Source organism: Phaenicophaeus curvirostris, chromosome 12 (assembly GCF_032191515.1).
Source record: "Phaenicophaeus curvirostris isolate KB17595 chromosome 12, BPBGC_Pcur_1.0, whole genome shotgun sequence".
Taxonomy (NCBI): Eukaryota; Metazoa; Chordata; class Aves; order Cuculiformes; family Cuculidae; genus Phaenicophaeus; species Phaenicophaeus curvirostris.
Genome location: NC_091403.1, coordinates 7,851,000 through 8,105,668, shown reverse-complemented (window position 1 = coordinate 8,105,668; position 254,669 = coordinate 7,851,000). Strand labels below are relative to the sequence as shown.

Below are 254,669 nucleotides of genomic sequence, written 5' to 3'. Positions count from 1 at the left end.
TCCCGTCCTTCTGTAAATAAATAAGGTGTGCTTCTGGGAATCGTCAAGTCGGAAATAACCCTGAGTGATAAGATTTGTGCCAAAAATTAGAAGATCAGGCATTCATCTTTGTGTTTGAAATCTCCTCCTAGGTTGTGTGGTCCTGGACGTGGATGAGAAGTTCCCCTTTTGTCTGTCTTGTATAAAGGATGCCCAGGGGGAGCAGGAGAGGAGGAGTAGTGTGAGATCTCAGCTTTTAAAGGAGGTTCTAGAAACACACTGATTAACAGCCCAGTTCTGGTGACAAGGCGGAGGTGTGTGAATCGGTATCTGTATTGTAGAGGGCTTCATTAGAGCACAATTGATTTAGAATTAACTCATCGTCTGTGACAATTTTTATTCACTCCCTGGGGTGGTAACACAGTGGTGGCTTTGTCCACCTTTTGGTCTCATTGTTCAGAGTTAAACAGTACTTGTATCCTTCCCACAAACATTCTGGTGACCTTTTCAGACTTTCTTTTGTGAAGTGCATTTCCCTTTCACAGGGGTTCCTTATTGTATTTATACCGTATTTCTTCGTCGACTTGATAGTTTGTGAGCAGGATTTACCTTGCTAATAAATCCAAAAAGCAGAAGACTGAACCGGGGCAGGAACTGAAGGCGCTGTGCTGTCAGACGTGCATTCCTGGTACATGGTAGGTAGTGTTTTCACAGCATATATTCCCTTTTCACGGCTCAGTCTGTGGAGAGCAGAGTGGACTCTGCTGGGGCCAGACAGGGAACAGTCACAGCAGGGCACTGGATGTGCTTCATCAGACACAGCCACCAGACCCCCCTGCTCTGTCGGGCTCTGCTTAGGAAGGGCTCAGCCCAAAGAGAGGGGTTGATCAGTGAGAATGTTCCATTCACACTGTCAAATTTGGGTTTTAAACAAAGTATTAATGTGCAAGGTGCACACAGAACAGATGTTGCACCAATGCCAAGCAGAGTATGGTGTGGTTGGGCTGGTTTAGGATCCCTCGTAGCAGTCCTGTCAGGCTGATCAGCGTTAGCCTGGGCTCTCATGTGCTACGTCAACTGTATTTCTAGGCACCAGCATGACAACTGGGTGTGAAAGTGCTAGGAGCTGTTAGTTTTGGTGTGGAGGCCAAATTTAATGATACTGGATGTGAAATGGAGCCAAGTGTTTGGTGACAAATAGTTGCTGCAGCTTGGCATGACAGGGCACCATGGTAAAAATCCACTCACAAGGGCTGGTGCACAGGGAAGAAGTGCAGTTGAGGCTCCCTGTATCCCTACGTTTATCATGTTTGGCTATATAAACTGGCACTAATGACTAATAGCAACAGCTTAAGCCTTCATTACAATGACAGGAATATATTTTTCTTTCTTTTTCCATGGAAGCTAATTTGTAGCCACATTTACATCAATATACCATCATCAGGAAGTATTACTCATTTTATTTTCCCAGTTTCTCTCCAAGTTGGATGTAACGGGGACAGATACAGGATGAATTCTTTCATCCTTTTTCACCAAGTTTCAGCATATTCCTGGTTGCAAATACTTGGCAGCATCTTTCTTCAAACTTCTTGATCTGGCCCAAGTAAAATGAAATGGAATCACTCAAACTGCATTAATGGATTTGGGATCAGATCCAGAGGTTGCTAGGGCATCTTTTCATTAGCTCTGGAAAAAATTATCTTCTAATTATAGACTGGCACTAAATACTAATATACAAAATGTGCCATTCGGGACCCAACTGAGAAAAATGTCAACCTAAGGCTCACACATGGAAGATGCAGCAGTGCTTAAGTGCAATTACCATGGCTTTTGCAGGCAAAAATAAAGCAACTGTGCACACAAAACTGTAATTACAGATATGCAGGCACAGCTCTGAGGGACAGCAGAAAGCCCTAACTGCAGCCTGGGAACCCGCCCCTGTGCCCGCACCCTGCTAGAGAAGGCTGAATCGCCCTTCAGCGTGCTGCTTCCTCTTACAAAAGCAAGTTGCTCTTCTTAGCTAAGAAGGTGAGATTTTAAATACTTATTTAAAAAAAGAAAAAAACGAGGATTTGAAGCGTGAAAGCACTGCAAGGTTGAGCTCCTTTAGTGCACTTTATGATCCAAAATACGTTCTGGATGGCTCACGTTGCCTCTCCTGCAGACGCTGCCTGTCCCTGGCTGTGTCCCTGGCTGCTGTGGCCGATGACCCTTCTCTTGGAGCCCAAAGCCGTTCTGTGTGTGGCCCTGACAGGAGCCAGCTTCAGTCTGCAAATAAAATCACAGTATAGTTATTTTCCATTTAACGCTGGCATTACTGGCCAGATAGACCCCAAAGACTTAGAGGCCTAAGTTGTTGCTTTCCTTGTAGTTTTGAGACCTCCACTTTGCTAAATAAACACACGGAGAAAATGCTGCCCTGGAACATGTACACAGAACCCACACTGTCTTCTCAGTGCATGTAGTGGGGGGTGAAGATTGGATCATAATCCTTTCCATTTAATTTGCACTGTGGGATTTATCTCCAAAGTAGTTCTCTTCTCTCTTGATTTCCCTCGTTGCGTGCAATTTCAGTGTGTGCTGGGCCGAAGGACGTGTGAAGGCCCAGGGCAAGGGATACCAAAACATGAGTCACAGAGGAGACGTAAATGCTGTGGGATTCCTTCCTGTGTGTAAATCGTGCTCTTTCAAGCAAATGTCACTATTTTGTCCCTGTTTCACATGATTCTGAGCAAAAGACATCAGGAGGCAACCCTGTACAATGCTAGTGACTGATGACTTAAGTTAATACATATTTTTTTTAAAAGTGATTCTTAATGGGTGCATCACATCCTCCCTCCGTTACCTGCTGCCACCTTCTCCAGCCACCAAGAGAGCACAAAGTACTTTGGGAAAGCTTAGGGCTGCCCTGAAACTAGATGGTTAAGAGCTTTATGGAGACTTGGCAGCACTGATACCTTGTTGACTTTGACTGCTTGTGTTTTCCGTTGTCTTTTAAAAAAATGCATTTGGTGGGATTAAGAAAAAAAAGGTATGCGTTGAAATTTGTGAAATTCCTATGAAAAGTGTTAATTATTGAGAAACCGTGAAGTGCTCTGCAATTCCCTGAAGACATGTTGATGTCCCCACTGCACAGAGGTGCTTAATCTAAAGGAGGAGGCATTTATTTAGATTCTTAACATATTTTTTTGTGACCTCTGTGATTTAAGGTCAGAGACTTCAGCAGGGAGTCAATGGAAGTTGTCACTTTAATCATTTTGGTTCTAAAGCTTCATCAAAGTTACGTGTATTGACCTAAATTTTTAGATCCTGCTAAGGGAGTGGGGTTCTGCACTAACCTACCCCAGATGACCTGGATATATTGTCTGGTAATGAAATACTGGAGCAAACCCACAGAAGCAAGTGTCAGTCATATAAATAAGGCTACTAAAAGACAGATCCATAATTCAGTAGATGGTAATATTTTGTACTTACAGATATGGACTACACTTCATCACAGACTCCGAGCTCAGGCAACAGGTTTCCTTTGACAGGTTTGTGAAATCCCCATTTAATCCCTTGCACCACTGTGTCAGTGAGGGTGAGTAGATTTTTGTGCTGATGCTAAGAAGATGCCAAGGCAATTTTACAGGACTTTTAAAACCAACCAAGACATTGAAAAGAGAGCTTTATTAGCAGGGGTGGGAATATCAGATAACAGATTCCTGGTTTTCTCATGGTTTTGTGCTCATTCTCCCATCAGGAATATGTTTCACAGCCATTTAAAACACCGGAGCAGAGCTTTCAGCAACAAGTCCATCAATAACTCCTACTTCCAGGAGGTCCTAAATTTGGGTTAAAGGTTCTAAAACTGGGCCCTGAAGGCCCAAATTCCTTTGCTGTTGAAGTCTGCCATGCAGAAGAGAACAATCTCTCTCTGAACAATGAAGGAAAACAAGGCTTTCTGTTTCTTTCAGTTGTTTCTTAATATGGAGAACATGCACTAAATGCTCTGTCACCTCAGTAGTAATGGGGGAGAAGGTCTGTTTCCCAAACTGCAGGTCAGAGCTGGGTTTTGCAGCCACGATCTGTAGCTGAGGAGGTTCAGTTTGGACATCTGGAAACACTTCTTCACTCAGAGAGCTTGTGCAGCATGACAACAGGCAGCTGAGGGGTTCCTCCATGCGAGGCCAGACAGCCTTGGTTCACCAGGTATCGAGCTGGGGAGAGCCTTGCTTCCCCAAGAGCTCGATGAGGTAGGGCCATGGGTCCTGCTCCTCCAGTGTTCCTGGGATTCAGTGGGGTCAGCCCCAGTCCTCAGCACGACGATGGAGTCAGAGAAGGCACCAAGACCCTTACTTGGTCACTGACCCCCGAGTCAATTAAAAAGTCCAGCTGGCTGCCTCAGCAAGCTAGGGTGGCTACAGAACTGAATACATGTGGCCACAGGACTTTCCTGGGCTGCAGCCTCTTCCAGCTCTGTCTCCTTCATGCCTTGGCACATCCCTTTCCCCATATCCACAAGCCCTGAGAAAGTGCTTTGTGCTGCACTGCCTGCCAGGGCTGCTTCCCTGCTCTCACACCCATCCGCCGAGCAGACCAGTCCTCTATGATGACTCAAGTTGACACAAATCCCCTCCAGCTGCTTACAAAACCCTGAGATACAGTCTATCAACAAGGCCAGTCCCCGAGTGTTGCAAGCAACTCTTCGTTTTTATTACAGGCCCTGAGAAATGGAGAGGGAGGAAAGATACCAGAGTGAAGCAACAAAATCACAATTGCCTGATTTGGAGTGTTTTTTGCTGGATGATCTCCCGTGTTCCATCACGTAAAACACTTATTAATAGCAGAGTGAAATGCAAACACGGCAGTTACCAGATGTAACAACAGTGGGAGAAGTAAACAATGAGGACATTTAATGGGTAAGGTCACAATTTAGCTACCAGCTAAAATATCTCCTTGTAGGATTATTTCCATCGTTGTCACCCAGAAGGGATATGGATCGGTGTGCATGCAGTTCCTAGGACAAATGTGAAGTCTACTCAGCAATCTCGATTTAGCTATGGCTAAACTATCCTGAATTGAAAGAATCGAAGAAGGAAGGCTGTAATTTCAGATGATGTAACAGTGTCAGCCCTAGTTCAGTATCACTTTAGGCGTTATTTGATTTTTAAATGAGCTAGAACTAGAGCCAGTCATTTCATGGTGCTCACAACCCCATCGCTATGCAGGCTTCTGCTCAGATGTAGTATTTGGTACGTTCACCAGCTTTTTGGAAATTGATGTTTTTTAATCATTAATGTTCCTGGGCTGAAAGTTAGCACTGCTACTTGTTCACATTTTCACTTCACGAAGGATCTGGAAAGCTGTGGTGTTCTTACCAAAAAGGCAGCATTCCTTTACTGCTAGGAATAGTGACAAACTGTTGGTGCGTGCTAATGGATGATAGTGATTTAGAACAGAAAGACTTGCACAAGACCATGTTAGATGCATAATTTCTGATTCAGAGGCATGGAGAAGAAAGTTAGATCCAATGCATCCTTCCACAGTTTTTATTTGTGTGTTTTCGACCCTGGGTACCACAACAGGATCTAGTCCTCTCCCAGCCCAGGATTAACACGTAGATCCTCTACATCAGGCTGTGACAAGGAGATGTCTTCTTGCGATGCTGGAGCACACAGGGGTTAAATGACTTTGTGCACCAAAGCTAATCACTGGTGACCCAAAATTACAACGTGGGAGTTCCTGACTCTTAGGCCCGTGCTCATTCCACTAGACCACACTGCCTCCTGAGAAAATATGTTTTAATGGTATCTGGCCAGCTGTGTAAACATGTCAAGAGACAACCACGTAACACTGAACTGCTCCCATTATGCAAGCTATAGCCTATTTTATTTGTAAGCACAAATCCTAAATCCCTCTTCCAAAATTATATTTCTTGCAAACAAAAAATAGGGAAATTATGACAAACAAAATAATTCCAGATAAATTATAGGCTTTGGGTGACAAGATCAAGTTCATTTCCCCTTAAACAGTGAGCCACTATCAGTAAGACTCTACTTTCCAACCTGGCTTCTTGTTTGAGAGCCAGTTTCAGCAATGGATGAGCTGATGCTGATATGGTGGGTGGGTGAGTGGGGTAGACACCTCTCTTTTCACTTTATGAGGTTTCCTCACCCAGTGAACAACAAACTGTCCTCTGCCTGAAAAAAAGTTGCTGTAAGAATCAAAGCTATCGATTGAGTCCTGAAACTCCTGAATAATAATGAGGTCTGAGTGTCCTCAATGTTCAGTATTATGTTTTCTCACTTTGTCTGTATTATGGGGTGTCAAATCTTTGTCTGGGTTAGAACACATTCAACCACCCAATAAGAGATCTTTATTCTTTTATTAAAATCACTCTTTTCTGCCTGAGCATTGTAGGGTGCAGAACAAGCGATGTATTCAACGCCGCTGTGACCCATCCTCCCAAACGCAGTTGCAGCAGCATCTGATAAAATCAATTCTTGCTGGGTTTTGTTATAAAAATTGGAGGATGCATTGCCACCTATTACCCCTCCAAGAGGATCGAAAGAGTGCACTTGCTTGAGTCAATTCCTCTCTGATAAAATGTTTCAGGCTTCAGTGGGACTCTTAAATAAAAATCACTGTTGTGCTTGCTCCCTAGTTCACTGACAAAGGCCCTTCCCTCGGCTGTGTAGGTGGCACAGGCACTTCAGGACTCAAATCACTTCCCGTTGCTCCAGCATGTGGGCACAGTTGCATCAAAAAATAGTGACATTTCTCCCTTCTGAGCAGTTTGATTCAGGTTCTGGAGTTAATGCAGTTGCTAAGTGATGGCATTTCCTCTCATCCTACTACTCTGTACTCCGCTCTAAAGCAGTAGAAAGCTTTATCCACAGGTGCAGACCCTGACAGCGTGTTTCAGTGCTCAGCTTTGCTCTAAGGCAGATGTCATGTGGCTTCTGTAGTGTTCATCAGTAGCATTTTCTCTGTTCTCTCCAGCAGTTACATGCAGAGCCGGGTTCCCTGGGGAGCTCCACCTGTGCAGGGCTGGAGATCCAGCGCACTGTTCCTCTGCTGCTGCCTGCACAGTGACAACATGGAACAGAAATGTTCACCTTCTATGCTACTTGCAGCAAGCTCACCCTACAAGGTCTTCAAGGTCCACAGAGGTCGTCTTGGGCTGGAAGATGAATGACAGCTGTGAGTAGTAAGCCAAGCACCGCAAAAAGGCGCAGCAGGCCAGCTCAGCTCAGGCCATGGCTCTGATCATTGATAGTGTGCTAGTTTATTATTTGTTGAGTGGGATTGTGCTGGACCCTGTGAGCCTCGCTTATGCTACCATAGGATCATAGAATGGTTTGGGTTGGAAGGGACCTTGAAGATCATCCAGTTCCAGTCCCCTATGCCTCAGGCAGGGGCACCTTCCACTGGATCAGGTTGCTCAAAATCACATCCCATTTGGCCGTGAACACCTTCAAGGATGAGGCAACCATAACTTCTCTGGGCAACCTGTGCCAGTGACTCAACACTCTAATCTGAATCTCCTCTCTTTCAGCTTAAAACTGTTATCCCTCATCCTATCCCTGCACTCCCTAATTAAAAGCCCCTCCTCATCTTTCCTGTAAGCCCCCTTTAAGTACTCTATGATAGGCAGTGGATGATAAAAATTAAAAAAGCAGCCTCCGTCCCAGTGAAGTTAATGAAAAAATGGTTCAGAAATTCCAGGTATGTTAATTAAGCAGGAATGCCAAGTATAGGCAGGAAGAAGGTTTAAGTGTTGGAAGCTAAAGAAAATGCCCACGTCAGCAAAGCTCAGAGTAGGTACATCCAATAGAGCAAATCATGGGTAGGGAGTTTTCATGGCTTCGTTCTTATCTGGGTTTCCTACTGGGACAATCACTTCTATGATTTTCCCCTTCTTCCCTGCCTTCCCCTCTCCTATCCCCAGCCCTTTCTGGTCTGGATTTGTCTCCGGAGGCTAACGCCACCCGATGCATGATAAAACGCCTCTTGGGATGTGTGATATATGCCTTTGTACAGAGATTTGGGGCTGACCCTGGCTGTGCCAGGCCCCAGTGTTAGCAATGCAGTGGATGTAAACTCTTATCTGGCCTTGGTATGTTGGTAGAGTAGTTCAGCTCAGTAGGGTTGGCAGTTCTGGGCTTCTCCTGTTCGTTATACTGGAATAAAGATGAGCTTTACCTGGGCATGGAGCCTTACACGGTGCGGCCCCCCAGCAGGCGGGCTGGGGAAGCTGTGCCATGTTCACAAGGAGATGCTGTTTGCTTCTCCAGCCCCGCTGGTGCTGGCAGCCCAGCTTTTAGCAGCTGCTTGATGTTGGTGGTGGGTCTGTCAGACCTGGCTTTCTCCCACGAGGCTCCTCTGCTCACTGTTGTGCTGAGGCTGAAGGAAGAGCACTCAGCTGCCTCATAAGCTGTCCGAGGCTCTGAATTTTGCTAACAGGGGCTGTGGTGGAGGGGTTTTGTTGAGGCTTCAGCTCAAGGCAGGGTTTTAGCAGGTGTTGCGGTCTCCCTGAGGCCAGTTTCCGGCAGGCTGAAAGCAGCCTTTCAGTGTTACCAGTGATGGCATCGGATGAGAAAACATATTTTTTTTTTAAACAGTAGTTTCTTCCAAGCGAGATGTGAAAAGCAAAAAAAGTCCTTCTCAAACTAGAATTTGCTTCCTAGAGTAGAGCACCGAAAACTAATGAAAGCCAGATGCCTTTGTCCCAGGAACAGGAAAGGGAGGAAAAGCAACCTCAGCAGCCCAAAAATCTACAGTTACAGGAACCTGCTCCTGGACTCAGGGTCTCCCAGAGCAATAGAGGAGCCGAGGAAGGGCATGTGTTTGTGACACTGAACCATGGTATGTGCAGGCAGCAGAGCAGGCTGGTACTGTTGACACAAAGTGAAGCAGCTTCCAGAGGCTGGACTGCTTCCAAGATTTGCCCAGAGGGGAGGGAGGATGCTGAAAGCTGCTTCAGGGCACCCAGGGCTCTGATGCACTAAACAAATCCCCAAGAGCCTGGCCTGAAGGTCTGCCGGTGTAAAGGCTGTGTGGGTGTTTAAGGTCCTTGCTAGATGGAGGTGGTAATTATGAGCTGAGATGTGACAAGCTGTGCTACACAACCACCAAAGTCAAGCCCAGTTTGGCCACCGATTGCCTCCCACTGTCATACTGTGGTGCCAGTGTGTGAAGCAGCACCGAGCTGCACTCCCATGGGATGTCCATCCTGTGACGCAGAAGGTGTCATCATTTCTCAGGAAAAGAGGTGGGACTGGTGTGTTTGTTGATGGAAATATATAAGCATGGTAGAAATGAGTCTGACGCACTTTGCGAAGGACCGGGGTCACAGTACAAGTGTGTATATGTACAGGAATAGATGCCTAAAGTAGATGCGCGTGCATGTCTGAATGTATACATTTGTCTGTATGTATAGAGACACTGAAACAAAACATACATGGGCTGCAAAATACCTGAAAGGGCTACAAATACTTGGTATGGTGGGCAAGAGAAGAAAGTGCCCCCCATTCCCTGGTCTCCTGCCAAAGACAATGGCAGGAAGCCAAGGGGAAAGAAAGGGATGCCTGTGGGCATACATACAGATCCCAGACTGTGGATTTCATCCAGTCCTGCTGATTTTTCTGGGTGGAGATGAAACACTGATTTCCTCTCAGGAAAGCTCATCTCTTCCGGGGAATAGTTAAACAGTGCTGACTGCACATATACCTTCTGGGAGGAACAAGAGAGAAACAAACCCAGCCAGTCCCAGGTTTTGCAAGGGGTGCAGACATCAGAGAATAATCTTTAATAATGAGAGACTGATTTTCTAACAGCCACTTAATGCATATGGTTTACTGATTATGAGATCAGATACTTCTACCCTGGTGTCCTGGTTTGGTCCAGAAAAGAATGCCAGATGCAGGCAGCCACAAATCTCTGTGCTTTGGATCTGGCTCACACTAGTGCTGCCTGCAGGGTTGGATCAGCACAGAGAGCACTTGGCGTAGGGAGAGCCTCTGCCTGTTCCTCTGCCTGTCCTAGCCAGCTCTCCTCACTGCACTGTCCTAGGCTCAGCTGTCAGATTTTGATGAAAGATTGATCCACACTGACACCACGCAGATCCTCCAGTTATAGCTAACTTCTAAATGGCACACAGTCCAGTAGACACATGTGTGTTATTAGCATTGCAAGTTCAGCAGAGCAAGCAGCTCTTCATCATATACACTTTCGCCAAGATATTATAGCACAGTTTCCACTTCCTGATAATTAACTCGGTCTCTCCCATCCAACATTAAGAAGCAGCACTACATTCACAGTTATGTAAGTCTGCAGAGTTTGGGAGCTTCTTATTCCAATTTGGAAATCTCAGAAAAATTACTGTGACAAAACAATTTTCCTGTCATTTAAACGTAAAGGAAAGGACAAAACTTTGGGTATATTCCATAAGTTGAATGAGTGAACCCGTTTCTAAATACATAAATAAAAGTCTTGCAGGCTAGAAAAGCATGAGAAGCAGTGTTGCTCAGCTAGCTGGGCACAGGATTGTTTCAAATGACCTCAGTTCAGCCCTTGGCTGTGCTCTGGACCTGCACCCTGTGACTTAGACTAAGGTACTCCTCGCCCACTCAGCCCTGGTGCCTGTCTAGCTTTGTTATCTGTGGGAATTAATAAAGACAGGCTAAGAGTCGAAGCCATCAATGAAATGAGAAGCTGCTGGGGATAGAAAGGAGGGCTGAAGGTGGTTGAGTTTCCTCCAGCTTTGCAGCTGCCCTTCCAGGTACTGACTTGGTAGCATACTGCAAGGTTGGGAATAGGTATGTTAGTCTGGGATTAGGCTGGGCAGGTTGCACAGATACAGTGGTCCCTGGTTGTCCTGGCTAAATGGGAAGAGCCAAGTCCCTTATCTTTGGGTCTGCTGGTGGGGCAGGCCCTTTTTAGTCACATTGTAGGTGAATTCAATTGCAAAGTCTTTGCAGCCAGGACCGTTTTTAATCTGGAAGCTGTGCCCAGAATAACAGGAGCAGGATGTCAGTGGGAGCCCCCAGAGCTGCTGCAGCACAAATACTGATCAGTCCCTAGCAAATAATATTTCCTGCCTCCAAATTTTAAGAGTCTCTTGTGGGCCAACTGAATGGAAATCTTCCTCTCTGTTTTAGTGGTTGCGGTCTCCTGTTCAGCCAGGTATAAGAGGGAAGCGCCTGTTTGCTACTCCATCAGCTCCGGATGTACTCCAGATGCCACTGGGGGGACCTGGTGGCTCCTGAGAAAGAGAATATTACATCCATGAAGGTTCATGGTAGTGATTACTAGCTATTCCACTCCTTGGGAAACCAGTGTTATCTGTGGCTCTGCCCTGAGGAAACTGGGTACTGATTGGATAACAGCCAGCCCTGGGCGAACTGGCCGGGCAGAGTGTGACCAGGGAGCCAGGAGGAAGGAAATTAAGTCAGCCCTGTGATCCACACCAGATGCACACTCACACTTTGCTACGAGTTTATTACCCCTGACCATGCACTTCCCTGAACTGCAGCTACAGCTGCTGGGGGAGTTGCCCAGCTTGGCAAGGACCTGGCCCGTTCCCAAAGCTCCATTTTGGGTGCAAGGCAGCTCTTTCCCCTGTGCCCGGTGAGGAGTGCGCACGGCCAGCCGTAGTGCTGGGGATCTGTAGGGACTGGCATGATCCCTCCTGGGCTTGTGTGGGGGCTTGATGGACAACTAAGGCTGAACACGTTGGGTGGGTAGCGATCACGGAAGATATTTGCGTGGTTTATCATCATATGAAAAGTCATGGGGTTTAAAGGATGTATCCACCACGTACAAACAGTAAGTAGTTGTTTAGGATAGTCTGCTGCTGGGACAGCCAAATCACAGCCTCACGGCAAATAGGGGAGAAGATCCTGTTCCCTGCAGGTCTGCTGGCAGCAGCCCTGGGTCTGTCCTGACCTCCTGCAGGACCAGGATGACTGTGGCTCTGATCCTGGGGACCGTGGCTGAAGAAAGAGGAGGTAAGCTCGGAGAGGCGGCTCTGCGGGAGCTTCTGACACCAGGACATGAGGTGAAAGACCTGGAGGTTGGCCTTTTTGCAACTCTTAGTAGCACTGATCTGTTTGAAAAAGTAGCGGTTGGAAGAAGAGGGAGCAGAGCAGCCACAGCTGTGGAATAGGAGGCCAAAGAAGAAGGAGGCAGGACAAGGGAAGATCACAGCTAAGAGACTCATTCAGCCAAACCAGCTGCAGATCTCATGGGGTGCTTTATTTTTTTTAGTTGATTTTTATATTAGCAGACAATTAAGCTGATCTATTTTTTTCTGATGTTTCTTTAGTATTGACACATTTCCTGAGAGATGGGAAGAAAATAGCATTTTTCTCAAAACTAGCAGATATTGTTTCAGTGTTTAGGTTGAAAATTCTTTGTTGGTTTCCTTCCTTTCAATGAAACACCTACATTTAAAAAAACCATGAAAATGAAAAAAAAAAACCAAACAACAGAGGTTGACAACCCCTAATCTTCTGCCAGAGTTCTATTTTCTCGCAGAGATGGGTGTCCATGATGAGTAGCCCAAGGCAACGTATGGGGTGAAGGATGAGATCTGCAGCCAGGCACCAGACTGTCTTGTCATCATATTCACCCTCAGAGGCTGATGTTTTTTCCAGCTCCTGCACACGTCAGTGGTGTCGGTGCCTGTCTGCTCCACAGTACACTGACCTTTCTTCTCGTTTACACATCAGAACAGACTGGTTTGGCAGTGGTTTTTCCAGTTCAGTAAGCCACATGCCTTTGCACTGTAGTGGACATAGGGCAGAGCTGCCTATAGCCCCCAGAGCGTATGTGCTAGCAAATGCTGTTGCTCTAGGAAAGCCTCTAGTGTGGGACAGTAGTGAGTCTGGACCTTTTTTTTTGCCAGAAAGCAATGAGTACAATGTGTTTGTGAGATCTTTGACTAATAAAAGTGGACATCTGCAATCAAGCTAATTTGCTAGAGATTAGAGTATAATTAAACCCAAAGAAGCAAAGGGACTGCCAGCCTCAGAGCTAAGTCCATGTGCAGAGCAGCATGCATTGACAACTAAGAGATGCACAGGTTTTTTGAAAATAAACAGCAGTTAACCACTTGCAAGCTCAGTGGCTTCTCCTCCAAAAGCTCCCAAGCACTAGCTTCACTCTGTCCTGTCTTGCCTGTGGGTTGGGGACAGGAGAACCACCCATCATGGTGAACAAACAGCAGAAACTTCCATTTTGACATCAGCTGGTCCTGGACTAATCTCGTGCCCTTTGCTCATTACGTACGTCCTGTAGCACTTGGCATCCAGAATGTTTTATGCATAACTTCTCAATGGAGAAGGAACAAAACACACTTTTAGAGTTATTGCTTGTACGTCACACAGTGGGTATGAGAGGGACCCTTGGTTGAGCGCTGGCGTAATTAATCTGGAAGCCAAATAAAGTCAGTGCATTTACTTCTGTTCCAGACAGGCTTATCTCACTGCAATATTTAGCCTGTCATCCTGCCTAAATGGTGTGCAATTAAGCCAATGGCTGGAGGAAAGGAAACTTCTAGAGTTGTGTTCATTGACGCAGTGAATATGGCAGGAAAACACAAAAGGTGTGCTGGGACCATGCACAAAGCAGACTTGAGCCTGCCTTTACTGTGTGTTTTTCGTGTCTTTCTTTCATGGGCTTGATGCTTGCTAGAACTCTTAGCAACACATGATGTGCAATAACACCTAGTATTAAGTGCTAGCCTGAAGTGCTAACCCTTGGAAGTCAACAGGCACATGGTCAACATCAGGCACTTGTAAAATACAGCTTCTCTGTTGAAAACAGCTTGATTTCTTATTCACAACAGATTGTATTAACCCGTTCTCAACTAAACTAGGGAGGGAGAGGCAGTGATTTAACATTTTAAAACAACTGGAAGTAAGAGGATACTGGTGACTAATTTCCTCCAAACGTCATGTGGGTCATTTTTCTTGTTTGTTTTGCTGATTAGTCTTTAGGTAGATATTCATATATCAGCTATTATTTTCCACTGTGAATTGTGGTTTTCTGCCCTGCAGCAAGTCCAGTTTCTAGGGTAATTGGGAAGCCAACTCCTTTCTAACTACGCAAAAGCTGAACTGTGCTTCCTGCAACTTTAATGTCTCTAATATAAGTGGTTGAGTAATAGCCGGACACAACAGTGTCTTCTGCAAGGAAATATTCCAACAGTTGCTGAGAAGTTAATAAAACTTACTTTTTTTTTAATTTAAAAAAAAGTATGTTTTGAATGATTTGAAGCTGCAATAACAGTCCTTTCCAGTCAAAGCTTACCCTTTACAACAACAGGATGCATTGCTCTTTTAACCAAGTAATAACATTGTTTTTAGTCAGTACACATGCTTTGCTTCCTGTAGGGGATATTGCACAGAAAACTAATTCATTGCGCATCAAATAACTAATTCATTGCGTATTTACAGGTTTTATATACATGGATGTTTTCTAATACCATCTGTGTGCAGAGAAAATATATCTTTGCAATAAGCTAGCATGATCTGTTTATTGGCTGTCTGAGCTACAACAAAATTAAGGAAAGGAGCCTCTAAAATACAACTGTGTAGCTCTGTTAGTATTAGCAAAGCTGTGTATATTTAGGGTCTCAATGTTTCTGACTTATGGTCAGAAAACTTTACTGTCATGAGACATTCATTCTCGTTGTACAAGACCTTTCACCTACAAACTCCGTATTGCTTAAAAGACAATTACTGGGAGCAATGGCAAGATTTAGCCTAAGGACTTATGTATTTGCCCCTTCCTAATGATCTGCTGGGATTCTGTCATCTTCCAAAACATAAGCATAGCAGTAATTCAGATGTCTGTCACTGCTTCCTTACTTATTTTAACAGTTTATTTCATGGCTGACTTCCCATCTTGCTAAGTTAGTTTCCCCATGTCAGGCTGTACTAATGAATAGAGAACAGATTCTGAGCTCTCTGTCTTCCAGGGTAGAAAAGCACAAACTTGGCTGAAATCGATGGCGTTGCACTGTTTTGACCCTGGCATAAGGAGGATCCTCATCCACCTTCAGGTAAATACCCTGGGGATTTTCTTTCAGCCAGGCGAGTGCTGCTGCTGACATTCTCCTAGAAGCAATTAACATTTCAATCATCTTTGTATTTCAGCAATGCAGTTCCTGTCATAGTGCTGAAGCAATAAGACATGACAGGCAATGCCCTATGCCTCCTAACCAAGAGGCTGTCATGAGATATCAAGAACTTCCCTTGTGGTAGAGGACAGGCTGGATCTCTGCACTGCACATTTAGCGAGGTGCTGGGGAAGGAAACACATATCAAAGCTGGTGACAACTTTTGGGCATGCATATGTAAATCAAGGCTGTGCTCCGGTCTCCACTTTTTAGAAGAAATATACAGTTTTTTATCTATCTGTCTGTCTGTCTATATGTCACTGGAGGGGTTTTAATTAGAAAGCTATCAACATTTGCTGATCCAGGGTTTCATTCATCCTCTGAAGTCAGAGTGAACATCTGCCGGTGCAGCCAATTGTTTTAATGTTTTCCTGCTGAGCTATCCACTGCTGGAAAGAGGAAGGGGGGGTTATGCCACCATCTAACCCCAAGGGTCAAGTTTCCCTGTTCATGTAAATCAGGAGACCCCTTTTAGTCCAGTGGAGTTAGAAGTAAAATCATGATCGGCATGGATTGTGCTTTTTCCCAATGCCAACAGCTGAAAGGGGAACTGGGTCACACTAAATAGTGCACATAGGGGGAAAAAGAGGCTCAAGGGAACCCTGTCAATTGAACTTCACCTCTATCCTCTTGCGACAGGAATTATGTTCCCTGAACACTTCAGCTCAAGCCAAGTTTAGCTCCTTTATCATTTAGACCCCTTTTCCATCCTGTTTATTCCTTTGGCCAGATCTTTCACTGCAGTTAATTGACCTGGTTTCACTGATTTCTGTGATGATCAGCCAAGCCTCCCAAGCTGGGGAAGTGGGTCACCTTGCATCGCCTACACCGGGGCTTGGGAGGGAGGTTGCCTTGGCTCTCTCTTAAGCGAGGAGCCTTTCTGCTGCCATGTAAAGCTGCACTTTCACCTCTGTTTCACCAGACTATGACTGCCTTCTGTAGGAGGATCCCCTAGGAAGTCGTGTGAGGAAGAGGAGGGTCTAGTGACTCAACATCTGTGTGAACCACACGTACATTGGTTCAGATAAATTTAACTTGGGGCTTACTCTGTTTTAAAAGCTTCAGAAAGAAAACAAAACCAGCAGACTGTAACTCCCCAAACAGGAGGTCATTGCCAAATCGATGCACTGCGTCAAGCGCTTACAAGAAACAAATGAATCCAAGAGGGAGAAATAATCCTTCTGCTAAAAGTTGCCGCAAACAGAATGGCAAATGTTGCCATCACTGCTGAAATTTGAACTGTGAGAGACTGGAATTTCCATCCCTCAAAAAACTGCATTTTGGCCCAAACTGGGAAAGAGAAAGCTTTCTGTTAAAAAAAAACAACACAAAACCAAATCAACGACAATGAACAGAAACCCCAGGATCTTTCCTTTAAACCCACCTTTTTTTTTAGACTGGGCTAAAATTATGCTTCAAGTTGCATGTTTGAGCTTTATTAAGCTAAATGATCAGCTCTTAAAAGACCCAGTCCAGAAAAGCAGGGAAGTAACTTTGCAGATGTGGCCAATTTTATTCATTTCAATGGAAATACTGGACTGTTTCAAGTTGAGTACCCCAGATTAAATACATAATCAGTTCAGAGCCAAAATTCATCAAATTTCTGTAAGAAAAAAAAGATCAATCTCATCTCAGTACAACTAAAGGTGTGCATTGTACTTTAACCAGTTTTCCTTTTGAAATACAGAGAGTAATGGCAACTTGTGGAAACAGACGCTTCTCAGGCTAAATCAAAGATGCTTGGAATTGAACAACAGAATTCAGGTAGTGACATTTACTGTGAAACCAAGGAGCCCCATTTTGCCCTGGTACTCCCATATTCCAGCGTAATGCTACTCCCTAGAGTGCAGTTGCAAGTGTTTTTCTTAGCATAGTGTGGACTCAGCCCAAAAGGGTTTTTTCCTCTGTTCCCCCTGAAAAACCCATGTGCAGAAAGAGGAAAATGATGTTTCACAGGGGAAGTTTTCTGATATCTTCCTGAATTTGTCAGACCTTCCCAGCTCTGCCACACTTCTACTGCTAGCTGGTAATGGTTACAGTAAGACTGAAAAGGGATGGTTAAGTGGACCAGCAGATACACAGAGCTATGTACCATGTCTAGTCTGCCTATTCAGCAGCGCCCTCAAAATTGAATGGAACTTCAGTGTCAATATGAAGCTAGGAAGCCCCTGTCTGGTCCAGAACGCAGCTCTGGCATTTAGTGCAGTGGCTGAAAGCCTTACTGATGTGAATCAGACTGATAGTCTGTGGGAAGGGAGTGTCTTCTCTTAATAACTAGAGCACAAAGATCTGTCAGCGTGGTCACCACTCTGAAGAGTCGTGAGGCATCATCTCCTACAGCATTTGTATAATCCAGTCTTTATTACCTGCTGACAGACATGAGCACCAAGGTCTGTTTTATGCTTGAACAAAGTGAAAGTAGTGAGATATTCAGATTCCTGTGGTCGTGGGAGAATAAGCAATGAGCTGTACTATTGTGACCATCAGAGAATTGTTCCAGTTACACCATCATTATATATACAGTTAATGCGTGAAAGCCAAGGCAGGCAGACATATGCTTAGGGGTTTATCTCCTGCATAAGCCTCTAATCTTTCCTCAGGAAATTACCATGTAGTTTATCAGTACCTTGGCATTAATTTTTAAAACCTTAAGACTTCAGACAGAAGGAACCGGCCATTTACTGTTTTTCTTTGTTTTAACTGTAGTTGTTGCTACCACATTAACTGTTTAGCATCCTGGCGGGTTATCACAATGAGCTTAGCTTGGCAGAACTTCTGGGTTGTAACCCCTGAAGGAAAATGTTATTGCTCTCTGTATCTGATAGATTTTGGTTGGCAGAGATTTAAAAGCAGCAATAACAGACCCTTAATAAGATATGTCTGGCAAGAAGATACAAAATAACTATTAAGCTGGTTTACATCTGCTTCCTTTTTCATTCATTTTGCTGTATCTAATTGCATACTTAACATTAATCTGCTATCACAGTAACTTGGATTATTTTGTTTCTCAGTTTAGCTTCCATGTCACTGTCATTGAATTTCATTACTGCTGCTTCACCAGTAAATAACAAGTGCCTTTTTACCTATATATCCAGTCTGATAATTATATATAAAACAGTATGAGATTTTGGAAAATCGGGGCAAATCTGTGGAAAGCTTTATGCGTTTCAACAAAAACCTTATCTTTTGAGTAAGATTATTTGCGCTGAAGTACTTTATACATAACAACAGACATTGCACAGTAGGTTCTGCAAAAAAAAGGGATGAGAAATGTTCCATCTCTTTAGAGAAATGCAAGAGTTTGCTTCTACCGGTCATTTTTCAGGTGTAGTAGGCTGACTTGTGGGATGTGGGTTGGGGTAGGGTTGACACGTTGCCTTGCAGCAGTACACTTGCTGCCCACCCATGGCAGCATAAGGGGCTCTCCAAGAGACTGCTCCAGTCATCCTGGTTGGCCAGCAGTCATAGCAGAGCATGTCATCTATAGGAAAGAATGGATTTGCAAGTAAGAATATTAAGGGCTTCTTGAAAAGGCTTGGCTGACGTGAGCACGCCCCATGTACTCAGCCCTGTATTTGTTTGCAACTCTGCAGGTACCAAGTGTGTTGATTGTATTACAAGAGGATAAATGTAACCCGATAAGGACAACTGTGTTGTTCTGTGTTAGTAGGAATAATCGATTGCAAAAAAGTGAGGTAAACAACCAACAGAGTGAGCAGCAGTTGGCTGAAAAGGTATGGGGGTTAGAGTGGACTGCAGGCTCAATGGGAGCCAGCAGCCCCATACAGCTCTTAACAAAAAAAAAAAAAAAGGGGAGGAAAAGGCAAACCTCATACTGGGATAGATCAGTGAAAGTGCAGTCTAAAAGCTGTGAGATCATCCTACTCTTTTAGTCATCATAAGTAAGGCCACAGCTGGGGTACCATAACCAGCCTGCGGCTTCACACTTGAGGACAGTTGTGGGTCAGCTTGAGAGAGACAAACAGGAATGACTCAGAATTTACAAGGAAAAGTTGAAGTAACTGCATTCATCTGAAGAAATGACTGAATAGAGGTAATGTTAAATATATGAATATCTGCTGTGATGAGGAAAAGGGACTCTTCTTAATGTTTATTGTAGGAAAGGTAATGGTGGACTTAAATTGTACAAACACATGGCTTGGAAATTAAGAAAAATAATTGCCAACAGGAAGAGTCAAGACACAGTGGCATGGATTGCTTTGAGTTGCCTCACAGCAAGTGATCAAGAACAGGTTAAGACATATTAGCTAGACATGGCATGGATTTGCCATCAAGTAGGACTGGGAAACCTCTGAAAAAAAATCAGAGCTCTATTGTTTATGCTTCTGTTCTTGGATGTAATTGCATTGCTTTTTAGACACTAGGGACCAATTATAGAGGACTTTCCTAGGAAACTGCCCCTAGACTATGAATGTCAGGGTCTGATCTTTTGGAAACCACAATGACTAAAATCCCATGTGTGGAAATTCAGTTTGCCAGTCAAATGACTCTCAGACAGTGCAGGGGACTCTGTTCCTCAGAAGTTCTCCTGAAGTTAAAAAGCACCATATTTGGGTTTAAGTAATGGCAACAGTTGTAGGGAGTTGGTGGGGAACAAAGCGAGAATGTCTCTTTTCCATTGCCTTGCTTTTTCCATTGGTCCCACATCCCCAATCTAGTCAGCCAGTGCTGCATACAGAGTAGACTCGGATTTACCACAGCAGCTCTGGTAGCTTCACCTCCTCCTTCCAGATTTATTTTGCCAGGGTGTCTGTTTACTCAAAGTTTCCTCTTATTTTTTTGGCAGAACATCAGGATGGAGAATTCAACGTGAATATCACAAAAATGGAGAGCAGGCTTGGGGCAGGTAGTTCTTGATGTCTTTGCTATGGGAAGCATAAAGGGTTTCACCAGCATATAGAGACAGGTAAAGCAATCCCTAGCGGCACCACCAGTGAAGAGGGAATAAGTTGCACAGGTCAGTTCCCTGCTTCCTTATGCACTGATAAAAGCATGTTACCAGAACAACAGGTTTTATCCTGGCTCTCTAGGGAGAACAGCGGAGCTAAGAGCTAAAAGAGAAGGAAGGGAAGAGTGGGTAATGCTTGAGTGTTGGGTTATCTGGTTTCCAGCACCAAATGCACGCTCCAGGTGAAAACATGTGACATGGTTTTCAGATTTACAACTCTTTCAGTGAGTCCAGGGATAGTCTCAGACTAAGGCGCATTTGGTTTGTATGGTTTGAGAAAACTGAGTGAGCGATGTTTAAAAGAAAAAAATTTAAACACCTCCCACAAGGAATTAATTAAAAAAAGCCTTGGCACTTCTATGCTTGTACTTTTTAAATATTAAATTCAAGCTGATTATAATAGGTTTATTCGAGCTGAAGAATATGGTTCAAATTTGGTTGTGAAGACTGTCTTCATTTGAGAGAGAGTTGGAAAAGCACACATGCTTCAATGAAGTATTGCTGATTTTTGACAGACAGTAGTATGTATACGCCTAAATGTACTTTTCTATTTTAATTACATGACCAGTACTCATGAATGGGAGCCTAAGCTTTATCTCCACTGATCTTGACAATCCCCTGGAGGTTTATGATGAAATGAAACATATGTTTGCTGGTGATTTCTGGAAAACTAAGGAACACAAAAACCACTTGTTCTAGTTTTGATTTCTGTAGGAAATAATGTGATACGCCATCAGAACTTTCACTTTACTGCTGGAGAATTTGGAAGTGCTCCATTTAGTTCCTGTGACATACATGGGATTTGGCAGTTGTATGCAGACACTCGGATCAGGATTTAATGACAGCCTCTCCCCTGAATATCTGCATGAATGTGAACCACATGAACAGTAATACTGGCTTGTGCTGATAAATTAGATCATCTTAATAGATTAATTATTGTAATGAACGAGATGTGTGTCTACACCTCAGTCAAATTAATGACTCTGTAGCAGTGCAGACATACACAAACTAACTATAATTGATAGCTTGATTATTGGTCTAGCTACAGTAACACAGAGCTCTGGCTCTGTTCAGGTTTTGTTCGGTGGCAATGCTGCAGTGCTTACTCCAGTTTGTAGTTACAGCCTCCATACAGAGTTCCTAAAGAGTCTTTGCAGTGCTCTTGTTACACCCATGCTGAATGCACGGATGGGAGTGGAGTGCAATGTAGCTGCTCTCTGGAGGTCAATACAGCTGCTGGGACCCTAGGTGGAAGCCAGGACTCCTAGTGAGCATCCTGGATGTATGAACAGAATAAACATTCTCACCAAGGGATAGGATGGAAAAATGGTGGAAAACCACATAAATGCAAAGAGAAATACATCTACATGAATGTGCTTAGTGGGAACTACTTTGCCTTTTACCTCCACGTATTAGGTTTTGATGTGGTTTTCTACAATTACTACTCCTTTTTTTTTTTTTTTCCTGTGAGTTTTCTATTGGTTTCTCTTTTTCTTCTTTCTTATGCACTGTCTTCATATACACATCTTACTATTTTTCACACTTCTTTTCCCTAAGGCTTTCACTATACTTGATCCCAGTTCTATCTAGTATAGCTATGCTGATTTACAACCCCTTTCATTCCCCATGACACTGCTTACATTCACGGGGCAAAAATCAACCTTTTCTTGCCAGGTTATGTAGCCATCCTCCTCACCACTCCTGAATGACTCTAGCCTGCCATTCCTTTGAGGACCAAACTCAACTGGGATTTATTAAGCCCTTAGCCCCCTGTTTGAATGATATATAGCCTCAGGCAATAGGCATTAAGGCAAATGCACACTGTTTCTTTGTAAAGGCACAGTAAACCATGCTCCAGAGCGCACTGCCCCAGGCGTTCCTAAACTATCTTGTCCTGTGTCAGCAAGATGCCTTCAGAACTCTCTATAGAGCTTTCACTGTTCCATTTTCCCTCTTCTCCTACCCTGTGCATTTCAATACAGTAAGGAAAGGATTTCATCCTTAATTGAAATTCCTTTCATCAGCCCAGATATAGCCTGAACAAAAATACTGACATGAAAAAGCTGTCAAGAATGTATCTTTAAAATGTCAATTTGCCAGTGACAAGCATGAAATGCAGTCATTGCAAATTGAGTCTAAAGCCTCATTGTATATCACATAGCTGCAACGTCCCCCCCACTATCTCTCCCCTAAGTTTTCATGTTTGTCCATCTTTGTTTTCCTTTCCACATTCTTCTCATATTGTATTTACAGCAAATCTGAGTATAGCTGAGTCTTGATTAAACTCCTGCAAACCTTACAGAAAGCTCTTTTAAACCCTGAATAGTGTAATTTATCTTTGACTCATACTTCTGAAGAAATTGATCATTTGAGCTCTGTGTGGTTTTTTTGCTATTTTTTCCTTTTTTTTTTAATTCATTCTAGTAAAGTAAGTGATGCTCTTTTGTCCATACAGACCTCTAAGTTTAATGTTACATGGGTTTACTTGGCAGGAAATTGCTACAATCTTGCTTGGCGGCAGAAAAAGAAATAAGAAATGGAAGTTCTTTCCACTGGCACAACGTAGGGAAGGATACACCCAACAAAAAAACCCAACAAACCAACACCTAAGTATGGGCCATATACTTAAGTCTATATTTAGCTTGCTTGCCTCGGATGACTAATTTAGGTGTTACATCTTATGTAGTCTTGACTACATAGAGACCAGGGTCTGGCACTCTGGCAGCTTGTGCGATAGGAAACATCCACCACCTTCTTGAACTTCAAGGCCATGCTCAGCACAAGGACCAGCTTAAGCTACCTGCAAAGGAGGCTGCTGTGTCCGACTGCCCAGGGCGGATAAAGAACCATGGCCCCAGTGCCTGCTTTGTTTATGGCAGCATCTTGGAAAGGAACACAGTGCACTGCTGCCAGCAGGGAGGCTGCTCTCTGTAGGGTGGAGGACCTGTCATGTCAGTAGCAGTTACTGCCCTGACTCTCCCTTCCTCCTGGCAGCAGAAGGAGCAGCAAGGCCAGTCCTCAGGGGCTCAGTGTCTGGTACTCCTTCCTTACTCTATCCTTTCCCTCTACTCTCTGCTTCTTCTGCAGCAGTGATTTAGCATTAGCCTGTCACTGGTTCACTGGGGGCAGCAACAGTGAATTTTAAATACCTATCTGAGAAACCTGAAGTTTCTAAACTATGTTTCTAAAGACCTGTTCCCTTTAAAAAACTTAAAAGTTATTAACACCTTTTTATTGCTCCTCATTAGTGCCTAGAGTCTGAGCTGTGAAGCTAAGAAGGAACAGATCAAAAACTAAAAATGTAATTATATAACTGAAGACAAGCAAAACGAAGAATACCTGGAAACAATGGGACACTGCTGGTCAAAGTGCATAATGAAGGTATTGCTTTCAAATCCTGATCCCTTAACTGCTTTGGCTGCATCACAGGTTCTTTCTTGAGGCCTCTCTAATACGTCCCAAATACATGATCCCTCTTTTTTCATCCCACACAGCATTCTTGAGTTCAGTGACAAGGTTTTCACAGTGTGTCCTTACTGTTTCATCTTCTTCTTGCTAGCACAAGGGTGATAGGTGTGCCCAGTGAATTCCTGATGCCACCATCTGCTCCTCGTGCACTGTCTTTTTTGGACACACCACTTCCCACTATATCTGCTTCTCCTGTGTTTGGGAGGGTCCTCCTCCATGCCCAGGGCAAACTAATTTTTCAAATTCTTCAAGCACACCTTTGCCCAGAAACTGCAAAGAACTTGTCAGTGACTTGGCTGACGAGAACACAACCAAGCAAGCTGATTAATAGTACTTCATCATCTCCCCTGCACCTCACTTTGGTAGATTTCAGCATGATCCCTTGCCTTGTGCTTCAGCTCGGGAAGACATTGCCTTTCAGCATTGCTACTGCTCTAACACAATCTACAACAGACCTGGGATACACAGATACGAACTTGTAAGAACAATGGGAAATTGCCCAGGAAATAAGCAAAAATGCATTGAGGAACTTCCCAGTCTGAATTTGGCGTTGTAACCAGCCCTGCAATCCGATGATGGTTGCACGCGTGCAGGTATTAGATGTGAACTGTTTATCCAGCTGTAACAGTCACACAGTTGGCAAGCAGCAGCAGGAAGCCAGGCTTGGTTAATGTTTTAAGATACATGATCTTCACGGTGCTGCTGCCAGGTGTCTTCTTTGGCTTCAGTCTCACTGTGTTCTCACCTATTCTTTTGTTTGTCTAGTGTTCAGGAAAAGGAAGTGGAGTGTGAAGTGCTCTGCTGTTGTAACAAGCACGGTGACCACAGGACATGGTGGAAATAATCGAGACATAACCAACCCCTGCGTGCTCCATTTGCTATACAAAGATTTTCTCTGCTCACCTGAGGCATCGTTCTGCATCCATCGACAGTTAATCAAAGGTTCATAGTAAAAATCTCACAGATACACATTTTCCTGTGGGTTACTTCCCATCTCTTAGTGGGCTTGACAATTTTATTATTATTTAATGCTTGCATATATGGCCCTTGCAGTCCATATATTAACATTTAGTGAAGAAGTGGGGTATTTCACCAAGCCTTAGTGTCATGTTAGCTACAAGGCACAGCAATAGGGATTTATTTATTCACAGAGCATTAAAAATATGAGTTCCACAGTAACAAATTAAACAGAAATCCATGTTTTTCTTGAGCATTTTCGCAGTATTTGGAAAAGTGAAAACTATGCAGATGCCTGCTGGCTGCAAAATGAGGAGGAACAGAGGGATATATGAGGTTGTGGGGAAAGATGTGATAAGCCAAAGGGGACAGCTGGACAGAAGCAACAGTGCTGGGGGGAACACACAGAAGACGGATCCAAAACAGCCGTTCTTCAAGTAGCAACTTCAGATGTTGAGCATGAGTAGTATTGTTGCATTCCCAATCTGATGTCTTTCTGTGCCCCCCATAGCTGAATAGCTGGACATAATGATGTCAGAAAGATTTGCAGGTCCTGGAAAAATCCTCATCCCAGGGGAAGTGTCAGATCTTTAGGAAAAGAGGCTGAAGGAAGGAGGGAGGGAGAAAGCTATGAGGAACCAAATTGGTTAGTGCTGGAAGTAGCCAGCGCAGTTGTTTGGCAGGCCACTGTAATTACGACAGCTCTGAGACTTGTCTAAAATGTTAGAAGACCAAAGCAATCTCTGGGTAGTGCCAGGGACAGGATGTTTGTGAGAGGTATGAAGCTGCCTGTGCCCAACTTTCTGCCATCCTTTCAGCCCAGTAACCTGCAATGCAACCCCCCAGGACTACTGTGGATCCTGCTAGGTTAGAGATGTGGCTGCCACTGAAGGAGCACACAAATGTCAGGATAAAAAATCTCTGACTTTTTACTCTCTTAAGCACTTGTGCATTACAGGTCTCTTGGGATACAGGATACACACTAGAAGAGTGCTAATTTTAAGTCCCAATTCCTTTACTTTCTTGAGCTACGAACCCAGGGACACAGTGTTCTCAGCTTCCTGTCACGGCAGCAGTATTCAGGAACTCTTTTTTCTTTCTTACCTGTCCATCCTTCTCATCCAGCCGGATTCCACTTCACTCACTCCCTCGTGCGCCTTTCTTCGTGTTCTCTAAGTCTCTGGCAAACGTTATCTTTCTTGAGGAGGCACCCACTGTGCAGGAAATATTTTATTGTATGAGAGATGGACTGAGATGAATGTAAAGTGGAGAGAGTGTATGATGAGAACAATGGAGCAATTCTGATAACTAACAAGGTTTGCACAGCCCAGTTCACTTGAGGAACAAGTTTCATGACGTTTCCCCTTGGATTCAAAGAGGACACTTTAATCTCACTACTATAAACATGACCTAAGGAAGGACCGGGGTGGAGCATGGGAAATGTCCTTTTAATTGTCTATTCTTTGGAGTAGCTATCTACTTATGATATAACAGCCCTTGCTGTCTGGCTCCAGGCAACTCATGCTGCCTTTGAGAGGGATCTGAGAAATGTTACTTTCAGTTGGTGCTCCATACCCATATTCCAGCTGTTATCTTGGTTTCAGCGTGTGTGCATTGAGAGGGACACGCAGTGGCAGCACTAGACAGGCTTTTTTCAGATCTCATCAGCCAAACTTCTTCTCAGGGTATATCCAGGGTTTTCTTAGGGTCATATCAGCCTTTCCACAGAATATCAACAGTGCGTCTTGTAATGATGTAGGTGGAGCCTGAAGCCATTTGTGATCATCAAGGAATTTCACAGGGTTCCTCATATATCTCTTCCATGTTTTCTGCATCCACATTTTTCTGCGCAGTAGGAGCCACTTTCATCATTTCATCAGATGTCTGAACAGGTTGTGCACGGAGCGTGTTGGCTCTGTCTCTGCCACTCAAAGGAAACCAGTGTCAGTAGGTAGGACATGCTTCATTACCCTACCTGATCTCTGGGCCTGCCACTCTCCCAGCAAGACGTGCCTGGGATACTTGTAATAACCTGGGAATTCTCTGTCCTCTCGAGGAAACAGTCCATCCATGTCTGAGGCCACGCTTTCAAGCTGTTTAGAGATACACAGCCTTCATTTTCCCCCCTTACTAGCATAGACACAATTACTGCTGGCTGAATTTAGGGTTTCAAAAATTCCCATTGTTAGCAAAACTAAAGATTGATGTGGGTGGGGGCTGTTCTTACTTCTGACATTCCAAAGACAAAGGAACATCATGCATGACTAACTCTTTTCTACACAGGTTTTGAACTAACTTTCTTAAGAGCTGGCACATGTTAGCACCAAAAGAGAAGTTCATCTCAGGCTTGTCACTAACGAAAAGACCTCAGCTCAGTGTTCTTCTTGAGCTTTTGTAACTCTCCAAGACGGGTCATGGACAAACAGCAGGAGAGCACCATAAGGGGTGGAAGCACATGCCATGCCTGAAGTCAGGGCACTGGCTGTATGTACCTGAATTACACGGTAAGTACAGCAGCACAGGGGTAATTTTCTTTATATTTTCACTTGGGCTACGTCACAGGGGGATTTTTCAGCAAGTACGGTGTAAGTTCACTAACTAAGGGGTGTATATATCAGAAACAGTGTGACCAGCAGGTCCAGGGAGGTTATTCTCCCTCTGTACTCGGCACTGGTGAGACCGCTCCTCGAATCCTGTGTTCAGTTCTGGGCCCCTCACCACAAGAACGATGTTGAGGCTCTGGAGAGAGTCCAGAGAAGAGCAACAAAGCTGGTGAAAGGGCTGGAGAACAGGCCTTATGAGGAGCGGCTGAGAGAGCTGGGGGTGTTTAGCCTGGAGAAGAGGAGGCTGAGGGGAGACCTCATTGCTCTCTACAACTACCTGAAAGGAGGTTGTGGAGAGGAGGGAGCTGGCCTCTTCTCCCAAGTGACAGGGGACAGGACAAGAGGGAATGGCCTCAAGCTCCACCAGGGGAGGTTTAGGCTGGACATTAGGAAAAAATTCTTCACAGAAAGGGTCATTGGGCACTGGAACAGGCTGCCCAGGGAGGTGGTTGAGTCACCTTCCCTGGAGGTGTTTAAGGCATGGGTGGGCGAGGTGCTAAGGGGCATGGTTTAGTGTTTGGTAGGAACGGTTGGACTTGATGATCCGGTGGGTCTCTTCCAACCTGGTTATTCTATGATTCTATGATTAAGAAAAAATTCTTCACAGAAAGGGTCATTGGGCACTGGCACAGGCTGCCCAGGGAGGGGGTTGAGTCACCTTCCCTGGAAGTGTTTAAGGGACGGGTGGATGAGGTGCTGAGGGACATGGATTAGTGTTTGATGGGAATGGTTGGACTCAATGATCCACTGGGTCTTTTCCAAGCTAGTGATTCTATGATTCTATGAAACTGAGCGGTTTCGGCCTAATCAAAAGGGCACAGAGATCTCATCATCGTCTTTCAAGGCTGCACAGGACGCTTGGCACCAGGAGAGAGGAGCAGCTCTGTTCGCACTGGTGCACGACAGCCGCGCTTCCCCAGGGGCCAGACCCAGGGCCGGGGGCGCCCGGGGAGCCTCGGGGAGGCGCGAAATGGACCCCGGCCCCTCCGCGCACGCGCCGGAGCCGCGGGGGAGGGGGCGCGAGCGCTCCCGCCGCACGTGACCGCGGCCGGGTTCGGGTTGCGGGGGGGAGGGGGGGGGGCGCTCCCTTAAAGGACCAGGCGCCGCGCTCGCCTCCCCCTACGTTGGGTCTACGGGCTCCCGCGGCCCCTCCGGCCCCGCCCCTCGGCGCCGGGACCCTTCCCCCCAACCCCTTCCCGCCCCGCCGGCACCTGCGGCCCCCGCGCCGCGCCCGTAACCCGGAAGCGCTGCGAGGCGGGGAGCGCGCGGGGACATGGCCACTGCCCGCTCCCGCCTGCGCGGCGTGGCCCTGCCCGCCGCCGCGCTCCGCTCGGCCTGACCTTGCCTTCCCCTTCCCAGCGCTTCTTCCTCCTCCTCCTCCTTCTCCTCCTCCTCCTCCTCCTCCTCCCGCGCCGGGGGTCGCGTCTGTCGCGGAGCTGGGGCAGGGCCCGGTGCGGGTGCGCGATCCCTGCTGGGCGCCGGCTCCGCTCGCTGGGCTCTGGGAATCGCTTCTCCCCATGTCCACGCGGGGGTTGTTTTCTTCGAGGGGATCCAGGTTTAGGGGGTTGCGTTCGCCGTAGCGCTAGTCGGGAGGTGGGTTTTTAGGGGCTGGTTGTGCTTCGTTTCTATTTTGCGGTCGGTTCTTTTTTTTTATACCTATAAGCACGTTTTCAGGATTCGAAGAGCCAAGCGGTCGTTCCTCCAAGGTTGTCGTTTGCGTTGTGGGAGGGCGGCTGGTAGCCTGGCAGGAAGGTGCTCAGCTTGCCTTAGAGGACTCTGGTTGCTTTGACTCCTTTTCCAGCGCAGGTTAGTTTATTTTTTTTTTCCCCTCCGGTGTCTCTGATGCCAGAACAAGGCCCCAGAATGAACGGTTTCTCTCTGGGCGAGCTGTGCTGGCTCTTCTGCTGCCCGCCGTGCCCCAGCCGCATCGCTGCCAAGCTGGCCTTCCTGCCCCCGGAGCCCACGTACACGGTGCTGCAGCCCGAGCAGCAGCAGCAGCAGCAGGAGGCCGGGGCGGCCGCCGGGCCGGGGACCCCCACGGGATCGGGCACCTGCAGCCTGCACCTGAGCGAGAGGGCGGACTGGCAGTATTCGCAGCGGGAACTGGATGCCGTGGAAGTGTTCTTCTCCCGCACGGCTCGAGATAACAGGCTGGGCTGCATGTTCGTACGTTGTGCCCCAACCGGCCGGTACACGCTGCTCTTCTCGCACGGTAACGCTGTGGACCTGGGCCAGATGTGCAGCTTCTATATCGGCCTTGGCTCCCGCATCAACTGCAACGTCTTCTCTTACGACTACTCTGGCTACGGGGTGAGCACCGGCAAGCCCTCTGAGAAAAACCTGTACGCAGACATCGATGCAGCCTGGCAGGCCCTCAGGACGAGGTAAATGGATATGGGGGACAAGGTATTTCTGTATCTGTTTTTAATCCTAATAAGTAAGGTGTCTGCGCGGTTAACCTGCTGGGAGGTGGCGGGGAAGGGTTTGTAGAATGTTTATTTCAGTGGCCTCACCAGATGTTCTGTCAACAGCTACAGTGCAATTTGTTGGATGGCTTAATTGGTTAAAGGGATGCGCAAACCTTCATCCTTGGGTTTCCTCTAGATTTAAGGGTTTTTTTCAGCTGTTTTATATGTTAGCCATTGCTTCACTGGCAAATCTCCATCTGGAGCGGGATATATTGCTCTGGTTGCAGTTTGAACTTGCAGGGTGCAAATAACCTTTTGTTCGAGGCTTGTCCACCACTGTCTACGCTTAGAGGTAACCCAGGTGAGCTAAAGCTTTAACTGAATTCGGCAGTAGCCTAGGCTAGTGCTTAGCAAGAAACTGCTGGTGTTCTGTGATGCATCTGGGGTTTCGCGCAAGCTCACGTAACATAGATGTATTTCTCTTTTGGCAACCCAACAGCCATTATCAAATTGGGTAGGGTGGTGGGGTGGAAGGTAAAAGTGTTGACAGGTGGAAGTAGAGCTGGGGATTCTGCCAGGAGGGGGATGCCAAAGTAGATGGCATCTAAAGGGATGAAGCGTCAATGAGAAGGCTCTGACAATGCGGCATGGACAGTTGGAACAGGGAGCCCTTGGCTTCTACAAAATCCTGAACAGAGCTGCTGCCTCTGGCTCCATGCTACACCTGACTGCTGTCCATGAGCCTCTGTTGCTTCTTTTGTCCATGGGAACCATGAGCTCCTTTTGCTCTTGCATAAGTGGTTCTTAAGGAAGGACCTCTCAGAACATAGCCTGAAACATGGGAGCTTTAAAAAGCTTTAATTGTTGCAGTAGGGCAAGAGAAAACAACGACAAATGTTTTCTGTTCTTGGCTCTGAGGTTGTGTAGGTTAATTTGGCGTGCGTGAAATGAGTATTTAATGTCTATCTTAAGGATACGTGCCAGCTTCAAAAATAGTGACAGGAGTTGTTACTAATTTGGATAATTGGCTTTTCAAGAATCCAGGGATTGGTCAGTCATAGAGTCGAAACGGCTTTTGACATTCGTTCAGCCAAGTCAAGAGCATGGGAGAGAAAGATGTAGAGTGAAGTTACACTTGCATAGCATGTGTTATGACTGGTGACCAAACCAGATTCTGGGTTCATTTTGCAGGACTCTCCCTCAAATAACTTGACTATAAATAATATGGTTTTATATAAAGAAATAATTTTGATATACTGTATGCAGGATAAATTACCAAATGCTACTATTGTGCGTATGAATGATGTAAGTAAGGTTTAAGGGAGGAAAAGTGCTTTGTCTAAGCCAGTCCTAGTTAATGTTTGTCCTTCAGTTGCTGTGGTTTTGTCTGCATTTCACTTAACATTCAGTTGATGACATTTTTTTGTGGAAACCTTCTAGAGCTCTGAAAAAGGGCTTTTGCATCTACCTGGGAGCGTTCCTGTCTTGATAAGCATTTATTACTTAAGATCTGTGTAGATACAGAAACAAGGGGCTCCTTCACTGAATTCTTTTGAGAAGCTTGATCCAGGAGGTGAAGCCAACATGTGCCCAGCTTGCTCTGCGGATAGGACTCCATTCCTGACAGAAGTTTATAATTTTATACTGCAGTCCTTTTTGTGATTTATACAAGATCTAGTTTCTGCTTTGCCTGTTAAACTGAGGGGCTGAAATTTACTGACCCATACTTTGTCATGTTTGTAAATCCAACATCTTAGTTCTACCTTGAGAGTACTGTTAGAGTAGTTGTGTTATGATTGGTTAGGTTGTTGGGAGCCAAAGGAAATAGTAGAGTATTTTAGGTGCCTAGTAAAGAAATCAGTTACTGTAGAAGGCAAGGTTAAAAAAGACAATCTACCTGTTAACAGATGACTGTCTTCATAACAGGTATGAGCCAAAACAATAGTCTTTCTGCTGACGAATTCTGTAAGCAGTAGTGTGAGCTTTACAAAACTGGTAATTTAGCCCTTTTTAATAACTGTGAGTGGCTCACAAGTGAAATATTTTGCTGTAAAAATACAAGTCTGTCTATTGAGGTGAAGTGTCCTATTATGTCATTTCTGCTGCAGCAGTTCAGAGTTTGTGCATGGTTTCATTCGTAATGCAAATTCCTAATGTTTGGCCTGTAGTGAGATGATCGTGAACTGTAATGCAGAGTTAAAAGTGAAGTCTTAAAATAGAGGTTTACTGTGCCATCAAAAGCATTTAGTCATCTCTGCTGATTTCTGTGGGAAGCTGTTGCTCTTCTGAATCCAGCAGACGTTCCACCTGGCAGCAGCACGGAGTCATTAGAAGGCTGGAAGTCTGAGATTCTTTCTTTTATTTTTATATTGTGCCTGTGAAGTACTTAGCAAATATTAATTTATCAGTGTATTTTGAAAGTTGCCCTGAGTAAGGCGGAAATTAACCCTACACTTTGGGCAAAACAGATTGCTGCCAAATTTTAGAAACAGTGGTGAGCTGGCTGGGGCTTCAGACATGTCTGCAAATTTTGACTATTTTTTTCAAAGTACTGAAATTAGGATCCTCTGGTCATACATATTTAGATATCAAACCTTACATAACAAATTATTATAAAAGTACCTTATAAACAGTGGAAGAAAATAAAATCATCAAGCTTTTTTGTTCAATTTCAGCTGTCAGCTTGTCTTTGGAGAATGAGAGTCAAGTATTCTCTGTTCTTTTAGTCTCTGTAAAGGGTAACTTATTTCCCTTAGTTCTAATTAAGTGAGTATCTCTTCTCATGAATGAGGTGTACTTTTAAATGATAATTTCACTAATTATAAAGTTGAATGCTAACTGTCTTTCAGCCCAGGTAAAGATGTTGACATATCATTTTATTCCCTTGAAATGAATATTTTGCAGATGTTCCTTCAGAGGTCTAATTAGCATCGGTTGCTCTGGTTTCAAGATTGTGTATTAATCAGTAATTAATTTGGGCTTTAACATCTATTTATTTCCACTTGATTAACAAATTTCCATCTGGAATCTAAGTGTTTCTCAAAAAGCATCTTCTGTTTCATTGCTTCAGATTACATTTTTTGTGAGTGCTCCCTTTTAGGCAGGTTGCTCTGTTTCTGTTCCCTTTGTCCCAAAACCAGAACCAGACTGAAGAGAAGCTGTACTGGATCTTGTCTTCTCTTGTGGTCCAAATGGTTTTAAGTTGCTGCTTTTTATCGAGTTGTGATTAACTCTTGTCCTAATATCTGATTGACTTAGTACAACACCTGCACAGAATGACTTGATTGTTCTTCTCCCCCCTTTCCTGAATTCCACGTGGAAAGGTTGAACTTCCCAACACTTTACATTAAGACAATGTACAGTACTTAAAAACAGGATACACATTTAGGGGCTTGAGCACAAAACCATGACTTTGTTGATTGCATGCTATTTATATTAAAACCAGTTTGTGTGTTCTCTAAGCATACGGATATGTCACATCGTGAGACATTTTTAAATCTTAGTCAAATAAAGGGAAGTACTACTTCCCCACTCTGTTCGCTTCTGTAGTCAAAAGAGAGAACCTGTTAGTCCATCTTTTGGATATTGAAAGGGGTGAAGAAAACATAGTTAATGAATAGCTTAGAAGAGTTGTTCTTGTTGCATTTAACAAAATACAGCGTGATGCTTTTTCATGATACACAATATAAACTCAGTGTCTTCTGTTTGTATTTAAGCTTTTGATGAATGATAGATCATATTGTAATGTTTAAATCTTTGACTCTTGAAACACGTATATTTGAGTTTGTCTTTAAGTCTATAGGAGATCATTGGTTCACTTCCATTTTTCATTAAGCTTCTTATTTGATGTGGCATCATGAAGGAATTGAATTGTGAAATGGTGTAAAATGCAAGGGCTTTTGATCACTGGATAGCTGATAGTTTAGGCTGTTTAGATAGTATTTTTTTTTTTACACTTTTTCCTCAACTTTAATGTTACACCACCCCTCAAACATTATATGGTATTTTTTTTATTATTTGTGGTGCTGATTATCAGTCCACTCTTATTGCTGTTTCCTTTGCAGGAGTTGGTGGGTGTTACAGTTTTCATTTGAGTAAAATTAGCAAACATACCTAATTGGATTAGACTAGAGTGATAACTAATCTTCTGAGGTTGTGTCAGTTTTGTTTGTCGCCATTCTGATTTGCTGAAGTGGTTACAGATTTCTAGGTGAATAATATCACTGAGGTTTTTTTTTTTACCCTGATTTCTAAAAAGAATTAATTTCTACTTCAGTTTTCTTTGTAACAGAATCTTCTTGCACTATCACTGTGTTTCTGTGTGTGATCTAACAGAGCTCTTTCGGTTGAATGCTTGGAGTTTTTGCTAAAAAATAACCAGATGAATTCCTGGCGTGGCCAAGAGCTGTTCGACAGAATCACTATGACTGAACCCTAGAGTAATGGGTTCCTCTTGTTCATGTTGCATCACCTGGTCGATTTTTCTGTTGTTGACTTCGATAGTGATTTCCCACTTCCAGTTCTTTAAAAAATGTTGATATAGTATCTGCAAAGGATTGTTTAAAGAGACTGTTCTCTAAAACTGAACTTATTCCTGCTATGGTCAGTACTTGAAGAAAAACTGCATACAACTCTGCTCAGAAATAGAAACGTACAGAGTAGTCTCATCTTGTTGTCTATGCAAGGGGCAGAGATTAGTTCAGATGATGAGCATCCCAGGGACAAGTACCAACAACTGTTTAAAACAGGTGCTCTGATGTTCAAAGTTATTCAAAATGTTTGCTGAGCTACGGTGTCCTATTACATAGTTTAGTCACTGAAGTAAAGGTAGTTTAGCTAAGTGTTTCTCTAGTTCTGTTAGGAGTATGAGATCAAAAGTAGTTCTTTTAAAAAAAACGAAATTTTTTTTCACTGTCAAGAATGTTTTGCAACTGTTGTTATTTGGGAAGAAAAATAAGCTGCCAAAGAGCCTTTGGCTAACATGACTTGTTATCCTGAGTGTGAGTAGTCCTGAGATTCAGCTGCCTAGACTGGAAATGTTGGTTTACCCTGCTGTAACAGGAATGTAGGACCAGCTTCTCAATTCTGTCAGAGCGTCAGTGCTCTGACATAAAGGTTTCTAGAGGAACGTGTTGTTAAATCCTGCATACTGAAGTAAGTAAAGGGTTTTTTTCCTACTTTCTAGCACTGAACTGCGTGAAGCGAGTGAGAGGGAAAGGCAGGCTCTTTCCCTTTCTCACTCTGGGTAGAGACATGTGTCACCTTTTGAGACTGAGCTGATGGTTGTTACGCAGTGGCTGCTTGACCTGTGCGTGTTACTAGTAGCACTTAATTTGTTCAATTTGTTCTTGACAGTGGAATATGAGCTGGACCGTGTAAACCTCAGGGGTTTTGCTCTGAAGCCAGGGTCAATCTCCAGTGCATTGCGACCTCAAAACCAAAAAATCCCTCCAAAATTCAACCTTTATCTCTTGTTACTGTACTGTTTTGGAGTGTTTCTAAGTGCTGGGCTAAGTTTACACTAGCTCATTACTTGTGAGCATAAGAAAAAAGAACAAAGAAGAAAAACAATTAGCAGGGCTATCCAGGACTGTACGTCCCCGGGGGTGTAGCTGGAGAATGTTTCAAGCTACAAAAGCAGGTTATCTGCCAGTGACTGGTTTTGTGGTGAAAACTGGTACTTCTTAAGCAAATGGAGATTTATATTTCCATATTGAATGAAGAAAACAGATTCTCTTTGGTTTTCTGGGGTTTTTTTGCTCCTATGATGCTTCCTCAGATAGTACCAAGGTAGTGCCAAGTAATTAGCTGTTCAGAGCCTAACTTGTGTAGCATATATCTGAATTTCATATTTCATTTTAATATGACATTTGCTTCATGGGGAGGGCATTGTGGCTATGGTAAATTTTACTTTTAAACTCTTCCTCCAAAACACTGTTAAGCACAATATCAAGAGACTAGTTCATTTGCATTCTCTGTTGGCTTTAAAGACAACAGTCTCAAACTCATGTAGCACTAATGAATCAAATTAACAAATAACATAGCCATTTCTTTTTTCCTAAAGGCAGTAATACATTTAATGAATAACTAACACTCCTTTCTGCCCTCTCACAAAATAAATCAATTACAAGGATGCATTGGAAGCAGTTGAAATGAGTCATAAAATAAGCTGTGACTGTGTTGTACCTACCACGCTTGTGCACGTAAAGGCCAGTTAGCCCCTAAAAAGGGCAGAAGTCTCAATGGTGTTTAGGAAATGGTTTCTGTTGCCACTGTGGTTGAGAGAAATCAAGGATGCTTTTCTCTGTTCAAGTGGAGTGATTCCTCATGTTTTCCTGAATCTGGGAAAGGCCCATCTTTACAGTTTTTGAATGCTGGTGGCTCCTAAGTGTCTTTTCATGTTAGTTTGGGTATATATTGGCTGTTTATATTGATCTGAAATAGAAATCACCTAGAATTGTTTTTTTGTCTAACTAAAACCTAGTCCTTTTGTGGACTAAAATATCATGGGTGGACAGACCTCTTGAATCTGTGAGAGCTGGTGGACAGAGTCCAGTTGAGATCGCTAGGGACTTGTGAATTGAATGGACAGTTTCAGTGACCCATCACTACTGCTTCATCTTGACTGTCCTGCTTTCCAGTTTGTAGGTGAATAACAGACACTGCTCAGCCTGGTATCTGATGATGAAGCTGAATCTCATTCCTGCTCTCAAACAGAGCGTTTTATTGCAGTGGGTTTTTTAATGTCGAGTTTTTAAGCAATGAACGTATGTGGTTGTAAGCCCAGGGAACTGTATGAACATAGAGGAATAAAGGTGCTTTGAATAGAAGGCTAAGAGTGTAGCCTGGGATTTAAGGGCTGAGGAACATCTTTGCGTTCTGTATTCCAAAGGCTAATCTGAGAAAAATGGGTTATTGTGGCATGTTTGCTCATGAAGCTGTGCAGCCTGCAAACCATCTCAGAAGGGTGCAAACAGACCAGTTGTTTGATGACAGTGTTATACTGACATTATCTATTTCCATATCTTTATTCTGTATTTTTTTTAACCACTATGTTAGCTTTACAGAACAAAGCTTCTCCTGTTGGCATTGAATGTTGTGGTTGGATTTGCTGACCATGAGACCAAGTAATACAAAGGCACAAAATTGTGCTAAACAGTGGGATCTGGCTCAGAGCCCACCCACATTCCCACCCTTGGTTTCATATCTCCTGATGAGCACATTCCCCTCTTTGGGGAAAATCCTTACAATCACAGAATAAATCTCTAACATCTCATCTTGCAAAAAGTGGAATTTCATGTGGGTTCACAAATGAAGAACGATGTTGATGTGGAAGATGAGGTTTTAAGTTAGGATACTTGCCTTAAAGTCTGGAGGGGAAAAAATAAATTAGAGGTAATCTCAGAGTATTGCTTCTGCTTTTTGTTGTATTGCAAATTTGTTAGAAAACCTTCATGTGTATTTTCCTGACAGTAATATTATTTACTGTTACAGCCTGTTGAAAGGTGGACCTAGAAAGAATTTCAAGATGAAAATGCATTTTTTAACCATAGATTTGAAATTTATTGTTAGTTTAGTTTGTTGTAGGTATGTTTTTAGGAAAATCTGTGTTGCTGCACCTGATTAAAAAATCCTGCTTACATATAGCAATGTTACTTTAAGAATTTTTACTCATGAGCCTTGTTTATCTGCCAAGGCATGCTGCTGAAACAAGCTGCATGCATCAGTGTCTGGCAAACCTTCCTCAAGGCACGCAGTGTCAGCTAGTAGCTCAATTTTTTTTTTTTTTTTAACAGGACGCTGCCAAATTTCTCAAGATCCCAGCATGTTAGACTGGTTAAATTTAACATTGTGGCATGGCCTGGCTACTTCTTTCTGTGAGCAGCAAATGGAAAGCTGTGGAGTAATGTATAATGGGGTCCAACATGTCTGAAAATTCTGAGACAGACTTCAATATGTTTCTCAGGAAAATGCCCTTTAAATAGTAGGCTTGGAATGTTTCTCTTTTAATAAGACTGTTTAGAAAGGGTTTTGCTCAGATTATAAGATCTTTCTGGACATTCCTCCTCTCTGACTTTGTTAGCTTGCTTTGGATGTTCTTATAGAACTTAGAAAATGGTGCGCGATATCAGCACAGAAGAAAAATGAGCTATATATATTTTCCAGCGTACAGATAAACTGAGATAAGGTTCAGATTGTTTTATCATTATTTCATGAATCTTAGTGGCTACTTAGGATATACTGAACAAGACACTTCGTCTTAACTATTGCACTGTACAATAAATTTGCAAGCCTTCATTATATGAAAAATAAGAGAGAGGCTGACAGTAATATGGGGCTAGACTTCTGTTATGCATTTTGCAAACAAAATGGTGTGTGGAACCATCTACACCTTAAAAGAAGTTTTGAGTGGTTACCTTGATGCCTTCAGCATTTAACTGGTTTGTTTGTACAAGTTTTAATCTTTATCCCATCTCTGTGTAGTCTTCCCAACATCTGATGAGTTTAAGTAGGATGTTGGCTGTATTGCTGCTTGGGGAGAGTGGCGTATTTCAAGGAAACGGTTTTGCTTTTGAAGCATGTTCTCTGGGGCAAATTTACAAAAGTCTTTTCCAGCGTGCTGTTTGTTCTTCATGGTTTCATTTCTCAAAAAAATGTGTGTTTTGGTGTGGTGGGTTTGGGTTTGTTGTTTTGGGTTTGTCCTCTCCCCTGAGCTCTTACTAATTATTCATGTCCTGTGATGTTCACTTCTAAAGCCCTCTGTGCATAAACCTGGTACAATTAATTCTTTGTCCTGTTTTTGATATTTATACTGAAAATCACTCTGATAATGCAGAAATCACTATCTGTGAAGGGATACAGGCACAAATATAGTTGTCTTTTTAAAAAAATTGTAATTTGTATTTGCATTAGCAAAGGATGAGGATGATGGAATGTACTTGGAAACTTGGATCGGAGTTCTTGATGTGAAATTTAAGATTGTCATAAATCCTCGATATTCACCCAGTTTTGCAGAGTGAAAGAGTTGTAAAGTCTCCTTGGTTTAGAGAGCTCTTTTCTATCTTTAGACTAAGCAAGCCGGTGCCAAATGCACCACCCTTCCAAACTGGATGCCCTTCTGTCAAAGCTCATTGAAGGTCTGTAGTCTGTTTAGCGTAAAGCATTGAACAGACGCTATTGATTTGTATAAGATCTGGCACCTTCCAGTTATTTCAGGAAATTACCTTTTCCATCCAGAAATCCACTCTAATATTGTTCATAATGAGGAACATTAAACCTAAGGATTACTGATGTTTCTTACCTGGATGTAGTTCTAAACTTGTTGCGCTTAAGCAGCAGGAGAAACTGAACCAAAGATGATTATTTTCTTTGGTTGGACTTTCACAGCAATTTTCTATATTTCTTTTTCTAATTATGAAGTAAGTGTTTTTGGAATAAAGGAAGCCACGTGAACTTAAACTTAGGTGATTTTATTAATGGGATTTTGAGGGAGGAGAGGAGGAACTTTATTTAGCAGGCATTGGCATTTGGCCATACTGTAGACATTAATACACCTACTTTTCCAAGCACTGCACTGTTATCTGTTATTTCAAAAATAGAAACTCCAGCAGTATAAGACTTCTTTATGCAGTGCTGGTTTATTGGTTGGCGGTTAAGTGCCGGTGTGGCTCATACTGGAATTGAACATTTTTTCCTGCATAACCAGTTGTTCTTTGGTGATACTGCAATTAAGTAGGGAGTTTGTTTGCTTTAGAAGGACTGCATCATAGATAAGAGGCAAATAAAATGCTGAATAACATCGGGAAGCTGCTTTGCTTTTCCCTTTATTTTCTAAGATGCATTTGCAGGTCGGTTTCTACCTTTAGCATCAGCTGAAATAATGCACTTAAGTGATTGCATTAACAGTTGTCCTTGATCCACTGCTGGGTCCTTCTGCTTCTTGTGGAGTAGCTTACTGTTAGTGGGTCAGCATCCTTTTTTGAGGGGAAAAAGTTGACTAGCAAGAAATCCTTCACCAAAAAGACTACAAAAGCAATTTGCCCCATTAAGTAGGTGTGCTGGAAGAAAATGAAGTATGCAAGTGTGCTGTATGCCCATTGTTGAACCCTCTTGATTTGTGCAATCTAGGTAGAATGTCTTTTGCTTCGTAGAAGCTGGGATGATGCCAGATAAGATAGCTGGATAAGCTGAACACATATATATGACCTGGTTTCAGGACTGAATTTTCTGATGTGAGTTCAGGGAAGTTATGAGGAAGTTAGTGCATTTCTAGATGTCCAGAAGTGCTGTTCCTATTTCTTGGATTAAAATTTGTTACTTCAAAATAGCTAAAATTTACTGATACTTAATCATTTTGCATATAATTAAATGCAGATAGCTGTTTCTGTAATAAATTGCCTTTTTTTGTGCTAATTCTCTAGGTTCCTGGAGAACAGGAACTTCTTCAAACAGGAGAAGTGCACAGGAGAAACTGACTCCCCTGAATTTTACTGCTCGCAGTTTTAAGTAGTACTCACTGGGAGAAGGGAGGAGGGATTCAGCCCCTGGTTTGTGGAGATAAAGGCTTTGGCTAGGAAATTTGATTTTTAAGCTCTGGACTAGTTATCTGTGGTCTGCTGTTTTAGAACATCTGGTGCAGTTAATCTTGGTGATTGCAATATATTTTTAATCATCCTAAAGGTTCATTAAAGGAACATGAAGAAGAGGAAAATTAAGTGTAAAACAGCGCAGGTTTAAATATTGGCATAATAATGTATAGCTTTTTGTTGAGCAACAGATCTTTAATGCTGGTAAAGTCAAACCAGCCCATCTTTGAGCAACAGGAATGGAAGAACTCAAGGATGCTTAGGAAGAAAGGAATTGATGAGTCTGATTTAAAAGTCAGAGTGCCAATATACAAATGGCGCAGAGGAAAAAAAAACACTGAGGTTTTCTTGTTTCTGAAAAGATGCTGGAAGAATCTCTCCTCATATAGAATGGCTGTCATCTTCCATTTGTCAGTTATTACTCTTGGTATTTGTTAGAATATTTAATGAATCTAGCTGAAAATGGATAATTGAGAGAAGGCAGGAGAGACTCGTCAGGAGAGTAGCATTTCTCTGTGAAGCTGGGAGTTTGCCACCTCTCTTGAAAGCAGATGCTTAAGTGCGTAAAGATTCACAGTGTAATAAAGCTCAGGGCTTGGAGCAATTACAAAATCAGTGTGTGTTTTCCCCACTTACCAGGGGGTGGGGGAAAAATAGAGGTTACAGTGTTGCATATCCAAGTAGGATTCTTATTTATGATTCACAAGACATGTCAGTGCAGAGGAAGCGCCTATTGTTTTGATTTTTAAATCAAAAGAAAATACTGCCTTTCTTCTTTACATCTGTGGGAATAGTGAGAGTAACTCAAACATTAAATATTTCCAGAGAATTGAAGAGGACTCTCCAGGCAGGACGTGTGGTCTCCTGGATGACACAGGCCATGACACTTCTTCGCTTGGCTTCTGCATAGCACCCTTCAGCGTGTATGGGATATTGTGTATCTCTGAGAGAAGCCCAGTCTTATTTAATAATTTGTTTTTTTCTTCTGTAATGCTTGAGCATATTTATGTAAGCATGTAAGGCAAAGAGAAATCCTTCGGCCAGCTGAGTCATCATCATATAATGCTGGCTCATAAAATATTCATACAATGGGGACAAATGCATTCATCTAGAGGTGATTGCTTTCAGGAATATTAGACCAGTTCATTGGTACTTATCAGTTTTCTATTGGGACCTCTCTGCTCTTCTTGTCCTCCATCCTGCTCTCTGTCAGAGACTCAGATCGCTGTCAGATCTATACTAATACTTCTGGGTGGGAGGAAATGATGCATTCAGTTTGCCTTCTTGCAAGGCTTTATCCATTCCAGTTCCATATAATCCTCTTGGACTGTGACTCTGGTGCTCTGTGGAAGGGACTGCATTTTGATGTCCAGGGATCTTTGAAGAACAGTCTGAAAATGCCTTTAACTTTGTCTGCTGTAATAGAATTTCAGACATAGGCACTTGCTGTTTGTTGAGACGTTCAACTCTTTCTTTGTTCTCCTCTGTTAGCATTATGGGGATAATATTTGATTTTTATCAGCTTGTTTTCTGGGTATAGTTGTGATTGTCGGTAAGTGACGTAAGGAAAAGGCTGTATCAGTGCCACGTTTCACATTTAATGACTTGTAAGCTGTATCAAAGCTAGTCATTTAATGTTGCTCTTTGAAAATGTGAGGTTCTTCGCAAAACCTGTAGGTGAAATTGCTTTTACTTACAAGACTGAAACATAGATAAAATTGCAATAAATAGGTGGAAGAGAATGCAAAAGGAAGACAAGAATAAAAGACTCTAACAAAACCAAACCACCCACAAAACAGAAACCCCACACAGAAAAAAACAGTTTAGTTAGTTTAATTAAACCAGCAATAGGACTGGTTACCTGAGTGGTTCCAGGGCCAAGCCCTGTAGGTATCAACATTTTTGAGTGGCCTGCTTTTGAATTTTTTTTTTTCATCTGGCCTTCCTAATATTTGTCTCCATAGGATTAATTCCAATTTAGCAAACCATTTAATTCTTCTATGGCATCTAGACAATTGCCTTTATCAGACTCTATGTGCACTTCTATTTTAAGTTCCTTAGGTTAGGAATACCTTTTTAAAGTTACAGTGCATAGCTAATCGGCAGTGCAAACCTAGAAGTGTAAAATTTTAGGTGAGCTTTGTTTCATTACAGTTTAGGGTTAATCTTGTTTCATTGTATGCTTATACATCAATAACTGTATTTTCAGAAACTACAGACTGATAAATTTAAAGAAAACTTCACTAGTGCCATTTCTTTTTGTCTTGACTGTTCTGATTTGTGCACTCCAGCAATTATTCCCTGCTTTGTGAGCAGCTGAGCTGTACGTGGTGGAAGGGTAGAAACATGGGAGGTGGGTGGAGCAGGCAGCAGCTCAGGTCAAAAGCCACTGCACTCCTCCTCAGATAAGTAATTTTGATTCATGAGTCAGAGGCTCGGGTCTTGGATAGGTACAGCTGATGGCAATTAGTGTTGAAAGGCCTTAAACTGTTGCGTGGTGCCATAGGTATGTAGAAATACATCTGAAAGCTAATTTAGTGTTTGATAAGAAGAGGAGTTGGGGTAAGAGCAGTGCTCAAGGTTGAGGTGTCAGAGGTGCTCCAATATATAGGTGGCAGTACGAAGCAGTAATACGGTGATCCTGAACAAAAATGCTTTCAGAACTGTTGGAGAGCAGCGAGATTGCTTCCTTGAGGCTTATAAAGCCTCAGTCTTCCAGAGCCGAGCCAAGGATGGTGAGGAGGATTGTGATGGGCTTGGGAGGTTGGCCAGGGTGAAAGCTCACAGTGAACCAGTGCAGCCTCAGGAACATGGCAGGGCTTTCCAGTTTGGAAGCAACTGAAATTGAAAAAACAACTGTGAAAGCTCAAAACTTGTGGGAATGCATAACTAGTGTTAATATTTGCACTCTGGTTTTTTTAAAGTTGCCTGGGCAATCAGAGGAGACTTTTCAAGCAGTTTCTGTGTTAGTTGACACATACTTGTTTTGCCTGGAATTTTTATATAAAAAGATAACTGTGTTTAGGTACATGGATATCATCAACTCTTCATAGCAACCCTTATAGGAGAACAATTTTAGGGAGTAGTTTGTTTTGTCTTTTCAGCTATCCAAAGTAAAAGTGCAAGCTTTTTGCAACAGCAAAAGAGTTGTCAAAGTTTTAATGTCAGATTGTTAAATATGGGGAGTGTGCTCATCTATCTTAACTCTGCTGTGCTATAGAACATGGAGTACGATGTGTGCAACTGAATTATAAATACCACAGCAGGACAGAGATGACATAGAAGCTGGGGGTGAAGATAATGAATTCCTCATTCCATAAGATACTATAGACTGAAGGTCTCTGTGAGAGTAACCAAATTTTCTCTGCTGTCTCAGGTTATTTAAATGTACCTTAGAGACTGGTTATATGGATTTTGTACACCAGTTACAGTAAAGAGTATATAATAGAACGTAGCTGACTGAGTTTTTGTGAATTATTGATGCTGTGATCAATGAAGATATTAGTTCTTAGTGGCCAGTAAAGGTTTCCTGTCTTTGATAAATAAAGCTTAAGATTTCTGTATTCCACATTTATTTGCTACAGAGCATCTTAATTAAATGCAAAATACTTTGTTAAAGTTAAGGCCAGTGCTCTAGTTCTAAAATAACTGGAGTGAGAGATTCATTTGAATATGCCATCTACCCGTTGTGTCTTGGGAGTAAATGATGCAAATCAAGATTGCTTTAAGAAGGTGCTTTGGGAGAAGCAAGAAACTATGAAGTGTAGAGAGCATGTGTGTATCTTCAAAACCATAGCCTTGTGATACGTTCCTGGCTTCAGAACTCTAGTTGATTTCTGAAGTTACTCAGGCAAAGAAGATTGGGGTTGTAGGGGTTACATCCATGTGTTTAACTCCTGTTTCCACTGTTAGTACTGTCTTGTTTTTTAATTTCCAGTGGTTTTGGATTGCATTTTTTCCCACGATTTAGGAGAGTGCTCCCTTCTCACAGCATGAACACACGTTGACTATTAGCGTGTTATTCACTTTGTCATAAGTAGTGAAATGGTAAATGTAGGAGTTCAAACAGAAGGCTCAGCTATATCTTCGCTCATTTTTGTCGGATGTCCTGCAAGAGTCTGGTTTTGTTTCTCAGTGGCCTTCTTGCTAACTTTGACTTGATATGGAAGAATTAATGATTATACAGGCATCTGTTCTTTTATGTCAGTGTGCCCACGGCATAAGGTTCTGTTTCAGTGCATGTTTAATGAAAACTGTTTCCTCATTCCCTGCTATCTAGAGAAAAAAAAAATCCAAAACCCTTAGTCAGGCAGAAGCAACTGTTCCAAATCTGTTTGTTGTTCATAAGTACAGCTGCTGGTTCATGTGGTAGGCAAATGAGCAAGCTAACATAAACCAAACACCAAAATTGAATATTCTGGATTATTGTGGTGGTGAAAAGTCATGTTATAAATACAGTTGAGTTCTTGGTACAAGAGAGAACAAAGGAGGTTTTAATTTGTAACTCCTTAGACACATAAATTCATCTGGAAGCAGAGATTTCATGTTTTCTGTTCATTTTGTCTTTTGTAACATAATATTTTTCAATTGCCCAGCTAGTTTGGAAGAGATTTCTTCAAAAACACAAGTTTGCAGTGGTCTTTCCTGACTGGTGATGTGTATGATGGTTTTTTTTGGGTTTTCTTTTATGCTCTTATGGTTCGTTTATTTTGACTCTTTATTTCTGAAAAATGCTTGAAAAATTATAATAGATCAATGCAGTCCGATTGTGTTTGTCAGATGTTCTCTGCTGTGAGATCACTAACTGTAAATGATTGTAAGGATAGAGCTACCCGCCCTGGTTGTTCAGGGCAAGCCTGCAGTGGCTTTGCTACTCAGCAGTGTGTGTATCACCTGCTTTTGTCATCGTTGCTTGAGCTCGCCAATGATATCTAATTTCCCTGTCAGGACTTGGTTGAACTTCGAGCACAGTTCCCAATATTTGATAACAGATCACTGATTGTCACAAGCCAGTAATCGAGAAGCAGTTGTAATGATTCATGCTTCATTATAATTTAATCACTGAAGTGTAAATCATCCTTAGAAGTGCCTAGAAGTTGCTTCCACTTGATCCATTTATTTCTATGAAAAGAAGAGCTGGTACATCACTGGATTGGCGCTGCAGTAGCATAGTTCAGCAGCCCTGTAGTGTTGTGATAATTGCAAATATTGAACTTCCAAAGTAGCCTTTAAGAGGGCATTTTCAGGAGTCATAGGTTCATTCTGTAACTCCAGTATTAGTGAGCCTATATAGATTAACACTGGAAACTTTCAATAGCATAACAAAATGACTATCTGGGGTGGTAATAGAATAATAATTATATAAAACTGTGGCAGATTCCTTGATTAAATTTCTCTGACAGCCATTGAAATTATTTTGAGTGTGAACACATTTGGGGGATTACTTGTCTGCTCCTGTGACAGTGTGCTGGGATATATGCCAGAAAGAATTGTCTCTTTTTTTTGCAGCTTCATAACCCAGAGTACTATGCAAACCAGTTTTGGCTCTTACCGGAATAAAAAGGTGAATTCAGAGTCTGTACCTGAGCTTGAATCACATAGTGCTTGTGGACTTGAACAGGAAAGAGGTAAAGGAGGAAGAAGACATGACGTATCTTGGAGTCAGTGTCTGTTGTGCTCAGTAAGACAGTGAAGAACTTTAGACTTAGGTTTGTGTGAATTCAAGGAAACTAGTGAGAAACTGGCACAGGGACTCTTGCTGTGTGCCAGGGTTTCCTGTGAATCTTGCAATACTTCTGATTTCTCTTGTTTGACAGTTGTTGTTATGGTTAACACCAGAAATCCTTAATCTCATGCCTTGCTCTCAATTTAGTATTGGCATTCAGGCTAAAAATCTGCTGTGATTTCTGTGGTGTTTTGGCTGACGTGCTGGAGTGGTGTTTGCTGAAGCACAATGTGAAATTTGGTGTTTTTTCTGATACTGTAAATTACTTGCTATAAGGTTTATTGACTAAGCTTCTCCTGTTTGGTTTTTTTAACATAAAGGTCCTACAACAAACTCTTTCAAGGTGTGCATGTGGGATTTTTATTTGACTGAGGATTTCTGGTTTTTCCTTTCTACCCCCTAAAATAGATTTTTCGATTCATACCATATTAAATAACTGTTTATTTCCGAAAATGTAGATGCATCTCTTATGGAAGTATATAATGATGCTACCGAAAAACCTGTCTGTTTCTTAACAGGCAATCTAAGTTTCTCTGGATTATGAAGTTTAGAGATGATGAATTTTGAAAAGGGAATGAACAGTCTGTTGTGACAAGTGGGTTTGTATAAACAGAAAGACTTGAAGAAAAGATCTTGTAATAACTGAGCACGTGTGTGTTGTAGTAAAAGGACTCTAAAAGTTACTGTTTCCTCCAAATGTGGTATGATTTGTGTCACTCACTCCAGGTGTATTGTGGGTTTTCTTTTGTCTTGAAAATGAATTATTTTGTTGAGGTGTCTCCCTTGAGAGTGGAGTGCACGTTTTCAATCTTCATCTCCTTGCAAGAGTGCCTGAACTAGTGACCTTGGGTTTCCTGGCTATTTCCTCTTCATATGCTGTGTTGTGAGGAAGAACTTGACCACCAGTAGCTGCCTGAATTTAGTAGCAGTTAAAAAGTAGGTCTTGACAGCATTATGAAATGGGGTTTGTCAAAATGCTTTGCCTCGGGTGCTTATTGTGACTGTTTTTGAAAACTGATTCATTGCTGTTGCCGTATCTGTGCTGTTCTGTATGCTTTCCAGTTTAGGGAAGGGATACTGGGACAGCAAATACCATAAAACTTCAAACTGAAAATATAAGGTGTGGTTAATTTCACTGATTCAGTAAGGCTGAAAAAAAGACCTGGCCTCATTATTGAATGTGTTTAGCACCTTTGAGGACTGGCACAGATGATAGAATCTGTGACCGTTGCAGGGCTTCAGCTGTGTGACACGTCTGTAGTCCCTGCGGCAGCATTCCGCTGGCGCTTTCAGCTGAGTGGGGAGAGAGTAAAAATAGCAATGGTAAACTTTCCATCTGCATCACTCAAAGCTCAAGCCTGGTAGTGGTGGGGTATCAGTATCTTATACTCACAGTTAAGGATGTTTTATGATAATACCTAGTTTGTACATAGTGCTGTTAGCCAGAAAGCTTTAAATACTTTACAAAGGCAATTGATAGTGTGGTATGAAGAAGCTGCTGAGGGACATGGCACGAGACACAGCCATACAGACTGAACCAGAGTTGTGTTCCGTCCTCCTTTGCTCTGTTTGCTGTCAGCAGTATTCCAGCTCTTCCTCATCGCACTGAGCTGTCGGTGTGCCTGAGGTCTCTCGTTACTCTGTGCAGGAGTGAGCAGAACACTGGGGTGAGGATTCTTAATAGCCAGCTTCTGTGCATGTCGTTCATGCTAGCATAAGGAAACTAAGAATTGCTGGTGAACCTAGTTTGTATAAACTGAGGCAGTAACATGGAGCAAAAGAAACCCCAACTGTGTTACTATTAACTGTGGAATGTTGTGGTGCTTGAGTTAGACCTGGACTGAGTTGGTACGCTGTAGGTGCAGGTAGGGGCACTACTTATGAAGGTAGATGTTTTTTTTTCTGCACACAAGAAAAGTAATCCGTAATCCAGATAATCTGCTCTTGTTTTTTTGAGAGTAGACTGGGCTGGAGAACTTTGCCACCTGGTAAGTCAGGAGGAGTAGAAATGCTTTCATCATTTTAAACAGCAGTAGCTTTGCACTCCTTAGTAATTTACTTGCCTTGGGGGGAAGAAGCATGCCTGCTGTTTTTTTGTTTTAGTTTTTCTCCGTTGCCAAATGAGTGTTTTACATATGCCCACAGTAACTATTTGAACTGCTTCCTAGCTTCCTTTTTCTGAAGGCTGGTTTCCACATTGCAATGTTGCCCTGGTTGGTTTGATAGGCTCTGTAGAAGTGCAGGAGCATACTCATAAATTTAACTTGGGTCTCCCACTCTGTTGGATGCAGCTCTGTTTCCACAGAGACCAAAGCTTGTGTATTTCAAGGAAGATATTTTTAGGAGCTGCTGTCTAGTCGTGGAAGGACTTTCTTCCTTAATAGGGGAGCAGATTGTAACAGGATTCCTCTTTTCTCAGAATGTCTTTTGCCTTTTTCTGTCACATTTGTTCCTTTTTTCTGTGTCACTCAGTTTCCCATTCGTTGCTACCTTCTTATCCATGTCCGCTCCTCCTCTCCTCTGCTTCACTTTCTGTATCTTGTTTGTGTTGCCCAAGAATCTAATACCTTGTGGTATTTTAAGCAAAGGCTGGGCTCCTTCCCCACATACTGCAAAGGATACTGTATTTTCAAGATAAAATCTCCAGGTGGTTTGTGCCTCGCTTGAAGGGTGCTTGCTGAGTCACCAGCTGGGCAGCGTTTGAGAGGACTTAAGTGTCATGGAGCCAAGCCCTGGCCTTCAGCTCCAGTAACCTCACGTATGTCAATTATTCATGGCCTTTGCTTATGAGTTGTCATATGGCCTTTGGCCTTGCAATAAATAAATTTTACATGTAGCTGTTTCTGCTGATGTTTGCAGTAGGCTTAATGTCTGACTGTCTGATTGATGGCCTAATGGTAAGGGCTTAAAAAGATAAATCTGTTACAGTAACTCCTGTCTTGGAAAGTTGGACTCTTCCTAACTAAACAGGTCCAAGAGATTCCTTTAGCTATCAGTCAGTAGGAATACAAAGTAGAAAAGACTTTTGACCTACTGACAGGCTACAAGTGTGCTAAAGCAGTATCCTGATACCTTTTTAAGATTATTTTTTATTCCAAAATTGTCACATTGCCTTTTTGTGGAGTTAGATACTGAATAGTTATAATATTTATTTAGTGGTGAAGGGCTACTTTAAATTCAGAGATCTCGGGTGGATGGGGTTACCAGTGGTGTTTATGATCCTATGAACTGTATCAATCTTTAACTGTGAAACTGGCATACTGTGAAACAGTATTTTTCTAGAGTACCTATTGCCACCACAGTAAGGTGCTTCCACTTAGAATATGAACTGCTTTCAGAAACAAAATAATGTCAAAGGAAGTGAATCCAAATTAACATTGAAAGTTGCCATCCTAAGACAGTTGTAGGTATTGAAGGAATTCTCTTGCTACCTTGTGCTGTCCTGTTATCCTGTGATTCTCACTCAAACATCTGTTTCCATATTCTGCCTACTTTTAGAAAGGGGACTTTACATTTATTGTGATACTGGAGTTCAGGATGGTATTGTAAAACCTACCAGCATTAATATCGTTCCGTCTGCAACAGGTAGCAGATCTTGTTCTAGTCCCATTTTCTTGTATTCCCTGGTGCTGATGCATTTCTGCCGGTCTTCAATATGGTGCAACAGCTGGTAGATCAGCAGACTGGAGGCACATGCTGCCTTCAAAGGTACATGCCTCCAGTCCTCCCCTCCCAGCAGCTGGAATGAAGTCCGTGAGGACTAGTCTTTGCTCCAAGATTCTGTTAACATGCATACCAGAATCAACTAGGCTTTACTGCGTCCTGGACTATTTCTTAACAGTGAGGGATAAAAAATTCTTTTAAAAAAAGCTTCACAACATCTTTTTAAAAACATCAGGCCACAGCTGTGGTGATAGACCACTAATGTGAGCTGCTGCTTGGTTACCAAGAGGATAAGATTTTTCTCCAGGGAGATATTTTTATACAGTTGCTTATTCATATTACAGTAGATGCCAGAAGCGCCCTTACGCTCAACAGTATAGAAATATTAAGAAAATTCCAGCCTCACAGAGGCTAAAATCCAGTCTTCATTGTAAAACCAGGCAAGCCTGACAGCCTGCAGTTGGATGATGAGTACTGGATTAATACATTGTAGTTTTAATTATTAATTGATTATTATTACATTGTAATTTTCTTTTGCACATAACCAATCATTTAACTGCTTGAAAGTCAAGTACTACCCAGGCCTGCCATATATCTCGCTCTCAGCTTGGCAAGGAGGTTGAAATGTTCCGGTTGTACTAAACTGTAGGGTTTGATTTTCATTGTCTTAGCGATGACAGCAGGACAGTGTAAACTGGCAAAAAGACACGTTCTGCATATTTTCTACTAGAAATGTGTTCTTTTCTGCTCTTTTATACAGCTTGCAGTGGGAAGTGGAGTTGCATGCATAAATGTTCTGGGTAAATATTCTATAATTAACTGAGTAACGGTTTTGATTTGCAGCTTTCCTAACAAGTTGTGGTGGCCAAATACTATTGTACGTGTCTCCTAGCCACTGTTGCTGCTTCCTGTGCCCTTTCTGAATTCCTTTGTTTTGCATACTTTCAGCAAAAACTGAATTAGTATCATCCTGAACACTTTTGCCACTGTGAAACAGCACACGAGCTAGGACGGTTTGATAGACTAAGTGGGCATGTTGGGGAGCCATCCAGGAGTCCGTACATAGATTTGAAAGAAGTGTGATATATTTTAAACTGGAAAAGAAAAATGAGAAATAATTTACACTGATCAGAATTTGAAAAAATAGACAGAACTGTCCTCTCAAATTGTTATCCTCTTTGGTGTCTTTAGCTACACTAACAAGGCAGTTTGGTGTTTTTGTTCCAGCTGCATGAAAGGGAAGGTGGGCAGAGGAGTATCTGTCTTCAGTGGTGAAAAGGTCGTTAGCCTCCAGAACATCTAATTGAAATTCTTGAGGGTGACTATGGGGGAAGTCTAATTTATAATTTGCTGTTCTGTGGAGTGAAAGATAAGAGGTGTTCACGAAGATGGTGGAGATTAACGAACAAACTGACATTCCTTCCTTGAGGATTGCTCCCTTCAGCCTATGTAATATTCTGCTTATTTACTTTGCTGGACTGTTTCAAAGTTTAGATTTGTCCGAGGAACACATTTTAAAGGGCTGCAGCGGGTAGGGGGGGTGCTTTTGTGTTTATCCCACTCTCCTTTTGGTTTTGATGTTTTTGCTTTTTTGATACAAAATGCATTGGTTTTTTTTTTTTTTTAAAAAGGGATATTTCTTTTTTCTACAGGTATGGTGTCAGTCCTGAGAACATTATTCTGTATGGTCAGAGTATTGGTACTGTCCCTACAGTAGACCTGGCATCTCGGTACGAGTGTGCAGCAGTAATCCTTCATTCTCCCTTGATGTCTGGATTACGGGTAGCTTTTCCTGACACTAGGAAAACCTATTGCTTTGATGCTTTTCCAAGGTACGTATAAATCATAGAATCATGGAATAACCAGGTTGGAAGAGACCCATTGGATCATCGAGTCCAACCATTCCTGTCAAACACTAAACCATGCCCCTTAGCACCTCGCCCACCCATGCCTTAAACACCTCCATGGAAGGTGATGCAACCACCTCCCTGGGCAGCCTGTTCCACTGCCCAATGACCCTTTCTGTGAAAAGGGTCCAGCCTAATGTTCAGCCTAAATCTCCCCTGGTGGAGCTTGAGGCCATTTCTTCTTGTCCTGTCCCCTGTCACTTGGGAGAAGAGGCCAGCACCCTCCTCTCTACAACCTCCTTTCAGGTAGTTGTAGAGAGCAATGAATAATATATGAAATGAAAGAATATAGAGAGCAATGAATATATGAAATATAGAGAGAAATGAAAGAATATAGAGAGCAATAAATGCTGCAGTGAGGGTTGTTCCAGGCTCGACATACTCTTCAGGTGTTTAAAAAGGCCTAGATATGTAACTTTTCAGGGAATGTTATTGTTTTGTCACTTGTGCTTTAAACTTCAGATATTCACACCTAAATCCAAGCAAGGATTCACCATGTAAGAAACAAGCTGATGTCAGTCTCAAACTGACATGATGAACAAGTGAAGTCTTAGTATTTACAACTAATTTTTCTCTTGTATTTTTGTGTTATCAGTTGTTAATATCAGAATTTTATTCTGTCAAGTTTGAAATAGTGATAATACACGATTAGGTCTTTCAGGCTATTGACTAACAAATTAGTAATTGTACAAGCTTAACATCTCAGTCAACCTTGATTTAGAAGGTAATATGGTATCATGAAATGGATGTGCTGTTGAAATATTGCTATAGTTTTACTGGATCAGCAGAGGGGAAAAAAATGTATAGATAATTGCTGCTTTTAAAGGGACAAAACAAGAGAGTCAAAGGCTGGAGTGTTAGACTGGTGTGGTTCACTTTTCTGCTCGGTTCTGCCTTTCATGTATGGTCTCAAGGGAATGCGTTTAGTGTTTCTTTGCCTTTGGTCCTTGTAAGCATAAAACCACTTCTGCATCTTTGGTATGCTTCCCGTATAAAATCACTAAAGACAGCAAGACTTGTACTTGTCCTTCATGGTGGAGATCATGTAAGATCCTAATGTCTGTGACCAAAATAAAGGAGGTTGCTGTCCCTCATTTGGAAGATTTTGAGCTTTTTTAAGAAATTCTAGGTTGTTTTACATTCAGAAATATATAACTAGTTTAAAGATAAAATAGTTGACTTTATAGCCTCATGTTTCAATTGAAAAGCAATTGCAACAGTCCTAAATTAAAGTATCCAAATATCTGGAAATAGTAGAGGTCCTAAGAATAGCAGATATTCTAGGAATCTTTTAAAACTTATCATCTGACCCAGTTTTAGTTACAGGAGAATGAAAGGAGAAGCCAGTCTCTTCATGGTGGTGTATGTAGACCTGAGCAGGGTAAGGGGAGGCACATCTGAAAAGCAGAATGATCTCTAGAAGGAAGAAGACAAAGCAGAAACTCGCTGAAGTCTTGTGCAAAGCTTGGCTTTGCTTCAGAAGGTCATGTTTGCAATAAGCGTAGTAGGGGATATTCATAGCATTTGTTATGTTTTTATAACAACAGCTAAAAGTTAGAAGGTGGGGGAGGCCGTATATATAAATCTGTATGCCAAACCAGCTAGAAGTAATAGTGACCAAGTGACCAAGTAATAGTGGCTCTCATAGTAACTATATCTAGTTCCTGTGTTTATAACTATTCCAAATTACTTATTAACTAAATAAGTAATTAAACTGTTGAAAGTGTGGTCAGAATTTGAAAAGCTTATACTCCAACTCATTCATCACCCTCAGACCTTAAATCCAGTATTTACCAGCACTTCTGCTAGAAGGGAAAGAAACAAAGCCTTAAAAATAGTTCTGATTACAAAAGTAACAGTGATTACCTAATATCAGCCACATCAAATAACAGTTTTAAAAAGAAAGTGTGAGGGGAGAGCAGTGACAACAGATGTACTGTAGCCCTTGAGTATTTTCTTACCCTACTGAGCTGTTCATTGCTGTCAGTCTGACTTCACTTATACTGTAAGCAGTGAAAATAAACATCAGTGTATTTTTATGAATGTGTGCAGCCCAACTGTCTATCTTCACGGCAGGAAACAAATAGTTCTGTGTGCACCTACGGTGAATTGCTATTATGTGCATTTTATGCTGGGACTCTATGAGAATTTGGTCTCTAAGATTTTTTTTTTTCTAGCTGCAGAGCAGTATGGCTAAGAATACTAAGTAAATCAAATGTGCAGTTTAAATACCGCCTTATGAGTCGCTGAGTTGGCAGTGGGACACTTTCCAATTTTCTGCAAAATGCAAATATTATCTAGCTTAATGGTCTGTGAGTATGTGTGGAAAAATAGTTTCTTTATCTGAATACTGAAGTGAAAGGGGTTTCCTACAATAAATTAGAGCTTAGTATCTAGCCAGTAAAATTATGTATAAACATCTTTGTCGCTGATGTGTGTCACGTTACGGAACTCCAGGACAGACCCTTCATGGGTTTAAGACTTCAGTTTATATAACGTGTTGATTATGAAGTATTTACATTGGGCTGTGATATTAATTTGAGGATAAAAATTATGGGGAAAAAAAGACTGCATTATTCTGATGTCTCATGTTCTTGGTATATTTTTCTGTATTCAGTGTAGTTGCACGCAGCTCAAGTTTCAGACAGGAAAAGTGAAATAGGCTGCATTTTAATTTTAAATAACACTTTTCCTCTTTAAATGACATGAAGGCTGGTTTTTTGGAGAAGTATTGAGACAGAAATATGTTTGCACTCAGCTGTTTACTGGCATACCAATGATGGTTCCCTAGAATACTAAATGCTGAGATTTGTGTGAGGTTTAGTGCTTCAGTCTACATCTTACTAGTTAATTAACTTCATATTTTCATAAAGCTTCTTTAAACCTGTTTTTAAGCCAGTGTATGTTGGCATCTGTATTTTTTAATCATTTTAAGCAGTGTTGATCACTTTAAAATCTCCAGTCTTGCCAAAAGTGCATGCTTTCTTGTTCTTCAGGAGCAGGAAAATCCAAACACTTTTTATTAGATAGCATAAAGAAATAGACGTGTCCTGTCAAATCAAATATTACCGATATTCATGTTTCCACCCACTTCATCCCATACTCTGCATAACGTCCTGAGCCAACTCCTCCATTTGTTGATGAAATGGAGCTGGTAGGAAGCTGGGAGTTCACTAGCACTCTGTGCCTGTATACTTATTTGGAATTACTGGTAACTGCCAACGTGAAATGGCTGTCTGGAAATAAAAGCTGGTGCCTGCATGAAGGCAGTCAGAGAAAGTTGCTGTTCACCACTTCCAAGTTCATGTGTCATAATTGGGGTTTTCTGGCCTGAACTCATGGGTGTCGAAGGTCCTTTTGTCACTCTTCCCGTTTTCCTGTGAGGGGTGATCCCGAGCTGTATTGATCTGGTAAATGTAGCTGAGCAAAAGGAAAAAGAAAATTCACTTCAGGGTCTCTTCACAGAAGTTAATTGCACGACGTAGTCATGTGTGTTTCTTCCAGTTTGCAGCTAAATTTCCTTGTGTGATGCTTTTCTCCTACACTTTTCTTTCTTGCCACTTGGACACAGACAATCAATAGAACAGATAGTTTTTCTTTAACTGAATCTGCTTTAATTTGAGGGTTAAAGACAAGTTAAAACCTTATGAACTGAGTTGTTTGTTTGGTTTTGGGTTTGGTTTTTTTTCACATGAACGTTGACTAGAATATAGTTAATTAGTTCCCAGGCCATTAAATTGGAAGGTGGTAATGTGTAATCTGAAGAATCCATGCTGGCAGCATGTCCCATGGTGTCTTTTTCACCTCTCAATGTTTTTTGTAATAGATACACTCTGTTTTCTTAGAATCATAGAATGGTTTGTATCAGAAAGGACCTTAAAATCATCCAGTTCCAATCCCCTTGCCATGGGCAGGGACACCTTCCACTGGATCCAGTTCCTCAAAGCCTTATCCAACCTGACCTTGAACACCTCCAGGGATGAGGCATCCATGACTTCTCTGGGCAGCCTGTTCTAGTGCTTCACCACCCTCACAGTAAAAAATTTCTTCCTAAGAGCTAATATGAATCTTCCCCCTTGTCAGCTTAAAGGAGCTTGTGACAAACGTCATTAGTGTGCTGCCCGTTTGAGCTTCTTGTTAGAAGGGGTGGGATGATAGTGATTAGCATGTGGTTTAGGAATGAGCCTTGTTCAGTATCACTTGGGCACAGTTTCAACGTCTTGCAGCCATTTAAAAACACGCAGTGGTAACTGGATCATGTGTTGACAGTTCATCTTGCTTTCTTTAATGGTATGAAAGTTACAGCCTCAAACTGAGCTATGTTTTTCTTTTCCATCCTCCAGCATTGACAAGATATCTAAAGTAACCTCTCCTGTGTTGGTAATCCATGGTACGGAAGACGAGGTGATCGATTTCTCCCATGGCCTGGCCATGTATGAGCGATGTCCACGAGCGGTAGAGCCCCTCTGGGTGGAAGGGGCTGGGCATAATGATATAGAGCTTTATGCACAGTACTTAGAGAGACTAAAACAGTTCATATCTCATGAACTTCCCAACTCCTGAAGAAGCCTACCTGATTTTACCTCAGTTACTGTGAACGGAAGAAATTACCTGTTTTTGCACATGCTTTAACTGGATAGCTGTAATAGCTTTATACTATGAAGAAATACCCTGTCTTGAGGGTGTTCTAATCAAACATCTGATGAAATTTGTCTTTTATATCTGGAAATTATTCTACTAATGCACACAATTATGGTCAACTACTGTAATTCCAACAATTTTTAGCTTTGTTGCCCTGAAGGAAGTGGGAATAATAGCTGCTTATGGGGACACTTTTTATCTAGTGCTGTATTAATTGAAGATCAGTTTTCTCTGTCTCACTTCAGATCGTTTCTAATTCTGTCCTACAAAGACTTTTTTTTTTCCATTGTTCTCAGTGTGGAGAACACAACTGTTATGGGCTACAGCTTGTTCTGAACAATTGGTCCTGGGTTCAACCTAAGGGAGTACTTTCTTTGTAAAGTTTCTAGCTGTGGTATTGTAACTGGAAAATTATTGTGATGAAGTTCCCCCTCCTCCCTTCTAGTGTTCTTTTGTTAACTTACTGATCTTCCCGAGTAAATTATTTAAATATACTTTTTCCTGAAAATAAACAAACTACTATATGGGGCTAAACTCTGTAACGACCTCTCAATTACCTGTATAAGCATAACTGAAATATTCTTAAAGGATCTAGGGACAAAATTGCTTTTGTTTAAAAATAAATGTGTAAATTTACTACTAGAAAACTCATTTTAATATTCAGATGGTCTGAATAATAGCCATAACAGACATTTCCTTCTGTAAAGCATTCCTGTAGACTTTTTAAAAGTACTGTACATATTTGAATTTACATTGTGCATAGATTCTTAATTGGTAGTTTTAATTTAAGTCTAGTTACAATAAACTGCAAAATTCTGGTTTGTATATGATTGAATACATTTTGTTAAAATATGTTTTTATCCCTATATTATTTTGCTATTAAAGTTTTATAAAGTTTCCAGGACAAAAAAAAATTTACACATTTATGTTTTGATGAATTTATGTAACTAAATTTTCATTGAGCTGATCTGTTTAGTTTAGAGGTAATTTGATTCTTTGACACTGGAATCGCACAGATTATGCATCAGAAATGCAAGACACTTAAAAATTGTTACACCACTAGCATAGGTCTAATTTTTCCAAATTTAAAGGCCTTAAATGTACTGTAAGCCTCAGATTGTTGTATAAATTGATCGCGATTGATTGCAGTTTGTGTCCTGTTGCTAGAAAGCAACACAGTGATTGTAATGGAATAAAGGATGCATGGATTACAGCTTACTGAATTTTTGAATCTTATTTGGTGCATAGTTTTCATACACAAAGAGGAGTAAGGTACGAATTACTTGATCAGGTAGCTTGAATTGCATAATTTAATTATTTCCTTTCAAGGAAAACCTTCCTAAAGTACAAAGCCACATTTCCATGAAGCTTGGTATTTAAATCAAATGTAAAAGTGATTACTTGTAAATGGTGTTCAGCTGGTTTTAACTAATGATAAATCATGATTCATTGCCTAGAAGAAATGTTTGAACGTAATTGTCATGAGTCCTCGTAAGAGGCCTGCAGTTAATTGTCAGCGCCCCAAGTGTGTCTTTGATTATCCACTTGGCTCTGTTATGGTAAAAGGGGAAAAACTGGTGTTTTTACTTACAATTAGGATGCCTGTCCCATGCCACATCATCTGCATCCTTAGAATTTGGATCTACGCATCTCTTGTCCAGTTTTGAGTTTTAAATGCCTCAACCAACAGGGCGTGCAGCTGTTTTCTCGATGACTGTTCCAGCCAAAATCAACAGGGTTTGCCTGATCATCACTTCATGTTTGCTTCCCTCCTGTATTTTAAATAAATTTTGAGATATGCGTCTCATTTTCCTTATTTTGCACCTTCATAAATCTGCAATGGGTTTTCTTCCACTTCTACACGTGTTATTTCTGAGGGTGCAGCCCTGTGGAAGGAAAGCTGATGCCTGTGGCACAGGTATTCAACATAATGTGGAAGCCTGTCCATGACCTGGAGAATTTTTACTTAATTCGGCAATGGTTTTTTTTTTGGTAACCACATTGAACTTTGTGTTGTTTTGTAAACTTAAGCCTATGATGTTTCTTTCTCCCCAGGGCCTCTTGTAGCCACCGTTTTGCTTCAGCAAACTGGTACTTTTAACCTTTTCCTTATAATTTTTTTTTTAATTACTACTTTTCTAACTCCTTCTGCAGCCATTTGCTACTCGACTTTGTATATGCATTGCTTTTTGTCAGTGTCCCTCTGTTAATGATAGCTCCAGATCTGAATTCAGCACTCGTGTATGTCCTGTGGTCTCTGCACAGGTAGCCAGAGTTTTCAATATTCTCACTGAACTTGAATTTCCACTCCTAGTATCTCTTTATTTGTCCAAATTGCTGCCTAACTAGTTCTCAGAGGTGCCTCATTGTTCTTCTGGCTTCTGCGTTTTCTGTTTTGGTTTGCAAAGTTCATCTACATTTAACTAACAAATATTTTGCTCTCAATTAAAATGTTAGTTAATGACCTATCAGTGATCCACTGCTCTGGAACTTCCCTCTCAAGTCAATTTGTTTACCTCTTTGGTCCCTTAAATAGTTTTCCTTATAGCCCTGTTCCCATTCAGTAGTTCTTAACTAAATTCTGAAATTTGTATAGTTTCCAGACGTAGCCTTTACACAAAATAAAACAAATAGTAGTGAACTACTTCATTTTTTTTAATTTAAATTTATAATGTGGACCTTTAGAGAAACTTAGGTGTATTTTGGAGGTACCAGAGTGTCACTGTAGGAATGATTGGCTGTGCCAGGATAAATTATACAATTGGTCTTCCAAGGGTGTAAATGAGCGCTAACGTTTTTTTTCTTGGAGTGGCTGCTCTGTCCATTTTTCCTGTGTGACTTAACCTTCGTTGTTTATACAGTACAACCAGATGTGAAGTACAGATTTTTTTTCACACAGGTAAGATGAGGCACATCTGTTTTTATCTCTGTGGTCATTTGATGTTTGTACTTCGAAAAGCCAGAGGAAAATGTTTGTTACAACTTTAGAGGTAGCACTTTCCAGGGAGTTTGATATAAATAATCTTAAAATTTATGTAACTGTAAAATTTATTTTCTGTTCTCATAGAAACCTGTTAACCCCGTATTGCCTCCTGCTGCACTTTCTTCCTTGCTCTCTCATGTCATTCCTATAACTTGTGGGAACTGCTCCAGGCACTGACCCTTGAGCTTTCTAAACGTCCAAACCTGCATTTACACTTAGTATTACACACATCTTTTATAAATTCTGTATTGTATTTGCTTTTTCTAAGCAATGCTAAATATGGAAGCAGGGAACCAGTGCACTTTCTTCCTCTGGTTATTCATTCAGCAGTAAACCTTGTTCTCATTTGGAAAATGTTTTCTTCCCTACATCTATTCTCATGAATGTAAAATAATGATCTCATCTAAGTCCATTTAACTTGTTTCCCTATAACTTTCATTGTGGAATTCACCAGCCAATTTAGCTCTGGAATTTCTTGTCTTGTGCAGTTGTTTTGTGCTCCCAGCAGTGGTTAAAGGGTAGGGTGGTTCTTCAGTGGTGGGTGCTCTGCTACTGGGAAAGAGGTCAAGCACAGCAGCTCCTTGCTTAGTTAGTGTTTATTGCTTTTGAAGTCCGGCAGTAATTCTTAGATCAGGTGGGTGTGAATTTCAGAGCCGGAGCTTGCATTTCAACCGTGCGGCGTGAAGTTTGCAATGGTAAAAAAGACAAAGCTGGTCCTTCCATCGGGAGCGAGCACCGCTGCTTTGGACCCTTTGCCTCCAGCAACCTCTGGTTTCCTAGCTGGGTGACCAAACTAATTTTGCAGTAGGTAGCACGCCTGCTCTTTGGAAAATGAATTTAAAAAAAATCAAAGAAGAACCAGGAACGCTGCTTCCGCGTGTTAGTTGTAAATTGTCTTCTGGTTCCTGTGCAGGTAGGTGTGCGCCGTTCCCGGTTCCCTCCGGGGCGCGGTGGGCTGGGAGCAGACGCGGGGTGGTTGCTTTCCAAAGCCGTGGTTGCTTTTCCAAAGGACGTGGCTGGGGCTGTTCCAGCCGGCAGGGAGCGAAGCGTCTCGGCTCCCCGCGGGGCAGCGCCGCTCGCAACAGAAGCGGCTCTTGTGCCGGCGGGGCGAGCCCCGGGGGCCGAGCCGGGGATGCCGGGGATGCTGCCGATGCCGGGGTCGCCGGGTACGGAGCCGCGGCGGGCGGGGGGATGCGGGGAGCCGGCTAGGGGGTCGCTCGGCGGGGCCAACCCCTCTGTCTGTGTTGCAGGTGCCCCCCCGAGGAGCCCCGCGGCCGCCCGGCTGCTCCCGCTGCTCCTGCTGGCCGCGGCCACCAGCGGACACGGCCGGTGGCCACACGGTGACGGTCCCCGGGGGCGGGGGGGGCGGCGGGGGGAGGAGGAGGAGGAGGGGAGGCGATGCTGAGGCTGTCCCGGGAGAGGGGGAGGAGGAGTGGGGCCGCCGGGGCTGACCATCACCTTTATGATGGAAAACCGGGTGGGAAACGCGCCTCTGGTCCCCGATTTGGCTTCAAAACGCGGTCAGATGGCAGAGTTTTAATGTGGCTTTGGAGGCGACTGCATGCGGATGGACCCTGACTTTATTTTCTCCTTTAGTTCCTCAGGCCTTTTTCAGTCTAAGGGCTGCCTTTGAAAGCAAGCCGTTGATCTAAAGTTTTGTTTATACTCAATAACGTTTTACACAGCAGCTTATTCTAGAAAGCTTGCAGACCTACTTAACGTTGCTTACATTGGTTTAACATTGCTTACTTCTCAAGTTCCTCTGCTGCACTGGTGCCATTGGGTGCACCTGGGGACACCTGGGGTCTGCAGTGCCATTGGGTGCACCTGGGGACACTTGGGGATGCTTTGGGTCTGTGGTGCCACTAGGTACGCTTATAAACACTTTGGATCTGCCCCAAAACCCCTTTCCCCTCCTTTCCGATCTGCGCCACTCAGGTGGCAGCAGTGCCTGCAGCCTCCCCTGCGTGGACCAACTGCCTCCCCCAAAACACCTGTGCAGGAGCGGGGGTGACATGGACCCCATATTGCTAGGGTCCTCTTGGACCCGAGTCCTCCCTTCTCTCCTTTTTGCTCCCAGAATCAGTTTATTCCTTTCTGTGTCAGTTCATCAGTAAACTAGTGGAAGAAGTCATTGGTCTCTTAGGGGTCTTGTGAACAGGTTTATTGTGATGGCTATTGATTGCTCTGAATGAAAGATTCGGTAAAGATGCAAAATGATGCTTTCGTTATGACATATTCCTGAGTTATCCGCTGCCATCTAGTCCTGGCAGTCACATTTTGCACTTTCGAAGTAGAATCATAGAATCATAGAATAACCAGGTTGGAAGAGACCCACCGGATCATCGAGTCCAACCATTCCTATCAAACACTAAACCATGCCCCTCAGCACCTCGCCCACCCGTCCCTTAAACACCTCCAGGGAAGGTGACTCAACCACCTCCCTGGGCAGCCTGTTCCAGTGCCCAATGACCCTTTCTGTGAAGAATTTTTTCCTAATGTCCAGCCTGAACCTCCCCTGGCGGAGCTTGAGGCCATTCTCTCTTGTCCTGTCCCCTGTCACCTGGGAGAAGAACTACAGGATTATGTTTCCTGTAGTTCTTACTACAGGATTATGTTTCAGGGATGAATTACAGCCATAATTGTGCATTTCGATATGTAGAATTCGACCACAATAGTAGAATATTAACTAATATGATTGCAATATGCAAGCAATTCCCTGGACAGTAAGTCACAAAGGTGATCACCTTAATCTTGACATCAAATAAAAACACCCCAAACCTGAAGCTTCTCAAACATACTGAACTGAGATCCACATCTAGGAAATAAGATTCTTAAAAATCTTGTCTTCTGCTTAGAAATGAAAGGGCAGGCTGCCAGCACATTCCAGGACTCCTAGGACGTGACCTCTGGCCTTTAGCAGTATGCCTTTATGTTAAAACTTTAACTATTTTAAATACACAAGATGCAATGAAGTTTTTGGTTCCTTGTCCCTTTTAAGTATTGGAACTTTCTTGTCTGTTTGCTGCCTTGAAGGTCCAGCCTGCTTAGGTTGCATATAATTATTTTATTGATCGTTTCTTAGGGTATACATTGAAACCTTAGTCTCAGCCTGGATTAAGGGAGAGTTGGGTAGGGGCATTGCTTTAGGAGCAAATTTAAGCTCCAGAGAGTCTGGATTCTCCCATACTCCTGCCTTTGATGAAGCTACTGTGAGCAGCTAAAGCTTAACCCTGTTACACCAGGCTAGTGGTTTTCATCAGTAGGGTTGACCAGAGAGATCACCTAGAAAGCAAACCTGAGCCTTTCATTTAAACCCAGCCTACAGCTACTGGAAACCCAGAGGCTCTGCTGGGCCCTGGGGCTGGACCCAACATCTAAACAGCCCCATGGGAGCGTGAAAGTTTCCTTTCTTAGTTGTGTATGGGAGAAGCTTTTCCAGTCTTTAATAGGAATCATTAATTTTCTTAATGTTTTTCAGAAAAATTATATGGACTAGTATGTACTCTTTTAGTTTCTTTTAGGAATCTCTGTGCTATGGATGGAGGTACATATAACAAAGATAGGTTTCCTGAGCATTACAGCAAACAGTAGTTTAGATCAAAAATAAAGGCAAATAATCATTATTACATTATAGTTCCTAAACCCCTATTTATTGATATGGCTGGTTGAAACATTCAGTAAGTTTGTCAGAGTAGTGTAGTGATCTGCGCTGTATTCAGGGCTACAGCAGAACATTGTTAAATATATAGAGAGAGAGACAGAGAGATTTTAAAGAAACGAACACACTGTGATTCTTTGCTTTTCATGTTTAATAGATTTTACTGTATTTATGATTATTTCAGAACATAGCCCGAATTCCAGCAGTTCTTTGTGGAATATGGACTATGAAGGACTGTTACACAGTAAGAAAACCCTTCCTGGAACCGTGGGCTCATACAAACCCTCCAGTCTGTTCCGGAGCAGCTCTCTCCCGAGCCACCAGGGAAGGAGAGGTTTGCTAAGTGAGAACCTGAGCCAGAAACCACAAGAAAAGCAGTTGTCCTGTGACATGCTCCTTAAGCTTTCCAGATATACTTTAATGGATACCTTTGGACCTGGCTTGGCCTGGAATCTCTTTCGGTTTTATAATTGTGATAGAGAAGTCAACCTACCCAAAATTCATATCAGTCCTCTCAAGGTGGCCCAGCACAAGGTGAAGCCGTTCTTGCTACGCAGGGTTCTTCAGCTCCTCAGGAATATGGGAGTGTTGTCTGAAGCTCAGCAGTCCAAGGCCTTTTCTCTGCTCAAGAAGCAAATGCTTAAACCAAGGAAAACGCCGTTGAAGCCCAAAGTGGAAGAAAGTGGTAGGTATATAAGGAGGAGATGTGGTTTTTATCTCAAATGCTTTCTAGTGCTGGCTGAATGGAGCTGCGGGGCCAGGTTCCATGTTGCCAAGGTGAGGGGTGGACATCACTGGGTGCAATCGGCTCTGTGGCGGTCCTGTGTCTTGCTAGCAGCTGGCACTCAGCGTTCAGGCTGAGCTAGAGCCAGGACTCGGAGTGGTCAGCCGTAAGCAGGAGATCTGTGGTGAGATGGGCAGGAAGCAGTCACTTGCTGCAGAAAAGATGCTAGCTGGAAGCTGGTCTGGTGCGCGGAGAGCAGTTGTCACAGATGGGCTGTGATAAAGAGAATCCTGGTCTGTGGGAGTCAATATGGGCAGTAAGAGCCACGCTCTGGTAATGCCACGACCGGCTCGGTGAGGCTGCATGAGCATTTGCAGTGCGCTGCTCCCCAGGCACTGTGCCAGGGCTCCCAGCTCCCACCAGAACCTGATGTGCTCCACGACCCTGCCCCCAGCTGGGGTTACCTGTGGGCATCATAGACTGGTTTGGATTGGAACGGGCCTTAAAGATCATTGAGTTCCAACCCCTCTGCCGTGGGCAGGGATGCTTTCCACTGGATCAGGTCACTCAAAGCCTCATTCAACCTGGTCTTGAACACCTCCAAGGTTGGGGCAGCCGTGACTTCTCTGGACACCCTGTGCCTCTCCACCCTCACAGTAAAAAATGTCTTCTTATTATCTAATCTAAACCTCCCCTCTTTCATCTTAAAACCCTTACCTCTCATCCTACCCCTTCATTCCCTGATAAAGAGCCCCTCCCCAGCTTTCCTGTAGCCCCCACTAAGTGCTGGAAGGCGAATACAGCGACACTACAGGAAAACATAACGGTTTGGCCAGCAGGTCGAGGGAGGTGATTCTGCCCCTCTGTTCCTCTCTTGTGAGACCTCATCTGAGTGTTGTGTCCAGTTCTGGAATCCTCAGTGTAAGGAGGAGATGGAGCTGTTGGAACTGGTCCAGAGGAGCGTACAAAGATGATCCGAGGGCTTGAGCACCTCCCATACGAGGACAGGCTGAGAGAGTTGGGGTTGTTCAGCCTGGAGAAAAGAAGGTTGAGGGGAGACCTTAGAGCGACCTGCCTGAAAGGGGCCTACAGCAAAGCTGGAGAGGGACTATTCATGAAGGCTTGTGGGGATAGGACGAGGGGGAACGGGTATAAACAGGAGAGAGGCAGATTTAGGCTTGATATAAGGAGGAATTTCTTCACCATGAGAGCGGGGAGGCCCTGGCCCAGGTCGCCCAGGGGAGCTGTGGCTGCCCCATCCCTGGAGGTGCTTGAGGCCGGGTTGGATGGGGCTTTGGGTAACCTGATCTAGCGGGAGGTGTCCCTGCCCATGGCGGGGGGTTGGAACTGGATGGGCTTTAAGGTCCCTTCCGATCCTAACTATTCTATGATTATATATATATATTAAAAAAAATAGTGTTAATGTGCTTGGGAAGGGAGGGAAAGCCAACGCGATGTTATCGGGCAGCGGCTGTGCAAGGGCGCCCCCTGGCGGCCACCTCTTCTCCCGCGGCGGGGGGCGCTCCGGGCACTGGGGAGCTCGGGGGACCCGGCCGGGGGTCCCCGTGATGCCCGGGGGTCTCTGCTCCGTGGGAACGAACCGGGGCACCCCGTGATGCTCCCGGTTCCCTGCCCCGTGGGAATGAACGGGGGGGGCGGGGAAGAGTAGCGCAGGGGGATGCTGACTCCGGTGCTGACTCCTTCCTTTCTCTAAGTAGTAAGAAGGAAACAGGATAGCGTCTCCTGAGGGAGTGTGCCCGGGGAAATGGCTCACAGGGGAGGAACCGTCCTCTCCGCATCCGTGTGCGAGATACACATCTCTGGGAGTCAGCTCGGATCTCTAGGAAGGGGTGTTGGTTCTCTGGGAGTCAGCTCGGATCTCTAGGAAGGGGTGTTTGTGCTCTGGGAGTCAGCTCGGATCTCTAGGAAGGGGTGTTGGTGCTCTGGGAGTCAGCTCGGATCTCTAGGAAGGGGTGTTGGTGCTCTGGGAGTCAGCTCGGATCTCTAGGAAGGGGTGTTGGTGCTCTGGGAGTCGCCTCTTCCACCGCTGACTCATTTAGAGCAGCTTTGTTTCCTGCCCTTGCCTTAAAATGAAGCCTCACCCGTCATCAATATTTGTTATTGAACGTTGCGGTTGTGTCTATGGGCAAAGCATCACAGTCGTTGCGACACGCCGAGACACGAGAGAGCCGAGATTGCCTCATACCTGGTAGCCCATTGCAGAAAATGACACGTTTCTGTTTGTTAAAAAGGTAAACTCCAGTTCAGAACCAACAATAACACTCGAAGGAGGGTTTGGGTTGCTTTTTCCTCCGTGTGTTGGAGGAAGGGAGTGTTAGTCATGGTTTCCCACTCGCAGGTGTGAGGGTGTTTGGCGATGTGCTTGCACTGAGGATGTGTCCTGTGACCACGTCAAAGCAGTCCTGCTGCAAGACAAAAATCATCTCAAAAAATAAGAATTGGAAAAGAGTGAAAGGAAAAGACTTTAGCTCCTGAACACCAAACTACAGGTGACAGCAGGCATTTCAGTGTTTTCCTTAAAAGGGGACAGGGATCTTCAGAAAAACAGGATGATATATCCCGTCTTATTTACTCTGAAATTTTCCTCCTTGGGCCACTGAAAACTTAATATGAGGTGGAAATGGCACTGAAATCACTCACTTGGAAGTAGCTCTTTCCTCAGTAAAACAATCAGACCAGTGTATTTCTGTGGATTTTGAGGCTACAGAAGGAAAGAGGCTTCGAAGGATCGAAACAGTGCTTACAGCTTAAAAGTTCTATGTTCTTGTTCAGAAAAAGTCCCATGTAAACCAGAGTGACTTTGGCTTTGCTGATCATTTAACAAGGCCTGCACAAAGTTTAGCACTAGCCATAGCCTGTACTACATTTTATTTCTACTGTTGCTAAGTTAGATTAATCATCGTTACCTTTTATTCAGATCAAGTCTAAGAAATCTTTTGCGCAGGGTAAATATTATGAGATTTCTAGGGTTCTGGCAGGTGTAAAATAAAGATTCAAAGTCTCTTCTACCTCAAATTTTGCATTTCTAGAGCCATGGAATTCAGAGAATTTAGGTAGTGTGTTTTAAGACAAAATAGTCCTGTTTGTCTTGTCTTGCCTGGAACTTCCCCCAGTAGATAAATCTTTCTCCAAAAAAACTGAGCCCTGCCTCCTGTACCTCTGATAACAGCCCTGCTTTCCCATGACCTGCACTCATATATGTCATAGTCAGATAAGAAGGAGGCACAACGCTGACTAATGCCGCTTTTTTGGAAGGAAAATGACAAAAGCTATTTGAGACAGGAATAGAAGTGCCAGCACTAAATGATAGATGAACAGCCGGTAGCAAAGGTGGCAGCTCTAATGTTTCCCTGTATTTATGGAGTATTGAAATGAAGGAGTGTTATCTGGATTTGTTTCTCTGGGCTGGATCCTTATCTTCAGCTTCAGCAATACTCTGCGTCCCAGGACAGGGTGTAAGAGAGTGGATGGGTTTTGTTTAGCGCAAGTGAGTGTTGCTCCTGCTTCAGAGCCGTCGTCTGGAGCGTGGGGCATGGCCGTGCCCCTCACCCACCCCCCTGCTTCCAGCCTGTTCCCATATTTTGTCTGACAGCACCCGCTCCTTATTACCATAACTATAGCCTCTTTGTACCCTCTGTTAGATGAAATCCTGCACCAGAATAAATTTCAGAGGTGACAGATTGGAGTGGTTTGACCAGATGATGGCACACAAACGTGTCTGAGATCAGCAGCACCCGTGGCTTTGCACCTCTATGGCTTTGGCCCTGGGCAGGGGCAGTGGCTGGCACTGTTGCTGCTCGCTGCTGGCTCGTCCTCGCTGGATGTTGGGCTCTGGAGAGGAGATGAGGGATCACGGGTAGACTATGGAAGAGAGAAGAAAGTGGCCACAGTAAGCAGTTGCTTTACGTGTCCCCAGAAAGCTCAGCTATGCTGTACTTCAGAGCCTATAAAAAAGTGATGTTCTGGTTCATGGAAAACAAACCAGCGTGTGGTGGTCTTTCCAGCGCTGTGTTAACGGAGACTGGAGTCCAGGCAGGAACCTGCAAAAGCCAGGTAGGCAGTGCCAGCCCAGGGGGATAAAAGCACAGAGGTTTCCTTGAGGCTGTGTCTTGCCAGAGCACCTTGCGAGGCTTTCCCTCTTTCCCACTACACGCTCTGGCTACAGGTTGATTTTCACCAGGTGATGGGAGGCGAAGGCGCAGCTAACCTTCCTGCCCACCCAGCGTCAGGGGAACTTTGGCAGCCGGCAGGTTACATCGCAGCTCTGCCAGGCGCAGGACGAGACACCCCGAGGGGAAGGTGCTGCGGGGCAGACGCTTCCCTAGAAGGGGCGAGGCTGGTTGTGCCCCGGGGACCACGCTGGGCGCTGCCGTGGCTCAGCCTCCCCTTCTCGCAGCCCGGGCAGGGGGCTTTGGAGCCCAGCCCGGTGCCCGTGGGGCTGGCAGCCGGGGGAGAGCCCCTCGGGAGCGAGCAGCGGGGCTCCCCGGGCGCCCGTGTCCGTCTAGGCTGGAGGGATCGTCCCCGGCTGGGAGGAGCCAGCGGCTCCGGCGCTGTAAACAGTGCGGGCACCGCCAGCGGTTGGAAGATGGATATAAATAGGGAGGCGGAGGGGAGGCAGCCGGAGCGGAGGAGCGGGAGCTGCCTGCGCCTGTCTCTGCGCCCGGGGTGCCCAGCAGCTCCCCGCAGGCGGCGGCTCGGCTTTGCGGCTCGGCGCGGCGGGGGATAGGTAAGCGGTCTTTGCAGCCCGAGTTTAAAACCCGCCGGTGCTTCTCGCCCCTCGGCCGCCGGGCTCTGCTCCCCGCCGGCTCTCGCCCTTCGTCCCGCCGGTGCGGTCGCCTCGCCGCCGTCTCCGGGCTTGCGTGGGGCCGGGGAGGGGGAGGAGAGGAGTGGGGGAAGAGGGGAGATGTGCGTTTTCGGGTCTCGCTGCGTTAAGCGGAGTTTTAAAAAGGAGAAAAAAAAAAAAAAAAAAAAAAAGAACAAGCGCCGTCCAAAGCGAAACGGAGGAGCCGGCGCACGTGCTGCGGGAGCCCCGGGAGCCGCGGCTCGTCCCGCCCCTCGGCCCGGGGAGCAGCGCTCGGCACCAGGTCGGTACCGCTCCCCCCGCTCCCCCTCCCGCCGCCGCCGCCGCCGCTGCCGCCGCGCTCCGTGTCTCGCAGGACCCTGCCCGGACGCCTCCCCGCAGCTCGCCCCGTGGCGCCCCGGCTCCGACCCCCGTCGAGCCGCCGTGGTGGGCCGGGGGGCGGCCCTGCGCCTCGAGAGCTCCGCCGCCTTCCACTCCCTCGACATCCGCGACGGAGGTAAGCGGGGCGGCCGGGCTCGGCGCGGGGTTGGGGGGGGGGGGGGGTGGCCGCGTCCCGGCCCCGGCCCCACCGCTCTCCCGTCCCCGGCAGGGAAGCTGGTGTTCGCCGACCGCCCCGGCGGGCCGCCCATCGCCCTGCGGGCCCGCTACATCCTCATCCGCGACGGCGGGGAGCTGCGCGTGGGCTCGGAGCGCTGCCCCTACGGCTCGCGGGCCACCATCTCGCTGTACGGGCGAGCGGCCGACGGGGCGCCCGTCGAGGGCTTCGGCCGCAAGTTCGTGGGCGTGGGGAGCGGCGGCGTCCTGGAGCTGCACGGCCGGCGGCCCCGCGCCTGGACCCTCCTGGACAAGACGCTGCACCCCGGCGGGCTCCGCCGCGGGCCCTACGCCTCCGAGAAGCGGTGGGGCGGCCGCGGGCTCAACCTGCGCGTCCTGGACGCCGGCGCGGCGCGGGTGCTGGCGGCGGGGCGCTTCGACACCCACCTGCGGCCCGGCGAGGGCCGGCGGCTGCTCGCCTTCCTGGCCCTGCAGAGCCCCGGCAGCGTGGTGGCGGCCGCCGTGGGGGACTCGGCCGCCCGCAGCCTCACGCTGGAGACGCGGCTGGCGCTGCGGGACCGCCTGGGCAGCCGCTTCATCGCCCGCTTGGGCTACAGGTGAGGCGGGCGCGGGGCGGGATTAGCCACCATGGACAGCTCCGCGCCGGGGCCGCCGCGCGCCGGGGCTCGCCCCGAGGAGGTGGGGGGGTGGGGGGGGCTCGGTGGGTACCCCGGGCTGGGGAGGAGGTGGGGGGGGGGATGCCGTGCTGCGCTCTGTCCTCCGGCCCGAGCTCCTCGGGAGGGGTCATTCGCTTCGCTCCTTCCCTCAAGCTGCGCCCGAGCGGGTTCAGGTTGGGCGGTCGGGAAGAATTCATCGTTGAAAGGGTCGTGGGGCGCTGGGACGGCTTCCCCGGGAGGTGGTTGAGTCCCCATCCCGAGGGATGAAGTGTCCAGGGATGCGATTTAGTAGTGGACTTGGTTGGGCTTGATGATCTCAAAGGTCTTTTCCAACTTAGTGACTGGACGATTCCTGGTCTCCTGCAGGCAGCCCTGGGCGCTGGTGGGGATCCTTGGAGGGGATCAGCTTTCCCCATCAGAAGATAAGCGGGAGTATCACGGGAACGGAACCACAGGGCTAGCTGTGGCCCAAAGAGATTTCCTCACCTACGATGGCACCCGTTTTACTGTTACTGCTTTCAGCGGATGGATAAAAGGTTTAGTCTTCTCTGATAATTCCTTCTCTGCTGGCACTGTGCTCTGTTTTTTCTGGCCGCTGGGAATCTGAGCAGTCCATCGATGATAATACTGTGGTCTTTTTTTTGTGTGGAAGCTGACTGAACATAGAACAGTACTCTCACAAAGTCATGTTTTAGCTGCCTACAAAGACCTTATCACTGTCTGCAACTATCTGAAAGGAGGTTGTAGTGAGGTGGGTGTTGGTCTCTTTTCCTAAGTGATAGCTGATAGAGGGAACGTCCTCAAGTTCTGCCAGGGGAGGTTCAGATTGGACATGAGGAAAAATTTCTTCACTGAAAGGGTCATCAGGCACTGGAACAGCTGCCCAGGGAGGTGTTTGAGTCCCTGTCCCTGGAGGTATTCAAAAGATGGTAGATGAAGTGCTTAAGGGTATGATTTAGTAGTGGACAAGTATGGTTGGGCTCAATTATCTCAAAGCTCTTTTCCAACCTAGTAATTCTATGATTCTAAAGAGGTAACACTGATGTGTTTAATGGCTAGACCACTTCTGTAGCACACAGAGTTATCTAGGTAAAAATTAAACTGCTATGCTCTTCGGCTAAATATGCAACTGTAAAATTAATTGCTTGCTTCATTTTTCAGGGGTGCCTCATAGCGGATTTAAAGTGGAAGTGTCTAATGGAATAATTCTTCATTTGGTGGATGAGGTTACAAGTTGGTTACCTGGTGACCGGATTGTCATTGCCAGTACAGATTATTCTATGCATCAGGCTGAAGAGTTTAATCTCCTTCCTTGTCCTGAATGTAAAAGTAATCAAGTGAAAATAGATGGTATGAAATATTTCTATCAATCTACTAATTTATGTTAAATATTTACACTGTCTTGTCTTTTCTGTTCTACATTTACTTTTCTTTTTACCTAGTTTTTGTCACATAAACACATGGATATGTGTGAAAGCTGAAGGCTCCAGTATTATATTGAAATTTAAAAGTTTGACTAGAGGCAGCAGTCCTTTGTAGAAGCCAGAGGCAGTGCTGACCTCCTCTGAGACCAGATACTAACAACTGAGCACATCCCTGGTCTTGGCGATTGCTTAAATGAAAAGTCTGCACTTGCTTAGACTAATGAAGTAATGAATGTGCTGTGCTCAGCCTAAATACAAAGATTTCTGATTTTCACAGGCAGCCCACTTTATCTTCACATTGGAGAAGTCATTGATGGTGTCGATATGAGGGCAGAGGTTGGTCTTCTGACTAGAAATATAGTTATTCAAGGAGAAATGGAAGACTCCTGTTATGGACAAAATCAATGCCAATTCTTCCCTTTTGACACATTCGGAGGACATATTAAAGTGAGTAATTTTTAATGCATGTGGCTGTAGGTGGTTTCAGACAGTTCCTGTCTGGAGGAGACTACCATTGTGTCTCGGGAGGGATAATACGCTTGTCTGTGAAGAAAAGATAAGTTTGTTGACCTGTTTTTTCAAACTAGACCTGCAATGAGTCTGTGCCGTTTTCTTCACCACATATGCAAAACCATACCCTTTCCTGGGCATCCTTCTCTGAAGGAGATTCTTCAGCAGCATCGCTGTCAGCAGGGTCAGTGTGAAGTTAGGTAGTTCATGAGATGTCTCTGAAGAATTTTGCAGAGCAAACCTGCTCCCTCATGGCTCAGAGAAGTGCTGGGTCTTGCCCTGTTGTACTTTGCCTCCTCTTCGTTGTCCTATGTGTTCTTGGTGGAATTCCAAAGTTTTGCTGTTGCAGGGGCTTTGTGTAAAATTACTCCTCTCCTGGTCAGTGGAAACCGGGGAGCTCTGCAGGTCTGGCCTAAAACCACTTGGCAGAGATAAAGCTGCCAGGAGATAGAGCCTGGTGGTAAACGCTGTGCCTTTCTGTAAATGAGAGGAGCACCTTGCCCGTAGTCATGTCCCACAGGGCTATCACTAAACACTGCACATGGTGTTTAGCAGCTGTTCCTTGGCAGCCCCGTGCCTGGAGGTGTGCAGCCGCTGGCACGCTGCTCCGTAGGCGCCGTGCTCCTGCGAGTCAGAGCACGGAGCTGACACCTCCTTCTGGGATCAGGCCCTGTTTTACTCTGCAAACATATTGCCTAATGAGGGGTGGGAGGAGGATTTTTCTTTTTGCGTGTGTTTATTTTGTAATGTATTACTTGGATCTACATTTGTCTCGACAGATCCTAAGGAATTTTAGCTCGGTTCACATGTCAGGAGTGGAATTAAGAAACATGGGCCAGCAAATTCTCGGCAGTTACCCTGTGCATTTTCACTTGGCTGGGGATGTGGATGAGAGGGGAGGATACGAACACCCGACGTACCTTGATAACCTGGCTATCCACCACTGCTTCTCTAGGTGTGTTGCCATACATGGGACTCATGGCCTTCTGGTAGGAGACATATTTTATTAGCAACAAGTTCATTTCTTTGTTTAAGCACTGCTGAACAGTAAGAGCCATTTGTGATGCAAACAGAAATCGGACTATTGAAACAAGGCATCTTTTCCCCAAGAAATTTTGTAACTTGTCAGCTTCATTGGGCTTGTTTTCAGGTTAGGGCTATTGCTCTGGTAGTGCAGCTCTTTGAAATGAATTCCCAGTTCTTAATATTGCCTAATTAATGACATTAAAGGTGTGATCAGATATAGGGAAATCTTTGCCATGGTTATTCTGGACAGTTTGTGATAAAAGGCGCTTTCATTCCAGATGAAAGCAATGGACCTTTAACAGACCTGACTGAAGCAGTGGACCATTAGTTTGGAAAGGAGATAAAAAAGATCATTTGTTCAAGTCAGGGCGACGTGAAATATATCCAAAGAGATTCACATGACAAAGAGAATGAAATATGAGAGGGACAGACCCAAACAACCGCTTCAGTGCCAGAAAAGCCCTCAGGAATTTGGCTTTGACCTAGATCCTCACAAGGGCGTTGTGGAGAGGAACCTAAAAAAACAACAAAACCTCCACAAAAAAGGCTATACGTGTCCCAGCTGGAAAAGGCAGATTCCCCCTCCAGTCCCAGCATGTCCAATTGCTGTGTGCTCTGCAGGACCCTGAATGGTCTTTTGGCGTCCGTGTGCGTTTCCTCATTCACCTGATGTGTGTTTCAGGCAGAGACGCTCCCTGAACTATCCATGACCTCCCAAGTTTTTCTTGATAACCTTTTGTTTTCCATGTAAGACAAGGCATAGATGCACTCTGAGAGAACCTTTGTGTGAAAGGGTCCCTCTGAAGGGAGGTGTTCATGAAGATATGATGCTGGACTTGTACAACTGGGAGCACTTTCCAGGTATTCCAAACTGGATTTGTATTGTCCAGATGACTCAAAAGTTTTGATTGACTTCTTGTATACCTGGTTTACACTGGCTGTAGAGCCTGATTTTGTGTACAGAGCCCTTAGGAAGCAGGAAATTTGCTGAGTATGTGTGGATATAGTGTAACTCCCTTTCTCTTCCTGTTGGCATTAAACCTCTGGAATTGAAGGAACCTTCCTGGGATGATAAATTAAGCTGTATGTTAATACTGGCCATGAGAAGAATGGCATATGCTCTTGCTCTTTATCAGGAGTGAGGTTGCCGAGGGTTTGTCTGGATGCGTGGGACACAGTAGCTGCAAAATCAAGAATCCAAGTGTGAGATTCAGCCTCTCCATATGTGACTGCTGGGGGCTTTGAGTCTTTGTATCAGTGAATAGATTTTATAGCGAAAGTTAAATATGTGATTCTGTGGAAGAGTTGTGTGGTTCCAATACAGTCATTAAGATAAAAGTAATTAAAATGCAATAAAAAGCCTTGCTTTAAAATAAATTTAAATAATTTGCAGTTCCAGAGAATAGCACGTGTATCAAAGCAAGGCAGTTAAATAACATAGATGGGTTCTCTTTTTAGCATCAGATTATGAAACTTCAGCCCTTGAGGCAGAATAAACCAGTTAGGTGGAGTTTTCCCCCTCCTGTCTTCAGGGTTTAGAGGATGTAATTGTAGAAGTACGTTATAGGAGTGCTGTGGTTTGTGCTACGCTTCGTATGGGTCATGCAGTGCTGTTTGCAGGGCCCTTCTCCCATCTGCTGCTCCCACGTGCCACTTTGCAAGCTGGTGGCAGTGGCTCACACGGCTTAGGTTACTCAGTGTGGCTGGGAAGCAGGCTGCAACATGCCTTTCGCTGCCCTGGCACACGTCAGGTGTACACGGACCACTGTAGTCTTTCATGTCTAGCGTTGCAGTGCATAAAGGTCATTTATATTGTATTGCTGAACTATATATAATTCAGTGTTTAGAGGCATCTTGATCATCTGCGGCTGGACAAACCATTAGGGCTGTAGCTTGTGTTGTCGACTGTTTCAATGCTGCCACATACAATAATATGCTACTGTCCGCAGTAGTGCCGCGGGTGGGCTCTCATTTCCAAGCTTTCAGTTTCTGTCTGTGATCTGCCAGAACTGATTAGTTTTTGGGGATTTGATCTCATGACGTGGGCCCTTATCTTTTGGTTCAAATGTAAATGATCTTTAAATTGCTATTTCTGGTTAGGAGAGGGAGAAGCGTAGCTTTCCATATGTAAGTTTTCAGAGCTGCCATGTGTGTCTGAAGCAGTGACAAATCATATTAATGAAAGCTAAAATCTGGTTTCAGATACGCGGCCAGTTTTTAATGTAGCTGTCTGAAGCACGGATTAGCCGAACTTCAGCTAAATTCAGAAGTATGAAACTCTACAATTGAAATGCTGTTTAAAACAGCAGGTGGTTTGCTGTTATGATTTCTTTCCAAAAATAGTCTCCCATGGCCTCCTTAGTGCAGCTTCTGCCCATCATTTGGAAGAGCAGAAGTAGCCAGGCTTACTGGTCTTACCAGGCTAGCAAGGATTTTTATCTGAATTCATTTCCTATCTGTATTTTCAAGACTCAGCTGGTAGGGACACGTTCATTGTCGCTGCATGTAGGTTCTCTGTCACCCTCCTTGCAGCTTGCTCCAAGCTATTCCACCTGTGTGCCAGGTCTCAGTGGATTTCCAAAGCTGTGTCAGGTGGGAGCTGGATACCTGGTGCCTTATTTTTAACTCTCTCTTGAAGACCTTGAAGCCTTCAAGAAGCACAAGCAAGAGCAGCACAAGCAAGAGCAGCAGATGATGTGTCGGAGGTGTGACTGCCAGGAAAACAATGAAATCCAGAAGGGATATACCTGTGGGGACTATACTGTTTGTGACTCCAGATGTTACGTACAGTTCCAGCCCATTAAAGGAAAACCACAGGATATGAATCTAAAATGGGTTTAGTTCAAGTATCCCTCGGTATACAGAAAGAACTGAGAAAGTTTATATTAATCTTGCAGTCTTACATGGGCATAACTCTGACGTCAATGGGAATTTTGTATGCCTGAAGAGTGAATAAATATGCTGACAGGGATCATTTGAGTACAAAGTTAAGGTTTCAGTAAGATTTAGTAACAAATAGCTGGTATTTTAACTAGCCTCATGTAGTATTTACATTTAAAAGAAGGGGTTTTGAATTTATCTTCACAAGTCTGTACATCAAAGGAGGCTTGTGCTAAGTCTTCTTGGTCAAATTAAGGTTTAATGCAATATCCCTGTGCATGTCTGTTAATCTTAAATAGGATGAAACAGGAAAATACCATCTCTGCCCAGGCCGATCACTACAGGAATGATGTGGCCCTGCCCCTTCTAAGAGTGGAGGATAAAGAACAGAAACCTTGTTAATATAAATCACCACACATGGTGCATTTTAAAGAATTTCTTATTTTATTTGGGAAGTGTTGCAGTCATGAAAATTTCTGGATTAACTAGTCTAACTTCTTGGTTTAACATGCAAGATGTGCTTATCTTTATACAGATATTTGCTCCATGGTGCTGAATCTAACATTCTCTCCTAGAGCTGAGGGCAGTTTTAAATACAGTATTTGCTATTTTCCTTTAATTATGCATTTGATCTTCCTCAGAGTGATTTTAACAGCAGTTTTGCAGCATAGGATCAGTCCACGGTTATGCAAACTGCGTGTAGTCCGAGTCAGCTCCAGGATGCATGCCTGGGGGTGCAGGGCTTGCTGTGCAGAGGAGTGGTAAAACCACTCCACAAGTGTTTTGAGGTTTTATTGATAAGCAAAGTGCATCTGTTATAGTTCCTACTGCTGTCAGCATTGAGACCTATGGCTCTCGCTATACTCTTTTCCAGGTAAAAGACACCATAGGCTATGACACTCTGGGGCACTGTTTCTTCCTTGAAGATGGGACGGAGCAGCGCAATACATTTTATCACAACCTGGGCCTCCTCACGAGGTCAGGGACGATCTTGCCTTCAGATCGCAATGAGGAAATGTGCCTTGCCATCCGCAGCCGCGTCTATGGGAATTACATTCCTGTGCCAAGCACTGACTGCATGTAAGTGCGCTGAGAGCTGTAGTTGGGTTTTGCATGTATGTTGGGCTTTATAGCTGGGTCTCAAAAGAACGCTGTGATGTGAGTTTTGAAAGGTGCTAGGTGATATTAAATGAAAAATTGTAGCTTTTCCTACCATTTCTCATTTTAAAGTAATTCAGCTGCTTGACCACGTTTCACTTGTGAAGATATCTGTTAACATCTGCGCGATTCCCGGGCTGCTGGTTATTTCTGTCGCTGTTTCCTGAGAATCATGAATATGTTGGAGCACTTTTCTTGTTTCTGAACCCCTTTCAGGTCTTTTTAAGTAGGGTGTTGAAGGCTCCATGAAATCTATCTGATAAATGCAAGTTGCTTCAGCCCTGGCACAGGCTGGCAAAAATACCACTCACTCCAAAGGGAGATTTTGCTTTTTTAACTGAGGTTGAATTGGGACTGGAGCATCTGGAGTAAGTTGGTCCATCGTATATGAGTGCATGAATATCTACAGTACATCAGGAGGAGTAGTAAGAATGCAGAGTTTACCATAAACTAGAGTGAGCATCATTTAACAGGAAACAGTATCATAATATAGCTGACCAATGTTAGCTTCTGTTTTGGAGATAAGTGAGCTGTAACATGTACCCTCGGGGGACCTGGGTGCTGGCCTGGCTGATGTTTCCAATTAAGAACATAGTTTAGCCAAGGAAATTTGTACTTTCATGCTTTCTGGAAAAGAAAGCTGTGGCCAAACACAACTTATTTTAATTTGCATGAATAAATTATGGTTGCAATGCTAAGCTTGATTGTACAGTTAATACAGATCTATTTTGCACCTATTTGGTGGTTCTTTTAATCCAAAGGAGTGTGGATTCTTGATTATGTAATAGTTAAGGTTTTGAGATTTTCTCCTTGGAATGATCAAATTAATTAGTATGGTTACAAAAAGAGATTTACAGTGTTTTTACATGTTTTCTTTGCTACTGCAAAATATGTTATCAATTGAAGTACGAAAACTGATGATATTGTTTTCATACCTATATCTGGCTTCCGTTTGTGCCACTACTGATGTTCCCTCTGAAGCAAAACCTCCTTATTTGAACAAACGTCAAAACAATATCTCCTTAAACTCTTACTTAATGAGCCACTTGCAACTCTTGAGGACATTTATTTTGCTTTCCATGTAGAAGCTTCAAATATCAATAGAGAATCCCTGCCCTTGCCCCTGAACTTGCAAAAAGCCAAACCAACAGTTCACTTTTCAGATATTTTCCAAGCTGCTTAACTTTAGGGGAGAAAGCAGAAGAAAAAAAAAAAGACATTTGATTTCCTTAAGCTGCATTTAACAGAGCCTGGATTTTGTGTTAACAGTCTCATATAATTTACAATAGGTTCAGCATGTGGCTCCATAAATGAACACGTCTGACATCACCATATGGGTTTTTTTTCCTTGAAGAGTATCATTAAATGGTTGTGTGGAGTCTTAAAGTCAATAGGAGAGTTGTGGCTCAAGTCCAGTGCAGTGCTATGAAAACGTATCCCTTCCTGTTTGGTAACTGCTTAGGATCATTTTGATTTTGATTTTTCAGGGCTGTCAGCACGTTCTGGATTGCAAATCCAAACAACAACTTAATAGAGAATGCAGCAGCTGGTGCTCAGGTAAAATCATTTAACAGCAAGAGCTATACTTTGTCTGCAGTTCCCGTATTTTCTTCTCTTATTGATGTCATTAGCATGACGGTGATGAATTTTTAGTAAGCCATCATAAAATTTGGACATGCATTTCTGCAACCTTTGTCTATGTTAAGACCAAGTATTTGCCTGCAGTTCTTACACTGGTATCTCTCACACCAGGGGCTGGAAATAGTGTGTGCTGACTCTTAACAAATGTTCATTTTTATTAGTAGTTAATAGTTAATTGCCCAGTAAAATATATTGTATATATAATTAGATTCTCTCCCTTGTTATTATCTCTGATGTTTACCCAAATGATGTTTGTGTATAACATGCCTGTATAGAGAAAGATGTTTCCTAAACCACCTGAATTTCACCCATGATATATGCATAAAACCCCCATGTGTGTGCACCCTGGTGGCCTGGTGACTTGCACATATTTGGCAGGCTTAGTTTAGGAATCCGGCCAGCATAGCAAGAAACTCAAAGTCCCCAGGATAACCTGCATAATTAATTGTAATGTCCCATTTTTTGAACCTCTCTTTCTCTTTTAGGATGTTGGGATATGGTACATCTTCCACCGGGTTCCCACTGGACAGTCTGAGGGGCAATATCCAGAAGGACAGGCTGAACACACCCCCTTGGGAGTATTTTACAACAACAGAGCCCACTCCAATTTCAAGGCACGTGGCTGATTTTTATATGTAACTATGAATAAAAGAGTAGGGTGTGGTGCTGACCTTCTGTAGTGCTCTGATATCGGATGATTGTGGATATTTTGCATTTTGATAGTGGCCTTTTAACACTATATCAAGAGACAATCAGCCTTTGGGGATGATGCTCTTTCTAATGATTAAAGAGGGAGCTGAGCAGAATGGAGGTCCTATTTCGGGTGCTTTGGTTGGGTTCCTGTGTTAGAAGAGATGTGCCCAGGCCATAGGTACTAAGTGAGATTTAAGGAATGACAGGCAGACACTGAGCCCTGCGGTTGTCCACACTGGTGCAAGGACACAGGGAGATGAGCAAAAGTTGTTTGTGCCAGGGCCTGCTCATCACCTTTGAAAAATGAGACCAAAAATTCAAAGGTAATTCCAAGAAAAACACTCTCCCCTAAAATACACTGTGGACACGAAAAAGTAACCTGTAAGCTATAAAAAGTATTTTTAACTTATTTCTCAGGATTCTAGATTGAAATCAGTGCTGTTTCTCTGTGCCTTGTGTATTTTACATCTTGGTCCTTGACAGCTGCTGCTCTAGCCCAAAGCCTTTAAGTTGGCTACAGCAGCTCATGTTCTCTTTTGAGTGCCGGGGGACTCATCACTCTTCATTTAAAACCTGACTTCTTAACAACACTCTTTTTCCAAAAAGTGATCAAGAGTTTGGCATAGCCACTCGTTGCTTTCTGTGAGGGAAAGAGAGTGGGAGTTCAGTGCCTTGCTTTGGGTCAGGAGGCAGCCTGAGATGCTGATGCATAACATATGGCAGGGCAGGCTCTGTCCTGACTTGTGTGCTACATCCTGGGCTAATGTCATGCTGAGCGGTGCCAAGTGACACTGAAAGGGAAGAGAGACCCCAAGCTGGGTACGCTCGTTGTATCTGCAGGCAGTGGCTGCCCCTGTTCATTGATTAAAATCTGGGGTCTCTGGTCTCAGTTGGGCAGGCATTTAAAATAATTGGAGTCACATGCATTTTCAGGCTGGTTTGTTTATTGGAAAAGGAGTAAAGACAACGAGAGCCAGTGCTGAAGATCCTAGAGAGTATCTCACTGTCGATAATGCCAGGTAAGCACATGCTGTATGGCTGTATGGTTTGGATAGTTGTATTGCTGCTTGGCTTCTGCACTGTGTTTAGTGGATCATTAATGCCTCGTTGTAGCTGGAACATCTGAAAAACCCCCATGCAATCTCTGTCTCGATATGCAGAGGCAAATACTTCATAGCTGTGCGCCTAATAGTTTGTGTTATTGCTGACCAAAAATGATAAACATGCACTTGGGGTTATGAGGACTAAGCAAGTGAAGCACTGAAAGGGGATCCAGATCCTGTTCCATTAGTGGATTTGTGAACTCCAACATTTCTTATTAATCGCTTAAAAGAGCTTGCATCTGAAAGATGACGTGTGAGACTGCTGAGACTTGTCTGGGATTAATGAGGAAAATAAAGTAGCTTCAAAGCTTTTTGTCAGCTACTTTAAAATCTCTGAGCTTCTTTTTGCAGAGTGGAAGCAGGTAAATTAAGGACATTTTCTCGTTTACTGCAGCCCTATGGGTTTGTGTGAGGAGAATGTGGCAGAAACCAGCCACTGGTCCTGGTCAAGCCTTGGGTTTTTTTCCTCCTCCATCATAGCCTCTCGGTGTTCCAGTATTGCTGAAAGGAAAAGGGTGACTTTGCCTCCCTTTGTGAGACTTCCCTCCCTAGGCCATCCCCTTGGACACTGAGGTGGGATGTGATGTCCCTTGGGACATAAGCTGGAAGAAGAAGAAGGAGAAGGAGATGAGGTAGACTCAGAAAAAGCAGTGATTTTTTTCCAAGCACAGCACAAGTCTTACCATTAACAGCCAGTGTGGCAGGAAATATCCTAAAAGTAATTGGAGAAGCGTCTGATTCCCAGGGCAAATGCTGCTTCTTTTGTATGAAAGCTCAGCAGATACAGAAGCATGTGGAGGTCTAATCTGTACCATGCAAGGAAAGCAGCTCCAATTACTCTGTTATCTTTGCTGAATGAGATTCTTGAAGGCGCCTAATTGATTTTCTAGCATCAATCCAGGAAATCTCAATGGGCCTTGTAAGAACAATTACAAGAGGACCCAAGTGACTTGGGAAAAATGTTTTCTATGCCTGTAAATCACACTGAATCAAACTGAGGAGTAACTGTGGGCCCAATGAAGTCTAGCGAGACATCTCCTGTTCATTTACCTTATGAATGTTTCTTGTTTTCTGCTTTGCACTGAAGCACAGAGATGGCACTGAAGCACAGAGATGAAATCAACCTAATAGTCTGGATCTAATCCAGGGTATATCATCTCTTTAGGCCCATTACACCAATATTTAGAAGCCAAATGAGGTCTGCCAGGCAAGACGTCCTCTGTCTGAGGTCAGTTCCTATGTCTTCTGTGCCCCATTAACTAAGCTTCTTGCTTCAGGTTTCACCCACATCAAGATGCTGATCCCGAAAAGCCACGAGTTCCTGCTGTGCTTGATGGTCTTATTGCTTTTAAAAATAATGACCATGGGGCCTGGGCCAGAGGCGGTGACATTACTTTCTGCAACTCGGGGTAGGTTACTGTAATTACATGTTATATCATCCCCCCTGCGGCAGACATAAATAGATCTGTAGGCCAAATTCACTGCAGACATTCCTTGTCATTTACACCATTGTGTATCTTCTGTCCCAGGTTTTCAGACAATGGAATTGGACTCACTCTTGCAAGGTAATTTCTTAAAATCGACCTTCTTCGAGTTATTTCCACCAGTGTAAGATGCTCCAGAATGGAAGCTGAGACACTACTCTGGCAATTCCTGTAAGGAATGAGAAAAACTCATGTTTTTCCTCCCAGACCACATCAAATCTTCCTTGCACAGCCATTAATACAAGGGGCAATTTAGCCTTTCATTCTCTTTGCCTCAGCATGCCTGGGGAATACGTTGTAATTGCTGAATATTTCCTTTTGGATGGTAGGTCCTGATCAGTAGACTAAACATCTGGATCTGCCTTTGAGGAGACTTCTTTTCTGTTCTAGCCTGATGGAGCAGCATCATCCATAGCTCATGCGCTCCCAGGGCAGGGTGGCTGGGATAATCCCACAGCAGGTGTCCTGTCTCCTCTGCTGGTCTCTGCCATGCTCCTGTCTCAAATCCTCTTGCAAAACACCTGCAAAATTGTGCCATATCTGAAGCGTGCTGCAGGCAATGAGAATCAGTGCTGTCTGGCTCTCTCTTCAGGGATGTAGCTAGAAATTTATAAAGCAACTCAATAGAGAAATTATACATATGTGTGTGTGTGTATATATATGGTAGAGCTGGTTTTAACCTGACTGAGTTACCAGAATTACTGACATCTGAGCACTAAGCTACCTCAGCATTAACTTGCTGGTTTCTGAAGAGATTTTAAAGCACGTTGTTAAAGTGCATTATTCTACTGGTGCAGGCACTTTTTTTTTTTCAAACTGAGAAAGGAGTTCTACTCTGTGTGTGGTGTAATTAAAAGTGTTAATTAATCTGTTGTGCTTGCTGCAAAGTTACTTGATATTTCTTCACTTATAGTGATGGGACCTTCCCGACAGATGAAGGCTCCAGCCTGGAGGTTACGCGCTCTATTTTTGTTGGAGAAAGCAGCAACTTTGGCTCCCAGGGAGGCCAAAACAGCTACTGGGGAAAAGGGGCAAATGGAGAATACCGAACACTGCCCAGAAACAAGTGAGTTATTCTTCTGCCATTTCTTCTTGGCTTTAGCATAAGCTAGAAGAAAAGCCTCAGGAATGAATGTGACTACCAACAAGTAATTTATACCGTGTGTTTAAATTATTGTACAGGCCAGAAATAATAAGCATCCGAATAAACTTGCTCTTCAGGCCAACAGCTTGAGAGCATTCTCGGCTGAATGTGTTTGATTTAATTTTCTGCTTGATTTATTAGTCACTGGAGAACGGATTAGAGAATCTGAAAGATACCAAATGGCTTTTGTGTAGTGCTTCAGTAGCACAGTGTTGAGCTGATGGCGCAGCTCCCATGCACCATGCATCGTCCCTCCTGCTGGCTGGGCTGAGGAAATGTGGCCAGTTTAACAAAGGAGAAGCCGTCTTTCATTATTACATCTTATTTCTTTTTCAATAGCTGTATGTTGTTTTCTGTTGTGATAGCAGCACAGCCTCCTGTCTAGCAACTGTAATGCCTACCCGCATCCTCATAGCAAGGTGTGCTTCCCAAAGCCTAAATTCTACGCTGTGTTTTCAATGATGCTCACCAACCGTTAATCCCTCTACAAGGAATATAAAATTAAGGAGTAAGCAGCACTCGGCAGGTGCACCATGCATACAACCCTGGCTATACATGACTTTGCCAGAGGTGACAGTGGAATGGGATCTGTGTAGGACAGAAGAATAATCAGATCTATCCTCAGTTATTACCAGTGTTGTTATTTTAACTGCAACTGCTAAAAAAGCTCCTTTGCAGTTTAAACTAGGTCTAATAGTCTGTGATACTGTTAAACAATGCGCTTTTGGAAAGGAGTATGCCAAAATGTCTGGTAGTTGTCCATTCATTATGCCACAACGCCATATGGGGTGTGGGGGTTGTGCTAGGATAACAGCTCTGCAAATTGAAAAAGAATTACTTGGTCAAGAAACACTGTTTGTGCCTAGTATTTCCAATAGGCAAAATGTTTCTGAATGTCTGGAGCCAGCTAGTAAGAAAAAACATCAGGGCTGTGGGGGAATCTGGACCTTAGCAACCCCTGGGTTGGAGAGAGCCTGTGTGCCCACATGATGTCCACTTTGTGGTTTTCATGTCAGAACAATTCTTTTTGGACTCAGTAGGCGTTGACCTACTCTTCCATCCCACTATTGACCAGTTTCATTACCGTCTGCAAAGCTGGTGCAGGACACCCTTTAATCAAACACAACTGAGGCCAAGCAAAACTTGGCGCCTTCTCAAAACAAACCTTGGAAGGGCAGGTCATTACCTGTGACTCCAGTGGTGTCTCTTTCAACTCTGATGTCTTGACAATATGTCCATAGACTGATGCTGCAGAAATCGCCTTTCTGTATAAAATGCTGTGGACTAGGTCCTAGGGATCTCATGTGAAGTGGCTTGTGTGAAGAGAAACAACTGTGCTGCACCACCTGGTACTTGCTTCCAGACTCCAGGAGTCTGGCTGATACAATTTTTGCAATCATGCTGAAGTTTTCCTGAGAAACGTGTCTACCCTGGAACAGTAAACGTGATAGTAATGCTGCCACACAGCCCTTTGAGTTGTTTTTGTGATGATGAATCCCTGGGTTGCTGAGGACGAGGGTTTTGAACTGCTTTACCCCAGCATACAAGCCTTAGGCAAGCTTGCAAGTAATTTTTTTTTTTGGCCCTTGAGCCTTGTCCTGTAGAGGATGTTCAGTAGGCTTTCATCGTTTGTTAACTGTGTGATGAGTGTCCAGGTCCCAATTTTTTAAAAGGAAATGTGATTTAGCTACTTGTTAATATCTTTCTATGTTTTCAGAAGACCCAGAGTTTGCCCAGGCTTTTAACACAGGACTGTATTTGTGTTTAAATCTCACAGGACGTTCCCTATTCGTGGATTCCAGATTTATGATGGGCCTGTCAGGATGACAGAGTGCACTTTTAAGAAGTTCACCCCAACTGTTGACAGATACTCAAGCGCCATCGGCTTCTTCATGAGAAACTCCTGGCAGATAAGCCCCCAGAATAATGTGTCACGGATCCTGATGGAGAAAAGTGTATGTAGGAAAAGCAGGAATGCATGATGTTATATGTGCAAGTTTTTGAAGTTTTTAGAAGCGATGAGGGATTTATCCTAGAGTAGGAATTTCCAGGCAGTGAGGTGTGTTTCATTGGGTGTATATCATCAATTCATTTTGCAACACTTCTTTTTTTTTTTTTTAATGGAGATTATTTATAGACCAGTAAAATGCAAAGGTATCTTATGCCTAGGCAGACGCTATGTAAAAAAAAATCCAGAACATCACTCGTAGCTAGTGTAGCATTACCAGCTTATATATGCTGAAGACCTCACCTCAGAGGCTGAGAGGAACACAGATGAGATGTCAGGAGGCAGTAAGCTGCAAGACAATTGTTATACAGAAATAAGCAAAAGTACCTAGAAGTAAAGCCATGACCCAGTTTCGGGGGTCAGCAGGGAAATTCCTGTTGAGCACAAAAGGGACTTCCCTGACCGCAGAATGGGGCTCTGTATCTCTGCCTTGGCAGGAGCCATAGGGTCCTGAGCAATTCCAGTCCTTGTCCTGGATTCCTGAAGGGATCGTGACGCTGCACGCTTGGCTTGGGAAATGATAGATTCCACCTGGCTCACTCCCAGGGATCATAACCTCTCCTTAGCTTTTCTCAAACAAGGTCTATGCTTGTTAGGATGTCCATGAACTATAGTAACTTTGGCTTGAGGTTTGGCTTTATCTTGAGGAAAATTTCCATTGCTCTGGGACTGACCAATATCACTCTCTCTGGCAAGCAGTTAGTTTGTCCCGTCTCTGGTACACTCCAGGCCAACAACAGGAGGGTGTTTCATGAAAGGATGGTGTTGATTGCAGTCACTTGATTGCTTCTCTAAACAAAACACAGTTCCAGTGCATTTCAGTAAAGAGATCATAGTTACCTTAGAAGCTTCAGGGAGCTTTGCAATAAGAATAAGGGCTAAATTACTGTACCTTCTTTATGTCCTTGCTTGGGGAGGTGGCTATAAGATGATCATGGAGAACATGAATAAGTAAATCAACCTGGAACTGGTGAGGGGAACTTTGAAAAAAGAGTATGATGAAAAAGTTTGATCGGTGGATTGGAGAAGAGTAGGATTATTTCTCCAGTTATGGGTATAGGACTCTGCCCAGCAGAATAGTTTCAGACATATTATATATGTGCAGATTTAGCAAAGGGGATGGTTACCTCTTGAATGGCTAGAAATGCAGCTCTTTAATACAGTTGCACTGTTTGAGGCCAATGACCCTGATAAATATCTTGGTACTTTTTGTCTGAGAGGCAGCTTAGTACTGCAATACATTTAAGATAGGAGATTTTCAAGGTAAAAATGGTCAGAAGACTTACTAAATACTTCTGCAAAGCAAATTAAAATAATACAGTGTCAGCCTATTACAAAAAAGCTAATGACATTATACCAATAATCATTGCTTGTGTGTGCATTTTTGAGAAATGTGCTTCTGAAGTTGGTATTTTGCCAAGTTAAAAAACACTTATGTTTGTAATGACCTGCATCCCAGCACTTTTCACCTTGATTCTGTTTTATCTGCATTGAACCTAGATGTGTTAAATCTGACTTCAGACTTGAAGGACCATGGTTAATTTATTGTTTTATTGCTAATTGCTATATGGGACAACATGTCTTTGACTAGTTAAGATACAGCCCATAGACCATTTTAATTAATCTTCCATCTCCGGGCTTCATTTTACTACTTTTTAAAGGGTAGCTAAGTACTAATTCCCTAAAGGACAACCATTTTACAGTTGTTTTCTAAGAAGAAAGTTGTATAGTGATGACAAAACTATTAGTCATGCTGAAGGAATAATTGTATAATTAATCAGACTAATAAGCAGATTGGTTAAACAACAAAATAGTAAAGTCAGTCAGGTCTTGTTTAATTCCAGTATAAAACCCCCAGTCAAGTACAACAGAAGACAAGCATTACACTTTACGAAAACTATTCTAATTGCCTTTCCATTGACAAACCTAAATCCCACATATTATGATATCTGTGAATTTATAAAAAGCAACATTGATGCTAGCTAGGCTGGTTGTTTATTTGTTTTTAAAAGCAAGTAATTTCAAAGGAATAGAAGCTGTAGTTGGTCGTTACCCAGCTGAGGGCATGGTGATGGTTGTGGTCTTCTGTAGATCCGTTGACTGTCAGTCATCAGGACTTGGAGAGCCCAGAAGAGATGGCCCTAGTCCAGAATGCAGCCGTGCCCAAACAGGATACTTGCGCATCATTTCTTAAGAAGACCAGATATATCTCTTTTTCAGTCATAAACTAGCAACCCATTCTTCCCTATCCTTTTTGATGCACAGCTCTTATAGGGTGAGGTGAGGAGCAAGACTTTGCATGTCACCTTTTGGACTCCCATTAACAAGGCCGCCTCCAGCAGTTACAGAGGACTCACAAACTGTCCCAATTCACATCCATTTTTAGATGTGTCTATTGCGAGTAATCTCTCTGGTTGTTTTTACCCTGCAGCCAGGAGCTTACTGTGGATTCAGGCCTGGTGTACTCCTAGCTTTGCCAGCACTACAGCATCTCTGAAATTACTTGTGCCAAAGAAATCCCAGCAGTCTGTGTTGGGTGTGTTTGTGGTTCTTAGAAGGGCCAGAACTGGCTCCTGGCTGTGGTCTAGCAACTCCCATGAGATTGAAGGTCTGTCTAAGTGACGGGTGCTTCCTTATGCTGCCCTTACTATGTTTAGCCTGTGTTGTCTTACCGCTGGGTTTCTGTATCAAAGCAGAAGTTTGAAAACAATTCATAATGAGAAAAAGAAAAGCAGACAGTGAGTTAAAGCGCAAGTTTGTTACCCTCTGAAAAAGAGGGCAGCAGAACCCCGCCCCAGATCCTAAAGGGAGTCCTGACCAAAGAGAACTTGAGGGGTGATACCTAGCATCATGCCAGCAGAATAAAAGTCATGCTAAGGAGGGCAGAGTCCTTGAGTGGTAAAATAGATGAAGATTCACACTGTTTGAAAGTATTTCTTCTTAAAATAGTAATAGTGACATGGTGATACAACTTTTGTGAGGAGCTTGTGCCAACACTTGGAAAGTTATTTTGATGTTTTACAAGACATTATTAGTTTTTAATATAAAAGGTATTTTCCGCTGCAGTCATCAGGACTTGTCTGCAGGTGTGTTAGGTGTGCTGCCTTTGGACATGTTGAGTTAGCATATTCCTAAGAGATTATGTACTCATGTAACCATCATCTATCAGGTCTCCCTGTCAGGCTTCAGACAGGTAATTCAGGTCATGTTTGTTCCATGTCACTCCCAGGTAGTCCACACCTAATGAAAATTAAATGTCTGAATAGTAGTGTGGTAGCTAGATGTGACCTGTCTCTGCACCCTCTTGTAGCTCACTTCTAGCTCCAAATGGGCATAGCTGATGAGCGAGTCTTTTCTCTGTTCATGTGTGTTTACTTAGAAAAAATTATGTATTTTGCCATAGCCGTAACTGCAAACTCGGTGCACCCCTATCCTGCATACAAAAGTAAGGTAGCCTTGAGGCTTATAAAAGAAGTGACACTGCTCATTAACATTTCTGTTTTGTTTCTGACTTTCATACTTTGTAGAGGACAATGTTAGAAATCAGGTTAGCGTTAGCACCAAAACTGTTTGCTGCTCCATGGAAACACTGAGAGTGTTCATCAGACGTAAGATGTACTGACTGTGCCTTGGTTTGTTTTGAAGTGCAGCTGACTTTGTTCTCCTCGCCAGTGAAGTGCTCATTTTTATATTCAACTCCAGAAGTGCACTGCCACAAAGTATTTATAATGGTATTTATAACTGCATCACAGTGATTACATTTTTGAAATATCTCCTCTTTTATAAATTAAAATGAAAGAAAACTCCAACTTTTGGGATCATCCTTTGCCACACAGCCCTTTGGGCAAAAATATTGTGCAGTACAGTGAGAAAAGTCTTTAAAATACTAAAAAATACACGTTAAATTTCCACATGTTTGAACCTCCTTTAGGTGAGACAACTTCAGATGTTTGTTTGGGGCACTTGGACAAGAAGGTTGGACTTGATCATCTCAAAGTTCTTTTCCAACCAAACAATTCTGTGATTCTCAGGTGCCAGAAAAATGTTTCTAGGCTCTAATTTAATTTTCAAGTAAAAAAGACTAATGGAGCAATTCTATTCTGCACATAGTTGCTGCAGTGGTCATTCTTTTTAAGGCAATGGGACTTTCTGTCTAACTCAGAATCACAATGAGCCTCCTATTCTCCTAAGCTGTTCTGTTTATTATTGTTAAAATAAAGTCTTCAAAGCCCTTCGTAAACTTGCAGCCTAATCCTACTGACCCTAATTCTTACTCGTGTGCACAGGCCAATTAAAATTAGTTGGGCTAAATGGAACAAATTACAATCCTTTGGGCTGGCATGATCCAGTCGCTATTTATGCCGTCTGCTTTCATACACGTTGCTGCAGGATTCGTTTAGAGTGCTTGACCTGGAGTGATTATTTTCTTGATTACTTCGGAACTTAGTTCTTGCACGCTGTAATTATTTTCTCTGCAGACATTAAAATATTCCATGCCTTTTTGCTGAACATGTGCACTTTCCTTGTTTTGCTGGATTTTCGTATCAGGACAGATTCTTTTACTTAATCTACTGAAAAATCTTGAAAACAGAGCTATGTATAATAAGGATAACACTGCTTCCTGTTATTTTTCTTCCCTAAAAAATATTCTTCAGGGGATAAATTAGAATGTGTACAAGAGCCAATTCCGAGAGTTGCTGTCAGTTTTATAAGGTTTTAGTGGAACACTTAGGAGAAAACGGCACTCTCAGAACTGCTTAGAACAGTCATTGCAAAAATATGAGAAAATTCACCAACTATCCAGTAATTTGTGTTTCTTTGATCACAGCTGTGATATTCCTCAATAAACTTCCAGTACTTCCCTACCCTTTGAGTCATCCTCTTTCTTTTGCCACTGCACAATTTATGGCTGTGTGATTTCAAGGAATGCAGGGTTGTGCAGGCACATTTCAAAGAACCAAAAGACTAATATTTGTGAGAATATCTTCTGGGATTAAGAAATGAGGGGGAAACCAAGACAGTCAGGACTTTTTTCTAAGTAGAAGAGGCAAAACGAAACTGTCATTCAAACAATAGAGCTTTCTAGTTCTGTCTGTATCACTGTTTTGGCTCTTAAACCACTGCAATCCTAACCTTACTTTGAGCTAACCAGTAACTTTTGTTCTTATTTTCTCTTGCTAGGTTGGACTGAAAGTGTTTTTTGGAAGATCGGGCCAGTGGTTTGGAAACAATGATAACGATGGCGACAAAATGTCTGTCTTTCATGATCTGGATGGCTCAGTGACAGGTTATCCGGACACTTTCGTAGGCAGAGCAGACAACTATTTGCTGCGTCATCCTGGGTGTCTCGCTGTCCCACGCTGGAACGGGGTGATGTGTACTGGGAAATTCGCACAGGTAATGAGGGGTGGCTGTAGACAATGTTGTTGGGTGTGTTGGGTGTGTGTCCTCAGATAATCTCCCGCAGGATGATGGAGTGAAACCTAGCCAACACTCCATAGGAGGTGAATAATAGATTTGGTGTAATTTTACTACTCTCAGTGTTATCTACCTAATTCTAAGGGCTCAGCAAAGCTCCTGTTGTGCAGTTGCATGGCTGTAAGGAGCCCAGTCTCTTCCCATTGCCCACAAGAAGCTGCAAGCTGAGATGCAGCTAGGGAACAGGTTGGCATTTTTTAGTTCTTGTTTCCAGGTGTTTTTCCACTCTGCCATGGGGCTCTGGTGGGTAGGTCTGGTGAATCAAGTTTTAGTAACGGACGATGTTACTCCTTTCGTACATTTCACTGCATTCAGGATGGTGAAATGGGTGGCTGAGACACAAACTCACACTTATTGCCCATCCAGAAATGACTGGCTAAGGGATGGTTAGTTTTAAGTTGTGGTGGTATTAAACCTTCACAGCAGTTTTCTCCAACACACTTGAGTTAGAGCCCTTAACCGAAATTTCAACAGCTTAGTAGAAAGGGCTGCAAATCTCAGGTGACATTTCAGTAGGGAAAGAAATAGAGGAGAATGGTAAATGGAAGGAAAATACGACCTCAAAATCAGATTGTGGTCCATTGTATGTTGCTCAAATTTTGACAAGACCTTTGTGGTTGGATGGAACATACTGTAAATTCACGACTCGGCACAGCTTTCACAATCATCTGTAAGAGATCACAGGTGGTTCTCCTTGCTCCTCCACTTCTAAAAGGTATTAATGTATTCACACAAATGGTATCCAGGCCTGTTTTAGTACTGCAGCTACTTGGACATCTTGCCAGGTCTTCTCTCTCCTTGTGTTGAACAAGACAAATATTAAGACTGTGCGGTGGGCACATGCAGCACCACATGGTTTGAGGTTGGAGAGTGGGCTCTGGGAGCCCTCATGCAAGACGTGGCTTTTGGAAGGACCAGTATGTTCTCCCGACCCCTGGGAACAGCCCTGCACTGTGAAATAGAGACTACAGTTATTTGCACTGCTGGATATGAAAGGCAAGAATGGAATATGAAGTGATCAGCATTCATGACCTACAGCAAGTGTTATTTCTTATGAGTCTTCCCTGCACTTGGGAGCATTCTGCAAACTCTTGTCTGGTTGGGAGTCAGTAGACATTGCCTAAACATGGGAAGGTGCGGTACACGATGAAACCTTACCTGAAGTCACTGAAGACTGGGCAGTGTTAATATTGCATCAAGAGGAGCAGGCTGTCAGGTTTCCCTTTGTAACACACAGTTTAGTGAGTGTGGGGATTAGCAGAGCTTGATATCCTACAGTTCCACTTCGGGATGGTTTCAAACTTAGACTCGTGTTTTTTCCACACTGAGAGATTTCTGAAGATGCTTTCTCTATGGCTTCTCTGATGTGTAGTAGTAATGTGTGGGCTCACACTTCAGTTAGTTAGACACAACACTCAACTCTCCTTTCTCCAACAAACTTTTTGGTATGAAACTTTTAGAAATGGAGTCATCTTTGAGGCCTTATGTGCACAGTCATATCCAGATTATGCATATCTCCATGAGCTAAAAAAAAAATATGCACTTTCTTCAGTGGCACGGCAGAGAGCAGAAATTGCTATTTAAGTGTCTAGACACTGGGCTTACATCCCCTGGTTTGCTATTGACTTGGCAGAAACAGGATTGGGCTCTTATGAAACACTCCCATTAAACTGGGGTTTTGTGCTTGGTGCTTACATTTTGCTCTGTGTCTCTAGAGAGATGATATTCTCTGCTCTGGCAACCAAACAGTTAAATTCAGAGTTGTAAACAAGTAGGAATTTGTATTTTTATTTCTATTAATACCCTCCTAGTTATGGCACTCTACATGGTGAGGCAGTTTTTCCACCATAGAAAATTTCCTTGGCTAGGTTTAGGCAAGCATAAACATTTGCTTCTCTGGGATCTGTTACTTACCAGTGTTTTTCAACTAATCAGCATCCAGCAGGATGAGTAAAGCTCGTATTAAATGCTTCGCTTTATGGGTTTTGGGTAGGGAAACATATGTGGGCAGGGTAGAAGAGATAGGTCCCGTGCAGCAGGGTTTGATTTAATTTGGAAGGTATATATGTTGGAGTATTTCAGCTTAATTCTGGTTCTCAGCATCCTGACAAACGTGATTTGTTTGTGTGCTAAAATCTGAGCGTCATATTTTAGATCAAAAGCCTAAAAGAGTGAATCCAATTCTGGAGAAAGATGGTTTGCTTTGATTGTAGCAACTCTATTACAAAATCTGTTTTCCTTTTCTTTTTCCTGTAGCTCTGTGACAAGAACTTTTATTCTTCCCTAGTGCAAGCAGGTGAAAATATCCTTTCAGTTCAAGGAATTAGTGACTCCTACACTGCTGCTGAACTGGGCCCAAGATAGTCAGCTAGGGATGGGCTACTTGGCATGGAAAAATCAGGTCCAAGTCCTTCAACTGACATTGCAACCAAATCCTTTCTGAGCAAAGTGCCTAGAGTTCAGTTAATTCCTTTCTGTAGGTTTCTTTCATTCACTTTCCACGCTCATCTTCTCCTGGATGTAATTTGCCCAGGAAAGGAAATGCCTGGGGAAAACCAATTCATCTGGCAGCTTTTCTAGCTCCACAAAATCCTGGGGACAGGCTTTCCTAAGGGCTTTTTCATCTGGCAACTCAGGTCATATTCCTACCTTCCTATGGTTAGTTCATGGTCCTTCCTTCTCCCTGTCTCCGAGAAGCACTATACCACCTTCCCCATGTGGTGTCCAAGACCTTTTTTTCAGCAGGGAGCACTAAGAAATGCCTTGTGCTTTGGCTCCAATGTTGCCTTTACCTACCAAAGTGTTCTGGGACCAGCTTAAAATCACTAGATTTACACAAGCAAGAACTATCAGGCCTTTTTGTCATCCCTGTTTGATTCTGGAGCTTGTAGGGTTGGTGGCATTCAAGCAAGACCAACCCCTTTGCGTTTTAATGACAGCTGAAATTCTCATGTTGGAATGTAAATAAAGCAAGGCTTTGAGGAAGAACACTTAGTAAAGGGAGACTCACAGGGAGATCATAAGAGTTGGCAGCACCATGTCTTCTGGCAGTCTGTGAGTCACTTGGACTCCATCAGCAGGGCACTGAGATCCTCGGTGTCCCTGACTTCCAGCTGTTGCAGAGGCCAGAAATAAAAGAAAAATGTAGGGAGAGGCTCATCCCCTAGTTTTCTCCATGTAGGTAGGTGAGATTTCCAAAGGCAGTGAACTGGAGACTCCACAACACCTTGTTAAAACATTAATGAGATTTATAAACCATTTCTGAGTTTTATATAAATTGTAAGACAAGTGCCTTGGCTCCCACCTGCCAGTTGAAACTATGCGCTTACTGCTTGCTTGCAGACTTCACAGCAACTCATCAGGAGAGGCTGTGAAACTTCTCTTTTTTTTTTTTTTTTTTGTTTTGTACCAGTCTGCATTAAAGTAAGCAGAATTTTTGATTTTTGGCACTAAGTGTCATTTTCTTTTATAAGCTTAAAAAGGTGTTAGACAGTCCTAAGAGACTGCCACATAGCTAAATTAGTGTCAGTTCTGAATTAACAAAAAATTGATGTCTTGCTATTATAAAATACTTTAGGAATGCTGCTGATTTTTTACTAGTTCACTTAGTCACTACTTTATTGCAGGTGGCTAAAATAGAAATTCTTCCACTTCTGTTAACTCTGTTCTTGCAGTGAATGTTTGCAATTGCACTGGTCCTGCATCTCCAAGTTAGATACTTACAGCTGGGGTTGGGTATTCACTGCCTGTGTAGCTGTTTCTGGTACTGATGCTTTAAAGCAAGCAAGGGATGCAGTTGGTTACAAAAAGCGCAGGGGCAAAAATAACAAAAGAGGGTAATCTGCAATGTTTGAGGGTTGTCAGGGTCTCACAGACAGGGAAGAATGAACATCCTGCAAGATATTTTTCAGCTAATGGTGTGTATTTGGACAAAGCATTCCAATTTTGATCTCTGATGTACACCAATGGAACATCAAAGTAATTCTGTTGATGTCAGTGGAGCTGCTGTTATTTTTAGCCCCAAAATTTGTCCTAGCAAGTCCTATAGAAAGAAAGATATATTTTTAATTTCTGAAAGAATTTTAAGGTCTTCCCTTGGAAACTGCATACAGGAGGTGTTTTATCCTGGGAAATTAAGCTTTTTTTTTAACAGTCAAACTACCAGAAGAAAAGAAGATGTGTTTTGAACTTCTTATTTTGCCCCAACTTGACAGCTGACAGCACAGCAGGACAAAAGCAATGTTAAAGAAACTAGAAAGCAAGCAAACCTTTTCTCAGAAACCAAGATTTTCCGCTCCAATATTTGAATGTTGCTTATCTTCATACTCACTATGCAGTTGAATAGCAGATCCCCCATGAATTGTAAAAGGACTTATCTTCTCAGTTTCACAATCTGCTTGGGAAAATTGCCATGTAAGCACAGGGAAATCTGACACATCTTTTTAGCATGAAGTGTTAAGCAGCTAAAATGACAACTATGTCCCTTAAACCATCCAGGTGAACAGAAGGCTCACATTTTTATAACATTTTAACTAGCTCTTCTGCTTCTACTACATTAAGCTGTCACCGCTTCTCGCATTTTAAAGTATCTTTATGACCCACTTTCTTCTCTTAAATATTTTGGTAGATCTAACCAAAAATTATAGAGGTGTTTCTAGGAAGATGGATTTTTCATTCTAGAAGAAAATTCTCTTGTTGCACTCCTTTTTTCTCCTATTCACAAGCGTTTTGCCACTGCAAAGGAAAAGAGTGATGGGTGTGCTGTGACGTCTCAAGAACACTATGCAGTGACAGTGGCTGATGTTTCACTTACTTGGGGCTAGTGGAGCTGAAAGGATTCTTTTTAATTCATTCACCCCCCTAGGAATTAAAATCACACTTTGGTGGATGACTCTTCTGGGATTTTTCTAAAACAATGTGTTGGTCTCGGTTGCAGTCCTAAAGGGGTAACAAAAAGAAACAAAACAAGTACTAGGACTGACATGAGCATCATAGAAGGGAGATCAGGGATTATTTCATGGACAGAAGTAGAATCTCCTGTATAACTAGTTGTGCATCCTCCTTCTGCTCTGGAATTTCACGTGGAGGGAAGCTGGTGAACTTCGTGCGTTCATCCTTTAAAACTAATGTTTGCCTCCTGAACTGGCCTTCCTTTAAGCAGTGGCAGGGCAGGAAGCATGCAGCTGGAGTGTCATTTTGTAACTGGTTTGTAGAGTTGAACTACTGTCCAAAGGTCCCTGTAGAGAAGAGCCTTCTGTGGAAGTCTGTGGAACATAGTGTTTAGTCTATAAGGTTCCGTAGTCAGGCCATCAAGTTTAGGCCCTAGAATTTTAGCCTAATCTGCTACTTGAGAGAGATGATGTGGATTACATTAGATAGCTGGATCTAGTCCAAAGCCCATTGAAATAAACTTAAGAGTTCTTGGTATTTTCAATGGAGTAAGCCTGCTTTTAAAGTGCAGTTATTTGAATTCATAAAAAAGAGTTATTTTGTGATGTTTTCACAATTACCCTTCTCCCTTAAGATGTTGAATACTGACCATTTTTATGGTGCTCTACAATTCATATCTCACTTCATGGTGTCCCCGTGACTGACGGACTGTAGATGCTATTTCTGTTTTACCTTGTTATTTGAACTAGAAATGTTTCAGTGACTTTCCAAATGTTCTGAGCTCTTAATTGGCAAAACCCATTTACAGGCAATGATGATCAAATGCATATGTTATGGCTGAGCCTGGCTGTTTTAATGGACATGTTTTCATTTTCCTTTCACCCTCAGCTTTATATTCAGGCCAGACGCCCTGAGAATCTGACTTTATCCATTGCCAGAGCAGCATACCATTCTCATCCCGTGCGGCTGCGAGGCGTGAATAGGGGAGCACCATACCAGCAGTACCAGCCTGTCGTCATGCTCGAGCAGGCTTATATCATCCAGTGGGACGGCAGAGCACCTGAGGATATTATCCTGTACCCAATCAACTTCAACAGGTACTGTCCTATGTTGTTAGAAAGTATTCTGTTTCCAAACGATCCAGAGCTATTTCCCAGGTTATTCAGAAGCGACCTTTCAAATGTCCCAGCAATTTCCAAGAGTGTGGAAGCAAGGTGTTAATGGCTGGTGCTTAATGATGCAAAGAGAAGCCTCTGCTTTCACTTTATTCCAGCTTTTTTGATGTGCAGAGATGTTTCTCTTTCCAGAAAGTTTTGAAACGGAATCCAAATAGTTCTGGCCTGCTGTCTCTGAAATCCCTCCAGAAGAGCTCTGGCTCTTGTTCGTTTGTTTGTACTAGTTGCTGCACACATAATTTATCTCCCATATATATAAAGTGCAGAAACACATCAGAATATGCACAGAACTTTGCATCCTCTGCAATCCAAACAGCGCTGCAATCACTGTTTCTTTTTACATAATGTTTTAAGATGTTAAGACTCAGTACAGCAAAATTGTAGCCTGTGCTAAATTTAGTTTCCGTGTTTTCTTCTACTGTTATATAAAAGCTGTGTATGTCCATGTTAGATACTACTTTTTGTCTTGAAATCTGTTTCATTTTGCCTAGTATAATTTATAGTTTTCAGTACTGGTTCTTTTTACTCCAGTGATATTACCTGTGTTTTGTGCTGGTGCAACTATTAGGAGAGAGTCCTGCAATCCATGGCTTGCACAGATGTGCTGCAAGAGATAAGCACTACCAAAAAATAGCCATCACCTTGGCTTCTTCAGTTCATGTGACTCCTCAGTTATTGATAAACATGCAAATACAGTAAAAGGACGGTTATGCAAATGAAATCTTCTGTGATTACATGGAACCCAGCTACACAGGCTCAGATCTGCAATGCAGGTTTTACATAGTTGGCATGAAAGAAGCCAGAAGCACTGAGGACATGAAGCAGCACTTACTGCTGGTAGATGTAGTGGGTTCCCAAGTCCATCCGGTATTATCCACAAACCCCACACCCATCCGCTGCTTCTCCAGCGAGTGTCACTGCCATGGTTTTGTCTCAGGATAGCTTTGACAAAAGCTTGAACTCAATTTGATTCCACTGAACTTTGGAGCTGAAGAAATTTGGGGAAAAATAGTATTCCTAGTTCTCTTCCTGAAGCCTCATCAGAACACAGCCAAGGAGGGCAATACATTAGGAAAAAATTCTTAGCAGAAAGGGTCATTGGGCACTGGAACAGGCTGCCCAGGGAGGGGGTTGAGTCACCTTCCCTGGAGGTGTTTAAGGCACGGGTGGGCGAGGTGCTGAGGGGCATGGTTTAGTGTTTGATAGGAATGGTTGGACTCGATGATCCGGTGGGTCTCTTCCAACCTGGTTATTCTATGATTCTATGATTCTATGAATGCTTCCTCTTTCTACACACCCATTACAGCAAGTGACACATACCTGGTCCTCTTGATTTAAAGATGTACATAACTGTAGGGCCATGACTGAGTTGCTGAGGATCAGCGTCTCGACACACCTGCCACAGAGGAATTATTAGAATTAAGTAATTTGTTTCCGTATTAATATATCTTCGTGCACTTTAAGGAAGAGGAAAACCCATTAATGACTCACAGGCAAGCTTCACAATTATTATCTACTTTAAAATGATTAGCTATTTCCATGCAATTGCAGAGCAAAATTTTCTGCCAGGGTGGTTTCTCTATCGCTGTGCCAGTTAGTACTTGCCAAAGCTTTGGCCCATGGTCTTCAATCACAGATTCAAATTTGAAGGCAGCTCAAGGTCTTTAGTAAAACTCAGCTTAATGTTTAGCTCTTGTTCAAGAAGCAGCTTAACTATATTTTATTGTGGAAAACAACAATGTGGTTGCAGTTTTCTTTGTCTTGTGTGAAACCGGTTATTTGAACAGGGAAAAGGTTTGTAGATTTTTCTCATCCAGAAATAGTTGGTGAGGTGTATGTCTTGAAGAACTATAAACAAGAAATATACTGCAGTGAGGGAAAAATCACAATTTTACTTAATTTCATTTAGAGCATCTTGCTAAGAAATAACTGGGAATGAAATGTGTGGCTGCTCTGTGTACACCTTGAGTATGCTGGATGCTAAAGACTGTGAGACTTAGGGCTGATGCAATGGCAGTGATGAAATGCCCAGACCACATGTGGAAACATGGAGAAATGAAATTCCTGTGGAAGGATAAAGCGATTGAGATGAAAAAGTGGGTTAACAGGTTTGGAGGCAAACAAGTGCCTGCTTAAGCAGTTCCATGTATGACCTTTATTAAATGTTGTTTTCTAATATTTTTTGCAATGGAAGAAATGTCAGATTGTGGAGCTCAGAGTAATCAGAGTTGGAAAATCAAGGAAGACTTTAACCTGTCTCAAGTGGCTTTATGTTTGGTTTGTTCTTTTAAAATCCAAAATACTGACAAATCTGCCAAAAAAGAGCCCTTAGGACAGTAACGTGTGCAGAATATGTGATTCAAACAAAAAAATATTTAATGTATAATAGCAATATTCTAGGATTAATAATTTCATACATAACTCAGAGAAAAACCAAACTATTTTAGTCTTGTCATTGTACAATGATGGATAGATATATCTGAGATGTTGCCTTGCAGCTAGACAACCTTCATACTTCTAGAGTGATTTGCTCTATGCTGGATAAAGGAAGGTCAGAGGGGAAATAAGGAATTTGACAGGGAGATGTGTACCAGGATTTGGATTTCAGTGGAGGTCGGGCGTAGCACTGAAGTTGAATACTTGCATGATTAACGCTTTCCCTGCCTCTAAAGTAGAAAGACCCAACAGAAGTCATGTCAGTTCAGATGTCTATTAAAAGACTGGAACGTCCAGATTCCTGGGGTGGGTAGGAGCTGGTCTGGATGAGTTCACATAACTCAGCTGAAATTGGCAGTGCTGCTTTCTGTGAGGTGTGGATCTTGCCCAGTGAGTTCAGAGGCACCGCTTGGTTGTATGTACTTGGTAAAGGAAGAGACTGGTTAGGGCACAGTCACTGAACAGGTCTTTTCCTTTCTCTGGTGGGCACCTGAAGGGCTGCTGCAGTACCTGTGTCTTCCTTGCACGGATTCAGTCTGTGTTCAGAGTAATTCTTCAGTTTCTTCACTTCCATCAAAATAGGTAGCTAAACTAAACAATAACCCTTTGTCTCCATGTGTTGCCATCTGTGGCCTTGTGGTGCAAATGAGCTCCTTAACACACACCAACTTCCATTCCAGTGAGAGGTTTACTTGTTTGCATCTGTCACGAGTTGACTGATAGGCAAATGTAAAGGCACAGCAGAGACCTGCAGGTTGTATTTTCACGCTGCTAGGGAACATCACTGTCTCAGCAGAAATGTCCTTATTAAGCTATAGATAAGGTTGTCTGTCAAATGGTGAGGAGTTTCCCTGTGAGGATGGGATGGTGGCTTCCTTCTGGAAGGAGGTGGTGTAGGACAAGTAGCTTTTGAATGTTTTGGCAAGTGAACAGGAGAGTGCTGGCTGGAATTTTAATGGCCAGGAATGAAATGTGCTCCAGAACCAGTCCAGATCTGCTGAGGTTTGCTCTCATGAGGCATAAAGCGTATATGAAACCTTTATGAATGGGGATCTCCGACCCCTTCTCCATGGGCTTCTTCTCCTTGTTGGCATGGTTTCCACCCCCTAAGCGCTCTTTCTATGTTTTCTTGTGTTTTTTTGATGCTTCACAGAAGAATGAGAATTATCTGTAAGACTGAGTTAAGAGCTTTTGTTCAAAATTACTATCCTGGAGCACAAAGGCATGCAGAGATCATCAAGCTTATTATGAGAGAGGGGAGAGGCTGGTAAGCCAGGAGGAAAGGATGGAAAACATGATTTAGTTGCAAATAAGTACCTCCTTTCAGGTGCTGGAAACAGTACAAAGATTGGCTTTTCATACAGTAAGCAAAGTCAGAAATGAATTCCTTCAATTTAATGACCTAAGCTTTGTGCCTGTGCAAATTTTCTAATCACAGAAGGAGCAAAGGCAAATACTATTATCAAAGGCACAAGGCTGTTCAGTAAATCAGCCAGGCTTCGTTGTGCTATCAGCAAATCTAAAGATAAGAATTAAATCTCCTCCTCAAAGCACATATCTGAAGTATAGTGTAATGAGTTGTGTTGTTGAAGCAGCCTGAAAAGCAGTAGCAATGATGAAACATTCCTTGTTTTTAATGAACAGAGGCAAGTATCTCTATTCTTGGTCTGTTAAGGCTCAGAGGGAAGAGGTTTCCCTTATTACAGCTCTGTGCTGTGGTTCTAGAGAGAATTTGGGGAAACGTGAGCATCTAATAGTTTAAAGAGGATACTTTTTGTAGGTAGGTTGCCACAGTCCTGCAAGCAGGGGCTTTCCTTTGCACTGTGCCTCTCCTGGCTTCAAGGACAGTGCAGGGCAGCCTTCCCCAGGCTGTCTTTATCGGCAGCCTCTTAGCTCAACCTGGAGAGGTACAGAATGGTTCATAATACTGGTGTTCTTTGCTGCCTTGCTGCAGGAGCTGGATTCTTATGTGAGCTTTTTTTTTTTTTTTAAAAAAAAAAAAAAGTTGGCAAGGGAAGACCAAATTTCTTGTCAACAGCAAGCAAGAGAGTAGATGTTCATGTCTGCCTGGGCACACATTCAGCCTTTCCTCCTGCTGCGGTGTTTATGCAAGGATGGGCACAGGTGCATGGCTCGCCTCTTGTATTTGCTAGGCTGGAGTTCTACAGTAGAGCTTGTTATCATATTCACTGTGAATAATCTTAATTATCTGACAATTCAAGGGCCAGGAATGAGCTTGTGTCTTAATTCTAGGTTAAAAAATAGTGGAGCCTTTGGATGCAGGGTCATATAAGCCTTCAGAATGCTGCAGCCCATCCAAAGGTGGAGATTTCAGTGCAAGCAAACTTATGCAGCCCATGCCTGAGCCACTGAGGCTCTGGGGGAATCATTATATTTTGTATTTGTCAGAGTTGTGTAAGTATGACTTCTTATTCAATGCCAGTCTGATTCATACTTTGAGCTAGTTGTCATTTTTGCGATTAAATTCCTTAGCAGTGATAAAGTCTGGAGGAAAACAAAGATAACAAGACAAAGCTAGAATGCGCTCGTTGCAGACTTGCTCAGTTTATGGATATTTCCTAAATTGTTTCTTTTTCAGATTAGTTCTAAATGAGCTTTTCGTCTTGCTTCCCAGATTGATAAAGGCACAGGAAGGCAAAATTAGTATTTCAAAGTGGAGCTAGGAGTTTAAGGCTGTGACTGTGTTCTTGTTCTTGCATGTACACGAGTTCTGACCTCGATCCCCCAGACCTGGATGTAATACAAGTAACACCAGCACTATTTCCAGTAATAATAAGTAAAGTGCTACTTGCGTTTCATAGGCTGCCCCTCCTGATAACATCTGTAATTCAGAGTTAACCATCCATACAACACAGAAGTCAGCAGATATATTTAAATTCTCTTCTATCTATTTAAATCCCTTAAATTACCCACAGGTCAACCTGGATCATTTTACAGCATGAATCAGAGCAGTCTGAGCATCAGACAGTCTCCACATGGCCATAGCAAACCAGGCTGCTTGTCACTTTGAAGCCTGGCACATGAAAGCTTTATGAAATCTTGCTTTCACCCTTCTACTGGCCCATGGAGTTGGGCTTGGGGCTCCTCAGGGCCAGCAGCCTCCCCTGACCTGATGTGCATCTGAGACACAGCAGCAGGAAAGTAACAAAATACACAATAGTCAGCAGTGGAGTACTTGGGAAAGCATTGCACAAGATACAAATTGAATTGGGATGCGATTCCTCCATGAAAGCATGTAGGGCGGGGAAAAAAAGATGATAAGATAATATAGTGTATTTAAATGAAGTTCTTATTTTTGCTTGAATACAATTGTCTGTGAGCCAAATGCTGTCTGAGTCAGACCCTGGTTTCATGAGTATCAGCAGAAGTGTACCTCAGGGCAGGATCCCTTCTATAATTTGTTGAGCTTCACAAAAGCAAAAGTAATTCTTTTTGCCTAAGGAGGCACATGGGTAAAGCCAAAAATTTTAATTTATATTAAGAGATGGCCTATGCTTTTGTATTTTTAATGGCATTTCCTAAATGGCAGCATTTTGGAAAGGCATTTAAATCTCAATACACACAACTCTAGTTAGGTAAACATGTTCCTAACTTGTTACTGTCCCCCAGCAAGCGGTTTTCCAGTAGAGTCTATCTGTAATAACAAGGTCTTGAAAAAAATTGCTGGATGTTTCCCCAGTAGCCATGTTTGTAATTGCGAGGAGTTTGGAGCTGTTTAACGGACTTGAATTGAAGGCAGAAAATTGAAAAGAAATCTAGAAGAAAAGAAAGAACAAATGACAGCTACAGGGAACTGATGGGAAACGTGTGTACAGGGGGAAGAGCTTGAACCAAGAGAAGGTGATGAGGACACAGTCAGTTTCCTTGCAGACCTTTCTCCACTCCTTTTCTCAGCACCTGTGAGATCTGTGGGTATTTCTTGCTCCATTTTCCCTGTAGTGATGGTGGCTGGAGAGGAGGTGGCTCGTCCTGAAAGCTGGTTTTATTCCAGAGGAGCTTCAGTCTAGTGCTGGGCAGATTGTTTTGAGGTTGGGATGCAGTTTTGGAAAGAAAAAACAACTGTATCTTGACTGAGAGCAAGGAGCATTGACCTCCTATGAGTTGTCCTTGGGATGCGTTGGAGGCTGAATTGTGGCTTTGACTTTTTTTTTTTTTGTCTTTTGAAGTTCAATATTCAGCCTGTGAGAGATAAACTTACAAAAGCAGCACGTGGGGATTTCTGCTTAGTTCCCATATTATGAACAAGAAAATTTCAAATTCCCAGTTGTCTCACTCCCTTTAGAAGTTCAGCCTATGTAGATGTTGACCAAAATGTCAGAGGGATTGTTTTTAAACAGGAATAATAACAATGTGGGAGATTGACTTCACTGAATGAAAGTCTTTTGGTTTTTTGAGCCCAAGGAAAAAAACAAAGTAATTTTCAGTTGTACTCTATGGCGCTCCCTCATTAGCTTACCTCAGATTTTCATCAGTGAGATCAGGATTTGGAACGGGTACTTCCATGGTCGTCAGCTACATGACACACCGTGTCAATAAATATGGAGATGTTTTCTAGAATAATATGCATCAGCTTAGAAGTTCCCTTTGCTAAAATACAGATGGGATTGATGTCCAGCATAACCGTCAAACCCAGCACTAGACCATACCCATTTGTCCAGGACTGATACTCCATCCAATGTAGTCAAGGGGCATGTTCACAATACTGAATAAGTGTTATTTGTCCTCTTGCAGGCAATGAGAGTCCCAGACGTGCACACTTTCTATGTTTACTCCATCCAAATCTCATCTCCAAGTTACATGACTCACTTCACATCCCACCACTCACAAAAGTCTCCCCTCCTTTGCCTCCTTGATCACATTTCTCTGAGTAGCTTTGCCTTTGGGAGTCTGGAGTTGAGTTGAGGGGGTTGTTCTGAGGGTTGTAAATGAGGTATGTATGTGTGTACGTGCAGATCTATATCTACCACATGTCCAAGAACAGGAAACCTCTTGCCTGCTTTTTTTGCCTTTCCCTCATCCTTTTTTGCTTTTGCTTATCCCAGGAAGCCTATTCATTGCCAAAACATAAGAACGGTTTTTTAACAATTTGCCTGATGTTTTTGCACCTGAAAGAGCCAGAACTGCAAATGCCAATATCCTGGTGAAAAAAGAAAGGCTTCTTGGGTTTGTTTCACCCAGCTATATCCAAAAGGAAATAAACAGGCTAAATACGTTCATAAAAATGCATAAAATATGCTGTGGGGATTGTTGAATGACAGTAACAGAGGGCCAGAAGTGTCAGGTTTTATACATGCTGGTGTCGGCATAGTCTCAAAAATTTTCCAAGTGGTGTTTGAAACTGCTAGGACACACTAAACACTGACTTTTTGCTAGTGCATATTTAGCTTTTCTTCTTTAAATGCCAATTTTCTTTTTGTAAAAACACATAGGAAAATATTAGCCTCGTGAATGAAGAGAAAGGAGAATGTTCCTTACTTCTGAAATGAACTGAACTCTATCACTAGAAAAAGTTGTGAACATGGTTACTTAATTTTGGGGTGAAAATATGCTGAATAGCTAAGTTAGTTTCCCACACATGTTAATGTGGCTTTCCCTTAAATTGACAGCTAATTCCAAGGTCAGACTTTCCAGACTTTTAAATTTGTTTCTCTTACAAATACTCCTAAGAATGAAAGTTAAAAAAAGAAGTCGTGTGTATTGGGCAACATTGTGTTTATCAATAGTCTAATTTCTACCCCTCATGTTTTAAATTTTCCCCTTTGTTCTTGCTAGCCTTTAAGCTTAAGAACATGTAAAGCTGTGGATATTCCCACAGAATTCAGACAGGGGTGTGAAATTACTCTGAATTTGTAATCTGGGATCTACTGCAAATTCAGTGTTTTCTCTCCTTGCTAGTGCCGTGTACGTCCCTAAAACTTTGAGGCAAAGATCTCAGCTCGTGTGCTGGTACTGACAGTGGCAGAACAAGGATTTATGCTTTATAGGATATTTAGGGTGGCTCAAATTTTTCTTATTCAGCCTGTGGATATTCACCCCAGAGTAGCAACTGGTAAATAAGACAGAATGGAGAGGTTTAAGCGGAGAAATAAAGCCAGAGCCACAGTTTATTAACAACCCTGAAAAAAAAAGAAGGCTTCTGACACTTGAGATCCAGCCAGGAGGTCCTTGGTGGCCAGTGCAGTGGCTGAGGAAGGCACACAGGCATCTGTTTTACTTTGAATGCAGTGTCCAAGATGTCCCATGCCCGATTACTTCTTGTTGCCTGAGGTTGCATTTCTCCCTCAATTTTGGCAACGGCTGCAGAACAGACACTTAACACCCGTCTGCGAGGCAGAGTCCTGTGGACTGTCCCACAGTAGCGCTGATGTTTCTTGCTTTGCTTTTCCTGGAGATGGTGGAGCCTAGTTTGGCCACGCAGCCAGGTATGTGGGAAGGTTTATGGTGGATTTTGTACAAGCTGAAGAAACAGAACCGAAGTAAAGAACTAAATAGGAAGCTGTTAAAATAGCGCTGAATTAAAGAGAAAATAACCAGCTTATTCTTTCCTATATTTACATAAAGGATAACTTCTAATGCCTTCCCTTCTCACATCTCCTCCCAAGCCTTTTGTTGCAGGATTGTATTTATTTCCATCACTTCCTCCATAAACTCCAAAGTAGGTGCTTTTCATTTGATCTCTTCAATCTTGGTATAAATCAGCCTGCTCATCCATGAGACAGGCTCTAGCATGTGTATTTCCAAATGTCCCAGCGACTCAAGACAGTTGCAGCTGTGGGTTTTTTTCACACCTTTCTTTTTCTCTTTCACCCTCCAGTTGCCTCCAGAGAGGTGGCAGTCAGTGCAGCACAGCACTAAAGCTGGTTCCCAGCGTCTGATGGAGATGACGTGCCCTTTTCGTGAGGGTGTCTTCAGGGGATAAAATGTGCTAACGCAATGCAAATTGCCCTTATGAAACAGCCAAATGTCTTGAGACTCCGTCCTAAAAATATTCCAAAAACATGGCTCTGGTGCATTTCTTTCATTTCCTCTAGTTGGAGGCCAAATAATCTGAAAATATATCCGTTTTCTAGCTGTCCTGTGTTATGACACAGCTGGAGTTGGTTAAACGTAGAGGGCAGTATCTGGCTTAAGCTGATAGGTCTTTGTGCAGCTTTGATTTATTATTCTAGAACAGCCTGTGCCCTCTTCCATCCTGTAGATAGTTTTGTTTTGTTTTAATGAGAAAACCAGAAAAAGACTGAAACAGCTTTGCTTTTGTGCTCTCTATGTGTAATGCAAAGTAGAGGTCTAGGCATGCAGATTCCCAGATTTCTCCAAAATGAAGTGGCTTTCCCCTCATTTATTGTTCTGCAGGCAGGGATGGTTGGCAGGTCATTTCAGGGGACCCTGTGGAGAAGTTTTGTCTTCCTGAGCATTGTAGGATGCAAAAGGAGAGGTGATGAAGCTGGTATTTGTCTTTCTCTAAGACAAATTTATTTTCTCACATTTTAACCAGGAAGCCAGGTAGTTAAAAGAATACGTTTAAAGCCTGAATGGGTTTGGTAATTTAAGGAAAACTAACCACAGCACTGGTTCAGGCACCATTATGTGGCACACTGAGCCACTTCAGATGCTGCAGAGGAGAGAAAAAAAAAAAGCTTAGTATTCAATTTTTCTTTTCAAGTGTAAACTCTGTAAGACTCTGCTTTGCACAGCACAAATACATCCTGCAGACAGGAAAGAGTGTCGAGTTTTGTGGAAGATCCTTCCGATCAGCATCCAAAGCACACCATAACTGCATCTTTTGGCTCTGAGTCTTGTAATGAATGTTTCTAGTTTGGAGCCAATTTTAATCTCTGTGAGGATGGTGATACGAATCGCAGGACAAAAGGAAGCTATGGGGGACACTTTTGTAACGGTACGTGCTGAAATTGTGATACACAAGAGTTAAAAGGTGATTTAACTTTACCCTTAGTTATTCTAAACTCATGTTAAAGAAAGAGCAGGGGAGAGGGAGCTTTTAATGGAAACTGTAATAATAAACTTTACTGTAAAGTGGAGGAAGCAGGTCTCCTTAGACTGTGGCTCTGGTTCAAGTCAGAGATTACTTTCTAATTCCTGAATCTGTGCCCCTGGTGAAACGTCTGCTGGACTCCCGCGGCAGCTCCAGATGAATTAAAACAAGCCCTGGCTGCCTCAGGAGATGTGAGTGGGTATGTGACTGGTTGTACCGCAGCCTTAAAGGGCAAGGAAGAGAAAAATCTCTGGTTTTAAGCCGTCCTGGCACCTGACTCAAAGTCCTCTGAGGTCAGCCTGGGTCCTTGGATCAGACCTTCGTAATAAGCAGCCGTTGTTTCCAGACAAAGCAAAAAAAAAATCTGATTTTCTTTGGCTTTGAGGATTTGTTGTGCTTTTCTAAAGGAGGAAGAGAACCTCAAAGGGCATTTCTTTGTTTTCCCCTGAAGACTGTTCTTTTGGCTGCAGATCATCTCTCCTGTACTCAAGCCCTTAAGTGCATTTTCTCTCTTTCCCCCTGCCTCCCCTTTCTGCTCACAGAGGAGACTGGCTGCACGTTGCCCTCTGCTATCCCAGGGAAGCGGTTTTCCAGGTGGTGGCAGATGTCTACCAGCGACGGACAGGGACGGTGCACAGTGTAAAGCACTATCTTGCTGCTCCTTCCCAGGCCAGCGCTCTCAACAGGACTGGCGAGCGGCTCTTCTACTTCGACAGAGCATCAGGGTGAGCCCTGCATTGCCCCTGAGGGTCCGTGAAGACATGGCCAGCAAACGCCTGGGGTCTTCCTCCTACCAGCCACAGCACCTCCTTTGCCTTTCTCGAAGTTAAATTTGAGGTCCATGTGTCTTGCATGGTCTTCTCGCTGATTTCGGGTCAAATGGATTTACAGGGTGGAGTACTTGGTGTAGGTCTATATCTGTATCACCAAGCAGCAATTTGCATTGTCATTAAGAAAACTGCTGATTTCTTTCCTGGATTTAGGTCCTTTGAGGCATCTCATATTGCTGCGAGAGTGGATACAGTGTAAATATTTGTTAAAATCCATTGTACCCCAAAGGGCCATGAAAAGGAGCCCTCTTGACTGCTGCAGCTCCAACAGTGAGATAGTTTGGGAAGTTTCTTCATATTCCCATGAAAACAGATTTCTAAAATCTTTGCATTCTAAAACTTAAAATTTGTGAAAAAAGGAGAGCCGTATAGTACATTTTCTATTTTGAAGGCTTGAAGAGAGTCCTGTGGATCTTGTACTACCTTTGTAGGACTGTAGGACACCTTTGGTTAAAAAAAACAAATTACGAAACCATGTTACTCAGTCAGCTAAAATAGTTAGGGAGGAAAAAAGTGTTTTGTGGTCTAACCATGGGTCCCATGATGTTTCACCTGACTAAGCAGCTACTTCAGGAATCAATCCACAAATGTGAGATATGAAAATAAGATGGGATATATTTATTCATTCAACCATAACACATGAGCAATCAAATCCCAGAATGTCTTCTCTGCTAACCAGGATGCCTGCTGATGGCCAGGTCACTCTCATCACAAGAATTGTGAAATAAGTTTGCTAATTAATCTTCCCTTTTTTTGGAGGAGGGGGGGAAATATTGCCCAAATTCTGTAAACAGGGTGTTTACTACTGAGTAGTGGGGAAAATGGTTACAGATGTGGGTCTGTGAGGGAAGAGCCATTGGCTGCCAGCAGCTGTCTGGACATGGTACATGCAGACTGATGGGCCTAACCTAACTTTATTCTGGCAGTATCAGCCTTCTGATTCTCTGTTTAATTCAACAGTGGGGTTTTTTTAGCATTTCAGAGTACAGAAGTTAGAGGATTGCCTTTTTTTTCTTTTCCTGTTGTTGTTTTTTAAACGTGATTTCATAATGAGTGGTATGTTTCCCCTTCTTTTTTTAACCCCACATGCTGTATCCTTGGAGAAGAACCAAGCTTACTCATTCTTTCTTCCAGACAAATAGAAACAAATATTTACTTTAAAAAGAAATAGAAAGAAAAATCCCTTTAAAGCTCATGTATCTTTTTGATCCTGGAGCTGAACTGAGTTGCACATATAATTTACTCAGCCTGAATTACAGAATGGACCTGACTGAAAGCATGCTTAGAACAGCTAGAAAAAGGAATGAACTCCAAAGGCCAGAAGATCTGGCTGCCTTTGAGCTTTTGTCATGGATGCCTAGAGCTGAGCTCTGCCAGCAGATTGTGCGGCACAGAGTGGAAGGGGAGATGCTGATGTTTCCAGGCAAGCCTGTCTCCTTCTGCACATCAGCCTGAGCACTGCTGCTGCTCTTTCTCTCGTGGGATGCCACCACACCTTAGGCAGCAAGGGCTGTCTGGGGCTGGAGAGGGTGTCTGCCCCACACAAGGAAGGCAGCTGGCTTGGGCGTGCAGGCTGCACATCATCCCAGGATGAGAGGGGAGCTTCACCTGCACCCTTGCAGGACTCATTTTGTGATGGCTGTGCTGTATTATGCTGATGTAAGACAGAGTTGGTTTGTGATGTTGGGAAATGGGAGGAATAATGTAATTTAGCAAGTGCAGATCCTGCCTCTACTCAGCTTTTCCTCTAAGCCCTATCCGTCTGTTTGCTCTCATTTGTAGGTACCTATTTGTTCACCTGCAAGCCCATGAATCTCGGAAAGGACACAGTTACTGTTCTCAGCAAGGCTGCGAACGTATTAAGATCATGGCCCATATGTACCCAGGGGACTCGTGGAGCTGTGACCCAAACCCCTTCATGCAGAGGCCAGCAGCTCCTCAGTACCCCGTGTTCCAGAACCCAGCTGGACCGTGCAGGACGTGTGGGGCCCCACAGGTACTGACTGTCTGAAACAGGAAAAGCCGTGGGGGATTCTCACTCATGAGTCTGCCCAGCATCATGTAACCTGTGTTGAGGGAAGGGTTTTCTATGAATTTCTGCGATTTATTTTACTGTATGCCTCAAAGCTAGCCTCAAAGAAATAGCTGAGCTGGAAGCATGTGAATGCACATTCATGGCACCTTTTTCCCAATTTTTATCTTTTAGACAAAAGAAAAGGACTCTTGAAAGCACTCAAGTTGAATTGACTTTGAGGTGCTGAGGGGCATAGTTTGGTATTTGATAGGAATGATTGGACTTGATGATGCGATGGGTCTTTTCCAACCTGGTGATTCTATGATTCTGTGAATTCCTATGCAAGACACACTGCTGAATTTCAAAGTGGGAAATAATTCTGGTTAATTGGAATAACTGGAAAATTAGAGCCAGGTTCTCTTCTCATTTACTATAAATTCACTCCACTCAAAATTCTGTGGAGTTGTTTCAGACTCACACGTATCTCTACATGAGTTTATAAGCCAGGCAAAATATGTGAAAATCATATTCAACTTTTAAACTGACTCAGTGGCAGAGTGCCTGTCAGAGGTCCCTTCCAACCAGCATTGCCACGACCCTATAATAAATGGTATCTTCATAGTGAGCACGTACTTGTGAACCAGGATCGCAGTTTGTAAAAAGAATTATTACAGCTTTGGCATCACAGATGTGAGCATTAGTACCTGGCATCACTCTGTTGATGAACACCAGTTAGTAAGCCATGTTTTTTAAGTTTCTGTCTCTGTTCTAATTGCAGCTTGCTATCACTAGCACTCCCTCGGTGAAGTACATAAAGATCCAGATCCAGTCTCTTGGCAGGGCAGACATACAAAACCACTTGAAATCTGCATTCATTAAGGTATGTAGTGCATTATTGCATTTGAAATGCTGATTATACAGGAGAAACTTTATCTCTAAGGAATGTTACCGTATAATCTTGCTGAGCCTTGGTGAAAGGAAATGGGTAGTTCCCCTGGAAGAAGCAAGTGCATTGTTCTCCCCTACAGTTAGCTCCATTAAAGTCACTGGGAGTTTGTATTCTATTCAGATGAGGATTTGAGCCTCTAGTGCAAAAAAAATGGGGCCTTTTATCACCTTAAAAGAGTTAACACCACCTCTCTAATGTAGAGGAATGGAGGGAAAAAGCACAGCAGAAGTCACTGTTTACAAAGGATGTTGGGGGAGAAAACAAATTTGTTTTTCTGATTGTCTTTGCTGACATTGCACTGGAAGTTAAAAATGATATTTCACTACTGAAGGGCTTTAGAGCTGTCAGGTTGTCCCTGCATGCACCTTATATGTCTGTCTGAAGGGTGACTGAAATCATGCTTGCAAGGACACTGTCCAAGCTTACATGCCTGTGTGCTACTGAATTATAATTAACACTAACAAATTTTGCCAAGCAAAGCTGGTGCAGCATCCTCAGGGAGTCTGAGCAGCCAGAATTTCTTGCCACATGCACTGGCTGCATCATTGAGAATTTATTCAAAACCATTAGGAAGCAGGTGTTACTGGAGGCAGCATCCTTGCCTGTGGTGCCGTGCAGAGACCTGGGTGTGTGCAGCACCCATGGGACAGGCATAGTATCCTCAAAGATTCTTTGCCTTTTCCAAAACTATAATGCAAAGTATAGTTTTTCAAAGGGAAGTTGTATTTCTGATGTATGTGCTCCTAGCTGAAGTAAAGGCTGAGGTAGGTAAATCATAAGGATAGGTTTCTTAAGGAGGAGTCTTACCTTAAATCTTAAAAGGTGTGAGAAATCTGGATATAAAGAAGTGAAGCAGAGGACTTTGTGTTTTGTTCTTGTTTTGCTGAATGAAGTTTTTTGAATTGATAACCCAAGCTGCCTCAAGGACAGCTGAGTGCAGCAGTGCCCTGCTCCAGCTCCCTTGGGGCTGTGTGAGCCCTTGGGTTGGCTCCGGGGCAGGTCTGCAGCATGCAGGCAGGGGCCAGATGCACAGCAGGGCTGTTTCTTTTGCCAGCAGCTTGCCTTTAGGTTGATTTGCAGTGGTGGTTGCTCTCTGCACTGTGTGCATCCAGGCTTAGAAACACTTCACAGGCTTAGGAACATGAAGCAGTGAGGACCAGGCAAGAGATTTTTGCTTCTTCTCGCTCCCTTCTGCCCATTCATGACCTGGACATCCATGTTTCCCTTACCCTCGACCCCTTATTGCATTCAGAATTCTCTGATGTCTTGCAGAAGCCACTTTTTAACACTTGGGTCCCTCATTCAGTCTGGCTCTATATTCCCTGGAGGCACACAAATGTCTCGGACTGGTAGGATGTATCTGAGCTCCCTGTTGCCCGCGGGCTTTGGATAACTGCGTGGATTACAGCGGCACGTTGTGTATCCTGGGCTCAGCTTTCTGACAGCCTGACCTTGGTATGCTGTTGCTCTCCTTGGTTGACATAGTGCAGCGTGTCCTTCCAGGCTGGGCTGTCCCCCGGGATGCTGGGAAAACATGCCAGGAACCTCAGGGGAGCCTTTGCCTTCCTAGAATCACGGTGCATCCTGAGAGGGGTAACCTGAGGAAGGAGCCCTTGCTGTAGGAAAGGAGGAAAGTAGGAGCCACTTGCGCTACAACTTCTTTGAGGCACTGAGGCAGCCGTACCAAGAAGGAATATTTTGGTTTAGATGTTTACATTTCCAGAGAAAACAAAAAAAGTCCACGCGTCTCCTCTATTCCCCCATCTGCTGGCTCAGCACTTCTCCCTTGCTCCGTGGTCAAATCTGCTTTGCCAAATGACAGTCATTTCCCCCACATGAAAAGAAACTGTGTTAAGACAGAACTAAGCATTTTACTCCCAGGATTCATGGTTTCCCAAATGTATTTTCCTAATACACAAAAGATGCCGATGATCTAATTTCTCATGGTTTTTTACCAAATGAGAACAAAGGGTTTTGCCTCCTCCTGCCGCTGACCATCTATCGGTGATGTCACTTCATCTGTACTAATTATACGTTTAAAATTATAGAGGGTACACCCTTGATATTCTCCTTCTTGTAAGTACCTTATGGAAAGCAGAGTCAAGAGTCTGAAGTTCTCCAGCCTGCCTCCATAAAACTTACTTTTCTCTTTTGTTGCAGATAAATGATAGAGTTTTCCTGTTCAATAGCCGTGGGATATTCTTCGTGGTGCTGGATGCATGTTCAGGAGCAGTCCTGAGTAGGCAGCACTTTGACATGGTTACAGGTGAAAACGCTGCCAGTGCAATAACTGATTATGTTCAAACCTTTATAAAAGAGAGGTAAGCAAACTATTGAGATCCCAGTTCATGTAGCAACTTGTGAGTGATTGACAAAGAAAGGAAAATTACCTACTTTCATAACCGAACCTGTGCTCTGAAGAAACCTGGCACAGATTTAATATGTACAAATCCCAGATATCACCCAGACAATAAGAGAAGCAGCTTCTCTCTCCCAGGATTGCACCCATTTGAGCAGACAGAGACAGGTTTTCTGGAACACTGGCGATTCCTTCTAAATTAACCATTTATTTTCCAGTCTGGAATAGATAAGGTCCTTGCAATAACATTTGCAGTCCTGCGCACCTTTCACAGTGTCCAGCAATTTCCTGGCAGCCAACGATTCAGTTTTCCATTTCTGAAACAAGCTGGTTTCTGTTTATGCTTACTGATTGTTTTTGCCTCTTGTGACAGATGAAAATCATAGGTGTGCCAGATTTTCCAGCAGGGCTTTTCTTGGGTGAGCCAATGAATAGACCTGCTGGCCTGTGGCTCTGTTACCTTGCATGTGTCCTGGCAATGATCTGGATCATCTCTGTTTCTGTCTGTCCCACATTCCTTGTGGTTTTATGTGTCACCGCATAAACATGGAACAACAGAGATTTATAGATAAATTCTTGGCTGCTGGTAGAAACAGGTCAAATAACCAGAAAACAGACTTTTCAGTCCAAGACATTTCCGAGCAGTTCATGAACACTCCTGAGTTGTTACATCTGTGTTTATGCACGTGACTACGTACATGTACAAAACGTGCGTGAAGTGACATATAGCCACGCGATGCCTGTATATTCCAATTGATTTTCTAGCAAGATATGTATTTTGCAGGTCTAGGCATTCAGCTAAATGCAGACAGTTGTGCAACCTGTAATTCATTGCAGGTGCAGTTCACTGGGAGCTGAGAGCACAGCTGGGAGGGACAAAGCTGGACTGAGGCTTGGCTGAAAATCAGAGCCAGGATATAGATGGTTTCAGAGTCTCAGGACTATTAGCAACTGAATTTCTTCTGTGGCCGAGTGTCATTTGTGCTTGTTTTGATTCTGTGTGAAGCACAGGTTTAATTTCAGAACATTTAAACAGAGGCTTAAACTTAGGAAAGCTTACGTGTGATTGAAATCAAAGGGATTAGAGCTCAAAGTTAAGCAAGCTCTTAAGTGAACCTCTCTGAATTGGAGCTTAAAGGTTTTGCAGGTTCTTAATTAAAGTATTATTTTGCAGCCATGCAGTAATCACTGTCCTTCTTTTCAGATCGCTTGTCCTTGTGTGCTCTAGAGATATTGCAGAGGTGTCGGGGAGCTCTGAAATGTCTGTTTTTACCAGGTTAGGTTCAGCAAAGCCTATTGCTTTCTACAGGGAAGGTAAATGTATTTATTATATCGTGTTTCTTTTACTTAAGAATTACTGGTGTGTTTCTCTACCAAAAATATGCACCTCCTTATGAATATGTTTCCTACCACAATATTCTAATGTAACCTAGTAAAAACCTCTTGGCTTAGGATGGTGAGAAGTAGGAGATTTCTTCACCAGTGAGAAGCTGCGTGCTGCAAATTTTTCATTCTAGAGGGACTTTTTTTCTAATGACAACAAAAAACTAATAATTTTATGAAGATTCAACTTCTAAAATTCAACTGCTTTGCAAGGAAAAACAGTCATAAACTGAAAGGTTGAAAAAAAAGAAATTAGCCTGAAGTGAAATAGGAGCTATTTGTTTTTCTGGATGAAAGGAAGGTGAAATTACCAGTTTGGGAAATTTCTTGTTACAATTTTACAAGGATTGCTGCAAGAAATCCATTGGTATCATTGGTCCAGGTTTTCTACTGGAAAAGTTAAGGGCTGTTGAGTCCAGGTTTGGATTAATAATTTGAGTGATAAGGAAATCAGGAGAACAAACAGCCAGTGTGATTTAGATTTCATTTGCAATCTCTCAGAGGTCAGATATAGAATTGGCTGTATTTCCAGCTTTTTTTTTCCTCTGTTTATTTTTTTTCCCTTACAGCTTTACTAAAATTTATATCAATTTATAGTTCAAGTTTCAAAGCTCATTGCTTTCACCGTTCCAGGGGGACACAGCATAGTCTTTATGACAGAGACTGTGATTTCACTCTAGTTCCTGTTTTGTTCCCAAGAAGCTGTTTTTTCTTTCATCCTTTTAAAAGCAAAGTATGAGGGTTTCTTTTTTGTTTTTATCCTGAAACTGCCTTGCTTCGTTCTTTCATCAAAGCCCTGAATACTTTTGAAAGGAATTTTTTGATTAAAAAGCAATCTTTTATGTTTGTTTTGTCAAACTTTGTTCCTTGAAGCACCTGTGCCACTCACTTGGGCTTAGCACTTCCAGGTCATTTCAGCAGCTCAGTTCAGCCTCTGGTCCTGCCTGCTCCTGGGGCACAAAAAGCAGCAAGCAGTGTCCTGGGAACATGCTGGTTGGTGGCTGTCTCCTTGCCCTGCTGCTGCAGTGGGATGCTGGTGTCTGGCAGCAGAACTGAGCTGCTGCTGGGCCATTATGTGCCACTGCTGTTTTACTTTTCCTAAGGGCAAGGGTGTTCACTCACGTGTCTGCCCTGATTTCCAGTCTGGGTAATTATGTTCTACTTCACGAGCTTTCTCCTGCTGATTCAGGTATGTGCACTATTTGACTTCACAGCTCCAAAAGTGATTGCACACAGGACTGGTCCACGCTGGGGAGACTGTGTTTCAGGGCAGGCTGGAGCATTTCTTTCTGGTGCCAGGGATAATGTGAAAAAAAAAACCAATCCCCTTCACCCCAGCGGAATCAGGATTTAGGATCTTGTTGCCTGGTTTTACAAAACTTTATTTAAATTAGAATTGTTTACAGGAATAGTCTCAATCCAACCAGCTGCAAGTAGCCTTGGGAGTCTTTGCAATAAAAAGCATAATATAAACACAAGACATTATTATTAAAATGGAAGAATACATAATACCTTTGTACTCTGTGACAACAGCCGACCAGGACAGAGTTGATACAGGGAATAGTTTAGGCAAAACAGGAAGAAACTGATGTAAACTAATAAAAGAAGGATTCAAAGTGCCTAACCATTTTTGTGTAGTCAAATATGAGAAAGTACTAATGCTTAAAAATACAGAGTGAAACGGTATTCCTGCTAATTGACATCTGGGAACCTGTCTTAGGTTATTGAAATACCTGCAGAGCTGGGATGCAGTGAGGTTACAGCTTCAGCAAGGCTTATTCTCTCTTTCATCACCCTTCTTCTCTCCTGAATGTTGTGATATTTTAATCCAAGGTGAAAAAGTAGGGCTAAGAAGTTTCTGTGATGTGTGGAGGGACTCTCTCTGCTGTGCTGCTAAGAAGTGAACCGACCCACCTGGAGGGTCACTCTCTTTGTGTCTGTTTTTCAGGAAGTTTTGCCATGCTTGGCTATAAAGGACAAACCAAACCCTCCTGGATTAAAGTCATTAATCATGCTGGTTACCAGAAAGCTGCTTCTCTACAGCATTATATTCCCTTGAAGCTGAAAGAATATCAATGTCCAGCTAATGCTGAGGAGTCGCTGAAAATTGCTTTTTCTCAGAACAACTCAGAGCACATCTCTGCTGAGCCCACAGCGTCCCTGGATTAGCCCTGCTGGGGCAACACACGGCCAGGCAAACTCTGTTGTTGTCACCTCCTCTTGTTTTTATAGGATTGTACCAAGCTGATGGTGTTCACTTGTATATTTTATAAGTAATAAATATATTCTCCTCTTACCCACTGTGCTAGAGCTTTATTTTTCCAGCAGTGCCACACAGGGCAGCATAGGAAAAGCCTATGGGCTGCCCTTCCCAAGGAGAAGTGTTTCAACGTATCTGCAATTTGGTATTAAAAGGTAAGTTTTAAAGACAAAAGTCCGTTCTCTGGTATCACAGGAACTGGAAATGAAATTTGTCATGGAAACTTCAGCAACATCCAGGGAAACGGATGAACTTATGGAGACACAGGGAATTCTCCCTTCAGTCCTGTTTTCCCTTCATTAATGTCTGCTTTTGAAAAACCTAAGTGTCCATCTGCTGTGGCATCTTAGGTGAGCTCAGTAACCTCTGCTTGCATTGATGGGTAAGCACGCAGTGATCTTGCAATACTATCTTCTATCGGAACTGAATATATAAGATGCAACAAGGAGTTATAAATGTATTTCTGTCTGCAGCTCATGACTGGTGAAATGATGTTTGTCCAACTGATGTGAACGTTTAATTAAAGATCTACAGGAATAAAACCCAGGATAAAGTATGTTCTGCGTAGGGTAAGGTCTTGCATTCCTTTCAGACAATGCTTGTATTGATTTTCTGCTCACAGTGAGGTCTGAAATACTGCCAGTATTAGTGGCTAATTCTCTTTGATTTTTTTGTTTATGCTGCTTTTTGAAGTAAAGACAAAAATAGAGCTTTGTATGCAAACTGAGAAACAGCTGAAGACCTCACTAACTACAATCTAAGTACAAAGTTACCCTGAAATGACAACAGACTCGTTTTCGTTTGAAAATGATGTTACTTGGTGACAGCAGGAAAAGGGCAGGCAATTTCAGACTGTCTGTGCCTTTGTCACAAAGGTGGGTAATGACTTTGGTACTGAAGCCCTGTTGTTTCTCTGAAATTGCCAGAAATGGCTAAACAAGTTGCTACCAGGAAAGTTTAGTGTTTTTTGTTCCCTGGTGAATTAGTCACTCTGGCATCTGGGCACCAGCCAGCTGATACTGTGTCACTGGGTGGGGACTGAACTCCTCAGCTGTCATGCTTGTCTCCATCAGACACAAACTCCCTTGTGGTCCTTGCACGTGGGAAGAGGGCACCTGAAAGGTTTATGGGCAGAGTAGGAGGCTGTGGCTCCATCCCCAAACCAGGTAGGAGAGGTGGGAGTCGGGTTTGGCAAGGGGAGGGATCCTGTCTTGCTAAAAAGCGTGAAGAAATCACTAATGCTACTCAGTAAAGGTAAGGTAAGGAGTGATGCACAGCACATCTGGAGTCAGGACTGTCCCCCACGGGGAACAGTGGAGGCTGATGTCCTCAGAGGAGATGAGTGGTACAAGAACCTGAGTGGCTGGCGCTGATGCTCGAAGGAGCTCCCTGGAAGTCCTTTTGAACTCCTGTTAGTACTGAATTGTTAAGGTTTCTGAGGCTGTGCAGGGGAAGAAAAGCAAGATGTTTTTGGCCTGTTAAGTGTAAGCCCGACACTGGAACAACTACTTACAGAGCAAGCTTTTAGCTTCTTGGGAGATTTATTTGATAATCTGTGACAGGTCCAGGCTCTGGATCCCAATAAAACTTTGCAGAGCTCTAACCCCAGGCTGAGACTAAACAATTGGCAAAGGAAGAGCCTGGTGAAGGAAGGAGAGGAATGTGCCTAAACCTCTGAAAAATCTCTATTCCTCCTCCTGCTGCAGAAGGAGAGCAAATGGCAAATGTCCTGGAGAGGAAGGCATGGAGCCGTGATGAGCCAGATGCAAACAGCAAAGTACCACAAAAACAAAAAGAAAAATATTTACATCCTGATGCAGTTACTTGGGTAGTTAAAAGCAGCAGTTTGAAGAGGATTCAGGATGCTGTGATCCTCTTCACCTACTGCACACACTTTCCTTACCTTGGGAGGGAAAAAAGGCTTCAAAACCAGGGACGCTCTGCAGAGGGTACAGTTCCTCCATGGACCCTTTGGACATTGATGATGTTTTCAAAGGCTATTGCTAATCTGGCATGCGCACCAGAAGTCTCTGTGTGTGAAGCTGTGGGGTAAGTGTCGCGTGGGAGTTTCGTTCGTGGAAAGCTTTCAAATCCCTCCCAGAAATTTCCTGAGCAGGAGGATCTCCATCTGCATGCTGGGTCCACGTGGACTGTACGTGTCTCTGTGGACCTGCAGCTAATCTGGGCATGTTCAGTACCTAATGCATTGAGGACACACTGCTGCCCTGTTTATCCTCAGAGCATTTCTGCAGTGGGAGCACAGTACCTCTGGCACTCCCTGAAAGCATTAGCTTGGCTGTGCACTGAGTCACTCTCAGCAGGCACAGCGAAGTCAATGCACCCTGAACCTCTGAAGATAATGGTTCAGCTTCCCACCACTTGGATGCTTTGAAAACTTCATGCAGTGGTTGAGGATATAATTCAGTGAAATGCTGAGCACTTTGAAAGCATGTGAAACTGGAAGTTAGTCAGCGTTGGATGGGTGGAGCGATATGAAGTGAAAATTATTTTGGTTTAGCTGAGCCAAAAATTTCTTCCTTTCATTTTCAAGATCTATAAGCCTCTGAAAAAAAAAAGGTATTTCTGAAAAAGAAGCATAGGTCTAAAATACCTCTTTTTTCCCTTTTATTTTTGTCTCAAAATAGTTTGCGAATATTATGATGAATTTGAAAATACCTTAGTTTCCTTTAATTTTTTCATTGTAAAAATTTCCTCTAATTTCTGCTCCTTGTTCAGAATCTGTTTTTCTGAAGGTGTGCAAATAAGGAATTTGCAGTTTATATGTGAAATAAGTGAGCAGAACATTTTTCCTTGTAGGGAAAGATATTGAATTATTTTATAAGAAGCCAAGGTTCATTTTGAAAGAAGTCAGAGTGCTGCTTGTGGCTCCAGTATTGATTTCATTGAGAGTGTTTAAGGCACGGGTGGACGAGGTGCTGAGGGACATGGTTTAGTATTTGATAGGAATGGTTGGACTCGATGATCCAATGGGTCTTTTCCAACCTGGTGATTCTATGATTCTAAGTAAAGTCTATTCGTGAGTTTAATCCTCCTCTATTTGCCAGTGAAAAAAGAGCAGCTAACGGCTGGGTGCTGAGCAGATCAAGATGAAGAGCAGAAGTAGCTATCCTGCTATCATGTGCTGGAGCTCAGAAATAATTTTCATTAGTGATTCCTAGAAATGTGTTTGTTTATTTATTTGTAAGGCTGTCTGAAGGCTTTAGCTGTGTTTGTGGCTGGGCGTGTGAAGGCTCCCCCTTCACAGTAATGTCACTGTAGCAAGAGCTGGCATGTCCTCAAGTCAGAAAGGCAAATGTGCTCTTCAAATCCATCTTCCCAGCTGGAACTAAAATGTAAAATTCCCCAACGGGGGTGAGAGGACAGTCACTGCCATGCAATGTCAGCAAGAAGGTAGCAGAGGTGCTAATTAAACAGTTCCTCCCTCTCAGGAATCAGCTTCCAAATTGATGTTGGCTTCCTTGCATAGGAATGAGGAATCATGCAACAAGGCTTCAGACCTAGCTGTCAGATCACTAAAACCTCAGCATCAGCTATGGCAGTGGCAGGGTCCAGATCTGGCCACCCAGAGCACGGGAGGTGCACCACGGCCCTGGCACTGAGCTCTCAGGGTCTCCTGGTGCATTTCACCTTGTGCAGATGGTCCCTAGGGAGCACAGACTTTATTTACAGGTCCTCACGAGTACCTGTGCAAACTATCATCTGCTGACAGTTCGCTCTAAAAGGCACCGTTTCCACATAAGCTTTTCCTGCTCTTCTCTGTGTATGGCTCTGGATCCCCCCTTCTCCCTTGTGCAGGTCTGTAGCCTCTTGCTTGGCGCGCTCTTACTGGACAGTAGGAGCCATCAGGTTGTGGGTGTGTTCCTTGTTCCTGTTTGACATCTTTTGCAGGGTAGATCAGGTAGCTGCTGCTTTTCTCCTGTCCTTCTTGTGTTTGTGCTGGATAATGCTCCTCTTATGACCCATTTGACACACCAGAAAGGAGCCTCATCTTCAGCAGATACTGGAGGTACAGCCTCCAAAGTCTGTCAAGCCAATCTTTAAAAGCATGTTAAGATACACAATATTGAGAGATCCTTTTAAAAAATTTTGGCACTGGGCTTGGGTAGGTGGGCCAGGAATTGTGAAAGGTGGCGAGTTGAGGTTGGAGCCTGGTGCGTGTTTCTAAACGGCTGGTTGTGCCGCCGCGGAGAGCTCTGCTCTGCCATCTGGGATTCGGGATGTCCGTGTGATCCCACCATGATGCCTGTGGAAATCAGATTATTTCTTTGCCCTTTTGCTCTGGGGATGGTCTGCTCTGTGTTATGTCCGGCGTTAATACCACAGGGAGGGTGGTGGATGAGGATTCTTGTCTGTGCAGTGCACTTTCTAGTACAGTATCGCTGCTGACACCTGCGGTAGCAGCCAGCTGAGGACTAATGGTTTCCACTTTTAGCATTGTCTGCTGCTATTATTTGGTTTTGGAAAGATCCAGCAGCTGGGAATGATTTCAGAAAGTCTGCCTTGCCAGATCCAGGGATATGAATCCCACTTGCCATTCATTGCCAGGCAGCTTTTAATGGCTGGATGAAAAAGCTTTTCTCACCCAAGAGAGGAGCCACAGATGGTATTTGGGAAACATTAGAGATGATAGACTTAGGAGGACACTCGTATGGCTGTTACACTCTCAGAGTGCTTGAATTTTCAGGGAGATTTGTTGACATAGCTGGTTACATCAGAGCTGAACTCGGCCATGTGGCGCCTGTTCAAGTGAGATGTAGTATACTGCTTATCCCCTGAGCTAACCAAACGGCTGGCTGGCAGGAGATAACTGCTCCTGAGCCTTCTCCAGCGGGAGACATCGATGAGAAGAGTTACTGTCTCTTCCCTCTCTTATATTTCGTAGTCTAATATATGGGAAAGATGCCTAATTGAGAGCCTTTGAAGGAAAATTCCTGAGATTATCCTCCAAGCAGCATTTTTCCAGCAATGTGTTAGTCAGAGCTGAATCAGTGGAGTCAGATCCTCTTGGCCCTCTTGGCTCTCAGCCTTTCCAACCTGAGTGCCAGTTGATACTAACACTGCGATGAACTCGGGCTCACTGCGGGCCGAATCAAACACCCTACCTGAGTCACAAAATAAGCAAGATGTTCTTTGGACTGTGGCAGCTCAGATACTACAAAAACACTGGAGCCTGGCACACAGCTGATGCCTCCACAACCGACATGACTTTCCCGTGTCCGATTGCTTGTTTTGATCTCTGCTCATGAAGATGGATGTAATCAGGGAAGCAGTCCCCAGCGACCAGCTGGGGATGTAATAGCAGAAACCATTTTTCACAATCTGACGGTAAGTACTGTCCCATTCCTGGCTCTAAAAAAACAAAGGTTGTGAAATTTCTTATACTAATTTCCTACCAGTTTGCTATCAGAAACAAGACCGTGAGCTGGACGGAGCAGAGACGCTCCTTTGAGTTTTTAATGAGCCAGAACAAAGGAATTTATTTGCTACATACAAAGTAACACAAGAAAAAATGCATACCACCTCCATCAAAAAATTAGTCCACTTTTTTGTTTCTGTGAACTCTTCTATCATCTGAATGTATTTTATGACCAATACCTTACCAGCTGGATCTGGTTTTATGCAACATGGTATCAACGCTATCAACCCACTGTAAGGACCATCCTATGGTATTACCACTTGTTTAGTTTTTCCTCTGTCGTTACGGCAGAATCTAGTGATTGGGTTTGCAGATTAGGCTGTGTAATCATCGTTAATAAATCTTGACATTTTAATGGTGACTGCTGTACTTTGGGTGTACCTCTAATAATGTTCATTTAAACGAGCTCTACCTTATCAAATGTTGATGGTTAATGCTGTTAAAATGTCAGAGGCGTGCAGCCTGTTTCTGGCGCAAATTCCACGGTGATGGTGTTGCTCTCTGATAACGTACGTCACTCAAAGTTATAGCGTTGCTAAGTGCATTCGTCTTTTCTGCTGTTCTATACCAGCATTTCAGCACCTAGCAGACTGTACTGAGCTCTGAGGCTGTGCTGTTTCCAGAGCTGTTGGCTGTCAAATACTTTATACCAAAGCAAGCAAGCATTTTCCTGCTAGAATATTTCCTGAAATATTTCATTCTAATGCTATTTTTAATACAAATATTGAATTACAAGTGGTTTGAATGTATCATTGTACTTTGACCTATATCACCTTCATGAAAATTGCATGCATATACACTGTAAAATTTGCTCCAGACTAAATCCTGGCTTCTTGGGTTTTTTGTTTTTGTTTTTTGTTTTTTATATTAACAAATGACATGAAAAGAAACAGGTGAGTTTTTGCCTTAAAGAAACTGGAGCATCCTGGAAGTTTTTTTTTTCAATTGCTTTTTGTTGTGCGTCTAACTAAGCTGTGCAATGCGTATATTTATCCTCTTTCATCACTGCAATGTGACATGACAGCTACAAATAAATTCCTTAGATATTCCTTAGATACTGGCTTACATGATAAAACCGAGGTCTACATGTGAATTTTAAACAGCGTCTTATGAAAACAGAACATTGACACCTACAGAAGTGGGTGCCCTTGCATATGTCAATAAAATGTCATGAGCTTTGGGCAGATCTGCAGAATCAATCACTAGACACTGGAGAGAATCACGTTAATTCTAACTTTGACTTTCATGACACTGCTTTTTTAATTTTGCTGGGGGTTGTCTGCTGAAGAAATGGAAAGAACATTTGGTTGACTGGTTTCAAAAGCAGCTTTTGCAAGAAAATTCTGGGCTGACATGTTAAATAGACAATGTTTTTTGGATCTGAAATCTAAGAAACCACGTGCTTTAGACTGGAAGCGTGACTACAGTTTATCTTGAGGGTGCACAAAACACCATTGCTAAAAATGTACGGGTAGTACAGGGGGAGAGAGATGCCATTGAAGGTTATTTCATGAAAACCTGTCACTCTGCAAATGCCTACTCTGTTGTGTTTCATTACTTCTTTGCACGTGTGAATATTCATCCCAAGAGAGTTTTGACACTCTTGATGTGTTTACACCGTATTCCTAAAGCGTTTTCGGTTACATCATGTAGCTGATTTCTGAGTGTGTATTTGGATTCCCAATAGGGTTTATCCTAAACCAAATAAAGGGTGACAAGCTGCCCTTGGCTTGTTGCTCTGTTTGGGCTGATCCTGAAGCTGTGTGAAGGTGTTATTAGCCATAAAACTCAGTAAGAGTGGAAGTGGGCTGGCAGAGAGCTGGATATAATGTTTTTTGTACAGTGCATGATTTTTGCATAAGCTAGAGGGGGAAAAAAGTGACATTTGCTTATATTCTTTCTTCACAGATATACAGAGAATTAAACAACCTGAAAAATGGCTCTACCTCCCTCCAAATATCTGGCCAAAACCTTCATTTTTCTTCTGTTTGCGGTCTCTTCTGTAAGCACAGGTGAGTTTTCCTGCAGTGGGGGGAAAGGGCATAGTTTGTAACACTGTTTTTAAAAAAAAGACATTGCTGGTTTAGATTTGAACAGTTTTTCACTCTTCTTCGTATAAGGAGAGTCAAGGACAGGGTGAGAAAACTCAGGAACAGATTTGTGATGTGCCAGTGCTCCCGGCTGAGGGCAGCTGCAATGGCAAAGACTGACATTTCTGAGCAGGTGAAAGCACCCTCAGGAATCCCCAGACTTTGCCACATATTCTTGAAACAAACTCAAATCCAACAAGCTGCCTAAGGAAATAAGAAAAGAAACCTCAGGTGCTACAACTGTGGCTGCGGGAGGGGCAGTCGAGCATTTTGCTGCAGTGCCCAAGCCCAGATGTGGAGAGCAAAGAGCTCTGGGGTGGGACATCCCTGCCCCTTAGGTTTTGTCTCTTCCAAGCAGCCCTTTTCCTAAGCAGTTAGGGAAGGGAGGAGGGGAAGTTTGGTATATATGTTCTAAATAGACCTAGTTTGGGGGCTTGAATTTAAAACAAAGAGACCATATGTCTTGCCCCAAAAGTTGCAGCTGCATGAAGCGCTATTTCATGGCTGTGCTCAGGCCCTTTTTGTCAAGGAGCAAAACATTCACTTAATTCCTTGTTCTGGGTAGAAGATGTACTCTTATTTAAAAAAATGACAGTGAGAATAATAATCCAAGCTGGTAAGGCACCTGGGCAGGCTGACAGAAGATGCTGCTCCGATGTCCTTGATGCAGTGGGTGCATTTGATGTGCACAGCTCCCTCTCTTTGGTATGAATTAGTCAATAAAACTGGGAATCAGGGTCCATTGTTCTGGATTGTGTTGCCTTTGCTGATTGTCAATCCAATAATCACCATAAATTCCTCTTGATTTCCCCTTGGGCTTCACTGTCTACCTCTCTGTTTCTAAATAATCAGTTTTGGGGCACAATTTATCTTTTGAGAGCGTAGGAAGCTCTTTTGGACACTAGTATAGCCGAGTAAATGGGAAATTGAACAAGCTTTTATACTGGCAACTTAATCTAGTTGATAAATTATACCTCTACCTTTGAATTGATTCTTTTGGTTTTATTTATCCTCTCATCATGAGCAAATTTTTCTATTATCCTTATTCCTACGGGAATAATGTCTCATCTTTTGAATTTGTTGTCAGTGTGTTTTGTAGCGATCTTTGAACATCTATTTACAAAGCAAGTGCCATTTCCTGCCTAAAATATTTATCTTTTCCAACTGTTATTAGTTCTGTGTGTCTTCTGGTAGGAACTCAGAAACTATGTCCTATTTCCCTCAATTACTGAAATTGGAAAAAGTGCCTCTGACATTACTGATACACTTTTAGTTTCCAGCTTGTATGAGTGATATCAAATCAGGTCTTGGATGGTTATCAGTACTCGCTACCTGGTAGATTACTAGCCCTCTCTGATTTGATCACATCATGTATACAGAAAAATTTTGCAGAGAGTCAAGTCGTCTGTTGCCCACACGGAACGCCCATTGCTTACCTTGAAAAACTGACAGTTAATGTGTCTCTGGAGGCACTAAGGCATGTCCTTGATCCAATTCTATTGTTTTCTTAAGGGATGGAATCGATGGAGGAATCTGAGAGGAAACTGAATGCACACAGACAGATTTTTTTTCTGTTGCTGTGGAATTGCAGATGCCCCTCAAATTTTCATAGTGGCAGCACACAACAGCTCCCCATCAACTGTGCCAGCACTGGGACGTGTTTCCTTGTGGGGATCCACAAGGCTGTCATTTTCACTAACTGCACGCTTTAGTAACTTTAATAAGTGCCAGACCCATAACCCTGGTAAAGCCAGGTTATTTTATCCTATGCCCATTATCATGGATCCATTATTGTGGATCCTGTAGTTTTCCAGTGTTATCTCTGTTTTAAAGGATAAAAACTGGAGAGCTGATGAGAACTCCCAACCCTTTCTGATGGCAAAGGGCTCATTGTTCAAACTTCCACTGATCTCAGCTTCCTAGGATTAGAAAGGTTTCTACTCTCAGAAAATATGCATCACACATGGGACTTTCACACTCGTAGTTTTGTTGATTAGAGTAAGATGTGAGGCTCGCGTATCAAGTGAGATTATATCAGGGAAATATTTTATCTTAACTAAATTCTTATGGCATGAGACTCTTGGATTTGGTATGAGAGCTGTTTAGACTAACACATCATGGCTGTCTGTAATCAAATTTGTGTGTGGAGACTGGTGATGTGTGAACACAAAGTGAATGAACCCTTATTGCTTCTGTCTGGAGAAGCTCATGAACCCAGAAGCTCTCTCTTGTGTGTCTCTGTTGCTTCTCTGAGTGAACTGGTAAATCGTTGGTGCCTGGTGTTCTCATGTTAGTTTGAGCATTTTTACTTTCCATCTCCAGTGAAAACACAGTATGCAAACACATTGAGGTATCTTCTTTACATTAAATGCAGCTTTTCAAACCTTGCAGGTGTTTGAGGGGCATTTTTAGAGGTAATAGTTGTTTTATCCTTTCATGAACAACTTCCATGGGTTTGTGAAAGGCTTTGTGTCTGGGTGGTATGAATGGAACTGAATGTCACTGCGGGAAGGGCTCAATTACAGCCTCTTCTTGGTAAGTTTTCTGGAACCTGCACCCCTGACGACTCTTTTGCATTGGTTAGCAGGTTTTTCCATGCTTCCAGAAAACCAAAAACCATTCAGCTTAAACTGTTGTTTGTTTCCTTTTGGTTGTGACCCACGTGTACTCTGCTGCACAAGGATATTGCTGTGTTCCAGGGAATCAGCAAAGGGGGGCACCAAAAATGATGCTGTAAAGATGCCCAGATATAGAGCTGTCTGTCTTGTACAAAACAAGTGACAACTGTCCTCACTCTCCATCTCTACACAGCAGAAGCAGCTGTGACCTGTCCTGATAAGGATCCTGAACTAGAAATCTGGAACCCAGGTCATGACAAAGAAAATCGCGTTGAAATCCATAATGGCAGGAAGCTCCTTCTCTCTTCTTCTGCAACTGTCCACTCCATCCACATCACTGATGGAGGTAAAATGTGCTGGTGGCAAGGCTGGGTGAAGTGTGGCTTCCACTGTGGCTGTTGGAATCACTCTGTCTTATGCTGGGAATGCTTCCTGCTTCTTGCTGAGAACTCAGTGGCTACTGGACAAATCCAGCTTTAATTTGGTGCAAGGGTGGGTGGTAAGAGAGATGCTATCGGTTCTTTAGTCATTTTAATCAACCTATTTCCTGTCCTTTCTAGAGAACTTACAAAAGCAGCTCAGTGTACTCATTTGTTCTACTTCTGCGATTTGCTTCAAAAACATTTTTTTACTAAATCGTTGTCCTGATAACGTCATACGGCAATAGTTGTGTTCTCAGGGTCTCAGGACAGGGCAGATCCATATGTGCCTCTTTGTCTTAAGGACAGAGTCATAGTGTTGCTGGTGGCTGCTGGCATGAATAGCTTTTATTCATCTTAACTCTGAATTTCTGTCTCAGTTTCAAACATGTCCTATTCCACACAAATCTCAATCACATTCTTCAAGAATTAAACTGAGTAGAAAAAAAAGCATGTAATGTCTTTTGGGCTTGTATTTGGAGCTTTTTTGGGGAGGATGGGCAGAATTTTTCAAAAACTTAGATGAGAGCCCAACACTGGTTCAGCACAATGGTACTATAACCTCTGATGAGCTGCTGTGTGTTAAAGCAAATGTCATAACCTTGTCTACTTAGGAAAACTGGTCATTAAAGACGATGCACAGCCTATAATTTTGCGCACTAGACACATACTCATTGAAAATGATGGAGAGTTACAGATTGGCAGTGAGATGTGCCCTTACCAAAGCAATGTGGTTATCATCTTATATGGGCGGTACGTATGCATGATAAAATATTATCTTAGAACTTTCTAGGATCTCTTCTCCACAAGTGAGAACAAAAATGTTCCTTAACATTACATTTTTCTTACATATACTTACCATCAGTGCTCTGTGGAAAGTTCAGTAGTATCTTAAACAATTTAAATGCTCTGTAAAAATAATATTTTTGTTGTGGTTTCAAATACTACTGGGGATGAACACTAGGGTGTTTGGGCATGCCAGAAAGCCAGCATGCACCACTCAGTTCTCAGATACAAATCCAAAACTGGTTCTTTTCCTCTCTTCCGCAGGGCGGGTGACGGCAGCCAACCAAATCCCTACTTTGGGCAGAAGTATCTTGGAGTAAGCAAAGGTGGCACTCTTGAGATCCACGGAAAGAAAAAGCTGTCCTGGACTTTCTTAAACAAAACCCTTCATCCTGGTGGCATGGAAGAAGGTGGATATTACTTTGAAAGGAGCTGGGGCCATCGGGGTGTCATTGTCCATGTTATTGATCCAAAGACGGGGACAGTTGTCCATTCAGATCGGTGAGTGACTTTTCAGCTGTCTAGATGTGAGGATCTTTGGGAACAGGTTGGGGACAGCATCACAGCAAGACCAGAAACACACATTTTAGCATCTTGTTCAAATGGGTGTTATTGAATGATTTAGTATTTGATAGGAATGGTTAGACTCGATGATCCGGTGGGTCTTTTCCAACCTGGTGATTCTATGATTCTATGATTCTATGATTCTATGACTGTATATACAATTCTTTCTAGATCAGTAATCTCCAGAACCAAAGAGTAAGTAGTGTTACTACCTTACTGTTCTGTAAACTAGTTTAATAAATTTGGCTTAACAGAAACCCCTAACATACCCTTTTAGACAAGTGCTTTTTTTTACGACAGGATAATGTCATTACTGCAAACAATAAAAAAGAGTTATTACTTTACAGTACTTATGTATTTTTCAGTACCTAAAGCTGTGATGCTCAGTGGAGTAAATGGTTTTTGGTGTTTTTATCACTTCAGGTTTGATACCTACAGAGCAAAAGAGGAAAGTATCCGTCTTGCCCAGTATTTGAGCAGAGTTGCGAATGGCATGATCCTGTCAGTTGCAGTGAACGATGAAGGATCTAGAAACTTGGATGACTCGGCCAGGAAAGCAATGACCAAACTGGGCAGCAAGCATTTCCTCCACCTTGGGTTTAGGTATGTGCCAGTCCTGCCAGTTCTCCCAGCACAGAGGTTTTATTATGTTCCTGAGATGCCCAAATAATTCCACTCTCTCAAAGGCACAAAGTTCTTTCACACGGAACAAAAATAAAAAGGAAACTTCTCAATGTGAAATTTTAGCAGTTAATTAGATAGTTTAAGATGCTCTGTGTCTATATTGGGTATTTTTATTAGCAGATTGGGGAATAGCCTATGATTCACGTTAAAAATATGTTTTTCCGAGATAATGTTCCCACAAGCTATTTTCCCAATTTATTTTCAGGCTTTCTCTTAAGGATTTAAGAAGCATGTCTACAAACACACAGGGAATTGGATGGGCTGAACATAGGGGAAGATGGAGTAATAGCCGTATAACCCTGACAAAATACATATATAGACATATGTACAGCATATTCTTCAGCTTGTCCAATACATATTCAGACTTCTGCAGCACAGAAATTTTGCAAGCATAAATTTATGCTGTGGACTGTAAATACTTGTATGGCCAATACACTGTCTGTGTTGGCAAACACACTGTTGAGAATATTTGCTATTTACCCAACTGTAACCATCATTTTTTTGTGTTTAACTGACTTTATGTAGGCTTTTTTTTTTTTTTTTAAGAGGCAATAAGCGGGTCATTCCAGAACACAAACACACAAAAATCTGTCTTACAGGGGGAGGTGATTCAACACAGCACTCTGTGAGAATAGACAAATGTCAGCTGGGCATGTACAGATGGAGGAAGATTTGGGGTGACTAATGAAGAGGTTGTGTCAGATATTACAGGTTCTTCTGTGCACCAGATAATGCATTTCAAAGAATCAACGAAGGCTGCGGAAATAGTCTCAGAAAACCAGGCTATCCCCATCAGTGCAATGCTCGCTCTCAAATACCCAGACCCTATATTAAAGCCCAGTGGCCTGCTGGGTTTCTTTTTGAAGACTGAAATTAGGAAAACAGAAAAATATTTTTGAACATTATACTTTTTTTTTTCCAATTGTGCAACGGGAAGAAATTGATGGGTTTCACATATGTTTATAAAAGTAAATTGTACTTGAGGTTTTTAGGTTGCTGTGGTGTTTTAATGTTAGTTTCTCACTTCTTCGCCACAAATGCTTATAATGGAAATACCATAGAAATTCATCCATGGAAATGTGGCTTTCACCATGGCTGTTGTTTGCAGTCAAAAAGCTAATCCTTGCCATGCTGTTGTCTGTAATACCACAATATTTCTTTATATAAATAATAGGGACATCATGGGTACCATAATACGGTAGTAGTTGATAAATGTTGCCTCCCATCAGCATGCTGGTATGTGGAAAATTACTTGCATCTTGGTGTATTATTTATAAGACTGTATTTTTAGGACTGTTCTCAGCATTTAAGTTCATCAGCTTTCAAAAACCCCATGTTGGATAGCAGCTGGATCCAGATTTACAAAGACAGTCAGATGGCAGAGTGGAAGATAGGCAACTTTTGCATATGTATCCAAGATTTTCTCCGTATACGAATTGAACTTCCACTTCTCTTTAGTGTAGCAAGGCTTGGACATATTTCAAACACATCTTTGACTTTGATTAGGGATGTCCGTACCTTACAGGTGCTTTTCAAAAATTTTTGGGAGATCTTAAAAAAATTTTCTGGAGGAGAAAATTACACACACACACACAAACATATTGTAACCCATAAGGTAAAATAAGTCTTTGACAGAGGAGAGTGGATGCACACCCTGTTACCACTCACTGCCCAGCACCTGGGGTTTGCTGGTCAGTCCTGTGGAGCCCAGCTCTTGGCTCTCAGGTCTTCTCAGCTCCCTGTGAAGAACTGGGTCTGAGACAGGAACAGTGCAAGCCCCAGACAGTAATTTGCCATAGGAAATTTCTGTTTCACAATTTGGTGAGGTGCCACTTGAGTTAGGCAGCTCTGCCTTAGGCTGGGTTGTTTTCTGACTGGGGATATATAGACAAATTCCTGCCTATCTCCAGTTGCTCCATATTCAGCCAGATTGTAAAGTTGTGCAAGTCTCTCTTGCTGTAGAAAAGCTGATGAGCAATGATGATTTATCCAAAAACATTTCTGTGCTCCTGGCACCTCTTTCAGTTGCCTATTTACTGAACATTAGGAATGAAAGGAGAATCTTGCATTTTTCCTCTATTGTTTTCTTTTTGAAAAGTGAGTTTGCTCTTTTAATCACGAGGGTTTATTTTTTTCTTCCTTCTACTAATAAATTAAAAGACAGCCTTTCAGCACTTGATAACACAGTTCTTCTCTTTGGAATCCCACCCAAACATCACTGATTTGGCTCTGGATTTACTGGTCCCTTCATTTAATATAGTCCAAACATATTGCATGTGTCCTTATGCATTAGGGTTGAATGACTTTAAAACTATTTTTAGTGATAAAATAACTGGCAGAAACAAGTATTTTAACAAATTAAATCAAGCCAAACCTTAGGCTGAAGAAACAAGTATTTTAACAAATTAAGTCAGGCCAAACCTTGGGTTGCAGAAGTAGGTGGCTTCTTATGCTTTAGATTGTTTTTCAGATTATTTTGAAGGCATCATCTTTTTTTGTCATTTGTTTCGCATCTGATGACCAAAACAACAACAATAATAAAAATGTATTTTGTCTGCTGAGTGATAAAGTGGCCTTCCTGCCCCCACCCACCTTCTCTCCTTGGATGGAGATCACAGCCCAGCAGTGCCTTTGGCATTTGGCGCACAGGCAATTTTTCCAGCAGGAGCATCTGGCTCCCTGGCAGCCTCCCGAGACGGTTGTGCTGGCAGCTTCTGCTGAGCCTTTCCTGTGCTCAGGATAAGGACACACCATTGGGACTGCGTCCCCCTGAGGAGCTGTGCCCGGTGCGCATGGGGGGCCTCGGCACAGCGTGAGGTGCACCAGTGCTCCCCAAAGCCTGGGGCTGCAAAGCCCAGCAAAGCCCAGCTCGAGCCAGCGGTGATTTGTGCGTGTTTGAGTGGCTATTTGTCAATGTCTGTATATGTTTTCTTCTGAAGTCCCAGAGTGGTTTACAGCTTCGATTCTATCAGCAGATGATAGATGTAAGGTGACCTGCGAGACTCAAAGGTGAATCTTGGTGCAATTGAAATCACTGGGTATTTATACCTATAGAGACATGATTTAAGCTGTGGGACTGTTTGCTAAATCCAGTCTCCCTACCACCCTAAAAGCATATTTGTTATTCTGTTAGTCAGTAAGAGCAGATATGCCCGAACTTCTATTTCAAAGGCAAAAACTCCCTCTTGACCCCCAATAACAGGGTTCACCTCCAGGGTTGGGAGGCACTTTGGTCTCCGTCTCCTCTGCTTACTCAGCCATGTGGTCATTTTCAAGTGTTGCTGATAGCATATTGAACCTACTCAACCAATAACCATCAGGCAGTGATGAACTTACTTCAGACATAGGATCAGACTTGAACAGACAACTCAGACTCATAAACATTTATCCCTGTTCAGTGTTCAAAATGAAGAAACTAGATATCCAGAGGCTAGGCCTTTTTTATTGCCCTTTGCCAGCCAGTCTGTCTATTAGAAATTCTCATGGGTCATTCCAAAGACAATTGTGATATACAAGGTTTCAGTGTGAGCTATATTTATTTAAGCATAACTGCCCTCTTTTCATATTCTTTAGTGAACGTGCACAAAAGAAAGATTTTCAGGCTCCCTAAGGAGTTGTCAGTGTCCCTTGGGTCTTCACACACAAGCTCCTTTAGATGTTCGTTTAAAAGAGAAACACAGTTATTACAGGAGTGTATTGAGCAGGGTTTTATCTTCAAGCTCCGTTCTCTTTTGATGTATTTACTGGAGAAATACATTGTTAAGATATTTTTAATATTAACTAAGCTGTTTGTCATACTAATCAGACTGTTTTGGATGTGATGCCCCTGCGAAATGCAAGAACGTTGTGCTGAAAAAAAAAAAGCATCTCATACGTGACATAACTTGATCATTTCTCATTTTCATTTTCCAGGCACCCATGGAGTTTTATTACTGTTAAAGGAAATCCTTCCTCCTCTGTTGAAGACCACATTGAATATCAAGGTAATTCATGCACAAAATGCTGGCTTAACTTTATCTCTGAACATTATTGGAATTATGGCCAAGATTAATTTAGTCACTGGACATATTGGACATTTAATTAAACACTCTCTGTATCTCTTGCTTCTCCCCATCAATGCAACTGAAAAGAGTATAACTTAGGTTATCCAAATCCTGAGATAAAAGGTGAGATAACCTGCACCAATGTAGATACATATGACTCTGGAGCCTGTACTGTGCCTTTCTTTGACACAAAGCTTTGGAACAAACCCAGTTCACTCTGGCTGGAAATTTAATCAGTGTATCCTGCACTGATAGCCTCAAATACTCCTGTAAAACCATTTGCTTGCAAGGTGAAGAGCCTTTTCATGACATTTTCAAGAGCATCTAACAATATGGCTTGCTACTACATCAAGTGAAAACAGCAATATATTATATATCATTATTTTTTTATCCTCCCTTGATTTTTGAAGATTTTTCCTCCTGATTGTCCAAGCAGTTCTAAATGTATCTGAAACTTCATTTGAAGATTGGTAACTTTTTCTGAAAGCTGTGCAGGACTAATTCTGGATAATGTAGCCAAAATATGCAGATGCACACATGGACTGTTACATTTTCAGTTCTGCCTTTTATCAATTTCTTTCAGTGATTTTACCAATGTTTGGGGTTTTTACAGGTCACAAAGGATCAGCTGTGGCCAAAGTATTCAAACTATTCAAAGCTGAGAATGGAGAATATTTTAACATCTCTTCTACTAGTGAGTGGGTTCAAGGTAAGAGAGTTGTGTGCCAATTAACTCAGCAGCAGACAGCTGAAAAATAGGGTGAATCATCCTTTTTATTGCAATCCTTTTCCATCTGGGAAGAGTGGACTTCCTATCTGCTGTTTACATCACTGCTAACCCAAGTAAAGAACACATACAGATTCTTTCCCCATTTGTCTCCAGGACACTGAATATCTGGCATCCTTTTTCCTTTACTGTACTGGGTATGAAATTCCATCTCTTATGATCTAAGAGATCACACATAACCTTTTACTTCTTTGGACTGTGTAGACATCATGGCCATGTTTCAGACACCATACAGTTACTGGTTGTAACATGATCTGAAAATCAGAAAAGGCAGCTAAGGAGGACACAGATCCAAAATCCATACCTATTAATAATGCTTCTGCTGCATACTCCAATTATGTAGCTTTTAATAACTCCAGTCTCCCTTAACTGGTTACACTTCACAGAATCATTAAAAGTGGCTGACAGACTGGCAGGAAGAGGCAGGAATCATCTCATCAGTGAAGAAACTTGTGAATTATATCTGAGATCATATTGTGCTTCATGCATTTTTGCTGCATTCATTAAGCTTGACTTTCAAATTACTTTTCTTGTTTGTACTTGTCTCCAGATGTACAATGGACAGAGTGGTTTGAGAAGCCTGATAAAGTGAGATCTAAGGACGTGGAGAAGCTTTCTGACTTCAAAGCTGCTCATCCTGATAAAATCTGTAGGCAACCCATTGACATCCAGGTAGGCGAGCTTACCACTCATTTTAGAGAGGTGAATCCTTTTTGGACTGACACTGAACGCCCAAATAAGTGTGCTTGTCAGTAATTTTTGTTTCTAAGAGGAGGGCAGCGACTATTTACTGCTCTAATACATAGCCAAAAAGATCTGGTATCCAATCTTGTATCATTCTGAGACAAAAATTTGTAGACAAGCTTCTTTCAGTAAATTCTGGCTTCTGGCATGAAAAGGAGTACAGATGGGATCATGGACAGCACAGATGCTATCATGGAATATGTGGTTCCCTGCTGGAACATTAAAAGCAAAAAAATGTGAAAATTTTGAAGTTTTTAAATGATCCTGAAAGGAACCTTACCTAAAAAATTAATCACAAAATGTAATGAGATGGTAAAGCTACCATGCTTAGGAGAAATCATATACAATTTCTGAGACTTGAAATGCCTCTTTAAGGCAAAAAAAAAAAATATTATCGCCCAAGCTTTTTCTTTTTTTTTGTTTTTGTAAGTCCTCACCCTATATTTTATACGTCTACATAGTAAAACAACTATAGCAGAAGCATTGCCTAGCAAAAGACTGTGGGAGGATGAACATAAGGTTCCTGCATACTCTGAACCAGTAGAGTTCTCCTTATTCACAAGAATGCAGCTATTGAAGTAAACGGGAATGCTGACAGTATGAGTGAAAGTTTCCAGGGCTAGATGTTATAAAGAATCTCCTCTTGAACACAGAGGAAAAAACTGCTCTATAACTTTCTGCCAAGTCTTAGCAAATTGACATTAATTTCTGCTTCCATGTACGTATATTAGAAGTGACAACTTAGTTCAAAACAGAGGTTGGATGTTTGTTGTGATACAGCCCCTTCTAGTGTGCATATTAAAAGAGAAACAAGAAAGATATTCTTCTGTTCAAGAAACAAAACTTTTTAAATCTTCTGTTAAATGACAGTTGCTTTTTTCCTCCATGTCTGTTAAAAGCAAAACATTTTTCAGTTTATCCTTCAGATCTTATGGCAAATCCTCAGGTAGTGTAATCTGGTGTTGCTCTTTGCCTTCATAAATTTACACTGATTTATACCAGCTAGCCTGCTCCAGCTATGCTGCCTACAGAAAAACTGAAGATATGATGATAGTAACAGACGTGTGGCACCGCTAGAGGCACATTCCTTCAGCTGATGGTGCTAATCCTAGACATGGAAGTGGAGTGCATGCATTAATAAGGAAGGTCTGCCTGAGTGAGAAAATCAGGATCGGACCCTTCATTGAAAGATGCCTTATCTCCTGGTGCCTTGTTAAAATGCACGTTGTTTGGATTGTCCAGTGCAATGCATCACATTTGCTGTGAAAGGATCAAAAGACTCGCAGGCTGTAGAGCCGGACTGTGAAATTTAGCATGATCCTGAGGGGTGACGTTGCTCCAGCAGGAACAAAGGGGAGGCTACATATCGCACTGCTTCTTGGTATGATGCAGCCTTTTTCCTCAAGGCAGCTCTACAGGCTAGTACTTGTATGCGAATAAAGGCCACCTCTTCTTCTTCCTTTCAGACCAATGGCTATTGGAGCAGCTTTGTTTTTTTTCTTAGAAAGACTGATCCATGCAAAGAAGAAATGAGACCTCCACCTCTTTCTTCTGCAAGCCTCACACATAGTCTAGCGACAAGCAATGAAAGAAGTGCAGTGAAGAGGCTTGAAAAGATGAGTTTGTTTGGGTGAAAGCATCTGTGTTTAATGTTTTCATCTGCCCTCAAACCAATGGCAAGAGAAAATCTAGGGCACCAAGGCAGATGTTAGTGAAGCTCAGAACACTCCTTCCAAAAAAAGCATATGGTATTAATATAGAATCATAGAATCACCAGGTTGGAAGAGATTCACCGGATCATCGAGTCCAACCATTCCTATCAAACACTAAACCATGTCCCTCAGCACCTTGTCCACCCGTCCTTTAAACACCTCCAGGGAAGGTGACTCAACCCCCTCCCTGGGCAGCCTGTTTCAGTGCCCAATGACACTTTCTGTGAAAATTTTTTTCGTAATATTCAGCCTGAACCTCCCCTGGCAGAGTTTGAGGCCATTCCTTTCCCCTGTCACTTGGGAGAAGAGCCCAGGTCCTTCCTCTCCACAACCTCCTTTCAGGTAGTTGTAGAGAGCAATGAGGTCTCCCCTCAGCCTCCTCTTCTCCAGGCTAAACACCCCCAGCTCTCTCAGCCGCTCCTCATAAGGCCTGTTCTCCAGCCCCCTCACCAGCTTCGTTGCTTTTCTCTGGACTCGCTGCAGAGCCTCAATCTCAATATAGGAGAAAAGGTACGCACCTAGCAATACTCTATTCAGCTTGTGGCTATAATAGCTGTGTTTGAGCACCAGCTGGAGTGCCGGCAGGATAGCACACGTAGTAGTCACAATGTTTTGTTATACAGCTGTTGTGCATCACCTGAAACAAACCAAAAGCCTCTTCTGGCAGTGTGGATGTTTTGGTGAAATCTCTTCACCTCAAGGTATCACTTGTTTCATATTTCTGTTCTCATTTCAGGCGATGACGCTTGATGGAGCTAATTTAACAACTGAAGTTTTCTACAAGAGTGGCCATGATTACAGGTTTCTGTGCCACGGCAAGGACCAGACAGGCGAGGGATGCCAGAACTACAGAGTACGGTTCCTGTGTGGCAAATCTGGTATGTGCCTCATGTTTGAAAGCCAGAACAGGGAGAAGCAGAAGTACTGTCTTCTTATGACTGGCTCTTACAAAGGGCAAGAACAACTTGAATAATTTCCCAAGCTAAAACTTCAGCTGGGCTATTGACAATGGACACATAAAATGGCTTAAGGTTTATCTCAGGAAAAACTCCTGAGCACTAATAGAAGAAACAGGGTGGTGTCTCAAAAACCCAGCAAGGCTGTGGCAAATACTTGCAAGTCCCTAATTGTGAATGTCTTGTCTTTTGCTAAAGCGTTTTGGGATGGAGTAGTATTAGTCATAGAATCATAGAATCACCAGGTTGGAAAAGAGCCACTGGACCATCGAGTCCAACCATTCCTATCAAATACTAAACCGTGCCCCTCATCGGAGTGTGAAAAGGCAGCAGGTTTTCAAAATAATACTTTGTTTTGTCATTATCGATTCTGACACCGCTGCCCCTAACCAGATCATTAGAGAGGTCATTAGGATTCTTCAGAGGTCAGCTGTGGGGAAAAGTAGTGTGGAAGATGGTTGTTTTGCTGGAAAAAACAGTCATTACTGTTAAAGACCACTTGGCTGCTGTAAATAGCATTGCCCAGCACCCACAAGTGCCACTGCTAAGTGGGTGTGGTGAAAACAAGCCACTAAGAGCTACATTTAAATTTAGTCTTGGGACTAGCGGAAAATCTACCTGCCTGCCTCCTTCCTTTTCTAAAGGAAAACACTTTCTTGTTTGCTTGCTTTCCAAGCCAAAGCCAGAAAAAAAAAAAAGTTTGGAAGAGTTAACTTCTTTTTGATTTATGAGGAAATAATAATTTTTGGTAGCGTTCCAGGCAAAAAGGAAAAAAGAAAAGAAAAGTAAGAATTTTCTGATAAGATTAACTGAATTCTCTGCTTCTCCACTCTTGCATTCGGTTTTTCAGTGAAACCAAAGCTTACGGTAACCATTGACACCAATGTGAATAGCACAGTCCTGAATCTGGTGGATGATGTGAGCACATGGGAACCCGGAGACAGGCTGGTGGTTGCAAGCACTGACTACTCCATGTACCAGGCAGAGGAGTTCGAGGTACTGCCATGCAAAGCCTGCAGACCCACGCAGGTCAAGGTAGCAGGTAAGGTGCTTCATCTAGTCATGCCCGTGTCATTTGCACTGAGATAACTTCGTTAAGAATTGCAAAAATTTGGAAGACCCATGAATCTGACAGTTATTTTTTAGGTGCTTTTGGGAAACATAGGTCTTTTGTGCTTGAAAGCCATCCAACCTGACTTTGGTTCCTTCTGCCTTCCCCTTTCATAGCTGGCTCCATTTTCTTTGTCTTCAAGCACACTATTGGATAGATGTATTTATTTAAGAGGAACAAATACAAGTCTTGTATTTGAACGTTCAGTTTTATATAACTGTATTTGAAAATGCGTCACTTCCTAGAAAGCAGGAGATGAGCACAGCTGGTCTGAAGAGTGAGCTGGGGCAGGAGTGGGCTGTGAGAGACTGCAAGGCTATGAAGTAATGCGCAGCTGCCTATCTTCCTATGAAAGTTATATTTAACGAGAACTGTAATCTTGCATTTTAGAAATACCGCCTTGCACTACTGAAGCTACTGTTTCTCTTTTTCCGTGTCTCTAGGCGGCATTGCTTAGAGGTGATGTATTAACCAAGCGTTTCTGGCATCACGTGGCCAGTGAGTTGTCCTGAGCTACAGCACTCGGGGAGGTGGAGTCGGTAGAGTGGTACCCGAGTTAGACACAGGAGCAGGATGGTTAGCAGACCCCCAGCATTTTTCTCTTGAAGGCAATTAGTTCAAATCCAGAACAAATTGCTTTTGATGAAAAGACATTGCAGACTAATGATTGTAAAGTGGCCTTCAGATATTAAGTCCAATTAAGTAGCACAGACTGATATGAGCATAAAAGTGAAATCCAGGGCAGGAGATTTGCATCACTACTTCAGTCTATGAAGTGGCCTTTTCCTTCTAGGACTAGATTTTGGCACACTGCTAAAGAGATTACTGCCTCTTCTGTGAACAGAGCGAGAACTTTTAATATTTTAAAAAAGCAAAAGTGATTTTACAATATAAAAGTATATTACAGCTGAGGCTGTGTGGCAAAGGCAGCATCTGCCTGGTGGCAAATCATGCAGACCATGTTATCTTTGCTTGCACAGTAGCAATTGCTCTGGGCAGAGGTTTAGTCTACATTTACAGTAACATCTTTCTGAGAAACCATGAAGGCGTTTGGAACATCCAATGCACCAGGGAGTTTGCTCAGTTCTGTGAAATGAACTACTTCTTCATTATCTCTGATGCAACATCTTCTGGAAGGTTTGAATATACTTCCTTTGGCAAATGCCTCCCCACAGAGCTCTAGGTCTTCATTGTTGGATGCCCTGAGAAAGACATGTTCATCAAGCCAAGAAAAATGTTATTCATGGTTTGAATGTATCATAGTCTTATGACTTAAAATGACTAGTACATTCAAAGAAGACACATGTCCAAGTCGAATATTTTTCTTGAGCAACTTTTGAGCTATTTGTAAAGCTGTACCAGACTAGTATAATACAAGTCACATCATGAAGATGATCTTGGAAGATCATCATTAAAAATAAAGATGACATAGGTGTATTTCTCTTAGGCTTCCCATAATCTAATGGATCTGTGAAAATGAAGTAATTCCATTTATCTTCTATAATAATGGCAACTAAGGTTGTTGAAGGATATTAATAAAGGGTTAAAACCAACAAAAAAGTTCATGTGAATTTCAAGAAACGAAGCAGTGGAAATGCTTGTTGAAGTAATTGAGCTCTTGGTCTCCGATTACTCTTTAGAAGAATTAAGACATTCCTTTTATTACCACAAATGACATGAACACCAGAGCCAAAGTCTGCCCTTACTTATATCCAGGCAACTCCATTGACGTCAATGGGATTTCACCGATTATATAAGTCAAGGCAAAATCTGATCCAGTAATAAAAATCACATCCAACTTTCTTGCAACAAAAGCACATTCACACTAGAAAATGAAATAATCTTCCTGATTCTAAGTTCAGTCTAGATCAAATACCACCTGGGCAAGGCTGAGATCTCCCCTGTCTTTAGGAGCAGGAGGTCCTTGAGCTGCTCTGTGCTTGGCCATAGTGCAATGTCATCTGTTGCCCTGTGCCATGACATACAATTGGACAGGATAAGGATCGCTAATGAGCCAGGGAGTGGGTGATCTCCGTGCCTTCTTCCCTTCATGATGCCTGCAGGGCTCTGCCTGTGCTCTCCCTTCCCAGCCAGATGGGCGGCAATGCCACGGTGGTGGATTTTGAGGTGTACTCATTGCAGGAGGAGGCAAATGCCACCACACTGAGCTCTTGGCTTGTACTGAAACCTGTCTATGCATGGGTGTGCATGCATGAATCCACTGTCCCGTGTTGGGGTTCAATTAACTACCTGTGAGACTTCTATTCAATAGAGCTTTATTTATCCCAATGGCTCATCAAACATCATGTGAAAGGAGAATGGCTGACAAACAGCAAGTGCATAAAAATAGCCAGCAGTGTTCTGGCTTCTAGCCTTAGTGCAGGTGAGCAGCCCCTGCACAACCTATGCTTGTGCAGTATCATTAGACTCTTAGTTGCATGCAAAAGATGTTCATCGTCAATGCCTGGCTACCTTTTGCTATGTAAGAAATGCAAGATTGCTTTGCTTCTTCTGAGGAAAGACTTCCACACAGATATATTTATGTACCTGGTCTCAGAGAGATGTCATTTGTAATCCGTGGGGTGGCCTAATTTTCCGAGGAGATTTACTTTAGCAGCTGACAACTCCAAAAATCTGCCATTTGAAAGACAGATGATGAAACCTTTTGTACCCGTGATGGTTTATACCCTTTCAATCTTTATTTTTTTCCTTTCCATTTTTTTTTAAATGAAACCTAAATGTCTGGTCTGAACTACTTAAGAGTCTTTATTTAAAAAGGGCAGAAAACCTCTGCTTTGTGGACAGACAATTTGGCGTGGCAGCCACTTGGCACACCAAAGTTTAATTATAATTGATGTTCTCATCATTTAATAATATGTGAAGAGACATGGTTTAGCATATTGTGCCAAATAAGTCAATCTTGTTAGTTAGCTCATGTCCTATTTATACATGATACTTTCTGATGAAAGCTCATGCTTTCGTTACTTGCTAGAAATGGATTGATTAGAGGCTGATCTTTTCAAAACAACCTAAGAGCATTAATACACAATTCCCATCAGGTTTTCATAGGTTTTGGATATCTAACTGTGGACTTCTACAAATCACAGAGTAGAAAGCACATCAGGGCACCCAGGTACTGATATTGCACACTCCTTTATTGCAATAATTACACTAATATCAAAACTGCGGCTTCTATGAATAAGTGTGGTTTGCATAAGGACTTAGGTCTGCAAATCCTGCTCCCAGTCAAATGGTTGCTCACTTAAATGGAGCTTTTTTTCTCCACTCGCCTCCTTTGTTTAACTTTTTTCTCTTGTAATTTTTACGCTTAGATTATTTTCTCTGTGGGAACAGATTAAAACTGTTTGATCTTCCAACTTCACAAGGTTTGGGGAGGGACAACAGTACAGGGCAGAGGGAGGGAGGAGGAAGGAAGGAAGGAAGGGTTGTGTTGGTATGATAGAATTGGATAGTAGGAAAGATCAAGTATTTTGTCTAGTTTCCCTGGGAAACAAGTCTTATCTACATCTTGGTTGCTCTGTATGAAGCTGCTACCAGTGCTGATAAGTTTCACCATGGAACAAAAATGATGAAATGCTCTTTTGTGCTCCTATATGCTCTTGATAAAGCATGAAAAAACCTATTTGTGCCTGGCACAATTACTCTGATTATCCCGCATACTGGTGAATATATGATTACAAGCCCACATATCTTAAATCCTGCTTATTCATTTGCAAATACTACAGAGATATGGAGTTTACAGTGATCCTGTTCACGCAGAGAACTTTGAATTAAAAATGTGAACACATAGTTGTCTAACAACTTCACAGCCTGTGTCAGCACTCACCTTGTGCTGTAAGGATGGGAGCAGTTGCTCTTATCAAAATTCACATGCTTATAGGGATTTAGGGGATTCTGTTCAGAAGTTGGCATCATTTGAGATGGAACTTGTCAGAAGCTCTTTTTTTTTAAAGCGGCCCTGGTGCTTGAGGACTGGGCAGGAAACGTTGTGGAATGGCCCTTTGACAGTCTTTCAGAGCTCGCTCTTCTACCTTTGGACATTGCCTAGAAGACTTAAAAGAAACATACCCAAGTTTCATAGCAGTTCTGAAGGTCTGAGTTTGAGCCTGATTTAAGTAAGGATTTGATCTGTTTGTCCACCAGACCTGCCTAATCTTCCCATCCCAGCTGCAAGAACTTATGTGTCGGGATAAGGAGAGGAAAAACTGGAAGGTCAGAGAGGTGGCAACCTAGCATTTACAGCAGAGTGTCGGTAGATTGAGTAGCTGCTGCAGAAGGAGAACATGAGGTGGGACAGGAATGGTCTTAGGAGAGAGTGTGATCCTGCTGTTGGGATGAAACACTAACAGACCTCTCAGTGCTCAGTTAAAGCTAGTGCGAGCAGGTGCACTGGTTTCAGCTCACATCAGTCCTCCTCTTGCACCTGCCTGCAGCAGCAGGTTCCACTCATTTCAGCCTTGAACTACACAGCTACAGAGGTTTTGATTCAACTTGGCATTTAGGCATATGTTTAATAACAGCCACAAGAACTCAAGGCTCTTCCCGCTCTTACAATTGGAGGGTGTGTTTCTGACCTTTGTAGGACACAGGAGCTTGAAGGAGAAAAGGGATGAAAGGCTATCACAGGGCGAGTTACCCAGCAGAAAGCTGTCGCAAGAAGGCTTAGTTAGATCTTGAACTCCTTATTAAGTTTCATCCTTTCTGCTGCATGTCTTTTTACTGGAAACTTAGTTTTCCATGTAAAAGTTATGAATTCAAGGAATATTTCTTTATTAAGACATCAGGTTTTGCTGCATGACTCAAGAAGCTGGCCAGCTCACCCAAACCGTACTGTGTTGCGTTACAGGCTTGTGGTTTAGGGGTGCAATAGCAAACTCCATCAAGATAATTCAGAATAATGAGGATTTGACAGGATGCTTGTGTGAACGTTTGTTGGTTATTAAATATAATTAATAGGGGCATTACCAGAAGTGATGACAGATGCTTGGCAGAAATGCTAAATCTGACAGAGGTCTGGGCTGGCATCTATAATGAGTTGAATCGATCTGAAAGATGCCCTGAAGCACTCGCTGTCACTGGATTATGTGGGTTGAACAGACAAGTTTGTGTTTAGTATTTCTTTTAAAAACTCTTGTTTAGGAAACATTAAAAGACCACAGGAGAGAAGGTGTTAGCCTTAGAGAGCCCGAAGGAGAACAAAAGACCCTTTAGCTAAACAAAAATCCATGAGCATCTTAGTTTACTTTATCTTCACCAAACCCAGACCTTCAAGTGCCTGTGTCAGTTCTGAAAGGGAGATAGAGCAGTCTGTGTCATTTAGAGCCAAGGCATTTAGGAATGCGTGAGAGCACCTGCGAGGGTTTTCAGAGACATCTGTCTAACTTGCTAGAGCTGGACTCCCTTCCACATCCATAGCAGCTGAAATATTTTTAGAACTCCGCCCTTCCTAGGTTTGATAAGGCCTGAACCCGGGTTTTATGGCTAGGGTCAAGTATGACAGGTTTTCCTGGATCTTTGTGCAGTTTGGAGAGACTCTGAATTGCTATGTTGACATAAGTGTGTCCTTGATTAGTGGATCATCTCTGTTTATCTTATTGCATACTTTCTTTTAATAATTACCTTGTCCTCACCAACAACTGATGACTTCAACAGTCACTGTCTTGAGTAATAAGCATGGAAGTGTGCTCATATTTTGCTGAATCGAGACTTCTACCAGGCAAGCCCACACATTAAAGAAGTTATTCCCTGTGAATCTACATTTTGCTAACTGGAGGCACCAGTATGACAAATAGAACAGCAAACCAGGGCATTTTTCCTAGTCCATTAGACATGCCTGCTGTGGGGAGACGTAATTCATGTCACTGCAGGGCTTTGTTTAGTTTAGATTATAACATGGCACAAGTTGGTGAGGCAACATCTGTCTGTGAGGGATGCAGCGAGCCCAAGCCTAAAAGAGGAGCTGGTGAATCAGTGACTCCTGGGTCTGTGAGCAGTTGGGCAATCGCAGGCATTGGCTTTGATGCTGAAGCAGCAGACGTGTTCCTCCCACGTTCAAAGCACAGTGTTGCCTTTTTAGCATCAAAGCACTTTGGTATCAGTTTGCAAAACCCCTGGCTTGGGTTTGCCCGTGGTCGGTGCTTAAGGTCTCAGATACCATGGCTGCTTTCTAGGCAGGCTGTGAGCAGCAGCCTAATTTCAGATTTGCAGTTCTACAGAGTGAGACTCCCTGAACTCACCATGAAGCAGTCCTTTTTGGGTTTGTTTTGGTTTTTTTCATGCTTGTCACTAAACCTGTGGCTCCGTGGAAGTACCGCGTGTCTATAAATGCACATCAAGGTGCTCCTGGCCCCGTGAGAAGTGCCTGGTGCTGGAGTGCTGGTTCTCAGCAGGCATTTCCAGCACCTGAGAGCTCCTGGGCCAATGCCTGCCTTCCATGAGTTGTTTCAGAAGCGTGGCCCCATTGCCATGGGGAGCTTCAATTTCTGGCTGCCTCGAGGAGAGGGTTGTTTTTCAAAACTCTGTTAAAGGAGCTATTATTCAAAATCCACTTTTACATTAGAAGGGAATTGCTCTCCATCTCTCCTTTTATCTCCAAACAACTCAAGTCAGCAAAAGCAGAAAGTGAAAAACATGCACCAAAGGAGTTATATTTAGAAACTGGTTAGTCCGTATTTAACATTCCTGTCAGTGCTTACAGTATTTTGCATGTCTGGACTGGTGTTAAATTAAATTAAACACATGCAAGCATGACATTTATTATTCTAGAGCTCAGCATATGAATAACAAAACTGGCTATCTAATTTCACTGCCAGAAATCCTGGAGATGTGGCTTTAAATAGGATGTTCTTATGATTATCTGAACTTCTTCCTGCATTTCAGTAAATGAAGGAAAGGTCAGCTCTGGGGGAAGCCGAAAAATAACAGCTTAAAACAGTTTCATAATGAGAGGCTGTGCTACCTAGCAGATTCTCTAAAGGGTCCAGCACAGGGTATTCTCACGTGGAGGACACTTTTTGAACGTATGTGAATAAGGGAAGCAAAGCTGCTTTTTGAATGGGCTGGGTCTGGTTTTGTCCACACACCTGGCAAGGCTCACTAGCTTCAGGGCAATAACATGAGGAAGCTCAGGACTTTCCTAGGAAGGCAACTGTGAAAGTGGACAAGGTGCAAGCCTGCGGCCCGTTGCAGCCCCTCACTGCTGGGGCTGGATGCAGAGTTTGGAGGAGCCTCATCTGCCTACCACAGTCCTGAGAAAAAGCTTCCACCTGTTATGCCATCCCCACTCCTCTAGTTAACAAAGCGTGTTTTTTTCACATGCTCACATTACTTTGAGAGGTACAGAGGCAGAGGGCACATGTAGTGGTGTGAACCTCATCCCACAACACAGCAAGGTGGAGCACTCACCCTTCCCAAATCCTAATGTTACCATCAAACTACACTGCTTCCAGCTGCAGAAGAGGGAGTGGATGGTGTTTGCTTATCTTTGTTATAAAAATGGACCATCATTTTTTGGTTAAAAACAAGACTGTTTCAATGTTTGAAATCCTCCCCTTGACCTAGCACCTCTGCTTAAACACAAAGTACTTTGCAGCGATAGCCAGGCTTCAGGCTTGCCATTTGTTTCTAATTATGGATTTGAATGATTCTATTGAAATTAAATACATGCAAGTGTAGCATTCCTTAAAGTTCAGTGTTTACTTAGAGTTTATTACTTATTTTTACTGGAATAATACAGAATGTAGTCAGTAAGATGAACCTTTTCCCAACTGCATTCTCTGCCGAAAGCTGTGGAAAGAAAGGAAGGAGTATGAATATGTTTGAATGAAATTACAGCAAAGAGATTGTTTTGCTTTCTAGACAGCTGCACTGCCTGGACTTCACCCCTTTCTGGTCAGGCCAGGGAAAACTTTCTCTGCTTTTAACCCCTCCATGGAGCCAGGGGTGTGCGTGCGGAGGATGTTACGAGTAATTTGGCTTGGCAAAGGGCGTTGTGGCATGGGGTGGGTGGAAGTCACGTCAACTCCGACTGCACCAGTGCAGAGGGAAGCATTGAGAAAAAGTTGGAGATATGAAGGTGAATCTAAAATATAGAGATTTGGGAGGGTAGGCAGCAGAAGGTTTCACAGCCCTCAACCTGGATAAGGGGTTGCAGTTGTCCCAAGGTATGGTTTCCACAAAACTTTCCTACCAGTCCTCTCTCTCCTTCAGTTAACAGCCACGGTGTTAACAGGATCAGACTAATGCTCACTCCTGGGCAGTGTCATGGGATCTGAGAAGCTCCCAGTGTCTCACTATAGGAAGTGCTGAACTGACCTTGGGGATTTAGATTTTAAATTAGCTACATCATCAATTTTATTTGTATTGGACATTCATATAGGGCTGATTTCAATCCAAAGTATAAAGGTCTTGAGTGATCCCTTTTCAAGGTAGGAAATGTGTTTTGTCTAACAGACTGTTGGTTTAACTCTCTGGCTAAATGAAGCAACTTAAGACCAAAAATCCCACTTCCTCTGTTGCAAATATCTCAGCAAGACCTTGGGTGACACCTGTGCTCCAGCCTTACCTCCTTTGAGGAGTTGGCCAATGTTTTTGCTGACTCTATTACTCCTTTTATTATCATGCCAACCCCACCACAGGAAGGACAAGGGGAAACCAGCAGCTTTGGCAGAGTAACTCTGAAACTGGATCTTGTTTCTTTAGGGAAAGCAACCTACCTCCACATTGGTGAAGTTGTTGATGGTGTCGACATGCGGGCAGAAGTGGGGCTGCTGAGCCGCAACGTTGTAGTGATGGGCGAGATGGAGGAGCAGTGCTATGAGTACAGCAACAAGTTGTGCTCCTTCTTTGATTTTGACACCTTTGGGGGACACATCAAGGTAGGACTGGAGCCCTCTCCTTGCACTTTTCTCTTCCCAGCCACACCTTCACATACCAAGGGAGCCAGGACGCAGGAAGGGAGGAATCCCTTGAGTCAGCCCCTGGGCAAACAGCCTCTCTCCACAGTGCAGCAGATCCACCCCACTTTTGCTGCCTGTCCCTTGGCTTTGAAGTGTACCACACACCCCTTGCTCAGCCAGCAAGGCTGGTGCTCAACTCGTCCAAGATAAAGTCTCCACATCCCGATCTTAGTTTTCCCTAGATACTGCTGCTGGGCAGCCCAGGGAGCTTGATTTGAGCCTAGCTGACTGAAACTCATGGAAAACATTGAATGCAAATGGTTTTCCTTCTAAAATTAAGTCAAATGTAGCCACGGCAGCAGTGGTGGCATCGAAGAGCAACTATGGTCCCCTTAGCCATCATGATTCTCTTTCCCTTACCCTGCAGCCATATACTCCCTCCCACACAGTAAATCTCTCTGGGAGATACAGTGCAGTCCTTCCTGTCTCTGTATTCCCCGTCCTTTTTCCTTCTCAGCACTCTTTTATGTTTCTTAACTGATGTTCTGTTGTTCTTCAGATTGGTCTTGATTTTAAGGCAACCCATATTGAAGGTCTAGAATTGAAATATATGGGCCAGCAGACAATGGGACATTACCCAATTCACTTCCATATGGCTGGAGATGTGGATGAGAAAGGAGGCTACAACCCTCCAACGTATGTGAAGGATGTGTCCATCCACCATACCTTCTCCCGCTGTGTCACAGTCCATGGATCCAATGGTTTGCTGGTAAGAATCCCCAATGTCTATCTTAGAAATCAAGGTACCAGTCAAAATGTTTCCTCATAGCGTGAATACAGCTTAATTATTGAAGGGTGATGTGTTTTACTGTTAGAACTAGTGTCTGACTCCTCCCACCCCATCCTGATTATGTGGATATCTATTCCAGACATATTTCAAGCTGTGTTAAAAAGGAGGAGGCCAATGTGACTCTGCAGGCTGTGTGACTCAGAGCAGGCAGAGCTTTTGTCTGTGTGCAGCAATGTATGCAGACCAGCCCATCTCTAATAAGTGGTTGTATCTCTCTATAGACAGACAGCTTGCTATTTAAAGAGGATAATCAGAAGGTTTAAGTGAGCTTCATCTTTCCTGTAATGAAGGTTTGTGTTTGCAATGCCATTCATGGCGTTAAACTCTCACAGAGCTCTGACTTGTCAGAGTTGTTCTCTTGAACAAGAAATCCGTTAGGATAAATCTATAAAATGATCTACGCTTACCAGACAGCTTACAGCCCACCAGAGACAGTGAGAACACATTTAGATTCTCCCCACATGGAGTGGTGCTGCCATCCTTGAGGCAAAGATGCAGAGGGAAAACACCTTTTTATGTTTTATTGTGAAAACACCTTACTGAGTATCCTGGAGACTGGCGCATAATCCCAAAAGGCTTTCCTCACAGTTTATCTCTGATGGCTTCTTCAAAGAACATAGTTGCTCCTTTGGCTCTTCTTGAATAGGAATGGGCTGTGCTAGTCTCGTCCCATGGTGCTTTTGTCACCTGGAACTTCCCACTGTTTTAAGACAGTGTCTTCAAAGCCACCTACACAAGAAATTATAGATAGGATACTTTCCCAGCACCCATCTGGTTACAGTAACAAAACCCAGATCTAAAAAATACTATAACATTGTTATTACTGAAACTACATATCCCATCAGCTCCATTCACAAAAAACGGATGTAAGAAAAAAGAAATCTTTACCCATATTCAGGAAATGTGCAGAAATCGACCCTAAAAGCAGAACCACTAAAGATGTGAAATAAACAACAGATTCAACTGGAAAACTTTTCCCCAAGCTCAAACACAAAGTCTTAAAAAGCTAAGATTTCAATAGGCAACAGACTGTCCCCCACTCAGTGGGATGACAGCGTACGACATAAGGAAAAGAGAGTAAGAGCCCTGAAGAGGCGTATTTGTACAGTCAAAAGCCCTGCTACCATGTGTAACAGAGTTTTAAGAGAACACGTACCTGGATGGTCGCTGTGAGTTAAGAGTTCACATCCGTACCATAGCAGGACCCTGTACGAACCTACTTTCCTTGAAATTATTTGGGGAATAGCATTTACTTTATGCTTCCTCCTTTACTGACTACAGCACATGGAGGGCTCCATCTTAAAATCATTTTGGCAAGGGCTGCGGGCTACAACCTTTAATAGCAGCAGCAGCAGTGGAAGGGAAGGTCACAAGCATAATTAAAATGCACAGAAGTTGAAGAGAGGACATCGAAATTGTAGCTCCAGAAGCCAAACAGCTTTTGTCTGCTACTTATGAATCTGAGGTTTCGGGTTTCACCTCTGTCCTTTTTAGCTTATAACATGATTTTAATAACCTACCAAGTGAACACAGCTTCTGAAGAAAAAAGGCATTCTACTGTACAAATTATATGAGGCATTCAGGGTCATATGGCATCTTCCCAATTCAAAATCACCAGCACAAGGGCTCAGGGCACGATCAATACGTAGAGGGGAAGGGCGGTGTTGCAGGATTCGCGTGTTGCACCATCATGGGCTGTTACCAGTGGCACCATAAACACATTCTCTGGCTGTGGAGGAGTTGCACAGGTGCTGATGAGCTGCAGGTCAGCTAAAGCCCTGCTTCTCCATCTAAATGAGATCTTCATTCCACGTTGATTAATATTTGCCAAGCCAAATACCCAGAGCCTGGCATTTTTCTTATTGGTCGGTTGGATGGATTCATATAGAACATTGGGAAATAGTTCTGTCTCCTGTGCTTTCTCCAGCTGTGCCATGTGGGATCTATGGCATAGAGATCCATGTGCTCAGGCTTTTACAGCCAAGGTGGCGTGATGAAATTTAGATAGGCTGAAGTAGCTGATGAATTAGCTTGATTCTCTTGCTGTTCCTCAACAGTCACAATTCCCTAAATCCTGGTGTGCAAAAGCTAAAGTAGAACCAGCCACTGGGGAGGGAAGTTAAATGGAGGTCAACAGACAGTCCTGCAGAACCCAGGGGAGAGCTGTACTTCATGGAATAAGAGGTCATGCTAACTGCTTCAGTGGCATCTCCTTTTACTAATTCAACTATGCTACAAACCACTTGTTTTACAGTGAAAGGCATTATCTGTTCATAAATTACTTATGGTTAAAGAAAGATTATGGACTAATACAAAGATTTTAATCAAGTAAAAATAATTAAATTAATTGGAAAAAGTGATTTTTGGAGCAAGCAGCTTATTTGCTCTCCAAACCTTTCAGTACCAGGCTTGTGCATGAAAACACACACAGGAAATTGAGTCTGACCACACTAAGTCTGGCCAGACTGGTAGGAAACTAGGTCTGAAACTAAGAGCTGACCAAGAGATGAGGTATGAGGAAAGTAATTAATCAAACAGAAGGTAACAGATGTATTTAGGGACCAGGTCCCTGGATGATAATTCCATAATGTTCTGTGGACTTTCAGGGATTAGTTAGGAAAACAACAGGCATTTGTTAGCTCTGAGCCAGTGTGTAGTCCCCTCGGCATCACTCATCTCTCATTGTACTAGGAGATGCGTTCTCCTCCAATGTTACTCCCTGTGCACAGACGTGGGCTTTGCCTCAACTAAATTCTGTTCACTGCAGGTTTTCACGTTGCAGTCCTGGTGTGTGCTATGCTGGATGGAAAGATAAGTGGTCATATGAAGTGACTAAAATGTCTCTAAAGAAATCTTTGCCCTCATCTAATTGTCGCAGGATCATTACTTATGTTTCTTCCCAACATTACCACATGAGGGAGAAAACCAGTAGGTTTTGGTGGCAGTTTCTGTGCAGTTCTGACATCTCTGTGGTTACTTCCTCTACATTTTGGAAAACTTATTCTGAAGATAACTTACTCTCCTGCAATGTTCTTCTATCCTGTATACCCTTACCATTACAAGGCTGGGACAGCTCACTATTCCAAGAATGGCTAGTTCAGTCTAGTATCTACGTTTAAAACCTAAGTAAAGCCTTGCAAAAACTGTCACCTAGTTAGACCAGGGAAGTTAGCAGAAAATTTTAGTGAGATAGCTTAAAAGAATGCACCACCTTGCAGGTCATTTTAGTTGTGTTTAGTTTGCTGTGATGACTTGGAGCATGGATGATATATAATAGATCTGTGTGCAGTTTTAAGCTTGTAACAGATTTGGCAAGCAAAGTGTTCTTTCTTATGTGAAAACATATTTGTAGTCATTTCAGCACTAGGGATTTTATTTGAAATTGGTTCTCTTTGCCTTGAAAATGAGTCATGAAGATAACAGACGAGTCTTAGGCCTGTTTACAAAAGTAATTCAGGTGCTTGAGCACCCCAGTCTTTCAATGACATCGCAGAGAACAGGTCTTCTGTACAGTTTAATATTGTCTTTTACCCCTTGGCAACTGCTCTTTCGTCAGAAGCATTTGTAGGAAGAAATTAGTCTCAAGCTAACCTTCACCAGGAAGGTTTCCTAAGTCCAAGGTGGCTGATGGGTGAATGACTGATGGGAAAAGCAAAGAGAAAGCCTAGGAGAGCCAGCGTTTCACCTGGCCAATGGAGACCTGAAATTAATTTTCCATATCACAGGCACATCCACTAACAACTGACTTGCTGGACATGGTATGTCTGAGGGCTGTTGTTTCCCAGCCAGTTCTAGCCTTAGGCTTCAAATTCACATATCTGCTCCTCCAATTGTTTTCTCAGGTCTTTCGGTGGGGTGATGGGTATTGTTCTGTCCAACACAATGGTGTCCCAATGTTAACAACACTCAAACCAAAACCAGAACAGCACTGATTAACACCAGCTGATTTGTCTCAGGGTCAAGTAAAGCTTCTGTCAACAACTTGGAAAAAAAGGATCAGGTCAAACCTAAAAGAAGCCAGCCTGTCTGGAAAACTACTTGCAGCCTCTCTGATAGTCTGAAAAAATATTTTTTCAGCTCAGCTGCATTTTTCAGATGCATTTTATGTAGCTGCTTATGTAACTCCATGTGAAGATGAATGAGCCCAGATGTGTTTTGAACATCTAACTTCCTCTATTCACCCCCTACCCCATGTTTTTTCCAGCCTCATGCCAAGACAGTCTCTGATTTCACAGAGAGACAAGAGAATGAGTGTTTTTTAGGTGATGACAAATTCTAATTAAATTTAAGTGTTGGATTTATCGCTTAGACTACAGGCTTTTAAGAGCAGAGAGTGATCTTGCTTTTGTTTTTGCTTAGACACCCTGAGCTAAAGAGGGTACTGAGGTTCTTATGTGCCATTGCTGTTTCTTCTTATTATGCAGCAACTGAAGCATGAAACTTGAACACTGACCTTTGTTTTGTTACATACAGGTAAAGGATGTTGTGGGTTATGATGCACTGGGCCATTGCTTCTTTACGGAGGATGGACCAGAAGAGCGCAACACATTTGATCACTGCCTTGGACTGCTCGTTAAACCGAGCACTCTGCTCCCCTCCGACCGAGACAGCAGGATGTGCAAACTGATCACGGAGGGCGCTTACCCTGGGTATGTCCCTAAACCCAGGCAAGACTGTAGGTGAGTGAAAGCCCTTGTTTTCTTCTTTCCTTTCTTTGCAGAACTTAGCCATAGAAGATGGCATTATGTGTATATGATTACATAGTCATCTGTAGAAACCTGGGCTGCATGCCCCAAAGGTTGGGAGAGCGGTCTCCTTGGGGTCTTTACATTTGTGCTATACAGATGCCTGCACACCTAATTTTCACTCTAGCATAAAATCAGTCGAGATGGTTGCTATCTCAGATATTGAAAATCTCTCTTTCAAAGACATAGTGATGCTTTGTGTCTTATGGAGTCTTGATCCAAATGGCTCATCAAGGAATTGCTGAGTTCAGAATGGGCTGGATTCTGACATTTGTGCTCCTGTGGAATGGCAGCTGATTTTGCAAATGTTCCCATTAATTCTGAAGTCATTATTTGCAAAGAATGGATACTGTTTAATGATATGGCGTTGGCATTATGCTTTCATCTGGCACAGTCTACTCAGACTATGGGGTGAAACCAGAATAATGTAATAAATGCTGTTTAACACAGAACTGGAACCTGACAATAAAAGATTAAAGACTGTACACACCCATTGGATCTGTAATAGACTGTCTGTACCTGAGCTCATGAAAACATTTTCATGAGAACTTCTCAAAACGTCTGTTTGTCACTAACACTGTATTAAACTTGAAAAATGCCGAATGCCTTTCATCACCCTTTTTGCAAGATCCTTTCCTCTAAGTGTCCTTGCAGATCTGCCAGCTGAGGTTTAGGTGAGGATTATAGAAGATACTTCAGGTGAAGTATAGAAAAAAGACAGCCAGCTTGCATGCACAGTTAAGCATTAGATTTTTTTTCTTAGATGGATTCATGGGTTCTTCATTAGCCGTAATTTTTAAGCACAGGTTAGAAAAATGCTAATCACAAGTACTGTGTTTTAGCAGACCCTGTCTTAAGGCAGGGTATGGACTCGCTTAGCTCCTGAAGGCCGTCCTAGCCCTTCTTTCCATGATTTTCTCTCTGTTTTTCTGCCCCAAAATCAAAGTGCACAACCTTCCCTTGAACCTGGCTGTTCAGGGAACCTGCTCATTTTGATGCATACCAAGCAGCTGATTAGCTTTCTTTACCTTCTCCCAACCCCAGGACTCTTCTTGAGAGAGTACGAAACTCTTAAAGTAAAACCTGTACGCTTAGCAGCTGGGCAAACAGATCCCCAGCTGTGGTCTAGGGAGCATAGCAAGTAGTACGGAGCACATCTGTGGAACTACATTTTTTTTTTTTGAGTGTTTTCCATTAAAAGCTGGACATCAAGCTTGCCTTTAAGAGGTTTAAAATTGGTAGCACGTCACCTTGAGGACAAGACATATGTACAACAGAACATGAAGTCTTCCATGGTGAAGATTTGTCCTGAGACCACAGTGTTTGTCCTGCATTGAAGCTGAAGGGAGGCAAGAATACTTCTGCCCATAGTCCAACTTTTTCTCCAGGATTTTATTTTGCTGCAGTTGGAGGTGGGGGAAACCTACACTGTAAAAAGCTAGATTTCTGACCCACAAAAAGTCAATGAGAGAGTCTCTGGAGCCAGACTTCCATCCTGAAAGTGAGACAGTTAGAACCTAATTGATGCCTAACAACTTAAACTCTTCAGGGGATTTCTTTTATTTGGAAGTGTTCTCAATCTGCTGAGACTGTATCAGTATCAGCCATCCTGTCCTCAGAACAAACTGGGGCTTTGTCCAAAGAAGCATATTTTTAGCTTTTTGCTTTGGCAAGGGAAAGATATGAATTCATGCAATGCTCTTTTTTACATCTGTGTTTATTTATAAATTGCACTTAGTGTCTCCATTCATAAAATAAGAGTTAATCAGCCGTTGTGCTCATTTTCCACTGATAATCCTTTTAATAGTCAGAGGGATGTATTTTGTGTCATTTTCAAGACTGCTACATGAAAAAGTGTAGGAATGACAGAGGTCTAATGAAAGGTTCCTATGGTATTTTGATCTGCTGTGTCATCTGTTATAAAAAAACTCAAGATGTGATCAGAAAATTAACCTGTTTTGTACTAGGCTCATCCAGCCTGCAAGTGCCTTAATAGGATCGGGCTGAAAGACAGGTTACTGTGGAAATATAATGTCCTTGCCCTTGCCTATACAGCAAGAGATAGTCTAGAAAGAATCTCAATTTTTTTCTTTCTAGGCCAGTCCCACGCTCAAAGTAGAAAATAAATGCTATGTTTTCATGATAAAGTCATAGAAATGGAATTTCATCTTAGGGCAGCATAATCGGTTGGCCTAAAGCCCCCATGAAGACCTTCACAGCAAGTTTAAAGTAGGCATGAGGGTTACATAGGTCCATCCCCTGCAGGAGGGTGAATGTCACCCAGCCGATTTAGGGACCCAGTCTGCTGGCTCTAAGTGCTGGTTTTTTCCCTTTCAAAGTTCATGTGTGTGTTGGTTAGTGAATGCTGTATGTCACACGACAGACAGTGATGGATTGATCTGCCTTCCTTGATGGGAATCTTTCAATTAAGAGTCTTTTATGTGCATTAGACAAATGGAGTCCTTTTGTCCCAAAAGAAATACAAGGGTGTGTGGGAGCAAATAAAGTTAATGAATCACAGCAGCTCTTGGAAGAGGCAGTTACAGGGGTACAGTTGTGGAGCCCTTAAGAGACAATTCATTGGGTCCCTTGATTAAATGAGTCTCTAATGAACCTGAGGGCGTATATAGGGGCAAAGTTCTTTTCTGTGACTTGTGCAACAACATATTTACCTTATCATAAAACATGACTGGCAACTGACAGCTTCATAGCAGGCTTGGAACTGCAGTCAAAATTCCTGCTCTAATACTCAGGGTTTTAAAAGATAAGGCCATGCTCTCTGTCAAACCACAGAGGACACATGGTATGAAAAGAGAAAAGAAAAAAACATTCCTTTTGCCCCCAAGGCAGGACCCCTTATCTGGGGAGCTATCAGCCCTGCCTGTACTGGGAGGAATTGGTGGGTGATTCTGGTGTGTGCTTGGATGTGCAATTTTCATGTTGTTCTTTGTTTTCACGACCTGCAGTGCCGTATCCACCTTCTGGATAGCCAATCCACACAACAACCTTATAAACTGTGCAGCTGCGGGATCTGAAGTGAGTGCAGAAGTTTCTTATTTTGTAACAACTCAGACTGGTTACAGCCCTGCAAGGCTGAGGCTCTTGCTGGAATAAAATCTGCTTCTGTGACTCAGGCATTTTTGAGACTACTAGAGCGAGACATATGTTACTGTGGCAAGTGCTGCCAGTAAAAAATAATGCTTTTCCTTTTGCTCCACATGTCTTGTCACTTGCTGTTTCTAAAGCTGGATGGCTTTAACAAAAATTCCTAGCTTTAGCACAGTGGACAGACTGAATAAGTTAAATAAATGTGACTTTGGAGTCGCAGTGAAGTCTTTGGCAATTATTTCGTTGATTGCAGTACAGTAATGGTGCTCTGAAATTTCAATCAGTACTAATGCTAATTCCACAGGAATTCTCGTCACATCAGGAGCCTTTATTTTCATACTGAGACAAATAAACAAGAAAGCCAAGCCTTAAACAAAGAGATGTCGTCTTTCCAAAGCTAAGTACCTAGATTCAGGCTCCTAGATACACTTTCAGGCAACTAAATGAAAATTATCTGATTTTTAAGATGCCCCCATATCGTGGTAGGAGGACATCAGTGTATGTGTGCATGTCTTATGGGTTTCAGAAGTCTCACAGCATCAACGCAGATGTCAGAGCTTAACTTAAGGCACCTTGAAGATGCTGGTCAGGAGTGTGAATGTATGTGTGTGTTAAACTTTTTGTTGCGCGTAGCTCAACAGATCAATACTGCTAGCTGTGATTTATTCTGAAATCTTCTGGCTTACGTCTTATGGCTTTGCTGATAAATCCTTGGGCTTATGTGGACCTGCAAAGAAGTTGAAGCAAAAACTCAGATGTCCATTGTCTTTTTCAGGAAACAGGCTTCTGGTTTGTTTTGCACCATGTGCCAACGGGGCCCTCGGCGGGCATGTATTCCCCTGGCTACTCAGAGCACATGCCGATGGGGAAATTCTCCAATAACCGTGCGCATTCCAACTACCGAGTGAGTCTGCACGCAACGGGAATGCTGCCCTCAAAAAAAACCCCACCATCTTCTCCCTCCAGCTTTTTGGGTCTGCAAGCTATTAATGCCTGTGCTTTCTGTTTCACTAAAAGTTACTGCAAGCTTGTTTGTGTCTACAGATAAAGCAGCTTGCGTGCTGGCGTGGGAGCACTCAGAGTCAGCCAGCACTCACTTCACTTGGCTCTTGGGCTTTCAGAGAGGCGCTTCCCTCTGCTCAGGCTGCTTCTCTGCTCCTGCACTCCTGAAATAGTGCCTCCAGGAGCATCTATTGGCAGCTTGTCTAATTATAGGCCTCAACTGCCAATGTTAGCAATTAACCGAACAGCTTCTAGAGGGATAAATACGGGCTGCTGTGCCTAATCACCTTCTCCTTACTTATTTACCCTTAATATGCCATGTCGCAGGGCTGTGTGTTACTGTTAGGAAGTGCTTTAGACTGCAGCAGGGTGTTTATGTGTATGGGGATACATACATTTAGAAAAGAGGTGCAGTTCCTGGAAATCTGAGACAGTTTAGGGGACACACGCAAGCCTGGGTTGTCCTGGCAGCCCTCTGTTTCACATGCTACTAAGAGAAGCAGTTACTAGGATTGTGGAGGGCTTAGAACAATTGGAGGCAGAGCCTAGAGAGGGAAAGAACTGTAAAATATATAAATATACTATAATATTGCATTTCTCTTTTCTTTTAGGCTGGAATGATAATTGATAATGGCGTCAAAACCACTCCAGCCTCAGCCAAGGACAAAAGACCTATCCTGACACTGATTTCTGGAAGGTAAAGTATTTTGCACACTTTAGTTTGGAAAGGACTTCTCTGTAGCACTGGCTGAAAGCTATGAAATTCCCTCCAAGGAAGCTGACAAGAATGATGGCAGTGCCTTTGTGGTGGCTTTTATTGAGGAAAGATCTTCACCTAGGTTTACCACTTTCTAACTTCATCTTCTCCATTCCATTTCTTAACGGTTCCCCGGTACCCAGCTCCCTTTTTTTTTGTCCTTGTTCTTTAGCTCTGAGCTCAGCTGGCATGGACGTTACATCTGCTGTAGGGTGTTCCACTGACTTTTTAAATTTTTTAGATAAGCAAGAAAATTAAATGCTGTCTGGTCAACAGCCCCACTGGGCAGAACTTGCTGCAAGAGTTTCCCAGAAATTGAAGTATTTCCTGTGAATGCTGTTGATTTTCTTCATTCTTTTAGGACCTGCTTGATCAGGGAGTGCTTATATGATGGCATTCACACTTCATATTTCCCTTTAATTCCCAATCTGACATTGCAATAATGATTGCAATTAAGTACACAGAGCAACCCTTCATCCCTGCTGCTGTGCACAGCCCCTGTGCAGAGTAATGTGGGCTGAAAGCCTCTTTATGGAGTGTATTGTATCAGTGGACCTACCATGGTCTGGTGGCTTAAGAGAATCCCCACATTTTCCCCAAAGGTGACTCCCCAGAGAGGAGGTTGATGTAAGTAGTGAGCTTCCTGTGGGCAAAGTGCAAGAACATAAGGACTGCACTTGCAACCTTTTACCTCATTAGAGATTGAGCCTGGCTCTTAGCTTAGTTACCAATCCCAGGGAGAGAAAAGGATTTAGATATTCTTGAGTTCCGTAGTTTTCTTTCCTGACAGACCTACTGCTTCCAGTTGTACCCAACCTTCATTCCCCCACACCTGGGTTTCTTGACAGAAGAAACCACGTAGGGAAGAGAAGCCGGCTGAAAATCTCTGCTCAGCAGGAGAGAATGACTGTTAATTTCTTCCTTTTTTCCTTTCCATCTCCGGGGCTTGGATTACATGAATTGCTGTAGTCATGCACTGGGCAAGCATTGCAAGGATGGGATCAGCCCTTCTTCCCAGAGGAACCCAGCCAGCAGCTTATGTACCAGTTATCCTGTGATCCACATCATGCCAGTGCCCTGCCTAGCACTGCTAAAAGATGTTCAAAAGTGAATATTATCTACAATATTTGAATGCTCAATCAGTTGAAATTATTGATTCAATAATAGGAGTAACTGCTAAAATAAAAAAATTAAGAGCAGCCTACTCTGCAAGTATCTCCAAATTCTCTTGAGAGCTTGCTGCTGTGTTTCCATATAGCTAAACACGTGCTCTGGGAAACTGCTTGCTGCCACAGGCACAGTAAGTGGTTACAGAAGGCAATTTGTCCCTTGCCACACAAGGGCAGGAATGACCCCTGGCAGCCAAACATGTCATCATGTTTATGCTCAAGGATTACCCACCAGCATAGGCTGCAGCTCAGATTATTCATACCACTTTCTACTCTTCCTATGTCAAGACTGAAAGACTGAGTAAATGATTGTAGCCGGACTGGCTGGGGCAGACTTTGAAGTAGGCTGGACAGTTGGAGAGATTATTCTGCCTTCAGTTACAGCACTAAGTATCTGGCCCAGACTCTGTACTCTGTAGTGTTCCTCGAGTTATGCATGGATGTGAATGAAACTGGAATCCATCTCAGAATATCTGTATTTAACAATGCCTGAGGAATTCACAAGGGCTGATACTAAATCTCTCTCTGAAAGCAAATTCACAGTGATGGAGCTGCCAAAGCAATATTCATTTACTGGAACTGTATCAGCCTGATGCTCAGTTGTAGATTGATGTGATGGCTTATTAAGCAAAGCAAAGCGCTATTGAATATCTGTTAGTGATTTGACAGCTTGGCCTTGCTACCCATTGGTGAGCCATGAATTTTAATCTCTGGACCAGCCGCTGCTGGCACTGAGTTGGATACTCATCTGTCAGGCTTTCTAAGCTGTGTAGTGTGATGGAGGATGTTCTTTCAGTAGCAAATGGGAGAGCTGTGCCTCAGGAGTGGGTAAATGGCAGCTGAGCTCAGTATCGCCCTAGTGAGCCAGATCCTTGCTCAGATCCTGTGGCTCAAGCAGTGGCCAACAGGCAGCAGATGAGGGGATGCGTTGCTGGAGTTTCCACTTGAGTCTGCTTTTTTTCCTATGTCAGGTCAATATTTCATTGAGAACTTCAGAGTTAATAAATCTTCCACGTGTCTTGACTAATGTATAGTGGGAATAGCAAAGGACATATTCCCAGCCTCTCTGCAAAATGTTTTCATTCCTTTCCACAGCAAGGAAAATTTGGCCATGGTGCTCTGCCACAGCACGGCCAAGGTTAGAGATAAGAATGCTCAAAAGGGAAAACAAAGGGATATTTATGTAAATAACAGGAATATGCTAAATGATAACAGTAAGGGATTAAAAAATATCTCAGACTTCTGGGAACAATAATAAACTTTCCATTCTTTCAGTAATACAATAATGGAAAGGTGGAAGAAAACTTGGAGCGGGTCTTTACAACTGCTTTGCCTGGACTGTCCTTCCCTTGGCAGTTGGATTTGGCCATCACTGCTTGACTAGACGTGCTACTTGGATGGACTGTTGTCCCAAAGCTCTTCCTAAGTTAGCAGAAACCAGATGTATAGCAGCATCATGCTCCGAGCAAGGCTGCCTTCCCTCACCAACCTTTCTTCTCTCCTCCTGGTCGCAGATACAGCCCACACAAAGATGCTGATCCTTTGAAGCCCAGGGAACCTGCAATAATTGAGCGCTTTATTGCCTACAAGAATCAGGATCACGGGGCCTGGCTGCGGGGTGGAGATGTGTGGCTGGACAACTGCCAGTGAGTTTTGCCTTATTTCAACTTTCGGAGTTTGGCCTGGTGTTTATGACAAGCATAGCTGCGGTTCAGAATATTTATACTGCTTTGCACCTTTTGAATGGCCAAGAGTGAAATAAAGATGAAACATTAAATAAACCCAGGCATTATTTTACACAAACAAAGCCTGCTTTGTCTGAAATGAAGATCTCGCAGATTGTTTCTCTGTGCAATGCTGACCAGCATTCAAGAATGGCCACATACACATACAAGCGCAGACACATAGATGCAAATAATTAAATATAAAAGTTGATTTTTTACATGAAAAATGAGGTACTTTGAAAAGAAAGTGGTAAAATCCACCACCTTCCCTGGCTAAGACTGGTCATGTATCAGTTTTATGTGGTTCAGTGTTATGCTGAATAAGCATGTACTGACGAAGCAGACATGAAACGATGCATCATATCAGCAAGGGAGAGAGAGACTGGGCAAGTGCATGTTGTGCTCTTTGAAGGCCATTTCCTGTGCTAGTCAGAACAGATATTTGTTTTGCTCTTGAAAACAGATGATCTTCTGCAGTTTCTTTTGCTGAGCCAGGCTCTTGATATCAATCTCAGCAATGAAAGAGGAGGAAAAGGAAAAAGCTGCTTTACACGGCATATTGTGATAACCCTAATAGGAATAGCTGTCCTGCCATTATCTGGTGGCCAATTGCCAGCCAGAGATGCTTTACCTTCAAGTGACCCAAGCCTCTTAATGCAACTGGTGGCATAAGCTGGCTGTAATGAACGGTCAGGGTGGTGAGATGGAATATTGAGTAATATAGTTTGTGCTTCTTATGAGCTTATGAACAGGAAATATCTAGCCCACTCCATAGCCAGCAAGTGTGATCTTCGCAGATCACACTCATGTCATTGATACGCTTACGTTGCTTATGGAGGAAATGCAGCATAGAGACATTGCTGCAAAACAAGTACTTCATCATTTTTCAGCGGCAGATCTATAAGCGTATGTGAATTCGAGGAAGCAGCCATCAAACTGTAACTGTCTTTACAGCCACAGTAATTTCCATATCTATTGCTACAAAAAGGCTTATGTATTACATTAGCAAAACAAATGTTAATGTGGCATACGGTGTATAAACTACAGTGGGTTTATGGGGCTGGAAAAAGCAAAGAGGAGGCAAGAGCGTGTAAAGGAGCTGCCACCTACAGACAGAGGCAGGAAAAAGCTGAATTTCTCTCTGTTGCGAGATCTCCACTGCTGGTTTTGCTGAGATCAGACAGATGTGTTGAGTGACACCGTTGTGAAGATACCATCAAGACTTACTCATACTATCCTATTAATTGTAGTCTTCCTATAAACAGGAGTCACAGACCAACAGTTGTGATTTATCTCATCTAAAACCTTTGGAATTTCAACAACGTGGAAAGATTTTTTTTATTTTATTTTTACATAAGAAAGAGCTGATCTCTATCTTCCTGTTGATGAAAGAGAAGTCAAGCTTCTCTCCTCTTATAACATTTCCTCTTGTAAAGTTATTTCATGGAAGCAGGATGTGGTACATGAAACCAGGGGAGCACAGAGGTGTGTGTAAGACAAAGCACTATTAAATAATAAAAGCTAGTTGGAGTGAGAGATAAACCTAACAGTGAAAAGAGTGTGGTCATTAGACACAGGGAGAAACCTTTAGTAGACAAGTAAACTATGCACGGTAATCACGAGCTTAACCTCAGGTTGGAGCGATCAGGTGCCTGTCTGCTGCTTCATATGATCTGCATACACTGCAAAATGTGCCAAAAAAGTTCTTCCAAAACTAGACAGGGAACAAACCTGGAAAAGCCTAAGTGCCCCATGAGCACTGATCAGTAATTAAGCCCTGCTGTTCTCCACCTCATTGGTTTGGCTGGTTTAGTTTGACATGATAAAACAAAACAAAACAAAACCTCTTCTGAAGCATCTCTCCTCTCTCTACAGGTTTGCTGACAATGGCATCGGTCTGACCTTAGCAAGGTAAGTGTGATACAGGTTGTGCCGCAGCCTGGAGCACAGCTTGGGGGGGCTGGGGGTGAGCAGCCCCTTCACCTCCAGCTCTTCTCTCCCAGTGGTGGGACTTTCCCTCATGATGATGGCTCAAAGCAAGAAATCAAGAACAGCCTGTTTGTTGGGGAGAGTGGAAACCTGGGCACGGAGACATTGGACAATGAGATCTGGGGACCTGGAGGTCTGGATCACAGAGGAAGGACGCTGCCCATTGGCCCGTAAGTTCAGCTCAGCACATCAAACCACTCTCTGTTCCGGCCTCTAACCCAGTGTGGTTTCTTTAGCTCTGTTCAGCTTAAGAGCCATTACACAGAAAGATTTAATTTGATGTCTCCTGATCACAAAGTCTTCACTCTGCAGCTGCTGCTGGCAGGTACATGCTTGTAGACTGCCAAGAGAGCATCAAACTCCTCTTTCCTTTCCCCTCCTCTCTGCAAACTGAGTTGAGAAGACTAATGCATTGAGAAGTGTGCTAGCTGGGTATATACAGAATACAGTCAGCAGTGGTTAAGCAATGTGGCAGTCTCCAACTAGGTCAGCTGCCAGGAAAGCTCACCCTTCTTTGGCCTTCAGCTGGCCCAGATGTGGTTATAGATGTCCTCAGAGCTGCTGTTAGTATTGTTGCTGTGCTACAATTTGATGCCTTTGTTGAATAGTATTGAAATAGCCAGTGAATTTTGTGTGTGGCTTCTTCCCAGACCTTAGTCCTACAGACTGGTTTGCAAGTGCAAAAATGTTTTGTTGTTATTCCTAAAAACGTAATTACACTAACAGTAGCTTCACAGTGAACAAACAGTTCAGCTGATTTTTTTTCTGCCATATTATATGCCTCAACTTTGCTTATCAGTAGTGATAGAGGGAGCTTGTTATTAACTATAGTAATAATGAAAACCCAGTCTGCTACAACTCTCCTCCTAATATCCTTGAATGGTGGGCATATCTCATCTTAGGGGTTGTGTACTCGGAAGGACAGAATAAACACACAGGAGCAGGCAAGTCTTGTCTCATATAAGGAAGGAATCAAATTTATTTATCATAAATGAGATTTGAAACAACTTATCTTAGCCTCTTAAGGAGTTTAAGCATCCTGTTCACTTAATCAGTGTGAAAAATCGTGTCTTCTTTACCTTGCAGATGATATCAGAAAAGGCTGTTAATAAGGGTTCATTAGTTTGCCCTTTCACAGCCTTTCAACCCTATAGATTGTAATACCTTTGCTTGTTTTCAAATCCACATTTATAGCAGACAAGTTGTGATGTTTCACTCTAAGTTGTTTTGAAAGATGTGGTGGGATTTCTTTTAGCCCTGCCCAAGGAGGTACTCAGACCATGGAGTTTGTACAACTCTGATGAATTTCAGATTTCACTGCTGCAGAACTCACTTCTGATGGCAAACATGAATTTATTAATTTTTAGGTCAATTCTTTGGCATTGCTGTAAGTTCCTTTCCGTGAAAATCACAGACCAAATAAAGGTGACCTGTTCAGACATGAGAGAACTTGAGCTGAACTTGCAGGGATAAGAGGACTTCACAGACCTAAAAAGGAAGGAAATCCCTTCTCTTCCTAAACATGTACTCAGGAGTCATCCTAAGGGCTGTGAAAAAATGAAAGCAGCTGAGAAACAAGAGCTGCACGACTGTACATGTCTAGAATATGTCTTCATCATCCTGCTAATGTATCATGACCACGTCTTTCTGTCTCCTTCAAATGTGTTTTAGGGATTTTCCCATTCGAGGGATTCAGTTCTACGATGGACCAATCAATATCCAGAACTGCACCTTCCGCAAATTCGCTGCCCTGGAAGGTCGACACACAAGTGCCCTGGCTTTCCGGCTCAATAACGCCTGGCAGAGCTGCCCCAACAACAACGTCACCGACATTCATTTTGAAGACGTCCCTGTGAGTTACCCTTCCCAGCAAAGCCTTTTCCAGTTGACTTGGAAGTGGGGTTTGGGGCAGAAAGTGTGTAGCAACCTTTAGGATAAAATACAATCTTCAGGAGGTTGCCCATTATCTTTGCCAGAAATTTAATAAAGAGGGTGGCAGATAAGAAAGAGAAAACTAGACGGGTGAAATAACAAGGAAATCCAACCCTCTGCCACATTTGCAGCAAACCATAAGCAAACATCAGTTTCAAAAAAACAGTGATATTCAAGTGGAAATACTTTCCATTTCTGTGTGTCTCAAACTGTTGAAGTAGGACTAGAAGAAGAATCTGCCCACTTGTTTTCAACAGTAATATTAAAGCAACAGTGGAGGTAATTCTGTAGCCTGGCACACCAGGGTAATTCCATGGACTCTGGTTCTGCAGACATAAATGAGAGCAGGACCCAGCCACGAACATCTGACAAACTCTGAATTACATTATAAACTTCTGGGTGCTGGTCTGAACGCATCGTGGGGTCTGTGCTTTGGAGTTATTTCTGTATTTGCTTGCACCAGTACATGCTAACTGGTTTGCTGAGGGTTCACCTCTAGCAGCTGTTAAATCCAACTGCCAAACATTAAAAACAAATAAATAAATAAAGTGGTTGCAAATGAAATTAGTTGGTTTGCTTAACTTTAAAAAAATTAGCGGACTTGTTCACATGTTGGGAAAAGTGCTGACTTGCAATCTTTGTGCCAAAGGGATGGGAAAGGCAAAATTCCCCTAAAAGTGTTGGTTGGTCACTCTCTCACAGTGCACCAGGCAGGCTGGTAACATGACATTTATTTATGCTGGCTAAAAATATCAGTCAGAAGTTGCCTGAGCAGCTACTTCCCAAGGGAGGTCTCTGGTTGTTCCCAGCATCAGTGTGACTTTCTGTGGGTTTGGAACCTTAAAAATATATTAGCAGACAATGAGTGAAATGGCTCTCATGAAATCTCTCCATCTCCTGAACCTTCCTCCAGAATTTTAAAACAAATCTTCTCACAGTTGAGGCTGAAATTCTAGTTGTTTTAGCCTTTTTGCCATGGTCAGCAGGAAAATCTGTCTGCTCTAACAAATCAAACACAGCCTTTCTAAGTGTGTGACCCAGCTCTACACTGACTTCAGGCTTAGTGAAGAGGCAGTGGGAAGGCATAAGAGAAACAACCCTGATATTTCTGTACCAAATGACACTGATGTTCCTGCTGACTAACAAACCAAATGATTCTGGGGCTTCTATTTTTGGATGCTCAGTTTCTGAATCTCCTAGTTTTATTACCACCCAAGTGCTGTCACAATGGACCTGCAGCATCAGGTCCACCTGATCCACCAACCCAACACTATTTCTTGCCTAAGCCACTTTCCAATGCCGAATAAAGTCAGAAAACGGGTTCTTTGAGCCACCCTAGGGACCATAGCCATCCTTTGCTCTGTACTGTAAGTGATTGGTTCCTTCCTGGAGATGTAATTGTGTTTCACTGTTTTCTTTAGATTACCTCAAGAGTCTTCTTTGGAGAACCTGGACCCTGGTTCAATGATCTGGATATGGATGGTGATAAAACATCAGTTTTTCATGATGTAGATGGTTCTGTGTCAGAATATCCAGGCTCATATCTGGTTAAAGAAGATAACTGGTTAATCAAGCACCCTGACTGCATTGACGTGCCTGACTGGAGAGGTTCCATCTGCAGTGGGCACTTTGCACAGGTAAAGCTGCTTACCTTGCACTAGTGTTATCACTTTATTTTATTTTTAATTTCTTGGCACTGTTAAGCTTGACCTTTAGAAATGGACTTTCTTCAAGGTGCTCAGGGTTTATTTAGCTGGATGTCTGTACTGGTGGCTTTAAACGTGAGGATGCTGTGGTACATTTTCATATGCTTTGGCTTTGACTCTTAACCACTCTAACAACTTCTGCCTGAAGTACCAGAAGAGATCCATGAACATTAACATATTAATATTCGTAAATCTATGGATTGTCAGCTAGTTATTATTCCGTGATTTATGGTGGGAAGTGTTGCCCACAATGCTATTGCAAATGCACTGAGGAGTTGAAATCAGGCTTCAACTCTCATGATCTTTCATCCTGTTGTGTAACCACCAAACCGTTCTTCCTACCACACCAGCTCTGAGTGCTGCTGCCTTGGGACAGTCCTCACTTTCCTCTGATGGGTAGCACCTTTTTTGTTCTGGGTGTTGCAGCCATCGTGGGTTTTTTTTTCGTGTAGTGCCACTAAAGCCAATTTGAAACCACTGAGCTGGTTTTCCTGCTTCTGAAATCCAGACAGAAGGGTACTTGTTCAGTTGAAGTCAGATGTCTGAGGTAGATACTGCATCACCACTGAGGATTGCTGCTAACACTGAAATACTGCAGCCCTAACGCAGTTTGAGGCCTCGACTGGCACACAGTCCTCAACGCAATGGATAAGGAAGTGATTCTTTTTTTCTGAAAACAGTTTACTTCCTTGAAAAAGAAGCCTAAGAAACTGAATATAGAGGTATAAGTGTACAGCATACAAGTCATTGATGAAGTCACAGTTCGCATCTGTTGAGTAGCTGCGTCTTCTATATTTTACTGTAGTTCATTAAATCCTTGGTGATCTTTCTTCATCTAGATCTACATCCAAGCCTACAAGCCAGCCAACCTGAAAATGAAAATAATAAAAAACGACTACCACAATCACCCACTGTACTTGGAAGGGGCTTTGAGCAAAAGCACTCATTACCAGCAGTATCAGCCAGTTATAACTCTGAGGAAAGGCTACACCATCCACTGGGACAAGACAGCCCCTGAAGAGCTGGCCATATGGCTCATCAACTTCAACAAGTGAGTGATACGACCAAATTCAAACGTTCCAGCCCAATAATGTAACTGCACATTTTTAATTGGTGAGGTCATCACCTCATGAGCTCTTCCAGAATGAACATGTGTGTTGCAGAAAGTCCACTGGGTTCGGCATCTTTCCATTTGACATCTCCTGTTTCCTCCCCCAGGAAGCCTTGCAAGATAACACTGTTCGTTTTTAGAAGTCTAGAGCTAATTCATTCCTGGTGCATAGAAGTCACAGGTGTAGAAGACAGGACCAGATCTGACCCACATTTCTTAACTAACCCATGGTTGTTATGTCTAATTTACATTGCACTGATTCATCCCAAATCGTTAAAATTTTAACTGGTCAGGAAGAAAAAAATGTTACATTTGAATTGTTTAGTTTGGCTTCTAGCATGCCCAGGAAAATAATAGTCATGTGTTGACTTGTTATAATGTGGGTCTTTGCTATTTTTAGGAATGACTGGATCCAAGTAGGGTTTTGCTATCCTAAAGGGACGACATTTTCCATTCTCTCAGACATCCACAACCGTCTCTTGAAGAAAACATACAAAACTGGAACCTTCTACAATACCTCTCAAATGGAGAAACTGGAGCACAGATATCCTAGCAAAGGATACTACTATTGGGATGAGGACACCGGGTAAGGAAGAAGGCCTTTCTGATATGGACCCTGCTTCAAAGCAGCAGAAATCTGCTGGAATCATGAGCTTCTTGGCTAATGCCATTAGAGGGGATCACAATAAAACCAGAAAATCTTTCTGGGAATGTGGCCACTGTTTAATTTTCCTGGGACTCCCATGCCTACTAGTCATTCATAGCCTCTGCTGCGCTGCCAGTTTCTCTGGGAATTACTTTGCCAAGTGGATACAAATGAGGGAAAAAAAGGCAAAAGCAAAGCACAGACCATGAAACTGAACTGGAGATACACCCAACCCTTTTTGTTTTGAACAGCAACCATTTATAAACACTGCGATAGTGACGCACAGGAACGAGGAGTGAAAATCCTGTTATTTTCTTCTAAAGAATTAAAATAACGGGAAATAAAGAAAGGCCTAAAATACAAACCATGCATTTCTACATAAATGTATCATTATAAAACAGAGCTCAATAGGAGTTCAGGTGTCATCTAATCACTCTGTCTTGAGTTTCCTGACCTCCTCAATCTTTGTCTGAGATGTGTGTGTCCATTTACTTGATTGTGGTATACTGAGCACTGTAAAATGCAGACATCAGCACTGAGGGTTTGCAGTGCATGTTGTTGTAAAGCTTGAGGAAAAAGCCCATCAAACCAGGAACTTAGTCATTTTTTGCAGAGAAGTCTCAAGGATGCTGTTCACTTTTCTCCTGTACCTGCAGGCTGCTGTTTCTGAAACTCAAAGCTCAAAATGAGAAGGAGAAATTTGCTTTCTGTTCTGTCAAGGGCTGTGAAAGAATAAGGATCAAAGCTGTGATCCCAAAGACAGCTGGCATCAGCGACTGTGAAGCCATGGCCTATCCCAAGTACATTGAGACACCGATAATAGAAGTGCCAATGCCTAAGAAGCTCTCTAATAAACAGCTGGTAAAGTAGTTGATTTCTTATCACCAAATTATTGCCAGTGCAAATCCGTAGTTCTGGCACTGCCCATGGACACAAAAAGACTTTTTACCAGGCTCACTTTATCCCATGCCTAATTGTCTGAGATGGTCTAGGCGTGTGAAATAGTATGGAAAGATTCTTGCGTGTGCTAAGAATCATAAAATCATAGAATCACCAGATTGGAAAAGACCCACTGGATTATTGAGTCCAACCATTCCTATCAAATACTAAACCATGCCCCTCAGCGTCTCGTCCACCCGTCCCTTGCAGAAGGAACTGCATAGCTGAGTGTCTCATTTGTATAAAAGATTTTGTACAACACTGTGTCCTATATCCAATCCAGTCTGGTTCTGGGAAAAGGAGGGGGATATTTATCTGATTTTTTTCATTTTTTTCACTCATCACCCTTGAAGCAAGAATGCACAGGAAAGCCTCAGGGAATTATATGTCAGCTTTGCAAAGTGAGAATCACATTCTGCCATTTGGTGAAACAATTTAAATGCTGACAGGATGAGCAGAGAGGTTACCATTGTACTCAGTCTCATTAGCGATGTAATTTGGCAAGTCAGTACTTATTATGTAGCTTTCCTGCTGATTGAACGTCAAGGTTTAAAATGCTTTCTGAAAATGCTGTATTCAGGTAATGGACATCCTCACTATAAACTCTTTTCTCTCCTTTTTGTATTTATTTTTTGTAAACAGAAGACTAAGGACCACCTACTAGAAGTGAAAATAGAAACTTATAAGAAGCAGTACTTCCACCTAAAGGATGACTTTGCATACATTGAGGTGGGTTCTTAAGCACATTTTATGCAACAAAATTCTAAGATATTTGCTTTTTTTTAATGGAAAACTTGTTTATGAAGCCACCATGGGTAGTTGGATTGAGGTCACTTTCGCTATGTATTTTGTTAAAAAAATAATTGCTGTAACTTCCCTATTTTAGCAAAAATGCAGGACAGTTTGACCTCAGAGATCTGGAATTCTGCCCTTTGAGAGAAAGAGCAGTCCTGTGACTCAACACTGTTAGGGGATCTTACAGGTGCTCATTTGCAGTCATGTTACTTTGATAGATTAAGAATGTATTTGCCCCTTCCCCCCCAGGTTGATGGCGTAAGGTTTTTCCTCGCTGATGAGGGCATCCAACTGGTTGTGATTGATGGACATCATGGAAAAGTTGTTGATCGAGTAACATTCAAAAACTCAATTCTACAAGGAATCCCAGCACAGATAGAAAATTATGTCAACAGCATCAAAGATCAGTGAGTAAATAATGTGGTGTTACTAAGGTGCAATGTACAAGAGTGCTGTACAAAACTCATCTTTTTCCTGTTCTTTGTCTCCCAACACAAGCCTGGGCTAAATATGACCTTTTGTATTTGCTGACTCCAGTAGAGGCCAAATGTGAGCAGGATGCACAGGCAGCAGAAGGATGCAGACAGTGATTTAGGAACCAACTGAGCCCCAGATGAACAGCAGAGCTGCCTTTGATTAATAAACTGCAGATCTACATTTATGTTGTGGGTTATAGACAAACTGCAGACTATTCATACATAAACTCTCAGCATTTGCTGGTACTGAAGTACACAGTTTACATTTTTCTATTGCCTGCACACTTTCTCAAATCACAGAAAATTCCACTAATAAAATACATTCCTCTTTGTACATGTTCCCTGCCCCAACCTAAGGGCTAGATGCTTTTAAGTTTTACTTAGGGACAGCAGAAAAGCAGAATTTTGCGAGTGGGTGGTAAGCAGCCAAACACATGTTTGTTCCTGCATCCTGGAGGACAGGAGCTTCATCTGCTGGAATATGAATGGGAGCAACATCAGAAACCATTTTACCAAAGGGGTTGTTCTCATATTAGTTTGTGGAGTGCTATTGGGAAATGAATATATTTCATTGTTATTAAATCTGTTTTGATTTGAAATCTGATATGTAACATTTATGCAAATATGATTGCTTGGTTGATGAATCATCTAAAATAACTGTGGGCAGATAGACAGGATATTGTTCTGGCATTTGTTCTGGAGACCCAGGGGAAGTTTCAAGAGAGTGCCACACAGGTAGATCCAGATGTGTTTCTAAATTATTTTGAAGGTTGCAAAACCACATTGGGTAGTTACTGCAGAGAAGCATGTTGGCTGCTCACTTTTCTTTCATAACAACCAGAAGAGGGCTTTTCAGAGAGTAATATATACTCCTTTGCAAAAAATCCAATCCCAATCCTGGCTAAATCCAGCTCCTGGATTCTTCTTTATTTTAAAAGATTGAATCATAATTAGACTATAGATGCATTTAAGTCATTCTGAGCCTCATTGTCTTCTCTGGATTAGTTTTTGAACAGGATTAGGGTTAGGGTTAAGGATAGGAAATTGACCCAACATGGTCAGCACCCTTCAGGTGTCACTCAGATGTGTTTTTCAAGGACCAAACCCCCAAATTATTGTCCTTCCATCATCAAAACTTTTCCCAGCCCATCCCCTGTGAGCCTTTCTGATTCGATCATGCAAGGGCTTCAGCTATAGCCATGAAACATCTTTCATTCATTTGCTGGGTGGAAGTGTGGTTCAGAGATGTGAGAAGAGGTGTTTCTAACACGGACAAGCCTCTTCAGATAAGCAACTCTCTGCAGGCAAATTATTATTTTTTTTTTAATAACTCCATTTTTCTGATGAGTTTGCCAAAGGTGAGAAAACATCTGGTGAATTTCTTTTAAACTTACATGGCAAAAAAGGCTTAATAGAAAATAATGATTTTGGTTAACTGAAGGAAGAAAAAAAGAGGTGATTCAGCATTCGCCAGGTAGTCAAAACTAGCCTGCCAGGTCAATCCATTCTTGTAAGGACTGGAGCATTTTAACACCTCAATTTTATTCTGGGAGAAGTCCTCTTAACTCTTTTGTTCCTCTTGTTTCTCTGCCACTACCCATTGCTAGTTTGCCCTGAATAGTTCCAGTTCCAGCTGAGGTGTTAAGATGTAACCGCTGTGCTGGGTAGCTCAGGGCTCGAGCTCTGCAGGAGCTGCTGCCTAATTAATTTTAGTGACTTGTGTCCATTGTAATGTCGGAAAGCAAACCCAGCAAGGTTTTCATTCTGCAAGACTGCAGATGCCACTTGAGCCAGGGAGGTTTAATTCATGGAAACCCTGGAAGGTGGAATGAAATAATTTGATCTAAGCAAGTGTCTGCTCAATTACTGTCATGAAGCATTAATTAGGTGGTGAACAGAGATGACATCTCAGTCTCACTGAACTTTAAAGCAAAAATTCCACTGAACTCACCAGAACGTAGCTCTTCCTCAGTAGGCTTTGAGATAACTATTGGAGGTGTTTGTGCATCTCGTAGGAGATCATGAGCTTAACTTCACTGAGTGTCTTGTGCTTCTCCCCAGAAAAGTCTTGCTACTTAATTATCTCTTCATGTTTAATTGGGATTTTATTCTATCCATCTAAAATTAAGCCTAAGCAGTTACTGAGTTTACTCAAGCATTTATAGATTTGCATTGGCTTACATTACTGACATACATCTCTTGTTTATCACTTGGCATTTGTTGAGGACCTTAAGAATTTTGAGATGAAATAGAGTACATGCAAGTAAGACATGTAATAGTAATAGTATACATTTCAAGCAAAAGCACATTGTAAATGAAAGAAAAGCATCAGGCTAGCAAAAGTCTCAAAGAAGTTAATACCTTCTGGTTTAATCTGCTAATCATGAAAACTCGAGAAAATACTTAAGAGTTGCTAACAGCATCCCAAGAAGAGCATGTTCCTTTCTGAGCAAAGCAGGGTGGAACTGCTGGTTGGAAACATTTAAATAATCCTGGAACACAGTGTTTCAAAAAGTAAAGTTACTTCTGTTTGCTTTATAATGGGTTTTGCGTGATTGGAAAGGTGAATATACGACTAAACTGTTGGAAAACATCGACAAAAGCCATTAGAGCAGAAACCACTGTATTTGTGGGTGTCTTTGAGTCACACAGGCAGGGGTTGCCAGTGCTTAAGATGGACAAGCGAGGAATGTATGCTGACTCTTCATCTGTTTATAAATGGCTTTGTTTCCTTCAGTTCCATAGTGCTGGTGACCTCTAAAGGAAGATTCATTTCAAGAGGACCATGGACTAAAGTACTGGAGAAACTTGGAGCAGAAGAGGGGTTCAGGCTAAAAGGTGACTACTTTTTAAAAATGCAGTCCTAAACCCCTTTGATCTACTCCTTTCACGAGGTTCCAGTAAAGGGACCTTTTTTCTGCTTCTGAACTTTGCCTTGCTTGTTTCTATCAGCATGCACTAAAACAGCCTAGGACCAGTCACTTATTTATTCAGTGAGGTTGTATCTAATACAGCTTTGGATAACAACACTCAGCTTAATACTGTAGATGGGAAAAGTGCTCTTGCAGTTGCTCTTAGAAGTAAAGAATTCAGGCGGAGTTGAAAGATTCAAGGGGTTTCCAGATTTGTTTTAAATAAAAAGGCATTTTAACAGTAGAAATATTGGACTTTTTTTCCCCAGTAAATGCCACAAACCAGGATTTTTACTTGTCTGACTTACCTTTAGCTGGTTTTCTCTTTAAACAAAATTCCCACTTGATGGCACAAAGCATATAGATTTCAAACCATCACATGTTGCACTAGAATATTGCTCTATTGGGCAAGTTGCTCTATTGTGCGAACTCTGTGAGCTTTTGCCACGTTTTCCTCATGTATGTTATAGAAACTAATGTAGGTCTTGTCTCTCATCCTGTCCATCATTATTCCCTCACTTTTCCCAAGAAGGAAAGAGTTTTGAGTATAAGCCCCATGCAAATAGTGATAGCTTCCACAAATAGCTCGAGCTGACTGCTAGGAGGGTTTTTTTCTTCTCTACTTCTCCTCTGCTGTGTATCACATGCCAGCAGGGACCCAGGTGGCCAAGAAGGCCAATGGCATCTTGGCTTGTATCAGAAACGGCGTGACCAGCAGGTCCAGGGAGGTTATTCTCCCTCTGTACTCGGCACTGGTGAGACCGCTCCTCGAATCCTGTATTCAGTTCTGGGCCCCTCACCGCAAGAAGGATGTTGAGGCTCTGGAACGAGTCCAGAGAAGAGCAACAAAGCTGGTGAGGGGGCTGGAGAACAGGCCTTATGAGGAACGGCTGAGAGAGCTGGGGGTGTTTAGCCTGGAGAAGAGGAGGCTGAGGGGAGACCTCATTGCTCTCTACAACTACCTGAAAGGCGGTTGTGGAGAGGAGGGTGCTGGCCTCTTCTCCCAAGTGACAGGGGACAGGACAAGAGGGAATGGCCTCAAGCTCCACCAGGGGAGGTTTAGGCTGGACATTAGGAAAAAAATTTTCACAGAAAGTGTCATTGGGCACTGGAACAGGCTGCCCAGGGAGGGGGTTGAGTCACCTTCCCTGGAGGTGTTTAAGGCCCGGGTGGATGAGGTGCTAAGGGGCATGGTTTAGTGCTTGATAGGAATGGTTGGACTCGATGATCCGGTGGGTCTCTTCCAACCTGGTTATTCTATGATTCTATGACATGTTAATTAATGAAAGCATACATTTAAGCATACTTCATTAGTAAAGTATTTCTTTAATACCTGTGGAACACATAACTGGCCCAGTTTGTGTGCTCATGTGTGCTCTTGTCCTCCTGCCATGCATGCGGGTGTTTTTCTGGTGCAGGCTCGACACGCTTCTAATGTGTTTGTCCTGATTTGCAGAAAAAATGGCTTTTGTTGGATTCAAAGGCAGTTTCCGCCCTGTCTGGGTAAAGCTGGTCACTGATGAGGACTCTGCTAAAATCTATCAAGCATTGCCAATTCCTGTGGTGAAGAAAATGAAATTATGAGGACACACTGCTCTGCCTTTCGGCTGCCAGCACTGCCCCATAGGATGGACTACTGACTCCTCAATGTAGGCATCTTGCCAGCTTGCTCCAGAGGTGGAGCATTTTATTGTTGTTGTTGTTATTCAAAAAGAAATCTTACTGTAAGTAGCTAGAGTGGCCACATGTGACAGAAAAGCCTTCCTCTGTGATCAGTGTATGTTCTGTGATCACCAGCTCCTTGCCAGTTGAATTGCTCACTGATGCCATGTTGACTCTCATGTTACTAAGCAAGATTTGACCTGTTTTATAAGGTGCTGGTTTTATCAGCATCCCTGTGACACACTAATTTATGTGCTGCCTCTCAAAGGGGTAGTTCTAGGTCTGAAGGCCATCAAGGATAATTACTTCTACCAGCCTCTAAGTTGTCCAGACACCCTTTTCTCCCCTATAGTGTAACTAGCTGCTCACATAAACATGGAATGCCACTTCAAAGGCTGGTTGAAAATCTAAAATAGAAGAGTATATTTGAATGATTACCTACATGATGGGAAACATAACTGGACAGTAAAAATTTATCCGAAAGCTTCTCTGATGTTTGATCAAGCTCTTTAGGATCTGTATTGTACATGCTAATCCACGGCACGTGGTTGTGGAAGAGGTGAGAGAAGGAGAAGATAAAACATACCAGTGGAGACTGATAAACTGCATTCCTCCTATGGATCAAAGTTTTTTAATAGTGGTTGCTCAAATGGGAAGCTGTCCTTCAATGAGCAGCTATAGGCTAGAAGGAAAGCATGTCAATTAGCACATATATTTTCTCAGCCTTTCCCATCCAGGCCCACGTTATAATAATGTTCAGACCAGTCTGAAGGGTTTAGGGTAGACAGTCAAAGAAGGCATCCTGTCCTAGGTTTCCAGTTTTTAACTGGGAATACTGGGCCTCACTTTGTTCAGCCTCAAATAAGGTGAGTGGCCCTCACCTTTCTGTGGAGGTCAGAGGGAACATGATCAGACTGCTCTGCTGTGTATTGCTTTCTGATCCTGTCCTCAGGCTAAAGGGTATGAGAGACTTGGTCCTCCTGGAAGAGTTACATGAAATCTAGATGGAAGATGACAAAGGTCTTACTAGGTAGCTGAAGAATTACAGCGGGAACCCTCATACACTAGTTGGTTATCTTGTACCTCCTTTCCTCCTTCTTCAAAGCAATACCTGGGTAATGAAGGCAGAGTAGCACGAGGGACATCTATCTTGTAGAACGTTGTAAGCACTTCTAGTGTTCAGTGATATTTCTGTCTGTTGCTCACAAATGCCATGGAGGCGTCTTTGGCGGCTGTGGCTATTCTAAGAAATCCAAGGGGGGGGGGGTGTTAACAGATAGGAGGACGAACTTTTCAAAGCACATAAAATGTTAATTTTGCCAATAATATCTGGATTTGTTTTCCCACTTCGTCTCTGCCTGCCCCCATTGCTACAGAAATTATTCTAGTTGCGGCAGGTTGCTTTGTTTTGCTCCGTTTTAATTAAAGCTCATGTATTTAGGTTGTTTTTTCCAACAGCATGCAAAAATGCTATCTTACAGCTAGAATGAAAGAGCAAGGGTTTAGTTTATCATTCCAAAGGCTGGGCAGATGTTACACTCTATAAGCCTGGTTTACATTAATTGCTCTGAAAGTCAAAGTAACCACAAGTAAAGTGTAGATAGTACTGTAGGTTACATTCCACTCAAGCCTCTCCTGGGTTTTGAAACTGGAAATGTTCTTTTCAGTCTTATTATATAGTTGGTTTGAACTCACTGAATGTCATATGTTTTCTATTTGGGGAAAAAAAAATTAAGAAGAGCCAAGCTTTCCCTTCCTCCCTTCTCAACGAGAGTCTGTTAATGAATGCTCTTTAGTCATTTGTCTCCAGAACGAATGGGCAACACTTGTAAAAAGCAAGTAAGGTGGGTTGTTTTTTTTTCCCCCAATGTCTTGTGATGGTTTGGGGATTTCACAAACTGTCCCTGGAAAAAGTCAGTCTCACTTATGGTTCAGCCATGACCAGCCAAACATCATTTATCTGACGTTCAATGGTGGCCAAAACAGAGCCAGATCCCTGAAGTCAAGCAAATAGAGTGAAAGAAAGTCCCTTGGGTATGTTAGGTTATCGAAACCTCTTCACTGCCCTGAGGCAATTCTGTTGGTATCCAATGTTATTGGAACACATTTGCTTCCAAGAGATGGACCAAAGCAGTATTTTTTTGTGAGCAGTAGGTAGGAAAGCCGGGCTCAGAACACACCTGGTTTGGGATTTGGCTTCGGGGCAGGAGTTGGCCTCTATGGTGCACCAAGTCACTGTGCCACCAGTGATTTCGTTTCTCCTGCTCTCTGCAAATGCCAGGTAGGATCACGCCAGGTGGGTCTATCCCAGGTTGTTTTGTTCAGCTTCTACAAGCACGTTGCCCTTGTGCTAAGATGTAGGTTCAGATTTTAATATTTTGGAAATTCTCAGGGTGAAATCATAAGACTTGGCTCTAGGAAAAATCTCTTCTTTCCTAAAAAATCTCATCTTATTAAGAGAATAAAACTTTAAAGTAGCTTATTCTATCATGCAAAGCTTGTCACATGGGCCTGTTTTCGAGGTAGGATGGGTCTTACGCTGTGAATATGGAGTATGGGATCACTGCAGTCTGTAAGCCTGAGGGATAATTGAGCATCGTAGCAGTGTCATGGGGCAGACGCTCCTGTGAAAAGCAAAGGGCTCCCACTGACCTTTATGAGATGAGGCCAGTGTGTTGCTCCGAAGACAGAACGAAGACTAATACCATCACCAGTCAGCAATAGTTTTGTGCCATATGATTACTTTTTAATCTTTAACTGTTCTAGAATTTAAATGTGCACATTTTGACTAGTGAATTACCTGACTGCTTGTTCTTTGTATGTCCTTTTAACAGTCCCTGCACAAGCTGCAGTTATCCTCTTTGTAAGGTTTTATTACTGCAAATGTTTCTATGTTTGCCTACATAGTTACCATTGGTAGAGTGGGGTTTTTTTGCTTGCATTTTGTTTGTCTGTCTGTTTGTTTGTTTGGAAGTTTGGGGGTTTTGCCTCTGTTCAAATGCTTGTTTTACCTGTCGCCGAAATAGCTGGTCCTTTTTCGGAGTTAGATGTTTGTACATTTTCTTATAGACTTTCCAATGAAAAAAAAAAGATATATTTTCTATTAATTTATTACAGTGGCACTAAGACGACTAAATTGCAGACATATGAAGCATTTTTACTGGAGTTTAGCATTGTCCAGGTGGTTAAGGAGGTCGGCAATATGTCTTTTCTGATAGTCTGCTTTGCACTTGAAAGCTCTCTATGTCCGCAGACCATGGTAACGCATTGACTGGTTTATGATGACAAGAGCTCTTGGGACGTTGGTTCCAACAGATTGTGGCTTACAACTGAAATAACACGTAGTTGTTTGGAATGCACAATGTTTATAAAAATAAATATTCAGTGCGAATTTCTTATTTTATTTCTGTCTCTTGTCTCTTTAGTGTATCTCTGTAACAATGAACTGATGTTTGCTGGCAAGGTTGCTGTTTTAATCAGCGGAGTTTGTTCACACTGTTGTACCCAGCATATCTCAGCTTCTCTCATAGCTTGCTTTCCTGTGAAAATATGGCTTGTGCAATTGCACTGGGTCTAGAGTGGGGACACACACACTTGCAGGATCAGAGGGAGGATGGGAAGGGAAGAGATGGGAGTGGAAAAGGGGACATTGCAGTGGGCAGATATGGGAAAGGACGAGTATTCATCTGTACTTGGAACAGGTGGACGACTATTAGGAGATACAATCTCAAAGAATCTGGTTCCCCTGTTGTCAATTTTTTCTTCACTGAGTAAAGAGAACAAGGACTAAACATATATAGACAGAAATAGTATATAAAACATGTATAACATTTTTGTAGTGGGTAGCTGTTAAAGCTTATGAGGTCACTGTCAGGTCAAGTATGACTTTGGCTGTAAATTTTCCACCCTGGGATGGTGCCAGCTGGGCAGACCCGGCTATAAAACATTTTGCAGGCTCTAAAATTGGAATGGGATTTATTTGATGGCAGAATTCAGCATTTCTAACATTCAAGCACCTTTTTTTTTTTTTTTTTTAATTCAAGCATCAGAACAGTAGATCATGCATTAGAGCATAACTCCCACATAATGCATCCAGGCCAGGAAAGCACCTGTTCATCTCAGGTTGAAATAACTGATAGATTGGATTTATGCAGATTAACCCCATGGGGCAGGGAGAAAAAAGCTGAAAGTCAAGGCAGAAATCTCACTGCACAACATCAACATAGGAGGAAAAAAAATCAAACCTCCATTTAATAGCGTGATACAATTTAAGTCTTCTGTGTTAAGAGCTGCAGAGGCTGCCCTGGGGCAGGGGAAGAGCTGGACTTCAGCGTCTGACTGCTGCGGGAGAGCAAAGGGACAGTGAGGGCAATGAGAGGTCCTGGGCACCTCAAAAATGCCATCTGGCAGCTGTGAGGCTGCTCACCAGGCAGAACCTGCAGAGGCCCCAGGGTAGACAGGCCAGGAATCACACAGCCGTGTGTACATGTACCTGATACACAGACTTGCATAAGTGTATGCGTATCTTATATACAGTCACATGGCTTTTACATATAGAACACATAGATAGCATGCTCACAGATGGAACGGGTCCAGAGGAGGCTACAAAGATGATCCGAGGGCTGGAGGACAGGCTGAGAGAGTTGGGGTTGTTCAGCCTGGAGAAGAGAAGGCTACGAGGCGATCTTATAGCGACCTTCCAGTACGGGGAAGGGGCTGCAGGAAAGCTGGACAGGGACTATTCATAAAGGATTGTGATGATAGGACAAGGGGGAAACGGGTATAAACTGGAGAGGGGCAGATTTAGGCTTGATAGAAGGAAGAATTTCTTCACTGTGAGGCTGGTGAGGCCCTGGCCCAGGTTGCCCAGGGAAGCTGTGGCTGCCCCATCCCTGGAGGGGTTCAAGGCCAGGCTGGATGGGCCTTGGGCAGCCTGGGCTGGTGGGAGGTGTCCCTGCCCAGGGCAGGGGGGGAACTGGATGATCTTTGCGGTCCCTTCCAACCCGAACTACTCTGATTCTCTGCCTCCCTGCCGATCCCGCCCCCTGGTGGCTTCTGTCGGGTTTTTATACTGTTAGTTTGGCGAGTTATTTTTCTTTTAGCTGCTGCTTTAGACAAGGGAGAGTTGAATCACAAAACAAGTTAAAAAAAAAAAAAACGAAACAGGGATTTTGGCTCTTAGTTATCCCAGCATGACAGTGATATGTCCAGCTGAGTGTCACACACCTATTTAGTCTCTTCTGAGCAGCAAGTAATTAATTGAGCCGTCACGGTTTCTGCTCACAGCTATGAGATGTAGGGGTGCTGCCTCCTTTGCTGCATAAGAGCTTCAGTTCTCTCGAATCTGCCACACAATAGGAAACGCTCTTTGTCCAGTTTCCCAGACAAAATGCTTTTCATGTAACCCTTGCAGCTCCTCAGACCAGCCAGCCCATCAGCTCCATCAGAAGGTGAAGTCGCGATGATGTGTCCAGGCTCTTTCAGCTCGCAAGGGCCACTCCAGCAGCTGGCCCAAAGGCTCTTTTGTCACACCACCTTCTTTCTGACCAAGGGAGGGGGGAGGGACGTGTAGAAACCACCACTGCAGCTACACCCTTCCTTCCTCTTGCATGTCTTCTTCACAAAACACACATTCGCAAGTTCCTCCCTGTGGTGATCCCTTAGCCAAGGAGCCAAATCCAGCATATACACACACAACCTAAAATCAAAACCAAGGAGAGGGCTCCATCACTTTGCAAACAGATTAATTTGCAGTGTCTGAGTTTGTGGCTCAGCTGGAGCATCTTAGCAGTCAGGAGCAGTACCAGAACACAGCAAGCGGCTTGTTATACGGAAGCAGTGCAGTCTCAATGGGAAATTGTTCTGGAGAAAGCCCCTTACAAATAATAAGTGCCTCTCCTCCTTTTGCAAAGGCCACACTGAAAGCTCACTACAAAATTCATCCAGCAGAGACACAGGAATTCTGCAGTTTCCAGGAAACTTTATTGCACCAGCACATACAAATCCCGGCACCTGCATGTCTCATCATTTTTAAATGAATACAGACACTCCCTGCATGTCTAATTAGCAAGATTTAGTAGTTGGTGAGGATGTTCTGTTATAAATTCAACCACCAGCATCCATTCACTCACTGCACATGGGACTTCTCTTTGCTCTTCTGGGCCCTGGTCTTAGTGATTTCAACGTCAGCTTTCCGACTTATTTCTTGATGAAGATAAGCCCTCATGGACAGCGGATGCACTTATACTCTGCTAGATAGGAATTTAAATTGGTTTGGGTTTCTTTAGGGTTTTGGGTTTTTTTCAGTAGATATTAGGATTATCTTAAAAAAAAATACCACAACCAAACCAAAACAAACAACACCCACCAAAATATTTGTTGCAGTATTTTATTACAGAAAAAGTTGATTGTCCATTGTAAATTTTTCATGAAGTGCAACCACAGCTTGTGTAGTACCAACAAACTTGCTTTTTCCAGGAAGGACAGTTGGGTTAAAAATCTAACAGTAATTTCGAGAACTACAGCAGAGAAACCACTAAGCTGAGTGGAGAAAGGCAGCAGACATGTAGCTGTCATGAAGGCAGGTGATTTTACACGTACCTTTGTTATAGTACTGAAAAAATAAGGAAATAAGAGCTATAATCACCACCCTACTTTTCAAAATATTTTAAAGGCTGTATCTGAATTGCCTAAAAAGCCAAAAAACTTGTTATTGAAAGACCAATGAGACTCAAATGCAGAACCTAACGTTTGCTGGGCTACTTACAGAACTTTAAATGGCCTTAAGCAGCTTTTCAAAGATGTTTATATGTACTTGTATATATTTACAAAAATGTGTGAGAGACTGTATTGAGGCCTGTCAGCTCATTACCAAATAACAAACTCCTAGGTAACACCGTGCCAGGAGAAGGGCCAGGGTCTCAAGAACTTACAAGTTTTAAAAGAGAACATGAGTTGTTTTGGAGGAGAATTATTAAGTGCAATACTAGAGAAAGACTGGCTGCTAAAGAAGTTCCTGCCAGACTGCCACAATATACTTGTAAGGATATTTAATTATTTGTTGAGTGTAAAGCATGAAAAAGGGGAAGAAATAAAGGAAGATAAAAAGCTACTTTAAGAATATTTTGTATTGAAAAGCTACCTTCAAGAGTTACTCCTATTAAGAATGCAAAAAACCCCAACACTAGAAAATTTAAATACACTATATGGCACAAAACATGCCTGCATCTGGCACAGGCAGCTCAAAACAACCACACAGAAAACCAGGGAATGGCTGCTGGAATTACAACAAAGCTGCACCCCTCCTTTTAACTAAGGAAGAAGACCCAGCCTCCTGCACGTGTAGATTTATGAAATACTAAAACAAATATCTATTCTCAAAGTTGGGCTACATTAATAGTGGAGTAAATGTTTTTCCTCCTTGGCTAATTTGCTTTTGTATTATTTTCATACTGTTTTGCATTGCTTGATTATTTAGCTGAAGAACCCAATTTCATCAAAAAATAAATTACGTTTGTGTTTTGTAGCATTAGGAAAACTACAGAAATTACATCTCCACACGTTTCTGATCATAATCTGAATTGTCATCTCTATACCATAGATTTAAGTTGTAAAAGGAAAAAAACCCTCATTATTTCATGTTCATAGTCTTGCCTGACCTCAATTAATCTCTTGAGATGAGAAGCAATGTTCTTTGAAAAAAGGGAGGTGCAAACCCAGAACACTTGACAAAGTGATAGTTATGAACAAGAAATGGTCTGCATGCCTCTGCTCAATGCAATGTGATATCCAAGTATCTACAGACTCCTCAACTCCACTACACAGTTAGATTAATAGTAAAATACAAAAGTAATACAGTTAAACCTAAAGAAATACATGAATCTAATTTTCTACTCAGACAGGCAAAGGTCTGTTTAATCAAGTGAGGCACAAACTGTTTCTTTAAACCTAAATCCATACAAATATAATAAAAATTAAATAAAAACAGTTACCTGGAACCTTCATCCGCATCAAATCCTTATGCACAGAAACCAAGGATGAGTTAGTCTGTCTCCTGAATATCAAACTAATGCATAATTATTCAGCCGGTTTTACTACTCAGCAAAACATTACGGTTAGTGACATCTTTTATTTTAGAACAAGCACTCGATAAGTCACAGTTTCCCACAAGTATTCCACAAGTTCAACCATTATGGTTCAATTAGGACCTTTAATCCAAGACAGCTGGATTTTAGCACCTTAAATAAAGAGTCGAAGTAACATCTTAGTATTGAATGAAGACAGTTAATTCTGTGCTCATCCTCTGGAAAATGATATGGACCATACATACTAGGTGCACTTAGTCCTTAACACATAGTAAGGCAGAAGGGAAACATTCTAAGCAATGCATTTGAGTGAATACAATCAAAATAATAACTAACTGTTTCTGAAATCAAATCTGCACCCAAAAAAAGCATAACTGGTTATTAAACAATCAGTAAGCAATGTCTAACTCTGTACTGTAACCAGTGCTTTTTCAAAGATTGAAACAAATCCTTAAACCAGTAAAACAAATTAATTTCAGAGTTAAAGCTATTTCTTGCAACTCACTGTCTGTATAATGGGGCATACATAACATTTGGTTCCACAGGCAGAGTTCTTTGACAGAAGTAGCAACCTGAATGGCATGAATCTGACTTTTCCTTTCACCTTAACACTGTTCATGTGGGTACTGTAATTCCATTAACATCACAGCACCCCTTCTGACAGGTACAGAATCTCCTCTCTGCACTAATTTGGAGTGCATTAGTCAAGACCTGCCTTAGCTTCTACCATCCTTCTAAGTACTTCGGTGGATTTGAGGGGGCATGCAGAATTCTTTTTATTCTTTTAAATAAACAGGCAGTCTAAACAGACATGTCCTAAACGCTGCAATTTCAAGGATCTTTGGCCACTGTAACACTACTCCTAACAATTTTAGGCAGTTGTGCAAATGGAGCCTAGCAAACTGGCTTCAAAAAGAATCCTTTAGCACTGTACTCTGCTATCTAACAGTGGCTATGAATCATTGACCAACTCGCACACCTAAGATAGACGCAGCTACTACAGATGAAGGTCAGTGTATTCTGAGACTGTATTTCTTCTTTTCCACTTAATTTAAGTTTGTTATGTTAGACACGCAGATTTACAGGTTAATTTTGAAAAACAAAAGCATAAAAAATTACAAACTAAACTAAAGTAGTCAATTACTGGTATCAAACATTACCTTTCCTGTAACTAAATAAATGGCCAACATTAATAAGTAAACTGGTGTGTTTCAACAGTCTTAACCTCAGTAATCTCTGCTTCTTTCCTCCCCCTGCCCCAGTGAAGCCAAGAATTGTATGGAAAATCAGTTTTCCTTGAAAGAACAGCAGAGCAGCACTCAGTCTGGTTAACGCATCTGTCATAGATCCTCTCTCTGTTTGGTTGCTCGGTTGTCCTCTTTGATGCTATTCGATTTCTTGTCTGTGTCTTTTTTCTTCTTTGCTTTTTCGGGTTTGGTTTTGTTTTTCACCTTCTCACTTTCTTCTGCTCCTTTGCCAGGATAAACTTGACCTTCCAGAGTAACATCTGCACACCTTTCCTGACTTATAAGAAAGTCTTTGATCTCCCAGGCATAACCGCCATCACGCAACATGAAGATGGCACGGTTCGAGCCAACAATAAACCTAGAGGAAAGACACATTCTTCCAGTTAGCTCCACACCTTCCAAACGCTACAGCATTTTCCTAAAGTCAGAGCACCTCCACAACTGAGACATACATTTATGAGCAAGAAGCTGTTGTTGCTGTTGCCTGGATATGGGGACGAGAGAACAATTCTATAGCATAGATAAGAGTAAAATGTATTAAGTTTACAAACAGCCAAGGAAGAATAAGACCAGGAAGAAAACTTAAGAACTAATTCGGGACTATGTAAAATCCACTAATTGGCATTGCTTTGCTTTATAGATTTACTGCAACCCTTCTCAAGAGCGCAATACTCCTCTGCCTCAAAACGATCCTCTCTCTCCGAGAGAAAAATGCTAGCAAGGGGAACAAAACCCCTTTTGTGGTGACAAGCCTTCCAAGTGTGATGTTTTCCATCAAGCACACAAAGGCAAACTTCTGCAGCTAAAACTGATAAACAGCTGTAATATAACAAGATAAAAAAGAAACTAGGCTACACAGACATAACGTCTAAGTGTTAAAAATATTTCTGCACCACACCAGAATTTTTGCAGTATGACTTAAAACAAACTGGCACATAAACTGACACAGAAACAAAGAAATAGTAATAATGTAGGCGAGGGAGGGCACAGCACGAGCAGCTGAAATAACTTTCAGGAAGAAACAAACCAGGGCTCTGAAAATGCAAGAACTTCATCCTTGTGTACAAGAGCTTACCTTTGCACATCATAGTTTGCATTGAAGAGGCTGCCCTGCCACAAGCTAGTAATTTCTTCTGTCTCCTTTTCTGTGGGATTTCCCGAAATCGTGACAAACATCATCAAAGTCTTCCCCTTTTTTGTCATCTTCAGGATACTTTCAGGCTTGCCTGGATCAATTTTTGAGAAATCTATTGGTGCTGGAGGTCTCTTGTGTTCAGGAAGATCCCCCTCTTCAATGTCATCATCCTTCTGTTTTGAAAAGGAAAATGAGGCTTTAAACTAGACTGTCCTACAAAGCTTACATTTTTTGAAACTTCCTATTGTTTGGAGAACAACTCTGCTTTGATAAAGAGAAAGAAAGTTTAACAATGGAGACTCAAGTCAAAAGAAATAGTCAGTTTTGTTTCAAGATACTTCACCAGGAGTGCTCTTCCCATTTATAATTCTCCCCTCAAAACGACACGTGCTTATACCGACAGGATTTGATTTTACCACGTACTAAGCAATATTTCAGCCTCAAGGCTAATTCAATACAACTCCTCCCAAGTACTTCATAAAATAACACTTTTTTTTAATTCTTCATATTTTCAAATAAATTTATTAAGAATACAAGATGGACTGAGCAAGTTCCACTAAAAAGCCTCATCCACACATAAATAAAAGAGTCGCTATCTGCATATTGCTTTCAGAGGTCAAAACTCACTCCTGGGAATCACGGGATCACTTGAGAACTTAATTTTCCTTACTCTGCGTCTTCAAATAAATAAAAAGGCAAGAGTTCAGAATTTCAACGCTCACACCACAGGAAAATTTTTATTAAGGGTTTCATGACTTTTCTGATGCACAGATGAAGAGCAGCTCACATTCTGACAACAAATAACAAGAGTAAGTCACTGTTAGAAAACAGGAAAAAAACTCTAGAAGCCTTTGCCAAGGCTGACAGGAACCTAAATATTTGGAAAGGCAGGATTCAAACTGCTGCCCCTTAAAACAGCTCCCAACAGAGACAAGTGAACACAGTGACAACTTACATTGAGATAGAACTTAATTTCTTAAACAGTATTTGCATCACAGAAGTCTTACACTGGCATCCACCCAAGCGCCAGTAAATCAACAGGAATTAAGGCAGATATTTGGGTGTTGTTCTGACTTCAAGCACTTAGTGAAAACATGCATCACTATTAGGAACATGAGGAGTAGCAGTACCTAAAGATATTCCCTTGGGAAGCTTCAAAAGTCAGGAGCCAAGCTTGATTTTTAGATCCAAGTATGCACTACCTTCTCATCTCTGCATCTGCACATACACAAACTCAACACCATCCTCTTTCAGCATCCCACACCTTTTAAAGGTTATGGTTGCATATAAGTGATGTTCTTTTCCCATTTCAAATACATAGAGTTTACAGTCTTTCTGACGAGAGTGTTTAAAATCTAGCTACACAGAATAAAGGTTGTAGAAGGCTTAGATTTTATCCCTTGTTTCCTTGCTAGTTACATATCTGTTTCAATTTTGCAAGTCTGAAGCATACTTTTGAGTAGTTCAGGTGCCTTTGAAAATTCCCTATGCTCATTTTCCACTAGATCACTTGCCCAGTTCACTGGGCAGTCGTGCATGTGGCTCACCAGCACTGTGCAAGGGGCAGCACAAGAACCTGACCAGAGGGGGCAGGTGCTCCTTCAGTGAAGGCCCCAAAGATGTTATAACCACCATCGTCCAATACTTTTAGAATAATTGCCAGGAAAATAAAAAATATTAGGAGTTATCTCACTCAGTTGAAAGTAATGATGCTTGATGCTGCACAGATCTGTGCCCTGGGCCCCTCACTCCAGAGGACAATTCCTGCTTTCATCCAAATTGATAATGGCTCCTTTGTTTCTCATTTTCTCCATCAAGTTTACTCATGCCCCTTCTCTATGCTCCAGCAACCACCCCCTCATGTTCCTTCCATGTTCCTTATATGTGTTCTGACTAACACTAGGCAAAATACCACACTGCTGACCATCCCAAAGCCTGAACAGCCATTAATTGTTGAGCCCCTGCTTCAGTAACAATTTTCTTCTAGGGCTCTGGCTGTATGTGCGTTTCCACAGCGGCAATGCCAACCCCAGCAGCCAGCTCTCCAGCTGCTCAGCCACATCTGCACGCAACACAGCCACAAGCATTTGTGCTGCACGTGGTGAACTGGAGCAGAGATCTGCTCCAGCTAAAGAGGGAAAACTCTGAACAGCGTTCTGACCCTGCCTGCCACATGGCTGGAACAGAACACACAGTCAAAGAGCCTCCCTTTCATCCAGGCATCCAATTCACAAACTCAGAGATGCTCATCTTTAACGTCTTTCCTACAAAATCAAATTTGGTTGAAGTTGGCGAATATTATCTCCCAAGCCTTGACTGTTTAGCAGGTGAGACTACCTAGTCCTTGAATTATAGCATTAACAAAACGCTGAACTTCGATCTTTTTATGTAATTATATTTACAGATTTAACTCAATACCCCGTCCTGAAGGGAGAGACACAGTAACAGTCCATGGGAGATGCAAAGCAGATGCCCTTACTTCTCAAGGAAGTTACTTAAACTATGTTACACCAACAAAGCCTACTTCTTTGCCTTGACTTACAGCTGTGACTAGTGTTAACAAGAGACAGAGGTTTCCAGTTTATTATTTCCTCCAATTTTTGTGCAAAATGTTCTGGGGAACAGCCTCATGGGAAAGAATAAAAGACAGCGATGAGTGGTCTGGCATTTACCAGAAGATGATGGAAGACAAAAACAATGGTAAAAAAACCCCTGAAGAGTGGTCTGACAACCACATGGAGAAAGAGAGATGGGGAGCTGTCAAAGAAAGTTAAGGCAAGGGGATGAAGGTGTACAAGAAAGAGATGGAATGAATAAATCCTTACCGGGAGGGAACGAAGGGGGACAAGAAAGAGCTAGAATTAGAATAAGTCATTACCAGGAGGGGTGACAAGAAGGAAACACTAAATCAAAAGCCGAGTACGTATCTACTCTGTAACCATGAGCAGTTCTCCTTCGGTCACAAAACGTCCCCCTGCCTCACCCCGAACGCGGGGGAAAGGAGCCGATCCCAGGGGGGCCGCCCCCCCCTCCCGGCCTCCCTCCCGCCGGGGCGAGCACTGCCCAGCCTCGCGCCGCTCCCCGCACCTCCCACTGCTCCAGCAGCCGAGCCATGTCCGCGTCGTTGTAGTCGCGAATGTCCTTCTTCTTAGCCGGGCCCGCTCGCCGCTTCCCCTCCGGGTCGCCGTCCGCCGCGCACAGCGCCAGCAGCGCCAGCAGCGCCCACACTGCGGCCGCCGCCATCTTGGGCCGCGCCGCGGGGAGGCGGGCCCCGCGCCGGAAGGGGCCGGAAGGGGCGGGAGGAGGAGCCGGAAGAGGTGGGGTGGGGCCGGAAGGGGCGGGGAGGAGCCGGAAGGAGGAGCTGAAGGGGCGGGAGGCGGAGCTGAAGGGGCGAGGCAGGGCGGCACGGAGCGCAGGGACCCGGGCTGCGGGGGCTCCGCGAGGGTCGTGGAGTGGCTCGGTTGCAAAAGAGATTTGAGATTATCAAGCCCGGAGCGGCTGTCCGCTGCTGAACCTGAGCACCTCATCCACCCGACTTGAAACAACTCCAGGGGTGTTTGTTACTAAGACACGACTCCAGAACGTCTGACCGCCACAAAAAGATTAAGAGATGCGGCTTTTTCTTTGTACCGATTACTTTGCCATTATCTAAAACAAATCAAATTGTACCAAGTGATGTCTGCACAGCCTTATCTCACTCTTGAGTCTTTGTTTTTTCCTCGTGGAAGCTGTTTTAATTCTAAATAGCATTGTTTCCTTTTTTGCCTTTTAGACTCGAACTCCGAGAAGTTTAAACTTGGGACTTCAAGGAAGCATCACAGTAACTGCTACTGGAAGATATTAATTATAGTCAGGCTGATTAGTGAACAGGGTGCTTTTCCATTCATGTGGGAGCACTGAAGGGAGGGCAGGTTCAGAGTAGAGGAGCTAATTCTATTAAGTGGATGCTTCAGCCCCAATTCTGTTACACTGTGAATCATAGAATCATAGAATAACCAGGTTGGAAGAGACCCACCGGGTCATCGAGTCCAACCATTCCTATCAAACACTATGAAGTCCCACAGTGAGCCAGGACCCCACCGCCCTTATGGCCACAGCATGCTAATACAAAACAAAAGCAATCAATGGGCAAGTGTGTGGGCTCAGGAGACTTTCCGAAGCCTGGACTTGCTCTTGAAGTAGTAAGACGCTGAAGGGCTATGCCGCTTGTGAACACCGGGGAGACGTGCCACATGAAGCAGCAGCTTGCCAAGTGCATGCGGAGCATGAGAAACAGCAGAGGATGTGGGATCCAAGATTTCAGCACCCTGATAAACAACCAGCCTGGTCTGCAAGCTCCATTCTGAGGGTTATCTTTTTATAACATTTCAGACACGCTGCCAGTGTGCCTGAGAAACAGGAAGCAGTTAGACCATAGCTATTCATGGAGCTTGTTAAATGTACAGTAACTGAAATGGGGTTTTAGTCAAGCACTTTTCACAAAGCTGTCCAATAAGTCACTAATGAGCACATTTGCTCAGTGATTTCTCATTAAATATAATGAACATCAGGTATTCTATATCAGATTGCCCTGATTAATGAGGTTTTACTAAAATATGTTTCTTGTTACATTTGTTATTACTGGATCACGTGTACATTCACAGGAAAAAAATAAAGACTAAATATTCAATTTTGGAATGCTGGACCTTGAGCATAAAATATTTTCATTTAATTTCTACTGGGAAATATTTTCTTCAATTCTATTTTGTCTCACTAGAGAAAACCAAGCCAACTTTGGTTTTCCTTAATATCTGGTGCTACATTCAGATGTGGATCTAAAGGTCATCCAATTCCCTTTGGTGAGTGAGTTGTTCAGTATATCCAGCACCAAACAACACTATGCATTTCCTTGTCATACATATAAAAACTAATTTGAAATGGAGATATTTTTCATGCTTGGCTCTGACCTTGCAGCTCTCTGTTCAGGCAGAATTCTGTGTCCAGGAAGAACTTCATCAAAGCATGCTCTTTGTGGAGTCAGCTGCAGAACAAACACCTATTCAGCCTCTGTCTGTACTCTGCTGTTCTTTCACTTGCAAGAAACAAAAGCCATGCAGCTAGAAATACGTATCACTGACAGAAGCAAATTAAATTGCTTTTACTTTTTATTGAAGCATGCTGTGTTTTGTTCAAAGTATCTAGAGAATCATACAAATATGCTTTTTATAGCTTAAGCATTTTCATGTTCCATAACAAGTTTTATAGTCCTAGCACTATTATGATTACAATACAGAACGTAACCAATAATAGATGGCTAGTTTCATTATAGATGAATCATAGAATAGTTAGGGTTAGAAAAGATCATCTACTTCCACCTCCCCTACCACGGGCAGTGACATCCCACTAGATCAGGTTAGCCAAGGCCCCATTCAGCATGGCCTTGAACACCTCCAGGGATGGGGCAGCCACAACTACCCTTGGCAACCTGTTCCAGTGTCTCACCACTCTCGTGGTGAAGAAATTCTTCCTTATATCCAGCCTAAATCTGCCCCTCTCCAGTTTATAACCATTCACCCTTGTCCTGTCACCATAGGCCTTTATGAATAGTCCCTCCCCAGCTTTTCTGTAGGCCCCTTTCAGGTACTGGAAGGTCGCTATAAGGTCTCCTCGGAGCCTTCTCTTCTTCAGGCTGAACAACCCCAGCTCTCTCAGCCTGTCCTCATATGGAAGGTGCTCCAGCCCTCACATCATCTTTGTAGCCCTTCTCTGGACCCGTTCCAACAGCTTCATATCCTTCTTAACTTTGCAAAAGTAAAGTGTTTAAGGCTTTATCTTGTAGCTTAAATCCCATCTAGTCATACCAGGGAACGTCTCAAGCTGTGGCTGTCATTTTTACTTCTGCAACATGCAAATTTCATTAGTAGTACTTTGAATTACCAAGTTATACCTTATCAGGGAAATCTACCTCCCCGTGTTGAAGTAAACTGTTTTCATTATTGAGTAGGGTTGTGTCAAGCTGTAATATGAGCAGAATCACAGAATCACAGAATCACAGAATAACCAGGTTGGAAGAGACCCACCGGATCACCGAGTCCAACCGTTCCTACCAAACACTAAACCATATCCCTCAGCACCTCGTCCACCCGTGCCTTAAACACCTCCAGGGAAGGTGACTCAACCACCTCCCTGGGCAGCCTGTTCCAGTGCCCAATGACCCTTTCTGTAAAGAATTTTTTCCTAACGTCTAGCCTAAACCTCCCCTGGCGGAGCTTGAGGCCATTCCCTCTTGTCCTGTCCCCTGTCACTTGGGAGAAGAGCAGATTCACAATGTTCTGAATTCTGTTAGTGACATTTAAGGTTATCTTTTAAAAAAAAAAATTAAATATAACCTGCATTTTTGAACTATATTTGTGCAATATATACTTCCCATACCACTATTTCTTATGAGATAGGAAAATAATGTGCCCATGCTTTTAGCTGCCAAAATCTCTCTCTGGTCTTTGCTGGTGATAGGGTTTTGTATGCAGTTTTCTCTTTTTAAGTGGATTCTCATTCGTCACAGTTTACCTTTCTTTGCAAATACAGTAAAGTAGTGTCCTAAAGCTTATTCCTTGGAATGAAACCTTGAAAAGAACAAATGACTTCATCAAGGAAACGGAAGCGCCTTCTTGGAAGGACATCTAGACAATTAAGAGATTAAACTAACAGGATGAGAAGATCAGCCCCAAGCATGCAAAAAGGAGAATGAACATGAAAGGGCTACCTGCTATCAACACATGCTGTGTCTGGAAGAATTAGTTCGTTTTAAGAGCTCTACTAATACAAGAGGATGTCTAATAGGGGCTCAGATGAATGAGGTGGTGCGAAAGGCAGCCTTTTGGTGATTATTTTGAATATCTAAAATGATTGAGGTGTGGTGTACAACTCTGCTCTCTATACAGCCTGATAGGCATTAGAACTGCTTTTGCACCTACCAGCTTAGTAAAGGACCAGGACAACAGTGTGTTAAATAATACAGAAGGCTTGCTGACTTACAGGTCCCAGAAAACTTGAAGCAAGTTTTGAGATGACCCAGCATTCAGAGAATTCTTATCCTTTTAAGAGCATTGTCATACATTTTATAGAATGCCAGGACATTCTGCATTATTTGCAATAAAACATTCAAAATTTATGTTTTCATAGGTCAAACCACCTTGAAGCACCTTAAATGTTCCCTTGCAGAGTCAATCTAGTGCATGGGCTCTCATGCAAAGACAGCCTAGGTGTTAATTCAGATCCCTGAATGCCGTCATTTTCAGAGAAAAGACTCACATCTGAGTATGTTACATTTAAAACCAATATGAGTATTTCTAAATCTCAAGAAAGAAAAATATGCTTTTTAATACTGTTACTAGCAGCATAGCAAGCAAAATATTCTGTCACCTAGAGTGCACGCATCTAAACGTTTCAGAATATTTTTGGTCCTCAAATTAACTTAATGCATATAACAAGCACACTCACTTGCCATCTCTTAAGAAAATGCAGATTTTGTTCCAGAGCTAGTCAGACCTTGAATTCCTTGTCGAGTTTGAAAAAACTAAATCTTTTATTCAAAATTCTCCCAAATTAGGGGTTAATTATTGTGCTTTTGCCAGGAAATAGTGATTTGGGTACCTTGAAATTCAGATTCTGAATTCAGCTTTGACCATAAATAAAATCTTTACCCTGAATTTATGTTATCCTGTGCATGGGCATTTTAAAAATTAGAATTTATTGACTGAATTAAGATGTTTGACAAATGACATGTTATCTTTGTATCATTACCTGTCTAATGGGGTTTGGGGAGGGAGCGTGATGCCTGCCTGTCTAGTCAGTTGCAATGAATCTATAGTTGTAATCCTTAAATTCAGAAACACCACAGACTGTTCCCCTTAATACTCCTCTTACTGCAAGATTTGCTACAAATCTGTGCTGGTTAAAACTATGTACTGGTTACAGAATTGAAAGTTACCCTATTAAGAAAAGAATTACATTATATCAATGTCAAAGAAGGTTTACCCAGTTCCCACAAGAATTTCATTTATAGTCTAATTTCCACAATCTAAGTGAAATTAATTTTGTAGTCCCAATTTAATTTTAGGTTTACAGGTCAGTTTTGGCACCTGCATCTAATGTAAGTAATACATTACACGAACTTCTGATGGATTAAAGGTGCTAGACTTAGACTGATAATGATCACCAGCTCTCCTCATAGAACACACAGGCACAAGGAGAAAAAGTGTAGGATCAGAGACTCCTATGAAAACATCCATTAAATTTCTCTCATGATATATATTAAGAAAATGGAGGGGTGGGGGGGGAAACCCAAACCCTTCTGTAGAGTATTACAGCTGCAGGACAGAACGTAACTACAAAAAGTGTAATTCAGGAAGGGTGGGCCCTTACACATTTTGTTCAAAATATTGTGTTCTCCTTTGATGTCAAAACCACCCCAGACCTAAGAGTCTGAAGGGAGGGTCCTGGATTCCTGTTTATGCTGGACCATTCTATGCAGTAGCATTTACCGCTCTTCCATGAAGGGCTTCTGAGATTCTAGCCAACCAACCTACTAACCTGGCCCTTCTTGCCTGCTCCAGGAAAGAAGAATGGACACAAGGAGCTACATTGCACCTCCCTCCCTCCTTGGTGCCTCATAAAACTCAAGGTGTGGGATATGTGTAGATGGTAGATAAGAACATGAAACAGAAAGCCATTATTGGTCATATCTAAATAAAATATGGCATAGCCTTCCATGCCATGCAAGAAGAGTTTGTAGCTGCATTTTTCTTTTAATAAAAAACATGTCTCTTTTCCATGTCAGTGCATTATATATCCATGGTAACAGCAGGGGACAACCAATCAATTATATATGGTACGTGGTGAAAACAACAGTACGATGTTAAAATAAAAAGAAAAAGAAAATAAAAAGAAAACAAAATAACCCCCACTTTTGCTGTATTATCTTTCACTGAACAACAAGAGCTAACCAATATTTTAGAAGTAACTAAGGTATTTACATTACTGGTATCTATGTAATAATTTTTTTCTTACCAGTGTTTTTTTACTATGCCATTAAAAAAAGACCCACATGAAAACACCAAGGTTAAAAGACTATTATTCTAAAAGCTACTTATTCATACACAAAATAACAAAAGGAAAAGCAAACCTTGTGACTGTGTTTGCAGTTTGCAGTTCCAAGTGACAAGTTAACTGTTCCTCCAGATCTCTGGATGTCGCTTTTTGCTATACACAGACCAGTCCTGAGGTTGCATCCCTAGTGGATCAACCATGATTGCCTCAGCAGACCTGAGGCAGACCCAGATCTCGCAGTTTTAGTCTCATGTGAAGTAATGACTGTAAGTACAAAACAGTTACTTAGCACCCAAACGTTTAAGACAAAATAGATCTTAAAAACAATAAACCAGTCAACACGCTTGCCTTTCCTTCTGTATGACTTACCATTCCATTGCTGCAGAGGGGAAGGTCTCTGTGTTAAATTATTTCTTCTGCCAGTCTCTGCCGATTTTTTCCTCCCCTGACTTTTAGTTCTCAGCCTGACGAACCAGCTGTATCCCTCTATCATCTTGTAATTACCACTTCATGGGTTTAGTCACACATAGCTGACACGGGGGAACCACTGAATTGCCTTTTATGCCTTCTTCAGGTAGCTGCTTATTAAGTTGGATAGATACACCTACTTAGGAAGGTAATAAAAAGTAGTATAATCCATTGAAGAGTACTTCCTCTCACCAACCCGGCCACATGCAGTGTTCATAAAATTATTACAACTTGCTATTGTTCAGCTATTACTCAACGCTGGCTACACCGGCAAAAAATCAATTCCTCCCTCACAAAAAAGGATTTTACTAAGCAATAAAAGGGCCGTGTCCCATCAGATGATATGGAAAAGACGACTTCAGCCTCCAGTTTCTGTTGTACTAAGCACAATGCAAAATAAAGATCAATGTGATGAAAGAAGAGCTCATACAAGTAAGCCAATCTTCTGTACACTACTAAGCCACATTAAAAAAAGCCTTTTAATTCCTCGTATCTGACAATACCTGCTGTTTTGAACCCCTGAGTTCATTCAGACTCTGTCAGTGAAATCTTTTTAAGACCAAGCATGGCCACATGATTTTTTGTGTCTTCTAAGTCCTTACACCAATTCACAGAGCTGCCCAAGTCCTGCAGGTCACCTCTGGACTCAGCAGCCCTGAAACACATGGGAACACACACGTTGTCCTTGAAAGAGACATGCAAAAGATTTATGAAGGAAATACCCACCCCAAACATCACTGAGTAAAAGTGTCCTCCTAAATCACACAGATACATCGACCAGGCCTTTAAAGCATATAAATAGCCGATCCTCAATTCTGTTCAAATTACTGGACCCAGGAGAATCTGCCTTTGAGAATAAGGCTGTGTCTTTATGGCCAAATAATGAGCAAGGTAAACACAGACTGTGAGTGATCTTGAAACCAGCCAGGCCAGGTGTACTCGTGAAGCAACAAGGCAGCCTGTAAGAAGGCTCTAACAGGCTGCTGCTTCAAGAAATGCCTCTTCCACGGTGATAACAACCACTTCAGGTGGTATTTTCCACATTATTTTTTCAAACATTAAACCAAAAAGGGTAGTCGAGTCACTCTTCATCATACATTTCCTATGCAGAAGAAGTGCACACCCAGGGCTACTGCTGGAGGAAAATGATACATGATGTGGACTGACTTGGAGGCTGCCCACAATCAACACCTGCTTGATGACGACAGTCACTGATTTCGTCCTTTGCTAATACTGAAGTTGATAAGCACTGGTTTGGTCTTGTGGATGGACTCATTTGTTTCATATTTGAGCAGCTACTAAGAGCTTTAGTGGATCTAGCAGCTGTTAGGAACTATCATGGGTTACAGCCTGGCTGTGTTTCTGGTGCAGGCAGCTGGGAGGAGGGCTGGCAGAGAAGCCACAGCAAGGACTCTCCGCGTTGTCCTTGGGGGAATGGCACAAATCACTCAGAGCATCATGGCAGCAGCATCTAAAAATGGAAAACATTATTAGGTCATTTAACACCTCCTCCAGCCAGGGATGAGACCTATGTTTTTCCTAAAATGAAATCTTTCAAACCCTAATTAAAAGTAGTCAATTTTCATTAAAAATAAACTAGGTTAATATTCATGAAAGGCATTTCTTGTGCTATATAATATCTTAACGCCTCATTTAAGGACCTACCTGGAAATACTTTGACAAAACAATTCAAATGGCTTCTGCTGCCCATTGATTTTTATTTTTCAGAGTATTCTGAAGTCATTCCTATTTATAGTTTTGCAAACGAGTTGCTGGCAGTAAGCCAAAATTGTTTAGGCCCCAATCGTGACCTTCCTTTAAACTGCTATAATCTGACTCGAGTAAACAGAATTTCCCTCACAGTTTCTGTTCGGAGAAGAGGGTGGAGAGCTGCCATTATTTCCGACACACCCAAAGACCAACATCTGCCCCTTTCCTCCAGCTTGGCTCAACATCGAGGGTTTCCCCCCTAGAAGCCTGCATCCTGTTAACCCTTCACTCTCGGGTCTGTATTCAGCCTGCACGCATCCCTCCCTACAAGTCGGCATTGAAGGGTTCCTCTAGCTAACGGGTGAGAATATGTATGGATAAACTTGTCTGAAGCTCTTTAAATGTATGCAAACCATTAGACGGGCTTCGTTTGTGCCAGGGCATGACCTGCAAATGAGGAGTCTGGTCCAATTTTCATTTACTTCAAGGTCACTTACACCCCTGCAGCAGCATGAACGTAGTAGGACCTTAGCGTAACTGAGAATTGGGACAAACATATTTCTGGATTTCTGTAGCCTGCTAAATGCGTTGTAAATGCCTAGAATCAAGGGGCTAACTTAAAAAGGTAAGTCTGATTGAAAGGAGCAAAGGAATGTTATTATTTAGCTGCAGTAAAATGCATCATAAAAAACGCAGGATGTGGTTTCAGCACGGGCTCTGAATATTCAGGATTAGGTTGATGGAGATACTGTGTAACAAGAGAGAATCTGTGTGGGACATCAATATTCTCATTACCAAACTACACGTTCCCTTTGGAAGTACCCCAGGCACCATTAGGCCCATCTTCTCATAACTTGTTCCAGCCAAATTAGTAATTGTAATTGTTTTGTTGTTTAGAATCATAGAATAACCAGGTTGGAAAAGACCCACCGGATCATCGAGTCCAACCGTTCCTATCAATCACTAACCCATGCCCCTCAACGCCTCATCCACCCGTCCCTTAAACACCTCCAGGGAAGGTGACTCAACCCCCTCCCTGGGCAGCCTGTTCCAGTGCCCAATGACCCTTTCTGTGACAAATTTTTTCCTAACGTCCAGCCTAAACCTCCCCTGGCAGAGCTTGAGGCCATTCCCTCTTGTCCTGTCCCCTGTCACTTGGGAGAAAAGCCCAGCTCCCTCCTCTCCACAACTTCATTTACTCGAATGCCTCAAATTTACCAAGCGTAACATCTTCCTTTTGACAAGAATCGTCTAATAAAGTTCTTGTTGTACTGCATAAAGGAATCAGGCCAGAGGAGAAAGTCTTCGCAGAGGCTCTCCGTTCACATTTAGCATCAGTAGGTTTATGTTTCCCTGTTAAATTCTAACAGCGCCTAAACAGACTTCAAAATCGACAGAAACGTGACAGAAACAACCCAAAAATTCATCTTCGCTGGTTTAAAAAATAGGTCAAGCCCAGTGCTGAGGGAGACGCTTCGATGCAGAGATGGAGCGATGCCCCCACCATATTCCCGGCACCAATTACGGGTGGCAAGAGGTTGGGCTTTTTAACCAAATCCAAGCAACTCCAGCCCAACCCCCGCTGGTGCTCGGCGGGGCCGCGGCCCCCAGCAACCGCCTGTGACCAGTCCCGGGGTGGAACAGGGCAGCCCGGGGCTGGCAGAGGCCGCTCAGCGGTGCCGGGAGCCCGACCGGAGCGCGGCGCTTACCCGGCGGGACCGAGCCCGGGGGGCTGGGCGGGGGGCGGCTCCTCAGCTCCCGCTCCTCTCTCTGCAAAGCAACCGACCGCATCCCGCTCCTTCCTCGGCGCAGCCCCATTCCCATCCCCTACTCCCATCCCCATCCCCACTCCCCATCCCCATCCCCTTCCCCATCCCGCTCCCATCTCGGCACAGAATCCCCATCCTCATTCCCACTCCCCATCCCCTACCCCCATCCCCATCCCGCTCCCCATCAACATTCCCAATCCCCATCCCCTACCTCCATTCCCATCTGCACTCCTCATCCCCTATCCTCATCCCCTTCCCCATCCCCTTTCCCAATCCCCATCCCCTACCCCCATTCCCATCCCCTACCCCCATTCCCATCCCAACTCCTTATCCCCTACCCCTATCCTCCTCCCCATCCCGCTCCCCCCTCGGCACAGCATCTCCATCCCCACTTCCCATCCCCAATCACCTATTCTGATCCCCTTCCCCATCCCCTTCCCCATCCTGCTCCCCTCTCGCCACAGCATCCCCACCCTCATTCCCATTCCCATTCCCATTCCCATTCCCATCCCCGTCTCCGTCTCCATTCCCCACCCCATCCCATCCCCATTCCATCCCATCCCATCCCATCCCCATCCCCACCCCATCCCATCCCCACTTCCCATCCCCATCTCATCCCCATCCCATCCCATCCCATCCCATCCCATCCCATCCCATCCCATCCCATCCCATCCCATCTCATCCCCATCCCATCCCATCCCATCCCATCCCATCCCATCCCGTATCCTCATTCCCCGTCCCCTCTCCCCGCCGCCCCCGCTCTCTCTTCATTCATTCCCCTCTCCGCTGGGTTCGGGCCCGGGCGGAGCCGCCCCCCGGTCTGGGCGGAGCGCGGGGCGGGCGGGGAGCGGGGGGTGGGGGGCAGGATTTAAACGCGGGGCGGTGACACGGCACAAAAGCTCTCGATAGGCTCCGGCGAGGTTACCGCGGAGGCTACGGGGCGGGGGGCGCCTCCCCGGGAGCCGGGCAGCGTCTGGCTGGCGGAGCCGCAGCCGCCTCTTCCCACTAGTTTGTCTAAAGCCTGGACAAGGGAATTTAAAGGAAGATCTCATCCCCGGCTTGGTTGGTTTTTTTGTTTGGTTGTGGGTGGGTTTTTTTTTTTGTTTTGTTTTTTTTTTCTTGGGGTTTTTTTTTTTTCTTTTTTTTTTTTTTTCCCGTGGGAGTTGGCGACTCGGCCCCCGACATGGCAGAGGGAGGCGCGGGCCGGGCGGGCGGCAGCACCCGCAGCCCGGAGCCGCCGCCCCCGCGGGCGCCGCGAGCTTGAGCCGCCGCAGCGGCCGCGGGGCGAGGGGCAGCGAGAGGCGGCGGCCGACGGCGAGGGGAGCGCGTCCCTCCCTCCCTCCCCCAGCGCCCGGAGCCGGCGGATCGTGGTTTTGTTTTCTTTTTTTTTTTTTTTCCTCTCCTTTTTAAAGAATCCCCCTTTCCCTCCTTCCTTTCTTTCTTTCCCTCCTCTCTCTCTCTCGCGGTGCCCCTGCCCGGCCACACCCTCGGCGGCGCTTCCTGCGGGGCCGGGGGCGGCACATGGTGCGCAGCCGCCGCCCCGCCGGCCCCCGCCGAGCCCCGAGCGCGGCGGCGCCGAGGGGATCGCGCCCCTAAACGGAACTTTGCGCCGCGGCCCCGAGCCGGAGGAGGCGGCGGAAGGGAGGGAAGAGAAAGGAGGGGGGAGAAGAAAGAAGGAAAAGAGGAAAAAAAAAAAAAAGGCACCCCGCCCCCCCCCACCCCCCACCCCCTCCGAGGCTACATTGGAGGGTGAAGGATGCCGGGACCCGCCGCCGCAGCGCCCTGAGCGGCGCGGTCTGGCCCAGGTCGCTCCCCGCAGAGCCTTTTCTTGCCTCCCGGCGGTCGATGGGATGATGTTGCGGAAAGGGCAGAGCGATGGTGCCGGGCTGAGTCGGGACTGCGCGGGAGGCGGCGGCGGCGGCGGCGGGGAAGCGAGCGGCATGCGAGGGCCCCCCCGGCGCTATGGCTAGCGGCGGCCCCGGCTCGGCCAGCAGCGAGGGCAGCGGCGGCGCGTCCGGCGGCTCCGTGCAGAGGAAGAAGCTTGTCTCCATCTGCGACCACTGCAAGATCAAGATGCAACTGGTGGCCGATCTGCTGCTGCTGTCGAGCGAGACCAGGCCGGTGAACACCGAGAGCCTGTCCGTCTTCGGCGAGTCCTTCGAGAAGTGCAGGGACACGATCATCGCCAGGACCAAAGGACTCTCCATCTTGACCCACGACGTCCAGAGCCAGCTCAACATGGGGCGCTTCGGGGAGGTGGGGGAGAGCCTGATGGAGATGGGGGAGCTGGTGGTCTCCCTGACCGAGTGCTCTGCCCACGCCGCCTACCTGGCGGCGGTGGAGACTCCGGGCGCCCAGCCCGCCATGCCCGGCCTGGTGGATCGCTACAAGGTGACCCGCTGTAGGCACGAGGTGGAGCACGGCTGCGGGGTCTTGAAAACCACCCCGTTGGCGGATATGAGCCCTCAGCTGCTGCTAGAGGTCTCTCAGAACATGTCCAAGAACTTGAAATTCCTGACGGACGCCTGCGTGCTGGCCAGTGAGAAATCCAAGGATAAATTCGCTAAGGAGCAGTTCAAACTCAGCGTCAAGTGTATGAGCACCAGCGCCTCGGCCCTCCTGGCGTGCGTCAAGGAGGTCAAGACTTCACCCAGCGAGCTGACCAGGAACCGATGCGTCTTGTTCAGTGGACCCTTGGTGCAGTCCGTCTATGCTCTGGTGGGCTTTGCCACTGAGCCCCAGTTTTTGGGTAAAGCTGCCACCATCAATCCGGAGGGCAAAGCTGTGCAAACTGCCATCCTAGGAGGAGCCATGAGTGTGGTATCCGCATGTGTGCTCCTGACCCAATGCCTCAGGGATATAGCCCAACACCCCGAAAGTAGCACCAAAATGAGCGATTACAGGGAAAGGTTGAGGAACTCAGCTTGCGCCGTCTCAGATGGTTGCAACCTGTTATCTCAGGCACTAAGAGAAAGATCTTCACCCAGGACTTTACCGCCAGTGAACTCCAATTCTGTGAATTAACCCCCACATCTTCTGTTTAGAGTCCAGTCATTGCTAAAGGAAAATAATATCCCACCTCCTCTTCCCTTTTTTGTATACCAAAGAATTTGCTTGGATGAGCCCAATCCTTTGATTTCATGTGGTGAAGAAGCAGAACAGCGTATTCAAACTATACATACTAATAAAGGTAGCCAGTTTTGGCTTTGTTTTATTTTACTTTAAGGTCAAGCAAGTATCTGCAGATAAATTTTCCTTTATTCACCAGGGTCTTCACACAAATGGTAATAGCAACTGTTTAAAAGTTTTTTTTTTTTTTAATAGTTGGGGAGGTGGGGGTATCTTAAAAAAAAAAAAAAGGCAAAAAAAAAAGCTTTAATCGCGCTGGGTGCGGTTTTTAAAGTTTGTCTTGTCTTGTCTTCCGAAATTTCCCTTCTAAATTTTACTGTTTGGTTGTGCAGGAAAAAGGTTACCTCAGTTCTCACTCATTTAAAAAAATGAAAAAACCCAACAACACATAGATGATGGATGTAGCTACTATTTTGTTTGTTTTTGTTTTGTATGACTTTATTTTTTATTTTGCATCAAGTGTTAGGTTAGAAGTGCATTCGGTGTGTAGGAGTGGAAGGACTGGAGGTTGTGATTATGTTTTCCATGTGTTGATTTCCAAACTGGGGGAAAAGCTACTGTGAGTGTTTAAACAAACAAACAAAAAGTTACGCTATAACAAAATGATTTTTAATTTTTTTTTTCCAATGTCAGTTTTTATCTTGCATGTACTGGAGTATTTATTTCATCTATTAAAATGTTATGTTTCTCAGATGTCTTTCTGTGAATCTCTTAATACTCGAATAATTGAACAACTAAGCCTGTTTGCATTGTATGTCATTTTCCCCAGAGAATGGGTGGTACAAATGGAACCGTAGTTCTAGACAGCAGCATACAGGCTGCGATTCACTTCTTTCATTCTCATAATTACTGTCCCTCCCGCAATACCAGCCCTCCTCCTCAGGACACCTCTGACAGAGATTCTCTGTGGTTGTATTTATGGAAAGCTGGACAGTGTGGTACGCGTTGGGATTGCTCCGCTGGCTGCGGCAGCAGGGCACGGGCTGGCTCTGTTTGTCTTTATCAGCATTCTGTGTTATCTTTGTGAAGCTTGTGTATTTTAACTCTTGCAGATGTTTGTGGGCCATTTGTGTTAAATTTGTAAGTTTCCGTATTAATTTATTAAGGATATCTTGGAAGCTGCAACCTTGCTGGGTAGCCCTGCTTGTTCCGTGTGTCCGCGTATGCAAAGGTTTGCTGAGTGGGCCCTTGGATTCCTCAGAGGTTTGTGTTGGAGCTCCTCAGTACAGATTTCTGTCAAAGTAGTTTGAGTTTGATGTTGCAGATAATGAGAAAGGTTAGCCAGCTTTTGAGGCCCAGTCTACCTCCTAGTGGAATTCCTTGGGAATTTTGAGAGGACTTTAGGGAATACTGTAGTAGTTCCCATAACTGCAGTGATGATTTTTATTCAGCCTGGTCTTTGTGGGGCTGTGGGGTCTCGTTCCTTTCCGTATGTTTCATGAAAGGTGAATAGAAGCACAGGTCTTCTGGCAAAGAGCCTTCGTTTGTCTGCCCACCTACCTTGCTTCATAGGTCTGCAAATTGAACAATATCGAAAGCTTTTGGAGAATGCACATTTAAAATGTTGTTACCGTGATTTAAGCCTTTCCTGTACAAGTATTGTCCTATTTATTCCTTTGAAGAAGTAAACCTTTTGAGTTTGGTTATGGAGCAGTCCTGGAATGGTGAAAGGTCTTGCTTTTATAGGATTATTGCTTTTCCTGCACATGATGCTTTTACTTAATTTCAAAGGGAGCGAAATATTACTGGGTAGTGGACAAATACATCCTGTTGAAGGAGATATAAGCTAAGCTTCTATATATCTGTATCTTCAAGGTTAGGAAAAAATAATTCTTTGACTTAAGTACAGTGAACCTCAGCATTAGGTTTCATTTATTTTTAAATGAAACTTTTCTGACTTGAGTGAACGGTATGATTAGGACTTTTCTTAGTGAAAAATCAGTCTGAACTATGTTCCTCTGTGTATGGTTTTCTCACTGTGCTCTCTCTGAAACAATACAAGCCTAGCAGTATGTGCTGCAGAGGTATGGGTGTCCGCATCCATGCGCTGTAGTATAAAAGTTCTCTCACTGTTTTCCCATAAATAAATAAATAACTACACATGCTGTTCTAACTTTGCCTTCGATGCCTCCACAGGTTTTTCCTCAGAGGCTGCCTCACATATGCGCACGCACACGTTTTCCCATCTGGATGCCAGGAACAGCTGTAGGACTCCCGAGGGATTCGTAGGAGGCCAAGGCCATCTACAGGGAGGTCCTGTGTCTCTGTAGTGTTTGTGGTTGTCTGCTTAGCTATCCCTTGTATCTCCCTCCCTTGTAGCGTGGCTCCATGGAAGTTGAGATAGCGTCCTGATTTACTCTTCCTTCTTTTCCACAGTTGCACTGAGGGGAAGGAGGAAAAAAGGGAGTCTAGCAAACGTAATGCTTTCAGGATGTGCTATCTTCTGTGGCTGCAGACAGGAGGTGAGGAATGGGCTCCACCCTTCCTTTGCATAGATCCTCCGTGGTGGTGCAGAGCTTCGTGTGGGACGTGTGGAGATTGTGCTGCGGAGGCTGTAGGGCAGTGCTGCCTGGGTAGGGTGCAGGTCCTGGGGTGGCATCCTTTAGCTCCAGTCTTTTTAAGTTACTGTGACCTACATTTATGAGACCTGCTTCCAGAGATAAACCAGAGGATTCTGAAGGGCAGCTCTGCAGTATGTCTGACAAAAAAAAGTAATGTCCCACTGGCTCTTTTGATGTTTCTGCTTAATAATTTTTGGTGCTGCTGAACTAATTAGATTATTTTTGATTCATTTATATGTTATTTAGGTTATATGAATCACAGTGCAGCCTCCTTATTCCCTCCGCATATGAAAAGCAATATATTATTAATGATGATAGTGCTGATTTTTATTGTGCTAAATTTTGGTTTTAGTGGTGTAGAGCAATTTTTGTTTTAACAAGGTTTCTGCAGATTTTTCTCCCCCTTTTTGATTATATTTTGAAGTGAAGTACACACGTACATATATATGTAAGCAAATATGTAAAATATCTTCTTTTTCTTAACACCGAAGGAGAATAAACCACTCTAGTTCTCCCTTTGCTTTTGAGGTGTGTGGGTTTTGGGGGGGATTCAGTTTTATAAAATCAAACATCAAATGTAGCCAGGCCATGATTTTGGTTAGCAGGCTGATTAAAAAAGCTACATACAAATAGTAAAATCACCAAAGTAACTTCCTGTAAAGTCTTAAAATAACTCTAATTTTAACACTTCAAAGCTTTCAATCATTTCTTTCCAGAGCAGAACTCACACAAAGGGAGCCATGCGCTCCTCCCTGGCCTCACCTCAAGAGACTATCCATTGAAATCTATACTATTCATAGAATTAGTTCAGCAAAGTTAAAAAAAAAACAAAAACCAAAAACAAAACCCAAGGCTTTTGATTCAAAGAACTACAACTGGGTTTATGTACTCTGATAAATGATTAACAGGAAAAGTCTATATATACACATACGCACATTGTTGCTTTTTCTGAGCTGAAAGTGTGTGGTTTCACTACTAAGCATGAACATATGTGTATTTTAAATGCTGTGGTGCCACATTTACGAAGACTTAATGTATATTGTGATAATTTATTTGGAATGTATTCCTATAGAATATTAATTCTGATACAAGATATGATTTCAGTAGTTATATCATTTGTTTACTTCGTATTCTCTGGGACAGAACAAACAGATAATGGACTTGCCTTCAAGGGGCAGTTGCAGGCCATGTCGAGGTCACTATTATTAGGTCAACAGGTAATGCCACTATTTCAACATGTGCTTAAATAAGCATGAGATGTGACTTTTGATCTGAAACTGGTGAATTTGACAGAAGAAAACTTAACATTTCAGGGTCCTTAAATCACATGTCATACATCTATTCTAATAGAACATTTAATAAAAGGGTTAACTTATTTCTAAGCACATTATGCAATGCACACTTGTAGCCAAAAATAACACTGCCCCCACCAAAAGAGAGTTAAGCTTATTTTTTTAAATGTAAGATTTTTTAATAGGGAAGAAGTTGTCACTTTTGTATTATCTTTGAATTTGATATTACCTTTTGGTTGCTGCTTCATCATAGTGAAGTCCATGATTGATTTAATACAGCAGTTGCATCTCCATGTTTGAGGTGGGAGCAATGTGTTCTCTTGACTCTAAAAAAAAAAAAAAAAAGGTTCTGTAAGACAACCAGTAAACTAGCAGTAAAATGCTATTGAAAAGCAAGTAAGGGAACTTGAAATGTAAATCGATGTTATTTTTCAAAACTAAGAGAAAAAAAGACCATGGGTCAGATAATTCCCTTCACTTTTTACCACAGGAAATGATCAAAGTAGCAGAAAATCTGCTCTTTTTGGCCAAACTTCTGTCAGAAACAGAAGGGGTCGAGCCAACACATGGTGTACGCAGCCTTGCAGCAAGAGGGGATGTGGCTGATGGGAAAGGAGGTGGAACCAGAGAAAATCTGTAGGGTAATACCTCCTATTAAACCCACAGGAATTTTCCTGTTCTAGATAAAATAGAGGCTGATCCAATACGCAAATCTCAAACAACGCAACCTTTCTTTCTGGACTGTTAGATGCTTGTGAATGAAGATGTGGGCTGGCAGCATTGGGGATGTTCTGTGTTGAGCAGCTGTATTGCTGTAGGGAACTAAGGGCCTCTAGGGTTGCCCTAAGATATGCAAGAAGTACAGGCAAAAATGTGTACCTGCCAGAACAGTTTGGTGGGAAATGAAGGGGTTGCTTTTTTGGTTGTTTTTTTTTTTCCCTTTCTTCCCTATCAGGCTCTTTATAGACTTTACAAGCAGAAGCAGATGGTAGGGACCAGTACATTTTATTTCTTTGTTCTTGCTGCCTGTGAAAGGTGCCAGATGGGCAATGATAAAGATAGACGTTCTCTTCCTTTAGCCCAGGGACAGTGGAAATGCAGAGCGTTAAGGCTACCCCATCCTCACAGGATCACCATAATGTGGTTTTTATGAGGGGTGGGCACTGGTTTCATTCTGACTTTTTGCCAAGAAAGCAACAGAATCCCAGCGGCAGCTTGACAGGAGCATCAAGACCATTACAATATTTCACATAGGACAGCAAACCACCCCCAAGATTGGATTATTCAGAAACCAGCCAAAAATATACAGGCTAGTTATGAAGTGCAAGGCCTGATCCTTCATGTGAATAACTTGGAAAATTAAATACTATGTACTGTGAGAGGTGTTTATTTACTTGGGAATTACGAATTATCAACACTTTTATGTAAGAGTAGTTCAAAGGTATGTTTAATTAGCATAATTAGCAGTAGTATTCTGAACCATATCCTTAATGAAGACAGACATCTATGGACATGAAGGGCCTCATCCATGACTCAATGAAATCTGTGTAATTAAATATTAATATTTGCTACAAACACAGTGAGGAATTATATATTGATTTTCATTAATCTGAATCTTTTCCTAGAAATGGCTTTATTGTACTAAAGTCTTTTGAACGTAAGGGTTTTTGTTTGGTTGGTTTTTTTTGTTGTTTGGATTTTTCAAAACCACACAGTGTAAGATGCTATATTCCAACAGTCAAAAGCAGCATTTCCAGATTAATGCAGAGATTCCTGGGGTCTTTTGGCAGCTTGCCAGACTCTTGTTCCTGTTCTAACTTAATTTTTTTAATTTCCTTTTATGTTAATAAAGGTTTCTTGTGGCTGTAAAAGTTGAAGTTATCTTACTCCATAGACAGCCTGGTTCTTATGTAGATATTATTTAGATTATTTAGAATTCCTGCTGCTTGCCAGATGGAGCTCTTTTAGGTTTTATGTTAAATAGTTGGAAAGCTAAATAGCTTGATTTTCCTCTCCTCTCTCCCTTCCTCCCCCAACAAAATAAATAAATACTCAAAGAGTGATTACTAACAAGTTGCTAAACTTCAGTTTTAAAATCAAATTAGTTTGAGTGAAGTGGAGGCAGCTTGGAGATACCTCATAGTAGTTGGGCTTTGATGGGGTTTGACTTGCCTACCAAGATTTTAAAACAATGTTTTTTCTCCAGGTTTGTCTGGGCATCAGGAACCTGAACTTTAGTCTAAGGACAGAGAATCCTGAAAAGCATAGAACACGGCCCTGAATCCTGCTAGAGTGTTTCTTAACAGGATCTGGACTTCAGATGGAAACCCCAAGACGGTCTTAGACTGCACTGGCTGTTAGGATTCTGGAAATAACTTGGAGGGTGTGGTTCAGTGGTATGCTAGGCTGCTGCGAGTTACGTGTATCCCTGAATTCATTTAACCAGCCTTTGGATGACCCAGACTCTGCAGTAGCTCCTGTGTCTCTCACCTCCCTGCCCTGAACATTTACATGAGCCAGGGAGGAGGAGAGCACTGACATCAGGTTCACCATCATCAGCGTGGAGCTATGAGGTTTTTTTTATAGATCTTACCGCTGGCACCAGGAGCCTGTACAGATGCCAGAGTGGACTCACAATGGGGTGGTTTGACACTGCTTTTTCTTCCCTGCCCTTTGGAGTGCTTCGCTCTTCAGCCCATTCAGTCAGTTAACTTCACAGTTAAGTCCATTTGTGTGCAGAGCATCAGTGGCAGAGCCAGGCCAGGTCTGGTTGGCCTTTGTCTGGTTTTTAGCAATTGTGAGGCTTTGTGTGGTTGAAAATCAGGCAAACTGCTGAGTCTAGGAATGTTTCTCAAAAAAGCAGTGCCTGTTGGGCACAGTGGTGCTGATGAACTGAAGGACTTACTGTTTCATACTCAGTGTATACAAGAAGTTCCTCCAGTTTGTGCAGAATGTGCTTAGGAATCATGGGAGTCAATGTCCCACTAATCATAATTCTGTGGTCATCAATTGCCAAATGGCCAAGATAGTAATTTTGGCCTCCAGGGTTATGTTTTGAAAGTACAGAGAAAAAAAAAAAGCCAATTTTTTCAGTATGCATTGATTCTGTCTGGTTCACATTGAATATAGGAAGTCTTTTGAATTGGTAGGCATTCTGTTCAAGTGTATTTTGGCCCCTGTTTGCATTCTGAACATGTGCACCGTGGGAAGAAAGTGAGAAAAGTCAGGTAGATCTATTTGTGCAGTATGACAAATTACAGGCCTGTAGCACTTCTGAATTGGTGTGCAGTTAATGCTCTGGTCTTATTTAAATGTTTCAAATTTAGGCGATGTTTAAAAATTCACTTTCTCTTTAAAAATTTACTATGGAATCAATCTGTTCTGGCAGTGTTAGATTCATAGTTCAAAAACTTCATCCCCTTTTATCATCTTAAAGCAGCCATTAGTCTGAAACTTTTCAGTCTCTGGGTCTGGCTTAAAAAACACAAAGGAAATTGAGCCCTATATTTCAGTTTTAATATTTTTCAAAGCTTTAAAGCTAATAAGTCGACCTACTTTTAAATTACAGAGCATGGAAAAATAGTGGGTGTGTTCTTTTTCATGTTGAAGTGAGCTATTGTTTCTCTGCTTATAATTAAAAACTCGCTTTTTAGAAACTCAGATTGGTCCAAGGCATTGCGAGAAAATCTGCATGAAATTTCCTTAATACTGACTTTAGGCATGAACTTGTTCAGAATCTCTAATCTTGTCTTCGCTTGTGACTGTCATGTTAGAGGAATTTGCCCCAAAAGCCTGTAAATGGAGCTAGTGGCATCTGAACAGGCTGAAGAGCAGTTGTTGAAGTGAGTGGAACAAGCTCCAGAGACAAATGAGTACTATCTTTGAAACTTATACGTGCTGCTGGTTAGGGCACTGCAGGGTGTAATGCTCATGAAAAGTTACAGTGAAATGTAGGACTGAAAAAAGCTATGACCAGGAGAGGTTTGTTTCAAAGTGAAGGTGCCATTTATATCTCTAAAGGAAAAAAATATTAAAATATTTGGTCAGAACTGTGAGAGTATTTAGGGACTGAACTCCCATTGATTTTCAGTGTGAGCTGTATGTCTAGATGTTCTGTGGACCTGGTCATCTGTGATGAAGTTTGACTGCATGCAGTTTTAAAATTAACTATAGGATGTTGTGGTAGAGTTTTCCTGAAACCCTATAAAGCTTCAAAATTTGCAGCTGAAGTATGAACATAGCCCATAATTCTGTTCCTGCCATCCTGACCTTTCTGTATGGGTTAAAAGCTTTTGTTATCCTTGCGTATGCCCTGGCTGGCAAGCAGCCAGAGGCCAAATTCTGCCTCATTTTGTCTCTTATGGTTGCCAGATGCCAGCATCGTGCATCTTACTTTCACATCAGAGTCCCACATTTCACCTCCCTCCACCCTCTGCTTCTGGTACAACACCCAGATGTGGAACAGAGATCCCTTTGTCCTCTGTGCATGTTATCCTCATACAGACCATATTCACAAAGATAGTTCATGCTAATTGAGGTCCAGATTACATTAGTAACATACCTATTTTCTCTGTGTGCACATTTCCTCAATACCACCTACATCCTCTTACAACTGGTCTTGAAGAGTTGCCTGTAATCTGTGTTCCCTGCAACTGTGTTTCACACACAGTTTGTCCAAGAGCTGGAATGCTATTCAGAATAATGGCTAATCTGATTTTAGGTATTTATGAAGTGTTTTCTAGTTGGGGGTGGTGGCGAGTGAGGTGGATACCATGAGATGTAGGTTAGTGGCTATAGTTTAAAGTTGTAGCAGCTCCTGGTGCAAGTTGCCCAGCTGGGTAATGAGTTACTCTCCAACTTTCAGTTCAATAGCAGAGAGATAGCATCTGGATTTATACTGTTCTATAAAATCTAGTTATTGATGGACGTCCTGTACTTTTTTTTTAAGTTGGACCCTGAGGCATCTTTTAAAATTTCTTGTCTTGCAACAGGTTTTTTGTTTATCAAAATTACCTTAATTTTCTCTCCAACTCGAAAAACGAACAAACAACCCAACCTCTGCTTAGTGTATTTATCCAGCTCCCTGCCTGTCTTTATTTTATGCACAGTTTCAAGATAATTAGATGAAAATCACTTTCTTTGAAAAATAATTTTACTCCTAAATTTCAAAGTCAGTTTGAAACTTGTGTGCATTGTTGTTTGTTTTTTTTTTAGTATGTGATTAAAATCACATCTGTTCATTGGGGTAGAACTGAGGAAAAGGCATGCTTTTCTGTCTTGGTACATAAAATAACAAAAGGCCAAATACTCTTCTCTAGTTCACTTACGTGATTGTACCATAGTGCACAAAAATTCCTGGCTGCATCGATGTTGCTGTTTTGGACACAGAGTATCCTTGGGATTATAGGCCCAGCACTTTGCAGTCACTTGCATTGAGGGGAAAAAAATACCTGTTGAAGCACCCTGTTAGTACATTATAATGTTCTGTATTAAGTTTGGTTTTGTTTAAGACAATAAAGCTTAAATTAGAATTATGTGCCAATTCTTTGTATGATCACACTCATTTGGCAAAGGAATTGCATGAATTACATTTCGTTTTCTGTACTGTGTCATTACAGAAGAGAGAGCACATGCTGCACTTGTAAGGAGATGAAATAGTTCACTCATGTCTTTGAAGCCTTTGCTATATTTCTCCCTTTTAGTTTGAAAATAACAGTGGGCTGTAGAAAACTTTTCCTGGGTGTTAAACATGCTTTGCTCATGTAGAATGGTGCTCAGAAGCTTCAGTAAAACAGACTTTTAAAAACTAGGAAATCTATCTGATAGCAATATGATTAAAAAAAAGTCAAAGTATTTTTTCAAAGCTTCTCCCCAAACTATTGTTTTAGCCATAGTTTTACCTGTTTTTGTTGTTAATTGATTTAATATTACTGTTGGACGTTTCTTCCCCTATGAGATGGTTTTACAAGATGGACTGATTTCACTTACAGAAGATGCAGTTGCTAACTGGTTCTGGATCCTTTTTAAGGTTTTCATCTGTAATATGTTGCATGTCCTTCCTTGTAAGATTGCACCTCACTGAAGTGATCTGGAGTTCACACGAATCACTGATGTCCAGGGAAAATCACTCCTGTCAAGAGAGTAAAGCATAAAGAATGTTAAGAGCACATCTACAGGAAAATTCTGCAAGATAGGCAACTCTTTCAATAATTCTGTGTCTGAACTAGCCCCTCTTCCTCGAGAATATTAATTTAAAATTAATTAGAATATTTAAAGAAATTCAACTGCCAAAAAAAATAACCTACACGATGCATGGAAGTCTATCTTCATATTTTGCTTCTGTTCACAGTCTGTCTATCTGAAAATAACAGTTTATGCCAAAAAATAGCAGGATTTTTTAATCTGTAGGGAGAAAACAAAGTGAGAGCCTCTGTTTTGGTTTTAAGAAATGGACTGCAAAACAACCAGTATCACTTTTGCTCATCAGATGCCATGTAACTAAGTTATTCCTCTGCTTAGTGCACTCTAAAATACCCTTTTACTGTTGATTTGCAATGATATCCTATGGTTTTATTTTAGAAAAGGCCTCAGCTTGATTTTGTGTTTCATTAGTATTGACTGTATATAGATTCTTCCTTGGAATTAAATAATCCTGGTTAATGATAGAGGGAAATGATATTCAATTTATTTCAAAGGGGAAAAGCCAGCACTTTGCATAAGTCAGATTGATTATAAGTTCAACCTAGTAATTTTAGAGGCTCTTGCATTTGTGGTAGTGTGTTAGAGGACTCTCGCAAGCCTGAAGCATATTATTTTCAAACTGTTTAATTTTATTACCGTTCCAGAGATTACAATTTTCTTTCTCCAGACCAGGTTATCTGGGAATTAAAGCCTTTTAGAATATGCTTGGCAAAAATGATCCTAGTTCAATCTAGTTTGCGAGGTGAGTCCTACCTACAGATATGAAACTGGGATATAGAGGTTTAGAGTGTTGTAAGGGGGGTGTTGTAATGGGAATTAAGAACTGCATTACCTGAGACTGGAGTATCTGGGATTTTTCAAAGAAACACTGCAAGGGAGAGATGGTTCTTTTCACTGGATAAATTGTCTCTAGCATCCTACCTGTACTGTTAGTCCTGATGGATGAACTCTGAAAACAATGAACTTTCCCTTGATCTCAATAACTAATGTAGCTATAGGGATTCTTTCAGACAGATAAGGATCAGGTGTGGTAGATGCAGGTATGAGGTGTACAGGTATAAACACACACGCAAAGGGGACTTCTCCCTAAGATTTGACCTTTCTTCCCCACATGCTTCTCTACAAAATACTATGTTTCTTGTCTTCAGAGAGTGAGGAATACTGCTGGGAAGACAGAATCTGCTGGCAGTTAACTCTTAAACAGGGCCCCTGGATAGCAGCAGATCTACCAACTTGCTACTAAATACTTATTAAATACTAAGTACTGATTAAATTGCTACAAATCTGCATCAGAATTAGCTAGCTGAGAACTTCTGCTTATAAGCAGGGACCTACATGGAAATATATTTTGTAATAAGGTGAATGCTTGTTGTAATCATGCCTTGCCAGTGATTTGGGGTCTCTGCATGTTAGGGCTAGGGGACAATGTGGAAACTTATTTGGTCAAAAAGTACAGATGACTTCCCAGGAAAATAAAAGGCCCTTCCAGAGTTAGCTTGGATCAAGCTGATACATAGGGAGATGCGGCTCTCTGATAATTAAGGGATTTGTACAGCACTGTGAGTCACCATACCTGTAAGAGCACTTGGGCCAAGTCTACTTACAGAGAACCTTTCTCCTGCGTCAGAATTAAAGCTTGATTGTCTGCTCCTAGGCTTTTATATATCTTCATCTTTTCATATGTAGAGGGCTGTGTTTTTTTTCTAAAAACAGAGATTAAAAATAATGCACTCTTTCCCATGAAGTATGTCCTACCAGTCCTCACTTTCTTATTACTGTCTTGGTCCTGAGCATGGTGCTATGTAATACTGTCTAGAGAGGCTTTACTTCTGTCTTGCTTTTTGCATTGTCACTCACATGTTCCTTAGTGTACATCATCAGACTAGGAGTCATTCCTTACCTTTGTTTCTATTTCTCCTTTAATGCTTCCAAAAATCTCTTGTACTGACTTACAAAAACAGCTGGAACTGCAACATCACTCCATTTTAAGCTCTGAATTGTGTTAGCCATTACATTGGTTCCACATGCTGCTTGGGTGGAGACATCAGTTAAAATTCCCCAAACGGCTACTCAGGCCAGGAATTGCAGCTCTGCATAAGTGGTGGTGACTTTCTAATTCTTGATTACATTATGCTAGAGAAGAGGATTGTTCCCAGAGCAATTTACCAAGAGGGGAAAAATGGAAATAGTGTTCAAGGATGACCTTCCACCTCAGTGATCTATTTGGCTGGCGTCTGTTATTGCTCAGCTTCTCTGTCATGGGTTTTATAGTAGTCTAGTGCTTTGTCATTGCTACAAAGTGGAAAACTCCTGAATTCACTAAACAGTTTGTAAAGGTTTTGGGCAATGGCAGATTTAAGAATTCAACAGCAAAACATAGTATTCATCAAGGTTACCTGAAAAAAAACTACAGATCCTATTTGAGCAGACTTTAAATGCATTGATTCTAAAAATTACTTCAATCTAAAATGCTATTCCTGAGCCAAGAATTCTAAGACAGAGAGAAGGAGAGATGTAAACGAAGGGAATTACTTTACACCACGCCAGCATGGGAGCAGGAAAAGTGTTGTTGCAATTGTCTCCAAGAGAGAGGCAGTGCTGTAATCCTGTTTCATTTTCGTATGCAGAACTTGAAAAGATTTTTCCTAGAAATGGGACTGTTGGAAAACAGACCACTCCCCTTCCCAGTAGTTTCCTGCTGAAGTCATTTAAGGCCTCTCACAGCTTTCATCTGTGTAGGCACTGAGTACTCATGGGCCAAGAGTGTTTTTTTTTTTTGAACTGGAATACAAGCTAAACTGAAGCGGTTTAAAAAAAGTCATTAGGAAAGAAAGTTGGACGTTCCTCTGCATGTGAAGCTGGCTCACTGCTTAATCAGCTCCTCATTTCCGTTCTGTTTCTGTTAATGCCAGTGAAGTGGATCTAGGTGTTTTTCTTGTTTTAGGTATTGCTAAAAGCATGTATGAGAGCTGCCCAAAGGGGTGGAGAGAGAAGTTGTTCCTTACTTCACTTCTGGGACTGTCTGTTCAGAGCTTTACACAGGAGGTGACTTGGAAAGGCTTGTGAATTCCATTTACTGTGCACTCAGACCTGATGATCGCAGTAGGCTGAACATATAAAACCTGCTCTGCAGGCAACAGCCCTAGTGCAGTAGCTATTTAAAAAAAAAAAATTCCCATTGTGGAGCTGGCAGATAGCCTGCATTCGCAAAGATGGGAATTTTTCTTGGTGTATATGCCATGTTTAGCACAAATGATCAAGGCAACATGCTTTTAAAAGAAGCTATTACTACCCTGAATAAATGGATGCTACTCAGCATGCATTTTCTGGTTGGACTGAATTCAAGCCTCCCATTCTGAAATGGATAGCTTTTTTGGATTGCATTCACTTGTCTCTCAGACAAATCTGTAGTGTGGATTTGTTCCTTAGATGAATGAGATGCATTTCATCCGGTTTCTTTCAAGTTGGACTCTGCCTGGCACAAGAACGATAAATGTTTTTTCTTTCTCCTTCTGTCTAGAAGACCATGTTGTACTGTGAAAGATGAACTTCATTCCCAAGACAGATGGACTGCATTCAGAGGTGGATTTACTGGTACATGTTTGTAATGCTACAGCAGTGCCGTAGGCACCTTGTCAGACAGACATTACATGGCAGTAATATTGAGCCTTAGTCACATTCCATGTATTGGGCCTTCCATAAAGCTTTAATTGGAAGTTATATCTCCTTAAAGCCTGGAGGAGCCTTCTCTATAGGGAGTGAATGTTCCTGTTTTCTTTTACCATAATTCTTTGGGGGTAGTGATGTATATATAAGTATTTCAGCCTTCAAGCATGAAGAACTTCACAAAGTTAGCTGGCCATTATGAATTACATATGCACTTAAGAAAAGCGAATACTGCTATTTAAGTAGGCCTCCAGCATGCTATAAATGCAGTCCATATAACATTTAAAGTGTCTATTTGCATTTGTTATGAAATTGTGCATACCTGATGTGCAGTTTTTTTGAATTTTCTTGATCCTGTGGACAGGGAAGCCTGATGAGATGAGTATAGCCTAAAGAACAACTTCACGACTGCTTTGAACTAAATTCCCTATTAGGCCCCAGGAGCAAATTTGAGGCTGTTTATCTGACTGGCATAATCAGAGAAAACTCAATTTTGCTCCAAGCATCTGATCCTTATCCTTCAGTGCTAGCAGGCTCCAAGCATTACCTGGCCCAGTCACCTCCCTGTGTCCCATCTGCCCTTGTACTGAGACCAAACGTTTGAGGTTAGATGGAAAAGATGTCCCGTGGTCTTTCTGGTAAGAGCTGATACGGGGTGATGTGAGGACCCACGGCACTTTTAGACCATCTGGATTCAGGCTGTCTGCAAGGGCCACCTGGAAGGGAGAAGTTCGGTTGTGTCTCAAAACCTGTTTCTAGGAGTGGCCGTCTGGGGAACATTTAAGCAAACCTCCAGGGCTATAGCTATGTGCCTGTCGGTGCTGAAAACTTATCCAGCCTTTTGCAAGGCTTTTGACCCTTACTTGTTTGATAGGGTATTTTTTTATTTGTCTGTCTTGTTACTGCCATACTCATTGCTTAACTACACTGTCGACAAAACTTCTTGTCATTCTGAAGACAAGATCTGGACCGAATCCAAAGACAAGGGAGTCAGTACAGCTGTGTGACAGGGAGAAGCTGGTACATGCTCTCAAAGGTTTGAAACTATTAAGCATATATTCAAGGGAACAGCATCTGAAATGCTTTTATTCCTGGTAGTAACTGATGGTTTTCACTAAGTATGGCTTTGATTCATATTATAACTTCTTGTACGAAGAGTCTAAGAGTAGCCAACCCTACTTTTGCAAGTTAGCAATGGTAATTAGAGATGCCTGGTCTTTTTTATTGCAATATGTATGTACACCAGTACACATTGATAACAAGAATTGTGTCATTTAGAAGCCATTCTGCCAGAATTTCTGTCTGCTGTTCAGCCCCTTGTGTATTTGATGGAACCAGTCACCATCAGTCATCACCGGTGGTGACCTAATGACCAGGCACCGCTACTCACCACCTAGTCCTAGTGCAGCAGCATTTTTATACAGAATCCCTTTCTCTGTGTGAGAGCCCTTCTAAGAATCCACAGCACGCAGCTGGCTGAGGCATATAATGTACAAGCAGTATAAGCCTTCCTTCCTAACATTAAAGTTAGTTCCCAGCAGAAAGTGTTAAGAGTATCAGTGGATGTTTAGATTAGGGAAGGATTGGGTGTGTCCAGCAAGGGAGATATTGTTTGTTTAGGTTTTTCCTCCTGGGACTAGTTTAGTATTTCAAACATGTTTGGGAACTTGTTTTTTCCCCGCTTGGTTAAGATATGCACTGGACAGTGTGTATGGATCTGCGAGAATGAGGCTTAACAATGCTTCAGAAAAAGTGATTTCATATCCTATAATCCTAGCTTTGGTTCTGGGTGCCTGGATAGATTATCTCAGTATTTGTTTGCTGACTCTTCTTCCTGTTAAAAATACACAAGAAGATGCTTATTTCAGACTGCTGAGGCTGACAAAATACTAAAGATAGATAGATAAAACTATAGACTAAGATGCAGTTGAAACCAGGCTGTGTGGGGTGTCCCTATGCGTGCTATAACAGGGGGAACAGCTGGGTTCTGCTACTGACACCACTACCAAACCCACGTTTTTTTTCCATCTTTCTGACTGTATGCTTAGCGTGCATGCCCTGTCCAGCAAAACAGAGAGTTGAGACTTGTCTCCTTTTTATCCACTGTCTGTGGGAAGGTTATTTAGAGCAGCATTGTCTGAGTCACTTTGTCACAAGCTAGCTCAAAAGGCATATGCTGTATGTAAAAGTGCTCCAAGAAGATGAGGAGTAGCCACAAAGGGACATACTCACACAAATCATTGTTCAGAGATGTTGAAACATAAAAACACATAACTTTAAAAGAAAAGGCCAGGACCCCAAACATAATTGGCCAGGGTAATGGAAATTGTTAAAAGAATGAATGGGAGCAGCCACAACCACTGCCAAAATCATTACAGTCATCAAGCTGAAAAATGAGCCTGGCGGCAGCAGCATGTCCAGATGGCCAAACAACAAGACTTATTGGTAATCCATCCATTTGCCTGATTGGAATCTCATCCACCCACCAGCTCAGGGAGAGAATCCAGGGTAGAGCCAAAGGGGCTCCCAAAATCACAGGTGCCGAGATCCTCTTGGTCTTTCAGAGAATGACTCAGACTCCTCAGCAGTTAGAGAGCTACCAATGAAGCCACATTGTGATGGTAAAATGGATTAGTTTTGAACAATGCAGAGCCTGTATTCTGTGTGGCAGATTGAAATACTGTGTATGCTGACACCATGGCTAAATGTGTGTCAGCAATTAAGGGCCACAGGAGGTCTCTCTGAAAACTGATGGTACAGGCATGTGTAGCTCACCTTGCACCGTAACTTTTCCCAGCAGAATACGATTTCTGTCATGTGGAAGGGAGCTTTGCTGTACGCATGCTAAGTACCCTTATCTCTCAAGTGCCCTGACTAACATAATTAGATTAAACTAAGAGGAACTGAGCCTAGTCTTGTTTCTAGCTTGGATTTTGCCACTCCTCTTCAGACCCAGAGAAAGGACTTCTAGCCTGAAAGCCTGCCTGTTTTTTCCAATTATATTAATTGACCTAATAAAAATTTTACATGTATGTTCTCTTCCTACAAATTCTGCATCTCTCTTGCTATAATACAATTATTAGTTCCATCCTGGAATGATTGGCATGTATGTAAATCAGAAAAAAGGCATCTGGCCTGAACCGTTAACTAAAAGAAGCAATGCTAAAGCTGCTGCTCATTACGGTAAGAGCTCCTAGCCAGTGAACTGAGGAAGAAACCCCCTCCCCAGCAGCTGAGCATTTAGGATGGGAGCCTGAAGACACTGTTGCACAGAGGATGTGCGAGCACACAGAGCGCAAGTCCTTTTCTCATAAATCAATCTATGGCTATAAGTGTAATGGAATTTGCAGCTTTTAGTGACCAGCTCTGCTCCTCAGACCGGTGTTAGGAAGAGTGTCTGACTCCTATGACGCGGAAGCCAGCCTAGGTGAGGAGACTTCCCAGCTGGCATGGAAACAACCACCTTTCCAGGCAGAACTCAAGAAGATTGAAAGAGGTTCTGAGTCATAATCCAAAAGTCTGTAAAAGCAACTGTTTGTACTGGGACCACAGTTTATCGCTAGTTCATGCTGCTATAAACCAGCTTGATGGAGGATATTCAGAGCAAGAAGCTGGAAAGTGCAAGAAACAGATAAATGAAGCTTCTACTTCTTACGATTTAACATGTAATATTAAATTGAGATTAAGAGGCAGGGGTTGAGCTTAAAAAGACAGAGATGAAGATGAATAGTGAAAATGTTACTCTTGGTTGTTTTTTTTTTTAACTTTTGTAACAGCTGCAGTTTTTGAGTTTTTCTTCTGAAAGCTGTCATTGATGTGGCAATATTTTTAAATACGGTTAAAAGTCAAATCCAGGTAGTTACCATAATACTAAGTCACCCTTTCCACAATTTACTAATCCTCTTAAAAAGACAACTTTGTCCATAAAGTGTCTACTTTATTTTTAGACAAAACTGAGGCTATTTAATATCTATCTCCTTTAAAAAACTGCTAGCACACCAGAGGCAATAGACACTGGCATTACAGCAAAACCTACTTTTTCTTATTCAGCCAAAGGAACAGGAATAATTTTATGATAACTGAGCTCAAATGTATGTCAATTTATAACTTCCACTACAGTTAATTTAATTTCTCCACTTAATTCCTGAAAAATTAACCTCACACGATAACCCCCATGCATTTAATGTATCAGCAGTTTCCATGGTATTTGCCACTGAAGAACTCAAACAATTTATAACCCTTTTTCAATTTAATCTGATTGGCACTAGGATTCCTACCCACCTTTATAGGAAAATTCTGCTTTTACTCCCATCTGCAACACCAATCAACCTCAATGAACAAATGCAACAGAACTTTTCAAATGGTCATTTTGAGCACCAATGCACGCGTAGGAATACTCCCCACCTAATGCTGAAACACAACCACCTCTTTGGTGAGCAGCATAAGCATAGTACTGTGCTAATTTGTAGCAACACTAAATAATCATCTACTTAGCCTAGAGCAAAAACTGAAGCAGTGGGAACGTACATTTGAATCAGAGTTTGTTGGGAAAGCATTTCTCTTGCGACCTAGAAACCTTGTTGACTGCAAATTCCAGAATTTTGATAGTACTGTACTTAAAGCTGGTAAATCAGCAAAAAGTATTTCAACACTGTGATTAGGACAGAGATTTTGTTAATAGCTGGAGTGAGCTGGCTACATGAGAATGACCGTCATTCCTGCTGATAGTACCTGTGCACTTCTGGAAAGATTTCTTCTCAGAAGGAGCAGACTGCTACTCTGAAAATCTTCCATGTGTACAACAGGAAGCTTCAGTCCTGCAAAACATATATATTCTGATGAGACTGTAGTGTGAGATGATGCCACAGTCGTGTACTCGTTTGTCACATACAGTTTCTGTGTTCTGCCTGAATGCATCTCTCTTCAGACTCAGCTCTGTAGCGAAAACACTCTGAGGTCTGAACTTGTTCTTCGCTTTCATTCTTTAATATTCCTGGAGAGGTGAGGTCTGATAGTGGAATATCATCCAATTGTTTATGTGGAATAGCATGTAATTTCGCAAAACGTCCTACTGATTTGAACAGGATCACTTGGTATCAGACATACCATGCAGATGTTACAGTTAGCATTTCTGAGGTTTGTCTGTGCTTATAAGCAATTCTACCAAGGAGTTTGCTCATTAAGACACTATTGAAAAGCAGATCTAGGCAAGACCTGAATGCATTTAAATTAAGTTTTTCAGTATGCTTAAATACTACTACTGCTACTGCTGCTATCAATAATAATAAAGTAGCAGATTTTCCTGTATTACTATTAATAATACAAAAGTGTATTCCTAACATTATTTAAAGCTCAGGTTTTTTTTCACTGGTTTGGGGATCTATGGAAAGTCTTTCCTCAGTAAAAAGAAAGAAACAAACAAAATCTCTGTTTTCCCAGTAGTGCTCATTAGTGATGCAGACTTGCTGTCAAATTGCCACTACACTGCAGAACAATATACAAATCAAAAACCTTCGTATAGTGGAAATGTAACAATTTAGCAAGCAAAATATACAATTCATATAGCTAAGAACAGAGAGTGGCACCAAAAAAATGGAAATATCTTGTCAGTTTGAGTTTTCTTAATATAATTTAAGAAATTTAAGAACATTGTCTTGAAATGTATTTTTCTACACTGCCAGATTATCTGAATTCAGTTCTACCACTGCAGGTTCCTTTCATATGGAAAAAATACATATGAAACCATTGTAATTATCTATTTTTTTAGAATTTGAGAACTGCAGAGGCTTAGTTGCAGTTGTAAAATTTCACATCACACTGCTTAAAATTTAATCCTGTAACTAAAAAATAATCACATGTAAAATGAGCAATGTATAAAAGTCTAAACTTTTTTCAGTTTTCATAGTAGTCAATTATTCAAGAGTAAACATGCTCCACCTCTCTGCTAGGAAGAAGCAGATAAATGCTTGCAATTCTCTTTGTAATTCTGATCCAAGTCCTTCTGAAGCCAGTGGAAAAATTTGGATTAAGACAGTTTATTAGGATTTTGTTTTACATCTGTTTGTCTCACTGAGATGAGTGCTTATTTCATCTTGTTATTTCAGGACTTCCAATCTCAACTCTACAGTCTGCAAAGAGTTGGATTTTTTCTTGAAACTTAGATAGTGTATTAAAGAGTGCACGTTTGGAGAGCAGACACTTGTTACTGATCCATGGCAAGATTCCAAATTGTACCAATTCTAATAACATACAATAAATCTTGAGATAACAAATCATACTGACCACAAAAAATGTCCTTAGGTGACACCAATAATGAAGGAGAGTCGCTTTTGACAGGCAATTCTTGCTCTTGCAGGTGCGCTCTCACAAGGCTGGGAGAGTCTTTATTTTTGGGGGTTTCCATGGTAATGTTGGCAGTCCTAGATGGAAACAAAAATATTTAAAAGGAGATGTTAAAAAAAGCTTGATTCAAACGTGACTGAAGCTTGTATATTTCTAAGATTAGAAAGCAGAAATGTTGTTTCACATGGTTTTAAAAATTCTATCTAAATTAAATCCAAAACCAAATTCAGGCAGATTTTTCCAAACTATCGTGGGTTTGGCATCATAAAAAACACTTGAAGGAAGGCCTTTTAAGAATCAGCAAGCACAAAGCGACTCCTTTCATGTTTTGTTTTCCGAAACCGACAGCCCTTTTCTACAACTTGAATTTCCATACAACGAAAATGATCTTTGCAAGGGTGAAAATGGTTGCTGCCGAAGGTACATAACACCAAAATCCAAGCGAGTTTCATTTATTTTAGAAGTAGCCGTTAAACATTTTGAATGTTTCAAATGATGCTTATACCTTCATCTTATAAAGAAGAGGTTGGCAACACTGGGTTTATCCTGGAACTGAAATCCTGTAAGAAACTGCGCCAACAGAGGGCTTCAGCAAGCAGTCCCTGCCCATGCTTTGCCACCATCCAGCACGGCGTGCACAGGTATCAGCTTGTATTCCAGGAGAAAGGGTTTGGAGGGGCTCTGGAGCTGTAACCAGGCATAGGGCACTGGCCACTTTTGCACAGAGCCAAAGTCTGAGGGCAGTCCTGGTGATGCATTTGCAAGCCCATGAAGCTGGCCCTGATCCCCGGAGACCTCAGGAAAAGCAGAGGGGAAGCCACCTCCTTTCTGCGCTCACAATAAGCTGGGAAGAAGGCTTGAGGTAGGGAAATGTCATGTGTGGCTTTCCCTCTGCTTGCTTTTCTTTGAATGGAAGACAAGCAGGCAGATGCCCAGTGCTAAGGCAGTTTGAGGGACCTGCTGGCAGTGCTATTTATACACTGTGGTTGAAAAATAGCACTTGAAAGGGCCTCTGTTCTAAGGTTCTGCTTGAAAAAAACCCCAATTCCGCATCTGTGAAAACTTCCAAAAATGGCTTTCCTCAGTGTAGAAGCCGGATATATAATTGTTGAATCAGGCTCTAATTAGGTAGGATACAAAGGGCTTTCTCCCTTCATGACACTTCCTGCTCAGCTACAGTGTTCCCCCCACTTTCTGCTAACCCTGCTAAAGCATTATGTGGTTGGTTTTTCGTTTGTGGTTTGCTTTTTTTTTTTTAATTTGCTATTTATTCCCACAAAGATAGTGTAGCAATCAGCAACTGACCCCCTTTCTTCCCTCCCTCCCCCTTTTCACTGCATGGGTTTTTTTCAGGCCAAATTTCTTCCTGCTCACTTGCGCTGGTCTTTTCATTAAAACAAGCTCTTCAAATGACCCCCCAATCGTTTGCCCTTCCTGTCCATTCTTGGTTATGCCAAAACTGTTAGTTCACAACAGGAAACCAATAGCTTGTGCTATCAGGAGACATTTCCTTCAGAGCACAAAACGTCTCAATAATAATTTCAAGCAAGGCTTCACCCATTTCCTGTGAAAGGAGGGAAGTTTGCCTATCCCAGTCCCTCAGAGCTCTTTGTTTCCATCCCTTCATGACATAATGCTTTCTGCATAGGGAAGATGGATCATTTTCCCTTAACAGCACTAAATTTGATATCCTGTGTAAAGTTTTGATACTGCTCTTCAGCAATGAAGCACGTAACATTTACTACCAATAAAAAATTACGCTCTAGTTTATACTCGTGTCTCTTTCAAAAATAAGCTAAACTTTTGGTGTCTGGAAAATAACTACAGTGAAAGCTAAAGGCAGTCTGGTTTATTAAATGTCTTACTTACATACTATTAGTGCTGCAGCTCTAACTACTACGTATCTTCCCAGGAGAAGGAGAGCTCAGCTGGTATCAACCCTTGCTGAGCACCAAGAAGCCCCACACTGAACATCCACTGTGGCAAAGCATTTTACAGGGCCACCACAGGCACTGTACAGATACACTCAGGCACTGACTCAACATATCAATTAAGCACATGCTTAATTTCATCCTTATATAGCAAAGCATTCACTTAAGAGAATACCAAAGGAGAGTCACTGACTTCTTTAACTGATACGCTACATTAAAGTTTTAATATAATGGCACTGCTAAATTGCTAAAAGGGAAATTAGCAAGCAATGCACATTAGCTCTGCAGTGCGGGAGCATTTATGGCTAGCTGGAATACATAATTTTAGGTAAAAAATGTGCTGTGTTATCTTTTATCCAAACAAAGTAGTCATAGAAATTGCTACCTATGAGATACTTTTTTCCATTGAACCCTGTTGTGGTGTTTCTTAACCTATTTTTGTTAAATGATGCAACCTGGAACCAGGATATGTTTTATTTTCTACAGTTTTTTTTAAACAAGCCTAATAAAGGCTTGTGAATACGATTATTTTTTTAATCACCTGTTGCAGGAAGCAAGAAAGCTTAAAAGGAGGGTTTGTCAAAGAGTTTGAGAGCCTTAAAAATAGCTCTTGTCACAAATGTTATTATAGTGCAGTCTTAATTACATCATTTGCTGTCACACAGAAACCATAATAAATCTCTCTCTCCATTATTCTGAAGACAATAAAATTTTTATTACATTTGTGTCCTCTGTGTGTTTGTAATTTGAAATGTTTGAGCCAACATGAAATACTGAATCTTTTATTCTAATTCATTTGTTCCACTCAAGAAGCCCAGCAGATTCAACTTAGTGTTTTCTTCATTAACAGGCATCACGTGCATTTCCTACTGCCTGCCTCCTCAGCTGGGATACCACAAGCATTAGGCACCTTCCTTCACCAGACTCTAGCCGTGTTTGTGCTAGCTAATAAACCATTTTAACACTTCTCCACTAGAAGCTGCATTTAAGAATAGTGGCTTTGTGTTTCAGCATCTCTTGCTTGAAAAGCAGGAATGTGGTTTACTTGCTGAAGGCCAGCAGGACCTTTGCATTTCATGTTTTGCAGTCCATTTCTAGAAGTACATTTGCCAGTCATGGACTCAAGCAGCTGCGAGTCTCTGCATTAGGCATATTTCACTCACCCTTAACACCTTGCTTTTTCCATCAGTGACTGTAAGATATAAGACAATATTAGTCTTTTTATATTTGTTTTAGAGGAACTGTAAAAGTGAATTTTGATTCACTTCAATTGGGTCTGAGGACAGTGTTTCCCTTTCAGTGTCTTTCACAGTCAGAAAACTATTTCTGAAGAAAAAAATTATCAGCAAAATATCATTCAGTTCTTTTTTTAATTGTTCAACCCTAAACTGGGACATCTTCTTGAAAACCTTCTTTGAAGCTGATACACCAAGGCTACTGTTGCATCTTGCTTTTCATTTTTTTCCCTTCCCAATTTTGAACCCCCTTTCATTTCTTTTTAGGATGACCAAGTTACATTTAATTGTCTAACAAAACCTCAACCGTTTGTTTATTCAGTGGAATGAGAAAATTTGGGGTTTTTTTTCTGATAAGCTGCTTCAGCTTTCTAAATCTGGAAACCCTTACTTTGTTCTGGCCATCTGTCTCCAAAGCAGAATAACAGGTGAGCTCGAGGATGTTCTGAGAAAAGCAATGCAAACAACAAATGCCCAAAGAGATGGGCTACTGTAAGAGCGGTCATGCTGAATACATCTAGTTGTTCCTAGTAGCAAGAAAAACTAATGAGAGTGTTCTTCTACTGGCTATTAGAGAAATACAAATGTCAAAGTATAAACATGCACACTTAACTAAGAAAAATCAGGCCAATCATCAGAGGAAGCTTCCAGTCAATCCCATGTTTTAATGTCACAGAAAAAAAATCTTGTATAGCAACTGTGGGAACACAATGTTCTTTTCAGCTACATTTGCAAAACACCGTGAAAAGATCTGTGGGTAATACCACACACTGGCAAGAAGTGACATCTAAGTCCCCTTCTTCTTATTATTAACTTGTATAATATTGCATACGCTTCAGTAAACTTCACCAGAAGTCCCACAAGAATGGGAGTGTGTGCAGAGTATTTATATTTTGCTATGGAATAGATCACAGAACTCTATCCATATCTCAAAACACGTGAGAAATTCGTGCTTAAACCTAATTGTCTAGTTGGTGAGCAGAGACTCAGAAAAATTAGAAGACTTGGTGAAGGCCACATAGGAATGAGAAAGAGGACACTAATGGAGCATTCTCTGTTAGTCATTACAGAGGCTGTAACTGCACGTACCAGGTTCTGTGACACATCACACAGTGATGCAGATGGTTCTAGTCTTCTCTATATTTACATATCAAAATTGGCAGAGAAGGTCTACCGTCCTCTGTGCAGCATCAATGATGCCCTCTGATATGTCTGGAGGAGAAGGGAAGAGAGATGGTGCAGAACAGCCCTATAGAACAGGCACTGCCAGTAGCTGGGAACGATCAAATGGCTCTAGTAAACTCACAGAGGCATGAAAGGAGCTAACAGCTGACAATATTAACACTGGAATTCTCAGGCAAGTAAAATCATAATTTTATCAGAATAGATATATAAACATTATATCATATATAACTCTTGGCTTAAAGTCCTGTTAGGCAACAGAGCAGTCTTGGAAACTAGGTAACTTTAAAATCTATGCCCCTTAAATAGGTTAAATCCCTCTTACACCTTTCATGCCAACATTTTTTCTGCATAGTGCTCAGGCTCTCATTATATTTGACATTTTATTTCCACTATTGAATTGTCTTTTCCTTGTTTTGCTCATTCACAGCGCACACTAGCCAACATATAAAAATGTGATTTGAGTGTTTTAAGTTAGACTAATATATTTTGACTGTATCCTCGCTGACACAGAGGACTGTAATGCAGCCAGCTGTTCATTGTTACTATGTTAAATAAAGTAGAACTCCCTTGTGATATTCTATATGCTAACAAATGATGTAATGAAATGCTGGCCATGTGAAAATTCTATCATTATACCACCCAGCATCCCCACGAGCAGTCAGAGGCCAAGTCGCTTGCCTGAAAAGCCCCGTTAACACATGATCTTTACAGCTCAGAACTGTAATTGGTTTAACCTGACATGCTGCTCATTTTCTGTGTCCTGCATGCTCCAGTAGTACAAGTGCTCTTTTCTCTGTACTAGTGAAAAGGCGTACAGGACAAATATGAGGACTTTGATCTGCTATTACAACACACATCTATACGCATGGGAAGTGAAGAACTGATTGCAAGAAACACTATCTACAAATGACAGGTGGGACTGCTCAGGTAGGCAAAGATAGAGAAAGAGGGGGAGGAAGCCATGCATAGAGAAAAGAAAGGTTTATCCTCCCAAAGAACTTGGTGAAGCCAATTTAACAACTTTCTACACTCTTCCTCCCTTCCTCCATCCCCACCTGTATAGTTTTATAATGTCAGTGAGTCAGTTTCTAATGCAAGCCCACACACAGTTGTAGGCTCATAGCTAAGGAGACAGAGAAATGCAGAGTAGGAGTGAGACCAAACATAGACAGTTAAGTCTACATGAACACTGAAACCAGCTTCTCATGGAGATGTACCTAAAACCATGAAAAGAAAAGAAGCATGGAGAGTATGGAAGAGAAAAAGTGGTTGAACTTCACCTTAGACACTTAACTACAAACAGAAATTTTAACCTTGACATAGGTGTCTGTGGGTCCCATTTGCAACTTACCCATATGCACCAGGGTGACAAGAGATGCAACACAAATGGGGTAGGGAAAACTGGAAGCAATAAATGGCCTGTGTATTCCCACTACACTTGAGGAAGCAAGAGAGGAAAAAAGAGCAAGCACACTGTACCAGGGGAATTTTCAGGCAACAGAAATCAAATAAAAAGTAGCAAAATAAATTTAAGCTTTTAGAATTTACGGATGGGTGCTCAGTTCTTCAAAGCAAAATTTATATGTGTGGGGTACCTTACAGCTAGTCATAATCTGCATTGGAGGTCTGGTTGTGGATCTGCATTGGAGGTCTGGTTGTGGAACTGAGTCACTTAAATAAGCCCATCAGCTATGGAAATAGGACACTGCAATACAACTCTGGGTGAATTCAGTGGAAGATGTACAAAAAAAAGAGGCCTTCTGTGAATCTGTACTTTTGTTAGATTTGAATCATTTATGTCTTGCCCTTTTTAGAACCCATACAACACACTACTGGCAGACAGCAGGTGCTGTCTGGAAAGGAGAAAGTTATGGGTTAGTTGGGTACCTAGGGAGAAAAGGACTGAGAGCAGCCATTCCTAGCAAATGCTGGGGCTTCCAGAGCAATCCTGCATGACGCTGGGCTTTTTGGGCTTTCAGAATAGGACCTCTAGAGCAAGAAAATGAGCATTGCACCATACCTGTCTAGGATGTTAGTTTCTTCTTTTGGAAAGTAAGTTATTAGGAGATCTCTGACTTCTATTTCATAGTTCAGCACAACAGTGAGGACTTTCTCTGGTGGGAAGGATGCGAATTTGTCTCCTGTTGAAAGTCAACAATTAGCTGAAGCATTTGCAGAAACTAAAGTTAAGAGAGATCCTAAGAATGAATGAAGACAGCAAAGCTTTGTGTTTCACAAGGTGTAACAGTTTGAGAGTTATCCCCTTGTCTGTTTTCCACTTGTCTGAACAAGGCAGTAGGGCTGTGCAGCCCAGAACATGGCCATACAGTCATATCAGCACACGATAATTAATCTTATGCAAAGCACCACTGACACAGCTGTATTGCTTCTGGCTCCAGAGAAAGCTTGCTCGGAGACAGAACAGGTATCTCTACTATGCCATGCAGACATACTCCAAAAGCCACTATAAACAGGTTGAAGCAGCCTGGATGCATCTCAGAGAGAACTAAGATGATGTGTCTTTTCATGACTCACGTAAGACGGGCAGAAACAACAGGTCTGCAAATATCAGTCCTGTGTAAGCTTTTCCCAATTAAGGCTTTCAGATAAGGAATAAACTCTCATCTGAGTTTGAGCCTTGCTATGCTGCAGTTTTGTCTAGGTGCTTATCTGTTCTCTCCTAGAGGATTCACTGCAAAAAATATCAGTGGGCTTTCACTAGCAAGGATAGGGAAGAGGAAGAACACCATATGGCATTTTCCAAGTGTATTCACATCACATGCATTTTACATGTTTACATTTTTTGACCATGGTCTGAGCCCAATCTCAGGCTAACCTTGAACCCTGCAAACTAAATACCGCCCTGGTAGTGCAGCTGGGACAGGTGGGAGAGCCGGATAACGCAGAAAGAATTCAATCTGCAAGAAAGAGAAAATTACTCCCCCAAATCTGTGCTGCTAGAGCTACTCTTCTTGCTACACTGACAACATTCTATTCTGGCAGTGGCAGTGAAGTATGTTCACCACCACATATCATGAAGCTGAGTGCAAAAATCTTACAGTTTTGTTGCTGAAAAAGTGCACAGGATACTGACACCTTAAGGACACAGACACACTGCTGGCTCATGCATCCTTGCTTCCAGCTGAGCAACAGCCTTGAGGAACTATGAAGCAGATCTGCTCCTACTCCATAATCTGCCTGAAGTAAATAAATATATAGTCTCTTCCTGTACCCTGTATGGCATCTGCTGTGAGCAATGCTAAAGCTGTCCAGCTCCCACAGAGCCCTGTCTACGCTTGAGCTCCCAGGAGAGCTGCTGACCCAATTGTACCACCTGGGGGAATACTGGGACAAAATACCCACAAGCAGATATGACTGTGAAGCTGCCGGCTGTGATTCAGGGTCTGAGCCTTCATGAAACAGTTTTATTTCTGCAAGATAATTAACAGCGTAAATGAATTGGCAAAGAACCATTTTGCATGAAAGACCAATAGAACAATTTGTAATTCTTAACATGGCCTCTACGATTGTCTAATCATAAAATACATGTTCTATATAATCTTTATTTTATTTTTTAATTCACTCAATTTTTAAACAAACACAACTCCCATCTCCACTCCCCATGGAAGATAGATAACATTTCATGAAGTATTTTGGCAGAAGACATAAATGATTGTATTTATTGGCGACATCATAATGAATTAAAGTAAAAGGGAAAAAAATAACTCTCTTAGAAAAAGGTCAAGTTCCAGCCATTTCTCTAGAGTAAGGTTCAGTTTTGAAGTAATTTTTCAAAAGAGGTTTAAAATTAAAAAATCTAATGAGGTTAATTTGAAACTGAAAGAGCTAATCATTACTTTGATACCCTGGATGCTGCAATTGTTTTGCTTCCCTTAGTGTGACAATGTTATTTATCATCTTTCTTCTGCTACCCTATCAAAAGAACCATTTCAATTTCAGACTTCCACATCTATGAAATATTGTGCTGCTCCATTGTCATAGTACTGGAAAAACCCACTCTGGAAGGATCTCAACAGTCTGAGTTGGTAAGGGTGGAGAACAGGATGTTGCCTGCTGAACATTACCTCTTCAGGTTTGCTACACTTAGGCTGGGAGTCTTTCCAGAAAATTGAGCATGAATTCTATCTTTTCTAAGTTTTGTGGGGTTTGTTGGTGTGGTTGGTTGGTTTGTTTGTTTTTCTTTCAGTTTTCACCCTGTGGCTTCTACAAGGCAGAAAAAGTGAAAAGAATGCCTTGCCTTCCATCTCTAGGCCACTGAGATGAAGAATCATGCTACTTGTAAGAGTTGCTCAGTGGCATACTTGAATGGTGCTCACATTTTCAACAAATTTCCTAACTTACCAACGTTAACATCCAAACTAGTCTCTTGTCTTGCCCTACACAGGCAAAGCCCTTTGGCAGACCCTAAAAAGAGAGTAAGAATTGAGAGGGAAGTAAACAGATGTCTACTGTTCAATTAATTAACTCTGCCTTGGTGTTAATCACCTGCACATACAACTCAGAGGGGACAATATAACAGGAAAAAAAATCCCCATGCACACACAAATCCATTTTAATATTGAGTGGTAAACATGAAAAGGAAAATTTCAATCCCAAACCTGTGTACCTGTGTGCTCTGCTCACAACTCAAAACCAACAAAACCACTTTGCAACATTGCTGATTTCCTTCTTTTCACTGAAAACCAACATATACATAGGCTTAGCATACATCACTTATTGCAAGGCTTCACTACACCATTTCCCCCCTCTCCCATTCTTGCCCAACACGCAAGACCCTGTGACCACTCATGAACTAGCCAACATCCCCTTCCACCCACCTCTTTTCAGAGTCCTGGTATCACAGGGTACTCCATGAAGGAGCTGCTTTCCTGTTGGGTATTTTGTTATCTGAACCACACTATTTTGAGCTGCTGCTTCTTAAACTGTGAGAAAATAGCTAATGTAATACAATGGCTACCTCTACCATACAGCCTACGGTTTTCCAAAACCACAAATGGACAACATGGCAGCCAAGCTCCCTAATTTTTTTAATATATATTTATGGATATACATATATATTTATGTTTATAAATATATATGTGTATTACTCTTAAATGCTTAATGTCTGAATCTACTGATTATGACTTATATACAAAAAAGGTCAGTGTAAGCTAGTTTGGATGCAGGCTACAGAACTCCGAGAACTTTGTTGAGAGGAAAAACCATCAGAAAAGATCTCTATTACATGGTTAAACGCACTTACGAAACTCTGCCTAACTTTTGTACATTGGCTTGAAAATACAGCTGCAAGCTGTACAAAGGAAATGACGACAGGATATAAAGGACTAGGGAATATTCAATATTTACTAAACAAAGAACTTAGTTGGAGCATGTGTCCAGTCATACCATAACTATTTGACAGAAACAGCTCCCTGTGCTTGGACAGTTCGGAGAGTCATTGCTGTCATTTTGCAGTCCACGTGCAATAAATCACCTTGCAATAAGGCACTTGCAATAGCTGATTTTTTTTTTCCCCTCCCCTCTTAAACAGTGAATCCATGCTACAAAGGCTTTAGCAAGCCAAAAGGCATTGATAAATACTGGAATGAAACCTAAAACCCTCAAAGACCCACAATCATTCTGAGAATCTCGTTTTACGCCATAGTTGTTCAAAGGAACTCTCTTCAGTTGAAGAATTTCCTAAGTCAGACCTTATCTCATGTTAAAATCACACCAACTTATTGAAAGGAATTTTACAACTTTATCTGACTTCTGGGATGACTAGAGAGCAGTTCAGAATGCTTTTAACATTACCAGATGAGAGTTGTTCCTTTAATGCAATATGTTATGTCTTCTCCTTGGGCACTAAAGAAAAGGGCTATTGTAAAACATAATTATTTATGAACTGTGTTATGGTGTTTGCCAGATGACAGAGTGCAAGGGGCCCCATATCTAATCAGGCACTGTAGTGACAGACTGCCACCTTTTAGAAGCCTTTAGTCTGGAGAGACAACAGAGGCAAAATGTTGGACCTTGCCAACCTCATGTTGGAGATGGTCAAAAGTGATCAAATTACTTGCCCAGCTTCAGAGAGTGAAACCTGTGGTAGAGCAGGAAACTAAGCTCAGATGTCGTGAGGCCCATGGTTGCACCCCAATGTGCTGCGACTTGCAGCTAACTCATGGTGGATTAATGAGTTCAAATTTCAGAAATTACCCATCTCCTCTCCCCTTTGCATTAAATTTCTAGGATCATTTAAATGGTCACATTTTACTGACACTCTTGTTTGCAGAAATTAATTTTGAGGCCCAGATGCCTAAGCAACGACAGACATCTTGGCTCACAAACGATGATAAAAGATCTGTAATTCCACGCCACTCAGAGAAGTCAAATGCAAGCAAGCAGCAGTACTAGTTCTACAAAGAAATATTTGAAAAGACCTTTGATTTGCTAGCTGTAAATTCAGGGGATCTGTGATTGCTTTGCAGCTAGTCCTTCACAAGAATAAGAGCTATACTCTTAAACTAAATTATTTGCCTGCACCTTCAAGTTGACTCCAATGGAAAGCGGAGCCCCAGCGGTCCCACATTTCTGATGGACTTAATTCCCTTTGCAGGTTTTCTGCTCCCGTTTAATCAGAATCTTCTGTCATCATTGCTTTTCCTTAACTTTCCCATCATTGATTTACTTTTGTGTTTAGACGTGTTCTTACTTCTCAGGTGCTGCTTATGCAGCAATTTGAACAAACTGATAAGCAAACATTTGCTGAATCAGCATAAAATAAAAAAAAAATTGCTTGATTCCTAGCTTCTAACCTGGGTGCCAGGTTGAAGGTAACCACAGAGAAAAAAAAATAGTGGTAAGTCAAGATTTTTGCACCTTTCGAATGTCTTTGAAATGCAACTTGTTCTCCTTTTACCTTCATCGTTAACTAATATTGAACTCTGAAACAGGTCTCTTCTTGTTCAAGTAAAGCCTGGCTCCTGTCTAAGATAGCAAAAAGTTTTATATTCCTGTACTTACCATTCAGTTCAGAGATAATATAAACTTCTCTAAGCTGGCAGCAGATTTCCAACCCCCCATACTGAGAGCTGCAGGAACAAAAAGTTGTAATATTTAGTTTCCCTGCAAGTTTCTTAGTGCTGCTTATCTCTGGAAAGGGGTTTGATCTTTTCCTGCTTTGTTTAGAAGAGGACACCTATAAGAAATTACTGTTATTTGTGCCAGTCGTGCCAGCATTGCTAACTTTCTCAAGTTGGCAGCCCAAGACTAGGTGAGAATTTATTGTAGGAAACCTTTTTTTTTTGAAGTACCTGTGCAAAGTATAGAAAGCCGCAGAAATAACTGCATTGTATCTGGCTAGCAAACCTTAACAAAGTCATTTATTTCAGCTGTGCTTGTCGCTGCTGTACAGGGAGTCCAATCATTATTTGATAGTTAACTTTTATGATCTCATTTTCCCTTGTAACTCTGAAAATGAAAGAGTTCTGCTCAATCCTACCAGCTTGTTCTACAGTCAGGGAGACTACATACAGTATTGAACAACACAACAACATGTCAGGAAAAATAAATGAAAAGGCTTTGTGGTGTCAGCTTGTGAAGAAATTGGATGAAGTATTTTTTCCATGTGCTGAATAAGCCCAGACAAAAATCTGTCTAGATACTAGGCTCACTACAACCTGCTTGTATAATTTTTGGAGGAGGGAACAGTCTGCTTATGGCAGGCATTCAACCATGCTACACACTGCAAAATATTCCCTTTTCTCAGAATAAAGTTCTTCATAGCTAGACAAGACAGAGTGAAAGTTATTTGGTAGAGTCTTCTGGAATGGGAATGCACATTGGCTTTGATTTTATACAGCACTAACTTTTTTTCCTTAAGATTCTAATTCTTCTTGAATCAGAACAAAATGAATAAACCCCAATAAAAAGAGAATTCAAAAATTCAAGTGGTCGTTCCAGGTGACCTCATATGTTGGAGAGCAAGTTCTGGGTGATGTGGGTTACTGGAAGTCTATTCTGGGTGGAAGTATATATGATTTTTTTTCCAGGGCTAGGAAGCCTGTAGCTTCTACTAAGCTGATATCAGGTAAATACACATTATTTAAGCTTTACAGTTTCCGTTCACAGAAACTTCAGATTGTTACTTTCCCATTAAAAAAACCCCCAAAACAAACCACAAAACACAATAAACCAAAAGAAAACAGAAAAAAAAGACCAACCAAAAACCCCAACAAAACCCAAACAATAAAACCTTCATCCTTTTCCAGGGAGGATTATGCATGTGTAAAATGTGCATTTTTCTGTCTCTGAACTACCCACATTCCTGTGAATTTCATTTACTATCAAACCACCATCAAATGGGAGAGACATCATTTTCCGTAAATAGCAGCCTATAAGTCTCATTTGAAACACTGAAAGTATCACAGCGTCCAGTTTAAGTACAGCAAATTGAGCATGAAGAAGCAGCTTTCAGGATAAGCTTTACATGAAGAGCCTCAGTCTCCTGGGCAGGGGGAAAGCAATCTAAGGAAGGTAAACACGCAGGCAACAACTCTTGAGTTTTCATTCACAACTTCTCAAACATTCAGTACATTAAGCATGTTAACACGCACAAAACTCTCTGTTCCATGGCTACATTCCAAGTACTAGCAAGACACTTTATTCACTGCAATAACTGAAAGCACCACCCATTCTCACTGTATCTCTCAGGCCACAATCGCTAGTGTCAGATGTGTTTTTACGAATGAGACTGTGGAACTGGTAAGCAGAGAGCTTTCCCACCCTTCCCTTCTCCCAAGCATCTGACAAGCCTCGGTTTCAGAGTGGCCACACCCTGCTTGTTATTGTTGAATTCAAATATTAAAGGTGGGTTCTTTTATATTTTCCTTAGCCTTTCACCTTTATTTAATATGGAGTGCATTCAAGGGACATCTGTGTTACTGGCAACAACATCACGTGAAGGAGCTTTCTATAAATAACATCACTATTAAATAAATGGCTGGAGCATAACACTAGTAAATAAGCAAGCATGAAGAAGTCAGTATTATTTATTCTTGGTAGATGTGACTGTTAGTGAAGTAAAGTATATGTTTATTTTCATTTTGAAACAATATGTTTAAGGAGCAAATAAAATTGAAAAGGCGTGTTGCCAAAATTGCTAAATTTCCTAGATGACACTGGCAAAATGACCAACATCCAAATTAAAAAAGTGGCTCCTGAACTTTTGCATTTAAGTTTTTAAAAGGTCAGTTTTGAAAGTGAGGTTTCTAGTCCCTTTTATCTCTGTGTTTTTCAGCTGTAAAATGGTTAATAACACTTAACTGATTCGCAAAAGAATCATGATGGGTAAAACATTCATGTGAGTAAAGTACATTAAATTTCTCTGACTGAATGAGTCACTACAATACAGAAATTATTTCAATTTGAGATGTTTGGCACGTGAACAACCAAGGTAAATATTAGATAATTTTCTTCTATTTTCACAACTAAAAGAATGTGAACTTTACTAAACAGAGGCCAGACTTCCAAAGAGCTACAGAAAATCTATCCAAGTCTACATTCATGGCATAATGTAGAGATACCCCAAAAGCTGTGCTGAATGGGCTTGCTAAGGGTTGGCCTAAGGTCTTGTCAGAGCTGTGATTTGCTGTGGAAATTCAGTAAATCAGCCTGACAAACTCCTTACTCCATCTTTAAACTATTACTCTAAAGTAAGCTAACTAGGTGAACCTAGTTTGACTATTTATGCTCTGAAATGACTGCAGTGAAGACTATCTAATTTAAGCAATCAACACGACAAATTTGGCTTGCCTGAAAGTAACGGGGACAGCAAAAAAAAAAACCCAACAAAAACAAACCATAAAAAAAGACATAGAAAATGGCAATAGGCATGATATCACCAAGAGGGCAGCAAAGAGATTATGGAAGAAAACCTATAGAATTGATTGGAATAAATTATTGTTTTCCTAGTCCTAAACATCCTCTGGGATGTAATGAACAAGTTAAAAGAATTTTACCTCTTTTTTTTTCGTTGTTGCCATTACATGAAGGAGTTAAAAGAGCTGCATAAGCCACATGCTAGCTGATACTAAGTACACAGGTTTCCCATGCATAATGTCTACAGTCTAAATCACATTTCATTTTATTGCTAGAAGTTTAAAATGTTTATGACATTTAAGAGAGAAACCAATTCAGCTTAAAGTGAAGAGCACATTGTTAAAAGATTTGTATGTAGCAATGAGCAGACCTTGGAAATACACATATTTAAGTACAGATACCTGTTTGAAAATTTGACCCATGACTCCAAGTAAATTATATACTCTTGAAAGAAAGCTATGCGGTTTCTGAAGAATACATGGATAATAAAGGTATCTAAGTCTTATTATGCTCCAAGCTTTTCAAAAAAGGGACCAAAATACTCATCGGTTTTCTCGCTTTTTTCTGATTTTCAAAACACTCAACATAACTCTTAGACTAAATTTGCATAGAAAAGCCTAAGAAAGAGGAATCGGAAATGAATAGAGAACAAAAAAAGAAATCCATCTTTGCCACCACATAAATATATGAATCATACACACCCTAAATAATATATGCAGTCTGGTCCCCTCATCTTAAGAAAGATATATTAGAACTGGAAAATATCCTGAGAAAGGTAACAAGGACAATGAAAGATTCATAAGAGCTTTCATATGAAAAATTACTAGGCAGGCTGTGAATCTTCAGAATGGACAAAGAGCAGAAGGCTGCAAAATCATTAATGACATAAAGGAGTAAAATAAAGAATGGCTGCTGTCTCTTTCAACACAGGAACCAGGCATGAGCAAATGAAGATACAAAAAGCCAGGTTCAAAAGTGTAGATTTTCTTCATCAAACAGAAAACTGTGGAACTGATTTTAAAGGATATCATGGATGCAAGAAATACATGTGATTTTGTGACAAGTATGAACAAGTACCTGGAAAATAAGTCCTTTAGAGTTCCTCTGCAGACAAACCACCACAGATTCAGGAAAACCCCTGAACTGAAAATAGCTGAAACACATGAGAGTGCATGGAAGAAATATATATTCTTGCTTTGTTCTCATTCTTCCCTGAAACTTCCTTATTCAACAGGTCCCTCTTCTCGGCACTGGACACACTGATGTTCAGTGATATAGCTCCTGAAGTAATAATGTTCTCAACACTCCTGGATTTTCTCCAGCTACTTCAACCCTTCATGCAATTTATTGTCTACCCCACTGGCCATATCTTGTTGTTTCTGCCATCCTTACCATCTTTCTGCCTGATAAGGAACAGACTAGGGATCCTGGGCTGCTGGTATTTCTGCCTACTGGTGAAAATACGCTCCTCCTTACCTTCTCTCAGCTCCCCTTCTCTCTTGGTAAGGTCAATCTTTTTTCCTCAGTACCATGTGTGTCTAACATTGGCCCACAACCTTTGATGGCAAAATGTTTTTATGCCAGCTTTTGATATTACTGTTTTGCACATCCAGGAATCATGGCAGGTTGGTCTATAATTCTCCTCCTTTGGAGACAGGATGTTGGATTAGATGGACCTACGGGCTGTAAGGCCATTCCTGCTTTCTAAGACCGCTCCCCTCCTTCCTTAAAATAAAAAAGTACAAACATAAAAATACTGTATTAACAGAAGTTCATTGATAAATGGAGTCCAAATCAAGAATTAAGATTACAGTTGTAACAATTAATGACTCCATTTTTCATGTGTCTATTGTGGAGACATGAAATTAGATCTTCATAGTTCAAGTATTACGCAAAGGAACCTTTTTTTCTGGGCTAGTCACTGGGAATAATACCACCTGTCATTAAGTGGAAGCGATATTTATATTATTTTGTAGTACTGATTGACTGTGCTCTTAGGCATCTTTTATTGAGGTGCAGCATTAAAATATTGAATGCTGAAAAACAATAAGGTTGGAGCAAAACAAAACAGAAATAAATAAATTTCTACCATAGAGCTCCCATGTGTTGGTATAAGAGCCTTAGGAGAGAAGTAGGCAGGTTAGGTCTAACAGGGACTTGTTTTCTTTGGCCAGTAAACAACTAGTCATTTTTAACTTGGCTCTTGTTTCAGATATCACATTCTATATGACTGCCCTTTTGTTCCTTTCTTTTTAAGTCTTTTGAGTTACTTTAATGTACAACAAGGACTTTTAATCCAATATCAGTTTTTTGCTTATAATAAGAAGGCAATCTACTGTGTATTAAAGCAAAGCCAAATATTTTTGTGACAAGTCAACACCTAAGGGTTCAAATCCACCCTACGCTAATGTTGGTTACCCTATCCTGTCTCCCTCAAGCCATATGGAGTTTTGATTACAGTGCAACCACAGACCTGCATAATAAATCAGTCACTATAGTAAAACAGCAGTAATGACACATTCAGAAGTGCAACTTGTGGCATTCAGCCATCAGTTAGGGGTCTATGGGAAGCTGCAGAATCCCATGGAGGGAGGGTGGAGCAGACACTGTCTCTTCCACAACAGCCTCACAGGACTGAGAACAGTGACGCTTGCACTCTGTTTTAAGTTAAGCTGGCTGACTGTCAACTTGTTAACTGGCATGACTGTAAAAAAATGATTTAGAGGCACTCGGCAAAATGACTGTTCAGGAGTAGACTTTGATAATTTACCTCAGGCTGAGAGTACAAGCTCCATCTGTGACAGACTGTTGCAAACCCCTCCAAGGTGCTGGACTGTGTTGAGAAGCTGGTGCTTGGCCTCTTCCAGCATGCTGGTCTTTTGTGGGGCTTCTCTGGAATAAGTCTCCAGTGCCAACTATGAAAAGAAGGTGCCAATAGTTTTACAATTTGCCTTCCAAATGACAATTACCCTTTGATTCTTTTGAGCTCCTGGTTTGCTGTCTCTTGGCACCCATGCAGACTCAGGCTGGAGCGAGGCCACTATCCTAACAACGGCACTGCTCACTCGTGAGATCATTTGCCCAGACCCACAGTATTATTTTCCAAATTTCATTTCTAACAGCCACCCACTAAACAAAAATCAATACATCCACACAAAAATACCCAATACATTTGTATAATACATTTACTACCTCATCCAGGTTCCACATGGTATTCCAATGACTGGTCTGCACTTGTAGGCTACTACCCAATAGCTTCACATCTACCACATCTATAGAAATCAGTAACGTAGCTGTAACTAAAAGTGTCATGTAAGCAGAGTGATTAATTCAGACAAAGCAATGTGGATGTCTAAAGTGCAACCCAAACACCATATTCTTTTACAGCTATGTCCCTGTTCTGAAGGCAGAAGCAGAAATACCTCAGATGTGTCATGGCTAAATATGCTAACACTACTGGTCTGTTGCATAATAGGTCAAGAGGCGCTGCAATATTGCTTGAGACACATCATTAAGTGCTAAGGTTTAAGTAAATCATAACACATAGGAAAGAATATGAATATGTGGAACACTTAAAAAAAATCAGTATTGCAATTTTAGGGAAATACACTAAGTTAGGCATTTCATAACAGGAGAACTGTCACAATTTATGAGTCTACAAAGAAACCAAGATATTTAAGAGTTAAAAGAGCAGTTCAAACTTCTCAGACTGTATTTAACGTTCATAAAACTTGATCAAGGACCTGTTTCTTCCATCAGTTAAATTCTTATTACTTGTAAAGAATGACTCTCTTTTCTTAGTTTTAATAACCCTGTTTTTCTACAAACTGAACTTCATTGAAACAGAGCAGTGTCTAAAAGGTAGACTGGCACAGATACTTATTTGCATTAAAATTTTCATTATCCCACCTTGCTTCTTTACACACAGCCTTCTCTTGATTCATTTTTTATTTCACTCTTACTTGGCTCCGTCTGCATGTTCATTGACTTTTTTTTTCCTTTTTTCCCTCTGTCTCTCTGAAACATAATGAAAACACACTGCATTAAAGCAGACTTGGAAATAGCATAGCAGGATTGCTCATCCCAAATATAAATACATTCCTTTTTCTACAGTTATCTGACACCTCCTCCTTTCTAAAGAAAAAAAAAAAAAGGATCAAGCATACACACAGAAACAGAGTACTTGAGTGGCTGTCACTGTGGTCCAGTAGCTTTATTTTAACCTGTAATGTCTGACAACTTTGCTGCTGACTTAACTTTCCATGTCTATACAGAATACTCATTTATGTGTATTTCATCATACACACACACAAACACATGTACTAGAAGCTACCTGTTAACTGAATAAAGCTGCTGCTACAATCTCGTGCCAACAAAAATTATTGATAAAAATCAAGTTGACAAGCTCTGAGTTTTCTCATAGATTTCTTTAACACAAAATACAGATGCTTGCAACAAGCTCTTCAGACCAAGTGCATCCTGATGGTAGGAATTACATTTTCAATGCATCGTTCAGGAAGTTGACTGAACAACTTGCATTCATAGTATTAGAAAGAGCATTGTAATAGCATTTTGAGTGTTTATAACTTAAAGTAATGAAAAACAGGCTTTGTTTGTACCTGATGCCATTGTCAAAGATTCTCAGGTGGCATCCATCACCAGTGTATGGCTCACTACAACTTGGAGAACAGCAAACTGATGTTGCTGATGTGGTACACCTATTTCTTCAGTCAAACTATCGGACAAACCCACAGAACTTACAGCACTGAATGCCAATACACTTGTAGTCAAGTACTAGCTCAGCTTGGAAATCTCTGAAGAACAACAAAACATTAACAATCATTTGAATATTGAACACCAGCAATGTCTGGGTTTGCTTCACCTTCTGTTTCCGTCACAAGAAAAGGCAAAACCACACTACCATAACTGCAAAGACTGTTTTCTCTCCCATCTAAGTCCAGCTCTGGCAGAAGGTGAATGAGGCTTTTGGACTGTGTCAAAGAGGTGAGCAGGGAGGAAGTGAAAATAGCCACTCTGTCTCATTCATTGAACGTACTATTGGAATGGACAAGAGCCACTTTTTCTCAAACAAGGTGATCCCCTCAAAAAATCTGGCATCGAGTAGTTAGCCTGCAAGCAGCCAAGTTAAACACCTGTATGCCAGACAAAACCAGCTGTCTGTGTCTCTGCCAACTCATCTCCTCAATATACCTCCTACTAGTGCGTTGAGACCGTTTGGTAAATACACAGTTCAAATAGAAGGGGTGGCTTTTTTTTTCTTCCTGTTCTCTAATCTTCCTTAGGGTCTCAATTTTCAAAGCATTCATTGGTTAACTACAATGATATTTATATCTTTATTATCACCAGCAGCTGTACATCAGCTCAATTTTAATTGGCTCCTGCAGACATACAAGTAACACACATTAAATGAGTTACCATTAAACTGCTGTCATCCTCATCACTAAAAGACACACAAACACTGTGTTACTCAAACTTTTGTCAAAAGAAGCAGAAATTTAGGATAAGATTATGTTTTCAAAAAGTTAATTTTTCAAAGGACTCAAGAAGGGATTCTGTAAGGGACTCCATAGAAAGGTCTTTTGACTGTGTCCAGCGTTAATTCAAACAGTACCTCTTGAGCTGAAAATAAAAGCAGGTTAGCTACTATTGTAGCATACACATATTTTAGAAGAGATTGCATAGCTTTATTTTCTTCCTTTTATTGTTGTTTTTAATTTTTAATTAAAAATATTTGGGGTTAAAAACATATGAATGCTATTTTACAGGAAATTATTTATGTTAGTGGTATAGAACTGTCCAAATTACTTGTTTAACTATGGATTGATCCCATCAAACTTGAACTGGTAGAACTCTTAAGAGTAAGGCGCTTTTGGGACGTTCTGTTATCTTTAACTACATCCAACCCAGACGTAAAAGTCAAATTATTTTCTATTTGGACTCAAAAGCAAAACTATACTCTTCAATCCAAATCTAGAGATGTGATTCTAACTTCCTCTCATCCATAATCAAACATGTGGGATGGAATTGAGTAGGAAGATACATCTCAAGCCTCTTTCTATTTTTAAGTAATGTTTGCCCTACTTACTACTGTCAGAGTGGCAAGAATTCAAACAGAAAATCCACATTGAGGTCAGAGTTCACCCCTCTTTCACTACTGATTTGTGTGAGGGAATGTGAAGAACTTGTTACAGGCAGCAAATTGCTCCATTTCCCTTAATTATTTTTCTCTGTGTCAGATACAGTTCTTCAGTGGGTGTTTGTTTTTGCAACCATAGTGATGAGAGATATTTGCTGGGTGCAGTCAAAATAATTCCAAACTGTTATCTACTGGCATCATTTTTTTATTCAGCAAATCCAGATATTTGCCTGATTTACACCCAAGGGGTAGGAATTTGGAAACTGTACTCCAAAAATAGTCCTTAAGTTACTTTTCTAAATCAGAGTCATGGTTTATATTTTTTATGTATTCCCACAAAAACTCAAGATTGCTCCTCACACCGACACAGAACTGGATTAATTCAAAATTTTCTTATTATTCCATTCTTGAGAAAAAAAGCCCAGCTGATCTCATTTAAATCATAAATATAAATATTCTTCAGAGCAACTTCCTTTATAACATATGTGCAATAAATCACATTTCCCACAGTGATGCACTAATATTACTCCTCTTGGTGTGAAAACCTGTCACTCAATGACTTGACAAAGTTACTGACAAAACCAACTTGATTTTAGAACCATATAGGAATCAGTCACTGGGAGATGACAGTGCCAGCAGTGTATCTAAAAGCATACGTGTATATGTGTATAATTACACATTGACTAGTTGACTCTACTGACCTTGGATGTAAGCAATAAGTTTGATAGATGACATGCTGCTCACAGCCTTGCAGAACAAAGTTTAACCCCCTGTGATTACACTGGAGGCTCTCATTACAATTTTTGTTGGAGTTATGAGTTGTAGTGGGATAGTAACCTTTCCAGCTGCTGAAGTAAAAATCTGTCAAGGACCGTGAATCAGAGCCTTCAGCAACTGCTGCTCACAGGAAAGTAAAAAATGAACTTTATGGCAGTTTGCTCTGTTACACCAGACTTCAGTTTCTCAGGACAGGAACATTGCCTAGCTAGCCACCCCTCCCACTGGCCTGATAGCATCTAGCAGGAGAATAGGCAGAGAGCTGGAAGCAGGAATCTCTTTAGTCATGCCAGCATGAATTGAAGAGTTTGGGATTCCAAGCACGTATCCTCATGCGCAGGCCTTATTCTCAGAGCTGGAATGGCCCCACTGATTCAGTGTATCCAAAGAATTGGATTATGAAACAAAAGTAAATTCTACCCTCATGCTTTCTCTACATCACTTCCTAGGAATAGGTGGTGCTTTCAATTCTGTTTTCAAGAGGAGGCTGCTGTGGCTGCAATATAACTAGACTTACAGTGCAACCAGCCAGTTAACAGTGCCAGGAAGCCTGTGGATTGCGAAGAGCTGAATATGCTGGTGGGACAGGTAGGAGGGAGGTACTCGATTTGGGTTAATATTGTGGTTAATATTGTTTCAAGCAACTCTGGGCAATTACCCAGCTACTCTGAATTCCAAAACTGTCACACAGCAAGCAGTTATTTTGCCAACAGTCACTTGCCACATCCAGGAGCTGCTCTAAGCCATTATCAGAATTAGCAGAGGACTAAAGGGTTTTTTTTTTTTTTTTTTTGTCAAATTACAAAATGAGGTTGATTGTTGAGAGGAAACTAGGGCATAATCTTGCTTACATAAACCGGAATCAGCAAAATACTTTTTGTCTCTGGCACACAGTCGGAATATAATCTGAAAACAGAGATGATATTAGGGGCTTCAGCCTGTTCCCTGATTGACAGCTTTCCAACATATTCACTTTCAGTCATGAAGAATGCATTGTCACAACAAATGTAAGGAACCCTTTGTGCTGGAGGAGTCTAACAATTCAGTATTGTAGGAACATTTTGTTTCCCTTTCATTAATGAAGATGTATAGGACATTAAGTCACTAACTTTTCATTGTTTTTGTTAGAAGAGATGGCATTTGCTGTTCCCAATTTAAGCAGGAGTCAGGGTGGCTGTCAAAGTAGTTGATGTCCTCCGGAGTGGGTGTTGCTAGTGAGTATTATTGTTTAAAAATAAAAATAGTTTCTAAACAAAATGTTGTGGGAGGATAAAAGTTTTGGGCAGTGGCCAGCCTGGGTTTTATGGAGTAATTGCTAAATGTGTAAGCTCTGCCCAATGCTCTGTTTACCAAGGATGTTTTGCCCATTTTAGCTGAGGTGGGGCTCATTTCCTTAACAGACACAGAACAGAGCTGCAGTCTGCTCTGTATCCTGCTCAACAGAGCATGCTCAGATCCTTAGGCATTCACAAAAAGTAAAAGCAATTTCTCCCCCTTCCTGCTATGCAGTGGGCTCAGATAAAAGACTTAGGAAGTCTCTCATATTCAGTATTTACCTTCTTTTGTACACTTCAGAAGCATTCAAGGTCAAGTGTAATTCAGTGTTTGCTCCAGTCAATCCTTCCTATCAGATTCAGTTTAAATGCAGCATTCCAAGTATTCCATTTTGATCATTAGTGCATGCGAGCAATATAAGAAACTGAATGACCAGTCCATGCTTCACGTTTGTCCAGTAACTCCTTCTCAAAATTAATAACAGCACAGCAACACATGTGGTGTGCTGATATTAGTAAGCCCCAGTCCTGACTGCAGTCAGAAGAAAGCTAAAATTTATTTATTGCAAAAACTCACTCTGAATTACAAGCTCTGCAATGGATATTAGCATGTTCATGCAATTCGCCTCTCATAAGAGCCACCAGCTGGAAAACTGCAGAGTATAAAAACATTGTTTTGTTAATGAGCTCTTTTCTCCTTCATTATAAAATTAGCCCAAGACTGAATCAAATGAAGTCTTTTAAATAACCTAAATGTTAAAGCATGTGCTATCTGATTGAGGGAATTGTTTTAGGACGAACAGAATTCCTTGCCAAGAATTCAGAAATATCAGGCACAATGCTTATGCAAATCAGTGGCAGGTCAGAGAATTACAATTATCCTTTTACTATGATTATTCTTCTCATGCCACATTGCACTGTTAATTTGTCCTACAGCTGCAGTTAGGGGACCCAGTTCTAGTTTGCTCTCTCGTAAACACTACATTCTTAGAATTTTTTCAGATGTCGAGAGGTATTTATATAGTCCCATGATAAATCAGAACTCTTGAACTAGTATTCTGAACTCATTACACAGAATTGGGTAGGCACTGGATGGCCCGCGTGGAACTGCGTGTCTGTATTACACATAATGGCACTGGAGTTAATTATGTCTGCAACAACAGCCTGAAGTCTGGATTCCTCAGCCTTTGCCAAGTTACATCTAGGACATGGAAAACCTTGTATGACACTGTTTGTTTAACAGGAGTATGATCCACATACCTCACTCTTAAAAACAGGGAGAAAAGGACTGAGTACATCAGTCTTTCACTTTTAACAGTGACACTCCACTTGAACAGACAACAGATACCAAATAAAGCAATTCCTTGCACCCTGTCTCAAATCTGAGTCATAGCTTTAGGGACACAAGGCTTCTGAATAGTATTTCCTTTGCCTGTTGTCTTTAGATTATTAGCACACCCACCTGACTGAAAGAGACTTGTTCTGATTATGTACCACCTTCAACAGTAAGGCAGGGTGGGTCCTGGGGGAAGGATGTGTGAAGTGCCACGGAACAGAAACTGTGCAGCAAAAACTTTAAGCAATATCGTTCCCTGGGGTTTAGGCACGCTCAGCTGCAGACCAGAGCTTGAGAATGTGGTGCACCTGCTGAAAAGTAGGGACAGCCAATTGGGCAAAATCTGTGGAAAAGCAAAAAAAAGAATCTGTGGAAAAGCAGAAAAAGAATCTGACCTTCCAGGAAAAGTTGCCTTCTGTTGCCTTGATGTTCACAGCCTTCAATGTACCCCTGGCAAGTGCTGTTTACAAGAAGTGGCATGTTTTGTGTTTTGGCCAGGCGCACTGCACAAAGCTTTTACCACAAGTTTTGTTCCTATTCTTAACTATTGCTGCGTGCCACACTCCCACAATTCTGGACAGCAGAGTTTGGCTGTCGTATTTTGCAAGATTTCATGAACAGCAAAAAATACACACTTACTATAAAATACTTGAGTCCAGTGCTTCTGGATCATGTTGGAACTATCAAGAATACTCATATTAACTCCGTAGCAGGCTTCTGTGATGCTGCCTCAAACCCATCTGCTTACTGCAAATGTGCTCTGTTTTATGAACATGTAACATGAAAGTATCTGGAGTCTCCAAGCTGCACAGTGTCTCTGCCTAATCTACTGATTATCCATAAATCCTGAACAAACGTAGAAAAGGCTCAAATTCCTCCAGCAAACAAATTTCCAGATAGAAAAAGACGACATACACGGGAAAATCAAACTTATCAGACCCTAATTCAGAGATTCCTTGCAATATCAGTGCTCTCCCTTGTCAAGGAGGATGTGGGCACACATTCTTCCCTTTTGCTATGCCAGCTTTCTGATCCTTTGATACAGAAGCGTCTCAAAGCTATCATGTGACATACAAATGCCATTGAGCTGAAGAAAAGGCCTTGCCTAATTAGTTTGGCACATATTTAAAAAGAAAGTTTACTATAAGCAGGGCAAACAAGAAGCACTCATACAAAACCAAAGCGTCCCTCATGCTCTTCTACTACCTTTTGCTTTCCCTTTAACAACAAAGTTTCTACCAGTTATCTTAATTATCCCTTCTACTTTCCTCCTCAGTACAAAACCCCAGATAAATAAGAGCAGTGTTTCATGGTGCAGTTTCACAAGAATCGGAGCAAAATGAAAATAAGGGGAAAGATTCTGTTTCATTCTCTCTTATGCCATTCCTGCCTCTCTGCCATGGTCCTGCCCTTGCACCAACCATAGTGCTAATCAAATATTTGCATGAAACAATTCAGCTTATTAACTCAAGAAAATCCTGCCCTTTTCATGCTAGGTGAACAGGTTGAAGTGGCCCTCAGGGGAGTCTGTCAAGGGCTAGACCAGATACAGGGTAAGCGCTGGGTGTGGTTAGCTGAGAGCAAAGGAGAAATATTACCCTTTCAGCAGGGGTAAGCTACAAGATCAGGTCAACTTGCCTCACAGAATTGCAGGCTTGGAGGTTTACCTTTAAACTTTTGTAGCCACGTAAGATAATCTACTCAATGCAGCATCTTTACAGGGACTATGGAGAAAGAACATGCTTAGCCAATAGGATCGAACTGCTGTACGGCCTCAGACAACTTACCAGCAGTTCAGTAGTCCCTTCTCTGCCACCAAAGGAGGAGAACACCATCTTGATAGAACCTCTTTTCCAGATCTTGAGATGTGGCTGCATTTACATTCCAGACATCTCCTTTGGCGAGTACCTAAAATGAGAGGAAGGAGAAAGGAATTAGAACGCAAATGAGAAACTAAGTGAATATACTTTTCTCTGCTTGCCTTCTTATTTTGTTCATCTTCAATTCACATTTCAGTATTACAAGTGGTAACAATGAAGCCAATTAAAATAAATTCTGAAAAGAGTACTTCAGAGTTTCACTTCTCAAAAGTAAGAATGAAACAAAAAATAGCCCTACTTACTAAAACAGGTCCAGTTTAGAGCAATACATCACCAACAGCTCTTCTCTGGTTCTCCCACTCCATTCAGCTGTCTCTGCCCAAAACAGGCAGTAACTAAAATACACAGAGATGGTCAGAGATAAACTATTGCAATTCATTATATTGGGAAGTGAATAATAGCTGAAATCATGATTAAAAAACAGGAAATAGATGTTCTCCTGACATCTGGGTGAATCCGTGCACACCCAAGAACACCACAGCACATCATCTCCACACTATACTGGCTCTGTTGTTCTTTTCCACATTTGTCTCGCTTTATGCCATACACTAGGCATACAACCCATAATAATTCCAGTAAGCCATTTTCAGATAAAGTCATGTTAATGTGTATTATATAACATTGCAGAGGAACTGATTTCCAAAAAAAACAGGCCTTCTAAAAGTGTTAAGGAGCCCAGCTTCCCAGAAAAGAGAGTAATTTCTTTTGCACTTACATTTACCTCAGGAAGTCTATTCAGTTGTCAGAAATTAATCTATTTTAGTTAAATGGAAAGCAAAACTGTCTCCCAGAACCTCATTGCAATCAAAATATATGGAAATAAAAAATTAACTTTCAGCAGAGTTTTAGAGGAAATTCTGCTTTTGGCCATAGCCATATTATATATTATCACAAAGTGGGATTTAGTATATTATGAAATGTTGGAACAAGTCTTAATGTCTACTTGTGGTTTATACAGAATAAAAACAGTTATAGGCCAGTACACAGTGCTAACTGCCTTAATCCTAATGCTTATAATTTCTAAAATTATATTCTATAATTAAACAAAACAATACTATAATATAAAAGCATTAGTTCTAATGAAAACCAGTTACATATCAGTATCCAACTTTATTTGCTCTTCATAGACCCCAGAAACAAAGGGATTAACTATTGCAACTCCTCCTGGTACTTTACATTTAATCACAAGCAATTTATGACAATTTATTCCACATGTCTGATACCACTGAAAAAATTTGCAAATAAAGCTTGCTGATGCCTCCAGGAAGTGAGCTGTTCATTCTGTTCTAATATTAGCAGCAGAATACAGCAATGCAACATGTAATATTCATTCCATACCCCAAAGCTTCCAAGACATCCTTTTATGCACATACAAAACAAATGAGTCTCTGATAGTGAGGGTATCAGTCACATGAGTACTGAAGTAGTGTCAAGAACTGAAAGAGAAACTTTGCTGATGTTTCAATCCAATAGTAGAGGAGTTTCGGAATTAATTTGCTTCTCTTTTCACAATGGAAGGAGGTCTTAAAATGAGAAAGTACTTTTAACTATGGCACACACATTCCTTTCTTTCCTTTCTTGATATCGCACATGCCCACAGTACTGGGGTTTTTTTTCTGGTTTTTTTTTTTCAGCTAAATTTTGGAAAAGGAAAGCTTTGTTTTTAAACTCAGATGCTGTAATAGAAGGGCTGACTTCTAAGGTACCTTCACCAATGACTGGCTTGTATGGCAACCAGTGGTTCACAGCTCCTGCTGAATTTGATGATATTGAGATACTGCGGACTCTGATCAGCTCTATCTTGCCTCTGGATGAGGGCAGGGCACCTGGCTCTCCCTCAGTTTACAGTTCAGAATTAAGCAGGAAACCTACTGTTGGCGCACTCAACTTCTAATTTGGGAAAAGAAAATACTGTTTGGCAAGCTTGTAAGGCTGCTGACCCAGGTCTGTTGGAACAATGTAAATCATACTGCTCTGCACTGCATCCTGAGCTAATCAGTCTTTCCTTAGCTTGCACAAATCCTTTGAAATCCTCTGTGCGAAGAGGAACCTGTGTAACAGATACACTGTGTCTTCTCTTCATTCTGTGTCCAGTTTTAGGCATATCAATTGGACATCCTGATGTGATTTTTTTCTGAGATTTTTTCTGTTTCCACGTGAAAGCATAATATAGGAGTGGGCATGACATTTTTGGGAGCTTTCAGGTTCCAGTGGGCAAAGTAGTACTCACTAGTGGCGTGAAAATGACTGTCTAGCAGCTGCCTCAATGGCCTCAAGTTCTTATCAGCAGAGAAAATACACTGAATTAAGTATTTAGACTGCAGATATAGGCTAGGGTGGCATTTATATTTAGATATTAAGCTCATAAATTAATGGCTATTTTTCCTGGGTTGTATTTTTGAAAGAGTTTCAAGGTTGGCTTTTTCTTTCTCCTCCTACAAGCACTTGTTCTCTTTCTTCCTAACCATAGCTCTTCCCTGAAGACTGCAAACAAAATTATGACTAAAAGACCAGCAATGCTCAGCATCAACAGGGGTACAGGCACAAATAGTACTACTGACCTTGAAATTAAAATTACTAACTCACTTCCAGTACTTGTTGCAAGCAATTTTTTTTCAGATGATATAACATCTTGCTATATGAGGTGGTAGGATTGAAGCTGGCAAAACTCAAAGAAATCCTACATCATTAAATGTCTTCAATCATTAATAAATAGTTCTGTTTCTTGTTGAAACTAAGTTTAAGCCAAAAAGCAGGTTTAAAAATCCAGAAGTACTTGTGCCACTGGGTAACAAAACATGAATTCTGAAGAATTAAAAAGATAAGTTCAATTTGCCTTTCTATAATGATGGTGCTGACAGTCCTGGAGCCTTGGTTTCTCCACATTAATTGTCATTAACATAAATTTATAACACTATGTATGTCAAAACTGATTTTTTAAAGAAAGTGCCCCAACTAAATCTCAATCCCACTGGAGTTTTCAGACCTTTGGCTGACCCATATGTGGCTCAGGTGTGATTCTGGGCAATCTGTTGATTTCTCCATTCCAAGGCATTAATTTCAAACACTTGTGGGTTTGTTTTTTTTTTTTTTTTATTGCTGTCATCTGTCACCCAGAGGGGTTTGGCCAGTTCAGTTATTTCTGCAGTAGCCAAAAAGAAAAGGCACAATGTTAATAACAACATAGCACTGCCAGGAAATAGTTGTGAACAGGGAGTTCAAGGCCATACTAAAACCGAACTGTGAGCAGATTTCAGATGGATCATTCTAATGAATATAGATGGCACATCTTGAGTCTTTCAATCAGTACCCAGAGAAAGAGGGACTTAAGATCTAATAATTAGAATGTCAGCTCACACCACTGCTGTCCTGACACAAATATATTACATAACCATATTAATTTTGGGAATAAGATTTAAAATTAATTATTATTTTCTTTAGAAGTAGAAAGAATGGCAGCCCTTGGGGGTCTGGTTGGTATGCCATCTCGGTATGATTCATCTGGCTTTGAAAACCAGAAGCACTGTATTACTGTTTAATAAATCTGAATGCAGTAGTCAGAAATAAAAGGTTCTGTAGCCTCTGCAATCAGATCAGGTAGCATTTTATTTCAGTTTTAAAAATAAAATTCCTGCTATTTTTGTTACCAGGGAAAATTCTCAGACATGTAAATCACTAAAATTGCCCCACGTTTCAATAGAATTCTTGTCATGTTTACAAACAAATATAAAATAAGGAAATCCTTCGCAGGTACAAAAGCTTTTACTGACTATTGTTTTTTGCCAGATTTAAGCATAATTTCCTGTTATAACCAGAGGTTTAGTTTTAATCCACTATTGACATATCATTTTAATGGGCATTTTCAGAGTTCAGATGATAGCATGTTGATAATTTTAGCAATTCTTAGCTCTCAAGTAGCTCCTGTTTCCCCTGAAATCTGAAATTTCCAGCAGAATTTACATGAGCACACACCCCATTCTGTCATATGAATGATGATCTTTGAACAGATTTCAGGAAAAAGTGTGTGCTATTCTAAACAGCTTTAAAAATAGTTTCTGTGCAGACAGATTGATTTCTGCATAGTTGTTCTCTCCTGTCTAAGTGAATCACCTTTGCACCATAAAATGTGAGGGAAAATGGAATGACGAGTAGGGGAGTGAGCGGTATGCATGGGAATCTCGAGGATGACACAGTTCCATTGTGTCTTTGTGGTGTTAATCTTTCCAACGGTAAAATTACAAAACAGTTAAGTCCAGGATTTTAGGGCAGGTTTGACGTGTCCTTTCCTGAATCTATGCCTGGGTGAGAGGCTCAGAAATCTTTCAGCAGAGGTCTGAAGTAATTCTCAGAAGAAAAGATAGAAATAGAATTGAGTAATTGCCGGTTTGTCAACATACATAATGTCTACATTAGCAAGTAATTCGGGCATAGTCGGTATGGATAAGTACACCAAACCAATTTGTTCTCAGGCCTTTATGCTTACATAACCTGCTTTACTAAGGCTTTGGACTAGATTTAGCCTGGTCCCCAGATGAAATGTCTCCCACGTATGCAGTATTACATCACTTTAAGGATCAGTCATTGGTATGACTGCAGTGTCCCAGTCAGGGCTTGGAGAAAACGAGGGCAAATCTAGAGTGAAGTTTCTTCTCTAATTTTCTCCAAGAATAGTGCAGTTCATATGTGCCAGAACTATTCTGCTAAGCAATCCAATGCACTGGGATTTGCCTCAAAACTATGCTATGCCCTCAAACAAAAATGCTAATGTAGATAACTCTCTTCTTAGAACCCTTTGCTCTCACACATTATATCATCACCTAATGTCAGTTTCCAGACATGTAATTTTCATTCAAAAACCTGTATCAGTTTATTTCTTATCACGTCCTCTCCCACAAGGCACTCATCACAGCTGACACCTCCATCTTCTCCAGTGACCCACTTCCTAGGCAGTAGCTAAACCTAGAAATGGAGGTCATGCTTGACAGGTCTCTCATTATTACATGGCAAGACCTTGCCAACCCTTTCAAGAGGCTCTCTTCAAGGATTCTAGGCCAAAGGAAGAGCAGTTGCTTGTACTTTTTCAATCTAAACTGTAATTCTTTTATCCATTTAATACATACATATATATAAATATATAAAATTGCTGTGCATCTCTATCAAATCAGTGCCCTTATAATAGGATAGAAGACAGGTAAAAAATTGGTTTATTTATAATTGTCTGTGATTTCACCTTTCCAGATGAGCTGCTTTAAGTTCATGGCAGTATAACATTAGAAGCTAAGTCCTCTTTTAACACAAGCAGAAAAGGCAACAGTTCCTTTCCACAATATTGTTCCCTGAACCTCCTGTCCCAGCCTGATGGGCTTGTACCTCTCACTCCATTCTCTGTCTTCACTGAGATTATCATGGAGAATGCAGGAATGGATAATGTTTGTTGCGATATTCCTCCCTGGGAAGTGGACGGTTCACAGCAACTCGTTTTACGAAGTCCACAAATTAACACTATACCAGCCTGAATTCTGTCTTTCAACTGGATGCAAATCTGAACTAATGACCATGCAAAGACTATGAAACAATCACAAAGAACTGAGTGGCACATGGAATTTATATTTGAACCACGTAGTCTGCTGCCAATCCCATAAACCACTTTGGTTTTAGGTGTACAATTTGCTGGTCCAACTGTCACTCTTATACCTGTATTAACAGGATTATGTGTAATCACAAACACTAGCTGGACAACAGGCCTGCTGTCTGGCTCATAAATTAGATAGTCTACAGTAACTTTATTACAAACATTGGAAAAAAAATACAGAAGGCAAGAACTGCAGCCAGTTGATAGATATACAGCTAGTGGATGAACTATATGTCATTCCCCTACCTGAAAAAAGCAATGGACAAAATAATGTACCTGGAGGATTTAACACAAGTAATCGCTTGCACTAAACTTATTTTTTCATCACTAAAACCAGCTGAGAATGCTCAACAATCCTAGAGTAAAATGATCTGGAAAATGGAGAGACCTGTTAGTGATTTACTACTGAGAAAGCTCAGTGGCTTACAGGAATTTTGCCAAAACTCAACAAGATTATGGGTTTAAAAACTCCTAGTTTTTTCACAGTGCTCATGCTTATCAAAGGGTCACTGATGCCAGCATTTTCAAACTAACTTAAAGACAAGCTAATGAAATTAATTATCTTCCTTGCTTCTGCAGCCTTGAGAATATATGACTTTGACATTACAACTGAAAATTTAAATAGAAAAACAGAAAGGTGTAATAAAATTTGGAATCTGCAAGCCTTCAGGTTTTATTCTTACTTTTCTGAATGCTCAAGTCTACTCAAATTTCACTAAAGGAAACCTTAAGAATGAAATCTTTTCCACAACAAGAAAAAGCTGATGATAATGTATCCACATACAAGAAACCAAACTCTACATAAAAATTGACTTAAAATAATGGTAATAGATGAATTAAATGTCAGCAGACATAAAAATAAATGAATGAACTGAGAAGTACACATAGAAATTGCATGAACTAGCTCAGTTCTGCTTTTTGGATGCTTGAAACAATTGTTTATTCCATAAATTTGCAAGGCTAAAAGCTTTAAAGACATTTATGTTCACTTCTTATTTGGTTGGTATTCCATCACTGCTCGTGAGCTCAGTAACTACTTCAATAAACCTTTAGACGCTTTCACAAAATAAAATGCCATATTTAAAGCAACGCACACAATAAAGAAAACAACATGTTGATTACCTGTAGACCCAGTTTCTAAGAATCATCGAATACAATGAGTGAGTTATCACTTTGCAGGGAGAAAAAGTTGGAGGGATGCATGTTTATAAATAAGCTTACTTTTTTATCCTAAACATGTTGTTACCACATCAGACTGATTTGAGATATGCAACAAAAACTTTCACGTACCTCAGACCTTTTTCATTACCCAACTTGCCAACCTCAATGAAGCCAAAGCTGATGCAAACTGAGAAACTTTTCAACTATATGTGCTTCACTAGCTTACAGAGAGTCTAAAAGGCAGACTAAAAATATTCACAGGCAGAGAAGCTTATCTACAGTGGATCTCCTACTAGGTACTGCCCTGGTATTAAAAATGGTAGGAAACATTTGCCCACAATCATTGCTGAATTAAACTGCCAGTTATCCATAGAAGACAAAGGCACATTGAATATCTGCGTTGCCAGCTACTCAACAAAACTTGCTTTTCACTTGATCATACAACAAAGAATTAAAATCACTGCAGATGGTTGCTTCTTTTTTTTTGTGTAGAATTTATTATGTGTTCTGTTCTCTTTGCCACAATATTGAAGTGGGACTTATTGTTTATATATTTTAACTACTGTCCTCAGTAAAAATGAGTCTAATTAGGGTGAAATGGTATTTTATTCACTGAGAAAACAGGCATCAGTCCTAAATTCCTTTCAGTGACTAAGGCATAATGACACATGCTGCATTAATTACACAGTGATGCTAGAAGACTTATTTGCAGGATTGACTGCCACTAAAAATACTTTCCTGCTCCCACCTTCAGCAAATCTCTAGAAGTAATCAGTGTAACCTGCAACACAAATCAATTCCTGA

At 42.2% G+C, this 254,669-nt stretch overlaps 5 protein-coding genes and 1 long non-coding RNA gene across 10 annotated transcripts; 4 read left to right on the top strand and 2 right to left on the bottom strand.

Annotated features, from left to right (window-relative positions):
- Positions 1 to 24,556: 24,556 nt before the first annotated feature.
- On the bottom strand, positions 24,557 to 26,901 carry LOC138725683 (uncharacterized). The gene is made up of 2 exons (XR_011338284.1): positions 25,647 to 26,901; positions 24,557 to 25,145 (listed from the first exon to the last, which is right to left on the bottom strand). It is a non-coding gene; the product is annotated as an uncharacterized lncRNA (long non-coding RNA).
- A 1,912-nt stretch (positions 26,902 to 28,813) lies between these two features.
- ABHD17C (abhydrolase domain containing 17C, depalmitoylase) lies at positions 28,814 to 57,489 on the top strand. Its single transcript, XM_069866744.1, has 3 exons — positions 28,814 to 29,529; positions 51,180 to 51,359; positions 55,778 to 57,489. Exons 1-3 carry the CDS (start codon positions 28,988 to 28,990, stop codon positions 55,995 to 55,997), a joined length of 942 nt encoding a protein of 313 aa, XP_069722845.1. The 5' UTR covers positions 28,814 to 28,987; the 3' UTR covers positions 55,998 to 57,489.
- Positions 57,490 to 68,122: 10,633 nt separating this feature from the next.
- CEMIP (cell migration inducing hyaluronidase 1) lies at positions 68,123 to 178,130 on the top strand. The gene is made up of 30 exons (XM_069866870.1): positions 68,123 to 68,190; positions 123,681 to 123,784; positions 126,674 to 126,826; positions 127,514 to 127,652; positions 127,950 to 128,186; positions 128,673 to 128,852; positions 132,846 to 132,916; positions 133,590 to 133,685; positions 134,314 to 134,435; positions 136,956 to 137,097; positions 138,026 to 138,217; positions 147,008 to 147,183; positions 147,764 to 147,973; positions 152,528 to 152,733; positions 155,766 to 155,835; positions 156,683 to 156,811; positions 157,521 to 157,606; positions 160,350 to 160,481; positions 162,435 to 162,470; positions 162,563 to 162,718; positions 164,220 to 164,400; positions 165,902 to 166,117; positions 167,026 to 167,237; positions 167,698 to 167,883; positions 168,600 to 168,804; positions 169,525 to 169,611; positions 169,927 to 170,084; positions 172,891 to 172,991; positions 174,522 to 175,757; positions 175,796 to 178,130. Exons 2-29 carry the CDS (start codon positions 123,709 to 123,711, stop codon positions 174,647 to 174,649), a joined length of 4,083 nt encoding a protein of 1,360 aa, XP_069722971.1. The 5' UTR covers positions 68,123 to 68,190; positions 123,681 to 123,708; the 3' UTR covers positions 174,650 to 175,757; positions 175,796 to 178,130.
- On the top strand, positions 68,350 to 116,368 carry LOC138725708 (cell surface hyaluronidase CEMIP2-like). 5 transcript variants are annotated; one of them, XM_069866861.1, is made up of 23 exons: positions 68,350 to 68,761; positions 68,855 to 69,416; positions 69,843 to 70,012; positions 70,638 to 70,826; positions 71,178 to 71,347; positions 72,190 to 72,399; positions 76,191 to 76,396; positions 77,962 to 78,031; positions 78,601 to 78,729; positions 79,742 to 79,827; positions 81,189 to 81,320; positions 81,441 to 81,476; positions 82,309 to 82,461; positions 84,317 to 84,494; positions 89,729 to 89,944; positions 95,804 to 96,012; positions 107,083 to 107,265; positions 109,153 to 109,366; positions 110,163 to 110,264; positions 112,494 to 112,654; positions 113,897 to 114,006; positions 115,290 to 115,367; positions 116,024 to 116,367. In XM_069866861.1, exons 1-23 carry the CDS (start codon positions 68,368 to 68,370, stop codon positions 116,242 to 116,244), a joined length of 4,179 nt encoding a protein of 1,392 aa, XP_069722962.1. In that variant the 5' UTR covers positions 68,350 to 68,367; the 3' UTR covers positions 116,245 to 116,367. The 5 variants fall into 5 exon arrangements, with proteins under 5 accessions (XP_069722962.1, XP_069722964.1, XP_069722963.1 ...); XM_069866863.1 differs by lacking the exon at positions 107,083 to 107,265 and having other exon boundaries at positions 116,024 to 116,368; XM_069866862.1 differs by lacking the exon at positions 115,290 to 115,367.
- A 5,875-nt stretch (positions 178,131 to 184,005) lies between the features above and the next one.
- Positions 184,006 to 188,454, bottom strand: MESD (mesoderm development LRP chaperone). The gene is made up of 3 exons (XM_069866725.1): positions 188,281 to 188,454; positions 185,134 to 185,366; positions 184,006 to 184,416 (listed from the first exon to the last, which is right to left on the bottom strand). Exons 1-3 carry the CDS (start codon positions 188,434 to 188,436, stop codon positions 184,152 to 184,154), a joined length of 654 nt encoding a protein of 217 aa, XP_069722826.1. The 5' UTR covers positions 188,437 to 188,454; the 3' UTR covers positions 184,006 to 184,151.
- An 11,531-nt stretch (positions 188,455 to 199,985) lies between these two features.
- On the top strand, positions 199,986 to 202,047 carry TLNRD1 (talin rod domain containing 1). Its single transcript, XM_069867285.1, has one exon. The coding sequence runs from the start codon at positions 200,190 to 200,192 to the stop codon at positions 201,249 to 201,251; it is 1,062 nt and encodes a 353-aa protein (XP_069723386.1). The 5' UTR covers positions 199,986 to 200,189; the 3' UTR covers positions 201,252 to 202,047.
- The last annotated feature ends 52,622 nt before the right edge of the window (positions 202,048 to 254,669 follow it).

Bases quoted from the DNA above. Each gene is read 5' to 3' on its own strand.
- ABHD17C (XM_069866744.1), top strand. From the start codon at position 28,988: ATGCCAGAACAAGGCCCCAGAATGAACGGTTTCTCTCTGGGCGAGCTG. The intron at 29,530-51,179 runs GTAAATGGATAT...TTTTTTCTACAG, and splicing joins TGGCAGGCCCTCAGGACGAG to GTATGGTGTCAGTCCTGAGA. The intron at 51,360-55,777 runs GTACGTATAAAT...TCCATCCTCCAG, and splicing joins TGCTTTGATGCTTTTCCAAG to CATTGACAAGATATCTAAAG.
- LOC138725708 (XM_069866861.1), top strand. From the start codon at position 68,368: ATGTGCGTTTTCGGGTCTCGCTGCGTTAAGCGGAGTTTTAAAAAGGAG. The intron at 70,827-71,177 runs GTATGAAATATT...TGATTTTCACAG, and splicing joins TAATCAAGTGAAAATAGATG to GCAGCCCACTTTATCTTCAC. The intron at 81,477-82,308 runs GTAATTTCTTAA...CTTCACTTATAG, and splicing joins ATTGGACTCACTCTTGCAAG to TGATGGGACCTTCCCGACAG.
- CEMIP (XM_069866870.1), top strand. From the start codon at position 123,709: ATGGCTCTACCTCCCTCCAAATATCTGGCCAAAACCTTCATTTTTCTT. The intron at 128,187-128,672 runs GTGAGTGACTTT...TTATCACTTCAG, and splicing joins ACAGTTGTCCATTCAGATCG to GTTTGATACCTACAGAGCAA. The intron at 132,917-133,589 runs GTAATTCATGCA...GGGTTTTTACAG, and splicing joins AGACCACATTGAATATCAAG to GTCACAAAGGATCAGCTGTG.
- MESD (XM_069866725.1), bottom strand. From the start codon at position 188,436: ATGGCGGCGGCCGCAGTGTGGGCGCTGCTGGCGCTGCTGGCGCTGTGC. The intron at 185,367-188,280 runs GTGCGGGGAGCG...TTTTCAAAACAG, and splicing joins GGCTGCTGGAGCAGTGGGAG to AAGGATGATGACATTGAAGA. The intron at 184,417-185,133 runs GTAAGCTCTTGT...TCTTTCCTCTAG, and splicing joins GCAAACTATGATGTGCAAAG to GTTTATTGTTGGCTCGAACC.
- TLNRD1 (XM_069867285.1), top strand. From the start codon at position 200,190: ATGGCTAGCGGCGGCCCCGGCTCGGCCAGCAGCGAGGGCAGCGGCGGC.